Raw genomic sequence first — 214,786 nt, 5'->3', positions numbered from 1 at the left:
AACCAACCAACCAATCCGTAGTCTTAATATGATTTTCCTTTCTCCCGGAGCAATCTCTCTCTCTCTCTCCCTTCCCCCCCCCCCTTTCGAATCCACTTTAAGCCAAACAAAATGCATACTATTTTTTTTAAATCTTCAAAATGCAATTTCAAATTTACTTAACAAAACTAAATAGTTTGCAAGTATGTATCATATCAACAAGCAATGAAGGTTAAAAAATAAAAGTTAGTTTGCAAATATCCTTTTACTTTGTACCTGTACGCAAACTTTTTCTGGTAACTTTTTATGTAATTTTGAATTATTATTATTACTTTAAAACAATGCGTGTTATATTTATGTAATTGTTATTTAATGAATTGTAAGAAACACCTTAAATAAAAATTAAATTAATAAAGTCATTACAGTATCATCTTGTTGGCTCTTGAATGTTTACTGTGCAATTGTATGCAGACATTTCCTGGCAAGTGTATATTTTTCTAAAACAATTTATGTTAAAATTTAAAATTCAGTTTTCCTATTTAACACGTTAGAAGTTTCAAAGTAATATGACTGAAATATAGCATTTTTTATATAGTTTTAATTTCATTAAATAAGTTTTATGAACGAAAAAGAACAATACATTCAGCAATTTTTGTTTTGTTTTGCATTACTATCATAAAAATTTAAGAAAACACTATCGATGATTTTTTTTCAGAAAATTGAAGAATTAAATATTTGTTTTAAAGTGTACTTTCGCTAATCTAAGATTTATTTGAAATTTAATTTTCTCATGCTCGAGGAAGACAGCTTTCTAAAACTTTTTGTACAGGGATGTATTGATACGACAGAATTTTATATTTCTTCATCCATGAAATGGAATTAAAAATTTTCAGTGTAAGTATTTTTTGCAGAGTATGTGCACAAAATAATTTTCTAGAGGAAAAAAAAACAAATATTAAAAAAAAATTCTAAAATGCATTTTACAAAAATTTAATACTTCCAAAAAATATTTCTTAATACAAATAAGGCCTTAAATGCACGATTATTTGCTTTGAATAAAAAAATGCATTGCATTATTATGAGCTGGAGCCTATTCCGATGGGCTACAGAAATGACAACCAATTTTTAAATGGCAGTATCAAAATCTGGGAACTCAAAAGAGCCATTCCAAAAATGAGAAATTCCACACCAGTTGCAAATAATATCTCGACAGTCTGGTTCAAAAAAACCTGATGATACAGCTCTTTGCAAAATCCTCGATATTTTCCAACAGCTATTAAATTTCTATTTACTTCCAAGCGATTGGAAACATGCCATCATAATTTCAATCCCAAAATAAAAAAAAATGACCTCCTATGGACCAATAGCTCTAACTTCAGTTTTTTGTAAGATTTTAGCTTATCATATTGCACAATATTTAACTCGCTACAACAAAATCAACACAAACCAACATGCTTTTATTCCATCCAGAGATAGCCAAACAGCAACATATAAAATATATTCAGTAATATCTGAGGCACATAAAAAAGAAAAAATATTTGTTGGTGTTTGTCTAAATTTCAAAAATGCCTACAACTCAGTTCCTATAGATGACCTCATTTATAAATGTCTCCAACTTGGCATTACAGGTAAGATGGAGGCATAATTTTCTGCAAGAAAGAACGTTTTAGAGACACCATTTTTGATCCAAGTCTCCTTCATAAGGACCTTCCGAAGGGAAATATTCTCTTCCCGACCCTTTTTGTCATTTTAATGAATTATCTCTTTGAAACATTAGACACAAATGTCGAGTGTTTCATCATTGTTGATTTGTTTATTGTTCTCATCCTTCAATGAATTATATTAAAACTAAATAGCAAAATACATTGGAAAATTTTTATAAATAATGCTCTTATTATAAAATTTCCATTAGCACTAAAAAAAAGTGTTATAGTTAATCTTTTGAGAAAATGCCCAATTTCACTTCCGTATATAATGGATGGCGGAATTCCACTTGCATGGAATGAATTGATCAAATGTCTTGGAATTCCGTTTGCAAAAACTAATCAAAATGGCAAAATTTTTTAAATTCTTAGAAATAAGGCACTTAAAAAAATACAAGGTCTCAAAATTTTAGGATCAAGGAGATACGGCCCAAGAACAAAAAATTTACTGACAATCGTAAATAACAGCACACTTAGTTTTTTATATTACAGTAGTCTCATCATTAACAAATTCTCTAAAACACGTCTCAAATCCTGTAATACAATCCAAACAATGGCACTGTGAATAGCGCTTGGTGTTCCCATCTGGACCCCCAATACCATTTTATTAAAACTTTCAAGGCAAGAAATACTTTCAGAAAAAATTTAAAGCCTAGCAATCAAATTTTTCATCAAACAAATGGTTAATTTTCCTTTCTCATCTTTAACCAACAATTTTGATGAACTAAATGTCCTATTGACTGAAAAGGATGAAGAAATGGTCAAAGCTACGTTTCAAAACCTTAATTGTTCACCGCAGCATCTAATTCTAACCCTGACCCTTTGTACCACATTCTAACCCTGATTTTTGTGAAATTTTTCTGAATGATCTCAATTTCCAAAACAGAGAATTCCCATCTTCTGTCTTAGCAGCAAACTTCACTGAATGCATCCAGAACATATTTCCGAATCATTTCATCATAGCCACTGATGGTCCGAAATCATAATACCGCTGGAAATTTATTTACCGCATTCATGCATAAACTCCATTTTTAAAGGTGAAATTTTAATGATCTGCCAAGCTCTTGGTGAAATGACAATCCCAAATAAAGGTATCCTAATTCTTTCGGACAGTTATTCTGCTTTGATTGTACTAAAAACATCAATTTCTATTCGCCTAAAATTACTCATCATCTAACCTCAAAAATTTATTCAAGGAAAAATCTGAGCAAAAGAAATCTCTCTTTTATGGGTTTCTGGCCACTCTGGAATCATATGGAACGAAAAGGCAGACGCATTTACACAAGCATTCAAGGAATCTAAGCCATTTATAGAATGGATCTGCCCGGAGGATATGATCTCTAATCTGAGAAAGAACTCTACCCAAATCGCCTCAAATAATTATCACAGGGACAAATATCTAGCTTTGATCGGGGATTTCCAAGACATCAGCACAATCATTAATTGGACAAGAAGTAGGATTCAAGATAAACGTATTGCACGGATGATTTGTGATATAATCATTATTATATTCTTCACATTCATTATATTCTTCACAGGTTCAATCTCTCAGACAACTCCTTATGCATCAAATCCCACATCTTGTTAAAATATTCAAAATATACAGTCTACAGAGATGCTATCTGGAAAAAAACTTAACATCGAACAGCCGAACATTTCTTTTACTTTTCTTTTGTCACAAGCTCTCACAAGCAAACATCATCTAAGCACCTTTTTTCAAGCCCTCAAGTATTTTGAATCCTTTAACTGCAACTTTTTCGCTCCTATGGGATAACAGCCCTCGTCGGTATATCCCTTACTGTTTATATTCAAGTTCATTATAGGAAAATAGTTATAGGATACGTAACAAAATAAATAAAAAAATCCAGGTATATAGTATGTTTATTTTGAAGAAAATTGTATGTCGACTTTTGGCAACATACAGTATTTCGTAAAAATCTAACTTGTATCTAATATAATTTTCAAATACAACATCAAGCATTGATAGCAAGCAATAGATGTGAAGTAATTTTTTGAATAATTAGATTAGATAAATCACTCCTTTATAGGAAACTCGACTATAGAAACTATCCCTTCAAGTAAAACACTGAACTTCCTCATTCACCACATTGAAATGTAAAAAAAAAAATGGTATAACTTACTCGCCGAAAGTAATGTCAACTTTTTTCTTTTATACATGATTTATTGTCTGTGGTTATCAAAGGGTTTTTGAATAAGATTAAGGGGAATTGGATGTAGACCACCGGTAACAATATGCATTTAAGGGATGAATTTTTAATTACAAATGGAAATCAAATGTTTTTTCTTAGTTTTTATAGAAAGACTTAAATCTTTAAAGTGCATTTTAAATGTTCTTTATTGAAACCACGACCAAATACTGGCATAGTCCGAACAGAATACGGGACGAAGATACCATATGAAAGAGTTTTAAAGTTACATATATTTTGTTTTTAAAAACGAATCTATTGAAGCAATGTTTAGATTTGGCACATATTAAAATCAGGGTCAGAAAATAAAAGACGAAGCAACTCCAATGTTAATATAATTCTGAGTTCGAATGATTATGAAATAATTAAATTTAGAACGCGGATAAATTGCAATTAATAATTTCATTTATGCCCACGAAATATAAGAAAGTTTAAATGCAAATGTATGTATCTGAATTTTGTCCAAAATTAATATAGTTTAGAATCCAGCAATTAATGATTTCGTTTCGTAGTACGTAGATGGTTAAATTTGGCCCAAACGTATAAAAAATAACGGAAAACAAAGGATGAAAGCATTTCCATTAGAAAAACCTTGCTATTTGAGTTTCCCATCAAGCAATTCCTAATAAAGTAATACTCACTATTCTGAGATTACAGGTAATTCAAAACAATTGCATCATTTACAAATGGTTGTAATTTTTATAAACACTAATATAAAGAAAAATTTGAGCAATATACACAAGAAAACTTAAAGTTTTGCTTGGAACTAATAATTCCCATTTATGTTTTTCTTTGATCATGTGATTATTATAAATGTAGTGATCCATTTCATCATTATGTGAAGATTCTGTATGCGTTCTTTCTAATTATTCATCATTTCACAGAAAGAAGGTGTTAAGACAAAATCGTCTGCCTTTCTTAAGGAATGAAGATACAAGAAATTAATTCAGAAGATATAGGTAACTACATGTAGATCATGCATGTGAATATCGAATACACATCAGTTGTAATAAACATGCTTCACAATATCTGACATAAAATGGCTACCGCATGGTTGTCGTCCGTGTGAATGCGGACCTGAGAAGTCACATAGAGAATTTATTACGCATGCAAGTAAGACATTTTTTCTTTCTGCATTGCATTCAAGTTCTTTTTCTTCTAATTGTAGTTTACAAGGAAATTATAATCATTTGTAATCTGAGTAATTGTTTTGATTTATACTGTATTTTCATAACGCCATTTTGAATGGAAATGAAATAACATAATATGGAATAATGAATCGCAAATAAAAAATATTTGAATGAAATTTAAACGATAAAATATCTTAACTGTTTGTGCATTTTTTATTATTCTTTTAAGTGGTATAAAAATTCAGTTGTAAAGTTGGTATTTGTATCAATATATAAAAATTACTAAAACCTTCTGTTATAATTTATTTGAAAAAAAAAATTCTTTTTGCATTTATAGAATCGTTTATAATGTAAATACTTTAAAGCAACAAAGTATGCTGATAGCTATATCTAGTCTATTCCATGAAAATGGCGTCGCACAAATTTATTTTAAAATCCTAACAATATGTTTTGAATGCATATAATCATTCTTTGCTTTTTTATTAGCTTAATAATAAACTCCTTTATAAATATTACATTCAGATTGCTAAACAATCATATGTGTCCAAATCTATTAGTTATTATTATTTTAATTTCTCATTTTTCCAAGAAAGTTAACCAATGTTTCTATATTCCTGAAACGCTGTATTTGTAGAAACATAGCTGGCTCGAATCTTGTATGAACTTCATAATCCACTTGATGTTTTCCTGGAAAAAATGCATAACAGCAGTTTTATTAGTTTAAGTTGTTGAGTTGATTATCCAAAACGACCTCTAATTTTGCATCGGAGAAGAAAGAGTTTTAACACCAATGTTTTGCGTTTGAATAAAAATCTATAAGTCTCAAAGGAAAACTTGAAATTAGAAATTTGTAGGCATTAAAAATGCCTATCACGAAGAGCAATAGAACGTAACAGCCTAATCAGATCAGGAGTAGATTTTTAAAAAGTCCAAATTAGAAATTATATATACGTATATATAATTTCTATTGGTATATATATAATTTTTAGAGAAATTATATATAATTTTTAGAGATTCCAATATACTTTTTATAAAAGGAATAATTGATACAAATTTCTGATGAATATCTGCATTATTTTTTGAAAAACTCGACTTTTTTTGAAAAAGACAGGGTAGTCAAAATCTACCATTAAATATTTTTTTTACCTGTCACCGAAAAAAATTCTATTCTAAGTTTTATTTTAAAACTGTTACTCTATGATTTCAAATGGAGTTATAATGGTAGATTTTCAAAAAGTAGTGAAAATTAAATTTGATTTTAACATTTTGTCTAATTCAGAATTCTAGTAATCTATTTTTCAATGTTTTTCGAGAAAGATTTTTTTTAAAAAATTTAATTTTGGTCCCTTTAAAAAAATTTTTTTTTCTTCACTTTTCACATTATAATATTATTTGAAATCTTAGAATATCATTTTTAAAATTGGAATTTTCCACCTATTCTCGAATTATGACTGATATAAAAGTATTTGTGGGCATTTTTCGACGACCTTTTATTCAGTCAATATGAATTCATCAAAGAATAATGCAGATGTTGATCTGAATTATTCTTTGTTATTTCCTTCTGTTATTCCCGTTATTTCCTTCTGTGTTCTTTTGTCTTAGATCTCTCTCTCTCTGTCTGTGTCTGTGTGTGTGTGTGTGTGTGTGTGTGTGTGTGTGTGTGTGTGTGTGTGTGTGTGTGTGTGTGTGTGTGTGTATTAAAATACGAAAATTGATATTAAGATTTCCATTCCCCTTGTCTGGTAACATATCCGGGTGCAAACTAGAGGTATATTTTGGATAGCCAACTGAATAACTGAAGTCTATAAAATTGCTGTTATGTATTTTACCGCATTTTGCTATTTTTCATGATCGCCATCATCACATCGGGAAGGGGTTATTTGTGTACACATATGTAAATCGGAAAAGAAAAATAAATTCAGATGATAGCTTTTTCCATAATTGTAAGTTAAGATAACAACGAAATGAAGTTTCAAGTTTTTTAACTATTATGAAGATATCTGTTTTCCATTATATACAATTTTCTTATGATATAAGTAAACGATATCATTTACCAGGTTTTGGAATTTTCTGTAAACCGTTTTAAAATGAGATTAAAGATTAATGAATTTTCGTTAGAATATGATATGCATGCTAATAAGTATTCAATCGTACCGAACACTGAAATTAGAATTATAGTTAATAAATGTTACTTCCAGAAGAGTTATTTATGATTACTTCGAAATCGATTGCCGTCAAAAAGATTTGAAGACTTGATGAACATCTTTTCAGCATTATAAAGATATATTGTTAAAGGTTTGGAAGAATTTTGTTTTGTCTATAAATCTTTCACACAAAGTTTTTGTTTTGTCTATAAATCTTTCACAAGTAAGTGACTGTCAATAAATGAGTTAATTCCATAGTGATTCCAAAAACGGTATAAAATTTAACATGTATCTTTTTCAGTATACTTTCTTGTATGTGTATCTTGTTATTTAGAATTCTATATAAAACCTCTGAAAAATTATAGCATATCATTATCATATTCATTATTTTATCTAAAATCCCTGATTATTTTTTTGATTATCATTAGAAGCTTCTTATCACCGGGCAACTCTATTATATCGATATGACTTTAGAATCGGAATCAAATCATTTTCGTTCGTCAAAATATTGTCATTTTCTCTTCGATCGTCGCCATCTTAATTTCTCAACACTGATTTGAGGGTTCGTATGTGATTTAAAATACTTTATTTTAGGTAATGGCGAGACATTCTCAATTATTTGTGGGCCGTTTGCCGTTAGATTCAAAAGAAAGAGACATAGAAGATTTATTCGGAAAATATGGTAGTTTAGTAAGATGCAACTTAAAATATGGTAAGAAATTATGATTAAATCTTATTTTTTCCTTAACTATTCTATTATGTTTTTCTCTCTCGGCGCTTTGTAGTTAGTTATTTCTTTCCTCATCTTAATTAATTTTCGATAGTTGCCATGCTTTTCTGTTCTGCAACAATATATATTTTTGCAAAATATGTATTTTTTTAAAATTCGTATTGATAAATGTGTAAATAAGTGTTAAGATGAGATAAAATCTAAAAATAAATGTTTTTTTGTTATAAAAATACTATTGATTTATGCAAAATATTACAATTAATGACAAAACTATTTATTCCTTCAGCGGCCGGCGTAATCGATAAAAGGCGATATCTCATTGGTTGATCCCTGGCGTGGCTTGTTTTCTCCTTCACGAGTGAATTTAGAACCGGTAGAAGCGCCATTTTGTTCTTTACGGACATAACTCACCGCGTTAGATTCTTCGCAGTTTTTAATTTTCCAGAATGTCTCGACGATCTCAATTATTTGTAGGCCGATTGCCTTTGAAATGTAAAGAAAAAGACATTGAAGAAATGTTTGAAAAATACGGTACTTTACTGAGATGCGATGTTAAATACGGTAAGAATCGGAATCTTTGAATTTGCTACCTAGTGAAGGTTTTAGTGAAAGATTATATCTACTATTTTTTTTTATGTACATTGCTTAAATTTATTAACTTATTTTGTTCATTCAATATTTTATATCGTGATATTTATTATTTTCACTTTTAGTGCGAAATACGATGAATGATATCGTAACGTGATAAAACCTTTTTTTTTTTTTTTTTGAGGGAGTCTGATAATCTGTTTAGCTATTCTTTTAACAAAGGCATGCATAAATATGAACTTAAATTATATGAATTTATCTCTTTTAATATAAATTTGCTCCTTGTAGATAAGAATATTCTCATATGATATCTTCAAATCGGAAAATTACGTTGCGTAGTAATCTTTAAAAATTGCGAACTTGAATTTATGATGTAGCATTCGGAATAGAATAAAATTTGTTTTAATATGTATAATATTAGTATTTTGTCAAAAGGATGAACCAATGAAATATTTAATTTTCAGTGATTGTAGTAGTAATTAGCTAGGTATTTTTCCCTTGCAACTTGCTTTGTTATGTTAGATTTATGCGCAATATAAAATTTCTTCACTTCCAAATCTGGTGTAGAATTTTTTTCTATGATTATTTAACTTTGCTATACAACTATAATTCAGGTTTATATTAAATAAATTAACCTTTTATAAGTACCCTAGTCTTTATTCTATAAAAGGCTACCTAAGCTGGAAATAAAATTTGATATCTTTTATCAGTGTTTTCAACTATTTTGTGTAATTCATAAAATATTGCTTTTAATTTTACATACAAATAAAAAAAAGAACAAAGCTTTGATTTAAGGTGTAAAAAAATATTTCAAAACCAAGGATAATATCCTAAGTAATCTGCAATCCTATTCTTGATGCATTGCAGTCAAATAATGCATCCATAAGCATGAAATGTGGCATTTTTACAAAATTGATATGTTGAGATATTGTTTACAAGAGAATTTCTTCCATCTTAAAGATAAATGTTTCATTATTGATGATTTCTCCTGTTTTACTGAAAAAGTGACTACTACTGTTGCTTATGGCAGTAAAAAGAAGATACTGTGTATTTTGTTATCTGTACACAGAGTTTTTGTTTGCCAGGTTGACTTTTGTTTTCAGTGTTTAAATTGCCTCCAAAAAATTGTACAAATGTCGTACAGCTCTCGCATTGGAAATCAATGTTATATAAAGCTTAAAAAATTCGGATTTTTTCAAAATTAACTAATATATTATACATACTAATTCAATTTATCTTGAAGCTGTCTAATATTTTGAGGAAATCTTCTATTGGCGATGAAGGTATTTAAAGAATCCTAAAAGCTTCTTTTAATTGTTTTCTATATACAAACCATGTTTTAAAATCGCAATTCTGAAAGTTAAAATTATTTTATAATAATTGCCATATCTTCAAATTAGAAAATAAATTATTCATGTCTTATCGAAGTTCTGAAATATATTTATCTGAATCCAGACTAATTATTTTAATTATTTGGTCAAGATTATAATTATTATTCACAAGTTATTTGGAAATACTTTAGTGTGAAATAAAGAATTTGTTTTGCTTTGTACTTCAATTTAAAATGTCAATTTTAAAATAAAATGAAGAAGATTGTTTCTGCATCCATTATTCTAATTTGATTTTCAGTGGATTAAAATAAAGTGTTAATGTGGGCCTTTGTAATCATTCTTGTTATTGTTGTTTTCTTACCTTTCTAGAATTTAAAATTTTAAGATATCAAAAGTAGATTGCTTCAGATATTTTTTTGACAAGATAATTTGTGCCTATCCTTTTGATTTGATAAATTGTTTTATACATTATAAAATTTAATATCTAGGACAAAATGCTTTCCTCAAAAGAAGTCAGTATAATTTTGGCATTTTGTAAAGCATCTGATGTTTTCTCTAGTTGTTCATTCTATTCTTTGAAAATGTCCATCTTCTAATACTAAAGAATTTTTATGTTCTTTTGTTTTGCTGGTGGACTATATTAATATAGTAGCACCCATTGGTTTTTTTTAAAAATATCATTTAATTAAACCAAGTCTGTTGCTTACAATTTTTTTGAAGCAAAAATTATAACCGAGAGCATAACAAATTTAACTAGACGATCCAGTTTAATTTATCTAATTATTCATTCAATTTCTGAAATTTGAATTTATTCTTATTTGCAGGTACCGGAATGGCATATGCTTTTGTCGACTATGAAGACAAAAGAGATGCTGAGGTAAAAATATTTTTGAGTCGGTTGCTATAAATAACCTTTTCTTGTTATTTAGTTTTTAATACAAAAAGTTGTATTATTAGGATTATAAATCTTTAAAGTTTATACTTAAAGCTCTCTACTATTATATTATAATTATAATTTTAGATTTCTCTCAATTTTTTAAATCATCTTGATTTTTCTTTTTGCCTACTTAAAATTGTGATGAATCATTTTGATTCAAAATACTTATTCTTATTCACTTTCTGTATTAACTTCATTTCTAAACTTCTTGGTAGACTTCTATTTTTTTATTATTCTTTGCTACTTTATTTTCCTACATGTATTGAAAATATAGAAGGGAAGGGGTAATTTATCATCTGTGTTTCTGAAAGAATATTCTAACCAAGAAGTTTTGATATTGAAGTTTATACCTTAGTGTCTTGTATCTTTTTCAAAGTAACTGATGTTAATTATTTGACACGGTTCAAATTAGAGGAATGAGTGGAGCACCTCCCAGATGTCTGCTACAAGCTCTAGACTGGACAGAATGACTTGACTGAACAGTTGACTTCTGAGCTAAGCAGTCAGAAATGTCCCTCTCTGAGTTTTGGTTTTTCTGCATCTGAACCTAAGCGAGTAGACTTGGAAAGACTAGAATGTATATCCTGACTTAAGAACAGACTGAGCTTCTTGACCTGTCCTGGCCATGTGTATTTGCAGAATAGAATTTTTTTCATGAATATTGGGCTTTCTTTTAACTACAACATTTTTCTGTAATGTTGTGGAAATCAGGTAATATAAATTCCTTCAGGCTAAAACTCGGTAACTTTCATTTTCTATACATTGGAAGGTTAGGGTGTTAATTTATGCTACTTAGGCAGGTTAAAAAGAAAGTCTAGTCTTTTCTTTTAATCTTAGCATACTATTAATTAAAAAAAGCTGTCAATTGTTCAGCATTGTTAATGACTTAAATTTTGCATATCAAAAATTCCATGTATTAAACAAATTTTGGGTTTTAAAAATTAGTTTTTTCTCCGGATCTTATTCTCTTAACCAAAAAATGCGATAAACACTAGGTAACTTATTTGGTTGGTTCCTTATTGACATACTAAGCATGGTATCCTATATTTAATAAAATTTAATAATTTGGGAGAAAAAACTATATAGAAATAAATTTTATATATTTTTTAAAGTTAATAAGTATGAAATCGTGCTCAGAGTGACTGTGAACATCAAATGGCTGATTTTTATATCCAACCAAGCAAGTTACTGACAATGAATGTGAATAATTCATTGTTTTTCCTTGCATATTAAATCTATTTGAGCATTTATTCTGAAGAAAGAAGATTTGATGCAGAAAATTTCAAGAATTGGAACATTTCTTTGATTTCCACTTTTGATGTCTTTCCTGTAATGACTTCCTCTGCCAGTATTTTGAAGAGTTATTGCCCTATAGAAGAGTGTGGATAATTAAAATTTGGAATAACAAAAGACTGAAGAAAACAGAAGTGTTGATTGTTGGTCGCTCCGCTCTCAGTAGTAAATAATGGACCTCGTACAGTTTTTGTGAAGAAATGGTGCAAAATGGCTGCTTACATTTTTATTGGACAAGTTGGAAGGAAAAGATTGTTTCTTATAATGATGCAGAAATTTAACAACAACAAGATTAAACATGGAATGGCTCTATACTTAGGAATAGATTATAATATTCATAAATTGTCAAATTTTATTTATTTAAGTAGGTTTCGATCTTCAATGACTGCAGATAAAATCAAATTATGCATAAAAATTTTAGCCAAATGTTCTTAAAAAAATTTTTTTAGCCATATTAAAATGCAATATTAATTATCATACTTAATTTTGGTTGCTTTTTTTTCCTTGGAAAATAAAACAGGATGCAATAAAATATGAAAATGGACGAGAACTTCGTGGACAAACGATTGTTGTAGAATGGGCGAGAGGACCATCAAGTCGTCCTCCCATGAGAAGTAGGGTAAGTTTTATTTTTACTTAATAATTATGCTTTTTAAACACTTCATTACGAGCAAAAACCAACTAATCTTTTTATATTTCAGACAAGTGCGGAATGTTATCGATGCCATCGACATGGCCACTGGGCTAGAGATTGTCCAGAGTTGGAGAGAGATCGATACAAGGCTAGGCGTTATTCTCGATCCAGGTCTCGTTCTAGAAGACACAGGTTTGTTTGAATATCCCTTTTTCCTAACTACATGGTTCATTTAAGCAATATAAAGTTCATTAACATAAAAAATCTGATTATTAGGCATACTTCATGCTTAAGATTTCAAATTTATGTTTGAGATGAATGAACTAATTAATATTTTTCTCATTTTCATTAGTAATATTTTGCAACACCAATTCAAAAGCTTCACAGCAGATGATGAGGTTTGTGCATTATTTTAAATCAGATTAATATATGTTGAATAAAATGCACAGGGGCCATCTGATGCTATTTGATTCTGCATTAAAACTAATTTATAATTATACAAATGGGTGTCCTTTATTTTTGTGTTTGTATCAAATTAAAGTTGCAAATACATATATGAATTTTTCTCTTGTATGTTTAAATTTTGATCCTGTTTATCAGTGAAGCATAATTCCCAAATGAAATTTGAAAGACTTTTTTCTTTGGAAGAAGTCAATAAATATTCTGTTTAAAATAGCAGTGCATATGAGGTTATGGTAAAATGTTAAAACATTTCTTATTTGAAATGGATAAAAAGATGTTATAATTTTTCTGGACAAAGTTGGTATTACTCTTTTCTCCTGACATATTCAGACATTGCTTACTGAATCAAGTGGAGTAGCCATTTTTTTTTTTTTTTTAACTTTTGAAATAAAAATATTTTTAGTAGTTCAGTACAGTTTGTATAGTTACTATACATTAGTTTTGATATTAAAAACAATAATAAAAAAAATGGGAAAAACCAAATTTTGGTATTATTAATATCTTTAAGAAAGTCCAGATTGGAGATCTTCAATAAAAATTGAATGATTAAATTATTATGTGTTATATATTATAGAGGATGTAACATTTAATTATTGATAAATAGTTATAAAATTCTACTTATATTGTTCTTTAGCATTGCTAATTTTAATTTGATCAGAATTATAAGGATGTAGATATTAGCCTTTTATTTATTTGACAAATTTGAAATTATTAATTTAATAATGTAATCCTATATATTTTTTATTGATTATGCAGGCTTATATTTAATATATTGCTTTGTAGGTATAGTTATAGTAGAAGCCGAAGTCCTTCTAGAGGCAGGTGGAGTAGACGACGTAGAACACCTAGTCAAGTTCGTTCACCAAGCTACAACCGATCAAGGAGACCAAAGAAGCGCACACCAACACCAGCCAGCTCTCATTCCAGATCCAGGTAATTTAATGAAATTTTTCCTTCACAAGTGCTTTATTATTTCCTTAACATGTGTAATGAGTCATCTTAATTAAAAAGTTGGAATTTTGTCTGATGCTTCAGGTATTAGTTTTAAACAATTTCCTTGTTAAGTTTTTAAAAAATCAAATTTATGATATGTCCTTACTTCTCTCGTTAGTGAAGAGCTTTAATACGATATTGATTTAAAATGGTAATTTGTCCATCTACTAATACTAAAGAATTATCATTGCTCTTTAGTTTCGCTGGTGGACTAGATGAATTTGGCAACACCCATTGGTTTATTATTTACCTATGATAAATCAAGACTGTTGCCTACATTTTTAAAAAATTATTTTAATCTAGAGCATGGCTAATTGTTGTGTGTTTGTCCATCTACTAATACTGAAGAATTAAGAATTTCTCTCTCTTTAGATTAAAAATTTGCAGTACTTATTGGTTTAACATTTTTATATGGCAAATCAAGATTGTTGTAAACAATTTTGTTTTCTGATTTGATTTTACTTTTCAACTTGCCTAGTTTTGGGGTTTTTTTTTTTTGATTATCTATCAATATTAAAAAATTCTACATTCCATTAGTTTTGCTTGTAAAATAAATGAAATTGGGCATACCTATTTGTTCATTATTTTTATATTTTTGGAACTCTAGACTTGGATGTTACCACAATTGTACATTTAACTTCTGATTCATGCAGTTAATAATATTTTTGTCCTGATTGTTAGTAAAGTGATATAAATATGTTTACTACTTAACTATTTCACAAAGCTAGATGGTTTCTTAATATTTTGTAATCCCTTTTTGACTCCAAAATTAAAATAAAATGGCCAATTAAAGAACTTATCAAAAGTGCAGATTAAAGAATTGAAATTTAAAATAATTTTTTTATACAATTGTTTCCATATATTATAGAATTATACATTCAATACTGTTTCTGTGATAAGTGTTTCATTGTTATACCATTCTTTTCACTTAAAGTTTCTAATATTCTTTAAAAAAATCAATTATAATTATATGAGAGCTTTGAAAGCAATTTCTATTTTTATTATTTTATTCTTCATAAATAATAAAAACTGGCCTTGCTGAGTTTTGATTATTTTATTTATTCATAATTTTTATTTTAGATCCAGAAGTGTTGAGAAAACCAAATCTAAAGAAAAGTCCAGGCGTAGTTATAGTAAATCTGGAAGCCGTAGCCCTCCACGGAAACGACGCAACAGGAGTGTGAGCAAGGAAAGAAGCCGCGATAGAAGTGTGAGCAAGAACAGGAGTCGTGATAGAAGCGTGAGCAAGGAAAGGATTCGTAACCGCAGTGTAAGCAAGGAAAGAAGTCGAAATAGAAGTGCAAGCAAAGAAAAGAACCGTAACAGAAGTGTGAGCAGGGAAAGAAGTCGCTCAGCTTCTCTACGCAAATCTCGCAGCAAAAGTACTAGCAAGGGTAAAAGTCCAAAGCGGGTTGAGCGCAGTCAGAGTCGCAGCAAGGAGAAGAGTCCTTTCCGTAAAAGTCGAAGCAAGGCTCACAGTCGCTCTCACAGCAGTAGTCTTGAAAGGAAGAAGCAATCTAAGAGCCGAAGTCCTTCACCTAATAATGTGAGTAATTAAATATTGTTCAGAAGTGAATGCTTCAATATATTCTCTTTTAAGTATACTTGTTTTTGTGGATTTTTAATGGGTTCCTATTGATTTCAGTTGTTGAGCATTTTGTAGAGATAATCTTATTGCTTCTATTTATTTTCTGATTCAGACATGATGTAAATAATTTTCTCTCTTGATTTTGGTGCGAGATTAAGAATAAGATGTATTCTTTAGGAGGAATACCAAAAACTAATTAACAGTATTTAAAACATTAGAAACTATTTTATAATTTCGGTTTCTAGACAGAAATTCAGCATTTCAGTTTATAATGTATATGAATTCTGTTATGGTTACTAACAGAAAAAGTATATTTTAGTGGTAATTTTTCCTAGTAAGTTAATTCTTAATAATTCTATTAAGCTTGTAAGGTGACACATGTGAATTTGATATGAATAAAATTCTTTATTCTGAATTTTATATTGTGCATGTGAATGTCAATAATTATATTAATTTCATATTTTATTTAATATTAGAATGAAAGAGAGGTTGCCAATGGTGAAAGACAGATGCGAAGCCGTGGTAGTAGTGTCGATTCTCAAAGAAGCAAAAGTCGAAGTCGTTCTCTTAGTCCAAGCTATGACAAAGAGGATCGTGGTTCAGATGGAAGAGACAAGTGGAGCAAATCTCCTTAATTTTTGTATACATTTTGTTGTGTAGTCATTTCAGTTGTTTCTATATGTGTTGTAATTTTTTTTTAATTAATAAAGTGTAATTTACTCACTTTTTTTTTTAATTTCCTAAAGTTCTACCTTATATGAATTAATAAATCAAAATTTATTTTCACTTTAAAATGTTAAGAGATAAATCTATACTACTATTATAAATGTGAAGGTTTGGATGGATGTTTGTTAGTCAATCACGCCAGAACGGCTGAACAGAATTGGATGAAATTTAGCTGAGAGATAGATTATAGTCTGGAATAGGACATAGGCTACTATTTATTCTCTTTAATTAGGCTACTTTTATTCCGTTTAATTGAGTGGTTAATTGTTTATTAATTAAAAACTAACTTTCCTGCCAAAAATTGACAAATGAGTAAAGCTCCAGGTTGTTTTTTTTCCCACACCAATGAGATGAGCTTAACATGATTCTGTTAATTTTCTTAGTGTTCAAACATTGTTAATTAATCGACCTTTTGGATTCATTCTGAAGTACTTTTGAATTAAAATAAAACAATAGAAGAAATTAAAAATTTATAATCTATATTGCGTTACTCCAACTGACGTAGAAAATTCATACATTTGTGTTGCCCCAATTGGCGTTGAAAATTAATGCACACGCAGGAGTAACAGAAGATAAAGCTATTGATGCTATAAATTATAATCTATTTCCATGCGTACGAAGTCGTGGGTAAAAGCTAGTACAGAATAATAAAGATATCAAGTATATTTTAAGTTCTTGCAACTATAATAAGAATTGCAATGGCAGTTGTCGATGTTGTGAGCTACATAGTTGTTTTAAGAGAATTATAAAAGCCAATTAAAATTTTCAATTCATATGCAGTTACAGTGTTTAACTTATATTGTAAAGTTACTATTAAAGTTTTCAAAATTGAATCTTGAATTTTACTTAAACAAAAATTACACTGTATACATAAAATTTCTATGGAATAGAAATTAAAATTAAAAAAATACCAGAAAATTGTCTCATTCCCTTATTTATATAATATCTGAGGAAATGGCAACAATAATCTGGATATTTAAGTTTACTTTGCTTAAGTCCTTTTGTCTTAATGTCAACACCGATTGTTTAGTGGATTGAGAAAAATATTTCTTCAGTTAATCTAATCTTTTGGGTGCATACTTAAATTTGAAAAAGAAAATGCAAATTCATTTGGTCCGATTTATTCGAAATTTTTCGGTCATTTCCGTAATTTTTTTTGCAGTGTTACTTTTTACCCCAATATATAAATCTATTAATCCATTGGATTTTTTTTGTGATTAATATTGCTTTTTATCTGCATTTTAATTTCCCAATGCTGGATAGCATTACTGTTGTATTTTTCTATTTTAATCTTTGTTACCAGTACCCATACTAATGGGATGTGTTTGTTTTATACGCTTGCATTATATCCCTCATATTCTCTTGGATTACCTTACTTTTGCTAATGCATGTTACATTAATTTGTATTCAATAATGATTACAAATTAATGTATCGTGCATATTATCAAAAGTTATTTGTAGTTGTAAATGCTGCTTTTGTTTAAGCATAAAATTTTTAAAATATAGTCCTTGAAGTGAACATTTTTTGGATTTTATATGCAAGTTAATGTCTACCAGAAGTTAATTATTACTGTAAGTCATTAATTCACACATGATCTTGGGCAGAATCAAAAGCATTGACATTATTTTTAGGTTTCACTGAGGTACCTTCTGTTTTACTCATTTTGAAATACAATGTGTAAAACAGAAGATGCCTTAATTAGCGTTTATTCTTTTGAAAAGACCTGAATAGCATAAACCCAACAAAATATTAATTTGATTTAATTGCTACCTAAACTTTTATCTTTGGGAACCAACAAAAAGTGTTATTATCATAGAGCTGAGATACTGTTCTTTATATATCAGCTGTGTGGTTATTATTGATGAGGAATTATAAAAATGGGAAATGTTTATTATTTTATTTTATTCCACTTCTTAAAATTACTTAAACAACTTAACTTTTTTTTATGTTTGTTGAGAAAAAAATTTTGTCAAATATTTTATACTTCCTGATCTGTTTGAAATTTATACTTTTTTATGTTCTAGAAGACAGTGCATTTTATTATCTTCAGTTGAACATTTGTCTAATAAATTTCTGAGTCTTCTAACTAGTTTTGTAAATTCTTGATGTTATTGTAAAATGAATTATCTGAAGATGATACGTTACTTTTCATGATTTGTTGCAATTTTTATGAGACAATGAAAAGTATAGTGATAATGTATAGAAGTTTACTTTTAATACAAATATTCGGCCACTCTGAATAGCTTTGCACTCCTCCTGCATTATAAATTGAATTATTTTGACTATTGAAAAGTCGCCATAGACATCACTAAAAATGTGGTAAATAGAAATTTTTTTACTGCCAATCTACAGAATGACAAAAGTAATATGCAAAATGGCTGTTTGTGGAAAGCATACTTTTAACATCTGCCAAGAGAACTAATGCCATTTTTTAGTTTTAATTTGAAATTAATAACACCTCTTGTAAGTTATGATAATTTGAAATAAATAAAGGTAATATAAAAATATACTTTTCTTTGAGTTGATAAGTCAAATAATTAATTACTGCAGAGTTGTCGTGGTACTGGGAGAATCAGGAAGATCCCCCCCCCATTCAAAAAATGCCAATTTTTGGAAACATTTCAAGAATGAAAGATCATTGCGATAGTTCTAAAAAATTAAATATTCTCATACTTTTTCTACCCACTTTCCTTTTTTTCTGCCTACATCAATTCAATTTTCATGACTGAGAAAAAATATCAATATTGAAAGAATAATTATGGTTACTTGAATATTAATGGAGTTACTGAAATTGAGAAGATATTTTTTTGTAGAATGTTTTATGTGCGTTTGTGCTGCACAAACAAGTATTTTAATGCATTTCCAAAAAGTTTGTTGTTTTAAAGGCTGTATCTTGTTTAAATCCACTTTTATTGAAGAACAATACAGTATTATATGAAAAGCGAATTGCTGATTTGCTACTTTGTTCCCAAGCATACATTTTCACTGTGTTTGGAAAGTGCAAAGAACTCATTAATGTTTTCCAGAAAAAAACTAAAAAATGAATATGGACAGCTTGATTCATTTAAATGATTTCTATTCTAATGTTTTGAACTTTAAAGGATTTTCTGATTTTTTTTGGCAGTTGTTAAATTAATTATAGTATAGTCGTATGATTATGTGACTGTGGAAAGTGGATTTAGTGTCAACAAAAATATGTTGGAACTGAAAAAAATTCTTTTAATTGTTGTAAGAACTGTGTATGTTGCCATAAACATTTATGGAGGGGTCTAAAATGCTCCTACTTCGAGAGATTTGCTTCAAAATTACTGTATCTGAGGCATTGTGAACCTTTAGAAAAGCAGAAAAAATTCAAGCCCCCCCCCCCCCCCCTTGAGAAAGAGAGAATCCAACAAATGCAAAACTATCTTGGAAATTTAATTGTTGCAATTTTTTTTTTTTTTTTTTTTTTTTTTTTTGGAAAAAGGAAACTGATAATTGCAAAATTTGCAGAAATTGATGCTTAGATATATAAACAGGCAAAAAAAAAAAAAAAAAAGTTTGTAATGCTTTTTTTCAAAGTAATCTTTTCATGATTTATATCAAAATAGCATGCAATGTTATTTAACATTTTATTTCACCAGAGTCCCTAATTTCTAGTGCTTTTAAATTAGAGAACATGAGCTATATCTTTTATTTCTAAGTATAAATATTCATTTAATGTACTCCTATTTCAAGTTATGATGAATAGTTACTAACTTTCTTTTGCTTTGATAAAAATTAGAAGGGTTTTGTTATTCTATAGTAACTAGCACAAGTACTATTTGCAAGCTTCCTCTTATACTGCATACATACAAGGAATTTTTGTTTTTGTTCAAGAATAATGAAATAAATTTATAATTTATAGTAAATTTATGAAGACAAGTTTTTAAAAAATTCTTTAAATACATTTTGCATTAAGAATTATAATTTTTTGCTATCTTTCTAAAATGCTTTGAAAATAAAAAATTATTAATAAATGTTATTGATGCTGATGATATAATGTTCTGCTTTCCTTCCTTTTACATTGGAAATCCAAAGTCTATAATTTATTGAACGGAATTCATACTTGTCTGTATTTTGGAATAGTGTATTCATTAAAAAAAGTATCTAGTTTCTTAAGTGTATAAAAATAGTGAAAAATTATTTTACCTGATAAAATTTTTTCAGTAATTGCTTTTCCTTTTAGTCAACTATATTTGATAAGTAATAATGGTGCAGTAAATTTTTTTTGGTCTACATATACATTGGAAAGTAAGAAAGAGCATCTTGTAATGATTTGGGGGAATCTAATAAGAATTTTAGTTAATAAAGAAACAAGCTAAATTTTGATATTTTCTCATAATATCTTCTAAACAAATTTATACTTTTTAAAGTCCAAAAATTTTTTTTCAATGATGCCAGTTTAGTTCTTGTAATATTTTTAAGACTAATTTTAATTAACTTTTAAAACACATTTTTAACTATATTTTCATTATTATGTATGAAACTGAAATCTTTCTTTTACTATTTCATCAAATATTTGGTCTCACGATTTTCTTCAGTTTATGAAATATAAAGAAGGAAACCGTTTAAAATCTATATATGGAATGGATAAAAAAGTGAAGTTACGAGATGGCCAAATAAATTTAGTGACGAGTGAACCGGACATAACTGTGTTTAGGTGTCGTGGAATTATTCTGCATTAAAAAGATTCATATGTGCAATGAACAAAACATATACAAAATTATTAAAATAACACAGCTTTAATGTGTGACAATTTGAATGAATCATGGACATGGAGTATTATCTAACTGAAATTAAATATAATGAATATCTCTAGTGAACCAGCTGTCATGAAATGAGACTAATAAGTAATAATGGCATAATAAACTGCTTTGTACAATCTATGCAAAAAAAAGAAGAAGAAAAAATGTTCTTCCATATTTTAGAAACAAAATTTGGTTAGTATAAAGTGTATTTGTTTTCACACTTTAAAAACTAACCAAACTTCAAACTATCAAAATGCATCGATTATAGATAGTGCTCACAGTTCTACAACTGATCTAATATTTTGCTGAATCGTTTTTTAAAGATCAAATTATCAATAAATATTATATGGCTGCAACAAAACATAAATTTGCATACATTATTTTCATTTGTATGTATTGGTAAATAAGAAAAATTATATGTTAAAGTGAATTAAACTGCTTAATTAAAGAGGATTTACACACAGTGAATACTAACAAAATTATTATTATGCTAGCTATAAAAATAAGTATTCAGTTACATGTAACAGTAGAGTTAATTAATTGTAGAATGTAAGTGTAAACTTAATAGTAAATATATGTCGAATAACATAATGATTCTGGTTTCTAACTTCTGATAACAAACTACTTTCACTAAAGGGGAAATATAAAAAAATAATTATACTAATCAATGTTATATGAAATATGCTTTTAATTTAATTAAATCAATATGTTTTTAATTACTTTTTATGTTATTATCACTTATCATCAAAATGAGAGGTGGTTTGTTGAAATAATTTAGCTTAAAAAATCAATTAAGAAAAGAAAATCAGATTTATGAATATAACAAAGTATCTTTTAAGAATATATTTTATACTATTATAAATCATACATCTTAATAATGAATGTTATATAGTAATTAATTGCAGAACAATATTCATTGCTCATTATTTTATTAATTCTTTTTACAGGACAAATAATTTAGAAATTGCATTTGGAAACAAACTTTCATAAATGGAAAAATTAATTTGTTTGTGGCCTCATCTTGGTAACAATGGAATATTTTTTTCATGCCATCATTCATAAAATATTTTCATTTCATGTATTCATTTGACTTACGAAAAATCACATATTTAAGTTTATATGCTTGACATGACATACTTCACATAGGTATCAAAATCTTAGTATAACAAGAAATATCTTGAGAATAATAACAGGAGTTATAATATTAAACATGAAACAAATAAAATACATTCTGTTTCTGAAAAATTATTATGGATTTGGTATAACGTTCTCAGAAATACATTCTATCTTGTTTATAAAGAAATTAACTCTTAACTTTGTTAAACTAGATAAATGATTAAAAAAAAAAAAAAAACTGATATTATACTGATATTACTTTAGTAAAATGTAAACAGGAAAAAAAGTTATAAGCTGTAACTTTTCAAATAATTAATTTTTTTCTGATTCTTATACCACTTAATAATATATCTGACATTGTACAAAAGACTGCAAGTTGAAAAATTAATGATTAAAATAAAGATAAATGATTTTTTTTTCATATTAAACCAATATTTTATATTAAAACTGTGAGCACTAAGTTGAACAACTTAGTGCTTCATTTAGTGATATACACTACATCTTTAACAAAGCAAAATAAACTATAAACTTAGTAAGGTCTAATAAAATTAATGATAATCATATTTTTGTGAAATGTATAAAACCAGCAAACTCAAAAGATAAAATTTATTGATAATTATCAAAATGAAACGATTTTAGACAAATCAACCATATATATAAAGCATTGTATCTTGTGCACACGAAATATAGATAGAAATAGTCTTCAAGACGACCAGGCATAAAAGTATTGCTGTTGCCATTCAGGAATGTATTCAATCAATGGACCTAAAAAAAAAAGAAAGAAAGGTTGCCATAAATATTAACTAATTTATCAAAGAAATTCTATAAGCAAAAGGCTTGTCGAATATTTATGTTAACCAGCAGACCAGCAGAAGTGGACCCCCCAAAACTTTCTAGCACACTCTCTAATAAAGGTGTTAGAGAATTTGATGAATTCCAATATTTGAAATGAAGCGCTGAATGAATGAAAGGTTTATACCCAGAGGATGCCCTGCATAGCACTAGCATACCATAGTTACAAAATATTAACGTTTGGTGTATATTTTGCATTTTTATTTAATCTATTGTTGTGATGCTTGTCGAGTTTTATGGCGATTAATCCCTGGCATTCGCTTAATAGTATCTTAAAATCGAATTTGTGTTTTAGATGCAATGTTTTCAACCAACTGAAAAAAAAATTTGGCACAAAACTACAATTGAAGCTAAAAATCACATACAAAATTTGATACATTTAATTTATTGTGATTTTGAGTTATCGCATCTATAGGTTTCTGGAATCCAGACTGACCAATTGTTACCCGTTGGATTTGGCTCAAAATTTGACAGATATCTATACTAGACGTTACAAAGATCATAAACCAAATTTCACCTGTCTAGAGGAAAGAATTATGCTTTATCTTTGTCACAGATAGACATTTAAATTTGTTTTTCGAATTCAGGGAGTCTAAAATGTGGAGATTCGTCAAAATCTCAAGTCCGAATTTTTTTACTTTAATTACAATAATAATAATAAAATGAAACCAAAACTTTAAAAAATATCATCATTTATTTCCTACACAGGTTATTTGCACGACAAATAATTCAGTTATATTCCTTCAATCTGTACAGCATCATAGTTAAGAATAAAAATCCATTTTTAATTTTTTAAATTTTTTTTAGAGAAAAAATGGTATACTCAATTATTCTAAACAGTTTCGATCATGGCGTAGTTAACAGCCGGTGTTTAATGTAATAACTATCTTTACATTTACTGTACTTCTTTTCTCCAATAATATTATTTTATGTCAAATTAACAACTGAGCAATTTTTAAAGATTCTACCAAGTGATCTATATAATATTAGCTTTCACATTTGAAAATTGGCTATTAATTATAATTTAATGCTATTTGATGTCAAGTATAGAAGGAGGGGGAAGGGAAACCTGACAATGAACTTGAAAGAAAGGGAAAATGATTTTGATTCTTTTAAACAAGAAGTGAAGGTTGTGGAGGAGGAAATCATTTGAAGTTATCCAACATCGATTTTTTTTAAAAAGAAAATATATATATTTTGATCAATTACTTTGATGGTGGCAGAATGAAGGTCCATTATACATACATTCAAGAAATTGATGAAGTTAACTGTGGACAATCGAATGCAATACATTCAAAGAGCACCAATTTGATTAAATTTTTAAATTTTGCAATTCCTAAGAATCAGGTAAAAACTATAGAACTAGATCCAACAGATATTTTTATTAGATACTCTAGATATTTTTTCAGACAGCATAAATACCAAAGAAAATAAGTAGGATAGAAGATTGAACATTCACTTAAAGTGAAAGATTGAAGATTTCAATAGAAGGAGGGAGAGGGAAACTCTACTTGGCCTTATTAATCTTTATTCATTTTTAAGTGCATATCTAAATCTTAAATATTTCCTTCTAATGTCTCATAATATTCAGTCTTTTCTGTTTTCATAAAGACTCTTTTTCTGACAAAATTGAGGATAGAATGATTATAAAGTATTCCAAATTAAAGATGTTATAATAGTTACATGTCGTATTTCATAAAATATATTTTTAATGAAAAACAATAAAAAAAAATCAGTACTTTTGGATAATTGTGAATGGGAAGCAAAATAAATTCTAATCATTCTAAATAATTTCCTTCAAATAAGGTTATTAATCTGAAAAATACATGCGAGGCAAAAAGATGTATTCCCAATACCTCATAATCTTTGGGGGTAAATATGAATTTTGCCGAGACAAATTGATTAATAAACTAATTTGGAAAAAAGGCATTTTCTAATAGGTGTGACAGAACAGGTAATTATGCATTTACCGAAATTATTACTAACTATTACTACTAAAAATATTTACTATGAAATAATTTAAAAATTAAATAAAAAATATTATTATATTAGCATTATAATCTTTACATTTTCAAATGCACATAAAAAATGCTATGACTTGCATATTTATTTTGTGAAAAGATTTAAGTATTTCAGAAAACAAATAATTGTTATCAATAATATTAAAAAAATAATAATCAAAATGAAATTTGTTTTAAAAATACTTACGCAAAAGAAGACCACTTCCAATAAGACGATTAGATATGCCTTGGAGCATATTTATTATCCGTGTCCTAGGAAAAGGAAAGTTTTTTTTTTATTAGAAAATAAAAATAAACATTACTTTAAAAAAGCAACATAATTTCAAAAAATACTGAACTTACTTAGAATACTGGTCATAAAATGGAGATCGGAGTAAATACAGAAGTAGAGATAAGGCACGTCGGTTAATCTCCTGTTTTTCTTTTTTATTGAAATCAGATTTTTGTCTCAATAAATGCAAACTGAAATTTAAAAAAAAGTGGCTATCAATTTTGAAATTAAAAAAAAAATCTTCATTTAAATATTGATAGTTATGTTGCATATAAATGACTGTGAAGGTCTCTTTGAACTCACAAATAGAAATTTAACAAAAATTTTTGAAAAAAATATTTATAGACAAAAATAAATTTTAAGCATGAAGCATTTGAAATATTTATCAAAGATTAAAAAAAAGAAAACTTTTCTTGGAAGTTTTTAAAAAGTTGTAGCAAGTTTATTTTATCCATCATTCCTAGAAAGTCATTTAAGATTTAGTTCAATTCTTTTTAAAAAGCATTGGATTTTTCTTTTCTTTTGGCATACCTTGTTAAATCCATTCCCAAGGCAATCAAATAAGGTTTCCAAGAAAACTCTCCAAATGCTCTCATGGATGCCACTATACAATAAGTTAAGTGCAATTAAACAAAAAACAAAAGTTAAATATTGATTATACATTCATGACTGGCATAGAGGGTTTTTTTTTTTCCCCCTACCATAAATGTAAGGCATCCTTTTTTTTCACTGATCATTTTACACAGTATGTAAAATAATAATAATAATACAATTTCAAACAAATTGTTAATTTATTCAATTTAAATAAACATTTCTTTCTACTTTATTTAACTTTTACATTGTCGTCGTATTCAAGTAATATAATGTTTCTAGCAAGAATACATATATTAGAAAAAAATAATATTTTTCATATGTATCATAATCTCATCATAGAATATAGTTAAATAAAATGGTTAAAGCATCTAATTTTTAAAAGTTAAAGTTGAATTCAGACAGTGACATCTAAAAATGCCTCTCATACTAAAGCAGCTATTTTTACATTGCTTAGTCAAAGATAATATTTTAAAAATAGCTATAATGATTTTCTCAATTAATGAAAAAAAATGGAATGAAATATAAGAATTTTTAAAAATATATGACAACTAAATCATGCAACTATTTAATTTTTTATATATAAAAAAATATAATGTTTTGCATGCAGAATAAATAAAATAATAATATAATTGAATAATACATTTAGTTCATGTATAATTATTGATAATACATTAATGGGAAGAAAATTATCAAATATAATAATAAGCAGTTAACTCATTGTTAAATAATCAACTCATCTGTTTAAAATAATATATATAAAATAATAAACCTTATCACCAAGTAAATTTATAACTAAAAGGAGAAGCCATTTTCCTACAAATCCATTCAGAGAAAAGGAAATTAGTTTTGGAACTGAGCAAGCATTAAGGCTCATATGTATATGACTACCAGCTCGTTTGTCTAAGCCATGTGGAAAACTTGGCATTTCATCTTGCATTATCTTGGCATCTCAAAGAATACTTAAACAATTTCATTTATGCTTATGTCAAACACAATTCTTAATTTAATCAATATTTAGGTTAGATTTAAAACAATATTCAAAATAAATCCTGTGATAAGGCCAAGTGGCAAAATAATATTTTAAATTTATAATTCTATGGAATAATTACATATCACAATGCATATTAAACTTTGAAATCATTATGCAGAATTTTAAAGTTAGGAAAACTTTATAAAATGATCCCAAACTGGTTTTAATAGAAAAGTATTCACTGATTACAACAGTAAATGATGTAATCTATTTCAAAATCAAAAATCCTATTCTTGTAGTAAGACAATGAATTTTGGAAATTATTTTTGTTGGTTTTGTTTTTAGAGAATTTTTAAAGCAAATTATATTAACTTCAACTTGATTACCATACATATTATTGAGAAATGATACATATTATTTGTCACATAGAGTGTATTCAATAATATTTTGTAACATACTTGGTCAGCATAATTAAAAAGACTATTAACAGTACTTAAATTAAAACTAAATTAAACAGCCATTTATGTTGTAAATCTAAATATTTTACATTCATATCAAAATATTTATTGGAGACAAAATTCAACAGGAGTGGTTTCTTGACAATAATAATGAGTACAAAAGTTACAAAATAAAATGATATTCATGAAAAAAAAATGTATGTGATAGTAAAATAAAACTTTACTAAAAGAAACTTAGAAATTCAACATATTATTTTGTTATTTAAGAAAATAACTATTTGGAAGATGATAGTTTCTCAGAAATTTTGATGATCATTTATATCTTAAAAAAAAAAGTCATAAGAGCAAAACTGGTAATAATGATAATGACAACATATTCTTATTTGGATAGTTATTATTATTTTTTTTGAAGTGAGCATTTAAAAAAATCACAAATTAATTTCAAGTTGTTTGCAATCAACTTTAAGTTCACAAATAACTAATGTTTTAATCTGTAAACATGATTAATTTATTTTCAGATTTTTTTGTGCATTTTTACTAAGTATATATTTTAAAAAAATTAGATGATTGTTAAAGTTAGTATTTTAAATGGAAAAATAAAAGTAAATCAACATCAATGATTTTGGATATTGGCAGATTCATTCACATCAGAATAATAGTTAACTATTTTATCAAAATGAGTGATCTTCATTACAAAATGTTTCTGAAATGAATAAACACATCAAATTTGAACCACATAATTGAATTCAGTGTGAAAGGCTCATAAACATTTTGACAAATGGATTTGCAAATCTCATATATTGATAAAACTAACTCTTACATAGGATAAGTAATTTTACATATACAAAACATAGCTATAACCAAATTATTTTTTCTTTAAATAATGAATGAAATTACACCAATTTAGATTGTTTAGATTACATAATTTAGCAAAGAGAAATATTAATTTACAGCTCACAGAATTTCAATTCAAATGATCAAATATTAAATCTCAGCTTTCTAAAACCTTTACAATTATATTACAAGTTATAAATATAATTCAACAAAAAGGATACAATGAACCAATGGCCGTGCAGTGTGAAGCATTTCTGCAGTTAAGTATTTTCCAGAGAGTTTAGCAGGGGAACTATGTACAGATCTACAATTATCTTCATCAACTTTGGGCAACTGCCAGGATCGAGATACCAATGGAGGAGCTACAAAGAGTAACAAATATATTCAAACTAACACACAAAAAAAATCAATGCATTAAAAGCTAAATAATGCAAATATCATCTTATCACGAAGCAGATCAGCCTGGTTGTAAGGTTTTGGCTTTGGAATCCAAATTTCAGATTCAAAATTTAATTTTATTAAGGAATGGTCATGTAATTAAGCAAGTCTGGTGTACATTAAATTTATTGGGGTCAAATGCACTCTCATTAGATTTAGAACAATACGTTGGAGAGGGGTAATACAGCTCAGATATCACCTTCCTTATCTAATTACAGTTTCAAAATTATAAGGCCAATTCCCAAACAGACCTGGTGTTCCTTCATGACAATGAATCCTTGTTATTACTAAGCCTATAACAGAAGCAATACAAAATATACCAGTGATCTAAATATATATTGAAAAATTTCATTAGCAGGTTTCTAACTAGACAGACTAGCTCAGGGCTGTTGGATTGAAGGTGATGGTGGAGGGATGAGACAGATCATTTAAAAATATTTTTAGACTAGTTGCCAAATAAATAAATTTGTAAAAAATACAAGTTCTATGAACTAAAAGATAGGACTATAATATGTGTTCACACTGAATTACTAACAATATTGTTAAATAAAATAAAATTAGTTTTTAAAAATGTAATGGAATACTACTTATTTATCTACTGCTCATGTTATACTTCACTTCATAAGTCTTGTAAGGTAATAATTCTTAATGTAGCATTTTTATAAAATTTATTTTTTCTTTATAATATTCTACAATAACTAAATTAAGTTTATAAGTAAAGAAATCATTAGCTAATAATTTTGATAATTTTTTTTAATAAATTAAAAGTAACATATGTAACAATGTGGAACATACTATTATAATCCAAATCTCTCAAATAAAAGGACATAATGATTAAAAAAAAATATCTTAGGGATAAAAATACAATTTACATGGAATCCAAGTTTTAAAATTAATTGTCTCATTAATGTAATGTAATTAAGTCTCAATACTTCACATAAAAAAGAATCTTCTCATATATGACTGGAAATAACTAATGCCATAGGTTTAAAAAAAATATATACTAGAGCTTTGACATAAATGTGCTATTTTCCTATTGATTTTTATTTGCAAGTAATTTTTTAGTTCAGTTATATATGAAATAGGAATTTGGTACTATTAGTACATAGATTTAAAAAAAAATGAAATAAGATCAACATAAAAATAATATCTGTTTATTCTTTATTTGATTTTGAAATCACAAATATATATTTTTTATTTCATTACTTGACATAAAAATGAAAGCTTAAATTTTATAATAATAAAAGTAGTATAAATTAAACTTACATAATTTTTTTTCCTTAAAGAATATAATAATTCCCTCAATTATTTTACTATATTCGGTATCAAGTAAAAATTGATATACTAAGAAATGAAATACATTATAATATCATAACGATTATTTGGGGACAACTTTTTAAATAGCAACATCTAAATTTTCTAAAAGAAATTTTTTCGTAAAAATAATGGGCTACTATTCATTTTCAAATCATAACAGTAATACATAATGATGATAACAGTAAATACATAGCCTTTAATAACTTATATCTAAAATCTGGCTATTTATCTGTACTTAAATACATTGATAATTATATCCTATCTCATACATTTTTCTAATAAAAAATAGATATTACATGAAGCAATATTTACTCTTTAAAGATTTACTCTTAAATGAAAAGAAAAATTTATTAGCTAAATTACCAGCATTTAAAGTCCTCATTACTCTTCCAGTTGTCTTCAATGTAAAGGTCACTTCAACATTGGGAGAATTTTCAGTGACCGGTCCAGCATTTGTACTCAGCTTACAAAGCTCAGGTATGTCTTTTGGTCTGTTGAGTGGTGGGATAGGGGGTGAATGGTGAAGGCCTTGCTTATATTTGAATAGGAGGAGAAGGTGTATAGCAAATCTGTATAATTGAATAAAAAATGTGCAAGAAAATAGCTATTTTAATGATTACAGAATTAATAAGTATTATTAATCATCATTTAGGATATAATAAACTAAGTTTCTTCTAAGAGCTGCCATACAAAATGATAAAAAAAGAAAAAGAACCCTCTTTTTTTCCTTCTTATTTTTTTAATTAAAAATATCTTTAAATTTAATAAATTGTAAAAATTGAAAACTATTATGATTAATTTGAAATGAAAAGCAATAACTTCTTTCACTTTCTCTCAGCCCATATATCAATTTATCATATTGCTTTCCTACACAATTAATCTGATAGTAAATTCCAATATTTGTTCTTGGTGCTATAAAAGCAGAGGCATACAGATAGTCATTTGAGTAAAAAAAAGGAGTAGTTCAGCAAATTTTCTCTTTGGACTGTTAATCTTTAACAAATTTGCACTGAGTATATTGCATTATTGTGGTTCTTTAAGAATGATTTACTACTTGTATGTTGTTGATTTCCGCAAGTGCTGTTTCATGTATGTTTCACCTCAGATTTGTTACTTGTATCTCATGTATAATAAAGCACTATCATCCATCATTGAGCTTGTTGACTTATCACTGGAAAAATTTTCTGTAAAAGTACACATTTCAAAATGAAGATAGATATAATTATTATATATAACAATAGCAAAATAACATATTTAGATTTGATTTGATGATTTCATAATATTCCATTTTGAAGCTTCGTGAATTTACAAACGTTACAGAAATCCTCCTTATAATTTTGAAATATTTTCAAAAACAACAATAACAACAACAACAAAAAAATGTAATCTACTCTCCCAAGTATACTGAATGTGAAAAGTTATATGTTGAATATTCAAATTAAGTAAAAGGGTGGGGTGGGAGCGATAGTCTTTTGTTTTATTATTATTAAGGAAATGCAAATCAATTCTGTAGCAGTACAGCCGAATAAGCAAGTTTTCAATTTCTAGCAACAGAACAGAAAAGAGGACTGGCAAATTTCATCATGAAATTTCTGTTAGCTCATTGCTTTAGATCAGAAAAGAACATGACTGGCTTATTTTTTATGAATATGTAAAACATGATAGCTAGAGAGATTAGTGTATCATCTAAATTACTAAAACTTGAGAAATCAGATGCATATGATATAAAAGATTTATACAATGTGCAGTACTGAGGTTCTACCATATGATTTACTGTCATTAACATTTTGGATGGTGTGAGTAAAAATACTATATAAAAATTAAAATTCTGATATGTTTTAATTTTATAATTTCTTTTCATTATCGAATTAAATGTGAAAGTTCATTTATTGAAATAGTTGTGTTATAATAAAGAGGAAATTAAATTAATAATCAAATATAGTATGGAAATACTTTTCAGAAAAGAAATTATGCTAATATTCTCTTCTATATTGAACTATCAAGGTGTAACAAATATTTTTAAAATGTGAAACAATTTCATATTTTTATCCTACTTTTACAATACAAAATTAATTCTCATTGCATCGTCTAAATAATTCAGAAATAAAACTATTTTTCAGAATTTTCTTAAATATATAAAGATTTTTGTAGAAATCTTATTCTCAGGAATGGAACTGAATAATGATTAAATTAAGTACATGCGCATATGACCTTTTAAAGCAAACAAGCTAGAGCTTAAAAAATGATAAAAACTGAATTACAATTAAGTACTCCTGAATGCTATTAAAAAAAAAAAACTATTTTCTAAATTAATTGGAATTTTTAAAAATCATAATTAAGTTTACAATGTAATAGTAACAAAAATGCATAAATAAACAACATATACACTAATTGTTTAATATATATTATATTTTTTTCCCTTTAAAAACCATTGAAAATATGTAAAATTTGCATATAAATGGAAATATGAGGAAAACTTTTTATTTTATTTTATTAAAATGAATACTTATTTCAATTCTAAAATAACATTAGGTAACAAGATTGCCAACAGTTTTATTTTGAGGGAAAAAACAAAAAAACTAGCAATATAGATAACATTTTAAGAGTTTCCTACAGTAAGCCATTTTAATTCATAAATATTTATTACAAAATTATATACAGGCAATCTTCAGATTTACAATAACAAATACCTACACAATTCATTCGGATTATCAAATATAAGCGTTTAATTTTTTTAAAATAAAAATATCAGCATTCATAAACAAAGATCTTAGAAGCAAATATTAATTAGATAGCAAAGTTTTAAATATAATTATTTAAGTACACACAGACGATACCAACAGTTTTTGGTAGTTTTGTTAATTTAATGTAAGGTGAAAATAATAATTGCACAATGAATTGAAACAATAAAACTAACAGTCTCAAAAAAATTAAATCAAACACATAAATAAGCACCTGTGAAAATGTTACTTTGTCATTTTACACATCATTACATCAATTTTTTTATTTTTTTCTGAGTATTTATTTAAAAAAAAATCCTTACTTTAAAATATGTATTGAAATTACTGTTAACCACTTTGCACGAGGTCCATGAATTCTATGTGTTGCAACTTCAGCAAACACTTCTGTATATTCAATAATAGTAAGATAGGCATTAAGCTTTTCAACAACAGCATTCTAAATAAAAAGTAAAAAATCAAAAAATATCATATAAATCACACAAAAATAGATATGAAAAACCAAAACACACATACAAAATAAACTTAACATGATTAAAATTTGTCAATAATAAAGTCCTGGTCATCTTTGGAAATTTATAATCAAATTTTCAGAAATGTATAGATTAGAATATGATTTATTATTTAGTAAATATTTTTTATTTAATAATTGATCAGATATTCAAATCCTGATTTTCTACAATAATTGATCAAATAATGACAATCATAAAAAATGATGAAATTTTTCTCAACATAACTATATTAAAACATTAATCAATTGTTAACATTCTGTTACCAATAAAAAATCTTCTATAAAAAATTCTTTAAGAAATAACCACTAATTTTTATTATTTTTAAAAAAGAATATTTTTTAAAGGTATTTGTCTTTTTTTTTTTTGAGTTTATTAAGTTATCTTCAGATGAGCTCTCTTCTATACAACACAAACATTTTGACGATAAAATGTGGGAACATAAAAATAAACAAAAACCTTTTTAAATATATTAAAACAAATTTTAATGATTAATTATACTTTCAATCCATCCATTGCATGCACAATGTCAAGCATCAGATTCAGAAGTTTTTAAACATAATCAATACAATGTTTATGTCTGTTGTCACATAGGCTTTAAAATACAACTAATATGAATAAATTAAACATCAAAAGTTAAATTTTGTACAACAAATAATTAAAATTTTTTTTTGTACCAAATTATTTATTTTTTTAAGCATCTGTTTAAAGGCATATTTTTGTCTATGGATTTAATCAGATGTAAAAATCAACTTATGTTTCAAATATTAAATTAACATAAGAATTTTAATTTTTAAAAATATTTAGCATTATATACGATAAAATTGGAGGCACAATATCTATGATTTGGCTTATAAAGCATAATTTGAACGACTAAATTTTAGTTCTGGGAATAAAATGAATTAATTAGGTGGTAACTTACTACATGAACAGGTATCCCTGCGGCATTTCGTAGAATCGAATCATTTAATAATGTCATCAATTTCGATGCGGAGTGAATTAACTCCGACACAACCGGAGATTGAGAAAATCGTCCTGCAACAGAAAAAAAAAATAAAAAATCCAATAACATTAGAACAGTCGAATGAGAGAATCAACTACAAAAACCAAAATACAGATAAATTTTCAAACATAATTTACCTGCAACTATGTAGGAAGCCCATTTCAATGCAACCTCAATTTCACTAGCCAATAAAGGATTGTTAGTAACGAAACATCGATACTTTTCAATATATTGTTTATAGTTTTCAGCCATACCATATCATGATAAATAACAAAAATAAATAAAAAAAAATTCACCCCGTTGTGCGCTGTCCAAAAAGGAGGAAAAACAGAAAAAATTAACTGCTGCCATATTAATAAGAATTAAATACAATTACCTCTATTTCCCACATTTTATTTTAAAGCAAACTATCCATAAAAATATAAATTATGGCTTTTAATTACCATCAAAGGCAGCATATTTTTTTTAATATAATTAATCAATATATATATATTTATATATTTACATTTTAAAAATCCATTCACTTAGTTTTCTGAAATGAAATGAAGGTGGTTCTCTGGATGCGAAAATTAAAATTTTCAGTTTCACTTGTATGAAAAGAATGAAAATTTCATGATCAATCTTTTTAATGCAAAAAATTTGATATATATTCATGCCTTAATTATGGATTTTATAATTCATATCTTAAATATATTCATAAGAATAAAATGTTTAAACTTCTCTTTAAACACAGACATATATATATTTCGTAAGTATTCCAAGAATAATTTAAAACTCAATTTACAGAGAACAAATTAATAAAATAATATGTGTTGAGCATAAATTATATGAGGAAATTTGATAACGTTATTATTAGCTATTTCTAATAATAAAAATATTACAATTATTATAGTTCGTTATTAAATTTATTCTCCCCCCCCCAAAAAAAAAAAAATGATTCAGACGACAATATACGGCTTGACAGACGATTTCAAAACCATAAAATGCTATTTGAAAAAAGTTCTTCAAATATATTCTGATTTTTTCAAGAATTTGTTGTTTCAAATATCTAGGAAAGAATACATCTGCTTCTTGAAGGTAAAAATTTTAGATTATGAATTTTGTTTTGAAATGACTTGCCGGTGATCTGTTTTAAAATGCTCAATAAACAATTGAAAAATATTTTATTAAATGATTAAAAATACGCTTTGTTACATAAAATTTTAGGTTTTAAATTTAAGGTTTTTTTTTAAATCTATTTTTTTTTTTTTTCATAAAGGCACATAGATTTTAAATTTTAAAGATATTTAGAGCTTTTAGAAAATTTTTAATATTTTATTCAAAAGAATTATAAATTCAGTATGTCTTTTAGATTCTAGTATTTACAAAAATCCAGAAAATTTTTATAATTTAAATTTAATAGAATTCTTTTATGTAAAAATTTTTAGAAATTGAAAGAATTATTGTAATTTTATCATAAAAAGATGTTTTCATATGTTAATTTTGGTGTAAAGAATTTTTATTTGAATATAATTGATTATTTTTTGACAAGTATTTATATTTCTTAACATCAACAGATCTTATTATTTAAAAGTTCTTTTAAACTGTTTTTTCCACGATAAATATTTAAAGTATTAATGAAATCTTCAGACATCTAGTTATATCACTCAGATCAATTAATTTTATGTTTAAGTCCAATTCAAGCTTCTAAATTACAAAGAAATGAAATACAGCGAAATATTTTTGAGTGGTTGAGTAAGATTTTAACAAATTAATACTTTCATGGACTTAAGAAATATTCCTGTTATTTTATGTTCTCTGTCTTTCAAGAATAAAATAGAGTTGAATTTTTTCTTACTGATATAAAATTAATTGCATATAATTTTGATAAAAAAAATCTTTATTTCTCATCAGATAGGCTCAAATAGTTCCAGAAAATATGAATTATTTTTTGTAAATGAACTTTTTTTTATATTAAGAAATTTTTAAAATGTACTTGTATTAGTTATCAAAATATTCTATTTATCAAAGCTATTAAGTATAGTATAATATTCCACTGAATTTATTCAAACTTGAATATCAAATTAAAGAAATTTTGCACTTCGCATTAGTTGCTTTGTAATCATTCAGATACCAGACTAGATAACTGCTGAGTAGAGTCCCATTTAAAAGCATGCATTCAAATAACAAAACTTTAGCTTATTCCACAAAATATTATTCAAATTCTGAGAAGTAACCTATTACTTATGTGGTACTAAAGTTTGCATATAAAAACCTGCTTTCTTTTAAACACTCATTTCTTAATTTTCTAAAGAAACTACTGTTTTAATACTTATCTAGTAAAATGTTTAATACTTTTTTCCTAGCTCAATTGCAATTAAAATGTGAGAAAGTATATCAAGTATAACAACCTTTGTGTGACAAAACAAAATATTTTTTTCTGCCTAAGTGTTTGCCCTTGGTGTGTTTACCCATGCTGACAGAAAATAGACAATGTGTGCCAACATTCATGTTTGACAATAACCATTTCCCAAAAAATATAGCATGTTCTATATGTTTATGATTTATAAATATCTTTAAATTATTAATCCTAAAAGAGTTTGGAAACATATAAGGATATTAATCCATATAAATATATATTTGAATACTATTTATTTTATTAAACAATTAATTTATTCCATATGAAGATGAATTTTAGAATGTATATTTTTAGTCTCAAGAAAGGCATTTCACATTTTTCATTCTTAATTTGTTATTTAAAGTTACAGAGTAATTTCATTAGATTAAAGAAATTATTTAACTGATTAAACATCTAACATTTTTCCTTTTAAAATTTTGAGGAAGAATTATCATCTTGTCTTAACAATAACTTAAAAAAAAAAAAAAAAAGATACTATATGGCAATTACTGATGAATCTAATACAGAATTAAAAGTAGTATTTCAGCTTTTTTGTCACTAGTCTGAAATAAATGCTGTGAAATAATTTTTTCATCCTTAAGGTTGAAATAACAAATTAACTTATTGAAATCTTTTCAATAAATTTTAAAAAGTAAATCTTATTTCTGTATTAATATAATAGATGTAGTTTTTATGACTTTACACTTGCCCTTAAATATTCTTGTGCATGCCATCTAATATATGACTGCATTTTATGGTACTTTGGGATTATCACGTCAACCTGTTAGTGCTTGCGAAAATGCATCAATCCTTTGGTGCCAGTATAATGAAAAGCAATGCAGTTATCGACACAAAAGCTACCTTTTGGCGATAATATCGGGTTTGGCGAAAATGATTGACAGGATAATCCCAAAGTACTCTAGTCTGAAATAAATGCTGTGAAATACTTTTTTCATCCTTAAGATTGAAATAGCAAATTAACTTATTAAAATCCTTCAATAAATTTTAAAAAAAGTCTTATTTCTGTTTAAATATAGTAGATGTCATTTTCATGACTTTACAGTTGCCTTTTAATATTCTTGTGCATGTCATTTAATATATGATTGCATTTTATTTTATCCTAACTGCTGTGTAACATTTTTCTTGGGTGTAGCCCATGAATTCCAAAATTAAATTTGTAATGTAAAATTAATGTAATGACAAAAATAAAATTATTCTCATTGAAAACAAATTTAAGTTTTATTTTTAATTAAAAAAACTTTTATAAAAATGAACAGTCAATTAAAACTCTATAACAAAGGATTGTCAAAAAGTCACTGGTTTCGGCTTTATATTAGAATTCCAAATAAATACTTAATTTAAATAAAATTCTTTTCCACAATATTCTTAGGAAAATAAAATAAATAAATGTATATTGGTGCATTGCATTTCTATGTATTTATTAATCATAAAATACATATTATTTCTAAAAATCTGCAAATTTTGCTGTTCTTTAAATGTATATAAATTAAATTATATTAATATACATATTTTTATTTATTATATTTTACTTTTTATCACAGCTTGATCCAGATGGTGCATTCTTTGACTTACTTGATTTTAAAAAGAAAAAATGTTCTTTCAAAAATATGGCTTGCTGCTCACTGGGATAAAAAGCTAACAAGATATCATATCTTGCAAATTGATATTGAAAAATGTATAAGAGATATTATACATCAGGAGGTATGTTTTTTTTTATATTGTCATTTAAAAAAAATTTAATGAAATTTTTAATTAATTAAAAATTAGGCAAAGTTTTGAAGTTTCTCACCATAACATTTGAGAATATTACAATATAAAATTGCTTTCTGCATCACCTGAAAATTCAGAGCCTTGCAATATACAACACTACATGGCAGCATCCCTCAGCTAAATGAAAAGTTTGAATTTGACCAATGACATTCTTTGTCAACTGCTACTGTACTATAATCTATGTAATTTCTGTAGGCATTTCAAGGAGACCCGTTTTTCCTACTCTTCACTCTTTCTCCTTCTCCATTGCCATGGTTTGGACAAAGCTTTTTTTTTTTTTTCTTTTCACGCCAGTACTTTTCAGGAATAGCTTACCTTCAGAATACCTTAAACAGGTGTGTGAAAGAAAAAAAAGTGACACTGTTATCTCCCTCAGTTTGGTAGGTAGGTAGAAAATGCGAGGTAGAAAATGTGACTTTGAGCCGTCTACAGAAAATATACAGACTATAACCACTGTATATGAATGCTCCTTAAATGATTATCAAGATTTGAAGTTTAAATATATTTTGCTGGGGATGCTATTAGAAACAAGTTACAAAAATATTAAATTGAAATATTTAGCAATCAATAATCCCAGCAAATCGGTGCTCATCAAAGGCTGCTAGTTATAAAAAAATGGAATGGAATTTGTGTTTTAGCTATGTTTGATTGGAATTATTTAACTTCAAAATGAAATGTTTTATTTCAATTCTTTATAAAAATTTGTCATAATAATATTAATAATAATTGCTTGTTTTTGATAATTTTGATATTTTTTTTGTTGATAAAAATTTTAAAAGTGCAAAACCACAAACAAATTAGAAGTAATTGAGCGTATTTCAGTTAATCAGCAGTTTTGTAGAAACAACTCTAATGAATAAAAAAATTTGGTGTTTAAAAAAATGTTCAATTCCAGTTACCTGTATATCCTTTTGTTATAGTAACTGGTTTTTGATTAAAAGTAAAAAAAAAAATTTAATCGAAAGAGCATGCTAGTTTTATTGTTTTTAGATGAATTTTTTTTGGGATTTAATATGTTATGTATGTTAAAAGAAAAAAAAAAATCAATTTTTATTTGTTTTACTGTCATTGTCTGATGGAGGCAATCTCACATATATATATATTTTTTTTGTTTGCTTGTTTAAGTTCAACACACAAAAATATTCTATTCTATTCCACAAAAATAACTACTCATTTGATATTAGCCTTTTAACTCTTTTGCATTTATTTTTTATTATTATATAATTGGATGATTCTTCTGTTTAGGGAAAGTGCTATTGTACTAATTCAATTGACTATCCATAAAATTGAGGTGTTTGTTGATTATGTGCTACCTTTGTATCATTTACAAGTTTGAGAAGTAACAATTCATTACCCGTTTGATACATGGCTATGATGGGTAAGGAGTTAATACACATTAAATATTTTATCTTAATTTGATGATACATAATATAGCTTTATGTATCATAAGGAAACTATATAAAAATCGGTTTGAAATGAAATGAAGCACTGGTATTATGTGATTTTGGAAATTGTGTATTTATTGTAAAACATATAATTTCTCTACTTATTTCTCTTATTTTACTAATTCTTTAGTATTCAAAATTTGAATTGTACAAAAGGAGCATTACTCTGCATGAATAATTCTGGTACTATGCTCATAAATATTTTATTAGTATGCATAATTATATTGACAAGTAAATATTTATTAGTGCAATTATACCGATAAATATTTACTTTTGCTAATCAAAAAATCCTTTTTCTCATAGAATTGGTTAGAAATTCCAGAAATAATTTACATTTAAGTTTAATAAATTATTTTTTTCTTTTAGATTATCCTGGATTTACGTTTGTCAGGGCATTTACTCGTTGGCATTGTAAAAATATTTTCAAGGAAGGCTACATACCTTTTAAATGAATGTACTGAAATAATTAGTAGAGTTAGAGTTTTTCGAGCAGATGTGACAGTTCTCTCTCCAAGAAAGCTAGTAGCTCCACTGCAAGCAATAACACTTCCTGAAATATATGAAAAAGTGGATGATTTTGAGTTGAAAAAGTGAGTTCTAAAGATCTTTGATTCTGTCTTTAAACTAAATATTGATTGAAGCGGATTTTACAAAATTTATTATTGATTGAAATCTGCTAATCTGTGTTTATGTGCATAAAAAAAAAAAAAAAAAAAAAAAAAAAAAAGAACTGCCCAGAATACTTTTTATTTTTAATCAATTCATATATGAGACTTTGAATAATTTTTGTTCATACATGAACTTGGTGATGCTGTTTTCTCATTAATCGTAAAAATTTTCTTATATTCAAAATTAATCTTTTTTATTACTTTTTAAGTTATAACATTCTTGATAGGCAAGTGATTTTTATTTTTACACCTTTTAACTCTCAGGGGAAATAATATGGTTGTATAGGGGCATTTATGTAGCTTGAAGTAATGACTGTGTGCTTTATAACAGAGTTTCTTACAAAAGATTTTTGGAAAAAGAAATTCAGTATTTTTGGTCTTTTATAACTCACTAATTTGTATAACTAAAAAAATAAATAGTATTTCTTTGTAGAAATCATTAATTATTTCACTAAGATTTTGTTTCGAGCAATAACCAAATTTAGCTGGTTCCTTGTATGCATTTTCTAGTGCCTCGAGATATTTTGATTAACATTTTGTGAAAAAAATAATAAATATAAAATCAGTCCTTCCATCTTAATTTTTTTTTTTTTTTCATATTGAGTGTTAATTCACAATCTTGAGAATATTTTGCAAGACTAAAAATAGTTTGCTTTGTTTTATTCTAATTTTAATGATATTTGTGCTTTTTAATTCTAGTTTTAATATTTTGTAGTTGGATTTTTTAATTCTAGTTTGGTTTTAATTGTGTTTCGTACTTGTGTTTTTTAATTTGAGTTTTTTTTTATTTTTGTCTTAATGAATATTTTGAAATTCTTATTTAATTAAAATTTTGTATTGCTTAATTATTTGAAATTTAAAAAGTCATCTTAGTTAATTATTATCTTCCGAATCATTATCTTTATTGAGAAAATTGTATTTAAAAAAATTAGATTTTATTTTTAAATATCTGATATTTCAAAATTGAAAAAAGCTTATTAGTTTAAAATCAAATTACAAAATTATTACTACAGTTTCCTTTTATGTTTATATGAAAATTCTACCTTATATTATATTTAGTCTCATTTGGATGCTATTGATAGTTTATTAAAACTTTATTTCATTCTCTTTCATAACATATCTAAATCATTAAAAGAAATAGGTGCTAATTCTAGAACTAGTCAGTTCTGAATAATTAAATTAATCGTGAACTATGAGTAATTTCTCTCTCCAAATAAAACTGAAACAAATGCAGAGTGAGATTTTTAATAGCTTTTAGTGTTTTCTGAAATGATTTATCTTGAATAAAAATATTTGATAGTACAATGTAATTATTAATGCAAAGTATATTCATATCAAAAATTTTCTCACTTTCTGTTGAAGAGAGTTTAAGATTAGGAAACGGAGCATCTAAACAATAAAATTATTTTTATTAATGTATCCATTTTAACAGCCTAAAAATCAATGCTGAGTTCAACTTTACATGTTAATAATTTAGAATCTTTAGAACTTGATAAAGTAATAAATTTGAGTACCTAATAAAGTTTTGTATTTGAATAAATTGAAAACTTGTACTAAAGCAATGATTGACGTTTAGAGAAAAAAGGTACTAATACCATATAAAGTTAGACTAGTACTCCATAAAAGATTTACTCCCCTCTTCGATAGAGTACATTACAAAATCGTCCTGTACATATTCGAAATATTTACACTCGTATTCAGTGAAAGCCTATTTGATTGGCACAATAAGAATGGATTGAGAGAATATTAGAAAAAATTGGTAGACTTTCCAACCTTACCATACCAATTCTGACTGATTTTAAGTATTGATAGCAGATTTTTTGAATGTCACTAGCTAATTTATGTTATATGGAGTGATAGAAAGTATCTGGTATAAAGAAAGCACCCTTTTCAGCATTTTAAAAAATTTAGAGAGTTAAGAATACATTATAAATTATATCAGATTTTTTCAAGTCTGTGTTTCTTTTTACAGAGACTTGGAAAAAGTCTGATGAAGTTCCCACTGACATGGTAAGAATTACAGCATTTAGATCTAAATGATATTAAAAGACTTTTTGTTATCTAAAGTAACTAAAAGTCAGATTAATAGGGTGCAAAACAGTAGGCATATAAATCCCTCATATTCTAGGAAAGTTTCCCTTACTAAACTGAACCAAAAATGATTCAAGACCATTTAAATGAAGCTGCAACTAATTGTAAAAATACTGGACTTAGACATGAAATTAAAGAACTTATACAGAATATTTAAATATACAGAAAATAGAATGATAATATCGGATATATATTTTTCCTGAATTAAAAATTGAACTTCATTATATTTAGCAAAATAAATATGCTTTTGCACCTTTTAAACATAAATTCATTTCTGTAGGTACACATTCTTGCTGAAAACACATTTCAGATTTGAGCACAACAATGCTACTAAACATGCAGAAAGGATTTTTTTCGAGTTTTTACTACTGTAATAAAAAGGGGGAAAAGAGTCACAAGGAGTTAAATGGATTTTGTAATCATCTAACTTTAGTCCAGTAACGAGTTTATAGAATCAGTTTTATTAGTATATAGGGAATTATTATATAAATGGTTAGAAAAGAAATGGGAGTGGGGACGCGGAGGGAGAACAAATTGTTTTAAAAATAAGAAAAGTTCTCCTTATAGTCCAAATAAAATGCCCAAGAGAGTTTTGTATAATTTAATGTGATCTTATTTATCATGAAATTAGAAGTCAGAATTAAAGACATTAATTTAGTACATATTTCTGTTGCTTAGAGTTCTAGCTTTGGATAGTAATATGTTCTGAAAAAATAAAAATAATGTATAAAAAATATTTATAATAATGAAATAAATAATATAAGTATATTCTTTAATATAAAATATTTATATAAGTATATTCTTTAAAGATGTATAATTAAGGCAAAATCAGTGGTTTTTCTTCCTTTCTTCTATGTATCCAAATTTAATTGTAAAAGATGTTGCATTCTATACAACATTTTATTTTGTATAAAGAATTTTTATATATTATATACACATTTTATACTTTTCTGCACATTTCAGTTTTTACTGATTTTTTTTTTTATATTGTGTTATGATTTCCTATTATTTTAAAATCCTTTTTTGTTATTCATAATTCTTTTGTATTGTTAAAGCAAACAAATTGTTGAAAATTATCTTTTTCAAATGTTTTTGATTTTTGTTGTCTATATTTTTATTATATTCTAGAAATGTGAATGAGATTCATTTCTGTTTTAGAACAATTGAAGATGACATTTTTAGCTCATACCAGTCTCATGTAGAAGATATTACCTTAAAAGAAACTGCCCATGATATTCGCCTTATAAATGATGATGAACATTTTGGTATTTCCTTAATTTTAATGAAATGAATTTTAATGAAAATATATTTTAATGAAAATCTTTCTTTGTATTTTTACTTCAAACAAAGACATAATTCTGTATGTAATATATATATATATATATATATATATATATATATATATATAATAATTAAGTATGTACAAAAAATATTTTATTTTAGAAATCATATTAAATGTACAAAATACAGCCTTGTAGTTAAAAATTTTTTATATATATTATTTAAATATAGCATAATTAAAAGAAATATTTTTTTTAGTTGAATCTTAAATTGTCTTTATTATTCCTTGATTTATTTCTGAAAGGTATGAAATTAATATAAGTTTAATTTGAAAATAATATGATTGATAACAAGTAAAAATTATATTGCTCATTATTTTGTATATAATTTGTAATGTATACTCTAAGGAAACCCTAAAATTATTTATGATTTATTATCTTTATAACAAATTAATGATATAATTTTTTAATTCATAATTTCAGAATCAGTTGAAAAATTCATTTTTGTGTTGCTGTTTGAAGCTACAACTAAATTTCAAAATTTCTTTTACTTAAGAAAAACAATAAAATAGCAATGTTATCCAATATTTCATAACAACATGCTAAGATCTTGTATAAATTCTTGTGCATTTTCTTAAATTTAGATATTTTTGGTGAAGAAAATGTTCCAATGGATTTTGAAGAAAATGTCCAGCTTGCTACTCTATTGAATGATGGTGATCAAGGTACAAATGCTGTTAACTTATTGATTTAAATGTCAGTATTATTTATTAATGACTATTCTTGACAAACCTTGATTCTCTGATTTAAGATTCTTTTTATTTCTTAAGATATTGTAAAATACATTAGATATTGTTCATGATTTTGAATTAGATCATGGAAAATTAATTGTAAATTTAAATTATTAAATTGATAAAGAGATAATACAATTAAGTTAATATCTAACATTGCTTAGATATTACTGAGGCATTATTTGTTTATTCTTTGTTTTTTCATGCTATAAAATAAGGCCAATAAATTTTCTTTTTCTTGTTTGGTTGCCAACTTAACTCAGTTTTCTAATTTGTATACACAAATGACTTGCAATGATTCTTTTTCATTTTCACTAGTTGATATTTGGATTCATTTTTTAAAATTAGCAACTGCATTTATTTTAAAAATAAATTGTCAAGCTTTAAAAAAAGATTGAAAATCAAATGAATAAAGTTGATAATTAAAATGATAATTAAGGCTTAAAATGGTTATATTAAAATGACTTGTATTAAAATGAAATGTATTAAGAAAAAACGGAAACAAAGCACTACTTTTTTAAATTTATATATTAATATCCTGTTTATCATTTTGGAAACTACAAATGGTGGATCCTGATGTTTTTAGAAAATCTGTTATTTCTTTGTAACAAATCCTGAAACAATTTTTTATATTTCAGTATTATTTTTTAAAATTATGTCTGTAATTTAGCAAATAAATTTGTTCTTTATTTTTTTATTTACTTCAGTTTTGGTTTATTTTATCAATGAAAAGAAGGATATATTTAATATACATTTGTTTAAAATTATATATGCCCGTAGCTTTGTATTTTTCACTAGATCATCAAATTCCAAAGGATGCTGAAGCCGGATCTATTTCAGGTAACTTTTTCACTGCTTTGAATTCTAGAATTAATATTGCTCAAAATTGAATATTTCTATCTTTTTCAATACTTATAACCAGTTCCGATTTTATTACTGTTGTTCTACTGAATACAATGAGGGCTTAGTTGTGCAAGTCAATATGATGATAAATTAAAAGGGTAAAATTTTTTTTTAAGACAGAGGAATTTTAAATATATAAATTTTGTCCTGATACCAATTATATTAAATTAGAAACTTTTGAAATTTAACTTATTATCAGAAAGGCAATGTAATTTAAGTTTTAAATAACAGCTTATAATGGTAAAAAAATAGTTTTTTGTTTATCAAAAAATATTTAAAATATTAATTAATGATTATGAATTTAATCATAATTATATAAAGTATAATTAATATATAATTATAAATTGGGATATAAAGTAGAAGTGAGAAACAAAGAAAAGAAATTGTTTATGAATTTCTGTTACAGTTTGGAAAATCTCTTAACTGTTGAGTTAACTATCATGTTTATTTATTCAACAATTTTCAATAATTATCATATCACACTCATTTCCAGTTTTGTAATAAAGAGACAGCATTTCTATATGTAATAATAATAAAAAGATGAAAGAATATGTATTTTTTTTCTCATCTTTATGGTTGCATGAAATGTAGCATTTTGCTCTCACTCAAAGTTGGAATAATTTTTATATTATTAACTGAATAAGAGTAAACATACTTAAATTGCTAATATATCATTTTTGAATTTATGGTTTTTAATTTATGGAAAATGGTTTTTAATTTATTCTTGCAATGTATAGGATACAGATTATTTGTTCCATTGTTACAGAATATTGTAATGGTGAAGGAACTGGACATGGGAGTTTCGACAGTGCTGACAGCATATCAGAAAATAAGAAAAGGTATCATACCTCAGACAGTCAAGAACTAATTTCTCTTTGGTTGCTAGATAAAATACCAAAGTCAAAAGATGATAGCAAATTAAATCTGGAGCCACTTTCAAGTATGTTATTCTAGTATTATATGTATGAATTGCTCCCCGCCCCCTTTTGTTGAAAAAAACTTTAAAACTTCTTCATCATTATTATCTTATTTTTAAAAAATGGTTACTTTTTTTAATGAAAAAAATTCTTATAAATTAAATATAGAAAATACAGTTAGTTTTTTGTTGAAACTATTTAATAATGTAATTTTCATCAAGTGTTTGTTTTTAATATTTCATATATAAAAAAATGAGTTGAAAGATTATTGGTATATGCTGATTGTTGACTGTAGTGTTGAAACATGTAGAGAGACCACTACACTTACTGAACTCTTAATTAAGCAATATTTTGGCAAATGTAGCTCATGTTTCCAATGAGGGAGTTATATTCCTCTTGATAAGATCATTATGACTGTGTATAAATCTGCCATGAAAGGTTTAATGATATGCTTTGTGCATATATTAAAAGTTTGTTCATTAATTCAGATTAGCCTACAGACTGAACAAATCACCCGAAATTCACAATTTGAGAGATGGGAATTTGTTTCAAGGAAAAAGAAATTTTACATGTTATTATACCAAATGACATAATATCAAGAACTCTTGTTGAAAGCCTATAAATGTGTTTGATCTGTTATAAAACTGAGAAACATTCATGGATATTTTATCCATTATATGACATTTGTGTTCTAATTGATCCTTAGACCTCAACCCATATGATGTTGGGTTGCAAGGATATTTGAAACTTCTGGTTAGTATTGACAATACAAGAACTTTACCCAGAACCCAAAAATAGCATGTCATGCCATTTACTGAGCATTTTCATGCACACACTTCAGGAATGGATATCATGGACTTAATGAACATCATATGGTGTAACTTTCTCATGTTTCATTGTTTATTGCAACATATTTTGTTGTCATAACAACTGTTAAAATTGTATAAGTATGTAAAAATTTTAATATTTGTGGAATTGTTTAAAAAATTACTCACTGTAAGGATATCTAAAATGATACAAAATGTACTAGTATTTCCAATTTGTACTCATTTTAAAATTCATATAAACATTTACCTAAATGTGTTATTTCTTAATGAAGCACCTTCTTGTGGTGACATGAAATGTTATTTTTTCCTCTCTGAAACAAATTCTTATCCCTTCATGAAGTCCTCTATATAATTTTGCTTGTATGTAAATAGGTTCTTTTAATTATAGACATCATGTGCCTATTTTTAGAATAGTAAAATTTTGAGTTTTTGTTAAGCTAATATAAAAATTTTTATTAATATTTTTAATGTGACCAATAGAATTTTTAGAAAATATGAACTTATAACAAGCTAAATAAATTTCTTTTAAAGCAAATCCATGAAAAGTATGTGTTATCTGAAGGAATTCTTTTATCAAATATAATAAATTTTTACTTGGTTTATGTTTTTAGAAATATGAGCTCATTTTCAAGTAGCTACAAAATTATGTTAACTGCAAACAGTCCATTATAACTTAATTTTCAGTTTGCTATTGTATTGATCAATGGAATTTTTTCATATATTTAAGTTTTATAATCAATCACTTTCTAATATTCCCTTTATGTTTAATTTTATTAAAATAACATATGTTATTACTTTAAAATAAGAATTTTTTCTGTTATTTTTTTAAAAACTACTCCAAAACTTAAGTGATATTAATTTATTTTAATAATTTGATTTAACAGATTATGTATTGCAACTAATTTTGAATTTGTTTGGGCATTTACTTCATTTATGTAAGCCAATTTTGTTTGTTTTGTTACTTTCAATAGAATATCAAAATTTATATTTTTATAAAAATAATCTAATGATCTAAAGAATTATTTTTAAGCAATGGTGAATAATCTTTGTTTACTTTTAGCATATATCTTTTAAAGCTAACAAGAATGACATTTTTTTTTAGATAGTTTTTATCATAACCATCGAATAAAGAAACAAAAGCGAAAATTGATAATTGATGAAGTAAAATCAATAAGCAGAGAAAAAATGGACAAATATGTTCAAGATTTTTCAGACTTAGTCATTCCCTTAGATTTAGCTCCACCATCCAAACGTTTAATGATTCTGAAAGAAATTGGTAGTGCTGAACAGCTACTATGTCAACCTGGGCTGAAAATTACAAACACTGAAATTCAAAATGTATGTACTTTGTTCTCTACAATTTTATGTGTTTTTATTTATTTCCTTTGAAATTTGATAGTTTGCCTGAACTCAATGAATGAAATGAAATATACCAATTTGGGTATGACTAATTCTAATAAATATTGTTTGAAGGAGCTTATCATTTACATATGATATTTGCTTAATGCCTAAGTACTGAGAGTACTAGAAAATATTGGAAATATGATTGTTGAAAGATTTAAATAAAATGTTGTTCTAATTTCTTCTAAATCTATATAGTAGTTTTTATTAAATCTGCAAAATAAAATGTATCAATTATTTATAAAAAAAATCTGTCTAATAAATTTGCATATGTAATGTAATGTGTTAAAATATTCGTCATTTCATAAATTAGTAGGAATTGAGAAATTTTGATAATTGTGATGAATGCACTGATTCATTTTTTTCCATTCAAATTAGTATTTAATATTCACATATTTCATATAACTACAGTGAAAAATCCAAATGGAGTGAATTTAAGATCTCGAGAAGATATTGCAGAATGGAATCTATTGCTTACAAATTTCAAATGCAAATCGTGTAAGGTCCACTTAATACTGTATATTGATATTGGATTTTGAGAATAACTATTCTGCATAACTAAAATTTGAAATTTTGTTACTAATACATAGAAACAATTCATATGGTTCTAATACATAATTTTGTATTTTGTTCAAAATTTTTCAAACATTTTATGTAATATAAATAAAATTCATTGTAACAATGTTTGTTTGCATGCAAACTTCACATCTCTTCCTTCCCAGGCCGAGTTGAAGCAAACTTTGACATCATGAGATAAGAGGAAGAATGTTGTCAAATTTTCAAATTACAGAAGTTAGTTTAATATTTATTCAGTGAGTTAGAAGTTAATCAGAAGTTTGCTATATTTCTGTAATAATCCTGGACTAAATTATCCTGCAGGAAATGTTGTCTACTATTCAATATTGTCTTTTCAAAATTTAACAAATAATTTAATAGAAGCAAATGATTTTAAAATAAGAAAATTTATAGATATTCCATTGCTGGAAAATGATGTGACTTTGAATTATTCTACTCTTATTTTTTGATATTTCTGTTTTAATTATATTTTGGCAATAATTTTTATTGGTTGTAAAATAATTAATTTATTTGTATTAAAATAATTACCATTAAGATTACCTGTCTCCTTTAATAGCATTTTCTATAAAGTAAGAAATGAATATTATTGGAAATAAGAATATAAAAATTTAATTAGTGAAAAATTATGCAAATCTATAGTTTTTGTCCAATTTTAGAGAGTTTTGCATGTGGTCTTTAATAGTTACTGCCAACTTTTCAGAACAAATGTAAATTAAAATTTCAGTTAATTAAAATTAAGCAAGACTTTGGGCTTTATTTCACAATATCTTTTGAAAGAACGCTAAATTAAAAGTTTAAAAGCAAATTATTAACAATCTATATCAGGGACAACTGCTAATTTGGTTTATTTTCATGTTTTTTTAATGAAAAATTTATTATTTAATTGTCTCAAAATTTTTATTAAAGACTTTCTTATATTTCAATATTTGTGAGCAAAATTTGAAATATTATTATAACAAATATCTGGGCAATTTTAAAAAAATCACCTGGTTCAATTGAACTGCTTAATTTAATTTTTAAAAATGTTTCAAATTATAAAAGGATTTTTTATATTATAATATTTTGCAGAAATGTAGAATTTATATAAGAAAGTTAAATATGAAAGCATGATGGAACTTTGCTTAACAAGTATAATTTGTTTATAATGTATGGCACTCCTTCAACAGGATAATTTTTTTCCATAGGAATCCATGTAAGATAGGACAATAAATTTCATCCTCCCAACCATCCCTCAAATTTATAATTATAAATTCATTATTTATAATACATGCTTTTTTCCCAAGAAAATTGCTTAAAGGTATTTATTTTTAATTATGCTTTAAAATTTGGCTAAAATTAGATGCAACATTATTGCTTGATTAAAGTGATGTTTCTCAATATATAATGTTATAATTTCTCATGCTTTTAGCACCTCCCACATTTCGTTGGAAGGTTGTTGCTCTGCAACAACCTTCCAATGCAACTCCAGTAGCTCTTTAGTAGTTCTGGCTATCACCAATTCATCTATATCATTGCTATCTACCTCTCGGCCCATGATCTTGGCCAGAAACTCAATCTTGTCAATTAAGGCATCACAGATATTTCCTAAAACTCCCAGAGTAATGCTTGACAACACTATCTGACTTAAAATTCATCCATGCAAAGGAAGCAAATTCTATCATAAGGATTTTCTTCGAATAAGCACTAAGCATAGGTTGATATAGATCAATTTTGAGAGTGACATTGTAATATCTCTTTGCCACTCATTAAAATAATCATTATTTTACATATTGTTTTTGCTTGTTATGTGAATGATTCATTGTGAAATTTGCTCATTAAGCAAGTTATAACTGTATTGCAATTCTGATCAATTGAGTGTATATCAATTAGTTAGTTATGAAAGCTAAAAACAGTACATTTGAGTTGGAATTGTATTCCAGAATGACATTCGTAAATTTTATGTCTCTACTGTGAACAGTTTTTGTTATTATCAGACAAATATATTTATAATATTAAGTGCATAGACATTACTGTATTATAAAATAAATAGAATAATTTTTACTTCCTTTCATGAAAACTCATGCTATTTGAAATATTCATGCAAAGTGTCTAAACATCTAAAACTAACTAGGACAATACCAATTTTGACAGTTCACTTTTGTTGGATTCAATTTCTGTCCATTAAGCCATTCTGGAGCATTCCACTCTGTACAAATTGGATTACTTCTTGCTGAAGCCAATTGTTGATATGGAAATTGGTTGACTTTAGCATGTCATTGAATAAAAGTTTGAGTATAAACTCTTTCAAATCATTAGTAAGAATAACCTACAGAGAAAATTAGCTATAAATAGATATTAAAAATAGTTTGGTTCAGTTGATATTCTCGTTTTAATTAAAAAAGCTCCAAACACTTAAAAGATGTATGCAATACTATATTTTACATTAAAAAAATTATATTAAAAATATTAGATATGCAAGTATTTTAATCTTGAGCATTGTCATTTACATCAACTAATATAATATATGATTATATATTAACTTAATAAAAAAAGAAGCTGACATAATAATATATTGTGAAACAAGTTAATCAACTTATATAGTTAAAATTAAATGCATAGATAGATTAATTCTTTTCATAAATCCTATTTAGTTTCTATCTTTGTATACATATAGTACTACCAATAATAATCGAAATTTTAAAAATGATAGCATAAACTACTACTTTTGTTTGCAAAAATTTAGAGAAAAATTTGAAATGGGAGTTTTTATAAATACAAAAAGATGATGATTACTCTAAACTTAGACATCTTTTAGTACTTATCAAGAGCAAAACCTATAAAAAAAAGTACTTTTTTTTTCTTTCCTAAAATGTTTTATTTTTATTCAATTTAAAAAAAAACATTATTTTAAAAATTTTTGTATCTTTAAACCAAAAGCATTAGAATCAGATGCACATTTTTATTTGCATCTAGTTTTCATGGAAATTTTTTTTAAAAAAAATTCAGTACTCTGACAGAAATTATTTTTAATTTATCACTAAGCATTATTATAATAAAAAATGAAAGCAATTATAATAACATTTATAATGCATCAACCTTGTGCCATTTTGATATATTTTGATTTTTTGAGCATCTTTGTAAATTAACTTTTTGAATTTTTTTTTTATATCTTTTAACTATTTAAATGAATATAATGCTTTAATTAGTTTTAATACTAGCTAAAAATATTTTAGTTCTGTTTTTAGTTGGAGAGTATAAACTATATTTTATTTGTATGTATTATTTTCAGCAGTGCATTTTTTTTTCTTTTTCTTTTCTGAAATAGCTTTTCAAAAGAAATCTCAGGATTGTTAAAACGGAAGAAATGGTAGAGGATTCTATTTCTATTGAGGAAACAGAACTTTGTAAGTTTGCCTCTATTTATTTTTATGAAATATAAAATTATATATTCTATATAATTTTACATGGTTTTTTTTCTTTACCTGGATTATATATGTTATTATGTAAATCATCATATTTGAATCTTGTGCATGCTTACAATATTCATGTTAATGTTAGATTTTTATAAATAAAAATCAGATTTTAATATTTTTCACAGTTAAAGTAGAAAAAAACTTCTTTCTTCAATTTGTGTTAAATATTAATTTATTAAGAGTAGAAAATGACTTTTAATTCAATTTATTAAGTTAATTTTGTATTGTTTAAATATTTCAGCATAAGAGAAAATTGCCTATCTAACATAAAGAATAGTACAAATTTTGAATGTGCATTAAATAAATTAATTTGGAATCAAAACTTATCATATATTATTTATTCAGTAAGCAATAAGCATATTTGGAACAAAGTATATTTAGCATTACTATAATGAATATTCTGCCATTAATGAAATTTTGTATTATCAAATGAAATTTTTATATAAAGAGCATAAATAGTACTTAGAAAATTACCAATAATTAAAGTAAATGCTGAAATTCTGATCAAATTTGTAATATGTCAAAATTTGTGATTTATTTGCAAACTTTAAACAGCTAAATACAGTTTTTTTATATCTCAAACTAATTCAAATTTTTATTATTTGAATTGTAAAATATACTGTAGTTAAAATAATTTGATCAGAATTGAATAAAGCAAAAATTGAAAAATTATTTGAAATGACTAAATACAAGATAATTACTCATATTTTACATATTAACTTTTATTGTAAATTGTATATACACAGGCTTGTGAAAATTCAATAGGCATTGTTAGTAATTGCGCATTTAAAAAGTTTTTCTATTTTTAATTTCATGAAAAGCTAAAATTTCTTAGCTTATCCAAGCTTCAGTTTAGAGTTCATTTTATTTATAAAATTCACAATGGTTTAAATAAATTCTCCTGGTTAATATAATTGAATATTTATTTAATAAATTTTAGATTTAAAAAAAATTATTGTTCATTTAAATTTTTGTTTCTTTCATGTATTTCTGACCTTCTCAGAATCTTAAAAAAATTTCTGAAGTGTTTTTCAATCCTCACTTTTGTAGTTTGAAATAGTAGATATTTACAACTAATTAATATCTTTAATATAATAATTTCTGAATAAATAAACATTTTTTAAATTTATTTTTCTTGTTTACCAAATATAATACCATAAATCTCATAAGGAAAGAAATTGATTAAAATTTGCATTTATAATGAATGTATAATACAATATTACAGATATGGTCATTGTTTTAAAATTAAATCTGAATATATTGTTATAAATTATTTTTTAAAATTTCAGATTCTTGTTATATAGTGTTAAAAATTTGTTAAAAAAGTTCATTAAAAATTTATTAATTGTCTGAATAAACTTTGTCAAAAATAACATTATAACTACCTGTTAATTAAAGCATAAAGAATTTCCATTTCTCCTTAATTATCCCTTTAAAAAAAACTTGGGAAAACAGTATATAGTAGATAGAATTTTATAAAATATTGTGTAAAAGCTTTTTATATTACATTTATTCATTTCAGTACTGAAATTAAATATATTTTTAACACAGTAAAAAATCTGCTGATGACATATGTAGTGAAAGATTGATAAAGTATTCCATACTTTTATACAACCTAAGTAAAATTATTGTATTCTATTGCTTGCCCAGGAAACATACTGAAGAATGAAAAAATCTGACCTTTTTTCCCTAGAAAAGTTCCTTAATATAGTTTTGTCATCTTTTATGTTATTTTTCTAAAATTATTTAATACTTTAATAACTTTCAGCCATCCCACTTGAGAGCTCCCAAGGAAAAATTTTTCATGATGGATGCATTCCTGCGAATGGTTTTGATGAGCAAAACTTTCTTGTGAGTATTTATTTATGTAAAAAGATATGTATATATATATTTTTTGTTTTCAAAAATAAAAATGACCCTGGTAATATTTCAAAATTTTTAAGAACTGTCCATTCACATTATTATTCAAGCTTTAATATATGTTAAAGGGATAGTAAAAAATAAAAATTTAAAAAAAATCATTTATTTAGTGTAATACAGTATTAAAAATAGTGATTACAGCATTTATTACAAGTTTTTTTAATGTTTAACATGTCACTGTATTTTTTATTTAAATTACTATTTTAATTAATTATTTAATTTTTAATTAAATATTAAAATAATGAGTATCTATTACAATGTGTTCTGACATGTTTTGTGTATTAGTTTGCATATATTTCAACACTTATTTTTCTTCACTGTTCATTGATTTGATTAAGAATTTTATTTGATATGATAATAATGTCCTGGGATAAGAATTAGACTTTTTAATTGTTGTCCATTTATGTAGAAAAAAAAAACACTGTGTTTTGAATATCATAGGATATTTTCCACTCTGAAGAGCAATATTTCTTAGCATTGTTTCCTTTATATCTTCTTTCTCTTTATTATATTTTTGTATGATTATATATATATATATATATAATATGATACTTTGTTGATGATGGAGACTAAAATTATTTTCTCACAATTTAAAATATTGATAAAATCTCAAATTTTTTGCAATAAAAATTAAATGAATGTAAAATAATGGAAATAACATATACTGAATCGCAATAAATGTGTTAATGAAACAATTTAATGCTGAATACTAATTTTTTATAAAAAATTGCAAAAATCTAAATAAAGAATTTTTTTTTGCAATAAATCTGAAAAACAGAAAAATAAACTCATGGCAATAACATCTAGGAAACATTCCTCTGAAGAAAAACCATTAAGAAATTGAATTCTAGCATTTTCTGTAAAAAGCAAGCAAAAAAAAAAAAGCTTATTTCTTTCCCTTTATGTGTGTGTAGACAGGGTTAGCATAAATGAATACCCAGTTATTATACATTTGTATATTCAAAACTATCACACATAATGTAATCAGTGATACATGTAAGTGCATAATAACGTTCCTTTTTTTTTTTGTGCTAGCTTTTCATATGACAATAATTTATTAAGTTTTTGTTTAAATTGTTCCACTCATTTTGGTAGTTTTATGTTGTAAGTGGTAATAAATGGAGCCTTGAGGCATTAGTTTTCATTAACTGTTTTTGGTTTTGATAATAAGGTCTTAAAAACACGATCTTTACTGCAACTCCATAAAAAGAAATCAGATTAAAATATTGATGTTGGGATCTTGGTGGTGATGTGACGAAGGTAAATCAGTGTTATATACATGTTATACATATCCAATCCAGTGTTTAAGAGTTCTTCATTTAGGTCAACATCTGAATCCCAAAATTGGGGTCCAATCTTGTTGAAAGATAAAACTTGTAATATTCTCATGTATTTGTGGAAGTAATCATATATTTATCATAATAAAGATGAATGTGTGTATAAGTGCTGGTTGGCTTTCTATACGCAGGATTGTTTGACCTAAGAAGCAGACCATATATATATATATATATATATATATATATAATGTGGAGAGTAGAATGTGTATCTCAAGAGTGATTTTAAACAAAAAATTCTAAGTGGAATTTTAATTAAATTGAAGTTAAATTTTGGTATTTTTCCTCAATAACTACCAAAAATATAGCAGAAAAATAATTTTTACATCATTTTGAAATTCTGAGATTTATCTTTTTAATGATACCAATTTTTTTCCACATGAATAGTTTTTTCTATATTTAATCAATTTTTAAGACAATATGCTAAGTATAGTTTCCAACAGACAGAATCATATGAATTCTGAGCAAATATTAAATATATCATGAATGATAATACAGAAACAAAAGAATTCTGGGGAAACATGGAAAAATTAATGTTTGGAATCTAGAAATTATTAATAAATCGCATTTAAAGTTGCGATTATTTTTCCACTTTTATTTTTCAATTGAATAGTTATCCTGTCCTTAACACAATTTCATATTGTCAAAACAAATTTCAGGAAAGCAAATGTTACTTTATTATAATATGTAAATCTAGTTAATTTGTTAAAGATTTAAAATACTATTAACATAAAGAGAATTCTAAATTTTACATTGTTTTAGGTTTGAAATTATGTGTTACATTGTTAAAAGACTTGAATAAATAGTGTATATTTTTTTCTTACCAATTTTAAGGGAATGGACAGAAAATAAGGGAAATGAATTTAAAATGAATTGAAAGTATGATGAATCAGGCTTCTAAAATAATATGAGTTATATATCCATCAAAATTTTTAAAAACAAATTTAAATTTAAAAAAAATTTGAAAATTGTTGAAAGAGGTAGAGCTATTAAAATCAAATTACATGAAATATTTAAAATTGTAGCTACCATTAATTCTGACAAACCTACTGGTGACAAAAGGCAGTTAGTTTCCAGTATGTACGGATAATTCCCAACTGTTAAACAATGTTAAAACCAAAATTTAGGATGTTTTTCTATATTTTCATGTATTAATATTTATATTATAAAATTCGGTCATTCATTTATGCTTACCTTGTATTTAAAATCATTATATAATTCTTTTTTAAAGTCTAATGAAATAAGTAATCAACATGAGCTACTTAATGGAAATCCTTTACCAGAAAATGCGATGCATTCTGACTCTTCTACAAGTGATATTGGGTATTTGAATGAATTAAAGAATTCCCTTGCTGAAGATATACAGCTTTCTGTTGAATATCAGGTAATTATAAATATTTTGATTTTTTGTATGGTTTAGGTTTTTAATCTGTCGTTTTTATAATTTAGAAATTTTTAAATTTGTTTGCTGGAAAAAGCAACAAATGATGATTACTAAATTTCTGCTTCAAGTGAGATATGAGCTCACCAATAAAATTATGCTAATGTATGTTATTTCTATATAAAGACATTAATTATAGAATTATAATAGTTATTATTATGTTACATGTTTTTAATAAATAAAAGTATTATGCTATTCTAGGAGCAAAAATAATTTACTTAATCCATTTAAAATATGTATAGTCATCACATTATCATAAAATATGAGGCCACCTTATATTTCATAATTAACTTCAATTAAAGTCTCATTGACTACATATATTTTTTAAGATAGCTTGTAACTTTTCTATCTAATATTCATATGTTAGAATGTGTCATATTATTTTATAATAGTTCATATTAATGTACAAAAATCTTCATTCATTTAAAAAATATGTGATTTTTAAAAATAGTATTATATATATATACTATTCTAAATATATATTCTAATACTTATTCATATTTCTTCTTTTAAGAAAGTTTCATTAAATAAAGTAGAGAATTGCATTATAAAAAAAGGCCAGCAGTAAAATAAAAAAAAAAAATCTTTATAATGGTCTCCAGTAAAAAAGATATCAATATAATATATTCTTCATGTACTCATCTATAAGTATCAACATTTGTATTTCTATTCGTAAAATTTGTTGAGAGACAAATTTTACGAAAAATTAAAAGACAAATTTACTGATTTAAAGCACTTTTTTGTACCTCAAACATGTTTGAACGAGTCTTTTATTATGTATATTGCAGTGATAATGCACATATCACAATAGATTATTAAAAGGGCAAAATCAGAAAATAATAATGCACTTATTAACTCTCATTGGATTTTATAAAATAGTCAAATAATTCATTAATTGAAATGTTTATAAAACTTGTCCAAAATGATCATCTTCAGTACCTATCTAAAGTTGCAGGCTTCAATTTAATAGTTGATTAAAAATGATTCATTCATCATTTTTGCTAATCAAGATAACTTTTTCAATCTGTTGGCAAAGATCTGCTACCTCTAAAAGAATAATGTTATATACAATGCTTTGTTAATAAAACTCAAGATGGCAACTGATGTAATCAATCCTCATGTCAAAGAATTCTACATGTAGTTGTAGTCTGATCTCAGATGTATGATGAAAAGACGTGTCATCTTGTTGAAATCACATGAAAATACTGAAAAAAATAATTTATTATTTTATTCATTAAAAAATAATTTATTCATTCACAATATCATTGAAAACTAAACTAATGTATCAACCACTGTTTACTGCAATGCTGTACAAAATGGGATTAAAAGACAAATTTCTAAAAATGCCACAATATAAATTTATTGGAAACTGCCATTGATGAGGAATCTTTTATATCAAGAATGAATTTTATTTTTCCAAAAGTAATCATATTGATAAGTGAAGTTTCCATTTTGATTAAAGTAAAATTCATCTTACAAATTATATTTTGCAGAAATGAAGGATATCTTTTAAGCTGAAATAATTGCAAAACTAGATGTCATTAATGATTTGTTTGTGGTTGTCTTTGGAATTCATGAATGCTGGATGGATGTCAGTTATTAGGTTGTAGCATTTTCTCCACTGTCATTTTTGGAAAGTTGAATTTGTACACTAGCATGAAAGTAACTTGGAAAATAAGACAAAATATCAATTTCTGTATTATATAAAATTTAATATTCTCCAGGGCAGTAACGGTTCTGCAGTTTGAAATTGCTGAGCTGTTCTGTAAATATATTTATTAGGAAGATATCGAGAATTTAAATAGTGTCATTTGATTTATATTCTTTTGGAATTAAGGAAGCATTATGATTACACAACGTAAATCATCAACTTTTCAAACTAATTATTGAGATGTTCTTTTATTAGAAAAGTTCAACATCACATAATAAAGATTTTTTTTCTTGTTTAATATTGCATTATTTGTATAAAATATCAATTCCTCACATTTTTCATTCTTGTTTATGAATTTACAATTTTGGCCACTTAATGTAAACAACAAAATGCATGATTAGCAAATTTCTTTCATGATCATTGAATGATGTACTATATGAATACTTTCGGACAATTTTTAAATAAATTTATATAAAAAATATTTAAAATAATAAATTTATATAAAAATACAGTATTTAATACATTTAGATTTCTAAAATAAATATCTCCACTAAATTTGTATTAAAGCACTCTTCCCTAAGAAAAAACAAACATGCCCCTGCAAAATTTGATGATAGAAGCATGAAATTTTATATGCGCTCAGATGAATGTAAAACAAATATTTTACATACTAGGTACTTTTACTTTTTGGAAAACCATACAAAATTTAATTTTTAAAACTTTTTAGTATTGATCACCAAAGAGGCCAAAAATGTTTTCTTATAACTGCTCACTTTATTATATGTTTAGGACAATGTTTAGAGAAATAAACACTTGCTGTATATAAACAAATATATTAATTTTAAAGATATTCACCTCTATAATAATTCTAATTCTTCTTTAACTTTATATTTATCAAATTAAATTCAGAAAATGAACACTGCATTTTTTTCAGTATTTACATGTGTTATTTATTTATTCACTATCATAGCAAGATTCTGGGTGCTCTTCTAATGGAATAAGCAACATCTGCCAAGAGAAAATAATTAAACTGCTGCAAAAACTGAAACTATTATTTAAAGAAATAAATGAAATAAAATTTTCAAACCTAGTTCAAATAGACTGTAAAAGTAAGGTAAGTTTTATACATATCTGTTATCTGATTATAGAGCTAATTTTAGTGGACAAGATCAAAATTAAGTGAAACAGAAAATTTGTATGTATAAATACAAATTAAATTTCATTTTCAAAGAGCATTGAAAATTTTATGTTAATATAACTATTGACAGAAAATATATGTAGTATGCTTTATGTAAGTAAAAATTTTGTAAGGTAATGCAGATTTACATCTTTATTGGTTAGTACTTTGAGTTGCATGTATTATGGCTCCTGTTTTTATCAAGAGTTTCTTAATCTATTAATTTTGACCTGAATTATGAGATTACTAATGACAAATAAGACCTTTACTGTAATGTAAAATAGTATATATTTTGTAAAAAATAGTTACATTTTTCTGAGATGAAAACAATAATGAAGTCCGCAGTTCTTCATAAGTTTATTGAAATAAATAGAATAATAGGATTTTTTTTTTGTGATAAATGTTAAACAAAATTATTATGTGATTTAAAAGAAATAAAAAAAAACTAACTAAATATGTTTTTTTATGAATGCCTAATTCATACTTTTAGAGGAATATAAGTTTTTAAATGTATGTGGAATGTTTAGCCACTTTTTAGAACCATGTTGCAAATTTATAATATTTTTTTAATATAAATAATAATGTATACATCAAAATAATACAAAATTATTATTAACGATATTAAAGCAATTTTTTTCAATTAAATATTTGTTTATATGTTTACTTTGTTAGCTTTGTGTGAAGCAAATTAAATTTTAAAATATTTTGCTTTGTCTCTAATTTAATATTCCTATACCAATAATATTTTTCAAATAAAATTTTTTCCTCATTATATTTAAGATCAGATTTATTCTATATATTTTTATTCTTGTTAGTTCTTACTGATTCACATATTGAGAAAAAAAGGCATTTTTGTGATATATTTATTATTTTTTATTAGGTTGCTCAAAAATTCCATTCAATATTAATGATTAAAAAGTTTAATATAGTGGAAATAAGGCAAGCAGAGCCTTATGGAGAAATATTTATAACTAAAGGAACAAATTTTGTTGTTGCCTGTGAAGACATTTATTGAATTTAGAACAGAAATCAGGCATCATTTAGTAATAATTCAATCTAGTTCATTGTTATCTGTATACATCATATTTCAATGTATGTTTAAGAAAATATATGAGTTGATGTACCATTTTATATAAGGGATTTTTCTTACACACATTCACCTACCCTTCTGGTAAACTGAAATTTTTGTACTTCTTTTTTAATTTCATATATATGATATTTTATGCATATTGAATGCTGTTTTTTAGAATTTAATCTCTTATGAGATTTGAAGTTTGTTGTAATAATGATGATGTTTGATATTCAGTCCATCCACTAGTATTTTAGCTGGATGAAATTGCTAATTAAAGAAATTAAAAAATAGTTACTGAGATGTTTTTCCTTATTGATTTAATGCCATAGAAGACTTTGTCAATAAACTGCAAAAAGAATTAAAGAAATAGAATAAAAAGTATTAATTGATTAAAACATTTCTAAGAATATGAAAAATAAATATTTATTTTTCACAATTTCTATGAATGGAATGAAATGGCATGATTAAATATTTGTAGAAACAATGAAAATGATTTGAATATCATCATAACTAATTGTGTATATATGTATTATAAGTAATGTTCCAAATCTTGCATGAAAATATTTTTAAGAAACAGCTAAAAGTTAAAAAAGAAAATTGTTTCTATAAATAATTTTTCAGTATAGCTGAAAAATTAATTGATTAACTTGAAAACATCTTAATTTAAAATTAATAATAACAAGGTAAAAAAAATTGTGAAAACCTGAAAACAAATTCATTTCAACTCTTTTCGAAATAACATCTATCGAATGCGTTCCAGTGGTGATAAAGTATAAAACTGTCGGATGCAAATTATCCATGACTTTCCCCAGAATATTAATTCAAAATGTGAAGAATAAATTTCTTATTGGTGTTATATATACCAGGTCTAAATTGTGTGACATGATTCAGTGTTGTTTGCTATGTCTAGTAATGGATTACTGACTAAGTACAGCAAACAATCTAGGGCCACAGGTGTGTTGATTAAAAAGGTTTGCAAAATAAATAAATTTGAAAAATTACAAATTCTACCACTTATAAAATATTTGGATAATATTAACACTTTGTCATGAATAACTAATCACTTTCCTATTTCATTATATTTGCTAGATTATCACAATAATGATTTTTTTAAATATAATTATATTAATATATATAGATAGATGATAGATCCAATATACTATAATCTTTTCTAAAGACTGGTCGAAATGCTTTAAGTATGTGCTTTCACATGCTCAAATAATCTCCCCAAAAACAGTTTTTCAAGGTCATCTTGTAGTTCTTGTTGATTCTTATATCCCCTAGAGCTATTTACTTTGTCCATAATATCTAAGCAATGAATTCTTACTGTTAGCGTCTCTTAGATAAATATTGAAAGTGTCATGGAATTAAATTGTGTGGATCTTCTAACGATTTACTCTTGAGGATGGCTTTGATGTCACAAAATATGATAAACATATCTTCATAAAAAAGTAAAGCTTTTTCGAAAATTCTCCTGAAAAAGCTTCATCACTATTTCCATGAAAAGCTCTCACTTAGCAGCAGTTAAGGAGTTAAATTTATACTGCATTCTTAAAACAGAAGCATCATTTTATTCTTGTAAAGAAAAATCATTATATTTGTCTCTGTAAATGATCCTAAGGCATCCTCGCCTTTTAAGGAATCTTCTAAATCCTAAAAGAAATTTATTAGTGAACAACTTTATACCGATTCCAGATGCATACCGAATTTGTCATTCCCTCAGAGCTGTTACCCGGCGCTGACCCCGCCAGCCTTCTTACATCACTGGTTGTATTTAAGCTTAACTTTAAATACAATCAGTGGCTAAGAACCTGGCGTAGTCAGCGCCGGACAACGGTTCTAAGGGAGTGACAAAAAATGCCGGTTTGTACGAATGCGTCTTCTTACGCCACTGGTTGTATTTAATAACTTTCCACCAGCCGAAGACTCTCCTTATGCATGATGGCTGGTGCACCTATAAATCTGTCGTAGCCACAAAGTCCTCCAAGTCGAGGCAATACCACTGGAGGTACTGGATCAGAGGTGATCGTTCTCTGATTCAGGTCTAAATTACGATCTGTGGATGAGTGAATAAAATGTATGAATGAAGTCCGCCCCGTACAAAAGACTGTGAAGCATGAATAGCTAAGACGTACTCTTGGCCCTAGACGGCGTTATTGAAAAAGAAACGCTAAAACTCGGCTTAAAATCGCTGACTTCTTTAGTGGGCTTGTTTATGACAAGTGCCAACAAGCAACAACAACAAGCCTAACTTTTGTTCGATAGCTTGAAAGTTTTTGTAAATACTATTCTGGTTCTTTTCTACTTCGTTTCAAAGCTTCCATATTTACAGTCGAGTATTAATAAAACAAAATATAACTTAATTTCATTCAATCATTCTGTTACTACATTTGTTAAATGTCAAGAAATGTGTTTGAATGTCAGATAATGTCATCCAAATTTCGATTCATTTAATATTTCTCTTTCTTAGCTCTACATTTATAATGTAGTTACGATACGATTTCAGAAGACAAATATTTATTTATCTATTAATTCTCATAAAAAAGTAGTATTTATGATTCTATTTACAAAAATATTACCACTTTCAAAATGAATATTTTCGTTCAACAGGAAATATTGGAGTTGATTTCGGTGTGGTATCAAGAGAGCTCGCAATCAAAATCATTTTCGTGCATAATAATATTGCTTCTCTGCGCGATTAGTTTCTTGGTAAGGAAGAGAGTTTTACAGATAGTTTTGACAAATGTGGAATAAGAAATAAAAGTGTTCTTGGACTTGGCGATGAATTTGGTTACAGACACGAATATTCCCGAAACTGTTAGAATTTTGGCGACATTCCAATAGGACTTGAATTTTAATGTTCCAGAACATTCAATCCCCTGTCGCAAAAGCTATAAAACCCGAGTGACAGAATTCAAATCTGGCAATCCTGTCAAGTAGTTTGTAGTAGTAGTAGCAATAGACGAATAAAGTCTCTCTTTGGTGTGTTGATCCCCAGAGAGTTCTCTTTGAGAGCTTTGTACTGCTACGATTATGTAATAATGATTTGCTGTAAATGTATTATTAATTTCTATGTGCGCTTCGGCTATATTTTGCTATAATGTATTCATGTTAGTGCCGAGAATAAGGTACCATTATCCCTTATTGAGTCTATTAGACGTTTCATGAACATCCATCGGACGGAGATTTTGCCTTAATAACATTTTCGGTACATCGCAGAAAAGTACTGTTATTTGTTTGCATTTTCAATAAATTAAATTAAAAGCACATTCCCATGCCGGACTTTATCCCTCAAAAACTTGTTTGTACCAAATTTGATACTCTAGGTACGAAGTCAGTCTTTGGAATAGTAACAGACAAACGTATGTTTATGTGCTTTCATTGTTATTAGGGAGTAACTGCCTTTAACAATCAACTTTTTCTGAAGATTATAGGTTGTATTTCAAATTAATTAAATATCTTTTTATTTCTGTATATATCAACAAGGCATTTGAAACTTCTGCTAGTAATATACATTTTACTTATTCAAGCTTCTTAGGTCTGTAACTTTATTCATAACTATTGTGTCTTCAGTATGGATCATATTTCAAAAAACAATGCTGAAGAATTTCATTGTGAAGTTTATTTTGAATACCATATTTCTATTGAATTGTTTGTTCTGGAACTGTTACTTCCCTAAATGTTGGAAAATAGCCGGGGTGGTCTATTTTTATAAAGCCAAATCCTGATCTTGAATTATCGTCTCACTGCTTAATAATTTAAACAAAATGTACAAATTCATGTATCTTAAACGCCTGAATCTGTACTGTGATGATTGCAATATCATCGCAGTCGAATTATTTGGTTTCAGGAGAAATTTAAGCACTAGTTAAAGCTGCAACATGTTATACGGAATCGATATGTGATGACTTTTCGAAATCTCAAACCATTTTTGTGGATACTGCCAAAGCCTTTAATATAATTTTATGAAAGAGTTGGGAAGTTTTCAAATGGGATGCGATCCAGTACGCTCAGAAATTAACATTGTTTCAAAATTTTTATCAACAGATTGCATTTTTAAAAAAAATGCTATTTTACCTTAAATAAATAATTTTACATCAAAAGTGAAATTTGTTTTTACTAAGCATTGCTATATCTTGCTGTACTTGTAAAATGTTTTTCAAACTTTTCGTGCTATTTTTAATTTTTTTTATTTTCAAGCAGATGAATTAACATTTACATCATTCACTATCCATCTATCATCGCCACTATATATATATATATAAAACATTTAGCCAACAATTTTTAGAAAAAAATATAATTAACAACCATATAACCAACTATTTTTAGGAATAAATTTGGTTGTTAAATTTTGTTCATAGTTAATTTTCTTGCTTCAAGACTTTTGAACAGTGTTCAGAAATCTTCATTCTCTTCCAATTATATTTTTATATGCAATTTTTCGCTTTGTAAAAAATGCAGAAATACAATTTAAAAAAAAAATATCTGGAATGTTTATCGCGTTTTGAATAACAATTTATACTTCTTTTAAAAAATTTCATCTGAATAACATTTTGAAAATTATCTATATATTTTTGTTTTCGAAGAGCGACCTCTAATAAACGAAAATGAATATTCAATAAACCAAATATACTTCTGCCGAGGCAACAAGCAACGGAATTGAAATTCATAAACAATTAATCAGAGAAAGCAGGGGGGGGAGGAAGAAAGAAAAACACTAAGAGAACAAGAGAGAGCTTTAGATAAGAACCAAGGACCCCCCCCCCCCCAAAAAAAAAAGGACCACTGCGAGGCAGGTTTAGTAGAATTACAGCTCTGTTACCTCTGAATTCAAAATGAAATTTATGGCTTATAAATGAGTTTTATCTTCAAATCAGAAATTAACTGTGGGTGCAGTGGGCTTGAATTGAATGGAAATTGACATCATGAGATTCAACTGCCTATTTTGTTTTACATTCATTAAAAAGCGCACGCAAAAAAAAACAACATCATCATTTTATTATAACAATATAATAATTTTCTGGGTTCCTTAATCTTTCATTTAAAAAAAATTCACAAAACACAAAGCAGCTGTAATTTCATTAAATATTTTGATCACATCGTTGAATGACTTCTTATCTACAGATGAAAATGAATTAGAAATAATGAAAGATTTTTCTCCGGATTTGTCAGACTGTAGTATTAGTGTTTTGAATGCAGTATATCAATAAATGAATATCTCATTCTTTTAAATACTTTAATCACTTTTTCTGTCGCAACATGTATTGTTAAAAATCGTTTTCAACTGTAAAATATTTTTTTAATATTAATTAATAATCAATAATCTTAAATGCGTTTACATGGAGTTTGTTATCAAAATAAATGTGCGAAGAAATCTGAAATATTCTGCAAAAACAAAAGTGTTAGAAAAAATAGAACTTTTTAATAACTAATGTGTATAGCATTTTTCATTTAATTATACTCGCACATTTTAAATCATTTCTTCAACCATTAAATTTGGATGATTTTTATTAACTTTTCAATGATGTTAGATTTCATCGATTCTGGTAAGTAGGAATTTTTGCTCTTTTGCTATTTTTATTATTTCTCTTAAATGTGAATAGTAGCATAAATTTTAAATACTAAAAATAAAATTTATGTATTGTTTTCCTTAGTTTTTACCAAGTAGTAATTTTAAACTAAAGAAATTGCTTCTTTCAAGTAATGAAAATATACATCTCCAAAATTAATTTTTGGGTAGGCTACATGTAAAAGACTAATTTGATGATATATCTAGAACATTCGTATAAATAAAATTAGCGAAATTGTACCAGTAGTTGGGACTGAATGACTGGTTCTCTGATTCTCTTTAATATTATAAATATGTAGATGACTTTGAAGGCAATATTATAAAATATATAACTGTAATAAAAATTAATTAATGGATGTATTAAGCGAAACAAAATCTTATTCAGTGAGTTTTACTTTTTGAGAAGTAATGAAAATTGTTAATCTATTAAACATAAGAAGAAGAAAAAGTTAATCCAATTTTATTTTTAACCTTCGAGGAAAACTTGAAAGTATGAGGTTGGAATGTGTAACAACAATTACTGCTATTCCTTGTTTTCAGATGAAAATGCTGAGTAAATTCTTCAGTATGCATGTTACAATTAAAAAAAAATCGCAACAAAAAGGAAGTATTATTTCATCTGCAGTTGCAGAACAGTAACACTGATGCAGTTCAATCCATATTTATGTTTCAAAGTCTTAAACCAAAAGAAAAAGGTGCAACAAATTATACAGTAGAAGCAACAATGGGAGAAGATTTGTATCGAAGGAAAGTATTAGTATACATAGTAAACCCTTTAATTTTTTTAACAAACTTGATGCCAAAGGAATAAAATAAATGAACAAATAATAGAACTAAACGAAACATATAACGACATTTACTATTATATTACATGTGAAGAATACTGCATTCTCAAGATAAAAAACAGTAATTAAATGATATATAATATGTTAACTGGACGAATTTAAAAGGCTAAAAAAATGATGCAATATTGAGTTAAAGAGTAAAAAAAGCAATAATTTTGGAAGAGAATGTTTAAAGATAAATTATTACTTGTCCTTATTAAAAGGTGCTTATACGATGATATAAAAGCAAAAATGAAAGTGTCCGAAGAAAGAAACTAACGAAACATATTTTAACTTTTGGCAAAAACACGAGTAATACATGTGATTTAGTAATGAAATAGATTTAATATTTCAATAATGAAACAAAAAAGGACTTGCTACTAGTTCTATTTAAATAATTTTTGAAAAATTGATTACATATTGAAAAAAAATATTTATATTGAAATGGAATTGATGTCATTTGTTGGTGTTAATCAAAAGCTTTAAAAAAAAAAACATGATGTAAATTTTTTTTTGTGTGCGATCTTATTTACCGAAATTATTACGGAGAATGTTAAAAATTACTCTTTTTATCCCCCATGTCACTTCTTTTGGAAGAGATCTTTTTAATAGCTAAGTTAATTAATCTTTCAAGGTGTTATAGAATATGTGCGACGAATTTCGTTCGAATCCTCCAAAGGATGTAAAATGATATAATTTAAGCGAACAAGTAATTTTTTGTATATAGATTCACTTAAAAATAATGTATTGCGCAACCTTTTTTCGATTGTTTTTTAAATAAATTGTTCCATTTAAGAATGTGGGGCTTGGGAAAGGGGGACAAATTGTTAACATCCTTCTTTGAGCAGTTTCACCAATACTCATCATTTGCAACTCAGATGCTTCTTTTTATTATATTTTTTATTTGTTTTACTGTTTTGTAAAATAAAGATGTAGTCGACAAAATTTATTTTCATCCGAGTGTTTAACTCTCTCATTAGACAATAGGTAAATGTTATGAAAGAAATATTTATTTATTTTTTTTAAATTACAGATTTGCGTTTACCTTAGGTAAGCAGCTAGATATAATCCATCATTCCATATAACTTCACGAAGAAGGTTAATAAGAGCATGTATGTCAAATATAAGTACACGAAACTGTTACATTCACAAACAACACTTTATTACATTGACATATATACAATATAAAGCCTTTTTTCCTTGAACGGGAGATCATACAGTATGTATTTTTGTGAATGATTTTTCATAAAATTCCGTATAATTTTTTGCATAAAATTACATATAACGACGCTTGATACTTTACAATCATGTTTGGTTGTAAAAGCATCGAATAAACTATAATTTAAAATTCAGTTTCTTTAAGCTCGTATAGCATAGTTATCTATTGATTTTATTTCCTTCACTAAAAGTTACAAAACAAAATCAAAGAGAATTCTAAATGTATATCGTAAGGACTAAATTATAAATTTCAAATTGGGTATTCTTCGTTAGAATAATAAAAAGAATTAAGAACATAAATATTATGTGCATCACAACAGCCATGTGCACATTGTAGATATAATAAATATATTTCAAAATGTTTAAATAGAGATATTAGAGACTAGATATAGATGTACTATAAAACAATATAAGTTATAATATCATTCAAAGCACAATATTTTTTATTAAAAAACGATATATTGATGTCATTAATTTCAGCAACACATATATACATGGACAGAATCAATATAATGAAAACAAATTGACAAATTTCAATTTAACAATATGAGTCAATATTACCAGAGGACTGATAACCTTCAGTAGAATAACAAACATTTAAATTACTGGCTACTTGTCACAAATATCTAAATTACATGAATCAAATGAAAATAACCAGAAATGAAATGAATTAAAAAAAAATTGTAATGCAATATTTAAGACGGGACAAAAGTCTATATTACTTTAACACAAGCACAAGGAGCTATCTGAAAATCAATCGACTAAATATTTACTTTTAAGACTGATGCATAGTACCTTGTCTTTGAAATAAAAGTGCAGCACTTCCATTCCCTTCTGTTCAATTCTTCAAAATATTATAAAAGTTCTTTTAAAATTATGTATAGATACTTGGTCCACATTTATCAATGATATAAAATAAACATATTATTGAACTCCATTATAAAGCTGATTTTTTTATACATTTGTTCTAAATTTTATATTAAGGTATTTTGTAATTTGCATATGAAATTATTTGTATTGTTTCTCTTATTTTTTTTTGCATGAATTGTTAAATGAATTGGGTATTAGTAATTTGAGATAGAATAGTTTTAAGACTGATGAATATCATTTTTTCTTTAGTGAATCTTTTTCTTTCCTTAGTATTGCTTCATTTCTCATATGGAAATTAAATTGTTGGATATTTTTAGCATAATATAATGCATAAATATCACAAACAAAATTGTATATTTTAGAATTTATCCAAGAGCATTTATTTACACTTGATAAACTTCATATTGGAATGTCCGTATAGACCGTCTGTGCAACTAAGATATCTAGTAAAACAATAAGTCGACCCATTTGCATAACGCAATTTAAGATTCCTGATTTCAACTGTGCCTTTTTTTTTTTTTTTTGGCAAAAGTGTATTTATTAAACATATATTTATCATTAGTTCTATTCATATCAATAAGAAATTAATAAAAAACGAAGAAAATGGTTTTCTTAAAAAAATTTTGGTAGATAATTATGAAATATATTTCAATTTTCAATTATTAAGTGATATGTTAAAGTTATCATTAATATTATAAAATGTTAATTTATTGTCGATCATTAATTTATTGTTTCTTCCCATTTCTTTCGTAATAGACAATATTTTTGATATATATACATTATAAATGCTGTTTTAATGTTTCATCCTTTAATGAAAATGCAATAATATTCTTTGCTATGTAGATATTATTATCTATAACAATCATTCGAAGTTCATAGCTTCGAAGGGCAGATAAAATCTGATTAATTTAAAAAAAAACTTAACTAGAATATTCTTAAAGGCATAAATTATCTTTTTTATGTTAAATCTCATTTTTCGAGAGGAGAGACATTTTTAAAGGTCTAAATAGGGGCTTGTTTTACTTTTCCAAGCTCAGGACCCTTTTACCATTATTAAAAATATTTATTTATTTATTTTTGCCAATTCCCCTCTTAGAAAAATAAATTTGTTCCAATGTTAGCTCATATACATATGAAATAAATATTTATGACTTATAATTTTTTTAAAAGGAAGATAAAAATGTCTTGAAATTTCGATTCGGTATATATTTGTAACCAATTTATTGAAGTGAAATTACACGCATGATGTTATTTCTGAATTTTGGAGGAACAAATGATGGAATAGTTTTTAACGCAAGATATGTTATGATATTCCATGTATTATGTAAGTAATGTCAGATAGAATTTTGTAATATACATCACTTTGAAAATGTTTTGAAAAGTAACAATTTTTAATTAAAAAAATTCATTTATTTTCGATTTTTAATTTATGGTGATAATTACGACTGAAATAGCTATTGTAAAAGTCTGAAAAAAGTTATTTTAGATTCAATGTTTCTACTTGAAGTTGCGAGCCATAGTTTATGAAATCCTTTTCTAAGTAGGGTATCTATTAGGTTATGAAAAAAAAATTCACCTAACGAGTAAAATACTGATATAAGTATATACATTCATTTGCCCAAAAAATTACTATTTTTGTAAAATCTTTGGTAACATCCAAAACTAACACCATTTCATTCAATATAAGCACTTCTTTTCTTATAATCAAGCTTATGAAGCTTGATACTTCGCATGTTAAATTTAATATTTAAATAGTGAAAAGCAGTGTGGTAGAATTACACAGGTCAGCCAAAGTCTGAGGTAAAGCTATTCAATCCCTATTACATTTGCGAAAATTCCGTCTTCGGTATAACGTTTCTAAGAATAGAGCTTGCGAATTCTAAATTATTCATTAATTCTAATTATTCATTAATTTTGATTGTGATAGTTTTCACATTTAAATTTATTCCCTATCAATTTTTCTCCGAAAAGAAAGCAACTTAATATGCATATTAATATGGAATATGTTTAATACGGTGATCATTTCGAAAATCTATTTCGTTTTTAACTATTTCGAGATTTTAAACAAAGCAAACATTTTATGGCAACATTTTTTCCCTTCTTTTTTCAAACAATAGAAATTTTTCGTAAAGGAACTTAAAATCCAAGACTAGAATATATAAATGATTTAAAATGCTTTTCTTTTAAAAGATTATTAGAATTGTGCATGAAAGTAAGGTAATAAAAGAGTTAAGAAAATTTTGCTTATTTTAATTAGCTGCCCAACAAAAATGATTAAGAAGCTACTTTACAGGTAATAAATCTTATATTCTGTTCCAAATAATTGGTTAACAATTTATGTTGAAACTTTATTTCAAGCAGATTTTTGGAAATATTGGCTTGCATAATAAGGTCAAAGTATTTTTTTAAAAAAAAATCTCTTTTCATTAAAATCTCACGAATTTAAATAAACCCCAGATAAAAAAAATGTGAAATTTCGCAAACCTGTGTTATTCGGCTTGACATGAAGTATATAAAATACATTTTTAAGTGGTTTAATATAATCCATTGCCAAAAATATAAATATATCAATATATATAGTAAACTCTACTTTGAGCCATCTATGACAAAACACATTGCTATGGGATATGCAGATTACAATATAACACAACATCACTTATATTACAACAACATTGATAACATCTGAAGAAACACTTAATAATGGATGTATGTTGAAAGCCATAGTGACAGATGAGTTACACAGAACGATTAAATATGGACCCTTATGATGTAATCGCATACTTACAATAAAATACTCAAAAACATAAACATTATTCAACAAATATAGCCATAAAAATAAATAATAACGAAATCATTATGCTACGGGGTCTTCTTTGGTAATTGCAAAAAACTGAAGAAATTGCAGATGACAGAACTGAAATCACTCTTCAACAGATTAGGTAACTTATCCAAGGAAATGTGCTTCTCATAAGAATGGCAGTTTTCAATGTTTTTTAAATTCACTTGAGAGATCGAGGAGCTTCATTTCAGCGAATTTACAATTCAAGGAAAGGAAAAAGTTTCCGAATAACAGGCCACGAATTCCTTGGATAAGATATTGGCATTCTTTTTTCCGATCTATTAAAAAAGAAATTGCAATTTTTAAACTATAGAGCTATAATTTAAAAAGAAAATAATTATGAATCATAAATGGCATGCATCGGCTTCGTTTTTAAAAAATTAATATAAAATATATTTAATTTATTTTAATGTGCGTTATGTAAACTGATTCCATTAATTTTTCAATATATTAATTTTGATAAAAAGCGTAATTGAAATAAAATTGTAATTACTTTTCCTCCATTCCTTACATTTATTTATGGAGATATTGAAAAATTCTGAGGGAAAAAAAATGAATTTAAAGTTAAATCTATATAAAATTGAAAATTCGTTTGCTTATTTGAACCTAATAGAGTTCGTCATCCCTGGACGGATTGGAAACAAATTTGACACATAGCGTCTAGAAGGATTAACTGCACTATTAAAAAGTCTCTACGATTCTTTAAATGGGGATTTCATTATGCACTTGTAATAGTTAAACACTTTTAATATTATTGCAATGTCTTTAATTGCTTGATCTAATTTTGCCCCATATTTTACCACATTTAAAATTTTTAATGCACGCAGTTGATATATCATTGCTTTTTTAAATACTTGTTTTTTGCTTGAATTCACTGAACGTAATTTTATTTTAGTTTATAAGTTTGTTAATTTTTATTGGATTATTATGTGCCATATAACGAAATTAAAATTGTTGTTTATCCGAAAGCTTTAAGGTAGTTATTAAGTAACAATTATTATCTAAAAACTCTTTAGGAATGGAATATAAGAATTCGAAAACTGTTAGAAATAAAAGAGTTTTGCTTTTTCTTACAAACAAATAAGCGCAGGCGAAGTCACGTTATTTGTATATGGCTAGTATTTAATGTTTTTACAAAATGAATATCAGCAACTTTCTTACCCTCTGGAAATACTCTTTTCCTATATTAATTTGTGATGTCCATCTCACCACACTTCGCACTTAGTAGCAGGATTCATGGCACTTTTGGCTGGACACTTAAATTCTCTAGCGAAATCCACAGAATTGGATAATGTACCTATAACCCTGCCAAATGGTACAAAGGAAGCAGATATGAATAGAAAGTATTTATTATAATTTTAGCTTTAAAAGATATCTGATTGCGTATATTTCTCAACAAATTACACAGATTCCTTAAATAAACAGATTAAATATGTTTGATGGAATTTATTCTATAGAATTTTTCTCCTTTTAACAATTATAATAATACCATTTAACAGTTTATTAATATTATAATATTAGCCACCTTTGACGACCAGCTAGTTTTCTGGGATAAATGAAATAAAACAAAAATTAAGAAATAGATGCCAAATAGAAAGTTTAATAAAACGGGAAAAATAGGCTTAACCGTCGCCAAAACGGTAATTCCTGCGACTTAATTATGGAAACGAATGATTAAATCTTCCATAACTCTATCTCGCAAAAATGGCTTACGTACTATCTTAAAATAGAAAAATGGTTATATTTTTAATAAAAGGTATTTTATTTCCATGCGTTTAAAAAATTATTTTTAACAATTTTTAAAAAATTTAATTTGATATTCAATCTCTAAAATGTTTTTACTGTTAAAATAAAATTCAAGCTACTTTCATTCTCCCATCAAAACATTCAATCACGTGCTTCTGCCAATGTTTAAATTAAGATGTAAAAATTGCTTTTTTAGGACATTCATTCCGAAACGATTGTCTTTTTATTTCGCAATATATACATTTTTTTTTTTATTTGCAGCCACAATACTTTTTAGCAGTTTGATTCAATTCAATTCATGTTTTCCAACTGTACCCTCTGACAAGGTGCAGTCACAAAAAATGCATTCCCTATTAATCGATTATTGCCTAAAAACTAAACAATCTGGTGCCCAAAAGCGACTCATATGATATAAATTCCTGGTAATTTTATCGACGGAAAAAATGTTAATGGCGAAGTATAATTCAACAGAGAAAAATATCTCTCCTCACAACATTTCGATCTTCACCAAATCTTCTCGATAATGCTCGTCCAAAAATGACTATCAAATACAGTACACTCTCGAGTACCCGACCTAATGTGATGGAAAGGCTGGCCGGATAACAAGAAAACTGGATAAACTACAGTTCTATGAACGCCCACCAATATCAGAAAACGAAGGTTTTTATTTTTTACCACTGTGATAATACGTATTTTCTCACTTTCTATTGAGTATTAAGTCCTCCATTTATATCAAGCCCAGTAGAATGTGAACTGGGTCCGGTGAATCATAGAAGCAGTTGCCGGTTTTTGCTGTTACACCACAGTCTAGTCTCTGTACAATACGTCATTTCTCCTCCATAGTCACCACAACTTTTTTTTGGTTATCACCCATTTTGAAATCTTCACTGTGGTACAATTAAAAAATCATTAAGCACACCCCAAGTATAATTTACGAATACTGTATGTACTGTGCAGTTATATTCAAGAACAGCGGCAACAATTGACTGACGAAACAATGAACACCGAGCAGAACGCTGCCCATTTCTTGTCACAACTTGTATATTTTGCACACGACACATAGGAGGATCGTAGCAGATTCCCGCTTCCGGTGCCTTGCCATTTCCTCATTTAAGAAGACAAAAGAAAACTAGACCCGATAGTACGGAAGCTGAATGAAACTGTCTTGGAACTTCTACCTCTCATAATAAATATTGGATTGCAATGTGTAATTAAACAATAAACTTTAACAATGATTTATTATTAGATTAACGAATGACTGATGCTTAAAATGCCATTTAATGAATATTACTGAAATATTTTCTATTTGTGCAAATTAAAATGTTTAATTAATTTAAAGAAATGATGCATTTTTATATCAATATTTTTATATTTAGCTAATGATGTGGGAATATGTAAGTATGCGCACATTTTTCTTTTTTTAAGAATGTAATGATTTATTTAATGTTTATTGCATTAGCATTCGTGAAATCATCGTAAAAATCTCTGAAACTAAGCTTGTCTTTTTCATAAATAAATTATTGTGTTTGACTTTTCTAGTTAAATTTCTGCAGTATCGAAATCAGATTCAGTGGAAGCCAATGATTCAGATTCTAGCGGTGATTTACAGAACATTTCTATTTTACAATTTGGGAGAATTGATCTTGTACTGTAATTCATCTTTAGCGGTTGGTTTGCGATTATAGGCGCATGGGCCATATTTGGCCATGCTGTGCCAAGCAAATATTAAAATATAAAAACAGAGTTTAAAATACAAATGCTCATGATGATAAATAGGTTTACTAAAATCAAAAAAGCAAATATAGGGTGTTCATTAATTATTGTCGGGGTTTCCATACCTCATAACTTTCGAATAAAAAATATTACGCAAAAATCGATTACGTATTCGTAAATTACAACTCAAAGAATTTTATTAATGATATTAAAGTGTAAAGCTTGCACAGTTTGCACTTTGTAGGCATTCAGCTGAAGGCGATTATGTATTCGTAAATTCGCTGAACAAATTTTGACTTTTGATAATCGTGCGGGTTCTCCGAGCCCCATATTCTACATTTATGTTTATTCACTTTTTCTGATACGTGAAAAGTGGATTCGTCATTGAAGAACCATTTCCGAAGGAAATTTTCATCATCCTCAATTCGAGTCAAAATTTGTTCAGCGAATTTACGAATACATAATCGCCTTCAGCTGAATGCCTACAAAGTGCAAACTGTGCAAGCTTTACACTTTAATATCATTAATAAAATTCTTTGAGTTGTAATTTACGAATACGTAATCGATTTTTGCGTAATATTTTTTATTCGAAAGTTATGAGGTACGGAAACCGCGACAATAATTAATGAACACCCTGTAGATCGAAATCGAAACGAATATAATAAAATAACACATTAAGGACCGCAAAGAAATCTGTAAGTCATACGTTTTTGGGTAAATTTGTACGTTCTAAAGTCATTATAATTTTGTTATTTCTGAAGCAATAACAAAGGGGACTCGCAACACGAGAAACTCGTGATCCGTCCGTAACAGATGGGGCGCGATAACACGAGAAAACTCGTGAGTGGCCCTTCATTTGATAATATACAAACGATATCATCTTTAGTGTATTTATGTCGTTTGTTTACGTTGAAAAAGGATAAAACTGTTAGGATTGTTTTTAATCAGGATGTTAACAAACGCAGTGTTTACCTATATTTAGCCGGACTGTGAGGATCATTCAACACTTGTAAATGCATTGCTTCTGGTGTGCTGGTGGAGCACCACACTTGGGCAAATCCTATGAAGAACAGCTGATTATTCGACAGAGGAACTGCGGGTAATGGAAGTTCTTTTGGGTGTTGCTTCACCCAGTCTTGATAGGCCTGGGAAGGGAATGGTTTGAGGTACAGCAGAGAATATTTTTTGACTTAACGAAGAATGATACATTTTGGGTCTTTACTTACATGAAACGCTGCTTTTAAACCTCCGTTATCAGCTATGTTTTCTCCGAGAGTCTGTTTTCCATTCAGCTGAAAAATGAAATGCTATCATTTTAGAATATTCAAATATAAATAAAGAAGAAAAAGGAAATGGACTCTCTAGCGCAGATTTCGGGTTTTGCAAATCTAATATTAAACGCAGAAAATGTGAACCTCTGTACTAACTTAAAAACTTCATATATTTATGTGTCTATTGATGTTCTTCAAAGGAGACTTTCGACGGACTCGGGCTATCCTATTTGGCATAGACATACTTTGGAGTGTGGGGACATATATCTTAGACATGTTTTACTAATTAGTTACAAATGAAATGACATTTTACAGTTTTTCTGCTATAATTTTTAAAAATACAGGATGGCATAAAAATAACTTTTACAATTTGGAGGCATTTTCTCCTATTCGTATACAAATTAGAAAAAAATAGAGTGATAAACTGCGCAAAAAAATTGAGTGACAAAAATGATTGATAATAGAGATTTTGGCGCTAATCGGACGAAAATGAGCCAAAAATTATAATGAACATAAGAAAAATAGATTATGAAAATTTTTATTAAAGCTCGAATGATAAAAAAGTGCACGTACACTATTGAATGTCATAAGTATGTAATGGAAAATAATATTTCATTCATCGACGTCAAGATTCCATTACCCGTGTGCACCCTTTCTAATTCTTCCCTAAAATGGCATGTGTGATTTCTGGAACTTTTTTTTTATTGCTTTCATTGTTTATATTAAATAATGCTTAAATTATATACTCCAATGTAGCATAAAAGAGTGAGGGAATCAATCTTCCTGACAACGTTTCCTTCTTATTTTGGGAATAAAGGTAATTCAATATCTTTGGCATACTCGTAGTTTAAAAAAAACAACTCATCCTGACTCTTGTTGTTGCCAAAAAATCTATGGGACAGCAATCTTAATTTGTAACTGGATACATGAATTTCCTCACATGGTCTGAAACAGGGAGTCAAAATGACTTCATTGTTATTTTTCTTTTTTGTCTTTTGTAAACAACACTAGAATTTATTTTGGGAACACAATACATTCTGGAAATCATGCAGTTACCAAAAATATTAATATTAAAATCGCTAAATGTTATAATATTAAACGGAAAAAACTTAACAATCTTTTAATGAGCATTTACTTCGTTTAGATATTACGGAATGACACTCATGTTAATAATTGTTAGAATTTAACAAATAAAAATGAAGAATACAATATTTAAAAATGTTATTTTAAGAATATTTGTTTATTCTTTTTGTATCATTCAACTTAAACGCAATTTCAAAGGCATGGAATTTTAGCGGTTATTGAGATGCGCGAGATAGAACCTGTGGTCCGCTGTCCAGTAACATGACCACGATACAAAAGCAATTGCTCGTGCAGCGCAGCTGTTAACTGGCTTATAAGCTATAACCACAGACTCTCCCTTCAGTGAGACGAACAATATGCCTGTTGAGTGGCGATGTATTAGCTGTTGATTCTAATGCGCCTGTACCCGTTTGAGAAGCGCCAAGCGTTATGGCGAGCGTGTGTGGTTGCTGATGCTGTTGTTGCGTCAAGTGAGTCTGACGACTTTTTTGCGGGTAGATGGCGCCACAACAGCTGTACGAAGTTTGAAGGTTCATCGCCCGAGGTCACCAATGTAGCGAATTGTGATGAGCGAGGATAGAACCTGGGACCTTGTGGTTCGCAGTCCAGTAACATTACCACGATATAAAAGCAATTGTTCGTGCAGCGTAGCTGTTAACTGGCTTATAAGCTATCACCACAGAGTCAATGACTCCATACAAAATAATAAAAAAACTTTGATAAAGAATAACTCGGTTATAGTCACGTGTTTACACTTAGACTTTTACCAACATACTGCTAAACGAATAACTTGAAGGTACTCATGAGATGATTGTACTCAAGGGCAAAATACCACGTGATAATCAGAGCTAGTGATCAAAGTGGAGTCATTTTGACTCTCGTCTCCAGTTACGGGTTAAAAAGTCTGCAAACATGAACTGTGTCCGATGTACATACTACCAAGTTAATCTGTGCTAGAATAATAGTTTCTAAAGGCTGTATTGACTTATTGATAGTTTTTTATTCATAAATCATACTGATTTTTAATTGTTATAGATAACAGTCGTTTTTCTTCATTTTTCATTTAAAGAAATGTTAAATCCTTAATTGAAAAAACTTAGAAATATCCAAAGACTTGATAATATTCGATTTTATCCAAATTAACTTTATGAAACGTCAATTATTTTCAATAAACGCACATTAAAATAGGGTGAAAAAAAATGGGTCATTAATATTATTTATTATAATGAATGCTAAGTCAAAATAGCAACAAGGAAAACTGTACTTGATAGTTTTGGAGGAACAATTCATAAGTAATTTGAGGACTCCAAATAACAAGAAACGATACGAATGGCCCCAAGAAATATTGCTAGGTATGAGAATTTCTAAAAATGCTCACATTTTCGCCATATGCTTCGTAAGAAGAGTACTGATCGACAAAGCATTGAGCTCGCTCTCGGAAGCTCTCGATCGTCGAATTTTTCCACCACTGATGAAGGTTCCCGAATTTGTCGTACTCTCTACCTGCAATACAAAATATTAGAGAAAATTTTATGCCTCGCAATCAACATTTCGAACAGGGGATATATTAGTTGAAAAGTAAATTAAAAATGTTAACTAGGAAATAGTATATTCATTATTATTCTTTCTGAAAAAATGCAGCAATTATTGTATTGAATTAAAGATTCAGTGCAATATTTGTTTTTAAAACTTTAAAAATATTGATTTATTTTAATACTAAAATAAAATAAAAATTATTTTCTTTAGTGATATGTGTGTATATATTTTATTTATTGCCGTCTGAAATATTAATATATATATATATATATATATACGAATAGTATATTTTTCAATTCAATTAATATAAAATTTATGAGATTTTTCAGAAAAATAACTGACAAAAAAAAAAAAAATAGAAGAAGAATTGTTCTGTCAAATTATTTCACTTTCCCGATTCTTTAAACAAAATTGAGACGGCTACTGGTTTCAATGTCTTCAGAGATACATTTCCTAACGTTTACACTAGCTAATACCGTTACATGTGATCACCGTTAATGCTATTCACTTTATATTAACAAAAACCTTCGGTCCTGAACCTACATTTTTAAATATATACAAAAATATTCATTTAGTGTGACAATGACAGCATTTAACCTCTTGTGCTATAATGTCTTCTCTGACTCGTGCATCAAATCAATGAATTTTTAGTATTTGAATTAATTGGAAGTATTACGTCATTTTAATCGCAAAAGTTACTTGGTAAAGCCTCAATATCTCAAGTGCCATTTATATTATTATACGGAATGGAATAGCAATAAATGTCGTAAATAGGATTTATGACCTAGTTTAATAATTAAATAAAATCGAAAATGAAGAAAGTTCTATTAGTTTTAAAGTACCAATCATTTAATTTTTAATGACCAACATTCATTTTCAATCAGTGTAAATGGTTTATATTTGTGGAATTTTTCGCTCCGCTTGTAAGGAAACATCTGGAAGTCATTTTTCCAATGGGATTAGTTTAGCATTCTTTTATCTAGACTTGAGTGATCTGGATTGATTTAAAGCCGAGGATTTAAGCTACATTTCCAGATCTTTCTTGAAATCTATTGAATAGCCATAAATCTTCGCTGCCTGTGTCTGAATTACGAAAGCAAAATGGAAATGCATTGTAGACAAAATTAGAAATCTTGACAAGTATGAAAGTTTACCTAAAATGAGTCAATTCAACGTTGTAGCGCAGTTGATAGTTACAAAGTCTCTTTATGAAATTTTGAAAAACCTTGAGCTTCTTGTGAGCGAAAGTAAGCAATAATGAGTTAATTGTAGTTCTGAAAAACGAATGTGTTGTAAAATCCTTCTAATGAACACCGAAATGCGTCCAGCGCTTGATATTTTGAAACTCAGTGTCATCTCTCAACAAATTTTAAAAAGCAATGCAAGTACGAACAATACATAAGTGAACCGTTAAGAAATAATGGACAATAAGCAACAAACAATAAGCTTTTTAATATTCATTTTCGAAATAAATCATACATAGTTCTGATATGTTTTTTTTTTTAATTTTCCCTTGAGATGATAATAATATAATTAATTTTACCCTATTCGATCTTTTATCGGCCAGTATTATCAAAATCTCGAAATAAGTGGCAACTATTATATTTAGTAAAAAGACTTTTAATGAAATTTCAGTAGTAAACATTTTGTTTTTCATTTTTTTAAATTCTATAATTAATAAAGCCTAGAATCAGAATGAATGTTATTTTTTTAATAGTGAGATGCAAAATGTATACCTTGATCATCAAAAGCATGAGTTAGTTCATGGCCCATAACTACTCCCATAGCGCCGAAATTAAGTGACCTGTAAAATACAAAAACAAATAAAAGGAAAGAAAAAATATTAAAAAAACAATGAAATTCATACACAGAAAAGAAACAAGATTAACCTAGATAATCCTCGAGAAAAAAACTTTTCAAATGAGTCATCGAGATAATACATGTAATCGTATTTTCAGAGAGACATGAACTGAAACTGGATTTCGAAAGAAAGTAAAGTTAAGATATATGGTAACATTGAATTTTTCTGAGTCATTTTAAAACTGGTTATTTTAATCAATTCCTTGGATTATTCTTTTAAGATTCCTTGGATAATTGTATTAATAAATATAGCAAGTTGAAAAATCATCCAACTCTTCATTTCTGTGTTCTGAATTAAAATAACCAATTCAGTTCTTCTAATTAATATAGAAATGTTCGATGTCAATTAGTACGCATCCAACATACAATCAACATACCTTTTCGAGCCTTTTTTTTCAGTCAACTATTACAAAAATTAAAAACTCTGAGATCAACTATTTCTTAAAAATACTATGAAATCTCAAAAATTACTTGGGATAGTGAGGATCATAGAAAGGTGCTTGAAGAATTCCAGCCGGAAAAACTAGAGAAAGAAAAAGGTTCAGATATAAATAATTTCAAAAACTATACTTGGTAAATATTTGTTTGTTGTGTATATAATATTCTATACAGAATATAAAAAAAAATATTGAAGGTTAAGCGATTTTCCCACACTGCTTACATCATTTTGTAAAGTAATATTACATGTAGACATTATGTATGTTAATGCCTACTTTTGCTATATATAGAGTATAAAAAGAGGAACAAGCGTTTGTTTCCTTCAATGTTGCACCTAGAAATAGACTTCATATTATTAAGCTCTTTAAATGGGGAGGACAATTATATTGAAACAAATTGGTTTCTGTGGAGGATGATAATAATAAAAAAAAAATTAAATTGTCATATGGTGCTTTAGTGTAAAAGTTCAGTAAATTGTTCCTCACATTTTTATCAAAGGATGCACAAATCTTCCAATTTCTGTCTGAAAAATTCGTAGAGTATGATTATCTCTAAATTGAAAAGGGCTTATTACAAGTTTAAATAATATCTTTTTTTTTCTTTTTTGTAGAAATGCAAATATATTCTGTACAGAGAAAATACTCTAGCACAAATATTATTTTGACTGTATACATCGTTCAATAGTAACAAATAGTAACTCAATGAAAGAAATTTGCTACTCAACTGACGAGTTTGATTGGTTAATAGCTGCATGTGCATTTTCTTTTTTATTTTTAATTTACTTATATATATTTTTTTATTCTGAGAGTTCGTACTAACAAAAATAGAAAAAACGGAAAAAGAAGACTGAAAATGAATCAATAACCAACAGACATAGGATGGAACTAGTACATTGAATAACACACGATGGCATCGACATTTGCTCACTACACTCAGTTGAGAGATACACTAGAAGGCGAAAAACAGTCCTTTTGGGATTATCTTATTCCTCTTTCACGTTTTCTCTCTCTCTCTCAGTCCCATCCAAGGTAAAAGCCTCACCGATCGTAATTTATTTTCCTTTATTTGCTTTTATTGAAGTGCAATATTTAAGGGAATAAACGCTTGTTCCATTTGTTGGATCCCTGTACGGCTATGCAGAAACTGATATGAAATATTATATATATATATATATATATATTGGGTTTTACGCCACAATGAAAACTACGTATTAAACTAACATATTATAATGACAATAATTTATCATCATCAATATTTTGACATTTTTAAGAAATTCAACAATAATGAAAGTTATTAAAGAAACGAAAACACAATAATGAATCAAAAATTACTTTCAAATTATTATATTTATGAAAATTATCTAAAATAAAATGAATGGCGACACAGATTTAATTGTTAAGGGGATTACTTTTAGAAAATATATCTATTACAGGGATTCTCAGAACACGGCTTTCAGAAAGTTTCTGCAGATTGTCATCGATCATGGTCAATAAAACCCAAAACCATCCGTAATTCAAAAGTTTATTTTAAACATTTGTTGTTAAAATATTCTGGAGAATAAATCATTAAATCACATTTTTATTTCTCTTTATCAGAGTCAGGTCAGAGTTTCCATCTTTGAACTATTGACAATGGAAAGATTTAACTATTCAAAAAAAAAAAAAAAAAAGATTATTCAATTTAGACTAATAATTGCTTCATATAACGGCAAACTTTATTACAATTAAAAAATATTTGCCACTCCCTAGAAGTTACAAGTAAAGATTCGACTTCGGGGTCGAAGAGTTCCAGGTTCGAAACCAATTCCATTGAAGAATCGCAGTGTGAGCGGATACGGTACACGCTAGTCCGTGGGTGCTAAATGCCTTCGCGCTATTTGTTGCGAAAGCTTGGAGGCGTGTGTTCCGTATTAGGTGTCGTCATCTTCATCTGACTGTTTTTCAAAATTATATCCTAAAATAGCCCTAGTTTTGCTTCCATACGGGACTTCATTAATAAAACTGAAAGTCCGAATATATATACAAAAACATCGTAATATAAGTTTAAGTTTTGTTATTCTTTATTCATTGAAAGTACATGACCCCACGGAAGAGCTACGGCTTCGAGAAAGGAGATCTACAGGCTCGAGATTAGATTCCATGGAAAATTTGCCGTTCATACAAGCGCTATAACTGCCACTTTCCTGGTTTTTTTTTTTTTTTTTTTGTGATTATTTTTGTCATTTAGTTTTAATTTAGTTATATTAACGCCCCGTTTTTAAACTAACACTAGGGCTATTTTAGGACGGACCTCATAATTTCGAACCGTTATCAGATGAAGAGGTCGACACCTGAGCTGGCACCTCCTCTCCAAACTTCCACACCATAACAGCGGGAGAACGTTTGGCCCCAACAGATTAAACGGGCAACAGCCCACTTGCACGACGATTCTTCGGAGGAATCGGGTCTCGAACCTGAAATTGTCCAGTTCCATAGCCGAAAACTTACGACCAGGCCACCGTGGCCCCATAACCGTCTTTACCTTATACAGAAAAATTTCTATCTTCGCTTTCTTGCTTGCCGACAGGGTTTTTATTTTTTTGATCGTTATTGATTGCACAATAATTCTTTACGATAACATTTTCTTCACTACAAGCGAGAGATGAATTTTAGTAGGTGTTACGTTCAGTTATGAAATAATTAAATAATTCTTTAGCTATTATTATTAATATGAGTCGTTTCAAATATGTTGGGAAAAATTATGCAACTGTTATTACCTATTTGATTTTTGGTGGGTGTGTAGTAGGCGTTTACAGTAGGAGGCGTCATTTTCCATTCACTCCTGTTAGAAGGTTTGTCGAGCTTTTTCATATTTTGTTTCAGAGAGAACTGCTCCACTACAATATTGTTTTGGAAATATTCGTCATCGTTGAACTCCAACTGAAAAGAAGAAAAATGGAAACAAAGTTTAAACAAGAAATAACTGCAAGGGCAAAAAGATGATGAATGAATAACCAGAAGCTTTGATATAAAATATCCGCGGTATTAAAATATGTCACACTCAGTAACAAAATTTTATTGACAAACGCTAATGCAACAATCTGCTTCCAATTATTCTGATATAATGCCATTTTAGAATAGTGGTTTTAAAAAATGGATAATTTGTTGTTGTAATGGATTGTTGGCTCATGTATAAATGCTGTAGGGACACAAATTTTTTGGATTACATGAATATTTAAAGGTTCCAACATGCAAATGAAACGGTTTGGAAAGGGATTGGATTCATAGAAATTAAACTTTCAAAAAGTTAAAAATAGATAAATATATTCTTTCTGCTCGATAGCTTGTGAACGAATAAAAGTATAGTAAACAATTCAGCTCTTATTTCTCATCTACAAACAGTAAAAGAGGATTTTTTTTTTTTTTTTTTTGCTACAGAATATTGTTCGCAAACCTGATATTATAAATAAAAATGAATAAAATATTGTGAATAATTATAAATAAAAATGCTGCCCATTATATTTTTTCGTAATTAAATACGGATGTAACATCTCAATACATGTATTTATTTTAACTTTAAAGTTTCGTGTTTCTTTTTAAATTTTATTTTTAGTAGTATTTCTGACAATTTTTGTGAAGAAAGTAAAGATTGCAAGTAAACTAAACGACAAAGTGAAATTAGCGGGGAAAAAAAATATCAGTCAAGTTTCCATTTGCTTTTTTAAACGGAACCTCCCTTCTCCATTGCTGCTTGTTGAAAACCATGACGTCGAAATCAGATAACCACACAAAGGCGATATGATTTCAGAAACTCCAAAGATGCACACGTACGCAAGCCTCCGTGGCGCAATCGGCTAGCGCGTTCGGCTGTTAACCGAAAGGTTGGTGGTTCGAGCCCACCCGGGGGCGCGTTTTTTGGACAGTCCTCTTTAAACACGAACAACGTTACGCGTTTACCGTAATAATCTGATATATAAAAATGAATTTTCATTTGTACGTATTTTATGCTCTGTCCTACCGTTCATTCGATTGCGATAAAACTTAACCAACTTACTATTTGCGCTTGCGTGAAGATAAATAGGCAAAGAACAATTATTATATCTAATATTGAACTTAGAAAATCCATGTTTTTCACAGGGCCAGTTGTATGTTGGATGCTCACGATTCAGCCCAGTAATTTATTTGTTTTTGTTAATGAAGGAAATATATATATAAAAATATATATCTAAAGCACTTGACAAATAATAATAATAATAAAATAGAATAAATATTATTTATACTTCTCCTTCATATATCATCCAATTTCAATGAATGTATTCATTGTAGACAAGAAAATAAATATCATTTTTTCTATCATTCCTAATTAAACAAGATAGCCATTTCAAATTTCTTCTACGTCAGCAATACGCCGGTACCAACTAGTACATTACTATTTAGGCCTTGCGCAGTATTCTGACTTTTTTTTTAAATCTAATTGTTTGCCCTCTAGAGAAAATGCGGCGCGAAATATATGGCTGGCAGTTTGCTCTGTCGAAGTCATTTAGTCCACTCGGAGGTGTGGTATGATGTATGTAATACATTAATAGCATTTGGGTAGTGAATATATGCCCCACAAACTGATTTCTCATGTCGAAACCGTGTTGGGTGAGCAATCAGCAACAAATATAGGCTGAGTGCATCATGCCTTAATTGCACGGCATCACAAAAAGTGTAATGAACAGCAAAGGAAATCTAAAAGATTAAGTCAAATTTATTGGCTGGCTTCTTAAACTTATTGGAAAAAAAATTAACAGTCGCTCGAGAGTTTCTCTTAATTGTTTGCTTTTATTTTGTTTCTCTTTTCGTATTTGTTCGGTGGTGTTTTTTTTTTTTTTTTTTTTTTTTAATAAAGAGTAGACTTCCTTTTTTCTTAAGTTCTTTAAAATGATGAAAGTGGTCCAGCAAATATTTAAATACATCAACTTTTAGTTTTTTAATAATTTTTCTGAATAGGCATATTCTTTTTTTGCACAGCAATAGTAACTTACCCCTTCGTACTTTTCATCTAATTTCTTCGGATCCAAAATGAATTCTGGAAATCCAATCATATCCGTGATCCAGTCAGCCTAAAAGGAAATTTAAAATGTAAAATTATCATCTTTATTAAATAAAAATTTAACGTCAGATTTTAGAATAATAAATCTGTTCGAATATAACAAAAATAGATTAACATAAGTTCATACATTACGAACGGTTCGTGAAAAGAAAGGAAATTTTATAAAAATGGTCATTATTTATGAACATATATAAATTTGTACTAAAAAAGAAAACAGTGAAAAAAAATCTTTATAAAAGTTGGATACCAAGTTCAAACAACTGAATTAAAGAAATATAAGAAATAATGAAATTATAAAAGTTATATTTTACTATCACAAGAGCTGTACTCAAAAGATATGTCACTAATATTGATTTTTTTGCATTGAATAGGTTTTATAAAAGAATCAAGGCACTTAAATTTATGGTAATGATAATTACTCGATGACGGAACATAAAAAAAGGCTAATTGCGGCATCATTAAATTATCTAAAAAAATGTGAAAGCCAATTGTTTGATATTTTTTATTAAAAAATTAAATTTATTTGCATTTTGGCAAAGTTAAAAAATATCTACAAAGTAAAATTGAATTTTTTTTGTTTGTTATTATTACCGCGTTTTGATTGAGAAATACCGATTATTTTCCAAAACAGAAATGGTTCGCCAAACATTCAAATGACTATTTTATCTGATTATTAATACAAAAAGAAAATAATAGCACAGAAGCACTGTTTAAATTAACAAAAAAAAAAAAAAAATTAATCATGCGAGAGATTCAAAAAATTTCTTTTATATTAAAAGCAGATATCTTAACCGAGCCTTTAGTCATCCTTTAATTCTTAGAATTGAATAAAACTATTGAAAAAAAAATACACTATTCGAAAATATAAAGATATTTTTATAAAAGAACCAAGAAAATTCATTTTAATTTTAGGTAAAAATTAAATGTAGCAACATCAGATTTATTTTCTTTTATTACAAAATGCATTTAATGGCAAAACTTGGCAAAAAGTTATTAAAGTACCCGTATCTCTTATTTCCGCAATACATTGGAATTATTTTCTGATACAAGAAATAGATACAACGATTCATGTTAGAGAAGTAAAGACTATTTATGAGTGATTAAATACAAAATAATAATTCTTAAAGAGTTCTGAGAGTTTTTTAACAGAGAAATATTTATAAAACACACAACAAAATATTTACAGTTAATTCCAAAATGTTATCTAGCACACATAAATTATGCAAATATTTGTTAAGTACTAGCAAGACATATAGCGTTCAAGATTATTACGCTAAATATCAATAACTTAAACAAAAAATTTACATTATTCATGTACTTAAATAAATATAATGTGACCGTAAGGGCGCCAAAATTTAAATTCTGTCAGGGAAGGCCATTAGTCAATAAATCATGCCACTTAAGTTAAGATACATTTAATGAAATAAAAGGACATGATTTACAAGGGAATAAAAGTATTTGGGACAATAACATTTTATTAAAAATATAAATTAAAATTATATTCGGGGCAATATCATGTTTACCGCTTGCTTCTAAGACTTGAACTAACTGTTTATTGCAGCGGCCGTTAGAGGGCCAAGGAAAACAGTTACGATTACAATAGTCATATTTTTACCTTCTAATATACGAAATGAAATCAGAGGGAAAATATTCAAGCTTCAAAAATTTCTACATTCATGATTTGGATGAATCTTGGCATTTCAGACCAAAAATCACGTTCGAAGTCATCTTTGTCTGTCTATCTGTGAGCACATAACTCAAAAATGCAATGAATGTTAGGCACGAAATTTGGCACGAAGTCTTTACGCCAATATTGCAAATTTCTGCCAAATTTTGGATGAAATTCGCCTGCAGAACATATTTGTTCGTCTCTACTCATAAAAACAAGATAATTAAAATTGCAAGCGGATAAAGGATGAAGTTTAGTTTGTAGTCTTTATTTTTAGAACCGTAAGTTGGATTAAATATGTCAAAATATTGACCCTCTATCAGTCTGTAAACTTGCATATGGGAAAACGATAATGTGAAATACGAGAAGTTTGAGAGGAGAACAATCCCAATGATTTCATTTCAGTTCAAGCAACGTCAGATTTAATATTTTTATTCACGCCGAGAAAGCTCGTCGAATCGGTTTATGAGGCAATGAAAGGCAGTTAAGGCCGATCAACAGCGAAAGAGGAAACGTCGCTTGTATTATTACCTTTTCTTTTGCCAGTTTCCGCGTTTCTGGATCCATCCACTTCAGGAGCGGCAAGTTTTCTTTGAAGGCGGTGCGAATTTCATTGATCATATTTTCAGCCTGGAAAAAAAATCAGTTCATTATTTTAATCACGAATTCTTCTAACTTAGAACCAAAAAAAAAAAAAAAAAAAAAACCCTGCAAAATGATACAAACAAACAAAAATGATTAACAAACAAACAAGTTAACAAACGAAATGAATGATGAATTAATGAAACAAGCTTTGAAAATAAAATCTTCCAATTATTTGATCCATTTCGGTATGTTATATCTTTCAGTTTTCTGTATACACAAAATAACTTTTTTATAAATTGTTTACATTAAAAATATGTCTTCATCATTGGCTCCGAAAGACAACATAAGCTAGGAAAAACTAGCCGCACATGAGATATTTGGGTTGTAATATATAAATGATGATATATTATATAAATTCATTTTGTGTAGTCTCTATACGAAAGGAAGTTTTGTTTCAGTGTTTAATCGTTGACTCCATGGAACAATTATTGCGAAATTTTAGACAATATAAATTATTATCATTATTGTTAATGCGTTTAAACCTACCCTGCATAACTTTTATGGGTATTTATTAATGGCAGTTGTTAAATCTATATTTATTAAGCCAAGAATTCTGCACGTGCAGGTTTCTACAGTAAAAAATGTTGTTAGATTTCCTCTGTAAAATGTTAGATATATATATATATATATATATATATATATATATATATATATATATATATATGCTTCGTGAGTGTCCTTTACGCTAAAAATATTCGAATAAATAATTAATTAGGACTGTAAGGAAAAATTTCTATAATTCTGATCATAATTTGTTGCTTTTATTATATTGGAGTAAATCAAATTGAAACTTGCTTTTAGTACACAATAGTTCTCTCGAACATGCAGTCATCACAATTGCATAATTTATTACAAAATATGGTTAATGATTAAAATCAGAGACAGTCAAACATAGTAAATGTAAAAATAAAAATAAAACAAAAAATTAAAGAATATTTAGAATTCTTATTAATGTTTATTTGGAGTTCTCCGATACCTTTAGTGGAAATGAAAAAACTAATGACGCAATAAATAATCTTGTAGAATACTGTTCAGAATTCGTGAAAGTTTTGAGTCCGATTCCATGTGCAACAATAATTAATCTTATTCCGATAGTATAAATAATTATTCATCACCAGAAACATAGCTTAAATCCTAAAGTTTTTGAATTTTTAAAAACTGCCAAAGCTGCGTTTTCTTCCCCTGACATGCTATATTCTTGTAAATGTTCCTGCCCTATATAAGAGGAAAAGAAATAGCAGGAAAAATGAATGTTAATCTTGCAATTTTTTTCCTGCAAAAATTTAGTTAATTCAATAATTTGCTGTCAGTTTTGATAAAAGTTACGTATTCTTAAACACGATAAAAAATGAATATGGTTTAATAAAACCTTACAAATAAAATATTTGTACACAATAAATTTAAAATAAGCAACTTGAAATTAGAACAATTTTTTTAAAAGGCTGAAAATAAGTCTAAATCTATATCTTGTTGTTTATAGCAAATAATTTATTTTGACAGATTTCTTTAAAGATGTTGGTTTTTATGTGACATTTAATAAAGATCAGATTTTATTTGTTGCACAATATGCATGATGCTCAAATTGTTATTTAAAAAATAGGAAAAAAACGGGTTAGTTAAGAACATAGTGTCTGTTTCAAAATATATTAATTTTTTTATTTCCGATTTCTTGTTTTGAACGAAGTAAATTCACTGATTATATCATTGAAATCAAGTTTTGATGCTTCGTCACATTTCTTTGACAAGGTAGATAATAGTTTTTTTAAAAGTCACTTTTGTGTCACTTCTCCTATAAAGCTCCGAGAGGCATGTAGAAAAATTAATTTAAACTCAAAAGAAATCGGTAAAGGTAAAATCGCTTGGAACCAGTGAAATAAAGCGTCGCTTTCTCACCATGGGCTTACTCTCTCCGTGGAAGACTTCCCTGACGAACATGGCGCCCAGAGCAAATCCAATCACTTCGTTCGTGTCCGAGACACAGTATCGCCAAGGGCTCTCTCCTCCTTCCGATCCTACCAGTGCCTTCCGTAGAATCTTCGAGGCCTCCCGGAAGGGTTTAGAGAGACGAGCCACCAGGCTTTGCACCAAAGACCACGCCAGATAGTTGCTGATAACTCTGCAAGAAAAACAATATTTTTAAATCCAATTTCCTTATGTCCAGAAGCATAAATGAAAAAGAATGTCTTTTTTTTCTATTTCAAACCCGGGTAATTGAATTGGACGAAGTCAAAGAAGAGGAACAAAATAAACTCTGATTTCTGAAAGGAGATTTTTAAAGAGAAGAAGGTTTCGATTTTTTAAAAATGGATTTTCAATAACCTTTACTTATAATAAAGATGAAAGTGTGTGTGTGTGTATATGTGTTGACGCTTTACAAACTTAACAGTTTGATTTAGTGTTACTAAATCTGATACATATATACCTTGGAAGATTGAAATGTGCACTGAGTGTACATTTTTTTAAAAATTTTAATTAGAATTTTAATAAACTAAAAAGGAAGCTTAATTTAAAGGGTATGTGAACTTCCGAAAATATTGCATAAAAATGAATTTGATATCTTTTCAAAATTTAAATAAAATGTCTTTTTTATCATACTATTTTAATAATCGTGTGAATTTTTGATGGATTTTGACTATTTTTTAAAAGTGTTTCTTTTTTCGCTGGATTTTCAACAATAAATGACATTGTTGTCCTAATGTCCAAACCGTTTACATTGTTTCAACTATCCGATCGTGTGATTTTCTTTCATTGTTGAAAACTAAAGAAGAATGATTTTGTTTAATATCTGTGTAATGTGCGAGAAAGATAAAAGAAGTGGTTACAATATCGAAATTTGGAAGGTAGATAAACCACACATTTACATGTTTAATTGAGCCATGGTGCCATTTGACTTGTTTAGATTAAGTGTTTAATGGACACATAATGAGTAGAGTATTTGTAAGACAATTGAAGCAACACATCTTTAATGCTCGGCAATTTCACCGTATCATGGATATGAAGTCATGAAAAACGAATTATCTGAAACATGTTCCCAGCAATTTAGATGGTTGCCTGAGGCGACAATCCTGAGGCCTGAGTTAACAATTAAAAAATACATTGCACATTGCTCTGCGTTTTTTTTTTTGACACTTTTTATTTTATATTCAACAATTACATTGGCATTTGGTAACTATAATAATGTTTATTATCTGTTGCATTCCTATACCATTTACAATTTGTTAATTACATTCTGATTGTAACTGAGTTATTATGCAATAATTACTGAATTATGTCGAAACTATTGACTGTTCTATTTTTTTCTTAATGTTGGTTACTCGATTTGGCTCATTTCATGTTCATAGGCTTATTGGAACTGAGATCTCAAAGGACTTTTGGAGACTTAAAATTCTGTCAAAACAACTTCCATCAAGGGACGAAAGACAATGTCTTATTTATAGTTTGAGAGCGAAAAGGATCGTTTTAAGTTAAGTACATAAAGTGGAAACTCTTAAAAGCACACCACTCAAATGTAATTATTTATGTAAGAGGATCTTCTCTCCTCGTCTTCCGCTATATTTTAATTTTAGTATTTTTCTGTCATACTTTCTTTTTACTACGATTCCGTTTTAATATTGACAGCACGTCACTAAAAGATTGATAACTTAGTAATTATTAACAATTAATTTTTTCATTCTCGTTTAAAGTACGAATAAAATTTAGAAATAATTTTTAAAAATGCTTCCTATGAAAGTATATTTCTAAGCTACTTTAGAATATATAACCATCATCTTGTTGCAAGCACCAATCATGTTTCAATACAGGTTGCAGCATTGCTTTTAAAAATTTTCGAAAGCATCCATTTCTTCTTTTTATGTGCAAAGGAAAAGAAATAAAAATGGAGAATGTTTGGGAAGACTGGCTAAAAGTACATGAAAAACATTGAGGCCTGAAATGCCATTATCATACAAACTGCCCACTTTAAACATGGTCCAATGTCTAATTTCTATTTTATTAGAAATATGCAGGAAATTCCGATTGGGAAAAATATCCTAAAGGATGTAAATTTTGCTTTGAATGATGATTTAATGTTATGTAAGGCAATAAATGCTATTTTGGCAAACCTGTTATCATATTTAGTAAAATAGTCTTAATGATCCCATTCTTCTTTTAACAAATTTTGAATTAAAAAAATAATTCTTCTGGAATCAAAACTATCTGAATTATGAAAATTTGAATTTTATTATACTAGGCCAATCAATCATCAAATACAATAGTTTGTGGAAATTCTTCGAGGCAGTTATTAAAATGGTCTAAAACTGGTGAAAAATGGTTTTAAATTTGGGCAAATGGTTTAAAAAGAAAATAGTCATTGTTTTATAACTCCGCTCATTTTGTTCGCAGAAAGTGAATTTTTTGTTTGTTTGTGATATTAGCGTGCCAAAAATATTTCGTTAAATATGATTAATAGAACCGAGGATGGTGTAGAAAAATTTCGATTTTCTAATTTCTTCAGCAGAATATTTAATAAATCAAATAATGTAAAATATTATTTTTTGCGGCATTTAAAACCTGTTTCTAACTGGAAGAAATATATGTCTGTCTATTGTGGTTTAGAAATTAGTTATTGACCAACAGTTTAGCATGGACATTCAATATATCAAAGAAAATTAGAGCATTAATTTTACACGCTGTCTATAATAATATTTTGATCTTTTAAAGTAAATTTTCAATAAACATTTTAAGAATGTAAAAATACATTGCTCAGAACTTCAAGGAGTATCAAAAACAAAATGAAATTTGAATTTTATGATGTATGACTTTGAAGCTTTCCAATATAATATTCGCATTTAATAGCACATAAAATATACTCATATTTAATGGTCACTAATCATTAATGACTTTGTGAAAAGCACGTTCATCTAGGAAGTAACATAAAAACATAAACTGTATAACATCATGAAAAAGAATAACAATACATGCATGAAATGTTTATTACTGCGATAAAAATATTCGGAACGCTTCATTTGAAAATCTATGCATTTGCATTTCTAGTAGGTATTAATTTCAAAATTTTATAGAACATTTTTACGACTCCTTTAAACATCTAGCAATAGTCTGGTATTTATTTCATTTTATCATCGGAAAATAAATTTGTTTTTAATAAGTTACGGTTTTTAATTTTATCGCTTGTATAAATAATGGTATAAAGCATATGCATTAAAATTTGTTTGCACAAAGTAATTCTTCCGGCGGAAATATCTGAAATGTGAAAGGCCTTTAAAGACAACTTCTTATCAAAAACAAAAGTTTGAGTGAAATAAAATGTTTAAAGATAGGGAATTGATCATAAATGAATCACGCTCTGGATGATTATTCGCTTCGTTTTATCATTAATATGTTGATTAGATCAGAGAATTGGCACTTGGTGATCATCTTTTAACAATTAGAGATGTTATTGAACATGTCCCTAAATGGAAAACGTCAAAAAAAAAAGCAATTATGGAGTAATAATTAATGGTCTTCGCAAAACGATAATGCATCCTTTTAGTATCATTATTATGCGTAAAATCTTGACAAAAAAATCATAAAATAAAATTTCATAAGTTCCGTATTCACCTGATATCGCACCGTGTGACTTTCCATAGTTGAAGATTGCCTTTTCATGATGATCGTTTTAAGTCCATTAATTATATTTAAAAGAAAATTCGGTAGGAACTCTTGAGGAGCTGCATAAAAACAACTATAGGGCATGTTTGATTAATGGGTAAATGTTGGTAGAAATGCTTAGCAATGGAAGGAAATTACTTTGAAGGAGATACAATGACTTTTGACCCAGAAGTTGATATTTTTTATTTTATGCCATCATTCTGGTCACTGTTTTATCACAGTAATAAAAATGGTCTATAAATAAAATGCAAAGCATTCATTAAGCCTTATGGCACTAGTATAACGTACAAAACGAAATAATTGTGCACGAACCATCAGGAAAGATAAAACTCACATTTTTCCTTCAGGAGTTGAGAGATATTGAGTAACCAATTCTGACATCTTCCTGATAAACTCTGGAGCATAAATGATGATTTCTTGGGAGTTGGATATTTCGCGATCCACCTGTTTGAAAGCGGAATTGAAGTACTGCGTCCAGTCGATGACGGGGGCCAGCTCCCGCAGTTCGCTGATAGTCTTCTTGTGATACAATTCTTCATCATCTCGTCTCTCCTCCGATGGAATGGTAATCTAAGGAAGGTATCAATTAGTACAAGACATTGAAAATTACTTTTATTTTCTACAGAAAGAGTTTAATGAAGCAATGTAAATATCGTAATTAATTTCACATCTGAAATATTAGCAAATTAAAGTAACCAATCTCAAACACATTTAATGCTTTTGATTTTTTTAAATTCTACTACTAATACAGATAAATGTGACCGTTTGTGTGTGGGTTTTAGCGCTCTATAGACCAGACCGCTCTATTTGACCTAGAGCTTCCAAATTTGGCACATATATATTTTAGGATGTGGAAATATGCATTTCGGGCGATTTTTTTAATTATCATTAATTAAAAATTTGGTGAAATTTTGACGTTTTTCCACTATGGCCTCCGAAAATATTGCAACACAAAAATAGTTTTTATATTTCTTTAAAATTCAAAAAAAAAAAAAAAATCTTTTCAAAAATATACAAATTTTATGTTATATAATTTTTTTTCTATTTTTAATTAATTAAAAAATATTTTAAGCGTATTTTACAACAATATATTTTATTGTTGAAGCAAAACTCAAATATTTTTAATTGTTGCAACTAATATTTCATTCTCACTGTTGATGATTAAGAATGGAAATTCAGCTTATTTTGCCATAATGGGTAGATTTTAGTGTAAAGCATGCTTTTGATTCTAAAAAAAAAATTTGAATAATTTCGCCTATAATTAAAATTTAACTTTAGAATGAAAAAATAGTGAAAATCATAATGTATATCTCATCATTTTAATTTCGAAATCAATCCTATATTTTGCATGAAGAAATGAAATTAGCCGCTGCAACGTGTATTTAAAAGCTATGTGACGCTGATAATTAGTGATTGAACATGAATCTGTTAGGAACGTTCATTCACACAATAGACAGAATAAATGTAAGATTGTTACAATAACACGTTTTTAAAGTCTCGCGATTTTAAGTTAAAAAATAGATTCTAAAAGGATTAATCAGTATCATATTATACGTATGAAATTCATTATTACTGGCCAGCAAACGGATCGCTAAGACACTAATAATAAAATGAAAAATCAAAACAATATTATATATAGTAATATAATCAGTCTTACTTTCTGTGAGATATGGTACTTTAATGCTCATTAATATTACCATGCAGGAATAAGCAAGATAATGGATTTCCTATTTATAAATAGTTTTTGCTTTGAAAATAGATTATAATTTATAAATTGATTTATAAATAGTTTTTGATTTAGAGCATTCAGCTAAAGTAGCGCAAGCCCAAGAGAGAAAAACAAAAACAAAACAAAGCAAAAAAATAACGATAAATAAAATAACTTTTAGAATTACTGAGGAATTATGGGATGACAGAAGAAACGTCTGCTATCCAATCAATTTAAAAAAACTGGGATTCTGGGATGACAGAAGAAAAGTCTTCTATCCAATTAGTTTCTTTCTTTTAATGGAATTGATTATTTGCATATTTATCATATATTCTTGAAAATATTTTCTAAATTACAAAAATTCTATTCCCATGAAATTTGATTTCTTTTGGTTAAACGCTTTGAAAGTAAATGAAGGTACTTTTGAAATTAAATTTAAAAAAAAATAAATTTTTTTTTACTTCACATGCGAACATTAATTAAGTAATTTTGGAGCAAATATAGATCAAACAAAATATGTGTGAAATTACTGTAAATAAACAGAATGATTTTAAAATTTGGATGTATTTTCTACCGATTATCTCATATTGCAGCTGGTTTTATAATATGACCGTAGTTTTCTATAATATGGTTGATTCTGATTATAGTTTCCTCATATAGAAAAATGTAATGAAGTTCTAATTTTGGAATAGAATCTCGTCACCATTAATAGATTGTTCGAAATCCGATTGCTAATGGAAATGTACAATTTTGATCTAATAGCCAAACACAGAATTTTGTTTATTTTGCTAGCTGTTCTTTTGAGTTTATGTGTTTACTCAATAGAATATCAAGCACACACAAACAGGAAATCTTTGTTTCAATAAATTTGGATCAAATAAATACAGATTTTTATTTATCGATTCTATACAAAATTTCTCCATTCTAGCATATTCTGTCGCAGCATAATCATATTCATTTACGCACTGACGTATGGGCAAGTAGGACGGACAGATACGATTATAAAAATGTATTTTTTGAATTAAAAGAATTCTGAAATGTGTAAATTGATGAAAGTCTAGAGGTGCAATTCTTTGACGATAGGAGTACTTCATTTCTTTATACTTCGCATGTGAGAAAAGGAAAATAAATAAAGAAATAAATCAGTTTACTTAACGCTATATTTCTTAGATTTTCTATTAATGTTTTGTTCTGCTGTTTTTATCGATAAATAATTAATATTTTTTTTAGTAAAATAAGAACTAGTGTACGAAAAAAAAAAGAGTGATATTGTCAAACTTCTCGTACTAAGCAAAACAAAATGGACAAGTGGGCTCCTTTAACGAGCGATATTTCGCTGAATGAGGGGCAAGGACGCGCCATGACATCACTTGTTCGATTGGTCTGTCTTCCCATATTGGCTGGAAAACTTGTTTGAAGAGGACCTCCACACGAAAGAAATTTTGGCCGTATTTCGTTTCGTACGCGCATCTGAGGAATTTGAGCAAGCGCCTCTATTTTATATGTAAAAATATAATCGGTGATATTGTGTCTTATATGCGACAATATTCGAAATTGTGAGGCCAAGATTATGGAAATAAAGAGGGATCGGAACGACATTGACGAGTTGGTAAAAGAACATAGCCATAACTACCGAAGAACTTATGAATCTGCATTCTGTGTCACAGCAAAAAGCTGAGGAGGAGATTTGGTCAAGAGAGGAGAAAGTAATGGGTTCAACAAAGCAGAAACTTTCCAGAGAAAAAGGGATATAATGGAAACTTGGGAAAGTATCACATCATACGTTGAGAAATATCACCCTAATAAGGCAACGGCTATGCACGTAACAAATTAATTTCACAATAATGTAGGACCGCATTTTCAGCAAGTTTGGAAACGTAGCCAGTGACAAATGTCTTTAGATAATTTTCTTCTATAAAAACTTGTGTTATAAATAATAATTTGCATTGTTATAAATTTATTTGAGTAATTTTTTTTTCGGAATGATAGGCATTGTTTTATTTTACATGGATTCCTACGTGAAAAAAATGTTTTGCTGAACGAATGTTTCGCATTATGAAGATTCAGGAACAAATTATGCTTGTTAAGTGAGATTCTGCTGTCATTTAAAATTTCTCAAAAGGATTCCCATCTCAAAAACACTCGTCTGAAACAAAGGTTTCACGCGTTTGAGAGTTCACCTCCTCAAGTGAAATTGCTACAGTGTAGTACTCAAATTTTGAAGAATCAATTACAGTGATTGAATATTTTACGACTTTATAACAGTCGGGACATTTACGTCGCTTTAACCGTAAAATGCAGCAATTAAATGCTTTATGACGAAGTAGAAGAGCTCTGGCGTCTTGGTCATTGTTTTCGGAACAAAGGAGCGACGCAACAATGCAACGGCTGTTTGTGTCATGTCCAGTCTAGACTGGGCTAATAGAACTTGATTAATTCATAAATGAGTAATTGAGGCACTTATCGGTAATGGATAGACAAGAGATGGAAAATATCCTTCTTCGACGAGGATATGAAAGTTAATGTAAATTGTGGCGAGTAAAGAAAAGGGGGAGGGAATAGCTATTATTTCTTATAAAAAACACTTAAATATTTTTAAAAGGTTGAAATTATCATTTCAAATAATATGTATTTTGTATTTTTTCCCACTTTTTTTATCTCAAGAAATTTATCTCGGGCGTTTTTTTTTTTTTTTTGTTTTTTTTTTGCTGTAGTGAAAAAAGTTATTGAATTTTTACTTTTGAAAACTATCGACTTCAAAGAGTAATGAGAGTAAATAGAAAAATTTTATGCCTTATTTTTACAGAATTAAATTTTTAGAAATCTATTTTCAGTGTTCTAATAAAAGTGTGTGTGCTTTAGAAGTTATTTTTTATTCAATTTATTGTATCTTCCCTATGTGTACAAGACTGTTAAACCAATAATATTAAAACACTGTTTCCTTTGGGAAGCTAATTTTTGCTATCTGTAATCACCCTGTGGAAAGTATCTACCTGTGCATGATACATTTATTGCAAATGAGTGAAAACAAGAATAAATAGCGCGATAATAGCATAACCTATGTCTGTCCGCTCAGATGGGAAATGAGGGCTATGTTCATATTCAAAAAGAGAAAACATTTCCTAGTATTTTATTAAAATAATTCAGATGATACTTGAAAAGTTATTTCTTCTTACCCTAATGACGAATGATAAGTCTTGATTTTGTTGGATTCTAACGTAATATGGCAATAAGGGTGATATGCCTTCCCGCTGTTGTATTTTGAAGAGAGAATAACCTGTTAATGTGTTGTCCTCTTCATCTACTAATAGTTCTAATGAAGCTCTTCTCAAATTAGCCTTAATTTTGCAATGTTAGAGTAACTATATTAAAAGGCAAACAACTGCAGATGCTATTTTATATGCTAAAATATAATTAGAAACAATTTTTAAAAACGCACTTTTATTGTATTAACATACTTAAAAACTTTTTTGTTTACTTATTTTCTGCTTTTTACTTTTGAGCTCTATTGTTTCTGAAATTCACTATCTAGTTGTGCCGTTGGAGCAACATTAAAAGTTATTTTGATTAATTGATAATTAAATTCTGACAATATTAAAATGTATTACAAATGTGCAGGAGGCTGGGGCGGGCTGGTAGTAAGGTTTCGACTTCGGAACCAGAGTGCTTCAGGTTCAAGACTCGATTCCACCCAAGAAACGTCGTGTAAGTGACGCGCCATCCCCACCATTTGACCACGGTTCAAAATTACGCGATCCGTCCCAAAATAGCCCTAGTGTTGTTTTAAAACGGAACTTTAACATAACTAAACTAAACTACAAATGTGCAACATTTCAAATCTCCAACGCACCAGGAGCTCAATGGCAAATCTATTAGAAAATTCCATCTTAACAAGCAAGAAACAAATCATTCTAAATGAAGGTGCTTAAAAAAGAACATTTTAGTGATTCTCACGAATATTATTTTTAAACGAGACAACCAAACACAATGCCTGATTTGAATTCAAAGCCAGCTCTTCGAACACCGCACTTTCAGCAAACAATTGCGTTGGTGCAACAAAACAACTCTACTCACATTTGCCAGCTTTGTCTCAAAATCTATGACATCTTCCATCTGGGCCCTCGTGGAATTTTCCTCTCCCCCGAGCAGCACGCCGACCTTCGTCATGTAATTCAAATAAGCAGTCAGGACCTGGAAGAGAAGAGGTAAAAAAAGAAAGAACAGTGTTATTGTGTTCATCTCAAACATAAATAACGAACAGCTGTCGAGGGCGAATAAGAATTTGCGGAATCAGGGACAGTTTTGGAAAGAGATCAAGGATCGCGTCTGAGATCAAAAGAAAATATCTAAGTGGAATTGCATTTTGATTTGCATATTTTTTTCCGTACTTTTAATGCAATAATTTCAGAATTATTTCAATTTTAATAAAAGCAACATTTAAAATGAGATACTTTTAAAGAAATTTAGCAGTTACTATTTGAATCTAAACTATTTCAATTGAAATCCAGCAGGGTCTTTAAGATCCGTCAAACTTGAGTATGGTAAATGTCCAGGGAATTGATGGACCCTACAAAGATCAATCAGTAGGGGGGGGGGATAGATTATAGATGAACTGGACATAAGAGCACTATGATGTCATAGAACTGGTCTCCATTAGAAAAGTTCTTATACCCAGTGAACAGAATATATCTAAGACTATTAAAACAACAAGGCTTCAAGGTATCCAAATAGGTTAAAAATATGAGTTTGGATGAAATTCATGCATTTTTATTTTATTATTTGGAGTTTCAAAAAATTGGTACATTTTTGTTTCTAATGATATTTTTATTTTGTCTCTATGTCAGTTAGAAGTCAAGTTATAGCAAATTATTGACATCTAAGTCAGATTATTTATAAGCATTTAAGCACTTTAAATACATTTTCTGAAGAGCGAGTTTTTTGAAACTATTTTCAGAAAGAGCAGAAATATTTTTCCTAATTCTACTATACAAATATCGCCATATCTCAAAAAATAATCATTTTAATGAAATTTACAATGAAGTATGGATTTATTGGTGAATTAGAAGTGGATTTGTGAGAGCTCAGTGTAAATATTGTTGAAAACGATTCCAAAATTTCATAGATCATTTCATATATTACACACAAAAATTTTATTTTTGAGTATAATTCTCAGATAATAGTTGTAATATTATAAGATATATAACACATGTAATGTTACAAAGAAAAATAAAAACTGTAGCAATTTTTTTTTCTCTAGAACAATCCTAATTTTTGTAAATAAATGCTAAAATTTACATAAAAATAAGCGTTTTCTTCAAAAGCTACATATATATTTAAATTGTTTCATCTTTTCTCATCATTTTATCCTAATATTAATAAAAAACATCATATAAACATTAAAATATTTTTTTTTAAAATCCCATCCGATCCTAGTTGGATACCTTAATGTCTGAAATTTTGACGGGATCATAGACATGAAATTTGATCTAAACAATTTGAATGAAGTTAAATATAAGCAATATTTCTGACGTACCAATTGATGTCCAAAGGAGACTAGTAAATAATCTTAATAAAATAACATTTTATTCAAAAGAAAATTTTTCTTTCCAACGACCAAAACTGACCAATTTACGAAACATTGGATTTTAGATGATTTTACAACACCTCGAAGTAGATCTACAAATAAAAGTAAAATAGTTCCTTAAGCGACCATTGATTGGCCTAAAATAATGGGATTCAAAACTCCATAACTTTTTTAATTTTAGGCATAGGAGAAAGTAGCTTCTTTTCATTAAAACGTTATTGTTTTTATTAAAAAAGAAAATTTAATAAAAACAATAATTTTTTTTATTAAATAAGACTAAGAGGGCAGGAAGACTGTATAAAAATTTAGTCATTGCAATTTTTTCAGAATTTTTTTTAATTCGAACAATATAAAGTCTAAACTTTATTAATTTTTTATGCTATGTGAAGCATTGCTCCAATTAGAAGTATATGATAGTTTTAAAAGTTACCAACTGGGCTACGATTAGAGCGGTCACTTTATATATATATTTTTTTGAAGGTCAAAAATTTTGCATTTCATAGAAGTAGTGGTTCGAATATTTCTAATCAATCGTAAGACACGATTATAAAGTTTGTCAGATAAATATTATTTTTTAAATAGAAATTTTTTTAAAAAAATGAGAATTAAAAACGAACATATTTTTAAAATACATCTTACCAAGTATACTTCTGGAATTGCAGCTTAATGAGTGTTTTAAATAGATCACATACAAGAACGTATCTAACTCGTATATCGATGTACATAATTTTTGATATCTATATTTGTAACTTAAAAGCATAAATCACTTGGGGCTCACATAAATATCATATGATCCTTACATTCTTCTATAGAAGTAAATGACACTAAATGCTCCCCCCCCCTCAAAAAAAGGTATGTGTTATTTTATTTTAGGTTGCAAAATAAATTTGTAGGTCAAAAGGCTATTCGAACAATGACTTCTACAAGAAAATTTTACTATATATTCTGTGATATAAAAATCACTAAAAACTTTTATCAATTCATTTATAACACTTTGTCAATTAATTTGAATAAGGAACGGACAATACGAATTTCCATTATGTTTAGAAGATTTATATACCATTTTAAAAAAGTATGCTGTTAATTAAGAATGATAATTGTTACTTTTCTGTGTTCTTACTTCATCATCTTTGCTTTTGTTGAGGTAGTAGTCTCTGGTGGGTAAGCCCAATCCTCCCTGGTCCAGCTGCAGAATATTTCTGGAAGAGTTCCTCTCATCTTCCCCGACACCCCAAGAGAAAAGCCCCCCGCGGCTGTACTGGTTGTGGAGGATCTCGAGCGTCCTCTGGAAGTTCCACTGGCTGATGTTGAAGTCCCCACTGATATTCCAGCCTCCGATCTGAAAGAAAGAAAGATTACTTCTACTAAGGAATAAGTAAACGAGTAAAGAATTGCTTATCTATTACTCGTTTGTAAAGTATACAAAACAAGCGGGGGTGGTCTCCTAAAAACTCTCTCGCATACTCTCTCATAAAGGTGTTATTCCAGGGAAAGCTTTGCATAGCATTAGCGTAGAATAATTGTGAAATACTCACCTTTGGCGTGAATTTAACATTTTTACTGAATATATCGTGTCATCCTTGGCGAGTGTTTTAGCGATTTTAACACTGGCAGGCGGTTAACATTAACATTAAAGCGTTTTTCCCAACCGACTGAACAAAATTTGAACACAAAACTACACTTTTAATTACAAAACTGCGTTTAAGTCACTGCGTTTTTGAGTTACCGAGTTTACTTGTTCCTAAAAGTATAAACCGACAGACAATCAACCTCTTACTGACTTTGGCTCAAAATTTGATGTCTACGCTATAGATGTTAATTCTGTGTATATCGAATTTTGTCTATCTAGCTATCGTCGTTTTGTAGGTATCGTGTTAACTTATATCAAACAGACGGACAGACATACTTCCTCAGAAGAGATTTTGCACAAAATTTGATAAAAATTTACATATTTGGCATAATGATTATATATCAAATTTCATGCATCTAGATCAAAGCGTTTCTGAATTATCTTTGTCGCAGACAGTCTAACAGGTTAATTGACATTTTCCAGATATGTGCTTTTTGAACTCAGGACGGTCTGAAACGCGGAGATTCGTCAAAATCTTGAGTTAGAATTTTTTGACGATTACTACGCTTTCTCTATACGAGATAATTTCTCTATACCTTCATATAAGGGAAAGTAAAAAAATTCGACTTCTAGATTATGAGAGATCTCCACATTTAAAATGCTCTGAACTCGGAAAAAAAAATCATCTTTAGAATAATGTTTGTCCATCTACGAATATGGCAATTTTACATTTACAGCTACTTTTAATCGAATGTTCCCTCATTTTCGACATCCATATCCTCTTATTAAGGGAGAAAATAAAATCAGCATAGAATAAAGAGCTCGCTTTGCAATTTTATCCCTTCAATAATCCATCAATGGCAGTCATTTAGAGTTCCCTCGATTCATTTACAGCACCTTATTTCAAAATGAATTGCATTTCACCTTTCTCAAAGCAAAACTTTTTCCTGCCAAGAGCTCTTCTTCCAACTGAATATTCGAATTCGCAGCAAATTAAATCTTTTTCACTTGGTTTTAAACTTTTGATTAGCCTCTCTTTACATATTCAAGCTACATGGCGTTTTCCACTTATGTATTATTGCCATATAAGTTTTGTACTTTTATTAAGTATTTAATCTGTGCGTACATTTGTGCGTATAAATTATTTCCCTATTTTCTTATACCTTTTTTTTTATTTTTTCCATTTTTTTTTAATAAAATCGCTATTTACTGTAATGATTTAGAGGAAATTAAACGCTCGGTACATTAAAATGTTGAATATCTAAATGAATTTTTTTAGTAGATATTTTCTTTTCTTATTTCACATTCTTTCATCGTTCATTTTTTTCTTCCACTTTTCTTATTACTTCTGCTTGAAAATAGTTTTTATTTCTTCTTTTTACAGCCTGCCAGTTTCCTGTTTTTGTTTTGTGAATACTTTTGCCATTTAGTTTTAGTTTAGTTATATTAACGCCCCGTTTTTGAAGTAACAGCAATGCTATTTTGGGACGGACCTCGTACTTTTTGAAACGCGGTCAAAATGACGAGGATGACACCTCAGCTGGTACCTCAGCTCCAAACTTCCACACCACGCCAACGTTCGGCCCCGACGGATTTAACGTGCACCAAACTCGCTTACACGACTGTTTTTTGGTGGAATTGGGTCTCGAACCTGAAACCCTGCAGTTCCGAAACGAGAACATACCTCCAGTCCACCGCGGCCCAGTATTTTTGTCTTGTAAAGTTGTGAAATTTTATGTACTCAGAGCTCTAGTTATCAATATATTTCTGTCAAATTGTGTAACATAGGAGAGCAGTCCAGCCTTAAATACCCTTTGATCATATTTCTTAAATTTTTTTTTCATTTTAATCAATTAAATTTTGATGATCATAGAATGGCTAGAAGCAAGAAAAATCATGACCCTCAGTGGTTTGATTTTTCTTTTTAATTGTATTCACGACGCTGCTTAAATAATCTTAAGGTTATAGTTGTAGCGGCAAAGAGCAGTGTTATGTCATATGAGCATCACAAACCAAAAATACAAAGTCATATGAATAAGATTAAGAACGTAATTACTACACAAAAATTGTATATCGGTATCAAAATGTGAATCAATTAGATTATTGGAAATAATGCCTGTATTTTTGAAAACGGTATTTAAAATATGTAAGAAACTAAATGAATGCCGTTCAAAAATCACGCTCTCGCGAATCACGAGTCTTCCTTTTGGCAATTTTTCAAAAAGGTGGGTGGGCCGAAGGATTCTAACCCAAGTAATTGCAAGCTCTGCGTGAGAGTACGAGAAAGTCGATAATGAGTACCCCTGCTGATTTCTACTGAAAACTGATTAACAGAACTATTCGTAAGGCCAAAACAAGAAATTGGCAAGAAATGTTTCTTGCCATAAAAAAGCCTTTATAAAGTAAATCTAGTGACATAATTTCATGAAACTTTGAACGCCAAATAACATTTAAAATAAATTAATAAAAAAGCATAATTATAAATTTTTAAATTAATAAAAAAATCATGAGTGCTACGTAAAAATATATATCAATTTGTTTCAAAACGTAACGAATGATTTTAAGCTAAGCAGAATTTTCTAAAAATCTGCAGTGATTATATAGAAAAAATGTAATGTTTTTTTGCTAAATCTAAGTGGAAATAAATATGTAGTATCAAAATTTTAATTTTTTTCTTGCATTTTATCCAAAAACATAGAAAAAATTTTGAGTTATGAATGTTACTAAATTTATTAAATCATATTTAAACAAGTTTAGTAATTTTTTTTTATAATTTTAACTAATTTAATCATAAATTCTAACAAAACACAAGCAATGACCAATGAGAAGTCATGAAAATGCACTGTATAGTATTTTTTTACTGTAGGATTTAGAATTACAACAAATAAAACAGTAAAGTGCGTAGCACTATATTTGTCTAATATAAAGCAAAAAATTAAAATTATAATCATTTTTATTGAAAAGATTCACTTGTAAGATAGATTTACTGAGTATGATAGTTTTTAGCTTTCTTATATGCGAAATATAGTGAAAGTATTCTAATCGTCAAAATAATTGGAACTCTGGAGTTTCAGTAGCACGTAAACTCGATAATTCAAAAACGCAGTGACCTAAACATATCATATTTAGTATGCCACTTTTTGACTGCGATTGTATTTCTGTATCAAATTTTAGTTTCATTCAGTTGGGGGAAAAACCCAAACCAGAAATTCATCTTTTTCTGAGAACAGGTGAAAAAATTTTGGAACATCATTCATGCTAGTTCTTATAAACAAATTAACTACCAATCCAGTACCATAACAAATATACTGATGTTTTGTATCAATCATTGCGTCAATAAATTTTCAAGCATAAAGAAAAGAAAGTAACAATATAAAATTTTGCACCATTCGCTTGTTCAATTGCTACACTCAATTACATTTTTTTGCTTTCCGTGTACATGGTGGCACATATAAATCTGTCGTAGCCTCAAAATCCTCCAAATCGTGACAATACCGCTAGGGGTATTGAATCAGAGGTGATCGTTCTCTGATTCAAGTCTAAATTACAATCTGTGGATGATTGAATGAAGTCCGTCCCGTGAAAAGGGCTGTGATACATGAGTAGTTAAGACGTAATCTTGGCACTAGAACAAGAAACAAGAGACGCTAAAACTCAGCTTAAAAATTCACTGACTTCATCATCGGGCTTTCTGTAACAAGTGCCATAAGCAGAAACATTTTTTTTTCAAAATGTATATTAACTTAACACAGAAATTGCCGTTTTTAACATTTTTCTTTCGCATTCATTAACAATTATTCTGAATTCAGTTTTTTTTTATTATTATTGTTTGTGAATTTTCCTTTACCTTGTTCAGCAGGTCGAGCATTGGCTGAGCTCCCAGTTTGTCTACGGTTTCATTCTTGTCCAAGCAGGACAGGTAGTAGATGCGGGCTTTCTTCTCCGCATCACTCTTCAGATCAAAGTTTTCATCCTCTGGAAAAAATAAAATACAATTTCAAGATAATTCGTCCATTGAAAATAAATAATTCACAAATAAAATCACAAGCACTTAATTAAATAAATTATAACAAATTCAGAGACGTTGAAATAGGATAATGATATAATCGCAAGATGTCATTGAAATTTCGTCTTTAAAAAAGAAGGATAGCAAAGTTTTTCAATTTTTGTGTGCCTGCAAAGCCAAATAAATGGTAATTTTTTTTTTATTACATGCAGTCATCCCATTACCACAGAATTAAGCCGTATAAAAATGGATTATTGTGACTGGCTGTTATGCTTATTAAGTATCCAAATTTTTGCATAATAAAACAAACGACCAACGAAACTTCAAAGAATCTTCAAACTGTTGGTAAAAGGCTAGAAGTCTTTTCCATCATTTCCAGAATTGAATTTACGAGGTGTTGTAATATTGTGTTAAAATTACTATTCATAATGAATCTTCCTCTAATTTCTTTGAGTTCGACAGATTTTGTTATGTAGTGTTGAAATGAGCCTATTTCCCCACATATACATGAAAGCCTACACCCCCACATATGAGCCTACATCTCCACATATATATGTTGTCTTACACTTTTCCGAATCTGTAGAAGTATTCAGGAAATCTTTCATGTCCCGATATAATTTGCACTGTCATCGGGAGAAATATTCTTTTTATAATTTTTGGTTCCAGTATGAATTTATAAGTTATGCGTCCTTTGTACGACATTACCCATCTATCCTGCAACTGCATAATCATCTCGCTTCTAATTTCTTTCTTTATATTGAGAGGTGACTGGCGGGAAGTTCCGGCTTTGTTTAAAATATTGTTACGGAATTTCCGGGGGTTCGTTTGGATAGTGGGGGTTATATGGTGTGGAGAACGCTCAATCACCAGGCGGCAGTAGAAAATGAAACAACGACGTTTATTTACACGAAGACACACAGGACAGCACAAAGACGACAACTATATACAGCACAGAAGACGATTATCTTCAGCCGAGACGTGCAGCATGCAACACATACACAGCAGCATGCAACAGCATACACAGCAGCTCTACTCCGTCGCTGCTCCGCTAGTCCCTGGAAGACGAGTTCTTCATCGTCGCTTCCGACTACTCTTCGACTCCACTGGTACACGACCACTCTTCTCTGTCGCTTCCGACTACTCAATTCACCACTCGACTCACCGTAGCTCCCCGGCAGCTACAGTTCCTTTTATAGGTCTTAGGAGGCGGGGCTAGAAGCCTCTCAACCAATCAGGAACGTTCGAGGCGTATCTCCGTTCCTACTGGACGGATCGGGAAAATTTTCGATGTTTCGGGTATAATCTATTTTGGCGCCAAAGTCGCCAAATGGTCGCCAAGTTTGTTGCCAAGCTCTGGGGATCTCCTATGGAACCCACTGTGCTGGGAAGCAGCATCGCAGGTTCGTAACAATATTAGCTATTCACCGATAATGTTCAACTTTGAGTTGAAAGCTACTATGAGCATCTCGTGTAATAACTAATAATTAGTTTTAAATATAAATACGTCCAGTTCTCTCACATGTCATTAATTACTAATAATAAATCATTATTTGTGCAAATTATTCATTTTATTTCACTTTTTTTTGTAAATGAATTTGTTTTTGTTCTTTAAAATCGTCATTTAGGTCGTATTAATATCATTTTAAATCCTAGAATTATCCCTTCTATCCTTCTCGGAAAAAATATTTTGCAAAAAAAAAAAAAAAAAAAAAGAAAGAAAGAAGAAAAAAAAAAGCAAAGAAAAGAAAGAAAGAAAAAAAAAAAGCAAAGAAAAGAAAGAAAGAAAAGACAGAAAGAAATAAAGAAAAGAATCGCCATGGAACAGTTAAAATTCTTAAATAAAGAATTATTTTCTAGCATTTTTAAGTAATAGTTGCTTAAAACTTTGCAAGAAACAGTTGGTTGAAAAACATTCCTTCCGTTTTTACATTATAGTTTTCAAAGGAAAGTTTTTTGTTCATAATGAGAGATAAATTTATTTATTATGTGTAAATTTCTATCCAATAACATTTTCGGAAATTTCTCTTAGAAATTCCAAATCTTCTTTTTCTCAAAACAGAAAAAAAAAAAGTTTAAAACAGCTTTTCTTTCTTTCTTTTTTTTTTTAAGAATTTTATTTCAACGCTATTTCATCTTCGCAAAATAAGCTAGGGAATTTAGAAATTCGCCCACGTAATGGTGAATTCTACATTTCAAAACGGTATGTATCTTGATCCTTCGAGAATTTTGGTTCTAAAAATATTTCATGAAATATTGTCCAAGAAATGATATTTCCCGTCTTTTCGATGGAAAAAGATCTTTTATATTTTGAAATGTAAAAGATTTTTTTTTCAATCGTATCTCATATAAACTGGAATTTATAAGCGTCTAGCTTGTCTGTGAATATCACACGATTCCAAATATAACGTGAAGATATTTGGGAATTTCTCAGAATTTCGAGAGAAATGTTTGCAAGTATTTGCTGTTGTGCGTTATATTTTCATGAATCCAAAATAGTTTTAGAAAAAATAGTTAAACTGAAATACCATTTAAATAATGAAGTGATTTTTATAGAAATTGTAACCGGATGTATAATCAGAAAGACATAAATAAAATAAAACTAATGCAAAATTCTTATAAAAATGTTTTGACAAGCTTCAAGATTTACCTTTTTATTTGTTTCTCATCTAAAACTAAAAAAAATAGCATAAAATTATGTTAAAACAAAGTTATTTTTTAAAAAGAAATCTGCATTTCTTCACCATTGAGAAGTTTATAATATATTTTTTAAACTTATCTATACACATTTAACACAAATACTAAGGCTTTTTTTTTAATATTCATTTTAGGATGATGAATATGCTAATCACCGAATTTGTTTCATCTAATTATTATAAAATATTTAAAATACTTGCATAAACATTGTAATAAATTTATTTGTTTAAAATTTGTTAAAAATCACACATAATTTGGAATATTTTTGAAACAAATATCTGGTCTATTTTACAGAAACAACCCGAAATATGCTAGGAATAGCTTTCTTAATTTTGAACCGATATCACCAGATGACGAGGACAAAATTTTCCTATCTAGTTATTATAAAATATTTGTATAAACATTGCAATAAATTCATTTGTTAATTATAAAATTCGTTAAATTTCAATTATTTAACTAACCTATTTTTAAAGTCACATGTAATTTTGAATATTTTTGAAAAAAAAAAAAAAATATCTACTCCATTTTATAAAAACAATCCGAAATATGTCAGGAATGGCTTTATTAGTTTTGATCCGATACCTTCATGCACCGAGGACAAAATTTTCTTATACTTTACATAACAACAAACTAAGATACTTATAAACAGTCTCCGTGATTCCTTTACAATAGCCCTTTTAAAGTGCATTAGGCTCATATGAATAGTTTATATTTGGAGAAATCAAGCATCCAATCAAAGATTAGCACCTTCCTCAAATGAAAAGTAGATTGGAGATTGCAGAAAGAAGGCAGTTACAACCATCCTCAGTATGACCAGTACCCACCCATGACCTCGAACGTATCTAGTGGATCAACGTGCTGACAAACAAAAGGTCCAAAACCAAAACTAGAAATCCTGTGCGGTTTCTGCGAAATAATAAAGATCTGATTTCCCCCTACCCGTACAGAATAAATTTTTGTCTCCTTCCTCAATTAACACCTTCTCCAAGAAATATTGACTTCATCACAATTCCTGAACTCGATTGTCCACCAAGCACTTCTTTTCATTATTGTATTGTTTATCGTTGTTGTTTGTTATTTTGTGCACTATTTATAAACTTAAACATTTTTCTTCTTCTTAATAAATCATTCCACGTATTCAATTGACTTTCACTGAATTTGCTTTCAACTGACAGGAAATCCTAGAGATTCTAACTTCGGGGATATTCTGTGGCGAAAAGAAAAGTAGGGACAGTGCAGAAATCTACCACAAAAAGTTTGGAGATGTAGAAAGAGTCAAGTTTAGTTTAGTTTAGTTATATTAACGTCCCGTTGTAAAGCAACACTAGGGCTATTTTGGGACGGACCTCGTCATTTTGAACCGCTGTCAGATGATAAGGACGACACCTGAGCTAGCACCCCCCTCTCCACACCACACCAGCGGAAGGACGTTTGGCATGACGGATTTAACGTGCAACAGACTCCCTTACACGACGGTTCTTTGGTGGAATCGGGTCTCAAAACTGAAACCCTACGGCTCACAAGCCGAGATCTTACCACCAGGCCACCACGGCCTCCTGTAGAAAGGGTCAAGTTACAGTATTCTTCATGTAATTGGTATAGACACTAACATAATTGAAAAACAATAAATAAAATTAGATTCGTTAATAGCATAATTGTTCATGGTTTTCTCTCTTTAGCTCCTTGCCACCGCTAAGTTCATTGCATTGATGTGAATTTAAACAAATCGAGATAGAGTTTTTACAGTGCATCTGTAGTTTTATCTTTTATTATTATTGTGGATTTTGAGAATAAACTTCCAATTATAATTCTCTCTTCAACTTTGATTTGAAAAAGAAAGTCAAAATCCTGATTCTAAAGTTACAAAGATTAATTTATAAAGTTTTCTTAAAGACTAGTTTCATAGAATACCTACCTAGTACATTCTTCATAATGATTTGATTCTCTTGCCAAAGCTTGCCGAATGTTCCCCAGATTGACTTTCCATCCGGAAGAGGATTGGACTTGACCCATCCTCCACACGAATACTGGTAGAAGTCTGTGCAAGGGTCCACGGACTGGTCCATGGCATTGAGTATAGCCGCAGCAACAGTTACGCAAGCTGGAGTGACGCAATACTCTGTAGCTGTAGGGGAAAAAAAAATGAAAAATTCTCTTTATTTGAGTTTGAATACGAGTCCAGGATTATTTGAGTTTGAATACGAGTCCAGGATTTCGTTGGGATTGTGGGCATTGATCGACCATTATTAAAAATCTAAAAATTAGTCCTAACAACGCATTTGTCATTTATTACTTATTTCATTTTAATTATCTAGGCTAATACACCAAACTGCAAATGTAATTCCAACGGTAATATGAACGAACATATTGTGCTTTTAAATTCAATTTTAGTGAATACTTTCTCTTAAGCGCTCTAAAAGAACAAACAAAGTAAGCAAATAAAAAAAAGAAGAAGAAAAACCTTGGTCTATTGAAATAGAAAGATTTTTTAAAGATATTTTGGTACACCTATAATAAGTTTTCTAAATGAAGGAACTTCTATGGAAAAAAAATGCATCTCTCTGTAGTTCGAGACATTTTTTATTTGATTTAATAACTTTAAAAGTTGTTATATGACTAAATTTGCTTAAAATTTTAAACTTTTTATATATTAAATATTTTATATCAACTGGTAACATCATAAGAATTCGTATTTAGTTTTTAAACATGTTTAATGCCTATTTTTATTAATATCATATAATATTGTATAATGTCTTTCTTCTATTGAGGAATAGTGGTCGTTACTAATAACGAACTAGAGTTGGGATGATACCCGGTTTCGTGGTAACAGTCAATAAGAAGGTTAATACTGATACTTGATTGTATCTGCTGTTTTAGGCAAGTGATACTGATGGTAACCGATCTTTTTACAGTCAGGATGAAGCTAGATACTCAGTGGGTGTCGGTTCTCGCACTTGCGCCGAGACAAGTAGCTGATATTGATACGAATATCATTCCAAATTGGGAATTTTCGTATCTTCGGCTGAGATATTGACGACGAAGTATCGGTGATCTTGAATTTTATACTGATTGACGAGTGAGTGAGAAAATTAAAGGAAAGGCTATGTTGATATACTTAATACAGAGCTTATTCTCAGGCGGTATATAATTACGGATTCTTTAGAAGAAGATTCGGAAGTGGAGAGAAGCGATTCTCTAATGGTATGTGCACCATTACGTAGGAAAAGGGACAGCAATAGCTGGGGATGAAATATGAATAATGAAAAATAGCATCACACATGCTAATAGCGTCAGTGGGGTAGGACGGTGAACTAGGTTATATTGATCTACTATTTTGTATCAGAGTGATATAGTATCATCCTATCGAAAACGAATGAGGTTGAAGAGATTACTAATTAGTATCATTAAGTTCAAAAGTTTAAACCAAGTTTCTGATACTCTTACTCTGAATCAGTCTTGTATACTTAATACCAAATATCTGGTTGATATGCATCACCTAACCCAGAGGTGGGCATTCAATCGAGTAGATCGACCGGTAGACCACCAAGACATTTGGGAGTGATCGTCTTTAGACCTAAGACGCACATACAAAAAAAAAAAAAAAAAAAAAAAACCAATTGGTACATTCATGTGTTACTCGTTTGGCAATGTTGATGTGGGAGAAATAACTGAAAATATAAATGATATATTCTTTTGAGGAAAACGAAGTTGTTCTTCTTCAAAATGACATAATTTTAAAAACACGTAGTTCAGAACTTAAGAATAACCTTTGGAATCTGATGGACGAAGTAAAGTATACTAATTAAAAAAAATTGGATATCATTTAAAATCGTTTTTTGGCTCTCCATACCTGTGTGAATCTGCATTTTCAACGATGAATATAATTAAGACAGCATATCGTTTCCGTCTCGCAGGCGATTACTTAAAATCCAGTGTAAGATTAGCAGTTAGTAATTACGTACCGAGATATTCAAGATTGGCGGACAATATGCAGGCTTAGATTCGGCTTACTATAACTACAAGAATTAACTTTAGATGAAAATGATTTATTTTTTTAATGTATTTTGAATTGTTTAGTATTAAATACATCATTTGATATTATCATATTTATGGCTATTATTATGTAGATAAGTACATATTCTGTATTTGCTATTAAGTTGTAATAAATATTGTAGATCTTTGTTGTTGTTTCTTATGGCACTTGCCATGGGCAAGCCCGCTGTTCGAAGATAGCCGATTTAAGCCTGGGGGGGGAGCGCCTCTTGTTTCTATAGTAGCGCCATCTAGGGGCAACAGAACGACTTAGCTACACACACACGTCACAACCCTTTTTACGGGGTGGACTTCATTCACACATTTCATTCACTCAACCACAGATAGTAATTTAGACCTGAATCAGAGAACGATCACCCCTGATCCAGTACCCCCAGTGGTATTACTCTCGACATGGAGGACTTTGTGACCACGACAGATTTAACGCGCGTCAGCCACCAAGCACGCGGGGAATCTTCGGCCGGCGGGGTTCGAACTCGCAACCTAAGGTACGCAAATCCGACGCTCTACCAACCAGGCCTATGTCGGCCCTTGTAGATCTTTTTTTTTTTAGCTCACCACACCTACGTCACTGGGTGGACCTCAACACCTTGAAAAAATTAGAAGTAGCCCGTACCCTGGAAAAATCTGCCCACTCCTGATCTAACCCTATAATGAATAGTCTATCCCAGATTATAGCTCGTTGTCCCAATTTGGTATTCATTCTACTCCAATGTATTTCTACTTGATTTTTCAGAAAAACTGATAATTTGGTAATTCGAATTTGTGCAGGTTTGGGACGCGTTAGGATAGAACCTGGGACCTTTAGGTTAGCAGTCCAGTAACATACCGAATTTGCTAAAACAGCTGTTCGGGCAGAAGCGCTGTTACTGGCTTATATGCGATTCACCACAGTACTCTCCCTCCAGTGAGGCGAAGGGGAGACGAACGATATTGCGTTGAGTGGTGATGTATTGAGTAGTAGCTGTTGTCTTAATGGGCCGTACCCTTATTTGAGTAGCGCCAAGCGTTATGGCGAGAGTTTGTGGGTGCCGATGCGCCAAGTGTGTCTGGCGACTTTGGTTGCGGGTAGATGGCGCCACAACAGCTGTACGAAGGTTGAAGGTTCAGCGTCCGAGGTCACCAATGTGCAGGTTTGGGACGCGTTAGGATAGAACCTGGGACCTTTAGGTTAGCAGTCCAGTAACATACCGATTTTGCTAAAACAGCTGTTCGGGCAGAAGCGCTGTTACTGGCTTATATGCGATTCACCACAAATTCATGGCAAGTAATGAAATTTACTGCATTAATGCTTACCATTAGTGCTCATCGTTGACCCGTTGGCGGCGGATATGTGGACAACTCTAACGGTCTGCGATCCGGAATAGGAGTTCAGCACGGCGGACAGGATGATGACTAGCAAGAGAAGGACGACGGCGAGAACCATGAGGAATTTCTCCAAAGGCGACGCCCGCTCCCAGAAATTGCGTTTCCTGCCGGGAGAGTACCGAACTTGGGTGCCATCCGTCCTGGAGAAACCACTTGTTGGATTGACGACCATGGGGGCGTCGACGGCCATACTCGCCATGCTGCTGGTTTCTTCTTCGTCGAATTCAGTCCGTTTGTATCTGGGCATCTGAAAAGAAAATATGAAACAGAATGAAAACGATGATATATCAGCATAATCCTTGTCTTCATAAATATCTTTATTTTGAAAAATCTCCCGATTCAAGCCATCTACGTCCTTAATTATTAATTTATTAATTATTAATTCCTGACGATGTAATTAATTATTAATTCCTGACGATGTAATTAATTATTAATTCCTGACGATGATGATTAAATGATGTCATATAACAAATAGTGATGCCATGAATAGAATTGATATCACATAATTGATACCATGCATCCTATTTTTGGATTTTTTAAATTAATAATGTAAAATTATAATATACATACACGTTATAATTTGTTATTGAAAATGATATGGAATCCATAAAATTCCTATCCGAATCCTATGGAATCCGAAATTCCTATCAACTCTCAGATAAAACAAAAGATAGCGTAAAAGTTATCATCTAATTAGATAGAAAATAAAATAAAATGGTTAAGTGGTTAAATAACATTCAAACGGAAATATAGAAATCAAGAAGTATTTCTTGACATAAAATATAAGAAAATTTACTATATGTTTCCCACTTAATTGCCTTATCTTGACTGAAAAATTTGAAATGTCTTGGCATGATATGTCTGTTATCTATCAAAAGGAACTAACTACCAACACAGAAATAAGATATATTTCTGTGATGAACTCATGATAATTTATCCCAAATGAAAAATATTAGATTCGACGAGTCTGAAAAATACGATATTCATAAAACATTGGAATTTCATTTAATTATTTTCATAATAAAATCAATTTATGTGATGCCCTAGTTAAATATAATTATTTAAGTCTTGTAATAAAATGCTGAATTATAAGCGTGCACGTGCCTATTATCTTAAGCTGTTTTTGTGTTATAACGGTGTGTCGATATTATTTATATTTCGAATGATTGTTTTGAAAAGAAAAAAGTGTTTTTATTATTCAACTTTTGGCTGTTGAAATACAAAATAGAAAGGTGATAGTCGTACGAAACTATCTTTAGGACTTCATTTCAACAAGACTGAACAATTCATGGGCACATATTGAGAGGGAAATTTTTAAACCTATATCATTCTATTGTATTTTTTTTCTTGTTAAAGATGTGTATACACTGCTCATGTATTGTTTTGCAAGCTTATAAAAAGTAAATTAATAATAATTTTAGAATTACAAATTAAATTATAAATCTCAAAAAAGTCAATACATTTATGAATTTGGTTTAACTCTAGCCACATTAATGATCAAAAATGGTTTTAATGCGAGCAAAAGGTGATATCAAATATATTAGATAAAATCTGATAATTAAAATTTGAATTATATTTTAAATGCAAGAAGTAAATTAGATTACCGAAGAAAATATAAAGGAAAAACTTTTAAATAAGAAATAATTGTTCTTAACGTTAAGAATAGTATATGTTTTTCTTGATTGAGCTATTCTTTGGAGTACCTGTACGAATGCACTTTTCCTCAACTTCAGTATTCTGATGATGATTAGATGTGTGCCAAAATTGGCGTTACACAGGTAATAAGCTCATATTTAAAATTAAAAAAAAAGAATTTAAATAGCTATCAAAAGACGAGCTATTCAAAAAAAAATCTTTCATATGCATGTGTACTAGATGAAAAAGAAGACAGCCAAAGAAAATAAAAAAAAACCAGAACAAAAAATAAAGCAGTAGGCATAAAAAGAAAAAGTCGAGGAGGTCTAAATCGCTCAAGTAGAAGAGCCTACATAATATTCCACAGCAACCGTATTATTGAAGAATAATTAGTAAGTAATAACATTTTCCGAAAATAGACAGTTTAAACTTTGAAAATAGAAAAATAAAAGTAAAGTAAAAAATTTTAAAGCAAAGAGAAGAATATAAATAAATAAATGAAAAAAAGTAAATAAATAAATAAGTGGGAAAAATAAATATACAAATTGGCTCAGTCTAAGATAGAGTCCATGATCAGGGACAAAAAGCTAGATAAAGAATTCTTTTTGCATTTTTTTTTCTTATGCTCGCAAGATACTATCCACTTTTAATAATGCTTGACTTTCTATATGCATACTTCGAAGGGTTTAGACAATCGTAGAGGCCCATTTAAAGTTTGCAACTGTTAAAAAAGCATTAACTTTTGAAGTAACCCTTAAAACTGTGCTGCAAGAAACAAAAAGTTCCTTTTTTTTTTCTTTGTAGCAAAATAACTTCTGGCTCCAAAAGTCCTTCTTCCTTTGAAGTAAAATAACACATGGAGTCCAAAATAAGAAAGATAAGTACAGATAGGAGACAAACTCAGGTAAATTATTATACCATTTGGAAAATCCTGCTTTTATTGTCATACAGGAAATTCAGTATAAAATCTCATAAATTTAGTTAAAGAGCATTTTAAATTTGGGAACAGAAGACGGTTAAAAATAAGGTTTGGAGTGAAATGCTTGAGCTTTGACTGATTTTGAAGTGGAACAAAAGACTTTAAACAAAAGATTTCACCCCGTGCTCTCAAGGTAGTTTTGAATGATTAGACGATCATTTAGTTGTCACATGTATTATTCATTTTTTCCTTCATTGTGGACGAAGAATGTTTGACAACTGATGATTGGATTAAAATAATTCTGGAATTGGTTGAAGACAGATGATGGGTGTAATCTTCTATTTAAAATTTGCATTATTTCTCATATACAACAGACATTCGTTATAATAAGAATAATTCATTTTCTATGCGTTTTTGCGGCAAATCGTGATCTCTCGGAAGTCACGGACAAATCCACAAGCTTGGTTTATGTCAAAATAGGATGAAATATTGCTAATTCAGTAGGAATATCTTTCTGTCTGCCAATAAGGGGAATGTAATCTACTTTTCCCTCATAGGCTTAAACAAGCATTATTAAAACAAACTTTGTCACCAAATTTATCAACACTGTAAGTGAATGACATATGTATAATGAGTGAGCTGTATACGTACAATGCAAAAGTAACTGACATTTCGTAAAATAACTACATTTAAATTGGAGACTTCAATTATGATGTAAAACGAGCGCATAAACATATATTACATAACAGAAATAGAATTTTTTTCTTTGGTAGAATCCTCTATTAAACTGAAATGTTTATAGGAATTAATATCTCGAAAATAAATCATTTATTGAGATTCTTACTTTTTCTTTTTTCAGAATTTACAGAACCCCACAGAGCAAATATCAGAAATTAAAGCAATTTCAAGAAAAATAAATAGATATTTGAAATTTCATGCCAAAACTTTAAAAAAAATCTGTATTTCTTTCACTTTTTTTAATTCTTAATTTAACAAAGTCAGGATGATTTTTTCTGAAATAATCGTGTCTAATATTTTCAGAAACATCAGTTAGTTTCCTGTTTCAGGAATTATAGAAAAAAGAAAATTTTTTATGTATTCTTTCAGAATAAATTCACATTTATAATACATTCATATGGATATAAATTGGTTTCCTATTCCATTTTAGTTCCTCATATCATATTAAATTAAAATATATGGAACAGGAATAGGAGGATATTATGGTTTTATTTCTCGCCTGTGCTTTTAATTATCATTATTTAAAAATAATCAGATTGGTTTTAGCAAGCGCAGTAACACGTATATACGTAGGACAATTTCTCCTCAGAATTTTCAAAAGTACCATCCTACCCTCTTTTTCTATATATATTGGAATTAAGTCAGGCTTTCTGGTTATGGCACAATGACTTGAATATATGCCAGACAATATTCGAACTGAACCAATACTAATTCCATTTATCGAAGCTTTTTTTATTGAGATTAATCTTTATGAATAAGATATACTTTTACGATTAAAATAAGAAATAAAAAAATATAATCAAATTTCTCAATTGCGTAGAAATTTCAATTTATTTTAGGTATTTCATGAATTCTTTTAGGTATTTCATTATAAATTTAATGAAAAGAGGCATATACTGCGCTAACGTGTTTTATTTTCAATAAAAAAATTATAAAACACATTCCATGTTACCTTATACAAACTAATATATAAAACGCATTCTATATTGATAACAATTTCTAAAACTTACACTGATATGAATGAAATACGAAACAAGAATACAAGAATGAAGAAGAATACAAGAATGAAACAAGAGTACAAGAATGAAACAAGAGTACAAGAATGAAGAAGAATGCAAGAATGAAGAAGAATGCAAGAATGAAGAAGAATGCAAGAATGAAGAAGAGTACAAGAATGAAGAATACAAGAATGAAACAAGAATACAAGAATGAACAAGAAACAAGAATGAAGAAGAATACAAGAATGAAACAAGAATACAACAATGAAAAAGAAACAAGAATGAAGAAAAATACAAGAATGAAGAAGAAACAAGAAAGAATGAAGAAGAAACAAGAAAGAATGAAGAAGAACAGGAAAGAATAAAGAAGAGTACAAGAATGAAACAAGAATACAAGAATGAGGAAGAATACAAGAATGTAGAAAAATACAAGAATGAAACAAGAATACAAGAATGAAGAAGAATACAAGAATGAAACAAGAATACAAGAATGAAGAAGAATACAAGAATGAAGAAGAATACAAGAATGAAACAAGAAAGAATGAATAAGTAACAAGAAAGAACGAAGAAACAAGAAAGAATGAAGAAGAAATAGGGAGGAATGAAGAAGAGTACAAGAATGAAGAAGAAATAGGGAGGAATGAAGAAGAGTACAAGAATGAAGAAGAAATAGGGAGGAATGAAGAAGAGTACAAGAATGAAGAAGAAATAGGGAGGAATGAAGAAGAGTACAAGAATGAAGAAGAGTACAAGAATGAAGAAGAGTACAAGAAGAATACAAGAATGAAACAAGAATACAAGAATGAAACAAGAATACAAGAATGAAACAAGAATACAAGAATGAAACAAGAATACAAGAAATGCAAATCATCATGTACCCAGCTATGTTCATCCATGCATTCCTTTAACATTACCATTAATGAAATTATTATTGTCCACTTACTTATTTACATCGTCTGAACAAGCTGTCTTACAATAAAACTGAAATGATCCTTTTATAAATTAATTAATCTTTTTTTGCACATGAAAAAGACTGTTAGAAGCAATATCTTATATCAACAGAGCTGAAAATGCCAAGACTATGCGATGACAGACTGAAGGAAAGAAATTCTTTATGGATCAATAATTTCCCGGCTATTTAGTAACTTATGGTGACAAATTGACGTATGACGTCAGTTTTGGGGCGCTAAAATCCGCATTCTTGCATAAATAATGATCTCCGGCATTTCAGCTGTTTTTTTTTCTCGGAATTGATTTGCCTACTTAAGAGTAATTATGTTTAACGTTATTTTCTAGGTTATTTTCCCTCTTACACGGTAGAATTTTTTTTTTTTTGTTCTTTGTTTCTTTAAAAGATTATCTGAAGTGATTTAATATCATTGAAAAAAATAAGATAAATATTAATTGAAAGCAATTTTTTATGTAGTGAAAAAATTTAATTACAAAATATTATAGAATTATTTTTTAGTGAATTACCTATTTCAGAAAAACACAATGCTTTTACTTTCTCGTATAAGTAGTACAGAGAAAGTATTGTAATCGTTAAAAAATTCGAATTCAAGATTTCGACGAATCTCCATGTTTTAGTGACTTCGAAAAACACATTTTTGAAAAATGTCCTTCTGTCTATTTGTGACAAAGATAACTCAAAAACGTTTTGAGCTAGACAGTTGAAATTTGATATACGGTCTTTACACCAAATTTCTGTCAAATTTTAAGCAAAATCTGCTCAAAGGAAGTCAGGATTCGAATATAACTTAATACGATAAGTACAAAATAAAGAGAGCTATATAGATAAAATACGGTACACTAATTTAACGTTTATAGTACAGACAATTTGGGCTAAATCCAACTAAAGGTTGATTGTGTGTCGTACCTGTCCTTTCAGAAACATATAAACGCGATATTTCAAAAGCGCAATGACTCAAATATATCGAATTGTGATATTATGACTACAATTGTAATTTTGTGTCAAATATTGGTTTCAGTCAGTTGGAAAAAAAACGCGTCTAAAACACAAAATTGATTTTCAGATACTGTTACTCGCATACCAGAGATTAATCGCCTAAAAACTTGCCGGGAATGACTCGATAGATTCAATAAAAATGCTAAATTCACGTCAATATTTCGTAACTATTATATACCATGTAATGCATTCTCTGGCAGGACAAGTTTATTATAGAGTATGCGAGAAAGTTTTGGGGAAACTGCTCACGCTTTTTTTTTTCTTTTTTCTAATAATCAGCAGAATTTCCTCCAATCTTTCAGCTTCTTTATCAATATGGCAGAGTTTTCTGGAAAATACTTGAAATATGGGAATGAAAAATGCCATAAAAGTAAACGATATCTCATAGTCTAAAGAGTTAAAAGTGATGATTTATTCGGCTTATCGCCGAAGCTGTATCGCACCTCTATCCGAAAGGTTATCGCATGTGCCACTCATAATGGGAAATACCATTTATTGTTTAAAAATTTGTTTAACGTTCATATTTGTATCTGTTGATACATCGCCCATACTAATAAGTAGAAGTCCCGATGCTTTGAACTTCAATTTAGCAATAACAAATGAATAAATAAATAAATAAAATTGAATGAATTGAAACTTTTACTAAATAATCAAATTATTTATTCAAAAGTGCGTTTCTCAGTTCACCTGGTTGATTTAGTAGCTGTACTCTGTAGCCCTTAAAGATAGCCTACTGAATGTCTGAATAATACTTGGGAAACGAAAGTGCAGACATAAAAAAAACATTTTTAATAAATGCAAAGCTCTTATATTAAAAATTATTATATTTTAATCTGATAACTATCACTGCTATGAAAGAAATAACTGCATCAAGTCATTTCCAAAAGTTTCGATTTTGTCAGTTTTCTTTAAAATTTCTTATCAAGATTTAAAAAGGAATTTTTAAATTATTCTGTTTAAAAAGATATATATGTAATAGTCACTGATTTAAATAAACTTTTAGAGTTAAATAAAAACAATAAAACTAAAGATTTAAAAATTTTGAAATGCGTTTTTTCTCAAGATTAGCAAGACCTCATAATTACAAAAAAGTGTGCAATATTTTTGAAAAATTGTCAGTTTATAAACATCATATTTATGAGTGTTGTCCTTGGCTTCAACTTGAAGTTTTGCTTTTGTCATAAACCTTCAACCCCTACAGTTAATGACCGAGAAAGAGTTTTGGAACGCGAAATGTATTTTTAGAAAGAAAATACTCCGCTCTAGAGAAAATCAGAATTTTGTTAAGCATTCCATAAATTGTTTAAAAGTTATTGGTGCTTTTCCTATTGAAAATTAAAAATCAATAAAATGATTTAATAAAAATTATCAGGTAATCAACCATAGTTCCCGCCAATGCTGTAACGGTGTTCCGGGCATTGAGATTTATCTGTGCGCCTTCGGGCAACGCGGAGTAGCTTTTCGTTGCTATTTTAAGTCAATGTTTTAATTTTAGTAATTTTGTGAAATATGTAAATTTTTATTTATTTATGACTCGCAACAGCAGAATGTCCATACTTACATACGATTATATTTAAGGCCGGCGTCCTGGCATAGGGATAGCGCGTCTTTCCCGTGACCTGGGCGTCCTGGGTTCAAGTCCCGGTTTGGACATGGTTGTTCTTCCTGTTCTATCTGTGAGATGTGTGAATGTGCCCCCTTGTAAAAAGGGGTTGTGCAAGCGAATGTGATGCGTGAGTAGCTAAGACGTACTCTTGGCCCTAGTTGGCGCTACTAAAATAAGAGACGCTCCCTTGGTTTAAAATCACTGACCTCGTCCGCGAGCTTGTTCATAGCAATTGCCATAGTTCAGCGTCTCTAGGTTGATGTCCATATCTAAGGACTCCTCTGGCATGGTATTACCTATTCTTTAAAAATTGTGACATGCGGAATAGGAAAGAAGAGCCAATGTCGTGGTAATAAATTCCAAGTTACAGGAAATTGCCAATGTCAGGATTATAAATATTTTAAAAGAGCCACTCGGCACGTTCCCTTTTTATTCGTCTTGGCTCAATGGCCACGAATGGGAACTTTTTCTTCAAAACAGAAATATATAGATGTATATTTATGCTAAGGCAATGTAAATAAATAGTGATTTTCAAAAATTCCGGCTTATTTTAGTAGCTTTTACGGCGTCGATGTGAAGAAATTTCAGAATAAAATGTGACACAAGAAACTCGGTCATGATCAGAAAGGGTCACGATTCGCATTTGAAGATAATGAAAAAAATGTTGTCACGTGACCATTTCCAAATGACATCTCCAGCAAAGGAAGAAACAGAGGTTTTAAACTCGTAGTCGAATCAATAAATCTAGGATTCGACACATATTTTTGACATCTATCAACATGGATTGGGTGGAAGGGCTTCAAAACATTTCGGAGTTGATTTTAATTTCAAAAATAACTTTATAAATAAAAATAGCAAAATGTGATGGAGAGGTGAATAAAAGGTATCGATACACTTTTTTTCTTCAAAAAGTTGAAAAGAAGTATATTGAAAAGTGCATGGAGAGATCATTTATCTTGAGTTATCCTTTAAAGTGAATTTGGTTAGGGAATGATGGATAAAACTTATTTAGAAAATAGTTATTAAAACCCTAAAACAAAAATTATATAATACAGTAATATCTCAAATCATCCATGGGCGGATAATTCTTAGTTATTAAACGCAAAATATTTTTAAAAAGATTTTATTTACAAGTAAAAAATAAATTACCATACGCTCAAAAAAATTAAGCGATTTTTTTTTGTAAAAAAAGTAAGCAATTTGTAAGTACAAAAATTTATTGTTTATTAATCCATAATTATATGAGTAGTCTCTTGCTGTTAATAAAAATTATTAAAACCTTTTTCGCATTGATTTAGGATCTTTTGGGGACGGATAGAAAAACACTGTTAATTGCAAAGTATACAAAAAAACAAACTTACAAAATACTAAGAAAAATTTAAAATGTACAGATCATCTAAATTTCGAGATTGCTTTTTTTTTTTTTTTTCAAAATTGCATATATTTTCTTTTCATATGCATTCGTAATTGAAAAAGTAAAATGAAAATATTATCTATGTATTTGTTATTTAAAACTTATTCGATATCTCTTCGTGTTTCGACTGTTTCATAGAAATTGAGTTTCCTTAACTTTTTATCGTAAATGACCGAATGCAGAATATGTATACTCCAATTAATGGAGACTTTAAAGTATTATTAAGTAATTTTTTCAAAATAAATGAACCATTTTTTCCCCTTTTAAAAATTGATAAAATGAAACCATTAGGCAATAACTATACGTTTTACCAAATTGTTAGAAAAGATATGAAAAAAAGGGATAGCTATTAAAAGTAAGGAAATTCTTGCTACGAAATGGGTAATGAGACGAAAGGATGAGAAAAAAAAATGTGAAAAAAAAAAATCTTCCCTTTCATTAAGTTTTTTTTATTATTATTTCTTTCCACAGTTCCGCGCTTTCTTATGAAAAGCTTTCTTTAAAAAAAAATACAACTTCTTTGCGTTAAATTGAATAAACGGCTAGTTAAAATAATAAAAATTGCTAAATGCTGGATTCTTTTGGAATACAAATGGAATTTATGAAATAAAAATTGAATAAAAAAATGCATTGCCATGCAAATAAAGTCTATCTTATAGTAGAAGAAAGGTAGCCAAAGAAATTAAATCCTGTTTATAAATATTACAAATAAATGTGTACTTCAGACGAATGTACAATGGAACGCGAATGATAAGTTACCAGTTTCTCACTTCTCATGAGAATTATTCATGTTAGTAATGGGATCGAATTACGCCTTTCCGATGACAGGAAGTACCTCTCTGTGAAAGGGATCTTCCCGAAACCGATGATAGCCTAGAACACAGAAATCAATTCCCATATTAAAATAGTAACGACTTTCATTCCAATTAGCCCATTGAGCTAATGCATTAGTTTACTCTTTTTTTTTATTTCCGTGATTTCATAGGAATTATATCTAGCTTATGGTACCAGTTGCCACCCTATTTAGGGTGACAACTGGACACTGTTCACCTGCTGTGCCCACCTGCTCATAGGAAAGAAAACTATTTCAATGAGCAGGTTCGGTCCCCGCTCATTGAAATAGTTTTTTCCCGCTAGTGTGGTGTGGAAGTCTGGAGAAGGAATGTCAGCTCAGGTGTCGTCCTTGTTATCTGATCGCAGCTCAAAATTATAAGGTCAGTCTAAAATAGCCCTTGTGTTGCGTTAAAAAAAGGGGCGTTAATATAACTAAACTAAACTAAAGTAAACCGAGATTTCATTGTCAGTTAATTATTTGTGACATCTGACATCTATCTGCTGGTTCTCTTGAATTATTCTATGAAATTATGTCAGATGTTTCCTTTTCTATTACCCGCAAGATGCAAATTAGGTCTGAAAATTAAATCATGAGTAATGTGCCTCGAATGATGTCGATTTTAATTATTGTCTATTTTTTCCGAATTTCATTTTAATGTGTTCATTCTTCAAGATGGAAACAGAAAATTCAATTTCAGATTATTTTTCTAATTTGTATTTATGATACAAATAAGTATGTTTTTCTTCATAACTTATAACTTCAGCACTTTTCCTCAGTCAGTCCTGTTGTATTTATTGAAGAGCAATAACTACCACAGTTTTAAAGCACACTTATTATCCCATCTAAGATTATAGCAATAGAGATGTAGACGATAAAAAAGAGAGTTTAAAACGTGTCTTATTGTGAAAAAATGTTTCTCCATATAAAGATCGAAAACAAATATTAAAATGTAAGATAACTAGATGATGGTTAATAAATATTGTAACACATTAGAAAAGAAAGAATTAATTTTAATTTTCTGGTTATCTTTGTATTTCGGCGATTGGCAACTTCCTATTAGAGCAAACGACTTTTTGTATGAAACAAAAATGTAGAATTATTTAAAAGAAAGGAAGAATAATGATTAAAGAGTTTTTTCTGATCGTGGGATTCCTACACGAAAAATCTTGAAGCAATTAAAATTGTCTTCATTTCAATAGGACATTTATTTGCAGAATTATAAATCGTTTATTGGATATTAATAACTATATCCTAGGCTTGGTTGTCTAAGCTCAGTTAGATAAACTAGCGGATAAGGCAAGACTAGAAAAAATTATAATGGTAATAAAAATTTAATTTACATTTCTTAAAGTTCTAACAATTTTTTTTTTAATATTAAAGCAAAAAAAAAAAAAAAAAAAAAAAAATTCAAGCATCAAATATAAAATGATGAGAAAAATGGTTTGATTAACGTTCACAAAAAAACTCATTTAATGTTATATACTTTAACATTATAACATTTTATACATTAGAATTTTTTGTCCCGCTTTCTGTTGTTTATTCTTTTTCTTAGCAAAACAATACCACTGAAAATGGGCAAGCTCAATTTCCTTAAAAAAAAAAAAAAAAAAAATTAGGAGCTGTTATTATTTTGACAGAACTAATTAAATAAATTGAACAGATCATACGGTATTTGCTCTTTAATTGAAAATCTGAATAAAAACAAATTTCGAATCAAATGAACTGCTTTTTCGTTTTTTTACCACAAGACATCAATCTACAAGGGGTAAAAAAAACTAAAACTGAGCTTAAAATTCTGAAGAAAATGCACAAAAAATTATTATCCTTATACTAATTATACAAAACTTTTTTTTATGTTAAATTCGTTTAACCTTAAGCACGCTTATATTTTTTGCAACCGGAGCATAAGTAATTATAATAAAAAAAGTTATTTTTTTCAATTCACAAAATTTTTTTATTATCCTTCCGAAAATCCGCTTTCACCATTCTTCTTTTCAATTGGTCTAATTACATTCTGAAATATAATTAAAGATAATAATGATATAAGAGAAAAAAGACCACTATTTTTAGCAAAATTTAGATTTTCGGGTCTAGAGGATTCTAAATTCGAAATCTAATTACACCAAAAATGTTGCCATATACGAGGACTTGGCATATGCTAGATCTGTTATCGTCGGTCAAATGCTCTCTCTCCCCCCCCCCCCCTGGTGCGGTGTAAACCTAGGAGAAGATGCTAACACAGACACATTTTTGCTATCATATGACGATTCAAAGTTATGAGATTTGTCTCAAAACCGTCCTTGAATTATTTTAAACCATGAGATTAATACATTTAAATTAAATCCACAGGAAAGAAGTTCTCATTTTAATATATACATACATAAACACGTATGCATAAACACGTATGTATGTATGTTGTTATTCTTTTTCCCACTGAATCAAACGCTAAATAGACAAATTCCTATCTAAAACTATATAAACTCAGAGAAAATCTTCCCACGTTCGCTTTTTCCTGCTTTTTGCCTTCCTATTTGGTTTTCGCTAAGTTGCTCTTGCCAAAATTCAGTGGGGCCGCGGTGGACTGATGGGAAGGCTTCGGCTTTCGAACCGGAAGGTTTCAGGTTCTAGGCCCAATTCCACCGAAGAACCATTAGAACGTGGTTGGTGCACGTTAAATCCGTCGGGTCCAAATGTACTTCAGCTGGTATGGCGTGGAAGCTTAGAGAGGGGGTGCCAGCTCAGATGTCAGCTTCGTCATTTGATCGCGGTTCAAAATTATGAGGTCCGTCCCAAAATAGCCCTTATCTTGCTTTGAAATGTAACGTTAACGCGACTAAATTAAAGTAAACCATGGTTTAGCAAAAGTCATCTTGACAAAAACATAAAATTAGATTATTTGCTCGAAATACACGATAATAAAAATCGGTAAAGAACACCATTAGAATCGTTATTTCTTTAAATTATGTTTGACACAGACATATACATATATAAAACAATCAAGGTACATTAACTTACTCAAATATATCATCTTCATGAAGAAATCCCTGTCGGAAATTCTTTAAAAAGAACAGTATGCTCTGGAAAGATGATTCTTGAACATATCTTACGAAGTGCGTTGTACAAATTGAGATGCTGAGCGGCTCGCAGGAAGTTGATTATGTTCGTAATTTATTTCAGGTAGCTGTTTGAGATAATCTTATCTTCAGTAGCGAAATTAGCCGGGCGCTTGTAAATTAAACAAATATTAAAAGTGACATCCTTATCGTATAGTGTCACGCCAGATTGTAAGCAGAATCACCACCTGCTGTTTTCCCATTTATGGCACTCTCAGTTTAGTTCCAGAATGAAGTAATGTGCCTGAAATATATACCCCTGTTTTGAACGAGAAACAAACAGAAAAATCATTTCTGTTTCATGTGAATGTTTTAGAAAAAATATATATACTGATTGTTTCACTAGCTTTAAGAAAATGTGTTGACAATTTTAATATACTTCTAAAGACATTTGCTTTTATGAAATAATAGATCTTGGTTAATATTTTACGGTTCGAAATTTTGACGGTAATAGATATCTTATTGTAAATGCTTATTGGGAATAATGAGGGCTTATTTTTTAATTGACAGCCCTCAGAAAAATTTAAAAAAAATCTCATGTAATACTATTGGCAAGCAAACGAAATAATCATGCATAGATATGATGATTTCTATATATGATTAGCTTCAATTATATGATTTCTAGATTCAAAAAAGCACTGCACCCGACAAAAGAAATTATCATATTTATATATGATTACTTCTTTTGTCGAGTGCAGCGCTTTCTTTACGTTGTATCGCTCTCGTTTAACCCTTTCTAGGGCCGTGGGAAGTATGCTTCCCACCAAATTTATCAATCTTTGTATGAAGTTATGTAGGTTGGCATATGTTCTGACAAATTTTTTTAGTAAGTCAGAAACTTAGATGTTTCAGTTCTTTATCTCAGACAAAATGATGTGTCTTGATTTGTTACTTAATTATTAATTAAACAAATTAATTAATGAATCAAATTAAATTTATCTAATAAGCTAAATGAATCCCTTTTCTTATTCTAATTTCGAGCCTAAAAATTTCTTAACATAATATGATTAGAAAAAAATGACCCTTTAAAGGGTTAAACAAATAGGCGGCTAATAGTCAAGAAATTTCTAATGGAGCTGTGGAGCTTTAAATTCTATACATACAGCATTTTCTCATTTTCTAACGAAGTAGTTTCTAAGCATTTTCAAATCGCTATCGGTGAATCCAAATTTTTTCAAGGTGTCCTACCTAAAACTTCATCAACTGCTTTTAACAAAAACTGCAAGTACTTTAAATTTAAAAAAACCAATAATTTTGCATCGCTTCAAAGAAAATAAGTAAAATATATTTTAGGTTATATAAAAATTTATTGAATAGATATCGGGGTAAAAATCCAGAGAGATGGATGAACTAACTGATCACCAGACATTTTCTTTGATCATGAAATTTATACTTAGCTATTCTTTATGAAAGCAACTGCAGAGAGTTTTGTTTCGCACGTATAAATGCTAATAAATGGGATTGAAATCCGATGACAGAAAGCCAGGATTCCATTTTGACAGTTTTTTTTAAATTGTAACTTATTATATGAGTAAATTGATGTTATTTGGAATTATATACCGAATCCATCTATCACAAAAAATGATAATTGAAGTAATTTATGCTTTATAAATAACTTATGACAATATTGATCGACTATAAACAACTCCCTACGTCAGAATTTATTTGTAAATGAAATATCGAAATTTAGTGCAGATTTGATGTCAAAAAATGATTTTTTTGGGCAATCGATAATATCGTCTGATAACGTAATATTTATTTAAAAAACATTCTACGAGTGTCTCACGAGGAAAAGAGAGTATATTTGAAAGAGGTAAACGAAAATAAAAGATATATTTTCCATCATTAATATAATAATGTATTTCAGAATATTGAAACGAGTTTTCAATATTGTTGCAAAAAAGACTTAACCGCTTTTAGTATATCTTTGGAGTTTTCAGCCATGAAAATAATATTAAAACCAATAATATGAATCAATTTTTGAAAATTTCTTTTTTTAATTGTAGTGATTTGTAAAGTTTTTTTTATTTTTAAGTTGAGACACGTAACTATGGTATTTATCTTTACATTTACATGTCGATGAGAACGACTCGAAGAATCAGGATAGTTCCAAATGACAGGTTTATTCCAAATTGATTATATTTTGTTAAATAACATTATTAAGCGTCCTCTTGAAATTTTACCATTATTCCTATTGATGTTTTTCGCTAAACCGATTTTTTTATCATAAAATTATCCTCTCCTACAATATTTTTAAGAATTCTGATGGAAATCTTGAAAAATTCGAAAGTTTTGAAAAATGGCGTTTCCAATGTTAAATGAGCCGAGTTAACTCTTGATAACACTTAAGAAACTAATATTAAATTTTTAAATATCTTTTCGTTGGTTAAATCAACTTCATAAAATCATGAAATACATTCATTATCAACAAAAATTTATCTGCTTGCATTTTTAAAACATGATTGTGAAAAAAAAGTGAAATGCACTATTGAAAATTTTTATATGACAGCAAAACTAAGATGCTAAATTGTCGAAACTCAACATTTTTTGAGAATGTATATAATATTTTCAAAAATATTTATAAAAAACTTGCAAATCTCTCAATCAACTGGTAATACCCAATCTTTGAAGCACTATATTATAATTATTTATATTTACCGATTTACCTTCGTAGAACATGAACATTAATAGATACTCAGTGAAAGATTATTACTTTTACTCTCATATTACAGAATTTTACTATAAAACTATTTTGATTTCTTTAAAAAAATAATTTTTTTACTTAAATGACATAAAAATTTCAGCTTAAATACAGAGGTATTTCAGAAACTATAATTTTTATTAAAGAACTATGATTAAATAATAGCAAAAGAAATGAGTCAGGAATCAGAATTACATTTATAGCATAATGGCTTTTTTAGAAGATTTTATTACTAATGGCTACTTGTGCAAATGACGATGTGTTATAAAAATGAGAAAATAAAGAATATAATTTAAATAGTTGAGACTGCATATTTCAAAAATATGCACTGACTAAATAAAATTTTGCTGCAGCAATGACTCCGTAAAATTTCTCCAAAGAAATAAAACGATTTTAAAAAAAGCCGCAGAAACCTAATTTTCTCTATAAGTTAATAATAATTTTAAAGGAATTAACCAAAATTTAATTTAAAAAACTGAGAGTGGTAACATAAATACATGTTTGTGATATAAAATATAAAGATATCCATTTTCAAAATTGATTTCCAATGTCCATCGAATATTAAAAGCGAACAGTCAAGGTTACAATCAATTTTTATGTAACAGGGAACAATAAAATAATTTTCAAGTTAAAGAAATAACCATCTCGTTGTTGGGGTGGTTGTTGGCACCACCATGCCGGTGCCATACAGCGCACAAATAAAATAAAGATTAATTGTAATTAAGAAAAATTTAAATATTTAACTTATCATCACGGAAATTTCTATTTAATATTTCTAATGCTTTATAGCATTTGTAAGAAAAATTTAGAGAAAATTTGTCTTAGAAAAAAACTTTAAAAAAGCATACTGTATATTCGAAGTAAACTATATTTTAATCGCAAATTTTTAATTAATATACTAAAAACAATAAATTCATTGTTCAGATATATTGGTAATTAAAAGAAGCATACTATAATTTTTTCGCTATATATTTGAAAAAATTAGTTAATAAATTCTTAATTTTTATCATAAATAGTTATTCTAAAAACGGAATAATTACAAACTATAATTATTTTTTTCCAAACACGTTTAAAAAGTATTAAGTAAAATAAAAGTAATAAATTCTTACTTCTCCGGGTTGACATAATTCTTTTAACTTTCTTTCTAAAAAATTCTTTCTTTCTGTTAAAATTCTTTTAACAGAAAAACTTTCAAAACATCCAACATTATATTTTAAACTTTGTAACAAATCTGCTGACATGGACGAAAGAAAGAAAATGGCGCTGTACGAGTTAACCAAAAGTTACTGACAGATGTTGGAAAAGAATATAGTATTCTACCAGTACATTGCAATATTGCCATTAAAGGTAATTTTTTTGTTGGAATAGAATTTTTAAATAACCGAATAACTTAAAAAGAATCGTTTTCAATTTCTATTTATTTTATATCTTTTTTTGTTGTTGAATTGTTAAATGTATGATTTTTTTTTTCTTTTCGAGGAATTATCGTTTACAGTTAATTGTAACACGATAGTATAACAGTATAATTATCACTAAAGTGAAGGCATTAATTATAATATGCTACATTTTCAAAGGAGATTAAATTTTATATTTTAATCGCTTCTCATTAATATATTTCTTTTCTAAGTGAAGAAATTTTAAAAATATTCTCGAAACGTTTCCCTCGGAATTGTGAAGTAGTAATCACTTTGTAGCAGCGTTTATGTGAAAATATGGTTTCTAACTTCTTGTTTGTTTGGGCTTCGTTTGCTTGATCGTATAAATTGTTGCAGTTTGGGCATAACATTTATACTATCATTGAATTTACAGATAACCTACAAGGCCGCTCCATCTAATTAATGGCATTCGGATTAAATTTGAATGACATGACTGCCGTGGCAACATTTATAGGAATTAAAGTTGATTTCTAAGGGCCATCACCGACCACAGTACAACCTTTCCCGTCATCGGGTGGAACGCACTTCCCGTCATCGGAAGGAGGTAGCCAACCTCCACCATTTCTGAATCCACTGGGGTGGCAAGAACCAATCACCATTCCAAAAACTACTTATCCTTATATGAGATACCCCTTGGTCGGAGTGAATTTACAGATAAAATGCCCATCATTCTATCAGTTTTACAACAACTCTTTAAAGTACTCATTCATTCTTTTTTTTAAATGGAGGGTTTTCGCATCACGCAATTTATCGATTACATGCCTGACTATAAACACTAACAAATTAAAAAGTTCCCATCAAAAGTTCTCAGTCAACTTCATTATTTACTTCACGAACTTGCCAAATATAACAAAATATGTTTTTGTTAAGCATTTTCGTTTAAAGAAGACAGCTTAATACACTTTCCGGGCATCATTCTTTCGACTGACTGGATCTAAAATTCGATACAAAAGTCTTGGTTACAAAACTACAAAACGAATATCACATTTCTCTTCATTACGTTTCTGTGTAATCGTGTTTCAATACACCAGAATAAATATATGAACAGACACGATTCGAATCAACAAATTTTGATGTTAAGACAGTATAACAAATTTTATTCCTCTGACTTCCACCATTTTTGAGTTATTATTCTCTTCTAGAGATAGAAGTAACTCTACAAATGTTTCCTTTATCAAATTCTGAGTGGTCTGAGATGTAAAGATTTACTAAGATGTCCTAGACAAATTATTGACGACAATAGTGCTTTGTCTAATATACTTTATAAACGGAAAATAAAAGAAATTCCCCTCCAAATGTTATTTTATCATCATAAATGCGAAACGTATGCAGTTCTTTCAACCAAGTTGAATTTCTTCTCAGAAATTAACATTTTTTCCTTTAGTTTTAAATCCTATTATTACAATTATATAACATTTAATCGTAATAGTGTTATTAAAGTATTTAACATTACTTACTTATTTAAACATTACTTGTATATATCTTTATTTTAATAGTAAGAAAAATCAATTAATAGAAAAATCAAGTTAATAGAAAAATCAAATTAAACCAAATAAAAAAAGAATCCGGCCTGAAGACTTTTTCAAGGGTCACCCTCAGGCAGGGATTAAAAAAAAAAGGGATTTTTTCTGTGAAGGAATGCAGACTAAACAATTTAATAATGAATCCTCGTGACCCGAAAATCCCCTGAAATTAGGTCCAAGAGATATACCATTTTAACAGAAAAGAAAATACAAAACAATAAATTAGAAGAATACATCCAATAATAAGCAAAAATACAAAATTGCCTTTAAAGCATACATTATATATATATATATATATATATATATATATATATATATATATATATATATATATATATATATATATATATATATATATATAATGTATGCTTTAAAGGCAATTTTCTAATCACTCGAACTCCGGCTCCACTATATTTTTAACTTCTGAATTTCGCAAATAAGAAGGAGAAAGAATGTCAATTTTTCCTACAAAACCGAAACGCTGTGTCGACAAATTCTTTTCTGAAACTATGTAAGTTCAAAATATCTTTACAACGATCTCTCTTTTCTGCTTTTTGCCTTTTTACTAAGTATACTGCACCGTGCTTGCTATAGCCTTTGAAAAGAAATTTTAATAACAGATAATGTCGTACGTACTATTTTGTTAAATCGCTAAAAATAAAAACTGTTAACGAACTCCACGCCTGCTTCTTCAAAGAATGTTTCACACACACAAAAAAAATCCTATTCATTCATTATTCCATTAATTAATGCTTAATGGAATATAGAATAAGCTTCCATTAATTAAGCACTCCGTTTAATTTCCTGTTCGTTTAACAATAGTTTCCATCTAAAAATCAAAATAATAAAATATTTAGTCTTATTTATGACGAGTTTTGAGTGATTAAAATTGATCGTAGAACAAAAACTATTTCGAATTTTACAGCGAAATGTGATATATGCACAGAAAAATCCATGCTGGATCAAATTGACGAAAAATCTTGGTTTCCTTAATAGAGAAATTTCGAGATTACAGTTTCATTTAATTCACTTGGTTAACAATTGTGTAGATTGAAATAAACTTATCCCTATATTTACTTATATTGACACCAATTCTATGAAAATACCATAATAAATACTTGAGTTGCAGCGGTATCTCATTTTGAAAGTAACACATTAATTCTACAATTAGTTAATTGTCAATAAAATACACTCCAAGTTAGTATTACAAAAGTTAGTATTTTGAAATATTTACATCGTATTAACGCAATAAAAGGTGGTATTTTTATTGATTATTTTCTATTTTCTAATTTTATTTATATTTTATTATTATAAATATTATAAAATCTGGTACTCAATTTTTTTTCTTAAATTTAATCCTATTGAATCAAAATTGAATTAAATTAATGGAGTAACGAATGATTTAGTCCTGAAAATATGAAAGCAGTGTATTGTTTGGAGAATACACATGTGTGCAGTTTAAAAACCTGAGCTAATTGGAAATGGCTAAATAATAAATGGCAAAGAAACTTCTATAATAATTATTCAGATATATCTTCCTTTTCTAGCAATAAAAAAATTAAATAAAAGACAAATATACCCTTTTTATTGAATAGGAAACCGTGATAGTTGCAATAAAATATTGTAACTTCACATTGTCTATAAGCTTATATATTCTATTTGTTGATTGCAAAATGCATGATGCAAAAATTATTAAAAATGCTCCACAGGGAAGCCCTTTAAACTAATTACCAAATTATTTAATCTGGCAAGTAGTTATTTCTTAAAAATGCGTACCTTCCCCTTCCTGTAGGCTCAGCCCACCGATATGGGGATGGAAGTTTCCGAAACGGTGGTTGGTTTACGCTGCTCTGCAGAGCACAAAAAAATTGTGGGGTTATCCCTTGTCGACGAAGGAACGTGCCTCCTACAGAAGAGGTTGTGCCGTGGTCGGTAATGGTCCCTAGGTTTGAACTATATTTCCAGCCTATGCTGTCTCGGTTTTCCGATCATTCAATTTATCTTGTGGACGGGCCTGAATTCCTGCAGCCACACATGGTTCTTAAGACAGCGTTTCAAAATTTATATTAAAAACTAATCAAAATATAAAAGTTTTCTTTCAATACTTCAGAAAGTGGTATTGCTCCCAAACCCTTTTTACACCACTTTAAAACAATAATAATAAAACTTTCTGCGATAACGGTTTTTTATTTTATTCAATTTTAAAAAATACGATTATATTTATTTTACGACATTATTTTAAATTGTTTTAGTTACTGGATTTACACTCATGCATGTTGTGACTATATTAAAAACAGATTTTTTTGTGAGCATATTATCGCTTTTATATAATAAAGAGTAAATTTTTAAATTAAAAGAAAGATAGTGTTATGAATAAATTGACGAATAGACGAATTATACTATGAATAGATAGACGAATTATGCTATGAATAGATAGACGAATTATGCTATGAATAGATTGACGAATAGACGAATTATGTTATGAATAGATTGAAGAATAGATGAATTATGCTATGAATAGATAGACGAATCATGTTATGAATAGATAGACGAATTATATTATGAAAAGGTAGACGAATTATGCCTAATTATGCTATGATATTTCAAAGTAGAGATTCGAATCGTCTTATTTTTTTAATACTTTAACATTGACGTTTCCAACATATTCAAGACAGTTTAAAGCCCTTATTAACTAAAACACAAGTAATTAACTAAAGAAAAAAATTCATGTTTTGTCTGGAAAACACATAAAACTTGTGCAACACTCGCCTTAAGTCAAGAAATGACACTGCTTAAATGCCCGGATTACACATCCTTTTCACAGAAATCGTTCTTTCCTCGAAAACTTAAGCGATAATATCTCCGAACAGAAAATACCAGTTCTGGTCAGTTTGACAGCTGCATAATAGGTTTTCGTTCTCAAAATTGGAATTTATGTCAAGATTTATGACATCAGGCAGTGTTTGATGGAATAAAGAGGGATTGAACCTCCTTCCAGAATATATTGTGACGAAACTGAGAAGCGGCAACTTGAAATATGTCAGTGGGTTTAAATTTTATGCTCACACTTTTATCGATCTGTTATAATAATGCTGAAATAATTTATGTATGCTAGTTTAAGGAAGATTACCTAAACCTTATTTCTGATAAGAATTGAATAGATGTAAAGAACAATATAACAATCTGAAATTTTTAGTTAAGATAATGAAGTTTTAGGTTTGGACAGGTCAGTTATTTTATATTTATTCGAATTGAAAGTATGCCTTCCATCTATGATGGGGAACTGATATAATATAGCTCCTACTTTAAATTTTTAAATCTAAACTTATCTAAACAATGCATAAAACAAGCATTGAAAAAAAGGAAGGAATATGGATTTGAACTATTTATTATACCGGTTTAATCCAGTTTTCAAGTTTAGAAATGACCATCAAAATTATGCCTATCCACTTCCAGCAACCCGAAAAAAAAAGTCACCAAAATATTTTTTAATCAATTAAATAGTAAAATATTTTAAGAAAAATGTCAGCAATATTATATTTCACTTGATATTGTGTTTCTCAATACAATTAAAAATGAATTTGATATGCATCCTTATTCTTATTAAAAATCCTTTTGCAGTTTTACGTTTAATAAGTCTTTATAAAGAAGAATTACTCTTTGAATTTTATTTGCAAAGAAATAGAATAGTATTCTATGATTCAAGCTTCTAGTTCGAAATATATTAGTATAATAATATATACTTGCTTTATGTATCTTGTTTTTGTCTGTCTTGACTGCATGCCATTAAATTAGTGACGATTTTTACACCATGCTATTTTATTTACAAAAAAAAAAATCAACTTAAAAATGTTATTTAAACTCAAAAAAAGTTATAAAAATTAAGGGAAAAAAACATTTAAAAGAACATTTAAAATATTTCAGTGCGTTAACAATGATAGCCCTTTTTTTATTTGTTTGAGAAAAATGAATAAAAATCATATAGCCAGAAAAAATAAAGCATAAATAAATGACAGAAGTTAATAGATACAAAATGTTTCCTTATTTATAACTCGGACATATAAATATTCGTCGAAGTGTTTTTTTTAAAAATTGTTATCTTTCGTTTCGTAACAAGATCCGTTCTAAGTTTTCCTGAGGAAATTATGACCTAGATATTTCCAGAAATTGCTTTGCAATTGAAAAAAATAAAATAGAAGCAAACTAGAACATTTTATTCAATTCTTTTAGAACTATAGGAATAAGATAATCAAATTTTTAATAGAATAATTGTCATCATTTTCTTCATTTTTTTAGCAATTTAATTTTTTAGATGATTATAAAAAATCATTCCAATTTTTTACATCTTTTTTTTCTATCTTCAACTAATTATTTTTGTTGCCAGAAACCTAAATACCGATGACGCAGCAGTCGTTTCTCTGGCAGACGACCAAACGGAAGTTTGTTACTTTTTATTTTTATTTTTTTATTGTCACAGACGAAGCAACCTTCACTTTCAGCTCTGAATCTCTCGGCCACCCCTCCGCGGTCTGATTGGATCAATCGATGATCAATGAGAAGAAGGCTTTACCGAATTATCGATTAGGAGGTTTCCTTGATGTTTGTTTACATTGAAAAGACCTCTATGTAGTGTCTAAAAAGGAGCAGAGAATTTCAAAATCGATATCTGATTTTGAAATCCAAAATTGGAAGATGGTCAGTTAGATGCAGGTTAGAATAATTTTTATTTGTCCCGTTTCAAGGTCATACTAAGAGCTAAATAAGTTTGGACTCAAGCCAGACACTAAGTAATATCCCACTGTCTAGACAGGTGGTGAAGTACATGCGACTCGATTCGACCAAGATGGAAAAAGTTAATCACAAAGTAATTAGTTCGTGATTAGGTTTCAGATATGAAATGGAGGATATTTTAGAATTTAACTTGAAGTTTCATTCGGTTTCCAAGAATATTCTATTCTGATTGAAATAATTTTTAACTTTTACTTTTTCTGTATTAATTCTAAATGCCACAATTTTTTTTCTATTTTTAAATAGAAGTCAGCAACACTTTTTTATATAAAAGTATAAAGAATATAAAAATATTAATTATTTTTGAAGAATTATAAAAAAATTATCATAATTATATAAAATAATTATAAAAAAATAATTTTGATGGCTGTGATTATTTTGATTAATTATTAAAAAAAAACGATTTAGAATAAATTTCTTTCATAAAATTTTTTTCTCGGTCTATCGAAAATGTAAGTAAGCTATTTTTCAATTAATTCATAAATTTTATAGTTTAAAAAACACCGCATCAAAGTTTACGTTATACGAAAAGATGAAATTAAAGTAGTATAAAATAATTAATGTGTACAAAACAATTCTAAGCTTAGATGAAATACACAATTACTTTGTTTAAATAGCTCTCTTTGGCAATCAACAGATTCACCGAGATTATAACACACGAACAGATTCTACAAAACTATTTATACGTAATTTGATCTTGATGGATTCCTTGTAAAGTAATTTTAAATTCCAAATTTTGATTCAGATGCAATTTGTACCATTTTAGAAGTCGTACATGTGTTTTGTTCATTGTGCTATTCTCTCCATCTGCTATTTCATCTAAAACTTGAGATTTTATCTAAAAAGAGGAATTGTATAAATTTTTTATGTAAAAATTATGTTTTATAATTTTGGAAAGTTTTATAAATAACTTTGTTTACTTCTGTAATTAAAAACATGTATGCAATGAAGAGTTATAATTGAAAGAAATTGTCTTAATTTTTTATGTAGTAATTATGCTTCAAAATGTTGGAATGTTTCATAAAAAATTTTGGTTACCTCTTTAATAAAAAATGAGTCAATGCAATAAGAAAGCAAATTTACAAGCTTTAAGAATTATAATATATTTTTAGACACCGAATTACATTTCAGGAAAAAGTAATTCTTATGAGCCTTGCATGTTATCTATACATAGTATAAAATGAAGTCTCCTGAAAGTGTCTGTATGTTTAAACCCAGAAAACTCAAGAAATACTAAACTAATTTTGGAGATATTTGTACCATTTTGTAGGGCATTTATTGGGGAAGGTTTTAGTATATATTCATATTGAAATAAAAAAAGGAGTTTTATAATTGCGATTTTAATTATTTTCCTACTAAGATTCGCGCATGCGTAAAGCAGCAGTATCTGTGCTTTGCAATTATTCTTGCATGAGCGGAAATCTGAAACTTCGTATGTGCAAGTAGCAAGAGCTGTGGTATTCATATGCGATACATTTCTTTCTTTAAATCTGATTTTAAACAGCGTTTTAAATCCCATCATCCCCAAAAGAAGGAAATTCAACCTTGGCCGGAGCACTTTAAATGCCAAAACGCTTCGTTTATTGCGCGATAATGAAAATGTAGAGGAAAGAAACGTTAAGTTAGCGAATATCAGAGAAAAAATGTCCACACTTTCTTCAAAGGATAGTTTTCTGCTGAGCGAAGTAACCGTCTCTCTTTAAATCGCACTGCAATTCAATTACAGAGACAGAATGAATCTCGCATGTTTGCTGAAAGAGAAAGACATTTAAATTTGAGACACAGGGGAAGAAGTGAAAGAACAAACATCCCTGATATTTGGTCCGAAAAGGAGTACACCGCTCTAATTTCGATCCATGTGTGAATTACAGAAATGATGCCTCGGTTTCAATAGGAACAATGTCTATAGTCTGTCCATATTGTTCAGCTTTAGGAACAGCTTTGATATACAGTCGTTTCATCAAAAAATATTTTATCTCCAAATGTTAGCGAAATGGCCGAATGTGGCGAGAACGGCAGCAATAGGGTATCGGTAGCAAAAGTGCCACCGAAAAATTGCCAACCTCGCAAGGCACAAAATGACTGTATATTAAAGCTTAGTCCAGCTTTAAAATGGAAAGAGGAATCAAAAGGCATGTGTTGTGTACAAGGGTAAATTGAAATCATTTTAACAGTCTAAATATGGAACAGCATTGATATATAGTCATTTTCACCCAAAAATAGTTTATCGCCAAATTTTAGCGAAATGACTGAATGTGGCGCGAACGCCAGCAATAGCGTTTCCAATCTAAAGGTTCCGAAGAACGCTGCAACAAATTAACGGAAATATAGAAGAAAAAAAGTTAATAAATGCAGTAAAATGAAATGAATGAAAAAAATTAATCGAAAATAATGAAAGTAAGCAGAAGAAGTATGTGCAGCAGGAAAAAATCAAGGGAAATGGACAGGAAAGATCGAAATACAGCAGCATACAGTAACATAAAAAAATGGCGGCCCAAACCCCAAACACAAACGCCACCGAAAAATTGCCAACCTCGCAAGGCATCAAATGACTATATAGGAAAGCTTAGCCCTAAATATTTCTGAATATTGCTATAAAAATTGTTTTGTAGTTATTTTTTTATGATTTCTAAACATCTTTCTGATCCCGCGTGACATTCCCATATCATATCGGGTGGAGGCTAGACTTAAGTTTAAAGCTAATTTTTCCTCTTGGGTGTTATGCCACAGGCAACGCTGTGCGGATACTGCTAGTGAATATATAATCTTGTAAAATTTCATTCGAAATATTCGCTTTTCGAATGCATTTGTATTTTGATGGTATGTAGGAAATATGACGACAAATTTAGAACTATTTTCATTTAATAGTTTGTTTTTCGATTTTCTTAAATTTTCTGCATGGAATCTATTTTATTGAGTAAACCTTAATTAAAGTGTTGAGAAATAAGGAAGTTAACAATGATAATGAATTAAAGAGACCTTATTATTTCAAATATATAGATAAAACCAATTTTATAAATAAAAAAAATGTTATATTTTACTTATATCTTTTTCTTTAAATAACGGACTTGATGCAGTTTCAAACAAAAATAAATAAGCAAATAATCAAAAATAAAGCTTCTTTTATGAGAATTATTTATACATTTATTACACATTTATACATTTATTTACACATATTATTTATGTTGCTTTATAATTACGGTAACAATTTTAAACTGTTTTCTATATCGGAAAAATTTATGATATCAAACTTTGAATTCACAATTTTGTTTTGAAGCCTGTGTTAAATAATTCTACAATATTTGTCAATTTCATTTAACATGTGAAACAGCATATTTTGAAATGGTTCGTTTTTAAATTTTCATTCAATATACTTAAAAATTTAACAGTTAATTAAAAATTTAATTTAAAAGTCTTTAGTTAAAAAATTGATTAAAAAATAATTATTCTGAATTTAGAATGAAATGATTTTTAACATAAAGCAGAATGTGTACTAACAGAATTTGCGATTTAATTATGATTGTAAAATACAAAAAGTGGTCGGTTAACACACACTCCAGTCTGTGAACAAATTGAAGAACCGGGCCTTAAAGGAATATTTCTTTCTTAGATAACAAACACCTCACAGAAACACTACAAGAAAAAACAAATCTGGCATGGTATATTTACGAAGCTTTGCTATCAAGCAAATAATATCTTCGTTGCCAAAAACCTAAATATTTCTTTTTGCCATCTAGTGACTAACTGTTTTTTTAGTTGTTTTTGCTAGGGGGAAAAAAAACTAAATCTCTCTCTCACACTTTTTTTTTTTTTTTTTTTTTGCAATCCAGTGGCGAATTTTTTCTTTTATTTTGCGAAATCTAAATATCTCTTGTCATCCAGTAAGTCAGTGTAAGCGTAAAGATTGCCTGAAGCAGCAACAACAGAATAGACAAATTGATGAGAAAGATAAACGAAATCGAAAATACAAAACGTAAAAATGTAAATTTCAGATTCTGAAAAGTACAAAGGTAATTTTTTTTTTGTGTTTTACTTAAAAGATTTCTTTTTATTTGAATTTTTGTCAGCGTGTATTTTTATCAGCATTTCAATTAACATCATAATATAGGGTGGTTATAATTAAAGTTCCACTTTGAAATGGCCATAAAAGGAAAACTACATGAATAAATGATTTTTAACAAATGTTATCAAACTTGCTAATAGTTTAAAGAACGTCATGGAAATTTCTTTCCCACGCACACACGAAATCCAAACCTCACCACCAGGGTGGAAATGGCGCTGTATGCAATATTGTTAAACAAAATAGGACATAAAAGCAGCGGTCATCGTTTCTGAAATGTGTTACAAAAAATATTCAATGTGGCTTCCACTATTTTCTAAAAGCAAGTTAAATCGCATTACTGCATTCTCAACAGTAGCTCTTAACCTATCAGAAGGAATGTTACGCATATGTCGATGTATCGCATCTTTCAGTTCCGCTAAATTGTTTGGATTATCATCATTAACAGTGCTTTTTGCCGGCATCCTGGCCTAGTGAAAACTCGTCTTCACCCGGAACGTCCCGGGTTCGGGTGTGGTTGTTTTTCCCCATGCGTCTATCTATGTCCTGTAAAAAGTCTATCTATGTATGCTTCCCCCCTGTAAAAAGGGGTTGTGCAAGCGAGTGTGTGTGTCATCTTCATATGAGCTAGAAGCTTCTGTCCACGGATGCGCAGGGGTCCTTAGTCTCAGAAGCTACTGCCGCCCCCCCCCCCTCCTTTCCGCTGTAACGCGGGCACAACAACATCATCAACAATGCTTTTGAGGTAACATGCTTTGTAAACGTTTCAGAAACGATTAAACGCGTTTTAAATCAGTGTCTTCATGACCTATTTTGCTTAACAATATTTTTACAGCGCCATTTCCCCCTGGTGGTGAGTTTTTAACTTTTTTTTTTTTTTTTTTTTTGCAGAAAAGAAATTTCTATGACCACTTTTAGATTATTACCAAATTTGATAACGTGTGGTCCAGTAGTTTTTCTTTTGTGATTATTTCAAAGTGGAAATGATCAAGAATTGTGTTCTATATTTACAAAGCAAGAAATATGTATTTGTATTATTGTTTACAAATAAAAGGTTTAAAGAAATGTGTGAAAATTACTAATTTTTTGAAATTTGAATCATATTTATTTTAATAAAAGAAATCAATAACAAGTATACTGAATAAAAAAATTATGCTATCTGTTAAATCTATCTATTTAAACTTATTCAGCGTACGCAATTATTTCAATATTGAGCAAGTGAACAGAGAAGAAAAAATATTATCAATTAGTGACCTGATAAGTGAGTTTATTTAATTTTTGACGTTTTATGTTTTTAAGAAATAAAATTTTCCTAAAGCAATCTTTTAGATGTTAAGTCATAAAGAATTAGTGATTTTCTATTTAAAAGTCTATGCAAACTATCCATTTCATTGCGCAAAATATTCAAATAATAATTCAAGTACCAAGTTCATATAGTCTATACAGAAGTGCAATCATATATTTTTTTTATAAAAAATTATATTTGAATTTATTTTCTTGAATTCTCTGCATTTTCTTGCATTTAACCAAATTCTTGTTATTCAATGATATTTACACAGCGATCATATACCATATTAACTAAAATTTTTGAATGATTTAAACATTTTTTGATGAATTACCGATTTGATTTGGAGTGTCAAGGAGTGCTTGAATTCAAGGTTCTTAACCTCCGAACATAACATGTGAATAGAGTAATGGCATGGTAATGATATTGCTTATTAAGTGGTTGTAATAAGAAAAATTGATGAACTTAATAGATAATAATTTATTAATAAATCGGGGGAAAATAGAGAAGAGAATAAGAAATTTAAATGAATGAATTTCGGCTTGATGAAATGCGTAGAATGTCTGAAAACGTGTCAAGACTTTAAAAAAAATTAAGAGAAAACTAGAACTTTCTTCTGAATGCGTTTTTGACGAATGTTCTGCGGGAGCAATGTTTATAAACAATGGGGAAAGAAATGCTTAAGAAAAAGGCACATGGCCTTGGTATGAAATTCTGCCTTGACCTTAAACGAGAAAGTCTCAGATTACGTTTTCCTCCTCCATTATTTGATCTTTTATTTATGGAGGAAAAGAGAAGCGTTGCTTCCTTTTGTTCTTCTACGCTTGAAAGGAAAGTCGGTGAAATTCCAAGCATAATACGCTTGTTAGTTATATACACCACTGTATAGTATTCGAAAAAATTGATTGTATAAGATAGTGGAATAATTTGCAATTTAGATTTCAATGGTGAAATCTTTGCCCTTTTGATAAAAAGATCAAATTGTACAGAATTACATGTGACAAAATGGAGTCGCCTTCTCATATTTTATCCAAGATTTGAATGAAATGTCTCAGATTGTTCTGTTTCTTTACTTATAAATAAATTTGTCACGTTAGAAAAATTAAAATAAATTAAATTGAAATTTTTGAAATAATTTTTTAAAAATGTTCTTTAATTTAATTTTGCAACCTTTTTATCTCAATTTTAAAACTTTTTATCTCAATTTTGCAACCTTTTAACCTTAATTTTGCAACCTTTTTACATTAATTTTGAAAACTTTTTACTTTAATTTTGCAAGAGGACGTGAAAAGTTTCCTGTTTTGAAACTATATTGCGAGAGAGTAATTAAAAATTATTTCGATATCCATTGAAAGTGGATGTGATTTCATTTGATGGTCTACAGAAATCTAGATATTATTACACTTGGCAGATACGGCAAAAATAATAAATTGTAAACGTCACTAAAGCATTGTTTAATTTCATGAATCTTTTTTTTTTTTAAATGAATTGATTGCAAAATGACCAAACGTCCCAAGGCAATAATATCTTTCAAACTTTTGGTCAGAGTTGTAAAAAAATTCCCAGATTTGTTAGTTCATGATCAAAAATTTTTTTAAAAAAATAACTAGATTGAATTTCAAATAAATGTTAACTTAACCCTTTCTAGGGCCGTGGGAAGTGTGCTTCCCACCAAATTTATCAATCTTTGTATGAAATTATGTAGGTTGGCATAAGTTCTGACAGATTTTTTTAGTAATTCAGAAACTTAGATGCTTCAGTTCTTTATCTCAGACAAAATGATGTGTCTTGATTTGTTACTTAATTATTAATGAACCAAATTAATTAATTAATCCAATTAAATTTATCTAATAAGCTAAATGAATCCCTTTTCTTATTCTAATTTCAAGCCTAAAAATATTTTAACATAATATAACTAGAAAAAAAATTTCCCTTTAAAGGGTTAAAAAAAATTCTTTTTATTTTTTACCACATATAGAATATGATCATCCTTTTTGAATTATAAATATGAGTTTAATATCTTAATTACTTATGACATTAATTTTTTTCATAAATAAGTTTGTGTCATCACTTGTTTTTATCATTTCGTACAGACTTGGAAACACTGGACTATAGGTAGAACTAAAAATGAAAAGTAAACTATCTTTGCTGTCTATTCTTTCAAAAATTAATTAATTTTTTAACATTAACTATTTATAAGTAAAATTTGAAACAATTCAGGTAATTACACTAAAATTGTACACAAATCCAGGACACTTAAAGATTCCGAAACAAATAATCAAGGTTTTGTAGTCTCCGGTCTAATCCGTGACGTCTAAACATCTGAATTTTTGACTCGCATATGCATATTTGTTGATCCTGTTAGACTTCCATTTGTGATTCAAACCCTCAAGAAAGATAGCCCTCACAATATTATTATTACACTGAATTTCATCACAATCTTCGTCTAGAAAAAAGCAAAATTAAAATCTGAAGTATTTACAAACACAAAATAACAACCACTTTAAAAGAAATAAGCAATCACAGTTTGACATAATCTATATTTAACTTCGAAACCTAACCTTCTAAGGATGCTTTGAGTTGTCACCTGATATTGGCAATGAGTCCTTTCTTTGGCTCTTCAATTTCTAACAGATAAGTAACATAAACATCTGGAGAGATTCTTAAAATTGTGTCAACAGAATTATCTAAGAGATAGCGGAAGAGATAAAGTACGTTTCTTCCTTATTTTCATTAAATTGTGAGCTTAAGTTGTACATGGTAAATGCTTATGTCGAGGTTGATCGAATTTTGGCGACTGTAACGAGGACATAAAAATAAAGAGTAAGCCAAATAGGCAAAAATATTTTGTTTTTCTCCAGTTTCGCCCGTTGAATATTTTAGCGTGATAATGTCTATACGTTTTTATAATATCTGTTAACTCCGAAATATATTATGCAAAAATCGTTCAAAATGTTTTACAAAGCTGACCATTGGACGCAGAATAACCAAAATTCTATCCGTAGTTATTACTTGGATAATAGATGTTCGCAAGATAGAGACGTCAAATTTTTATTTAAATTTAGTTGATGTAGTTTTAGTTTTTAGTAGTAGTTTAGTTAGTAGTTTATTTAAGTTTAATCGAAATGCTAACTTTTTTTTTTTCATAATAACTTTGAAACAATTTATCGCCCAAAAGTAATTTTTATATCACTTTAAAATTAAAAAAAAAATTTCAGTCATTTTAATTTTATTTTCTTGCTTTTTTCCTCTAATTTTAGTAATTTTTAAAATTTTTAAATGTACAGTATAATACTACTTATCATAGGTTTAATTACTACCTTTACACATTCAAGAGTTGTAACGATATTAAATACGTTTATCTTTTATTTGCATCAAGAGAAAATTATTCGAAATTGATTTATCACCATTACTAGTATGCTACAGCTGCAGAAAAATTGAAACCGAACAATACGTTTAATTTATTTGATCAAAGCTTGATACAACATAAATAAATAATTTTTTTAGCACATTATTGTTGCAACAGTTAGCAATAACTTTTAAAAAATAATATAAAAACAAAATTAAGTAAGAGTAAAATATTATAAACTTTAAATTCTGGGTGTAAAATCTCGAATTACCTTATAAAATGTTTTTGGCAAGTCACTCTTTTCTTTTATCTCCTGTCTTGCATGTTAATTTTTTTGAAACGACATTAATGTGTCAAATAATTTCAATGTTTTCTTATTACTACTGTAAGGAAACAAATAGTAATACAAGTTTTTAAAATGTTATTGTTTAAAATGAATTGTAATCCTTTTTAGAATCTAAATGAGACATTAAATTTACATTTCAAAACAAATTGCAATTGAATGCTGTTATACAGTTTTATAATAAAACTTAACTTATATCGAGAAGTGGTCAAAGATATTTCATACAAAAATTCCTTTTTACTTTATAAATATATTTTATATTCAACGTTTGTTAATACTGATAAAATAATTGAAATATTAAATATTATCTTAACTGTTGCCAATAGAATTTTCTTAATTAAAAACGCAATGAAAACAAAATGAAAGCGCTGATCATTCTTATAAAATTTTAATATTTCCGGTCATTAAGTTGATAAATCTGAAAATATATAATTAACTTCGCAATATATATTTTATGTGATTATTTATTGTAAAGTTTTGTATATTTTGATTCTTTATTCACGTACATGTTAGCTGACAACTATATATGAATTTAATATTTCTTTAGTGGACAATTTAATTATCTCAGATTAAATCTTCTCTATTAATCAAGAGATATATTGAAACAAAGTCTCTTTTATTTACAAATTTTAAGAAACAAAAATTCTGTCACTATATCCTGTAAAATCATTAAAAAATATTATTTTATCAGTAAAATACTAAAGTTTTCCTCATTACGGAGATTAATAATTTCAGAATTATCATTACAAACATAAATGTCATTAATAAAAAAAATCAAATTCAAAAATTTCATTCAAAATTACGCCTTTGTCTCGTATAAAAATTAATTAATAAAATTTTGCAAAATTAAATAAGTTATAAAAAGCTTTGTAAAGCTTTTTAATAAATTATAAAAAGCTTTGTAAATAAAATATTGGAAGCTTTGTAAAGTCAATTAAAAACATCATTTTATTTGCAATTGCTTAAACTAATTAACACATAACTTCTAATTAACAACAACGTATTTCTTTCGCACTCAGAACGATTCCTATTACGCCATCGCGTTTCAATGCCAAAATTAGATCCAAGGTCACTTAGTGACAACAAGCCTGTTAAATGGGTAATGTAAGAACCCGCGCCAATTATTATTTGCACGTTTCATTAGCAGAGAATGCGTGCAAATATAATTTCGTTGCGGCTTTATAATTCCTTGTTAACAGATTTCCACAAAAGTACGCATTCTGCTGCGATTACAATGGTTATGATTTTCACCTAACGCACTTTACCCTTTCAAATCTTTGTGGGACTGCCAAATTTTTGTAAAAAACTAAAAGAAGCATCTCAGAATGCAATCGATGACATTGAAAAGAACACTTTTTTTTTCATTTGTCTGCAGTTTTTTGTTTGTTTGTTTGTTTCAATGCCAGGTGTTTTTAAGAGTGCTCAAAGATCTGTTCTTTTTATTCATGAATTCATGGCACTGGCGTACAATGTAGACAAACAATATTTAATTAATTATATTTATTAAGTTAGAAATGACTTTCTTCGTGAAAATGTTGAAAAGCACCGTAAAAAATGTATTAACTGAATCATAAGAAAACATTCCATCTTAGCCACGAAGCCGTTCAATGCATCTGAATAATTAATATTCATCAATAGTACCATGAATATTAAGGTCAGTTTCAAAATAAACATCACCGGCCTGTGCCCTTGCTGAAGATATGTCCTGCCATGTGACTAAAGCAACACCACTACCACTGCAGAAAAGCGAATTATCTTTTTTGTCTGGCAATTTTTCACCCCCCCTCTCCATATTTAAGATACATGAGTGAGCTCAACCAGATATGTAAATTTTTCTGCCTAAGTATGCAGGAAAAATGATGATCCGTTGAGCAATAAACTGTTTTCCGAAGCCAGAGGTGGGAGTGAGTGCACCTGTTAACTCCGGATTAACAATCAATGGTTGAAGGGAAAAAATTGGATATATATAATTTATACAGATAAAAAGAGGTATGAGATACGTCAATCTACATCGCGGCACAAGAGCAGAAGAGATCAAAATTTTTTCCTTCAGTAGTTTTACCACGAGATTTTGACATAGATTTCATTAGCACATGTAGATTTAAGAAAGAGAAATTTAGGTACCCTTCAAAGAACGTTGTTAACATTAACATCTATCCCTTCACCCCGAACGTGTGAAACTGCTAAAGCGAGCGGTTTTGTAGAGCACGTATGCAGAATTAATTAAATAAAAAAAGGTGGACTTGGATCAGGAAATACGAGAACATTTTAGAATGAAAATATGGGCTAAATTAAGATAAAAATGGGGAATTAATTAAGATTTAAATTAGATTAAGAGATATCATTACATATATATGTAAAACTTCATTTTTAAACATTTGCGTGGCCGAATAGAGAGAAGAAACATTTGAAAATTTTAAACTTCGTTTTATTCTATCCCGGGAGGCATAATTTATGTACAAGCAAGAAGCGATGTGGTACGTCAGTCCACGCCACAAGAAAAGAACGAAAAGAGCACGAAATATTTTTCTCCAGTGATTTTATACTATGATATCTTTAGACAATAGGTAAACGTAAAGAAGGAAAAAAAAATTGTTCATTTTTTAACAAAAAATTTTACAAAAACACAATTGCATTTAAAAGTCTTTGTCAGTGGCAGACACACGTATTAGCACTGAATAAAACAAAGACCAGACCACTATTTAAATCTTATCATCTTTTACTTATTCTCTTGGAAATTTTTTTTATATATTACAAATACTGTATGTTACAAAATAACAGGTGAGAAGAATAAGAACTTTTTTATGAACATTCTCTTATAAGCCGTAAATAAAAAAATTTAAATTATAATTATTTTTTATGTTTTCTGTCTTTAATTTAAAATGCTTTAAATTTTAATTTTTAATTTTTATAAATAATAGAACATCCTGACATAAATTTTTTTCCAACTTCACCAGCGAGTAGCGTCAAAATTTCATTGATTAATCGATTTTCTGTAAATTAAATTCTTAAAATATTAAAATGATGTATTATCATCGAAAATACACAAGAGTGCACCTTTAAATATCTAGCAATTCAAAAATGGGTAAAAATCATTTTTCGTCTTTACAAATATGGAACAAGTCAAGCTAAATAAAAATGTGTGAAAATAAGAGGATTTTAATAAACCTTTCCTAAAATTTTAAGATTTGAAACCTTGGAAGTTAGAAAAAGAGAAAAAAAAATTAAAAAGAAAAAAAATGATATCCATTTTTATAACTAATTTTTCTGTTTAAGAAAACAAAACTTAAATAAAAAATTGATGATAAAAATGAAACTTTTAGCTAGTAATCTATTTAAAAAGAAATTTTGGAGGAAAAAAAAAAAGATTTTTTGAACATTTACAGGATTAATGTTGGAAAATTCTGAAATTTATTTTGCCCCAGACACATATACAAAAAAAAAAACAAAAAAAAAACCCGATGACGTTCAATAAAATTTAATTATTTAAGAGATTTTTATGCCTCTATAATATTGTTAAAAACACCGAGCGTTTTAAAATATTCAATTTTGGAAATCTATTTATTGAAATCTCATTAACAATTCCAACAAAATATTTTCATTCACAAAATTAACTGAGGAATTTTTAAATTATATTTCTGCTACACAAAACGTTTCACTTTATTAGAAGTGTGATATCCGAGATGGGAAGGATTGGAATGGGGCTACTGAATTGGAAAAGGAGCATTGAATAAATATCTGACAGTGAACCGAAATCAACGCCTCTAAACATATTATACTGATATTTAGCTCATTCAAGTTACCTTCAAATATTAAAGTTTTCTCTATGGCATTGAAATACGGGAGCTAAGCCTATCCTCTCAATTCTTAAGTACGGTCATCTGGCCAATTAGCGTGAATCCAGATAAGGAACCACACGTGCGCTTCCCAGGGAAATAAATCGTGTCTTCGAAAGGGGAGAGTGTCAAACCCTCCAGATGTCAATCTTCATTTTTCCCATTGTGGAGGGTGGATCATCAAGGGACATTCCCACGGTCGACGGGAGACCATTCAGGTTTGTTCTGAACGGTGATTGAGATCAGGGAGCCCAGATGTACCAACGTGGACATGAGACGTGGAGTCTGAGAGAAAAATAAAATGCGAGATTTAAAAAGAAAAGAAAGGAGGAAAGGTCAGAGAAGCTTCGTGTGAATCGGACTTCTGAGTAAAATTCCACCCGAAAGAAATTCTATGGATTCTGAGAGCTACCCCTGTAGTAGCCCGAAGCGCCAACAGCCTGTTAGCTGTTTTTGTGAAGTTGTTTTCACCGAAGTTGTTCGGGGAACTATTCTTGTTTAATTTTCGTGTTGTAAATAGCCTCATTCATTTAAATTAGATGATAAAGAGTTGTTTTTATATAAATAAGACTGCAAATAAAGAAAATTGTATATAAACGCTACCCTTTATTTGATCGGACAGGATCAAGTGATTACAATAGTAATAGATTCAGCTGCAGAATAAGGCAAAGCATAAAAATATTTGGATGCCTTTAACAATACAATGGAATATCGATGTTGCAATTCTTATGCTTTTTACTTATAATGTGAATAAAATAATAACAATTTTATTATTATTTATGACAGCTAATTTACTATAATTTGAATTATATACTGCATAACACACCGTGGTATTCACGCGGTATATGTAAGTAATATCACTTGAACAATTCGAATTTAAAAAGACATCTGTGAAAAAAATCATTATCGTTCAGCTTCTTTTTGCAACTGAAAATTAATATGCTCTACACAATTATATTTTTAAATTTAATGATATCCAGCAAGGAGTTTTCATATCAATCACTCTGTATGCGGCTTTACTATTATGAAAGACAAAATATGCTATGCATCACATATACGTATTTAAAAAATTATTAATAAAACTTACTTATAATTTTTTCAAATATTCAAAGTATTTATTTTAAATTTTTATAAAACTAGCATATTGTTTCGTATTCTATAATTTTTGTATAATTTGGCAGAAAACTCTGCATGTTATAGGTAAAATACATGAGTGAAAATTTGGGATTTTTTAAAAAAGAGCTTTATATATATTCCTGAATATACATATGCTTTTTATAGGAATTCTTCTAAGTATTGCACCCAGCGAACAAAATCATCAATTGAATTTTCTAATACCATCAGAATTTTCACCATAATTTCATAATCCATCATAATTTCAGATACCATCATAAATTTCTATGAAAAGGGATGAACCATTGATTTCCTTGTCAATTTTTTACCGGTACTCTAAATGCTTCCGTAATCTAATCTACATTAAAAAAATATTAGCCAATTTAATTTCACAGCTCTACTCATTTTAAATCAAATCAACATGTTTATTATTCATTTCAGGTTAAATCTTTATTTAAGTAACCTTTTAAAAATGAACATGATTTTATTGGAGGATGATTTATGACCGAATAGCATTCATGTCTGTACACAGTATTATTTAATTAGATGCATGGTATTTATAAATTCTGTAATAACTTAGTGATGGCATTTAATAGGTATCAGAAATTTACTTTATAAATTACTAACACAATCTTTATATTTCATAAATCATATAATTTGTAATTTTTATAAATTTAATTGGCAACTAGGGTTATAATGATTTTTAAACGACTTTCTACGGCCCCCTTTCATTATCTGTTGCTTATGTGGTTCATTGACTCGAGAATTTCAGATTGCCTTTGCAATCTTTCATTTTCAAAAGTTATTTGAAATTATATACAATATGTACGGTAATTTTGCTTCATTAGTAAATTATTGAGCTACTCCGGCACCTTCCATTGACTGCCACACAAATAAAACAAGGCTTACATCAATTATAAGACGACGTTCAATAGCGCCATCTGGAGGAATAGAAATCTGTAACAGCGGCCCTAGGAAGTTGCCTAGTTGGAAATAAGCCACTGTGTTGACAGTTAAGAGACTTCCTTGGAAATCAAACGTCATATGCTTTCCTGATACTACTATTTATAAATATTATCTGATATCTAACACCCATTTAAAAGTTTTTTTGATATCAAACCCTTTTTGTGGCGCTTCTTGGAAATACATTGCTTTCACCATATTACTAAGAGGAATCTTCTCTGGAAATGAAACTCAGATGCTTTCATAATGCTATTGTAATCAATCATGTTATCTGATATTAATCAGTCATTTCATAGCTTGAAACTTCGACCCTTTTTGCGGCGTTTATAACAGACAAAACTATCGTTCATATCACCTTTTTCTACAAAAATGTATAACCCTCATGATAGATTTTAAATTACACACAGTGCCAATCTTTCAACAAATCAATATCCGGCAGAGGAACAATCTTGAATTTCAAATATCTGAATCCATTTGGTTCATTCTAATCTAATCCATCGAACGCAATCCAATCTCTCAACAAATCAATATCCTACCTCTTTGGAAAGATCATGAATTTCAAATATTTAAATCTATTTGGCTCATTCTAAACTAACTCGTTGAACGCAATTCTTCAGCAACATTTTGCAGACCATCGATTTGACTTTGCTTTCATCTGTTCTGATACATCCAAGTTATCGTTTCGAGTTTCATTTGCTGTAGTTTAGAAAGCTCTGTGCTCTGTTTAATCTTCTGATTCTCCACTTCTCATCTATTCTTCTCGATTTTTAAAGTACAGATAACACATGTTTTCCGTGCTTTAGAACAGATTTCAAAGCTCCAAAAAAGAAAATGTACAATACAAACTGATTGTTTGAAAGTCTTGCGAATATTGAAATCGAATCATAAAAGTTATCTGTTTTCTATGAAATCTTGGGCTATTTCTCTCTATTATTCCATTGGTTATCTCTCTTGTAAGTACAATTATAAATCAAATGGAAGACAGGGACGATCATTAAGTCATTCACTTTTCAAATGTTCTTATAACAGCTTATAATCTTGAGAAATATATCAATATTATAAATAGATAATGATAAAGTTATTGGGATCAGCAAGTAAATAGCAAAATTAAAGACATTATATTTGTCGTTAAGAATTGATCAAATGGCGTTAACAGCAATGAGATATGATGAGATAGCTTCTTATCAGGTACACAAGATTTGCCCACTGTAATCAACAGCTAATTGAACCAGATTCCATTTGTCCACATCATAGATGCACTATGTCAACGAAACACATTTTTAAATCCAATGTTTGTTACTTTTTAACCTGAACTTATCTACACTGATTGATCGACACTCTCATGTTTAGTTTTTCAGAGGTTTAAAAATCATTAATGTTATTCGTAAGTTAACCCTTTCTAGGGCCGTAGGAAGTATGCTTCCCACCAAATGTATCAATATTTGTATGAAATTGTGTAGGTTGGCATAAGTTCTGACAAATTTTTTTAGAAAGACCGAAACTTAGATGCTTCATTTCTTTATCTCACACAAAATGACGTATCTTGATTTGTTACTTAAGTATTAATTAACCAAATTAATTAATGAATCAAATTAAATTTATCTAATAAGTTAAATGAATCACTTCTTTTATTCTAATTTCAAGCCTAAAAATATTTTAACATAATATGACTAGAAAAAAATGGCCCTTTAAAGGGTTAAAACAACTTTTTTGATCTTTTACTCTTTGTTTCGTTTTCTTCCTTCTTGATAAAAAAGAAATTTTTAAATATTATTTCACTACTTTTTGCAGCTTAATATTTCGTTTAGTTATGGTAATGTGGCCAAAGAATGTCCTTTTCGCTGTACACTCTAAATCAACCAACCGATCCGCATCTCATTTATTATTGCGAAATGAACATCATGCGTAAACCACTTTATCAGAGTGAGCGAAAATTGTCATCTAAATCTTGATATCATGCTTAATACTAGTATTTTGTCTTTCAGATAAAATCGCATTCATTTCCTTGTTTCTCACAAAACACATGGCTTTCAAAGTAACATTATTGTTCTCATAAAAATTCAATGAATTAAATAATACAATTCTTACAAAAAGTAACATTATCGTTTTCATAATTATCAAAATTTTTATTTCGAGTTAAATTCTCATTGAAATAAAATGTGAATTTTGACCTTGACCTGCTCAAATTTTAATCATGAAAGACAGAATGAAAAATATATTTTTCATTCAATGAATTAAATAATGTATTTATTTCAAAAAGTGACATCATCGTTCTCATGATTATCAAAATTTTTATTTCGAGTTAAATTCTCATTGAAAAAAAAATGTGAATTTTGACCTTGACCTGCTCAAAAAATAGATCATTAGAAAAACAGTGAAATGAATAAAATATGATTTTACGCTCAATGAATTAAATCGTTTATTTCCCACAGAAACGTATTGTTTTCAAGGTAAAATTATCTTTCTCAAAAATATCAAAATTTTTATTTCTAGTCAGATTCTTATTGAAACGAAATGTGAGTTTTGACCTTGACCTGTTCAAAAATAAAATCATGAGAAAAAGAGTGAAGTCAATACAATATGATTTTACGTTCAATGCATTAAATAATTTAAGCATCGTAATTTATGGAATCATTTCTTGAAATTACAATTTTTTTAATTTCTTTCCTTCAGTTCCTTTTTTCCCCTTCATTTTATTGAGTATTTAACGGTCAAAATACATCGCGATCACGTGTTTGACTGTCAATTTAACATGTTTGTTGATTTGAGATATCAACAGATGACTGAACAGAGGTTAGGGTTTCAGCAACCTTCACTCCTTTTAGATATCAATTGACAGAAAAGCAGCATGTTTGCAGCACTAGATGCACGAGCAAGAAAAAGTACATTTTACACTAAATAAAATGCATATTGGCACAAACTTACGGAAAATATATATTGTATCAATACATAATCTTTTAAAAATAATTTAAGGGTGTAAATGAACTGCTTTAGGTATTAAATATTCTTTACAAGGGAATTTGACAATAATATTTTCAAAGTGTTTATCTTTTTATACCGATTCTACAATAATAATTTAGTTAAATTAAGGACAAGTTTTGGAAACTATAAGTTGAATATATTGTGATAGACCATATGCTCTTGTATTCAGATGAAAAGAACAGTACACGAACCAGTGTTCCCATCTTTAATCCGAAACACTAGCATAAGCAGATGATACTCGGATGAATTCAAAACATTAAATCCTAATCTGTTCTTAAATTGGACTTATTTGCTCATTAAAATTCTCTATAGTAATATAACAGATAAATCGTGATTATTTAAATATGTTATTTACAAACCCCTTTTCCTTTTTGTAATACTAAATCAAAACCCCATGTGAGCTAATCCACCTTGCTTAAGTATCCGGGGTCATTTAAATGATGGTCGTCACGATATCAAAGCAGGAAATGAGATCAGAATTCTAAGGTTCATCACCGGCCACAGCTGAACCCTTTTCAACAGATGTTACGTCTTCTTAACGAAATAGTAATAACTCGACCTCATCAGTGTTACTATTCTCAAAGGCAAAGTGAAAAATCATTGATTAATCAGAAATTTTTGCAGATCAAAGACAAAGTCATTCACTTACTCATTTCACCCCACTTATCTAAGGGATTTCCAACTTCATAAATTTTCAGTAAAATATCCATAGTAAAAATTGCCAAAATAATAAGATATTTTTAATTTTTTTTTTTATTTTCTTGTAATTTCTTTTTACAATGGCATCGACCTATTTTTTTTTTTTTGAATCATTTTTTTACAGTCATTTTTTTTTCATGAAAAATCTAAAATTCAAATTCATTATTTTTTGAAACACTTATTGAAATGTTTAATTTTTAAAAGATTTACAGAATAAATAATATACGACAAATTAAATTCAATTAATTGAGCTTTTTTTAAAAAAAACCTAAACTTAGCAGTTTTTTTCAGATTTTGAAATGTAGAAAAATATTCTTTCACAAAACATCCTTTTCTTGTTTTTCAAATGTAATACTTGAATTCATTTTAAAATATCTTAAAGAAACTGATATCATGCATGAATGTTAAGAAAATAAATCTATCTGTATTAATGAAGAAAAGAAACTAGTTATAATATTTGTGCTCTTGGGGAAAAAATTCTTAAAATTTTGAGCATAAAAATAAATGAGTAGCTTTTTTCTCTAATCAGGGACAAAGTTTTATTAGCTTCAGAATTATTTTTAATTAAAAAAACTATAGTTTTGCATATAAACTAAAGCAAATATATCGATTATTATTTATTATTGCAATAAATATTATTATTATTATTTATTAATACAATTATTATTATTTAATATTACAATAAAATTATTTGATTTTGAGGCCGATATTGAAATGATGAAAGTTTTATGAAGTATATTTTGACTAATGAAACATATATATATATATATATATATATATATATATATATATATATATATATATATATATATATATATATATATATATATATATATATTATATAATAATCATAACGAAAATAAAAAAAAAAATTATTCCATTTCAAAATTGCAAAAGAATAAAATTCTTTAACTTTTAGGATGATTACAAAAGCGTTACAAAAATAACATTTTATCCAAAGGAGACTTAATTAAACGAAAAAATGTAGAAGCAAATAAAAAAAGCGCATTTTATGACATTATATCCAAAAATCGTTACTGAAGTAACACCAACTCCGTACTGACACAAAAATTAATTTTTTTTTTCATTTCCTCTGAATGAAAAAATAAATAAACACGCAGATTTATTTGAAAAAACAACGACCTTCCATTAAGCTATGTTAGTTTTCAACAGGTTCCCGAGCGCCCCGATGCTTCAATAAATAAGAATCAAAACGCCGGCGTGGGCCCTACCTCATCGTTGGTCCACATGCTGCGGCTTAACTGGATCCTTTCCAAAAACGCATTGCTTTTCTCTCTGTGTGAGGAGAGGTTCTCTTGTGATGAAGCTAGCTTCCTGGTTTACGTACCCGGCGCACGAAAGAGATTTTTCCCTCTTCAAATTCCCTAGAGATCTCGGTAATTGATTATCTGCGATCATTTGTCGTCGGCTCTCTAAAATAGAGTGTTTTTTTTTTCTTAATGGCGTTCCAGGGGCAGACAACATAAAGACCTTTGAACGCGATAATGGATTTTATTTGTTTGTGAATTTTAAATTTTGAAATAGTTGGGTTTGATTGTGCCGGCTGTTACTTTGAGTGAAGAGTCTTTTTGACAAGTTTAAAAGCCGTTATTCTTTATGATTTAGGGATTATTTTGGAAATTAATTTTTCTCTTTTTTCAAGTAAAGGAAAGATCTTTTATTATAAACCTCTTTATTGATAACTTTTATTTTATATGAATGATTTTTTTCCTATCATTAGGAAAGTTGTATGCATTAAAGAAATGTCGAAAGAAAAGAATTGGCATTTCTCTTGCAGAAAGTATAATTCTTTACATACTAAATAATAGATGAGTTTTCAATTAAAAAAAAAGTTATATGGTATATTCCATTTTATAAAGTAACTTTCCTTTTTAAATAACACAAAAGTTTTTTAGCTTTCCTTTCTAGTTTCTATTAATGAGTATTTCGATTAAATGAAATATTCATTATTACTTTTTCTTATTATCAAACTTTTCTAGTCATTATTTTTTAAACTTATGGCAGAAATGATAAATTATGTGCTTCGTGTCATTTATGCAGTTAATAGAATCAGCATAAAATTAATTTTATACCCAATTAGATTTCTAATTTAAAAGTGTAATTATATTATTGATTTAATAAACAGAATTTATAAATATCATTTTTTAATAAGTAGCGAAAATTACTTATGCTGAAAGTCAAGGTTTATATTTTCCTTTCAGTTTCAAAGAAGTTTTATTAAAAAAAAAAGACACACAAAGAGACATTTTTAACGTTCTTTGATACAATATAGCATTTTTTATAATTTTAGAGATGCCAATTGTTTGTAAATTACAAGGTAAGATGGTTTTTGTTTCATTCCATTTTGGCGGATTGTAAGAAAATTAGAAACTAAATCATTTCTTTTGTAATTATTTGTTGAGATTTAAAAATTTTTAGATTCACATCAAAATGGATTTTTTTACACTAAATTAAAATGCAGAATTTCCATTGTGTCAATTAATTTTCAATGATAACAATGAGATGGGTTTGATAACCGCATCTTACACATAGATTTCTTTCGTAAATTTCTGTATTTTATACATAGCGGATAAATAAGGAAAGAAAATGTTCTATATGATCTGTCAGTTTAAATTTTTAAAAAATCTAGAAAGTATGATAAAATCATTTTTTCACTCTGAGAGTACATCTGTTATTATTTGGATAGGTTCTCTGAATATAATCTTTTATATTTTTATTTGTTTTCATGGATTTAATGTAGATTTACATTTCTGGAAAACAGTGCTTAAAAAATCTTTTTATACAAAGTTATTGTTAAATCTTTTCTCACATATTATATTAATTCTGTATTGATATTACTAACAGTTCTTTTTTTTCTTCTGAGCATTCCTATTTACGGTTATGAGTTTGCCTTACCGCCTCACAATACATTGATTATCCCCTAACAATACATTTTTTATTATTAAAAAACCAAATATTTCTACATGTATTAAATTTCACATTTGATGCAATAAGTGGGAAAGAATTTCCTTTATTCACAAATTAAATTTCAAAGGTCTCAGTTTCCGAGAACGTTGAAGTTCGAATAATCAGAATTAAATTTTTGCATGAAAATAAAATGATTAGGAGTGAATGTAATAAGCAACATTTTCAAATAAGGCATATCTACTATTTATGATTAAATTAAACCCAAAAGGAAAAATAACTGTGTTATATTTCAGCCCTAATACAATATTAATTCTTTTAAAATTATTTTCCAGGGATCTTCTTTTGACGATAATTTATAAAATAGTGAAATTTGGCATACACTCCCAGTTTATAAAGACCTCATAAACGAATTTGGCTCATGAGGTAATTCTCTCTCAATTAGTAAAAAGCTCATGAGCGAATTTAACTCGCACTCCCAGTTAATAAAGACCACATAAGTGAATTTGGCACACACTTCCAATTAATAAACACCGAATAGGTGAATTTGGCACTAATCCAATGAATAAAGACCTTATAAGTGTATTCTAGATTTATATAAAGACCTTATCTAGTATTCTAGATTATATTTTATTCTCCTTATAAGTGTATTCTAATCATAATGGACTCATTGTAATTCACATACGCATTGTATCATGATATATTGCAACATATTCGTAATTTTTTAGACAAAAGCATTATAAGATTTGAGCACTCACTCTAGTAACAATAAAATTTGGGTAGCTTTAGGCTACTGGTAAATCTAGTGGATGATGAGTAGCTATTTTGATGCCCCTCTTTTAATAGAAAGGGTCATTTCATTCCCTTTTTCAACTTATTTTTTACATGTTAACAGTTTATTTCAGATAAATAATTTTTATTTTGATACCTCTGTGAATATGTATTAACTTTATTTTGATCTATTATTGATCTATTTTGATATATTTTTGATCTTTTATTGATCACTTATACTTGATAAAGTATTAATATTATCATAATATCTCATAATACATAGAATTTTCTTTTTTGAAAAATAGAAACTAAAGCTCTTTTTTCACAAATAGAAAATAAAGTTCTTTAATCCCCCAACTTTCAATCCAATTTCGCCAAACGGTCCTAGGCAGCTGCCTAATATGCCTAACTGGTAATACGTCACTGTCATTGGTCCATCATATAAGTAGACGCCGCTATAATCCATATGTAGATTTCTTAAAAATATACATAGGCATTATTAATTTATTTATCACGACATTTTTGCCTGTCTCGTCATCTGATCACGACTCAGAGTGAGCAAATATTCCAAGAGGAAAAAATAGAATTCAAATCCATCAAAATTTAATAAGATAAATTGGACATTTATTATCATTCTAATTTTAAAACAAAATTGTTGTCAATGATTTAGTTATTTAATAAAAAAAATAATCTTTTCTGATTAGTGATTATGATTTTTTAAATTTAAAATATATTAAATAATTGTGAACAAATTTCAAGATAAACTGCCAATGGTTTCGCTGAATAAAATTTAGCAGAAATCTTACATCACGAATTTGGAAATCAAAAATTAAATTACTACACCGATTTGGTGTAACATATTGGAATCGAATAAGTAATCGGATTTAAGATTTATCATATAAAAGAAAATTTTGCTCCTTTTAGTTTTCATGTGTATTATAGTTCCCATAGATAAAAAATTTCATCAAATTAATTTTTTTTTTGTATCTTAAAAAACCTGATTCATATCTTAAAATAATAAAACCGAATAATGGGACTTACACTTTTTTCGGTTTTTACTTTTTATTAATGAGTAACGGGAAAGCTATATTTAGAAAATGTTTGTTAAAAAAATGCAAATTCACCTTAAATGCAGTAAAAACACATTTCGCTTTTTCAACATCATTAAGCAAAATTCCATAAAATCGACATCCTTTTTAATGGCTTTGACAGAAAAGGGAGAGGACATTTGTAATTCTTTAAATTCTTTAATAGCTTGATATTTTTTAATAAAAAACAGTACAATACAAAAGAATTTATAGCAACAAAAAATAATGTTTGTCGCAATTAAAGTAAAAGACGACAGTCAAGATTATTACAGTAAAAATAAAAAGAACTTTGTTTTCTTTCTACAATTTTTTTCCGATAAGACAGACTTATGTTTTCGAGTAATGAGCTCAACATTAGGGCGGGATAAAAAGGGAAAGTTAGGGATTTTTTTTCCTTCTTGGCGAAAGATCTGAGCCAACATTTTATCATTCGAAATCATTTTTCCCCCCTTCCATCCACTTCATCACGTGAGGACGCCCTCCTCGAGTAAAAAATGCAATTTGAGAGGGTGATCGACAATCACGTGACCCCGGGATTAAATAACCGAGTTTTCTGGAGCAGTAAAAACAAAGACGGAGGGGCGAAATATGGTTTCCACATCGTTCTAATTCGGCAGGAGAATGGAACCACTAAATAGGAATCAATTGGTGAAAATGGGAGGGTACGGAAAGGAACTAATATATTTCAGTGCTTGAAAGGAATGTCAGTAACCTCGAGAGGGAAGATCTGTAATATCATTACTTATTTTTTTTTTTCTTATAATATGTTCAATGTTTTCTTATTTTTTTCTCAAGATAAGCAAATTGATACAAGACAAGATAAAAGGTTAAAATTCTTTCCAAATTCCTTTTTATTTCCAAAAATATTTAATTATATAAAATGCTTTACCATTAACGACAACACACCATCCTTACCATTAAGATCCATTTTTATTCAATTTAATAGTTTATAGCACGTATAATTGACTTTATTTTTAAATTTGAGATGAATAAAATCGGAAAAGCGATCTGAAACAAACAATTACATCTTAATAATAAAGTCATTTCCCCATTTAACTTTGAGTACAAGTTGGACGAGGATTATAAAATGATGCGTAGAAGTATCATACAAAACGGCTTCACAACGTAAGAGGATTTTTAGTTTTTTTAGTTTAGTTTAGTTATATTAACGTCCCGTTTGAAGCAACACTAGGGCTATTTTGGGACGGACCTCGTCATTTTGAACCTCTGTCAGATGACGAGGACGACACCTGAGCTGGCACCCCCCTCTCCACACTACACCACACCAGCGGGAGGACGTTTGGAATGACGGAATTCACATGCAGCAGACCCCCTTACACGACGGTTCTTCGGTAGAATCGGGTCTCGAAAATGAAACCCTCTGGTTCCGAAGCCGAGACCTTACCACCAGGCCACCGCGGCCCAATGTAAGAGGATGAAATCCTTATTGTTTAAAAGCCGCGGTGGCTTGGTGGAAAGGTTTCGGCTTCGGAACCGAAAGGTTACAGACTAATCAGATTCTACCGAAGAATTATCATGTTAACGGTCCTGGTGCCCGTTAAATCCGTCAGGGTCAAATTTCCACACCACACCAGCGGGTGGAAATTTTGAGAGAGTGGTGCCAGCTCAGGTGTCGCCTTCGTCATCTGACCGCGTTTCAAAGTTATAAAGTCCATCCCAATATAGCCCTAATGTTGCTTTAAAACGAGACGCTAATTAAACTAAACCTAATTGCTTAGAGTCAGCACTATCCCGCGTGCAAAGAGCAAAAAAATTGTTTGATATAGCGTTTGCACCATTTGCAAGGAAAATATAACAATTATTTGAAGTTACTAAATAAGATCTGCTTTGTCAAAATAAATGACAAAAATAATGTCAAAATCGCAGGACCTCATGAGACTTCATCTTGCAAACTTTTCAATGATTCAGGGTCATTCTCTTGAATGCGACTGAATGGACATCAAATTTGGAACTCATGACAAACATGGGAATCACAATAAATGAATTATTGGTTACTATAACCGATTGATTTTTTGCACGGGATATTCGTTTCCCGCTATTTTGATCAGTACAACCGATAGATCATTATATATCGTGCCCACTGCAAGCGACGACAACTTATTTAAAATTAACTTTGAAAAATATATTAAAATTTTAAAAAAATAGTATAACTGAAAAGCTGATTTTTGTAAAAATGTTAAGTGGTGTAAAAATAGTTTTTGTGAGGTATATACTCCTAATTAACTAAGGAAAAGAATTAAAATTTCGATTAATTTTTAATGAATCAAAATTTTAAAAATCTTTTTTTCTTAGTGAGTACCTACCTTACAAGAGGTGTTACGTATTAAATTTGGCAATTCCCAATCGTCCGCACTACAAAGCGTTTCTTATGATTTCACAATTTACATTGCTTAAAAACAGTATCGTGGTAAAATGCCAGAAAACAAACAAAAAAAATCATTCCATAGTGTTAGTATAATAATTAAAGACACAGAATTTAATGAAAATAAACGAAATACGTGGCCTTCCAAAATATGGCATTTCAAATTGAAACTAATCTAGCACGTGGAAAACGAAACGTGATATATTTTTTCGTTTTTCCATTTTAAACACGAGTACTGCCAAGTCACTCCTTATGTATCAAGGTTATATATTGTTTCATAAGTTTCCTTCTCAGCTAGTACGTTTTATGCAATCTATTTAAAATTCTAGTCGGAGAAATGTAACGAGGAAGGAAATGGTAGAGCTATTCCTTAGATCTTTACAGTAAAAAACAAGTTACAAGGTTCAAGGAAATATCACGGTCTTTAAAGTATTCAAATGAACTCGAGATGATCTTTATGGGGTTGTCATCGATTTTTTTCCCATAATTATTCTTTTCTTTTATAAATCATTTATAGTTCAGTAAAATGGACTAGCATTTGAAAATTTCAAAAGTTATGATTGAAATACAAAATCCTTTCATCCATTATTGAAAGAAATTATGAATGCACCATTCCAGTTTCATTATGAAATGCACTGCTAACTATATTAAAAGGAAAAAATGAACATGACTGAGTAGCTTTGTTAGGTTTAGTAAGATTAGCACTAAATTAACACAGACTTCTTAATTTTGAACCATAGTCAACTGAGGCCCTACTCCGTCGAAACTCCAAGACCAGGAGGATAGTTTAGTCCCTTCAGAATTTACGTACTTTGTATATAACGTGGATTTTTCTTAAATGGAATCTCTAAGGCAAGCCCCTTTGAGGCGAAATCGATATTCTGCTAAGTGGCTACCATTGTTTGCTCTGACGTTGAAGCACGAGACAATGCGTTGTAAGATAGTAAATATTTTGGATAATAAAATCTCTAATATGAGAGTGACAGCATGTAGGTTGGCCTTATCTGCTCCCAGTGTGCCTTTCCATGATAACTTTAAATGTAAACTTTGGCCCTCTCACATTTATAAGACATTACAAGTAAATTTTGAAGAAATAAGTTATCATTATACGTTTTCGTTAATAAAATCTTGATAATCACCAAAAATGTTGTTTTTGTTTTGCATTGCGCTAACAGAGTCAGTTATATTAACGCCCAGTTTTAAATCAATACTTGGGCTCTTTTGGAAAGGAACTCGTAAATTGGAACCGCTATCAGATGCCGAGGACGACACCTCAACTGGCACCATCCCCTCCAAAATTCCGCATCATACCGGAGGGAGGGCGGTTGGCCTCGACGGTTTTAGCATGCACTAGAGCCGCTTACAATACGTTCTTCGCTGTAATCGGGTCACGAACCTGAAGCCCTCCAGTTGCGTAAACGAGACTTTACCATTAGGCCACCGCAGCTCATGCGTTGCGCTAACAAGGAATTACATTATAAAGAATTGAGTATTGGTCTAGATTTTCTGGCAGTTCGTTTTCTGAAAAACATGATTTTAATTTTTTATAAGGATAATTTTTGAGGGCTTATAATTTAGTTTACATAAAAACACGGACAAATGAAATGCATTATTACATCTGATATTCAATGTCTCAAAGTACCTCATTTCAAGAGATCATATTATTTTTTTTTCTTCTTTTCTTTAAAATGTGGACAAAATTCTAAAAATTAATTACAGCTACCCATTTGAAATATTTAATGTAAGCATGCATTAATTCCATTCAGAAAAGTAAAAAAAAGATCACGAAATAAGAATTTCGGCAAGAAAAAAGAATATGATATTACTTAAAGGGCAAAAAGAAAATACATTGAACTTCTTTTAGATTAAGAAAATAATTAATATTGCATCACTACTTCACAAATTAATATCACAAAGTCTACTTCACAAAAATATTTTTAATATATTATAATTTTCAATTCAGAGCAAAACTTTCGATTGGTTATTTTCACATGCGTAAACATACTTCTTTTTTAAAATTTCCTGTTAAACTTGAATAGAAATTTGGTTGCCTTTTTCGCCACATTACATTTTCTACTAACGAAATGAAAGTAATAACTAAAATATGATTTTATCGAATTTCATTAGTATAGTTACAAATAAAGAATTCCTGTAATTTTTCAAATACTTTTTTAGAAATATTTATCTAGAATATTAGTTTTTCCTCTCCTAAAAACTATTTAACGTTAATTTTATATTTGTTTAGTAAAATATATTTCAGACAAAGTATAATTACTAATTTAACTATACTATAAAATAAAAATAAACTATAAAATTACTATAAAACAAAATATATTTCAGACAAAGGATAATTACTAATTTTCGAGGAAGTTGCAAAAATTCTTGAAATATACAAAAGTATCTATTTCTAAAATAAATATAGCAAAATGTTAACAAATTTACTTAAAATATTACAATAACATTTTTAAATTTAATCAGCTTTATAATCAGAAAACATTTCAGGAAAAAAAAATGAACAATATGAATAATAAAATACAAGAAATGCATAAAAATCGATTTTATTTATTTCGTTTGCAAATAAGAACAAATTCGAAAATGGCTGTTTTTTACGTTTTAAATTAGGAAAAAAAAAAATACTTACCAATACATGATTAATATTTTTAAACTACGCATCAAAAATAAACTATAGATATTCTTATATATTAACTTCGAGTTGAATAAAGCGAAAACTGAGCATGGTATTAATATGATTGTCTTTTACTTTCGTATTAACTTTCTTCTTCAATTTAAATTAAACAAAAAAATTAAAATTAAACAAATAAAAAGCAACAAATGAATTTGCTGAACTTACTGTTCAGAAGGAAAGTTAGACGGTGTCTACAAAAATTTTTAAATTTGTAAACCAATAATTTAGTGATGAGTTTAATATCGTATGTTACAAACCATTTGCAACTATTGTACATGATAATGTACTAATGCGTTACATCCGTCTTTAAACCTCTGATAAAGAAGAACAATCATAGCTTTCAATATGAGAAAATAACCAATTTTCATGTGATACAATTGAAATTTATCTTTCTAATTTAATTTTAAAATCAATTCCGTGTTTTCAAGGAAGGAAAACTGCATGACGTTAGAGAGAGCGATTAGATGTTTCGCAGCATCTGGTTTATGACATAACATGTATCGACTTTTTCTTATCTATCCGTGAATAAAAGAAGAATGGGCAGTTATCAGTCTGGTCTGTTTCCTCTGGTGTCCTTTTAGCCAATTTGCATAGCTGGAAACGAAGCTTTTTCTGGTATATGCAGCTCTCTTGCATCTATGTGAGAACCATCAATATTGTTACGAATCTGTGATGCTGCTTCCCAGCATAGTTGGTTCCATAGGAGGTCCCAGAGCTTGGCAACCATCTGGCGACTTGGCGCCAAAATAGATTATACCCGAAACATCGAGAATTTTCCCGATCCGTCCAGTAGGAACCGAGTTACGCCTCGAACGTTCATGATTAGTTCAGAGGCCTCTAGCCCCGCCTCCTGAGACCTATAAAAGGAAGCAGCCGCAGCTGCCGGGTAGTCGTGGACCAGTGGAGTCGAAGAGTAGTCGGGATCGACGGTAAAGAACTGGCCTTCCAGAGATAAGCGGAGCAGCGACGGAGTGAAGCTAGTGCTGAACTAAGCTGTGCGCTACTGTCTGCAGTAGGGACTTGTGCATTCTGCTGTTATATGTTGTTGCTGCACGTCTCGGCTGAAGATAATCGTCTTCTGTGCTGTATATAGTTGTCGTCTCTGTGCTGTCCTGTGTGTCTTCGTGTAAATAAACGTCGTTGTTTTATTTTCTGCTGCCGCCTGGTGATTGAGCGTTCTTCACACCATATAACTTCCACTATCCAAACGAACCCCGGAAATTTCGTAACAATATCTTTTGAAGGAAAGGTGAAATCTCTTTCTGGAGGATTTGTTGGAACCATATTATTGAAATGAGAGTTAAAAGTTTCAACTGGCATCTTAATGAAAAGTCGATAGTTGTCTTATGGTCCACCAAAGAACTGAAGCATTGAAAATTTATCATTTTTCTTGCCGAAAAAGCGACAGTTCGCCAAACTCATGGACAAATATTTATCAATATTTAGTTCGGCGTTAAAAACGCAATTTCAACATACCTCTCCAAAAGTTATTCCCATGTTTTTTTTCTTTAGAATTGTAACCTCTACAAACCATCCATAATCTTTGTTTTGACCATTTTATATAGACTGCAAATGGCAACAGTAGAATAAAAATACTATTAGAATATTAATGTTTAAAAAGGAAATATGCTTTTGAAAGAAAAATAAGTGATATTTTGTGATGTAACAACATCTGCAAGAAAAATATGAATGTAGGCCGATTTGCCCAGATAACCTCTGATGAAGGAAATCCCATATTAAAATCAAGTGTCTACTTCAAGTAATACTTCTAGATGATCTTAATCAAAAAAAAGTTCTTAAATTATGAACTTGCTCAGATACGTTAGAAAAAATGAAATTGGTATCACAAAAATCACCAAATTAAACCTCATATACATTGACTTCATTCCAAAATTATTTTTATATATTGTAAAACAAGAATTAATCTTCGCAGCAAATGTGCAAAAATATTTACAATTGCTTATCAAATTGAGTGATAAAAAAGGAAATTAGACATAAAAGATACTAGGATATCACCGAATTAGCAAGAATTTTCAATTCATCATTATTGAAAAGCAGAAAATTAAATGTTTTTAAATGTTTCAAAATTCTTTTTCTTTTGAATTTTATTTTATTTTATAATCTTTCACAAACGACTGAATTTTTTTCTTTTACTTCACAACAAAAAGATGCAAGGTACTGAACCGCCTCCCTTTTCATAATAACTGATATCTTTTTGGAATTTATAATAACCAAAAAAGTCATGAAATAAGGACTAGAAAAGCGTTTCCCTACGGCAAATTCTGCACGATGCTGGATCCTATTGGGGATAAAAAAAGTGTTACCACTGCAGGCACGCGAATCGATTCCGCTATTCTGCACGATGCATACAGTAGTAATTTATATCAGACAAACAGGGAAATCTAATATATGCTACATCTATAGCAATCAGCGTCAGATATGCTTTGAAAGAGCGGTATCCATGGCAACTGGATTTTGCGCTCAGGCAAAGAGTGACTGCAGAGGACAGGAAAAAGTTTATTTCAAGAGAAACGAACTGATGATGTCTTCTGTGAAAAGATTGTTTTATTATTGCTGGCATCAGTTGGTGATGGTGGATGAAAAGATGTGCTGAAATGCTCCTGCTGCTGTTAAAGAGAGGAGGAAGGAAGCCTTATTGACAGAAATGATGCAAGGAAAGAAGGCCGAATCACAATGGTCCGCGGCGCGAAGTGTTTTTGATGGGGCGGGAAACATCAAAAATTAGTCTCTTTTATCCGCTGCATTCGCCTGGGAGATCTTTGCTAATTTGAATAAATACTCAGTTAAAGATTAAAACCGATGGGGAGGAATTTTGAGATATCAAGAAAATCACACAGTGAAAGTAGAGAGAAACGGAGAAAAAAATAAAGGATATAATCGAAATGAGAATGATGATAAGGCATTTTATAATTTTTTTCCTATTAATGTGATTATGGATTTAATAATTATTAATTTAAACAATTGCAGTTTTAATAATATATAGAGAAATAAAATTAAGTTGACTGATCATAACATGCTACTGCATTTTACGCTCATCTGTACCGGGTTGAAATCAGTATAAACAGAAAATAGTGTAATTTAAAGTGAAATTCGACCTCGAGATTTTGAGGAATTTTCAGGTCAAAGATATCCCTGAATCAGAAAATAAAGCTCTTTTTGAAAATTATATGTGTCCTTCTGCCTATGAGCGCTATAACTCAGAAACGGAACAAACTAAACAAATGAAGCTTTGTGTGTGATCCTCATGTAAAAGATTCAGATCTCTACCCAGATCTCTAACCAATCTACTTCTGACAAATGGTAGCCTGTCTGTCTATCCGAGAGTGAAAGTCTGTGCCTATCTGAGTGTGAAAGTCTATGTGCCTATCCGAGCGTGGAAGTCTATCTATCTGTCTGAATGTGAGAGTTTATGTGTCTATCCGAGTATGGAAGTCTATCTGTCTGTCCGAGAGTGAAAGTTCTATATGCCTATCCGAGAGTGGAAGTCAATCTATCTATCCAACTACTATATCGATTAAACATGTATAGCTTTATCCCTAACACTGTCCATTTGCGTCAGATTTTGAGTGGCTCGATAGTCTTTCTCTCTATTCGCATATAAGCCAAAATGTACTATAAACACAATAAGAAGGATTTCTTAAATTTTGTCGGCGTCTCAAAGATGCGTGGAGTCTGCGCAAAATTTAGCAAAAAAAGATAGATTTATGATTTGAACAACCTTGTAATATAAAGGAATAGAGAATTTGTCCCAAAATGTATGGAATTAGTCAATAAAATTAAAGACTGTTGTTCTATAGTAGTAACAATAGTAGCTGTGAAGCATTTAAAATAGTTAGTTCAAAACAATAATACAATCTGTTGTTTTCAAAATTCAGTAAAACTTCACACAACAATTAAAATTGTATCATTAAAATGACAATTTCTTAAATTTGAAAGAATGCAAAATTCATTTTTAAAGAGCAATATTTTCGAAAAATATCATTGAAAAACGGCAAATTTTAGTTTTTAATTAATTAAAATACTGATAAAAATGTCAAAAAATATCGCTTTGAAGTGCGCAGTCTCATCCTCCAAAGTATAAATGTGCTGATTTTGGTAGCTATAAACCAAACGGTCTGGCCTGCAGAGCACCAACACACGCACACACACACTAGAAATGATTGAAGTATAAATTCAATCAAACAAATGATTGAAAAGTAACTAGTATTTATAAAATTACCTGATTCTAAATTAACTGCATATTGAATTTTTTTTCGTTTCATTTAAAGGGTTTTATCAAATTATTGAAATTTCATCGAGAACAGCAGAATCGGTTTGAATAACACCACATTTCTTTACATTGCATTTTCAGATTTCTAAAAAATCATTCGTTTTTCACAAATTAACCTTAATATAACAATGAATAAATAAATACGTAAGAAAAATATAATATACTTTCATGATTTTAATAAACATATTATAAAAGTTCCCACATGGTGTAAATAATTATTCATTATTATGTGTTCAAAATAAGATTTCTCTTTAATGTTTCGACGAAGAATATGACAAAATCCCTCTTTCTAGAAAAGATTCTTTCTTCAAAAGTGCTCTTTTTCTACAAGAAATAAAATTCCTGAATACTATTCTAAAATAAGATTAAAGTTTGAGCGAAACGTATTCTAGCAACTTGGAATTCGTTAACGAATGAACCAGAAATATAGCTGGAGAGAATTTAAACCCTATATTACATGATTTTATTTATTTTTCATCAAAAGTTTTACATTTATTTAAATTATGGTAAGAAATGTAGGTAGGATTTTTTAAAACAAATTTTACCTTCATTTTATATTTTGATTAAAATAATTTCATTGTCCTTAATTGTTTAAGGAAATTTTTTTTAATAAAAACTTTTTTTTAAGTCAAAAGTTTAGAAATTTGGTAATTTTTACTAAGCAATATAAAAATTCTTTAAGATGAAGTGGAAAAATTAAAATTTGGTTTATAAATGTTTTAATCATATATGACTTTTTTTTCAAATTTATTTTATTTGAAAAAAAGCATTCTAAGTGAAAAATGCATTATTCTAAGCTAACTGGGAAAAATAAACTGAAATAAGTAAAAATGTTTTTAATCAATCATTCAAACCAGTGTAGTGATATCCCAAACATTTTCTTGCATACTCTCTAATAAAAGTGTTACCACAGAGAACACCTTGCATGATACGGGCATACAATAGTTACGAAATATTAACTTCTGGCGCGAATTTAGCATTTCTACTGAATCTATCGTGCCATTCCTGGCGAGTTTTTTGGCGGTTAATCTCTGGTATGCGTTTAATAGTACCCGAAAATAGAATTCGGATTTTAGAAACATTTTTCCTTACCGATTTAAACAAAATTTGGCACAAAAATACGCATGTAGACATAAAATCCCATACCAAATGTGATATATTTAAGTCATAGCGTTTTTGAGTCATTGCGTTTATATGTTTCTGAAAGTACAGACCGACAGATGATCAACCCCTTGTTAGATTTCACTAAAAATTTGTTACCTGTCTAGACTGAACATGTTAAATCTGTACACCGAATCTTATTTATCTAGCTCTCTTCATTTTGTAGTTATAGTGCAAACTTATACTCGAACAGTCGGACAGACAGACTTCCTCTGAATAGAATTTGCGCAAAATTTCATAGAAATCTAAAATTGATATAAAGATCCTATACCAAACTTCATCTGTCTAACTTACAACGTTTTAGAGTTATCTTTGTCCCAGACAGGCGGACATTTTTCAAAAATGTGTTTTCCCTATCTCAGGGAGGTGTAATACATGGAGATTCGTCAAAATCTCGAATTCGAATTTTTGGAAGATTAATATATTTTCTCTTTACTTCGTATACCAGAAAGTAAAAAAGTTCTTTCAACTAATTGAACGGAATTCAAAAGTGCTAATATTGCAATTATGGATCTTCGTAAAATACAATAGATTCTAATATGCGCCTCTATTTAAATTGAATTCGTGACATATGAAGAAAACGTTGTAACTCATTTTTATACAGCGCTCAAAATTATGACCATTTCTCACTATTTTTTACTTGTCTAAAAAATCAAATGCATACACTTAGTTGTTGTTAATATAAATCTAAGACTGACTTATAATATTCGCAGTTATAAACATGTTCACGCTTGCATATATTCGTCCGATAATGTATATCCCATTTCACGTCATATATCTTAATACGCGAAACGAGTCTGCCACTTTTCCGTCCGCTGAACCGGAATTTAGACTAAAATTAGAAGCAATTGTAATTCAAAACAAATTCAGGTAAAAGCCTTACCGATGTCCAAACTACTGGAAGTGGTTCCATCATCAGGTTGTAAATGGATATCCCTGTTCTTAACGAATAAGAAAAAGAAGACCCCTATCGGAGCTATATATATCTAGGCCGTCGTATTGATCCGTTTTCTTTTCTTTTTTTTGCCACTAAGTGGTAATGCGTGCCTCGAAGAGCACTCTGCCCGAATCGCGTGCACCCTGTCATTAATATTTGAGTATCCTGAATGGGGCTATCCTTTTGTCTAATTACTGTTGCTTTCTTGTTTTTAGTTGGTTGGGTTTTTTTTTATTTGTTTACATGAAAAAATTAACAGGTGCTATAAGAATACAATCGGAAACACAGGACGAAAAATAATATGAGATTACTTACAGGCTGGAGCTGAATGCCGTTCATTGTCCTGAAAGAAAAAGAAACAAAATATATAAATTGTAAAAATGTATTGAATCATAAAATAAACATATCATACAAATGCATGCAGTTTATTAAATATTCGTTTGAGTCAATTCATTTATAACATTTTTCAATTACATTTAATGTGATGGGCATGATGGCATTATGTAAAACAGTGGGAGTGGTCTCACCCAAACTTTCTCGCACGTTTTTTGATAATGTTGAATTCGTGTTTTAGAAGCGTTTTTCCCAACTGATTCAAACCAAAATCGGTTTGAATCAGTGAAAACCCCCAATTACAATCGTAGCCACAAAATCCCACACCAAATTTGATATATTTAAGTCACTGCGTTTTTGAGTTGTCACATTTACATTCTTCGGAAAGTACAGACGGACAGACGACCAACTCCTTGCTGAATATGATTCAAAATTCGATAAGCATCTGCACAGACACAGTCCCGGATAAACAGAATCCCTCTGAATGAAGTTCCTCAAAATTTGATAAAAATCTACAAATTTGGTATAAAGACCGCATACCAAAATTCACCTATCTTGCTCAAAGTGTTTTTGAGTTATCTATGTCACAGACGGACATTTTCCAAAAATGTGTTTTTCGGATTCAAGGAAGTTTAAAATGTGGAGATTTGTCAAAATTTAGAGTTTAAATTTTTTGACGCTTTCAATACTTTTTATTTACTTCGCATACGAGAAAGTAAAAAATTAAGTGATGATAGTACGAAAAATTCATCTATGATAGCTCATTAACAAAAATAATAAAGCTACTAGCAAATATATGTAAAACTTTCCGCACATTTAACATCTAACATGAAAAAAAAAAATAACAAAGACATTTTACACGTATTTACATTTTATATATAATATTTATGTCAGAATCTAATCCTCTTGAAATTTTTGTTTATAAATTTTTTTGAAATGAATATTAATATTATCCATTTTAATGATTCTTGAAAAAGGCTACATATGCCAGACTGGCCTAATGAAAAAGGCTGCCCGTGTGTAAATAAAAGATTTTACAAATTTAATCGAATTTTACTTTGAAGAGTCTCTGGCTTTAAAACGCCGCAATTTTCTTGAAATATTTGGCGCAGATTTATTACTATCCATAGCAAACGAAATTTTCATTGAAATTTCTTCTGATTATTTGGAAAAGCATGATTGAACGGATGGTAAGAGGTTAATTCATAACCTGCCAACAACTTTTCTAGCGCAATTAACTGAGCAATGCCTACGCATTCAAAATAGCTCGTGGCATTACAGGGAATAAGTACAAGGAAATTGCAAATACCTATTGTCACGGTATAAATTTTTTTCTAATATAAGATTTGAAACAAACCGAGTTTGAACGTAAACTGAATTTGCGTTAAAACATATTGTTTAACTATAATTCAGTTCACTTAAAACAAAACAAAAAAATTTCCCATCCATTAATACCTTATTCTTAACTGTAGATTTTGCATCAGTATAAAATATAAGGTAAAAAGCAGCTAGATTCTCTTTTTTCAGCTGTCTAAACCAGCAAGAGTCCTCTCTCCTCATTTCCATCCACTTCCTCATGTACGGCGCGTTTTGTGCTTAGCTTAGTCTTATGGTGTACAGAATCGATCATGCATTTTTGATCGAATTTTCAGAAAACTTAGGCATTTATAAAAATCTTGATGTGGAATTTCTGACGATTACAGTAATTTCTTTTGAGATTTTGTATATGAGATAATGAAAATAGAAATATATTATTATTCTTAATGACTACCATCATTTTAATAAAAATTGTCTCGCTGGTCTGGTATATATATTACATGGATGGAGGACTATAGTTTGGCATGAGTTAAATCTGCCTTAGATAATCACTTGTCTTCATACAAGTTTGACCTGAAATTCTGAAGGTGAATCAGATGTCAACCTGATCATCTACCTGACAATGATTCGAATTTACAGAATCTGTTTCAAATTAACCTTCGTATAATTAAAAAAAAAACAGAAATTAATATAAAAAATACAAAGGTTTACATGTTTGATAATTTTTTTTTTAAATGCCGAATCTCAATTCCACTCAAATTTCAAACATTTTCTTCTAATCGCAAACTTTCTGAATGATTAAATAGAAATAATAAAACGTGAAAAAATTAAAATTAAAGTTTTCTTTCTAAATAAAAATTATTAACCACAAAACTGAAACCAACAAAAAATTGTGAAAAAGATGAGAATAAATATTTATTTTTTAAAGTCGTTGATTAACACCAATTTATATACTTATTGCAGCTGCCCAATAAAACTGTAGATGACTAGCCATTACTATAATTGGTGGACTCTACGTAATCAATCACAAATGTCCTCAGGGGTGGTCGGATACCTCCCGAGTGCGGTTAGCTGAATTTAAATTATTAGTGCACATGCGCTCAATTTATTTAATACTCGAACTCGAAGTACCGAATAATTTAATTTGCTCAATTATTCAATATATAAATATCGAATATAGATTATGCAGGCTCTTTAATTTTTTAATTCTTTATTTATTATGAATATAACACGAATTAAATAGAAGAAAATAGATTGTCGTAGGTCAGAAAAATGGATTGTTATATTTGGATCAAATTTTTCTTATAGTAGTCCAATAAAATTTTAAAGACGAATTTTTTTTGAAAAAAAGATTTTTAATTTGTTGAAAAGTAAAATCTTGTGAAAACAAAATCGTGGTTAATGCTCTTTTTTAAATATGGGATTGATTTAATTTTTCTAGTTATTACATTTCTTTTTTATTTTTCCCCTCTTTATGATATTTAAGGATTATTGACAACTAAATGAATAAATAAAAGATACTTAAAAGTAAATAAATAAATCTTAAGTACCTTTTGCCATATTAAAAAAATCTCTAAAAGACTCGTATGTATAAAGGCTTTCATCTTCGTGATTTTATTATTTAATACGAATGTCTATATTAGCTATTATTTTTATTTATTATAATTTTTTGTCTTTTAAAGCAATGCAGCAGCTAGAACAATCCACAAAGATCCAGCAAAACAAAACAATTACATTCATGCAAAAAAATTGGAATTTTAATTTTCAAATCAAAATCTTTATTAATAATAAAAAATAAGAGTTCAGATAAATAAAAAATTAATAATATAAAATTTTCATTATTTTAATTAAAAAATAAAAATTGCATATAAAATTATAGTTTTAAAAAAATGCGAAAAAAGCCAAGAATTTCTCTGATAAGAACTTAGTAAAAAGTTTAATCAAAATAAAAAGAAATTCTTCGTTGAAATATAAAATATTGCGAACAAACAAAACACTCGTATTCCAAACATTAGTGTAAAAAAATAAAAATAAATAAATCTATTTAAAAACGCGAAGATTTACAAAATTATTGTAAGAGAAAAATAATATGTACAAATATATATTCATAAATTTAAGAAACAATTACATATGAGAAAGTTATTAATCTAATAATCCTGCTATAGATAAATAAGAGTGCAATATTTTATCAATAAATAAACAAAGCGATAGTTGAAAAAGTTTTAGTAAAAAATTTAAACCTAAACCTCTAAATTATTATTTTTTATCATTTATACTAGTTATTAATTTCTGTTACATTAGAAGTCTCTGCATTATGGTTTAAAATTTCTGTAAATTATTTTTAATTTTTACTGAATATTCAATTATTTCAATGCATAAATAAATTCTGGATACAAAAAAAGATAAAATAATTTCATTTTGTATTTGATACTTAAACTTTTCCTTCACCTTTCTTATTTATTCCATTTATTATTCCCCTTTCCGTGCATAACTTTCCGTGTCAAATACGAGCTTTTCAGAATTATTATGCAGAAGAAATCACTGTTATCATCATCCAGACATTTGTCTTCGAGTTACGACAATTACGATTAAATCTACAATTTTAAAAGCATGTTGTATGTTAACACGTGCATGGCCGCGGCTCATAAACTATTTTCAACAAGAACTTGTGAAAGCACGAGATCCTCTTTTAAAAAGAAACATGCAAATGATAAAAGAAAGAGATTTAAAGAAATAATTCTTTGTAATGATTCTAAACTTGGAATATCTTTTCTATTATATCATTAAGTAATTAAGATTTCAATTCTCTCAAGGACCTAATCAATCTATGTTCTAATCATTGTCAATAATAGGGATTTCCTTGACACATGTCGATTCAGAAAAGAATATCTTAAAGATATACATTTGTTCTCAACGGAACAAAAGAGCGAAAGTTCGCGAAATTTTTCCCTCAGTTCTTTTACTGAGAGTTATCGATTCAGGAAAGGAAATCTAATGTATCTTTGGAAAGAATGGTGTGGACGTTAGGAATTTTTATCCCTGTTCTTGGATCTTGAGACTCTAGTAGTCATCAACATTTAGAGCGCGTGTTAGAAGCAACTTCATAAAAAGATGTGAATATATATATATATATATATATATCCACATCAAGAAAAACTAACAGGTAACTAAAACTTGGCAGAACCAAATAATTTTTACTCTCTCGTATACGTAGTATAGAGAAAGAATAAAAATTGTCAAAAAATTGGAACTCCAGATTTTGACTAATCTCCACGTTTTAGACCTCACTGAGTTCAAAAAACACATTTTTGGAAAATGTTTGTACGTGACAAAGATAAGTCAAAAACACTTTGAGCTAGATGGTTGAAATTTCGTATACGGTCTTTACCCCAAATTTGCAAATTTCTGTCAAATTTTGTGTAAATTCTGCTCAGAAGTCCGTTTGTCCGGCTATTCGATTATCAGTTAACACGGTAATGACAAAACAAAGAGAGCAAGATAGATAGATAAATTCGATGCACAGAGTGAACATCTATAATGTAGACACCTATCGAATTTTGAGCCAAATCCAATAAGGGGTAGATCGCCTGTCTGTCTGCCCTTTTGGAAACAAGTAAACGCGATAATTTAAAAACGCAATGACTTATAAGTATATCAAATTTGATATGAGATTTTACGGTCACAACTGGAGTTTCGAGTAAAAAAAAAAGTTTTTTCAATTTATTAAAAAAAACGAGTTTAAAACAAAAATTCTATTTTTGGATGCTATTAACTCAAGCCAGGATGAATCGCCAGATAACTCGCAAAGATGACACGATGCCATGTAAGGCGTTTTCTGGCATGACAGGTTTATGAGAGAGTATGCGAGAAAGTTTTGGGAAGACAACTTCCGCTGGTTCATATGTCGATGCGATTCACTTATTAAATAATTACTAATGTCCGAGTTGAACTTTATTTTATATTATGACTGAACTGTCGCGATTCATATTACAACTAGAATTATATGCTCATATTGCCTTTTTCTTTTCAATAAGAAAATAAAAGAATAAAGGAACAGAAAAGTCACATGCAGAAGCCAGATTGACAAGTTTAATCCTCAAACTAGGTCTCATCGAGTAATGCATGTCATTTTGCTATGGCAACAATTCAAAACAGCAGACTTTACGTTACAAACCTTACGTTACGCGTAAAATCACATGCGTGAGTTAAATGTCAACGGAAGATATACACATTAAGAAGAAACATATGCCATCTTCCACATAAGCAACAGAGAAATAAGACATATGTTCAAGAAAATGATGCATCAATGCAAGATAGGAAATGAAACTAAAGATACTTCGATTATTTTTAAATAGCATATATTAAATGAGCATCATCTGAATGATTATCATATTTGCACGGGAAAAAAACATTCGAACTTTTTGTGAATCGATTCAATGGCATTATTTCCTCGTAAGAAAATAAAATTCAATAGATCATTTACTGTCATTGCGTGTGTCATTATAAGATAAATCCGATGGAAATGATTTTAAATAATGTTTTTTATTTACCGGTTAGGAGAACATCTGGTTGTAGGAAATGATACTTTTTATTGTTTTCAGTGAAAAGTCAACAACTTATGTTCGAGTTCTTATAAAAGGTCATGAAACTGATCGCTAAAAGAAGTTTACATTTTTATTGCAGTCTATTTATAACTCAAAAAACCAATTGTTATGAAATGAAAATGTCCATAGAAACACTTTTTAAAAACTTACTTCTATTGCTTTAACTTACTTCTTCTGAAAAAAAAAACTTTTTAAAATTTTATTTTGTATTTTTTTATTAATTTATTTGTAATTCCTCTCTTTAAAAAAAAAAATAAGAAAACTTGTAATCCATTTTTCTCAATCTACTACTAGATGGCGTCACTCCAATTGAATAGAAATATATTTAAATTAATGGATTAACTGATGATTAAATTTTAAAAATATCGTAATCGTGAACACAAGCTTGAAGTTGAAAATTTTGTATATCAGGGATTCAGGTGAAATGTATTAGAGAGTGTCCAAGATAGAGAAATCTGAGCAATCCAAAGCTGATATGTGGATACAAGGAAATGTGGTTTTAGCGAGTATACGAGAAACAGTTGGGGAGACTACTCAAACTGTTTTTTTAAACTGCCAACTTTACTGTTTATATAAAAGGAATAAGTAAGCATGCCTTTCTAAACAACAACATATATATATATATATATATATATATATATATATATATATATATATATATATATATATATATATATATATATATATATATGCGAAAAATTTGTTTTAAGATTCTCCCAGATTTATGGTAGTAAAAATTATTTCCTACTTTTTAAAAATCTTTTATATAAGATTTTTATGAGCACGTTATTTAAAAGCTCTTCTCTATCATTTTGATTTTCTGCTCTTTAAGATATTTCATTGTTAATTATTTTGATTTCTATGAAATCCTGCAATAATTATGTTTCAAAATTCTTGCCCAAGTAACGTTCTTTAGATGAAATTATCTAATTAAATTCAACTGATTAATTGATAACTTCATTCCAAATTATTTAATTTTTTGGTTGTGATCGAGAACACGCAATTGTAAAAGAATTCATAGCTGAAGTATATCAGAAAGCAAAAAATCGATTGGAAAAGTACATCCTTAAAAGCCTCAAAGAAGCTCGTATAAAGAAAAATTTGTTATAAAATATGTGCAAAATCCCTAATTACAAACAAACCATAATAAGACGGATAATGTCTTTGAAATATACTAATCATTTCTTAATAAATTACAAAAGACTGGGAAAGAAAAACCCAAGCTAATTTATTAAGTGAAATGAAAATAAAAAGCTAATCATTAAGAATTGTTGAAGTGTCACTCAGTATTTCAAAAGAAAAGTCTTTACTAAAAATAATCTAAATACAAGTGAAGTATTAAAAAATGAACAGAAACCATTTCACAGAAAAAATTCTTCCTTCGTGTTATTCACTAGCGACAATGCAAACAAATGAGAAAAGAAAGAATTTTCCATAAAATCCTGTGAAAAAAACCCATTTCTTAGAAAGCTTTTCCATAAAAAGGGTTTTCTGAGAAGAAAAAAACAGCATAGGTAACTAAGAATATTCTGCTTTCACTTCAAAATCCATTGTAGTAATTAAAGGGATTTTAATTTCCAGTTTTAATATCTTTAACGAAGAAATAATTTCTTTCCAAGTTTTATATTTTAGGTAACATTCATTGCAATGCTGTTATTTTTGTGTGATTATTTGAAAATTCATGTCATCGACTCTTAGATTCAGCTTTTAATTAGTTATAATTGGTATAAGAAAAAAATTGGAAAATGAATTTTTACTGATTATACCATTTGTTTCTTTTAATTTATTGCCCATCAAAGCTTGCATACTTCCCTTACTAATTAAACAGTTATTATTCTTGTTATGAAAATGTGCTGATTTTGACCAAGATGCTTGTTTTTTATCAAGGATGCTTTCTAATTTTCTGCGGTTAATCCGCATATTGTTGTTTTTAATTTTTCCTAGACCAATGGTAAATTCACATTCCTAAAAGCGAAGATGTTAATAATAAGTTAATTCTTTTTATGCAAAATATTTTCGTTACAAACATATTATTCATTATTATATTAGTCACTATATTTCAAGATAAGTAATGGAATTGTTCTCTTTGCAACTGTCTCACATACTCTCTAATAAGGGTGTTATCACCCCCCCCCCCCCACGTTTTTATAAAAATAATATGGACCTTAGGAAAGCTATGAACTCCACGAGTGCTCTGACATTTATTTCTATAATCCCACACATGAGCCTTTTGTGCTTCTTGGTATTGCGAAGAAGGCCAAGTATACACTTTCTATGCCTTTTTATTTTTTTATTTAATCCAAAACTCGGTGCAGAACTGCAATTTCAGCAACAAGATGACATACCAAATTTCACTTATCTAAGTCATTGCATTTTTGAGTTATCGCGTTTGCATACATGTGAATATTCAGATCGACAAACGGTAAACCTTTTGATAAATTTGGCTCAAAATTTAATACGAATCTAAATTCCAAATGTTAAAATTTTATTTATCTAATTCTTCTCGCTTATTGTCTTCACGTGTGGGTTAATAGAAAAACTTTCTGTGTAAGGATATTATTCAAAGTTTGGTGTTTAGACAACTTAGCCTTAATTTAAATTTCTCCCGTCTAATTGAAAGATCTCTCTTATTCACAGATAGATAAATGTTAACCCAAAAATGTATTTTTCGGACTCAAGGGAGCTTGAAAGATATAGAATCCACAAAATCTCGAGTTTCTATTTTTTGATGATGGTTATACTTTCTCTTTTTATATTTCTTATGCGAAAAAATAATACAAAGAAAGAAACTGCATATGATTGAAAAAGTAATCATCTATTTTTCAGAGATAGGCAAATTTTTTGGAATGACTACAAGACAAAGGAAAAAATAAAATAAAACAGTCACTTGAATTTATCTTCCCGAAACTTTCTTACATATTCTCTACTAAAAATCTTATCTCCCGCACTGCGGATCTTGAGCAAAGTTTTGATCGCCATGAGTGCTCAGATTTTCATTTTCAGAGTCCCTCATGTGACAGTTGAATGCAAGATTGTAGGATAAACAAAACCAGTACTTGTGTATTATTAATAAAATGCTTTTGACAAACAATAGTTAAGAAGAAAACTATTAGCTTGGCGATTAATCGCTGGGATGCGGTTATTATATAAACACCAGAACACCGAAGGGGCATTTTGGATAAATTTGTTCAAACAAATGGAACAAAATTTGATTTATTACTATAAATATAGTCACAAAATCATGTATCAGATTTCATACATTTAAATCATTGTGTCCTTGAATTGTCACGTTTACATGCTTCTGAAAATACAGATCGGTCAACCCTTTGACAGATGTCATTCAAAATTTGATAAAGATCGATACTTTAGATGCTAAAAGTCTGAACTAAATGTCATTTACTTTAACTTTTGAGTTTTTAAATTATCATTTTTATGTAAATACAAAAAAAAGGACTAGCAATTGATTAATCCTTGATGAATTTAGTTCAAAATTTGATATATATCTACATTTTAAGTATTAAATCTGCGCACCAAATGTTATTCATATAGATTGCTTCATTTTGTAGTTATCTCGTTCATTTATATTCGGACAGCAGGACAAAAGATAGCCTCTGCATAAATTTAGTTCAAAATTTGATAAAAATCCACAAATTCTGGTGAAAAGACCATATACAATATTTCATTCCTCTAGCTCAAAGCGATTTTGAGCTATCAGATTTACAGACATATATGTGAATAAACAAATATATTTCCATAAAAATGTGCTTTTCAGACTCGGGGTGGGGGGTGGGGGTTCTGAAACATAGAAATTCGTCCAGGTCTGAAGTTCGAATTTTTTAGGCAATTATAATATTTTCTCCGTATATACTTTTTATAAGAGAAAGTAAAAATGAGTGGTTTTCTTTCTAGAACTTTTATTAGATATATAATCTTAAAGATATTACTTATAAAATGGAATGGAAAGTGCTAATGCCTCTGAGTTATTAAATCATATGTATTCAGAATTTTATTGTAGAACTTTACATTAAGGAAATCTAAATAAAAATGGATAAATATTTTTTTGCGATAACAATTTTAATGTATTCATTTTTGTATCTTTTTCTTTATCAAATTAATTCAGTCATTTCTTTAATTTAAATCATTTATTCATTATAATTTTTAATTGATATATAAACAGATGAGCAGTAAGGAAGCATTTCATTCTAAGTAGTTATATGGTATAAGAAAAATGACCATGATTCAATACAGTTGAGAATATTTGTTACGTTTGTCTCATTCTTATGAATTTATGATTATTGATCGTATTCTAACGTTGAATAAAAACACAATTATTCGAAGATGTATTTCAAAGAAGTATAAAACGCAAGCTTTATGTAAATGCTTTATTAACACATCTTGTGCATGTTTTTCATCATTTCCGAATTTTTTTAATGATGTGATGAAGGCCTTCTGATAAATAAATACTTTTTCGTATAGCATGAATAAGAAAATACTGGCATAGACAAGAAATTCGATATCGATATCTTAAACGAATATCGAATTTCCTGAAAACGAGAAACCTAGTTTCTGCTTTTTCGTATATAAAGAAAAAGGATGGTAAACTCTTCTTTATCTGCAGTCTTGCGAGGCCAAGTTTCTGTTTAAAAAATATACAGTTACAAATAAAAAAGAAGATTTTAACGCATAACACAAAAAAGAGCCCTTTTTTTTATATAAAAAGTAAACCAGCAACCTTGCAAGCATAGAATCCTACCGTTTATTAAGCCATAATTGCATAGGTAGGTTCCCCCAATATAGATTAAAAAATTTTGGAAAACATTTTAGCCTTGGTTTGTTCTCTTTTTCGGCCATGCTCTGATTATTCAGGATTGTCAAGCCATCCAATTCTGCGGTTAATCGCAATTTTATTATAATGTAATCCCCTAAAAATTGACCTCGAAACAAATTTTTGACAAATTCAAAAGTTTGACCTTGTGAACCTCCACATTATATACATCTAGGGAATGGGGGGGGGAGGAATCCTTTTTAGAAATCATTTCTAAGTTGATTCACTGGTCTATCTATGAATATGATAGCTCAAAAAAAGAATGAGCTACAAGAATGGAATTTGGGACAAATGGAGATTACAAAAAATCTGACCTTATACAAGGTGCGGCAGAAAACCCGGACAAACAAATTTTAACATAACTTGATTAAAAATTAATAAATTAACAAAATATAATAAATAATAATAAAAGTAGACTTTTACTGATAAATAAATTTAATTGGTTTCAAAGTGGCCGGTTTTTTTGCAATGGTGCAGAGGCGCAAAACGCTTATTGAAATTTTCAATAATGGGCCACAAGTCTTCTTCCTTTAATCTATCCCATTCCAGCAGAAGCCATTTCTTTAGAGAGTCCAAACTTTTATGTCATTTAGTGTAAGCCCTAGACTCCAAAATGGATCATACACTTTAATCATGGGATTGATATCGGCCAGTATTGTGCCCATTCTTCAGATGATATCACGTCCAGAAAATGTTCCTTCCACCACTCTTCTGTCTTTTTAGCCTTGTGAGCTGATGCAGAGTCTTGTTGAAATTCCCAATTTACACTGCCGAAGTGCGCTTTTGGCCCACGGAAATATAACAGCTTTTAGAATGTCTCACTGGTACACATTTTGAATTATTTTAGATCCCTCATCCCTTTCGCAAATTCCGCTTCAGACCATGACCAACTTCGAATTTTTGCCATGTTCACCAATTGCTGAAGTGCTTGGTGCGTCTACAGACCAATCCTATAGTTCTAAGTGTTTCGAACTGTTGGACGGTAAAGTGCTTCTCATTAACGAAAAGGAATCTCTCTCAGTTCTGACATGTGGACCGTTTCAAAAGTTTTCGGCGCCTTTAGAGCAGCACGAGTTTGTTTTCTTCAGTGAGAAGCTGAACTTTCTGGACCTTGTAAGGCTTCAATCGAAGCTCTCATTTTGCCAATCGTTGCTCTGATCAGTCCCTTATTTCCAGTTCACGAGCGATCTTTCTCATGGGAACCTTCGAATTTCATTGAACTCGCTTTTTGATAACCTACGACTACTGAAAGTGTTCACCATACGTTTTAGTTCACTTCCTGGACTTTGACCATCATTGCCAAGCTCTTTGAAACGATAGATTGCATCAGACACTGTTTGCCGAGGCACATTAAGCAAACGAACGACTTCATACTGTTCGTTTTACATGTTTAAAATAGCATATCTTTTGCTTGGCATTGTAAAAAGGCCAAAAATCACAACATAAATTAAAAGACACATTATAAAATATGTTATAATTGAAGTGGAAAACAAAGAGAAATGAACAAAATTTAAAAAGAAATTAACTTCTATTCTATGATATAATAACTTTGTCCGAGTTTTTGTGGAGCACACTGTACAAAGATCTGAGATGTATATAAAATTTTGATCGAAATCCATTTAAGGAAAGTCTGTCCTGTGTGCAACAGTGGTGGATTTAGATACGTATCGACTATAGATAGCACACATTATGAGACCCCCTCCTTTAATCAGACAATTCATTTAGTTCGACACGTCAACATATTTTTAACATTCTAATTTTTTATTTCGAGTTAATCTCTCTTTTTTTACTTTATTAATTTTGGAAGTATGTGTTTATTTTTACTCAGCCGTTATGAATGCAGATTATATTCAGTATTATTGAAGTACATGTTCAGTTTTAAAAATCTATCTTTTATATAAAAAAATTGTGTAAACATTGTGTTTCATTCGCTTTGTGATTGGTAGATAGAGAGTCACTGGACCTATGACATTTGAGGTTTGTTTCACCAGTATTGTTTGAAATATTTAAAGAAAATTATTATTATGATGAAGCAAGTATTTATATTGCACTTGTTGATGAAATGATAATAAAAGAGGAAAAGCGAAATTTTAATTATCCCCAAACTAACAGCAAATGAGTTCAAGAACAATATTATTTCATTTAGACATACGTTGTGCCAAAGCTAATGAACAGCTTTCCGGTTTGTTTTTCTTTCTCGAGTAACGGAAAGATAAGCAAACTGCCGCCTTCGTTTAGTAATTGTCTAAATACCTAAGCAATACATGTTCTACCCTGCATTGTTTCTTTAAACAATAACGGGACATCCAATGATATCAGATGAAGAAAAAAATATGAAGAAAGGTCGAGCAAGAGTCAGTTAATTTGAAAAGAAAAACTGATCATGTAGCTGCTACGTTGGCGGCAAAACGTCAAAAATTGAATCTCTATTTAGATATTGGAGATATGAGCAAGGGATGTTCTCATTATGTGGCTTTGAGTCCTGAATCGGAAGTAGGCCAATCAGCAAATGTATGTTGTCATCATGGAAAGATTAAACTTCCAAAGTTGAACGAATATGCAGTGGGCGTTAAAAACTTGCTAACTGGAACTAACAAACATCAAGTATAGTATAAGACAGCATCGGGGTCGTCGAGTGAAGCCGTTTCCTAGTTTACTAATAAATAAATGAACGTAATTAAACATATCGGGACTTGACATATATATTTGATAAAGTGTTAATATTGTTCTGATGTTTGACCATTCATAGAATTCATATATTTTTAAACATTCATTTGACTACTAGAAAAATAAAGATTTTAAATCGACCTACTAGCGGCCCTCTCTTAGCATAGCGGTCCTAGCCAGGTGCCTATTTTGTCTTGTTGAGAATCCGCCATAGGTGTGCGAAAGAGCGCGATAATTCACAAATGCCTCAAGATACATATATGGAATTTTATAATGTTTTATCAGAGTTGTGATCAATATATTGTAAATAAATATAAAGTATGTAACCTAATACATCTACGTGTATAAGATTATCATAATACTAATATGTTTTAATCTCTGATTACTCGCATTCTACACCCAGTCTGCTTCTCTTACAGCTTTTTCGAGATGCATCATGAACTATTCTGTATCCTAATTCTTCATGAACAATATTCCATCAAAAATGTCCAGCTATTCCTTTATTTCCGTCAATGTTGTCGGACAGTTCTCTCATATGGCTTTGGTGATGGCATATACAGATTCACAGTTTAAAGAAAGACTCTGGTCTCACAGATCTGGCTTTATCGACCACAGTCTTTCTTCGGCCTTTAAACATTTTACACAATCTCCGCAGGCTAGTGCGGTTAGCAAAATCTTCTGTGTAAATGCCCAACATTTCCGAATGCATTTCTTTGACTTTCTTTCCTTTCGCTGACAGAAATCTTATCACTGCTCATTGCATCTGATCATGAAATCGCAAACACCATTTTAGCAATGATTTATAAAGATAATACACCTTAAAAAATGGAATCACCGAGATCTTCATAGCATTGGGTGCAGATAGTTACTCCATCTATTATGAATAATCACCATTTTATCAAATACTTTTATGTTACATCAAAAATTTGTGCGTGCGTTAATTATTAATAGCTCGTCGTATGAACATACAGAACAACATTGTTCTCAAGTAGCAAGACTGTTCTTCTCTCGACTTTCGCGTATATTCCTGCACTATTTCACAGTGTCGTGTAGTGAAGATAATCTGCACCATAGAACAATACTTCTTCCCGTTAAACGTTATGGATTTTGATTCAGAACTGTAACTTAGATATCAAAACGGCATGCAAAATTTATCTCATTCGCAGACTTTCTGAGTCGTTGTGATAGCAAAAATAAATACAGACATTCTATTTGCAGCTCCTCAATACTTTTTCAGCAAGTATTGCCATAGAAGATGAGACTTGGGGATTACAATTTACACTAGAGTCAAGATCTGCGAGCACTATGTGGAAACGTACTTTTTCGTCTGGACAGAAGTTCAAAGTTTTACAAGACTTAAGAATACAAAATGTTTCCTTCGCCAAACTCGAGAATTCGCCAAGTGTTAAAAATACTTGCCTAATGAGCAATATTATGGATAGGGCAAAAAATGAAGTTTTTGTGCAGGAAACGATTAATGTCCGTTTTGTAGGTCTGTAATTTTATATATTGCTATATTTGGCGAATTATTGCTTTCAAAAATAAATTTGGCTACTGTATCCTAATGTATACCTTTTAGATATGGTGGAAAATTATGTATATCCATACAGTTTTCATGAATAAATATTTTTCTCAGAGGTCACGGATTGCTTGGATTTGTTGCATATAAGACATAAAGATTTCTCGACCTCGGAATTTTATAAAGGGAGGGGGGGGGGAGGAGGTTGGATAAATTATCTGAATCTTCAGGTGAAAAGAGTGACACTCACCCTGGTTGAGTAATTGTATAAACTGTTTTTCTTCCAGTCAGAGACAGAGAACCAAAGGGGAGCACGTATCTTCTTGAAGGAGGGTCCTGGTGATGAACAAAAGCAATAATTGAAATAAAATTTGAATAATGAAAATAAGGTTTATACAGAGTAGAAATACTTTCACAATGCTGCTTGGTAAAACTTAAAATAATTTTTTTCTGTGTACGGAATAATTTTGAGGCTTGAAAAGTACAGAAAAGCTTTTTTAAATTCTTTAATCATTTTCCCAAGTAAGCAATATTGTTTTGTATTCTTTTGACAAACAATACCCCAAATTTTTTTGCTACAGAAATATTTTTGGAATTAAATTTGAACTATTATTTTTAATAAAACTTGGATGATAATACATTTGGTTTTAAAAAAAGATGTTTTTTTTTTTTGCTTTTCATATGTTTTTAAATAAATTGTTGCTTTTAAAAGATTTTATATAATTTTATTTTATGATTTTTGTCTTTTCATTATTCGTTTTTGAAAAAAAAAATATTTAAAGAAAATGAATGTTTGTTTTTTGTAATTCTTTTCTTGTTTCACTAGTCTTGATTGTTTTCATCATATGGAGCCATGATAATTGTGAAAATTCTTCTTTTCATTTCTTTAAAACTTTATTAAAAATTACTGACGTTCAACACTTTTTATTGACGAAGTCAGTGAAAATTTATTAAAATTGGAGCGCTAAATATAAAACGTAAATAAGTTTTCATTAGCGAATTCACTTCAACTAATACGATTTAGGAAAAAAAAGTTATCTATCTTCTTCGAATTTTATACTATTATTTGTTCAAGTATAATAGTATATTATTTTATACAGACACGCTATTCTTATTATTTTACACGTTATTTAATTCACTAACCTTTTATCATATTAAATATAATCTTTGGAAGATTCTCAACGTTTCGAAATAATATATCGTGTGATCCGAACCAGTTAATTTTTTTCTGAATTGAAGTTTGTCCAAAGAATCTGAATCTGAATTTATCTCTGGAAGTCACTAACCTTTCCATCAGTTGTTAATCATCATTTTCAACTGCATATTATCAGTTTGCAAAGAATATGTAAACAAAGTTAAATAAATAAAACAATGAAAATACTTTTCCATGTTATATTAAGTTCTGTGTATTAAAAGGTTATTTTAAATCAATTAAAGACATGAAATATAATTACAGAATTATAAAAGTAATCAGTGTAAGTAATAGCAAACGTAAGTAGGAAATTGTAGGTAATAGACAGAGCTCTCTCGTCTATACCTTAATTAAAGTTGAAAGATAAATAAAGAGCAACTACTTAATTTTTTATAGAATTTGCCAGAAGTTCTTTTATTCTTCAAACATACTTTTCTTAGCAAAAGTAAGAAATAACCTGAAAAATTGTGATCAATAATTCAAGCTTTTGATCTATACCAAATAGTGCGATTATTTATAGAATGACAATAACTGAGAAAAATTGAGAGTATATTAAAAATGAAAGTTAGAGGGCAAACAACATATTTTGTATGAGAGTATGTAGGAATTCAGGTGCGAAGTGCTATTTTAAGTCAATATTTTTTAGAATTGTTCATTCATTTTAAAGTAAAATCCAACTTTAAAATGAATGACGAATGTGACGGTCTATTGGGCAGCACGCAGCGAACTTGCGTCATGGATCCAGCAAAATTTTAATTGGGTTCAAATCTCATCATTAGTGAAAATAATGTTGCCAATATTTGAAAACAAAAAAAGAATTTTACTTCTCCAAATTCGTTTGAGAGGTGAGAATTGTTTTCAAACCCAAAACATACTGTTATCAGCAAAGAAAGAGTATTAAGAACTAAATATTAAAACAACAAAACTGCATAACTTGTCCTAAACATTAATCATTTAATTATAGAAAAAAAACCTCGCTTTATAAATATACTAATAAGGCGAGATACGCCAAATATGAAATTATATCTATCTGTATCTGATATCAGATCTTATATCTATCTGATCTAAGACTTATTTCATAAAACTCAGCTTCATTAGACAAGTTGAAGGATTACATTAAAATAATCTTCCATTTGAATAGTTGATTATCACGATGAATTATTACTCGATTTCATCATAAGATAAGGTGATATTATTTTATGCTCTTTTCATTATTGAGGGTATAAAATGATTCAAATGTAAAATTTCGCCAAAGCTATAAATTAATACATTTAAATATGTATCAATGGTATTAATCAAATTAATATTAATATTTTTAAGTTGAAACTATCAACCAAAAAATTAAAGCAATCTTTATGAAAATAACTTTAAAGTAAATATTTCCTGAGTCAAAACTATCAAAAGAAAAATACATTGTATTTAAAGTACGCTAATGCTGCTACGTCTTAAACACAAATGAAATGAACCAATTAGAAATAAATAAATAATAAGTTTAAATGCAAAAATGATTTTAATAAAAAAAAGAAAGAAATGATGAATCTGCTCTAAAGACTTTATCAAATGTCACCCTCAGGCAGGGTCACAAAGCCTTCCATAGTGCCCCTTGGTAAAGCCTGCGACAGGCTATGCGCTTCAATTAATTCAAATTAAAACTTCCTTGCACGAAGATGGATGAGACTAGGATATGACAGTAGGGAGATCTTAAAAATAAAGACATTAATTAAGGGCTATGTTAATTTCTCGTATACGAAGTATTAAGTAATGCAATCGTCAAAAAAAAAAAAAAAAAAACGATCTCGAGATTTTGGTGAATTCCCACGTTTCAGATCACCCAGAGCCTGAAAAACACATTTTTGGCCTAATGCCTCTCTGTCTGTTTATCTGTCTTTAAACTCTTTACTTTACTACTGTTACTTTAAACAAGAAAACACACGTGGATTCCAACATGCGTACTTTACTTAAAGTGTTGCCATTTGTGTTTACATGTTTATCAAGCCTTCCTATGAGCAAAAAAATTCAATTTGCCTTTCGTTTGTCACATATAACTGCGCTATTGGACAGTGATTGAAAACGCTAAGGAGTGAACTTATTTTTTTTCAGGTTATCTGTAAATTCTGCTTAGAAAATTACTGCAATTCATTGAGCTAAATCATATCCCAGCAATAAAATCTTTAATGGTATATTGATGGCAGTAGTTACTTTTTTTTATCTTTTAGAATATTATGAGCCTCTATTTTTTACATAGCATCGTCCTTAAGCCCAATAAATCAATAGGAATACTGCTTCTCCAACTTTCTACTTCCAAATTACTTTCTATGATTATTATTTTCTACAACGGTTAAAATATTAATCAAATATACTATTGTAAAATATGCTGCAGTTGAAATAATAATCAAATTATTTTCTATTATTACAATTTTTACTTTTAACTTCATAATATTGTGGAGAGAATCGAGTGTGCATTTTTCTACTTTCACAGATTAGATGCAAGAATATGATAGTGATCTGCAGGTTCTATGTTCGTACCTCATATAAAATTTTATTTATCTAGCTTGATATATTTTTGAATGGTAATTTCACATATAAAAGAATAAATAGACCGACAGACAGTTCATCCGGGAACGGATTTAATCCAAAATCTGATGCTGATTCACTTGTTGCTGTTTTGAACAACCATGTTTGCATATAAACAAGCAAAATATTAAAAACTATTTTTTTGACTCAAAGAGATTAAAAATTTCAAAATTCTTCAACATTTCGAGATCAAATTTTTTGATAATAATAATGCTATCTCATTCTAATAATTGATGATAAAAAAAAGTAAAACCATGCAACATGAATCGGGACAGTTTCTACCGCATTTTATGTCTAAACAATTTATGATGCATTTATAAATTGCATTATGATAAATTTATAAATTGCATTATGATAAATTTTATCATAAATTGCATTATGATAAATTTATAAATTGCATTATGATAAATTTTATCATAAATTGCATTATGATAAAATTTATTCAAGTTTTTATTTTATAGAGTTTATACAAGATATATTATTCATTTTGTTCAATTCTTCCATGAAACATCTAGATTCAAATCAATGCAATTTTTACTAAACGTTTTTACTTGATTTTTATATAATACTAGCCGCCTTTGGCGACCAGCCGGTTCGTCAATCTTAATGTTCGTTAAAATTTTCATAACTAAATATTTTATGCAATTCCTACTTTATAGCTTCTTCATCAAAATATTTTAAAACTTCAAATTTTGATAGGCATATAATTCACTCATAATATTATAAACGCCTCCAGTCATAACATAATATGTATCTCTCTCATTTTCTGTTAGCTCCCATAAGAATTCATACTTTAAATTAAAGTGGAAAGGATTAATCTGCAATTAATATAATAGTATGTTTACTGAAACAAAGTATTTTTTTTTTTTTTTTTTTTTTTTTGTAATATGATTATTGAAAACAGTCACTGAGTGTTTAAACTTTATGGGCATTAAAGAATATCTTTCTTAATTCATGTAATATTTCAAAAATTTGTCAACAAAATTTTCTTAGATTCATCATGACCAGATTGATTAATTAACAATGTTTAATTTTAAATGCATCAAACACTAAAAAAAACAAAAACGAATCGTTTAAAATAATCGGTTGAAAGCAGGTTAAAAAAACTACTTAAAAGACGATGGTCTTAAAACTATAAGCATACACAAAATATATATAACTAACATAAATACACTTTAATTACAAAAGCATGCAACTAATCTAAAAATAATTTAAACCGTCCGTTGATATTGGTTGTCATGTCAACAATCAGAACACAATGCGCATGCGTGAATTTGCAACGCTAGTTACGGTAACGCAAATGCGTGAGTTTTTCTAAGCCAGTTGGGGTAACGCTATGCAGATTAGAAATTTTTATTTCCTTTATTCTGTTTTATTTTAATTCAAAAGTATTTCAGAATTAATCTGAAAGATCGATTAATTAACAATGTTTCATTTTAAATGCATCAAACATTACGAAAATAAACAGAATCCTTTGAAATAATCAGCCGAAAAATCTTAAGCCTAGCCTCATTACTGTTGGGAAAAAAAACTGAACTCTTACTCATTTGGTGGTAGGGAAAATGAATAATTTTTTGTCGAGAAAGTTAGCTTTTAATTAATAATTAAAATTCTAATTAAAAATTCAAAAATTGACCCCAGGTGCACATTCCCGACCTCTAAGGTATACATGTACCAAATTTGGTAGCTGTAGGTCAAATGGTCTTTTCTGTGGAGCGCCAACACACACACACATACACACACATTGAACTTTATACATAAGTATAGATGTTTTTTTTAAAGCAAGCGAAGAGGGGGAAAAAACTATTCTAAAAAATTGGGTAAAGCAGGTGTTCTTATTAAATAAGTAATTTTTTTAAAAAATGAAACGAAAAAGGGGAAAAGTTATTCTATAAAATTATGTAAAGCAGATGTTCTGTCTTAGAAACTACTTTCCTCTTTCCAGCTGTGTTGCCATAGAAACCGGCGCACAGCTGTTTACACGTTAATGTTTATCTATTCAGATTTTATAACATCTAATCAGAGTAATGGTGAATATCAGTGCGTTCGTGTTCGTCAATAAATGTTAATTTTTTTAATAACATGATTAACGAAAACTGAGTCACTGAGCATTTAAACCTTATGGGAACTAAAAAATATCTTTCTTAATTTATGTAATATCTCAAGAATTTGTCGACCAGCCGGTTCGCCAATCTTAATGTTCCTTAAAATTTTTATATTTAAATATTTTATGCAATTCCTACTTTAATAGCTTCTTCATCAAAATATTTTAAAACTTCAAATTTTGATAGTCATATAATTTACTCATAATATTATAAAGGCCTTCAGACATAACGTAATATGTATCTCTCTAATTTTCTGTTAGCACCCGTAGAATTTATGCTTTAAATTAAAGTGGAAAGAATTAATCTGCAATTAATATAATAATATTTTTTACTGAAACAAAGAATTTTTTTATAATCTGATTAATGAAAATAGAGTCACTCAGCGTTTAAACTTTATGGGCACTAAAGAATATCTCTTTCAATTTACGTATTATCTCCAGAATTTGTCAACAAAATTTTCTTAGATTCATCATGAGCAGATCGATTCATTAACAATGTTTACTTTTAAATGCATCAAACAATAAGAAAATGAAACGAATCGTTTAAAGTAGACGGTTTAAAACAGGTTTTAAAAAAACTACTTAAAAAACGATGCACTTAAAACTATGGGCATATACAAAAAATATTTAACTAACATAAATACATTTTAATTACAAAAGCATGCAACGAATCTAAAAAAAATTTAAATCCAGTCCGCATCCGTTGATAATAATTCGTCAACACAATGCGGAATTCAGAACACAAAGCGCATGCGTGAATTTTCAACGCCAGTTACGTAACGCAAATACGTGATTTTTTTTCTACGCCAGTTGGGGTAACGCTATGCGGATTAGAAATTTTTAATTTCCTTTATTCTGTTTTATTTTAATTCAAAAGTACTTCAGAATGAATCTGAAGGATCGATTCATTAACAATGTTTAATTTTAAATGCATCAAACATTAAGAAAATAAACAGAATCGTTTGAAATAATCCGCCGAAAAATACTAACCCTAGCCTCATTACTGTTGGGAGAAAAAAAACAACAAAAGCCTTACTCATTTTTTCGGTGGCGAAAATGGAAGATTTTTTTGGCGGAAAAGTTGGCGGTGGGGAAAATGGAAGATTTTTTTGGCGAGAAAGTTAGTTGTTAATTAATAATTAACATTTTAATTAAAATTTCAAAAAAGCGACCCCAGGTGCACATTCCCGACCTCTAAGGTATACATGTACCAAATTTGGTAGCTGTATGTCAAATGACCTGGCCTGTAGAGCGCCAACACACACACACACACACACACACACATTGAGCTTTATTATAAGTATAGATATAGATTAATTTAATTCTTTGTATTTTTTTTCATTTAAGTGTTTGAAATAAAAAATATTTACTACACATTAAATTAAAGTTGCAGTATTGAATTAAGTTAGACAGACAGAAAGTTAGACAGATAGACAGAAATGAAAGCATTTTTTTCTGCCCCAGGGAGGTTTCAAGCGTGCAGATTCATCAAAATCTCAAGCTTAAATTTTCAGCATAGCAATTGTTTTTGTAATAATAAATAATAATAAAATTTTTTGTAAAATTGTAAAAAAAAAAAAAAAAGAATACATTTATTTGAATTCAAGCAAATTTGATCAGAAGAAATTCTCAGTTATAATTACAACCAGTCTGAATTTGGTTTTAACGAATTTCAATTTGCATAAGTTTCATTTCAAAATTAAATAAAACTTTCTATAAAATAAAATGTATTTGAATATTTATTTTTATTAAGCGAATTTAATGTAGTCTGTAACTTGCACATTTTTAAAAAATTAAACTAATATTAAGAAAAAGCTTATTTATGATATTCATATTTCAAAAAGAAAAAAAATAATAAACTAATAATAGTCAGCTTTTAATAAAGCAGCTACAAAATTTCCAAAATGTCTGGATACTAAAAGGATGTATTTTTATTTCACATCGGTGAATATTTAAAACATTAACTCAAACACAAAGTTTAGAGCAAATTACTTAAAACTAAATATTTAATCATTGTTGAAATTTCTAATGTTTTCTCCAGACAAATATTTTCATTTCATCTTTATTATCTACCTTTGAAGAATTTAATGAGGAATTAGTGAAGCTTCACATCAAAGTAAAGTGATAAAAATTTAATGTAAGCTTCGAAATACTTCCATATATTATTTAATACATGTATTCAGAACTATATTATTGAGCTTCATAAGTAAATAAAACTGGCTTAAATAAGCGATAAAAAAATAAATATCAGTTCGCAAACAGTCATTATCCACTAGCATTAAGTATTCAAAATGAGTTTACTTGCTGGTTATTGAATAAAATTTCAAACATACTGAAAGGTACATACTAAAAGCATGTCTGTTTCAAATGTAATGAAATTTCCTTTTTTTTTCTGAATGACCTTTTTTTTCTTCAATACTTAGCTATTTTTGGAAAATTTACTGTTCAAGTTAATCTACAAGATAAAAGCAATTTATATAGATGCAATTGGACGAACTTGAAGTTTATGAATAAAAACTAAAAGGCGGATGGTGCTTAAAGTAAATTAATTATTATAGTCGTTCCTTTTAAATAAACTTTTTTTTTGTTGAAATTTAGCATTTCATTGATTAAATTTTATATCAATTTAAAAATCGTCTTATGTGCGATTATTTACAATTCATTATTATCGATATTTAAATATTCAAATACAGAATTATTTTTGAATTCGATTTGATTCCTAGAATTTGATTTTAATATAAATCCTAGATTACTAAATAAAATTTTTTAATAATTTTAGATTAGTGTTACCAATTTGACCGAAATTGACTATACCAAATTTGATGTATTTAGATTATTGTGTTTTTGAGTATAGCGATTACATATGTCTGAAAGTACGGACCGACAGTTAGTCACCCCCTTACAGTATTTAGCTCAAATTTTGAGATGTATCTACACTGTAGACATTAACTCTGTGCAGCGAATTGTGTCTAACTCTTTTCGTTTCATAGTTTTCATGTTAAATTACATTCAAATAGCAGGACGAATAGATTTAGTCTGAACGGAGTTTATATGAAATTTGATAGATGATTATAAATTTGGTGAAAAGACAGTATACCAAATGTCATTCGTCTAGCTCAAAGCATTCTTGAGTTATCTTTGTCACAGACAGATAGACGAATATTTTCAAAAAATTCGTTTCTCGAACTCAGGAATGTCTAAAGAGTGGAAATTCATCAAAATCTTGAGTTTGAGTTTTTGATGATTATTATATTTATCTATACTACGTATACGAAAAAATAAAAATGGTGAATTTAATTAATAATAGTTAATAAAAATGTAAAAAAGGAATATTATTAATTAATTCTTTTTCTTCCTCTTTTCTATACATATCGATTCTGTCGATCTTTTAAAATCCTTTCATATGTCTTGACTTTACAACAAAATTTGTCAGCCAGTTTCATCAAATATAATAAAGCATTAAGCGAAATTTCTTGATTTTACAGTTTTTTTATGCCAAGTATCGATCAAATTAAAAAAAAATCACTGTACATGTAGAAGAAGTATTTAAAGTGCCTTTCCGCCAAAGTGCACATCTCCAAAGATGACTCAAACTAATTCAGCGTCTCCAAATAGTTCAGCAGGTTTCAGATTGAAACGGAAGCCTTAAAAAGGCAACATCTGGCGAGTTCATTGAGCTGTGTGAATGAAACCAGGCTCTAGATACATTTGAAGGGGATATCAGATATTCAGAAAGTTTAGTTTATATCCCCCCCCCCTCCTTTTTTTTGTCTCATAACTATATGCTGAGAAATTCCAATTTAGCATAGCAAAAAATTCCTTTAAACTAACTATTTAACCATTGGCTTACAATTTATTTCATGGAATAATTTTAAACGAGCCCCAAATATACAGATAAATATCGCTTACAAAGAGCATAAAAACAATTTGAAACTGTTGGAAAATTTGACGTCGAAAGAATAGATAATATACAAGATTTAGATTCCCTGAAGGATAAAAGAAAACAGTTTTGGAATGATATCTTTTGATCTATATGAGAAAATTTCATTCATTGAGTTAAAAAGAAATAATTTCTCACTATTTAAAACTAAAAATGTTGAAATTTTTTTTGATATTGCAATGGTAATAATAATTTTATCTATCACTGTTTAATTATTGATGACCCTTAAAGTTATATTAATAATTATTTCACTATTTAAAAATAAAATTATAATTCATGTTTCATGTGAATAAATATTTATTTTGCATAAAAAGGAATAATACATCCATTAAAATTATTTATGAATTTAATCTGAATTATTTTTTTAGAAAAAGAAAACGTATCTTGGATTGGGACCTAATATCCTAGATATGAAGCGAGTGTCTTGACGACCTCAGCCGTTGGTGGCTGAATGACGGTAGTAATCTACTGGTAAGAGTGTTGTCCCTTTAACAGATTTTCGGTATTAATTTTTAATTTGCTTCATTTAAAAGTTCATAATTCTGATGTTAATGTTGACCTTAACTCTGCATAGTTTTCTATTTATTATATATTTTTAAAAGTAAAACTTTTCAATTTTTTATTTTTAATTAATTTCTTGAAACTGTTATGTGGTAATCAATGCTACAACATAGTGTCGTACATTCGAATCACTAGTATACGACTCGCTACTCAACAAACGACTCGATGCTACTTCAATATTCGTCTCCAAGACTCGGCGCACGGTCAATTTTCAATCCACTAATCATTTGAACACAAAACTTGAGCTTTGCTGGATTGATCCACCTATTTTTTGGCTAACTCAACTCTTACTAACAGTACGACTGAATGCAATGCGGTCGGCCGGCCTTTATAGCTTCCAAAGCATCGCACAAAAGGTTCTTGAAGATTCAATATAATTCACATCCTATTGGCTCTGTCGCCGAAATTCTTGAAGATTCCCCTGTTATTATTCCTTTTGTCGCCAGAGTCACCAAAATTATCGCCAAGTCGCCAAGATGATCGTCAGATTTGTCGCCAACCCTGGAGGTCCTTGATTGCTTCCGATCAAAATCCAATAGAGCTGTCCGTAAAACAATCTTTCCTTCGGTGGAACTAACTGCGCCAGAAAGCAACATTACAGATTCGTAACAACATTAAAAACTGATTCATGTTTAATTTCTTTAACTTGAAAGCTTTAATATCGGTATTACTGAATACAATCTCATTATGTAATATTCTTTTCTGCTGTGCCGCAAACGATGTTCGTGGAGAAGAGAAGAATGCTTAATAGGTGAAAAGCTTCTACTGAAAGAATTTAAAATAATTTTTTATAAATTTTTCTTCAAGTTCTCAAGCTTCCTTGCCACCTAATAAAGTTAGTTGAGTGGACCATCAGTGAATCTTCAGAGATCGAAAGGGTAAATGATATTTTGCCAAGGATATGTTTCGATAAGTTATCAAATCAAGTGATGCGAAGATTCATTTCAAACATTACGAAAAATTAATCTTGGTATACAATATTTTTCTAAGTATACAATCATTTTTGGGAAATCCCTCACAAAAAATAAATCGGAAGTTTTATAAACGGAATTGCGTGAATCCAGACAATATTACTTACATGAGTTTTGACAGTCAATGTGGGAATGTGTCGGAAAGTGAAAGGGAACAAAAATAAAAGAGTATTACAAGTAAAAAAACACCTGCATTTCAAAATTTGGAGCAAGCTCCTATCGATGCCACAATTTTGTTTCTGTCCGTTTAGCAAAAACCATTACTATCGCATGCCTTTATCCTAAACATTCTCTATATATATGTGATTTAACTAAACAAATCAAAATTGAAATGGAAAAAAATCTTACAGGAAAGAAGTTTAAATCCTTAAAGCTGAATTCAAAGTAAGGTTTGAAGAGTTTTAAATTTTGTGGAACCGTGTATGATCCCGTGAGAATCTATCTAGTGAAAACAAAACGAAGTTGAAATACATTAATCTACGAAATATTTAAAATAAGTTATCTAAAGATTGGGTTATCTTCATATGAAATTCATTATAACTGCAAATTCAGCAATTCATTTGCAAACGCATGTTACAAAAAAAAAAATACAATTACAGTTCCACATGACACAAAATAAACGCAATTACACAAAGAACAAAGAGAAATGAAATATACTTATACATCACGTAATAATATTATCAAATGAGTGAAATGCATTTCCATCATTTATGAGTTCAAAAGTTTAAAGATTATATAAAAACATATTGAAAAATCTATTTCTACAGAATAATTATAGGTTTTAAAGTATATATAAAATTATTAATACAATTATTTAACAAAAATTATTTTAAATAATATTTTGTGCCTCAATGTTCAGAGCGATATAGTAAAATAAATATTATTAAATATTTCTTGGACATCAATCAAGTTATTCATTTTTATATTATCATATAACGTTATTATTATGTTATTATGTAATAACCAAAAATAAAGAAAATATGCATTTAATATTAGTCTAAGATTAGAAACTTTTTATTAACATTTTATTTCTTTATTTTTTAATTTTAATTTAATTTTTTTAGCTTTTTAGCTTTTAATATGTAATCCATTATCATAAATATAATGGAATATTAAAACCGTTTTATGCTCAAGTTCATTAACAAGTGATGATATTCGTTCAAAAAAATGTAATTAAATTAATTTATTCATTAATTAATTAATTTTGAAAAAATTGAAATAGTGTGTTGCTATCATAATTATATAAATTTCTCAAGTTTCAAAACGTAGCTCATCAATAAGTACGAGAAAAATTACTTTTTTTTTTACAAACATAACACTACTTAAAGTAAATAAAAATATTAAGAAAATAGTTTGCTCCTATAAAAGGAAATAAAGATTCTGTGAAATTATGAATTACTGAATTTTGAAGTGACTAAGCATTTTGTTATTGAGAAAGTGCTCGCAACAAGTGAAATTTCCCTGAGATAGCAAAGATGTTACCATGATGGAAATGTCGAGTATTTGAAAAATAATACTAATTATATCATGAAAAGATTCAAGATTCCAATGCTCTTCAAGATAGTTCGTTTATATATTTTTTTATTTTTATTAAATTTTGAGCATTTAAAGATGCACAAAATTTAATAAAATAAAAAAAAGAAATTTCAAGAAGAGGAAACCACGCATTTTTTAAGCCATTTGCTTTTTGTACCGCCAAAGCTACTCGTTAGATTTATATGGAGTAAAAATAAAGTTTCAACTTATTTACCCACTGCTAATTTTTGCGCTTAAAAAAAGAATGATAAATCTAATTTCTTTCTCAAACAATCATTGGTATATTTAAAAATTTAAAACCTGTGAAAAACTCTCAAATTATTACTTAACTCCTTAGTTAATCATTTGAAATAAAGGCCTCTGTTCTAAAAGAGATTGATATTTATCTGCCTGCATCCCTTCCTAACATGCGCTTTACTATTTGATAAAATATGCGTTGCGCTATTGTTAAAAACATTTCGGGTAGTTGCTTTGACAGGACAAATTTAAAATCTCAAAATTTCACAATAAACTGTCCACTGCTATGTAAACCCGAAGTCTGAGTAATCATAAATCAAAATAATTACTAAAAATTAATAACATTACTTGCATAACGGCTGATGAAATCCAATTCTGCATGATTATCTTTTTATTTACTTCAAGCCTCTTTATCTGTTACATACATCTGCTTCTATGAAAACGTCGTGCCAACAGCTTATTTCCTCCCCCCCCCCCAACTTAATTTACAACTTCCGACTAATAAACAACAGGTATGTATTTTCTTCGTGTGTCTTTTTCTTTCATTTTATGTGTAAGGAATTCCTATTTATATCTTGACTTTTATTGCCTTGTAGGCCCTGAAAATCGATTGTGTCATTTCATCCCGAAATTAGATATTTAAATATATAAATATGCATATAACGTTTTAAAATAAACTTGTATACATTTTCATACCTATAGTTACTTCTATTAATAAATTTATTTTTATTTAAGAATTGCTTTATTTTCTGATAGCAATAGTTTTCGAAGTTATAGGAATGGAATATTAAAATTTATGCGCGTAAAGAATTTTAAGATATTTTTTTTCTTTCGATGATATTTGGTAGAGTAACACAAAAATACGATAATTTATGATCCCATATTATATGCGATGTCTTTGTAACGTAATTTAATCAAGGAACTAAAATGATACATTTCATAATTTCATTTATTCTGCTTAAAATTGAAATCAAGAAAAAAAAATTTTTTTTTATTGATCTAATGATAGGCAAAGTTTTAAAAGAAAATTAAATGAAGTAAAAAATAATATGAAATCATAAAAAATATCATTGATAACTAAAGAATATTAACTAAATTAAATAATACAGTACCTAATGAATCTGACAGAGAATTTTTAATTATGAAAAAATAAAATGATTATATTTCGAAAAATAATTATGTTATTTCTAAAATTAAATAGCAGTTATTAAATCTTTTAAGAAAATCAAGAGGAACATTTATTTTTTTATTGATCTAATGATGGATAAGGTTTTAAAAGAAAATTAAATGAAATAAAAAAAATAATGTGAAATCATACAAAGAAAAAATTATGATTGATAACTAAAGAATAACAACTTAACTAAAGAATCTGATAGAGATTTTTCAATTATGAAAAAATGAAATCGTGATTATATTTCAAAAAATAATTATATTATTTCAAAAATTAAATAAAAGTTATTAGATATTTTGAATGAAATCAAGCAGAAATTTTTTTTAATTGATCTAATGATATACAAGGTTTTAAAAGAAAATTAAATGAAATAAAAAAAATAATGTGAAATGATACAAAGAAAAAATTATGATTGATAACTAAAGAATAACAACTAAATTAAATAATAGAATAATTAAGGAATTTGATAGTAAATTTTCAATTATGAAAAAATGAAAACGTAATTACATTTTCGAAAAATAATTACATTATTTCTAAAATTAAATAGAATTTATTAGATCTTTTAATGAAATCAAGAGGAATAATTTTTTATTTGATTAATCTAAGGACAGATAACGTTTTAACCGAGAATTTAATGAAATAAAAACAAAAAATAATGTGAAAGTCATAAAAACAAATAAATAAATTATCAGTGATTGCATACAATAATTAAGGAATTTAATAGAAGATTTTCAATTGTGAAAAAATGAAACTGATCCTATACCGAAAAATAATGATATTATTCCTAAAATTAAGTAGCAATTATTAAATTTCAAAATAAAAATTTTCATAAAAAATTGAATATTGACTTCTTAACAGAATTAGGCTGTATTCTATGCAATTAGAAGTTGATTTTTTTATGATGAAAATTTTTTTTAAGCTTTAAGAAAAAGAAAATCAAAATATTTTACAGAAAATGCAGCTGTGTGGGTGTATATTCAAATCATCACCTGAAGATAAAATACTTTTTAAAAAGTCTTTGTATTTGAAAAAATATGATCGAAAAGAAAAATTTTTTTAAGTCAGATCAAGAAAATTAATTTGACTCGAAAATCAATCAATGTAACATAAGATTGGATATATATTATTGTGATAAAAGGAACGAGTGCCATATTTCAAGTTCGATATTGCAAAATTTAAGAAGCATAGTATTTTCAATTTAATTAAGTTTCCCATTTGCTAACGTTTACAGTTTCATTATATTGAACGAAGTATCGAGAAATAAACAACTGAGACTGAACAAATCATTTTCTCTTTTTCATTTCTACGAATTTAATCTTTCAGGTTTTTCCCCTCCATCGAATATTTAATTTTATTATTAATAATAAAAATAGGTATTCAAAGCTAAAATATGTAAAAATAATTTTAAAAAACGACAATATGTTTTTATTTTCTTTGAACGCAGTATGCAATGTATTGTGAAATTGTCAAAAAATTATATTAATATATGGATCGATTTATACGTTTTAGATCTTCGTTAATAAGAAAAATTCCAATCTTCAACCTTATTTGCCTACGTTTGAAACTATACCTATTTGTAAACAAGACAGTTGAAAACACCTGTATAACTAAATATTATTTGAATCTATGGTAGTAGTATTTGAATCTATTAGTATGAAAATGAAATGAAATAGAATTTGAATAATATTAGAATAGCATTTGAATAGTATTAGAATGAAATAGTATTTGAATCTATGTATCAAAAATTGTAAACTTTTATCAAATTTAGAATTCAGTCTATGTAAAGTGAGCACCCAGAGCTTAGTACTTTCTTTTCCTATATATCACTTGGCATTACAAAAACAGTGCTCAAATGCAACATCAGGAATATTTTCTTCCTGAAACATCAGGAAGAAAATATTCCTGATGTTTCAATTGAATGTAATTGTTATTTAACAGCATTATATGTGGATATTTAAATTGAGGATTTTCCCTGAATAAAAATTCTTTTGTCTAATAAAATAATTTTATTAAAATTCATTCTTAAAATTTATATAAATAACAGAGTTTTCATTTATGAATGAACAACATTATTTCATTATATATATAAGTACTTCCTGGATTTAAATAAGACGAATTATTGATTCGATTTAATGTTTTCCATTACTTGAAGTCATTTTAAAAAATAAATTCCACTTTAAAGTTTCATATATCTTGTGAAATTTTATATTTATGGAATCTATTTGTATAATTATAATATGGTTTATATTTTGTTAAAATTCTTTTAATTTCTTATCCTTCAGTGACAACAAATAAATCAGTTTGACAGAAGTTAAATTCTCAGTAAGGCATAAAATTTCTTTGATATTTTTTCTATTGTTTATACGCTGCACACTGTATTTTAAGCTTATTAAATTAATGCATTATTTAAAAATACAGGCTCACTAACTAATAATGCTCAAATATAGACTCCATTAAAACTAAAATAATAATTATATGATTAAAATGGAAATTTAAATTTAATCATTCAATATGGACTTACAAGAATTAATTATAATTACCACTAGAATTTCGTGCCGAATTTTCAAATGATAATCTATACTGTCTTAAGCATTAGTAAATCATCCAAAGTTATTGCTAAAGATAAATAATAAGATAACGATAAATAACGTTTCTGTTTTTGCAATTAAAAAATATTTGGTTTATACAAGAAGCATTATTCAATAATTTAAAAGCGTAATTAGTGATCTGTTTAATTTTTATAGTGATATAATGATTAATGTTATGTAAAACTAATTTTTAATCTATCAAAATATAAATGATTCAAGTATGCAACAATGCAGAATATGAGCTAAACATGTAAATTAAGAAATAATTTTAAACAGATAATAATTATTTTTTTAAAATAACTGAAATAATTATTTAAAGAAATAATGTCATTATTTATAATTTAATTTTAGATACAATTATATTTATTGATTCTTTTAATTATAATAATATATTTCTATTAATTAAATTGCATCAAATAAATATTTTCTTCTAACAAACAAACTTTCCACTGAAAAAGCAAAATTAATTTTTTTAATAATTCTTATGATCGCTTGTGTAATTGTAAGTATACTAACTGAAAGTAAAAATGAAAGAAAATTTGAAACATTTTCATAATAGAGAGCTTAAAAATGCATATGTATACATATTAGATGAAATAAGATGAAAAAAATTACATATAAAGTTGATTGCTTTTAATCACAACAAAAATCATGAAAATCAATTCATTCACTATAATTTAAATAGTATCTATCTTATATGAAAACTATTTCACATTTAAATATCTAGAAGGTATATAAAATAAGAATTGTTTCAGTTAAATAAGAAGTATTAAAAATAGAATTTAGAGTTTTATGTTAGAATTCTGTAAGAACATTAATTATTCGCATGAATAAAAACTAAAATTCTGTAAAATTATTCCACAGTAATTTCACTAATTAAAAACAATTATTGCTTTTATACATCAGTGTAACGTCTCGTAAACGATTCTCATTTTGTTCTTTAAGAAGCGATTTAATGTAGTAAATAAATATGGAAAAAGATTAATACCGATTCTGCTGATGTATCCATCTGAGAAGTTATCAAATGAAAATATTCTTGGAAAAAATTATTTGAAGAGAATACACATAGAATATTACATAGAAAATTCGAAATGCTCGAACGGTGCTTTCGACAGCCGAAAGAGCTGCCATCTGAAAAGAAAATATTTTTCAGAATTGTTTTGATGTTTACTTTGTCTTTGATGTTGTCTGTATAAAACACTTGATTTCTCGTTATCTAAAGAGGAAAATATGGATAATAGGGAATAGTGACTGTGCAAGCTGTAAGTCAGATATGACAGATGGAAAAATTGCCTGTCATCTAACGAAACGTCGCAAAAGATTTTTGGTTACCTATTTGTCTAGATGCTATTATGTAATTCATTAAGATTATTGCATTCATATTATATTCCTTGTCCATTATTTTGTTCCATTTGTCGATTACAGCATTGCATATAAATAGTAACTTATTTCGTTGCAGAACTAGTGGGTTTATTAAAAAGAGTTGCATATAAATACCAAATAGCACAAGAAAATTCACACTACTATCCCGATATTCTTATAAAATTACATAATAGTGCAGATATTGAACTAAATTGTAAAATTATTGTTCAAAATATTTGTTCTAGTAGGAATAACGATTCAATATAAAGAGATTTTAAACAGAAAATCTAAAATAATTGTTTGATGGTACAGAATTAATAATTATAATTTAGTGTTATTTTTATTATTAAAATAGTTCCAACATTTAAACTAATAGATTCTTTTTATATTGAAGATTCATTATCAGAATAACCTTCAAATATTATAAATAGCGACGATATCCATGAAGTTAGAAAAGTTATAGTCGTCTAAATATAGCCGGAACGATCGTTGCAATTGTAATCATCGATTAGTATGTCGAGTTTGGAGCATAATGTATATCACATGCTATTGCAACAAGTTTCTTGAAGTGTTTACCAAAACAGTTTTATCCATATTTTAATTGCATGAATTTAAAAAAAATGAGTCATAATCCAAAAATTGCTGTTGCTAAAGCCAGCTTTATAAAATTGAAAGATATTTATGAAAATTTTCATAATGATATTTTATTAGCCATGAGTAAACATATTTAAAAATAAGTAAAGATAATCTTTAAAGGTATTAAAGAATAGTATTATGTTCCATTTTCTTTTGGTTGTTTAAGAAAGCTTTCGAAATTATTTTAATGAATATTATATACAGTAATAAAATACCAGTTAAAAATTTTTTTAAATGTTTCAATAAAGGCTTTTAGATACCGAAATTGGGTAACAAACTGCACATGAATTATTTTCAATTATTTTAACAATAACGTTTGGATTTTTAGTTCAAATAGTTTTACAAAAATGCATATGCTACATAAATAGACTTTCAATTCAATGCTTTTTGTTTCCAATATAATTTTGATTAAATAAATTGTAAAAAATTATGCAGCCTTTTTTTCCACATAGAATTTTTCTGAATTCTCAAACAACATTTTCAGAAGGGTAATCCTTATCCTTCTCAAGCGAAGAGTAAAGCCAAACGTATGATCTATGCTCAAGAAATAAAATGTCATGGAATATAATAAATCATTTCTGCTGCTGCGTCGTAGGACAAGATAAGTATCATTCTTTTTAAAGAGATATTATGAATATTGCGGTGCAATTTTATCTATTAAAAAATAAAAGTTATAGCGCATTTTTTCAGAGACAAAGCAAATATTTGTAAATATTTACTTTACTACTTAAACATATTTGTTAAAAGTATTTGGTACATAGTACCTATTTTTTAATAGGCCGCATTGACTTGGTGGTAAGGTTCCGACCTTGAGATTGGAGACAGCTAGGTTTGAAACCTACTTCAACCAAAAATAAGCGGTAAATGTGTGTATGATGTGCAAATAAAAGTACGTTTATATGTATATGAATTATATCTCTCTCTAAAGCTCTATAGTCGTTTTGCGACGTTTTTGAAAGGAATTTTGCTAAATAAGTTTATTTCACGTTAGTTATTAAGATAGATTTTTTTGAAGATATTGCCAATGCTGTGAGGTTTCCAAGCATGCGGTTAAATTCGCCTTCTAGTGGTGTCCTTGAAATAACAGTTAGAATTCGCCTAATAACAGGGCAACAAGTGCTCTTATTGCTCGACCAAGAAGACCCCTTTCGTTTCACACACAACCTTTCTGATATCAAGATACTGTTCGTTCTCGGATTCGAAAACCCTCTGCACTTTCACGCATGCGATAGGGTGAATTTATTTAGTCAAAATAGAAATGAGAGGAGATATAAAATGAAGACATATTTACATTTAACAATGAGATGAACTCGGATTATTCGAGGACTTGGAAGGTTTGACAACTGCGGATAACTCGTAACATTGTCGGAAAAAAGATACTAATTCACAACGAAATACTTTAGAGCAATTTTTATTTACTGTAAGGAGCCTAAACGTTAAATAACGATGGGCAATTTTTGTTCTTAAAATTTAATAATTCGCTTTTTTGCAAAAGAATAATAACTTTTTATGTTTAAACACTTTTTTTCGTTATTGAATTTTTTCGATAATATTTTGAGATTAATAATAATGGTAACGGCCACATTTACTAATATTTTTTTTATATTATTCATTCCACTCCTGAAAGTTTCTCCCACTTGAGCTAACCATATAAGCAATCAATATGTAATTTCGTGTTAAAATAAAGCAGTACAGTCATAAAAACACGACACTCACATTCACATAGGAAAAAGCTGAACTAAAAAATACTTAACGGGGGTGGAAATCAAGGTCAAAGATTTACGAAGAATTTCAAAAACGGTTCAATCTTCTGGATCTCAACCCTTAGAGAGGTAGAATCGAAAAGTGGTAGTCTCGGGATATTGAAACGAACAATATCATCCCAAACGAAAAGACTGAGTATTTGTATGGTTTATATTGTATACCAAATCCTCAACTGCAGCTAAATTCGAGGAAAACTCTATCGCTGAATGCATTGGGTAAAATTTAAATAATGCATTAATAATTTAACTAATAATAATACTAATAGTTTAACTAATAATAATGCACTAATAATTTAACTAATAATAATGCACTAATAATTTAACTAATAATAATACTAATAGTTTAACTAATAATGCACTAATAATTTAACTAATAATAATGCACTAATAATTTAACTAGTAATAATGCACTAATAATAATAATCCACCTTATTTTAGGAACCGTGATATCAAGAGTTTTGATATTTGATAAAATATTTGAATATTTTATCAAATATCAAGGGTACAATAATAACGATTAAACGAAAAAAAATCGAATGAATTCTAGATACTACCAAAATAAAAAGAGATTAAGAGTTTATAATTATAAAATTCAAAGTACAAAGAAAAATATCTGTTGATGCATTTTTAAAAATATATCTTTGAAGTCGGTACGGTGCAATATATAATAGTGTACTATTAAAAACGGGCAAAATTATAAAAAAAATTAAAATCACATTCAATGAATTAGTTACCTCCTCGTTGCTCTTTCTTCTTGATAAGTAATGAAAGTAGTTCAGTAAATTAAATAAAAATCTTAAAATATTTTTAACCCTCTTACTATTAATGTGCTATTTATAGTTAATCTTAACTAGTTGACTGGATAAGTAATGAGGTGGTTAAAACTCACCCACCTATCAAAACGATTGATAATCAAAAACAGCTAGACAAAATTTCACCATTTTCTTATAAACATACATTCAGTGAAATTAAATAAATAAATGATAAAATTCAATGAAAGATAAAAAAAATATACTTGCTATAAACTAATACAAGTGCAACTACAAGCGCAAGCTAAGAAGCCATCATTAAATGTGTCAATAAGATGCCAATAAAAATTTTAAAAAGCTGAAATAAACATGAAATGAAATTAAGTCAAATAGTAAAATAAGTTTGTTCAATTTTAAAATCAGTATTTAAAAGTAAATTACTCCGATTTTAAGAAAAAAGAAGAAAATGTTCGAAGATATTGGCGTGTGATTTAGTTGTAAAATAAGTTAAGCATTTAGACAAAGAAAAGGAGTTGTTACAAATTTAGTTTAAACTTTGAAAAATCGATTAAAAATTAGAGAAATAGTTGCTTGGAAATAGATTTGATATCATTCAAAAGCTAATTTTTTAAAATTTTAAAATGGTGTAAAATAATTTTTGTACAATTATATGTTTTGAAATTAAGGTGGGAAAATGCTAAAATATTACATCATTGCTCCTATTTCAACTCCTTCTTAAACTTTTTAACATAATAAATTATTCTCGAAGGTGCCAAGAAAGTCTTTTGATCCAATCTTGTTAGATTATATTAAAAGCTGTGCAATTATATAAGATTCAAAGAAACAATTCCATTTTATATTTACAGATTGCTGCCCAGTTCTTTCATTTTGTTTTACTTTTAACACAATAATGCTCATAATCAACTTGACATACAATTTGTACATTGCATTATATTAAAAAAAAATTAAAAATCATTCAAAACCTATCACAACACTTACTTTCCGTGTAACAGGTGGTCAATAACAAATGGTTTCTTTCCAGAATTTTAATAAAAAATTAATCTTAATAATTAAAAATGCAAACGTTTTCCTGTGTTATTTCGGATCATATTATTACACAAAAATCATCTTTATAAAATTCGGTGTCACCAAAATTAATCCTAATTCAACTTTTTAATTTAATTTTAATAAATCTTTCAAAATATTTTAAGTATCTTTTATTACAATACTTTTCAGTATTTTTGAAACAGTCTTTACTATATATCCAAGTCTTCCAATTATATCAAATATATTTTGGTTTGGACATTATCGCTACTATATAATTAAGAATAAATTTTGAAAACGAAGTATAAGTGACAAATTAAGTCTAAACTGTTATCTAAAATATATACTAAAAATTATTATCTCCATTAATTTTATTTTAAAATTCTATATAGAGATGTCGAACAGAGTGCAAAACGAAAAGGGAAAAGTTTAAAGCTTGGCTTGCAATTAACGTACTTGTTGCGCTGTTTCGTAGTGACCTTATGATTTGGATTCTTTTTAAATTCACAAGTTTATGTATTTTTAATTTTGCTGGTATGTTCTATTGATTGTTTTTAATCAGCCACAAAACATTACTAAACAGTTTTAAGGTCTCATTTCAGTGCTTTTATTGCATTGTTTCATTGGCAAAAAATATTTAAAAGAAAGAAACAAAAAGGAGAAATAAAAACCATGACAATTAGGAATATCTATAGCTCATATTATATGAGTAATTCAATCAAATTTGATACAAAAGAACTATTAATTAGTTTCACGAAATGGTGTTTAACAAAATAATTTTTATGTCACCTACAAGAGAAAAAAGGATATTTTGAAAATTTCATTGGATTCATTAGAGTTTAAAATGGAATGATCAATAATTGATTTATATTTGAGCAAATAAATGCCTTTTACTAAAATTTCTAAATATATAATAATATGTATAAGTTAGTTACATTTTGAATCCGCTGTTTAATTTATTTATAAATTATGTTATAATAATAAAAACTTGAACATTTTTATAATTATTATAAATGTTAATATTATTATTATTCCTATAAATATAAACAAATGTTAAATAAAATTAAGGTTGTTTAAATAATGCATTGTTCTTGTATTCTTCGTTTATGCATTGTTCTTATATTTTGATGCATTATTATTTTTATGAAAATTGTAAACTTAACAGAATTCTTCTTTTATAAATATGTTTGGTTAATTAATATATTTATAAAAAATATTTAAGATGCAAATTATAATAATCCATAATATACATAATTCAAATATAATAGTTTCTTATTAAAAAGAATTAAGAGATCCGAATCATGCAATTTTAGACAGCAATTAATATTTCTATAATTAAAAAACTGAAAAAAAAATTTTTTTTAATCTTTCGATTGTCAAACGCGTCGAACCAGCAAACCAATTTATCTGCAAAAGCGGCGACTTCCTCCAGGATCCGGCTAAAAATGCCCCTCTACCCCCGCACAGGGGAAATTGATCGGCGATGCATCTCCCGGACTCCGGTCTGTCCTGCAAACACAAACATGACTCTGGTGTCAGGCAAAACGAGACTCACCTTCTAATTTCTCCGGGGTCAAGGTCAGTGTCAAGCTGGGCTTTTCAAAGCTGACGGGGAAAATGAATCTACAGGAGAAGGAGAAACTGAACCTGACAGTCCGGCATTAACGCCATGTTTGTATGATGCCGAGTGATAACGCTAGATGGCGCTGGCGGTGACAGCTCCCTTTCTCCCGGGATCCTGACATCTGATTGGTTGATGAGAGAGAGTACCAGGTGAAGCTTTTGAATTTTTCCCACTCCAGAGACCATCGTCGAGCCCATTATTGGAGATGGAGAGCATTATTAATCGGTTGGACAACAGAGAATGAATTTTTACAGCTTTATTAATTATCGTTTCTGGAACAGAGCAATTGTTTGAATAACTATTGCCTCACAAATGAATTAATTATTGGACAGCTGTTGCATAAATGTTGGGCATCATTTAAATGCCTACTATTTGATTAAAATAATAAACTTCAGAAATAAGTGCTTTTAATGTGCATTCATAATTATTCGATTATTAATGTATTTATTAATTAATAAGAATACTTTTTTTGTTTTTCTCATACATTTCCCA

At 28.5% G+C, this 214,786-nt stretch overlaps 4 protein-coding genes and 1 non-coding gene across 10 annotated transcripts; 3 read left to right on the top strand and 2 right to left on the bottom strand.

Moving 5' to 3' along the window:
- The first annotated feature begins 7,664 nt into the window (after nt 1–7,664).
- Nucleotides 7,665–16,442, top strand: LOC129981060 (probable splicing factor, arginine/serine-rich 5). 2 transcript variants are annotated; one of them, XM_056091695.1, is made up of 7 exons: nt 7,665–7,875; nt 10,637–10,689; nt 12,563–12,661; nt 12,744–12,868; nt 13,922–14,071; nt 15,212–15,677; nt 16,196–16,442. In XM_056091695.1, exons 1-7 carry the CDS (start codon nt 7,761–7,763, stop codon nt 16,352–16,354), a joined length of 1,167 nt encoding a protein of 388 aa, XP_055947670.1. In that variant the 5' UTR covers nt 7,665–7,760; the 3' UTR covers nt 16,355–16,442. The 2 variants fall into 2 exon arrangements, with proteins under 2 accessions (XP_055947670.1, XP_055947669.1); XM_056091694.1 differs by lacking the exon at nt 7,665–7,875 and adding an exon at nt 8,244–8,454.
- A 6,481-nt stretch (nt 16,443–22,923) lies between these two features.
- LOC129981791 (peroxisomal membrane protein PEX16-like) lies at nt 22,924–34,668 on the bottom strand. Its single transcript, XM_056092809.1, has 9 exons — nt 34,474–34,668; nt 34,256–34,368; nt 33,130–33,263; nt 30,450–30,655; nt 28,553–28,693; nt 26,007–26,079; nt 25,547–25,666; nt 25,392–25,456; nt 22,924–23,096 (listed from the first exon to the last, which is right to left on the bottom strand). Exons 1-9 carry the CDS (start codon nt 34,586–34,588, stop codon nt 23,035–23,037), a joined length of 1,029 nt encoding a protein of 342 aa, XP_055948784.1. The 5' UTR covers nt 34,589–34,668; the 3' UTR covers nt 22,924–23,034.
- A 297-nt stretch (nt 34,669–34,965) lies between these two features.
- Nucleotides 34,966–61,544, top strand: LOC129981452 (double-strand-break repair protein rad21-like protein 1). Of its 2 annotated transcripts, none has more exons than XM_056092295.1 (13): nt 34,966–35,084; nt 38,276–38,435; nt 40,316–40,539; nt 43,867–43,973; nt 44,633–44,713; nt 45,578–45,619; nt 46,449–46,622; nt 48,529–48,764; nt 52,708–52,786; nt 54,624–54,706; nt 57,341–57,493; nt 60,172–60,315; nt 61,259–61,544. In XM_056092295.1, the coding sequence occupies exons 1-13, from the start codon at nt 35,044–35,046 to the stop codon at nt 61,391–61,393; spliced, it is 1,659 nt and encodes a 552-aa protein (XP_055948270.1). In that variant the 5' UTR covers nt 34,966–35,043; the 3' UTR covers nt 61,394–61,544. The 2 variants fall into 2 exon arrangements, with proteins under 2 accessions (XP_055948270.1, XP_055948271.1); XM_056092296.1 differs by lacking the exon at nt 34,966–35,084 and adding an exon at nt 35,286–35,413.
- Nucleotides 61,545–68,988: 7,444 nt separating this feature from the next.
- Nucleotides 68,989–214,340, bottom strand: LOC129980857 (endothelin-converting enzyme homolog). 4 transcript variants are annotated; one of them, XM_056091286.1, is made up of 20 exons: nt 214,226–214,340; nt 190,493–190,578; nt 175,293–175,320; nt 116,362–116,680; nt 112,928–113,137; nt 108,160–108,287; nt 103,863–104,081; nt 101,233–101,349; nt 95,785–96,020; nt 91,698–91,920; nt 89,691–89,789; nt 87,423–87,500; nt 85,173–85,335; nt 82,451–82,502; nt 81,856–81,923; nt 79,962–80,086; nt 77,456–77,521; nt 77,202–77,374; nt 73,932–74,075; nt 68,989–73,048 (listed from the first exon to the last, which is right to left on the bottom strand). In XM_056091286.1, the coding sequence occupies exons 3-19, from the start codon at nt 175,314–175,316 to the stop codon at nt 73,976–73,978; spliced, it is 2,400 nt and encodes a 799-aa protein (XP_055947261.1). In that variant the 5' UTR covers nt 175,317–175,320; nt 190,493–190,578; nt 214,226–214,340; the 3' UTR covers nt 68,989–73,048; nt 73,932–73,975. The 4 variants fall into 4 exon arrangements, with proteins under 4 accessions (XP_055947261.1, XP_055947260.1, XP_055947262.1 ...); XM_056091285.1 differs by lacking the exon at nt 214,226–214,340 and adding an exon at nt 208,105–208,237; XM_056091287.1 differs by lacking the exons at nt 175,293–175,320; nt 190,493–190,578; nt 214,226–214,340 and adding an exon at nt 159,968–160,097.
- Trnan-guu (transfer RNA asparagine (anticodon GUU)) lies at nt 86,231–86,304 on the top strand. Its single transcript has one exon. It is a non-coding gene; the product is annotated as a tRNA-Asn (tRNA).
- Nucleotides 214,341–214,786: the final 446 nt, after the last annotated feature.

The sequence above is a fragment of the Argiope bruennichi genome, chromosome 8 (genome assembly GCF_947563725.1).
Source record: "Argiope bruennichi chromosome 8, qqArgBrue1.1, whole genome shotgun sequence".
Classification (NCBI taxonomy): domain Eukaryota; kingdom Metazoa; phylum Arthropoda; class Arachnida; order Araneae; family Araneidae; genus Argiope; species Argiope bruennichi.
This window is presented reverse-complemented; position numbering and strand designations above follow the sequence as displayed.

What these genes read in the sequence shown, in the direction of transcription:
- LOC129981060 (XM_056091695.1), top strand. Translation starts at nt 7,761, where the DNA reads ATGGCGAGACATTCTCAATTATTTGTGGGCCGTTTGCCGTTAGATTCA. An exon ending in AAGATGCAACTTAAAATATG is followed by an intron (nt 7,876 to 10,636) that starts GTAAGAAATTAT and finishes TCTTATTTGCAG; the next exon opens with GTACCGGAATGGCATATGCT. An exon ending in GTCCTCCCATGAGAAGTAGG is followed by an intron (nt 12,662 to 12,743) that starts GTAAGTTTTATT and finishes TTTATATTTCAG; the next exon opens with ACAAGTGCGGAATGTTATCG.
- LOC129981791 (XM_056092809.1), bottom strand. Translation starts at nt 34,588, where the DNA reads ATGGCTGAAAACTATAAACAATATATTGAAAAGTATCGATGTTTCGTT. An exon ending in ATTTCAATACATATTTTAAA is followed by an intron (nt 30,656 to 33,129) that starts GTAAGGATTTTT and finishes TCAATTATACAG; the next exon opens with ATTTGCTATACACCTTCTCC. An exon ending in TTGGGAATGGATTTAACAAG is followed by an intron (nt 25,667 to 26,006) that starts GTATGCCAAAAG and finishes TTTAAATTTCAG; the next exon opens with TTTGCATTTATTGAGACAAA.
- LOC129981452 (XM_056092295.1), top strand. Translation starts at nt 35,044, where the DNA reads ATGTTTAAACTTCTCTTTAAACACAGACATATATATATTTC. An exon ending in CAAACACTGAAATTCAAAAT is followed by an intron (nt 48,765 to 52,707) that starts GTATGTACTTTG and finishes TTTCTGAAATAG; the next exon opens with CTTTTCAAAAGAAATCTCAG. An exon ending in TATTGAGGAAACAGAACTTT is followed by an intron (nt 52,787 to 54,623) that starts GTAAGTTTGCCT and finishes AATAACTTTCAG; the next exon opens with CCATCCCACTTGAGAGCTCC.
- LOC129980857 (XM_056091285.1), bottom strand. Translation starts at nt 208,125, where the DNA reads ATGGATACATCAGCAGAATCG. An exon ending in TTGAGACAAAGCTGGCAAAT is followed by an intron (nt 96,021 to 101,232) that starts GTGAGTAGAGTT and finishes TACCTTCCTTAG; the next exon opens with ATTACCATTCCATCGGAGGA. An exon ending in TATGATCCTCACTATCCCAA is followed by an intron (nt 81,924 to 82,450) that starts GTAATTTTTGAG and finishes TGTATTTTACAG; the next exon opens with GTCACTTAATTTCGGCGCTA.